General features: G+C 40.9%; 5 protein-coding genes, 2 long non-coding RNA genes and 1 other non-coding gene across 18 annotated transcripts; 6 read left to right on the forward strand and 2 right to left on the reverse strand.

Annotated features, from left to right (window-relative positions):
• Positions 1-15833: 15833 nt before the first annotated feature.
• On the reverse strand, positions 15834-133543 carry ephb2b (eph receptor B2b). Of its 6 annotated transcripts, none has more exons than XM_071493120.1 (16): positions 133403-133543; positions 88186-88265; positions 77408-78092; positions 49618-49773; positions 46937-47272; positions 33588-33712; positions 32044-32206; positions 30222-30330; positions 28329-28393; positions 26610-26723; positions 26212-26459; positions 21538-21753; positions 20939-21088; positions 18867-19060; positions 17883-18038; positions 15834-16719 (listed from the first exon to the last, which is right to left on the reverse strand). In XM_071493120.1, the coding sequence occupies exons 1-16, from the start codon at positions 133455-133457 to the stop codon at positions 16611-16613; spliced, it is 2961 nt and encodes a 986-aa protein (XP_071349221.1). In that variant the 5' UTR covers positions 133458-133543; the 3' UTR covers positions 15834-16610. The 6 variants fall into 6 exon arrangements, with proteins under 6 accessions (XP_071349221.1, XP_071349219.1, XP_071349220.1 ...); XM_071493118.1 differs by having other exon boundaries at positions 26610-26732; XM_071493119.1 differs by having other exon boundaries at positions 28329-28396.
• Positions 101873-121066, forward strand: LOC139630056 (uncharacterized). 2 transcript variants are annotated; one of them, XR_011693098.1, is made up of 4 exons: positions 101873-102473; positions 102709-102835; positions 107049-107264; positions 109694-121066. It is a non-coding gene; the product is annotated as an uncharacterized lncRNA (long non-coding RNA). The 2 variants fall into 2 exon arrangements; XR_011693097.1 differs by having other exon boundaries at positions 101875-102835.
• Positions 133544-147593: 14050 nt separating the features above from the next.
• Positions 147594-154331, forward strand: LOC139630057 (uncharacterized). 2 transcript variants are annotated; one of them, XR_011693100.1, is made up of 4 exons: positions 147594-149212; positions 149727-149793; positions 150744-150870; positions 152066-154331. It is a non-coding gene; the product is annotated as an uncharacterized lncRNA (long non-coding RNA). The 2 variants fall into 2 exon arrangements; XR_011693099.1 differs by lacking the exon at positions 150744-150870 and having other exon boundaries at positions 147606-149212; positions 152066-154329.
• Positions 154332-164098: 9767 nt separating this feature from the next.
• Positions 164099-187682, forward strand: lactbl1b (lactamase, beta-like 1b). Of its 2 annotated transcripts, XM_071495046.1 has the most exons (9): positions 164099-164221; positions 167964-168171; positions 172333-172408; positions 175050-175221; positions 177000-177106; positions 179961-180118; positions 183448-183695; positions 184965-185070; positions 185595-187682. In XM_071495046.1, the coding sequence occupies exons 3-9, from the start codon at positions 172349-172351 to the stop codon at positions 186571-186573; spliced, it is 1830 nt and encodes a 609-aa protein (XP_071351147.1). In that variant the 5' UTR covers positions 164099-164221; positions 167964-168171; positions 172333-172348; the 3' UTR covers positions 186574-187682. The 2 variants fall into 2 exon arrangements, with proteins under 2 accessions (XP_071351147.1, XP_071351148.1); XM_071495047.1 differs by lacking the exons at positions 164099-164221; positions 167964-168171; positions 172333-172408 and adding an exon at positions 173477-174809.
• A 125-nt stretch (positions 187683-187807) lies between these two features.
• Positions 187808-196414, reverse strand: nmur3 (neuromedin U receptor 3). 3 transcript variants are annotated; one of them, XM_071495050.1, is made up of 4 exons: positions 196184-196414; positions 193159-194089; positions 189153-189467; positions 187808-188373 (listed from the first exon to the last, which is right to left on the reverse strand). In XM_071495050.1, exons 1-4 carry the CDS (start codon positions 196199-196201, stop codon positions 188273-188275), a joined length of 1365 nt encoding a protein of 454 aa, XP_071351151.1. In that variant the 5' UTR covers positions 196202-196414; the 3' UTR covers positions 187808-188272. The 3 variants fall into 3 exon arrangements, with proteins under 3 accessions (XP_071351151.1, XP_071351150.1, XP_071351149.1); XM_071495049.1 differs by having other exon boundaries at positions 187808-189467; positions 193159-194086; XM_071495048.1 differs by having other exon boundaries at positions 187808-189467.
• A 16568-nt stretch (positions 196415-212982) lies between these two features.
• On the forward strand, positions 212983-214126 carry LOC139630663 (guanylin). The gene is made up of 3 exons (XM_071494299.1): positions 212983-213158; positions 213368-213560; positions 213683-214126. Exons 1-3 carry the CDS (start codon positions 213084-213086, stop codon positions 213739-213741), a joined length of 327 nt encoding a protein of 108 aa, XP_071350400.1. The 5' UTR covers positions 212983-213083; the 3' UTR covers positions 213742-214126.
• A 4293-nt stretch (positions 214127-218419) lies between these two features.
• On the forward strand, positions 218420-220832 carry LOC139631291 (guanylin-like). Its single transcript, XM_071495414.1, has 3 exons — positions 218420-218575; positions 219030-219216; positions 220374-220832. Exons 1-3 carry the CDS (start codon positions 218504-218506, stop codon positions 220442-220444), a joined length of 330 nt encoding a protein of 109 aa, XP_071351515.1. The 5' UTR covers positions 218420-218503; the 3' UTR covers positions 220445-220832.
• A 1898-nt stretch (positions 220833-222730) lies between these two features.
• On the forward strand, positions 222731-222802 carry trnap-agg (transfer RNA proline (anticodon AGG)). The gene has a single exon. It is a non-coding gene; the product is annotated as a tRNA-Pro (tRNA).
• The last annotated feature ends 11423 nt before the right edge of the window (positions 222803-234225 follow it).

The following is a 234225-nucleotide window of genomic DNA, read 5'->3' on the forward strand; positions in this document are numbered from 1 at the left end:
CATGAGCAGACCAGATATCAAAACAAAGAACAGAGAAACTCAGATCTCAATACATATAAAGGGGGTGTGACTACCTTCTCTGCTCAGGACACCATTACTCAACTATATCTTTACATTAGAACTTTTGAGACAGACTGGGAATTGATGTCTTTCAAAACATGATCATTTTAACTATTTAGCATTTCAACAACATCCTGAAAATGAAAATGTAATGTTACACTCTGTTCTCACTGCACTGTAAATAAGACTAATAACTATGGGGGTTGACATGCTACAGCAGTGGGAGCTTCTCTTTTTAGCACTTTTCAGTCTTCACTTTGGTTGTTGAATAAAATAATATACAGTAAATTTTAGTGTAGCTTTGCAGCACCACTGTCAATGCAGACTCAGGTCCGCACTGGCCCTGCACTGTGGCTGGTACAAGTTACTGGACAACAGCAATAAAAGCAGCGAACCTGAAATTGTATCTATGTATGTTTGCAGTCACTCATAAATTATTTTTTAATAATTGGGTTATTAAAATGTATTGGGATGTGGGCTTTTATTGCGAGGTTTGTACAGTCACATCATAGCTTTCTGTTTTGCTCACATGTTCATTTGCTGTGGTGAACTCATGATGATGTGTTACATTGCTTTATCTCACCACTCAGTATCAGGGAGTCCTGGGTACATCTGTTTAAATAAACAATAAAACTCAATAAAGCAGGTTGGTTTGATTTGTGTGGGAAAGATTAAGCCACACATGAAGTGGGATGGTGAAGAGATTCAGAAGCATGTAATTACCAGTGTTGAACTAATTGAATATGAGGGTGTTTCTGTCATTATGAGGCTGATGCAGTGTAACGATGCAATTTTACGAACACTCTAATCAACGTCGTCTAAATTTGCACAAGCCTAAAGAGGTTGTATGAATGTCTGTATTTACAATTGAGAGGTGATGGATAGGTACAGCTTCACACAGAAGAAGGATCAATCAGTTCCACTCAGTGAGGTTAAGTGATTTCAAGTTTAGGAAAAAAAAGATCACTGGTATTCTAATGGTTCTTGGTATTGGCAGACACTCTGAGTTTGGGTGTTGGAATCTATATCCAGGGGGAAAAAGTAAAACTGGTGCAATCTGAAATGTTTAAGGTTGAGGTTGAGCATTTTAAAAGATGATGATAATTATGCAAAGATTTTCACAAGGTATAGTATACATGCAAAACACACATACGCACGCATATTTATACTTAACAATATAGAATGCAACTCATGTCATGGTTCATTGCCTGGGTAGACAAGGGAGTAAAATAGGTCTTAAGACAGAGTCGACAGATTCTGACGTTGTTCTGGCAGATTATTCCAGGGTTTTGGTGCAGCTACTGAGAAGACTGTCACCATAAAGTTCACAACGAGATCCTCCTTGATCTGTTGATCTGAGCGGCCTAGCTGCAGCATGTGTGGATAGAAGTAGTGTAATATAGGTCAGGGTGAGGCAGGGCTTTAAACACAAACAGGAGAATTTTGTAAGGAATTTTAAATGGAACAGGGAGCCAGTGCAAGGATGCTTATACAGGCATGATATGTTCCCTTTTTTTTTAACGTTATAACAAGAGTCTGGCTGCTGCATTCTCTACCACTTGTAGGTGTTAAATAGAGGTTTGATTAATACCATAATATACAGAGTGTATATCCAAACTGCAGGCCAGGCACATTTGAAAACACAAGCAAGTTTCTAAAGCTTGAGCACCTGAATTTGTAAAACAAGGATGGCCATCCACAAAGCATGTCCTGATTACGAATGCAAAACACGCAGCACGACAGAACATGTTAAGACACATGCTGCAAGGACAGGACGAGGAACAAAGGAGACGGGACAGAAAGGGATGAATCTCATTAGGAGGCAGGTCAGTGAGCTGCACAGGCTGAGACCCTGCATACGACAGGACACAAACTGTCTCACCCCTTCCTCTAAAAGTCCCCATGATTTGAACTCCAACAAAAAAAAAAAAAAAAAAAAACAACTCAGATGTCTCAGAGGAGTTTTGCAATCACTTATGCCTCCCTCCCTTATCATTCACAACACCTTCCTGCCTGGGAAATGTCAGCGTGTCACAGCGTAACCAGACTCTGCAGTGCATGTGCGCTGTGTGTATTGACTGTGCATGTGAGCGAGCAGGGGGCATTGGGACATCTGAGTGTGAGATGGATTGAAGCGGTGATGTGGAGGCAGCAGGATAGTGAGGGTAGAGAGGACAGCTACCGTGCAACATCTCCCTCTGCCCATATTAGTCAACGCGGTTCAATCTATCATCCTCCTCTCCACTCCTCACCCCCCCCCCGACTCAGGTGTCATTCTGAGTGTGATGGATGGACTTCACTCGCATTTATTCCAACTCCATGAAAAAAGCAGTCCTGGGTAGAAACACCTCAGATGAATATTGGACAGGCAGGCAGGGTTTAGCACAGCAGTGCATTTCCGAAAACTACATCTAAAAAGTTAATACTCCTGGTTTTCATACATTCAGGTTTTCTGCTAGAGATTTTCCTGTTTTGTTTCCCTTTAAGTAGCTTTAAGGCTTTAAAATCATTTCAGCATTGATTGGAACAGTCTTGACGTCATGGGCGTCATTTTAAATGCATTTCTCCAAAACACATTTTCAATTTTGGAAACCCTGACATCTCCACTAGCATTTAAAATAAAACAATGTGGATACGAACAATGTTTGGCTGCAGAGCACAAGTTTCTATAGCCTGGTTTTATTCCTCTAAATTGCAAAGCAATAATATCTGATTATTCCGGAGGTGAAGACAAATTCAGGCTGGTTTAAATGCTACTGAAACACCTGTTTTATGTAACTGAGATACTTACAAAAGAAACTTTTCAACCAGATCTCCAGCTGGCCTAGAGATCCCAATGTGTTTTTGACCAGCAAACTGGTTCTTACTGCAAGTCTTAAGTTTTGATGAAAACAGATCCGACATCACATGTGACCCGTCACCACAGCTGCTCACTCACATCTGTTTACCTTCATGGTTGTATTAGTTACAGTTACTGTGCAAGTCTGGCATCATGTGCTGTGTAAACTAAACTAACAGTAAAGACTGATTTTTGTTTATATGGATGTTTGCCTGACAAAGACCTTGAGTGTCAAAACACTGCATTTTTTATTTCATTTTAACTCCTGCTGTTGCACTGTGAGCTCATCACTGTGGCCGAGATGTGCACAATTTATTCAGCTCACACTTTAGAGCCAAGGCCCTCCAGACAGACAGACAGTAAATAAAATCCTGGACATCTTCACATGATTCCACTCATCTGCAGTCAATCACGGGCAGATGGGACAGTGTGACTGCCATGTTAATTATGTCTTCCAATCAATCATTTGGGTAGTGATGACTGCTCATGTAGCGTCACATGGGAGGAGATTAAAGGTGAGCTATGACCTTTCCTGGATTACAGACAGACCCAGTAATCTGTTGAGACTGAGGGACACACCTCACTGCATCTTAAAACGCTCCTTCAGCGTCCTCCCTCTTCATTCAGGCAGAGAAGATATTACCTTCCCACCGCTGACAACTATCAGCCCACTTTGAATGATGTCCCATATGTCCCTTGTTTCTCCTTGAAGCTCAATTTCAGTTTCATTTTGTTTGTTGACAAATTTCATCGGCTCAGACAAGACAGCAGCGGATAAGCTGTAAAGTTGTCTGTTTAAACCATTCAGGTAGAAATGTTCACACTCTCTTTGCTCACTCTCACAAAATAGAGGAAAATTGCAAGTTGTCTAGACAGCCAGAGACCTTGAAGGGGAATTTGTCCTCTGGAGCGTGACACGGGCCGACCAGCTGTCAAACACTGCCTCCCTGTGGTGATATGTGTCAACTGTGCAGCAGAATATCCTTCACCAGTGGGAATTCAACCCTTCACCATATAGTCATCCCCACTTTTGCCTCCTAAGTAGCTTTAAGGATGTGAAAATAATCCCATTTAAAATGTTCTGGCAGTATCATATATTCTGTATCAGTATATATTATATATTCTGTTTTTTGTGTTGTGACTCTTCAAAGAAGCTATTTGATGTTTTACTCAGTAAAGCCCGGGACTTTATGGCTGCGTCTTTATCATCAAATGGAAATATTTCAGGTAGTTTTGGCATAATTTTCTACAAGTTCCTCCAAATTCAATCTGGCATTCTTGGCTTCTTTGGAAAGCTGGGATTTGCACAGGAATTTAAAATGAAGGTTCTGCGGGTTTGAACCATGTTTGTCTGAACAGCCTGAGTTTGTGATGACTGACCGATCAAGAAAACACTTTGTCTACCTGTCAGAAGGATATCAACAAAGATCTGAGATGGATTTACTGCCATTAGACTTGGACATTTATTCAAGCAGTAATGTTCAATGTTTTACATAATATCCCAGCAGAGGAACAGGATTGTTTTCCTTATTTTAAGAGTAAGAACACTTGTACAACTTCTTAATTTAAGAAACCTATGAAAGACAAGTTTGTTGATCTATTTGCCTGAATTTAGGCTTTTCTGTCTAATTTTAAGGCACATTAAGGTCTTTCAGCGGCTAGAACTTTTTGCTATAGTTTTAAGAAGTCTAGTCAAGCAAAATTGGCCTACCCCATGGGCAGATTTTTTTTGCTCAATACAATCAAGCCACATGGACAGTTGCAAGATTGACCTGGTTTTTCTCACAGTTCCAGCAAGGAACACAAACAGTGTTAAAATGCTGTTTCAAGAAGGCTGAAGAACAGATGTATCTTTGTTTTCCATCAGCATGGCGAGTGTCCACTGAAGACAAAAACAAATGATTTGATGAATTCCAACTATTAAAATGCTTTTTTTTCTGTTTTTCCAGGAAAGCAGAAGAGAGAACAAGTAAAGAGAAAAGCCTCAAGGCCCTTGTGTAAATTATCCACCCTGCTGGATTTCCTTCAACAAGACGTGAGCTGCATATGAGGGGGGAGGAGGGGGTTTCCCAGAATGCCTGAATGGAAGACAGCCGCCAAATGAAGTGAAATTTGTTTCCAGTTTATGTGAATCAAGGGTAGAGACATCCCCACATTGTCTTCTCCCTCCAAGCAACGGCACAAACTATGTCTAACATACTTCTCAGAGTTTTCTTTTTTCCTTTTATTTGTTGTCAGCTCAGCTCAAAGGACTTTAAGTTTTCTAATTTCTGCAAAATTCAGTTTCTGCTATCATTTGTTCTAATATTGCAGCTGATGAGGGCTTCTGAGTTGCATCTCAAGCACTTTTTTAAATTTTTATTTATGAATTATTTATAAAATCTGTTAAAACTAGGTTAGCCATTTCATTGGTATTCCTAAATTTGCATTGTTTTCCTTTGAGGGTGGTGTTTCTCTACAGCAGCATATTTCATGTCCCTCTACATAGAATAAACCTCAGATTATGAAATTTGATTTGGTAGGATTTATTTTTGATGTGTCATTTTCTAACCTTCACCTTAAACAGTCAGGGAGGAAGCAGTGAGGATTTGTGTATTGGCAACAAGGACAAGCACTAGCCATCATCCTGCCGTCAGTCACATGCTCACAGACTGACAGGTGACCTTCACTTCATGGATTGTCTCTTTCAATCTACTGTGAGCTGGAAAAATCTAAATTATTATCTATGGTTTTCTCCTGCTGCTGAAATATGAAGGATCTAAATGTATCTCTTTAGAACCTGATCACTGAAATTAAATCAAAAGAGTAAAAATCCATTAAATCAAACCTGTGTCAGAGCCTTTCTGTTGATTACATTGCTTCTTTCACTTTCCATCAACTGTGGAGGCCTGGGAGCCTGCTGCTCTTCACTGAAGCAGCTGATTTCACTTGCACACATTCAGCCACAGAGGAATGTGTAATCATTGAAATCAGCTGTTGCTGTGATTGGATGGAAGGAAAACCTGTCGAGTTTCAGCAGCACATGATGATGAAAAACTGCATTACCCTCGTGTAGAGAGGAGAGAAAACGGCTTCTGCATTCCTACTCCCGGATGTTTGCAGGGACCAGTTGTTTTATATAGAGTTCAGAATTTGGTTTAATGGAATATATATGAATCTAATTTGACTGAGAGAGAATGATGGGGGGGGGGGCTGTGTCAAAAATGTCATGAGAAATTCTTATCTTTATTCCCTAAAGCCTGTTCAAATTGCTTGTTTTGTCTGGCCAACCAAAACCCCGCAATGTTGAGTTCACTATCATAGAAAAATCAATAATCAAACATTCATGTTGAAAAGCTGCTGACGGGGAATTTTTTGCTTTGACTACTATACTGTTGAATATTAGCTGCTGAGTACTGGTGGGTTTCTGGGCACCAGAGGAAAAAGGGAACATGTCATGTACAGTGGGGGTCAGTAGGGCACAAGAAGAATTTTTTTGCTCAGGGGCCTCTAGTAAATCTGGCCATGCACAGGTCCAAACTGTTATGGCGTTATGTTATCATCCTTGATCCATATTTTCTTTATGTCTATTTACTTAATATCATCGTTCTGTTTAACTTTATTGCAATTTCATAACTTTCACGTCAGTTTTTCCTCATCTGAATCAAAGGTCTTGGAACAGGAGGTGTCGTATGCTGTTCAGATTGTGAAGCCCTTTGAAACTAATTTAGGCCATTTAAATAAAACTGACTTGATTTGATGGTGTAAGAACAAAGAGACAAAATGCAATGCTGTATGTCTACCACTAGATGGTGTGCAAGAGTTGTTCTTTTAAAAGCTTCCAAAACTTGCCCAGATTGTTTAAAACTCTTGACATTGTTGTTAAACATAAACTTACCGAGCCTGGATTTTGACACAGTATTTGTCTTCTAAATACATTTTTTTCAGATAATACAAATATTTTTTTCAAATAATTTGAAATTACACACAAATAATACAATATAATATAAGTTGTTCAGAATACTGGACACAGGAGCAGTCACACAGATGCCTCCTTGTCCACTCTGAGTCACGGCCTTTGCTTCGCTCCCTCCTGCTGCTGGAGGCTGAGCTGGAGCTCAACCTAAAACCCGGAGAGGGGAAAGATATCCCCTTTGGTTCTGCCCAACACGATGTGGCATCTGCGGGTTGTGTAACTCAAGTGGAAGGGAATTAAGAGGAGAAGCAGTTCAAGGACTCTAAAAGCAGTCACAGAGAGTTCACATGTCTCTCTGTATAACAGTGAAAATGGTCAATCTTCACTTTGATGTGCTCTACAGCCAGTTCAGTTTGATGACAGCATGGTAGTTATTGTCAGGAAAACGGACATGTGTTGCACAAATGTTGTTGCGTCAGTGTATGTTTTTTAGACAGGTTGCTTGTGAACATTAGTGTGACAAGAAAGTATCATTTTGCATATGAATATTCACCAATCAGTAATGAACATCAGTGTCTTTGCTCATCAGCTCTGTAGTCATCACCTGCAGTACGACAACAACGAATCCGGACGCATTTTTCTGGAAGTTTTTGAGTAAAGAACTTGGCAATTTTATGTCATTAACACCAGTAACAAAGATGCTGTCTGTCCTTGAATAATGGCTTCTGTTTAAAAGTTGCTTCAAGTTCCCTGCCAAGCCAGCGTGCAACGTGGATCAAACAGCTTTTATTTACAGCCAAGGTCCCTGCAAGGTCCATATTAACCTCTCAGTCTTATTTACTGTACCTGCCGGGCTTTATTAAGCAAAGCCTGAGTCCAGTTAGACTTGGATGTAATTCTCCAAACCCCTTGCCCAGATGTCCAGATTTCTTGGACGCATTAATTCATCAATCCAGGCAAACAGTCTTTTAGCAGTCTGTGCTGCATTAGCCACTGTCTCGTAACTCTCCTAAAATCTGGCTCCTGGGGTTGAACTTTTGAGCTTCTTGCCAATTAAGGGCAGTTGTATGGTAAGCAGATCCATTCCTCCCATGCCCAGAGGAATCACTATGTCTTATTTCATTCTAATTCCACTTTCCATCATGTTTCGGGAGCGGGACATGATGGAAATGGCTTGTGACAGTTCTGACCCATTTGGAGGTCTTGCTACACAACATGAGCCGGTGAACTCCTCCTACCTCGCTCACGTTGGGCCTAATGTCCTCGTGGCCACATACAGTTTTTCATCTCACGGTCACCATTAAGGAACATTTGCAGGGAGCCCCCGCCTCCCACACTGTCTGGTGAACGGGAACATTTGCTACAACACGTTCAGACTGAGCAGCAGTGACCAACCTGATAAATGGTCGTCAAAACCTGATACACATGCCCTGCTGTAGGCCGAACATGCTGCCTTTGTTGGTACAAGCATTTTTTGTTAAAGGTTTATAGATGTATATATTTCCTGAGTTTCTAATTGTTTTTAATTGGTTTATTAGCTGTTATTACTTCTGAAGTCATTCAGCATTTGTCAGGACAACTTTTTAGGTTGCCAGGTAGTAAAAACAGAGCTTTCAGTGGTTAGTGTTTATCCTCCTCTGGGAAAACCTTTGTTTGTTTCTAAAACTGCTTTTTATTTGATCAGAAAAGGTCCCCTAAAACAGATCCTTCCACCACTTAACTTCTGGAAAAGGGCTGCAGAGCATCTGGACCAAAATCCGTTTATTAACAACTAATTAACATTTCCAACTGCTGACTTTATGGTTTATTAGAAAGTGAAAAACCCATAATTCTTCATTATTATTGAATTACTCATTTTGCTTTTGTTTGGTCCAGATGCTCCGCATCTGTTTCTCAGAGGTAATAAAACTGGTGGTAAATGAGTTATTGGTTTACCATTAATTACTGCTCTTTCACTTCAAACACTGCTGTGATTACGCTGCTAAAGCATTTCTAAATAGTCACTCCACGTAAGGGTTTTGGTGATTTTTCAAATTTTAATTTGCTATAAAGGATTACATAGTTATTTATAGGTAGATAGGAAGAAATTCCTTGAGTCTTGGGCTTGTAAAAAAAGCTTTTAGAAATCTCAATGGATTAATTTAGAAATACAAAACAGATTTTGGAAAAATCATGGACTACACATGGCTGTCAGCTGTAAGTGTAAAATTCCAATGATATTAAACTTTAAATGAAAAAAAAAATCATTAAATTATAGTATTTTCTGGCATCAGTCAATACAAAAATTGGCCTTGATCAAATTTTCTTTTCTAAGGACACAACAATAGCACTTTTATTCAGCCAGAAAGAAGCAGGACACTGTCTATCATGTGTGGATACAATAGTCTCATAGTCCAACATAGAATGTGCCACATTCATGAATATGAGTCTTTTTTTTTCAATAGAAGCTACTATAACTCTGTTAGCCCTCATCTACTGATGGAAAAATAACATTTGTCCTTGGATACAATTCTAAAAAACTGTTTCAGGGCTCAAGGTTGAATCTAATTGCTGACTCCTGCTGTAATCCACAAGAGCAAACCACTTAGTAAATTATCTTTGATCAGAGCACAAAAGAGAATGATCATAGCTTGCCACTGTGTTTTTTTTTTTTGTATTTGCTTTTTGTATTTTCTTGTTACATACTAGAGGCTCAAAGGAGGGCAGAATGAGATGGACAGAGAGGCTATGAATTATGGTCCATATGCAGAGTTGGCACCTCTGAAAATCCCTCTCATACCCACTAGACCATCATCCAGTGTGAAATGTGTCTGTCTGCCTGCCTGCAACTCAAACACGCCTTTCATCTCGGACGTTCCTGAACGAAATTATGAGTTTTGGGCTCCACCTGAAAATATTGCTACTGTTTGACATATAATCAATCACATGCCAACACTCCGTAATCTCCCTCACACCCTCTTTTCCTCCCCCAGTTGTACATTATAACCCACAGAGCTCAGATGACAAGCCTCCACCAGCTTGTTCCCATGCTCAGCCACACTGGGCCACGGGTCCTCAAGGTGTAAGAAGGTGGAGAGACTTATGGGTGGTCGAGACTAGAGCAGTAGAAAGGGTTTGGCGTACCAGCGGGGTCCCCCCTCCAATGAACTCCTGAACTCCTTCTCTCCTGTTCATGGGATAAACCTTTTAACACACGCGCCATTCTCCGCCGGGTCAGTCCGAGGTCTCCAGCCTTTCACACATCGGCTGCTAATGAGGTTTCAGAATCTCAGGGCAAGGTGAAGGGAGTCTGACCTCCACTCAAGAAACTGAGTTGAGGCGAGACGGCAGCACTGTTGGTCAAATCACTTCTGACATAAAACCGCAGAACAATGTGCAGTGGTCTGACTGTGGGGACACACTGAGAGAAGTGGTGCTAGCTCAGTGTTTAATTTGACCTCAGAAGCAGCCTACAGAAGGATTTGCAGCTGCTCTTTGGTAAGTCCAATATGATGTGCATGGTTTGCAATGTGGCATTTGGGGATTCTGAGAAACTTTTCCATGGCCTTCATTAAATTACTTACTCAAGAACAATTGTAAACTGTAGCCTATTTCATAGCATTGGTCCACTACAGTGGGAATCAACATTTCAACCCTTATTGTTTTGGCATTAAATCCATCTTTCATTATCATTTAAATTATCTCTACTTAAAGAGCTATAAGAGGTTGAACAGTTCAATGAGTAATTTTTGACTCTACTCTCTTTCTTTACATTTTGTAAATTCAACACCCCTTGAAATTTGATTTGAGTTTGAATATTTTTAAAATGACAGGATTATTTTTGATTGGAATTGTCCTACAAATGGCAGAGAGCAAAAAGAAGCAGGGACATTAAGAAAGAAAAAAGGTTTTAGGTTATGAGACTGGACAGTTAGGTTATTATTATACTCCAAAAGTTCACTACCATAAAACCAGAAAATGTGGATAATGTACTCTGCCTTTGCATCATTTCCAGGGAATGCTAGAATAAAATATTTATTTCATCACATCAGTTTGTTTGAGAGAAAAAAATTAAATTAATTTATAGGAATTAAATGCATCTCTGTCAGTCTACTAATAATATTAGTATTAAAATCAATATATTAATTTACAAATTAATACATTAAAATATATATGAAGTAAAGGTAGCTTTAATTACACCAAATGGCATAAATACCACTTAAGTCAAAAGCTGACATGGCAGCCGCTGAGATCTGTGAAGCTAGTTAGCGTTAGCAGTTTAGCTGAGTTTTTTTTTTTTTTTCTTAGGTTTAGCTGCTGCCTCATTTAGTTCAGTGGAATGACTAACTGAATTACCAAGATCTCACTTAATCATAATTGAGTTCTTTCACTTACACATAACAGTTGGGGAAAAGGGGAAAACGCTAATTTAGTTTTAGCTGGATGGCTAGCAGTGGTTATCTCAGCAGCTAGCTGTATTGTTAGCCTTGTTAGCCTACTGTTTGACTCTGTGACAGAGAAGCAGCCACTACTAAAGGCCATGGATTCAAAAAAAAAATCTAAATGCAGCTGGGTTTAGTTTTTAGCTTTGTTTTATAGTTACTGAAATTGAAAACGCTTATTTGCACAGGAATTATTAATTTCTCCATCTCTAAAACCAGATTCTGGACTAAACATAATTTTGACAAAAATTTTAAATACAAGAATTAGCCATTTATTAATTAAGATCTAAGGTTTATTTAAAATGTTCTTCTAATAATAAACACAATTCCCAATCACCAGCAGCATCATCATCTTCATTTAATTAAACATTAAATTATAAAATAAATGTGTTACACAGTGTGTTACCACAGAATGTAGCCATAACAATATTCAGTCCCAGTCCCTGGAACAACACTGAAAAGGTCCAGATTAACAAAGCAATAAATTACTCTGCACTGTTTTTATAACAGATCTTACTTTTATTGAGGAGAGTCAAGTTGGGCTTTCCATTTTTAGAAAATAAACCAATGACAATATAACAAATAATGAAATTGTTACATCATTCACAGGGTTACAGTCAATATACATTTATACAGAAATACAGGATCTCCCACATCAGTCACAGTGGTCTGAACCGGCACTGGTCTATAATGTGGGATTTAACAAACCAGGGGAACAAACCAGGGCAGCGCTCCCCTGCCTGCACTAACCACCAGCCAGAGCGGTAGTGGGGGTTGGCGGGGGGACCAGAGGCAGGGACGGTTAACAGAGGGGAACACTGGGTCATATAGGGGAACACAAGTGGCAGGGTGCCGCTGTGGTATGAAAGTTTGTCCAACAGACGGAAAGACACAGGCTTGTTCCGAGCAGCAGCCAGCATTTGTCCATCAGCAGCCTGCTGAAGTGTCCCGAACGTTGCAGCTCTGCCTGCTGCAGCATTCACAGACTATCTGGACCTGGAAATATCAATCCAACATGCTACATTTGACCACCACCACCACAGCAGTAGAGGGCGCCCTGGTGCTTCGTGCTGCAGCCATTACAAAGGAGCCATTTTCTGTCTGCCACAACAGGAGGCAGACCTCTTGCTCTGACCGAACTGGCAGTTGGGCGGCGTTCAAACGCAGCCCAGTGGGTACAACCTGGCACAGTTCCTGTTTATGCACACTATCATATAACTGTAACACTGAGACTTAACGGTTTTCCTTCGCCCTTCAAATATTGGCACATGGCGAGGGCAGGGCTGACTGGTTTTACTTTGCTTCCCAGATGGAAGAGGAGAAAGTACAGCATGTTTTGCTGAAAGTTGCGGTAGGCAAACGTTGTGAGAAACCATCATGAGAGTCAGAACCACACTGCATCTACTTCAATTTCAGGAGGAAAACTGTAAAATGTTTTTTAAACTGGAGAAGCTGGAGTCTGTGAGCATCAATGACATATCTGGTGCTATAAAACTATGAAATTTTGCAATAAAACTACATCTGTAAAGTTAATAATACATATTTTTTCTGGAAAGTGAAGAGCGGGAAACAAATGCTTTAAAAGGGAGACAAACCACTGAATCAGAGGTTGCAAACACCTTCCTGTGTACACACACAGTGGATTTAGATCTCCCAGGGATCCAAAATTCAGATCTATCTGACTGCACGTCTGCACTGTAAAAACCATTTACGGTAAGTTAACTTCAATGAAATATTCGGCCTGATTTCAGAGGACCGATAAAAGAATAATCACATCAAGTAAAAATTCTTTGAAAAGTATGCTCACCATCGAGACTGTGCCAGATGAATTAGTAACTTGGTTTGTATACATTTTTCACTTGTCTAAAATTGGACAGAAGAGCTCTTACACAGCCGGGGCTTTGCTGTAAACCAAGCAGCCAGTCTGCTGTTGAGAGGGAGGCCAGGATCACTTGAAACACATGCGTAAGTGTAGCAGTCTTTTCTCCCACTGATCACTGCTCGGCCTGAACTGCAACAACACGTCTTTTGTGCCATCAAGACAATGAGATACACAAATACTTCACACTGTGCTTCCAGACACTCCACATTCAATCAAAAGGTTTTCTGTAACTCCTTCAGATGAACAAACTAACCCTTCAGAATGGACAGAAAGTACTCTCTTAGCTGCAAGAAAATACTGTTAGCATGCAGCAAAAAAAAAAACAAACAAAAAAAACTTCAGCACTATTTTAAGTATGTCTGCCCACCCCGTTTAAGGTAGTTCCTTCAAGCAAGGTTCAAGGATAATTGCTTGATTAATAACTCAAAGTCTTGGCAGCGTCCATGGGCAAGCATCTGAATGAGCTTTAATGGGGCTGGAGTGAAAGATTCGCCAGCCTTGTGTAGACTTTAGATTAATTTCTTCAACAACATTAAGTGTTTTTCCTGACGACGGAATATTTACCGTACCCACGAGAAGACGTACAGCCCCAGCCTCACTAAATAAAACTGATGAGCTGTTAAGTGTTGAGAAATGGAAAAGGAAGACAGTCTCAGTAAAAACAAGAAAAAAGAAAAGCAAACTGCATGTTAGCATCAGTGGCATTTAGGTCACAGCATCACTTCTCAGTCGCTTCTCAGCCATGACTAACAGCTCATGATTCTCCTCCTCCAGTTTCATATGTTATAAAAGCTTCCAGGGAAATATTCGTTCTGATGTGTTGCACCGCGGATGAAAATAGCCAAACAGAGGATTATGGAGCATGAGGAGCGTAAAACTCCCTCCACCCCTCACCTTAAGTTCTCTGGGAGGTCAGGGAGGATGACAGAGGATGAAGAGGGTGCAGCAACTGAGGTTCCTCACTGTCTTTAACCAGGGCTTTGGTGCTAAAGCTGTCTGTAGTGAAACCAGAGGATTTGGTACACGGAAACATGGAGACATTGTCCAGTCTGGAGGAATCTTTTTTTTTTTTTTTCCACAGGACGAGACAAGACACAACTGCAGCACTGATGAGCGTCAGTTCGCCTGCTGCGGTTGGTGCATTTAAACTCACCAAGACGAAAGCAGACAACTGCTGAGAGCCGATTGTGAGGAGATCAGTGGGAGCGGCAGACAGGTGGTCGACAGGCATGTATGTGATCAAGGGGAGAGAGGGGGAATCAGTGCCTGGACAGAGCGGCTGTGATCGGGGTGGGACCGCCCCCGCTGTGACCGGACACATCTGACCGATGGCTCACAGCTGGAGGTCCATGTCTGGCTGTCAGGTCTCCGAGCAGAACCCAGTGTGCGCTTTGCCATGCTGATATCATTTGCTGGCTGTATACATAAGCCCCCCCCACCTGATTCACCGTCTCAGGGGAATCACTGCATTGCTATGAACTCCACCCCCCCCCCCCCATATCCCTTACACCAGGTCACAAGACAAACAATAATTGCTCTGTACTCATAAGACAGTATTGTTCACAGGAAACCATACAATAAATGCATATACTGTCTACAAAATGAAATTAAACCTGTTACAGGGAGAAGCTGTTTATCTACATGGTTTTGTGCGCCACCATGAATCATGTTCCAAAAATAAATTCATCCAAAAGCATTCATGGAGGATCCAGAGTGTTTGTTGGAGTCAAACAAGAGACTCAGTGCAGAAAAAAAAAATCTAAGAGTAATAATAATAACAATTCAATAATATCCATACAGAAATTGCAATAATATAACACGTTGCATTTTTGTTTTTAATTCATCAAACGCCTGATTGTAAAATCTATTCGTGACTTGTGTGTGTAAAATAACCATGTGTGGTATCAAAACTTTAATACTTTAAAACATAAAAACTGTTTATTCAAAAGGAAAACTGGAAGAAGAAGAAACGCTGAATATAATGCAGCCACATTATACTCTGTAAAGTGTGTCAAATCCAAGCTCTTACCAAACAGAGTTCTAGTAATTGCAGCAAATCAAAGCACTGTGAAATTAACCACTCACTCAGCATGCCATCAAACACAGAGTCCCGGCGCCTCGGGAGCGGCGTGGTGTCCGTGCGCAACATGTGCACGTATCCACAGATGGCGCTGGAGATGAACAACATGAGGGAAGATAACAGGACACAGTGTGTGTCAGTGGACTCTGATGTAAACCAGTTTCGTGTGTGTGTGTGTGTGTGTGTGTGTGTGTGTGTGTGTGTGTGTGTGTGTGTGTGTGAGTCTGTGTAGGAGGTTTGCTGATTTTTTTTTTTTTCACAAAACCAGAGGACAGAAACTGATGGACAACAAAATAAATCCTCCCTGTCGTCAGTTCTTCTGCTCCTCAACTGATCAGTTCCAACGTCTCTGAGTCGTCGTGTTATGGCAGGTCAAGTGCATCTGATATGTACAGTACAGGATCATGGTTGGGGTGCAGAAGGGGAAGAGTTCTATTTGGCAGGCTGTGAATATTTCACCGTGAAAGAAAAAAAAAAAAAAACTTGTCATTTTTGTCTATAGTGAGAGGAAGCATGGCGTGAGGGAATCTTCATCACAAAATTTCACACAATATAGAAAATTACTTGCAATGAGAAAAAAAAAAGTTGTTTTTTTTTCTTGAGTGTTGATTTCACTGTGTGAATTGTCAGTCTGAATGAATCAGTCTATGCCGAACGTTGTCCTGTTCTTGTTTTTTTTTCGTCATGTTTTTTCCTGTGGAAACAGTTGGACGTGCACGTCGGGTCCCTCGGTCTCATGTGCAGTTCGCCTTTCAGAGGGCCACAGAGCACTCTGTTTCCTCACAATGTCCAAAATTTTAAACGGCAAAGACAGTATCCACACCGTGTTGAGGATGGCCTTGTCTCCTCAACTCTTCCTTCTTTTCTTTTTTTGTTTTTTTGTCTGTTTTTTTTTTTTGCCCTTTTAAAGGGTAGCTTTCCTACTCAGTTCTTCTAGTGTACAACCTTATATCATCTATAAATTTAGATAAACTCCTTGCCTTTTCTCAGTTTTTCTCTTTTTTTTCTTTAAAAAAATCTTTACAAAATTATCAGAACAAACAAACCAAAACAATAAATGTTCAACATCAAATGAAAATTGGTGGAAGATTGAAAAATGTGTTGCTGGTCACTTCTAACCTCCCATGTTTCTGGCTCCAGAGGTGGGTTGGCTGTGGGCCCTCTGGTGCCTCATCACATGGATTTTTTGTTTCCACAGCTCTCCACAGCTAACCCCAAGGATGGAGAGAGAGTCAGGGTGTAGGGGATGAGAGGAGGAGAGAGGGAAGTGGAGAGGGGAACGGGGGATGAATGGTTGTCTGGTGGGAAGACCAGACACACTGTCACGCGAAAAAAAAACAAAAAAAAACTTCCACTCCATCCTCCGCACCCAGAGCACCCGCATCCCAACCGCCTTTCTTTTTTTTTCTCCCCTCCATTCCGCTTGGAAACGGTCAAACCTCCACCGACTGGATCTGGTTCATCTGTGCCCGCATCATCTGGACGCTGTTGAGGATCTTCTTTTGATGGCCTGCTAACGTCACGCCGACCCTCAGGATGTCTCTGCGATGAGAGACAGAAGCAGATGTCAGACTGACGATACCACACACTACAAACAGTCTTCCATCTATCTATCCATCTATCTATTTCTCTATCAGAGGGTCTGGGAGAAAAACAACTTCACACAACATAATGAAATCAAAACAATATAGGAACATAACAGTTTGAGGTCTGCCCGGCAGGAAACAGCAGAAATAATATACAACCAAACAGAGATGACAGTAAAGTAACGGAGGAATGAAACACTGTCATTTTGCCGAGTAACAGCTGCGCGATCATCCATCTCTGAGCGCCGAAAGCTTATATAATCACAGAAAAATGTTCGGATGCCAGTTCAGTGTGTTTTCTGTGACGGAAAAATTTCCTGACTGATGTGGTTTAAAAAAAAAAAAAAAAAGCCGCCCATCTCATACCCCCAAAACAAACAAATGACAAATTCACAACATCTCCTTGACCCAAGTCAATCACAGACACAGCTGTCACTGCAGAGGTCATGTGTTACATAAAAATACCAAAATAAATGGAAAGTTCCACTTTGTTTCAAGGCAGTGGCATCGGCTTCAGACCTTATTGTTTACTCGCTGTTTGTTAGACAGTCTCTCATCCCATGATGCTGAAATGCCTCTCGCCTGATGCTGAATCTCAACACTATTCACGCTGATTGGATTACACATTACCATCTGTTTAGTGCAAAGAAGCGAAGGTCAGCGTCTCTGCGGGGTCATCTCTAGCTTGAGAGAGTGTTATCCGTAGACAGGAAAGGGCTTTTATATGTCTCTCCACAGGTGGCATTTTTTAACCTGACTGCATCTTGTCTTTTGTGATGATTTTTTTTCCTCCCTGTATTTCAGCTAACCAACAACATATTCCCATGTTTCCCCTCAATACTTTAACTGAGGTCAGAGAGAGGCCTGCTGAACACATGGCAGAGAACAAAGGGCACCATTATGGCTGCAAGCTGTTGTGCCCACTGTTCAGCCTTGCAACTGCAATATTACGATCTGCTAATTACATGCAGAGCAGCTAATGTCTTTTATAAGAGGCCGGAGGCAGAGTCTGGTGCTCATTCAGGTTTCAAGAATACAAGACACGCAGCAAATCTTCCTCTTGCGATCTTTTCCCTCACACTTATCAGACCCAGAACTGAAGGAACCGTCAGCACTTACTCCATGGTCATCTGGGACACCACATCAAATGTAGAAAAGTCCGCACTGGCGAAGTTGTCTTTGTACTGGCCCATCTTTATGGCATCCAGCCACTCGTCCACAGTGCTGAAGCTGGAGAAGTCTGGGATGCTGCGGTCCAGTAGAGGGAGATGAACACTGAGGGGGGACACAAGCAGAAGCCATTCAGAGTAATGATAATGCAAAGTGGCAGGTCTAACATCAGTCAATCCAGACCACCTGCATATGATTCAAACATTAATTATTCCATTATATTTTCAAAAGAGTAGACAGAGCTTAGAGAATCCCTCCAGCTTAATCCATGAACCGATATTTTCCAAACTGATTTTTCATAAAGTATACTTTCCAAATGAAGTGATAGGCTTCAAGGAGCCAATACATCCACTCAGCGTCTGTGGAAAATCTGGCCCTCGGTCCTGCACCCCACCACAAATGAAAGTGCAGACAGGGATAATCAGCAAACCCTGGCTCTGAAAGGAAACTAACACCCAGAGCTAAAATGCTTCAAAATGTTTTGTTTTGAAAATTGCACAACTGCTTCAATCCAAGATTTGCCCGAAGCATTCAGGGGAAGGATTTGATCTATCAAACCAAAAGGCTTTAATTTACATAACCACTCGGCGCCAGGAGAAACAAGAGACACTATGTTCGGCAAAAGTGAACCGTGCCACGGATGGCACTGTCGCAGGAGCATGGCTTTCCTGTTAGGAGGGGGAAAGCCTTTACATCGGGGGAAACTCAGACACATTATATTGTTCTGGATGTTACCCACATCAATGTGAAATGATGCTAAAACCAACGGCCTGTCTTGTGGGATGCCTTCAGAGACATGATAAAACACACACATTCAGACACCGCAGAGAGCGAAGGACAAAGCAAGGAAAAGAGAAGAAAATACATTTAACACATATGTTATAACTTCAAATATATAAATCTAATTTGATCACCAGTCTTCCTGCCACTCACCCTGAAGACAATGGAGTCATGGCCTTTAGCGTGTTGGGATTGCGGATCATCTTGTCGAGGTTGTTGACAATCTGGCTGAACTTGGGCCGGTTGTTGCGTTCTTTCTGCCAGCAGTCCAGCATGAGCTGGTGCAGTGCACTGGGACAGTCCATGGGTGGGGGCAGTCGGTAGTCCTGCTCTATGGCATTGATGACCTGCAGGGGGAGACAGAGATCTCTAAGGGTTCCTACAAGGCTCTACAAAGAGGAGATGGATTGATGGAGAAAAGGGGAGCGTACAATCCAGTGGTGGAAGAAGTACTCAGATCCTTTAATGAAGTGAGGATACCAATAAAGCAGTGTAAAAGACACTAAGTAAGAATATTATTACAAATTACATCATTAATAGTGATGTGTCAGTACAGCATTTTATCATTATGTCTGGTTAAGGTGGAGTTTTAACTTCTTTATATACAGTTTCATTTCAGTGGTTCCCAACCTAAAGGTCGGGTCCCCTCTATAGGGTCACAAGATAAATCTGAGAGGTCAGAAGAGGATTAATGGAAACAGAGAAAATCTGTACTTTCTCTAGGATTTTGTAAAATACTAAATGTTTTTGTTCGAATTAAACTTTATGAATTGTCTAGAGGGTAAATAACTCTTTGATGGAACTCTTATCAACTAACAGATATTATATACTTGACAAGGGGCCCTAATGCTGTTTTGTAAGGGGTCATAAACTAAAAGGACTGGTTTAATCTGTAATTTTACAATAAAGTGTTTAAAAGTTCATCACATTTTTGATATAAACTCTTAATCTGAAAGGTTACTAGTGGCAGTAGCTGTCACATAAATGTAATGGAGTAAAAAGCACAAAATTTCCCTCTGAATTTTATCAGAGATGAAGTTTAAAGCAGTATAAACATGTAAATACCTCAAAACTGTACTTAGGTACAGTACTTGAGCAAATGTACTGAGTAACTTTCCACCACTGATATGATCCAACTGGAAAACATCCTTTAACACTGTATAAAGGCCATGAGTAAAACATATTATACAAGAGTTGTTGGATAATACACCCAATTTTAGTTACGTTCAAAACAGTCGTGTCTAATATGAAGTAAACGTTGGGACTGATGCTCTCTGCTCTGATTTACACATAACAACAGCATCTGTGCCTCTCACTGTGGTGGAAACCACTGCTGTAGTCATGGCTGTGTGTTACTGTCAAACTGTTGAATAGTTATTACATATTACATTACATGCACCAATTGCCACATAACTTCTGCATGGTGTTAAACACCAGTTAGGTCATTCAGAACATAAACCTTATTCCACCAAGTTCACATTTCCACTCACACTCTGCCAGTGGTGAGCTCATCTCATCCTTTACAAAGTATTTAAGGCTCTCTCCCCAGAAAGCCACCTTAAAGATATGTCTGAGTTGGGCCAGTGATGGTGTTGGTCGGGGGCAAACAGAGGTGGTGCACAGTTAACAGAGTGGAACAACCCGGAGGACACTTGTGACAAGGACGCACAATCCCCTGCTCATTACCGGGGCCATTAAAGGAGCTCCATTCAGACCCAGATTAATCTCATTCATGAGACCCCCAAACGAGGACCCTGATGGAGCAGAAACACTATCTGAAGCTGCTAATAAGATAACCGTTAAGGTCCTCAGTCCCTCTTAGCACATTAGTGTTCTCACTTTCAATTTGAAACTATTTTCATTATCTCTCTCCCTATAATTTGCTCTCTCCTCTGCTACCCAGAGGGAGATAGGAAATGGAGGCTCCAGTCAAGAGCAGAAATTGTCCATTGAGGACTGCCGTGCATTTCAAATGATCTGATTATGTCTCTGTGGTGATAGTGGGGGAATTTTTATAGAAAACCCATGTGTGAAACCTGGTGTTTAGCTAAGGGAAAGCAGATACAATCAGAAACGTATCACTGAGGAGTGTGAGGCTTTAATGGAGCTGTAAAAGACCTGGCTTTAAAAGACCTGCACTGGTTATCATCTAAAAATGTTTGGAAATTTGACTTAAGAATCAAAAGCAACTTTTCAAAATGACTATATGCAAATAAAATACGTACATCTTGATTGGTCATGTCCCAGTAAGGCCTCTCTCCATAGGACATGACTTCCCACATGACGATCCCGTAGCTCCACACATCACTAGCAGAGGTGAACTTCCTGTACTGGATAGCTTCAGGTGCAGTCCATCGGATAGGAATCTTCCCACCCTGGAAACACAAAGGGCATAACCTCAGCAAGGAAAGCAAGACCGGAACCTGACCGTCACAGTGTCCTGGCTGCAGAGAGAGACGCTGTTCAGGGCAGCTATGCTGCTGGTAATCCAAACTGGGAGGTGGGTATAACAAAACCCCTGGGAGTAAAGTATAGTACATGAACTACTGGAGAAGTGAAGGGGTGATATTTGTCTTGATAGTGAGGGAGTGCACTGTACTGTGTACATCAGACTGGATTAAATGAAATCCTGGCAGCACCAGATTGAATGGGATTGTCCAAGCAGTTCAGAGTGTCGGACTAGTTTTCAATCACAAAATAATAGATATCAAACATATTTTAAAACTTCACACAACTTCAAACTTCATATTTTGAACCAGGTCTGTTGAGTTTGTGTGTCTCATTTTATGCAGTGAGGAGGAAGCAAGACTTGAATGTTTCTTACCAAAGCACTAGTGTAGGTAGGGTCTGATGTATCATCCTCAAGGAAACGTGAGAGACCGAAGTCCGACACCTTGCACACAAGGTTGCTGTTGACCAGGATGTTCCGGGCGGCAAGGTCGCGGTGCACGTAGTTCATGTCAGCGAGGTACTTCATGCCCGAGGCGATGCCGCGCAGCATACCAACAAGCTGGATCACAGTGAACTGGCCGTCGTTTTGCTGTAAAAATGACATTGTGTTGGAATACATTACTGCATGGAGTGGTTCTGCTAGTAATTCTGGGTCACCTCACAATATGTGAATATAGTCAGGCCTTCCAGATGTATTTTAATATTCTACTTTCAGCCATGATAGTGAGGCTGAGTACCCTGTCAAATGTCCAACTTTTTTACTTTGTTGACTCTGTAGATTCTTTTTTCAGTAACAACCTGGCCTTGCCGTGCCTTGGCCTTCTTTTTCTGACATTATTCCAGTACATTTAAGTTTGTTTACTGCATCGTGTCAAGATACAGAGAAGACTGGGTCTGAAGTGCTAAAAGCCAATGGGATTTATAAAATATCAAAAATAGCTTTTTGTTTCACTAAATAAAAATGTATGTTTTATCCATGGACCCTGTTAATATTAAAAATTGATTCAAATTTAAATTATAATCCTTTTATTTTGACAGATCTACTCAGAATCCAACCTGCATGTGGCAAATGTAAAAAAAAAATGATGATGAAGTATTGTTTTCTGTGAGGAGGCCCTGCAGGATACCGGCAGCGAGGTTTGGGTTGGGCTCAGCCAGGCTGGGCAGGGCTAAGCTGGGACTGGCTGCCTGTCTACAGCTGTTCCCCTCCACGGTTTGGTGAGAGCTTTACCCCATGCATGGGGGGCGTCTGGAGCAGTGGTGCAGCTGTGCCTCCAACTGCGCACACCTGCACTCTCCCCCACCACCCACCACGACGCCTGGAGAACAGAAAGATTCCAGAGAAGGAATGATGGGAGCTCGGGGCTTGGTGTGGACAGACGGGGAGGCTAAGAGAGGGGATTGGAAGGGGAAAGCGAGCAGGGCCCCGAAGCACAGCCATATTACCAGTCTGCATGACCGCTCCGCAAGCCCATCTCTCTTTCAAACATTTTGCTGCTCATTAGCCGAGCGCATGCTTCTCCTCACGTCAAGCTGCTTCTACTCGTGTACTGCACCAATTAAGCAGAATGCATTATTCATGAAACCTTTCTCACAAATACACGTTGCCACCTAATCTGAGTGCTGTGTTTGCATATACTTTAATTGGACAGATTCCTCCAAAGTCTTTGGGGTCAGGTTAGCTGGAGGAAATAACAGCAAATGTGAAAACTGTGAATGAATCGAGGTCTGGTGGGATTCTTATGAAAATAAGGTTGTGTGTCAAAACCCCAACTTTCTCTTAACTTTCTCAGCTCAAATTCGGCTCCAGATAAGAGGCCGGCTCTGATCAATCTCTCCTCCCTGTTCCTGCTCTCCCTGCAGGTTTTTCTGCAGGAGGCAGTGGGGGAGACAATCCTTCAGCAGGCGGCTCACTATAGACTGCAGAGACCAACAACCAACCACCCACCAATCACCTCAGAGAAGACACAATCCATGTTCAGAGGCTTTGACACTGTCAGCAACTGTTGTCGTGAACCGTCACCGTGAGGTGCTGCAGAGGTTCCCTGTTGTTTTGAATGCAATGTGCTGTCAAATATGTTTAGTTAACATCTGCATGTACACAAACACCCTTCACTGTGAGATCAAATTCCAGAAAGAGCTGATGCCTTGTGTCTGAGGTGGGAGGCAGAATGCAGATAAAGACTCTGAACCCCGTCTGAACAGGACTTTGCTGTAAGGAGCTTGCCTGTGTGTGTTTCTTGAGAATGGTTTTGATGTAGTCTTGCAGTGGGAAGCTTAAACTGACTATCAGGGAGGTTTTAAACTGATGGAAACTGTTAAAAGAGGTGTTTTCAATTTAGTCTTCAATTACAGTAATTTGCATAAAATTAAATGGCAATTATTAATTTTACACATAATTTACTGTAGATACTACACATCTGTTTCCAAACAACAGAACCATTTTTTTTCTTTACCTCAGGAAAGGATAGAGGATTAAGGTGATTGAAGGTGATTTATAATGTGGCTCTCTGTGTCCTGTTACATCATTCAGGTTTAACTAAAAATACACCTTTTTTGGCAAAGCTCATACATCAACAATTTCTATGAATCACAGTTCCCTTTCCGCTGGATCCAAAACTAGTTTGGATGAAAGCATAAGAAAAAAAAAGCTCAAAAATTTTTATTTTCATTTCACTAACATCCGACGACAGACAGTGAAGGGCTGTGTGACATCTCATCTCATAGCCAGCTTCATTTTCAAAATTCTGACATCTCATTTTAAGTCTTGCAAAGTATTTGAATAATTTACGCTGGTGGTAAATGGGGGTAGCATGGCCGGTTCCCTGTAATATCCTCCACTGGTTAGATTATGAAAATTAAAAATCCCATGAACTTGTGAGCTCTGCATATTTCTTGTCAGGGACTTGGGTGTGTGATTCCTTCATGCATATGTGCATGCATATGTGGACTGAATGCAAAACAAAACTCAAGGAAACATCACAGAGAAAGACAGATCCTGGACTCTGACTTGCAAGACCCTGGTATTTGTTGGCTCATTGTAAAGACTGACAGAGAAAATATAAAAGAGAAAAACACAACGTAGATGTTTGGGGTAAACAGATATTCTGTGAGTGTTCATTGTGCAGCATAAAGATTGTAGGTGAGGATGGATCCTGGGACTAATAATATTTACTTAACGATTACAGTAAATGAGCAAATAAACCATGTCAAATTACTGGACTAATATGTATGCACATGCAAAGGAGTGAGTGTGTGTGTGTGTGTGTGTGTGTGTGTGTGTGTGTGTGTGTGTGTGTTTATGTGCAACAAGGATTTGAATCCTTGTTTGCAAGGTGTCTGAATAACCCAAGTTAAATAATCCTAGCGTTGAATGATTAATCATATTTATTTAGAAAAACTGCAGTTTGCCCGAGCGCAACTTTCAAACAGCCAGAGCAACAACTCCAAGTCAAACCTACCATAATTAATGGTATCATATCATAATCTGTAGGAGGTGAGAGTTTAAACTGGCAACTGTTTATTCCACCAGCTATAATGACAACTAACCGTCAGCGGTAAATTGAGTCAGTTGTAGTTAATTAATGTTATTTCTGTGAGTTGGCAAAACAACTAAAAAGAATAATAATATTGAATACTGCAGGGCAGGGGTGATTGCCTCATGTCAGTTTTTGACAGGTAGTTGGCAGGAAACTCAGCAGTTGTTGATCGTAACAGACACTGGTGGGTGGAGATGTCAGAAATTCCTCTTTAAGATTTCAACATCCTACTATTATTTTTTGGGCTTGTCAAAATAAAAGCCCTGAATAGAGACCTCTAGGATTCAAAGCAGTGAAGCAGCTTCTTCTGTCAGTCTTTGAAACTAACCTTGAAAGTAGCTCAAGAAGTTACACTGCAAAGTTGTTGGCAGTTTCATCAGGTGCCATCAGCCTGATCATTATCACTCTGCTATGCAATTGTTATCCTTGAATATAACTCCACTTTTGCATTTCATGGTTAGATCTCATTATTATTGTGGAAAAACGATTCTAACACCTGTATAATGTGTCACTACATGAGAGATAAATTGGTCTGTTTTTCTATAGAACACAAGTTCACTTAGAAGTGGACTTTCTCTGACTGGCGTAAAATAAAAATAAGGTCGTTTTCACACCTAAAGTTCATTTGCTTTGATCAAATTGTGTTGATGAGTTTGTAAACTTGTAGCATTTTCTCCTCGGTTCACTTTGGTTCATTAAAGTGAACCAAAACACATCAATTAAAACCACATGAGAACGTTCACTCTGTTTTTTGGTCAGATTGTCTGGTGGGATCAGGAAATGTGGGAAGAAGGTTGAGTGTTCTGGACTGTGACGTCTTATGCAGAGTAGAGCAGCATCAGAAATGACACTTCTTCATAGCGCTAATATGTATCTGGGAAGTTTACCTACATACATTCCAACACCAGAACACCGAATTGGCTTCAGTACGTCGTCATAATGCTCTACAGACTCTGACTCTGTGAGGACACGCTGCTGTAAGATGTTTAAGAAGGGTGGTGCTAATGTTGAGGACGTACAATGACATGCTAACATCATGGCTAACCACCTAGCTGGGGTCGGATCAAATTCAGAACTCTTTCACACCAAAAACAAACCGCTCCAGAGTTCGTTTTGGACCAGTCCGAGAAACCCTCCTCGAAAGGGTCTCAGCGAGATTGTTTAGGTCCACATCCAAATGCAATTACTGTTTTCACACCTGCCCAATGGAATCACACCAAGGAGGGAAACAAAGCAGGCAAGGGTGTGAAAGCACCCCAAGAGTTCTGGGAGGACTTGTGACTGAATTTACACTATCAGATTCTGCTGAAGAAACCAAATAAATTGATGATTACACTTGATATAATCATATCTACTGCACAGACCACCAATACAGGCCTGGAATTTATTTGTAGAAAATAAATCAAATCATATTCGCAATATTGGTCATAAATCTCTCAGTGAGATACTTTCCTCACATCTCTCTGTTCAAGGTGAGACACAGATAAAACTAAAACCTGGTGGCTTACTCTGAGGAAGGAGTCCAGAGATCCGTTCTCCATGAACTCGGTGATGATCATGACGGGGCTGCTCTTGGTGACCACACCCTCCAGATGAATGACGTTAGGATGGTCGAACTGCCCCATGATGCTGGCCTCACTCAGGAAGTCCCGCCTCTGCTTCTCTGTGTAGCCAGACTTCAGAGTTTTTATGGCCACAAACATTTCCCTTTTACCTGGGAGCTTTAGGTTACCACTGCACACCTCTCCAAACTCTCCTGTGGAGAGGTTAGACGGGGGGAAAAAAAGCAAACGGAAATTAAAAGGGGGAGCAGTCCTGCACTCATTTGTATTTAGAATTCAAGTAACAGTCAAGCTATTTAACGGCATGGTATTCCATCCACGTTTCAGCGAGATTTTTCCATTACCTGCACCAATGACCTGTTCAATCTTCACGCAGGATATATCAATCTCCTTGGCAAACTCCCTCACAGCCTCATTGGGGTCCTCATATGTGAACGGATCAATATAAATCTTCATTCCTGGAGTCACTTGGAAAAAAGGAAGGAGCCGCTATAATATTTGATTCTTTTGGTCATGCTTACCCCCCCTGCAGGCTTGAAAGTCAAATGCATTCAGGCACATTAACAATCAATTCACCTTGCATCCACACATTCCAGAGCAATTACATGATTTCTTGTTTGACATCCAGCCGATGAAGGTTGAAAAATGGAGGAGGTGGTGGAGTTACAAATGGTGGTTGTGACTGGTGCCTCGTGGCTAAAGTGTGTAGCCATTCAGTCGGCAAGGACATGGTACCTCCGGTCCTCTTAGCTGTGATAAGGTGGGTTAATATATATATCATCTCCTGTGAGTCACAGTGCCATTAACACTCAGGAGAGAAACCCGGGCCCTATATCAGCATCGCTCAGCTCCACTCCAAGAAATAAATTGGCTCTCCTAAGCCCTGATGCCAGGTAAATTGGCTTAAGGTGGCCTTTAAGTGTTCAGGGACTTAAGTGTCCCGAGTTTTAAATCCGATTATTCGGCTCTCACCTCCACATCAGGCCTGAGGCTATTTGAATGGATACTGAACTCATGCCTAGGCTGCTGCAGAGCTAGAAGAGCATGCACACCGCCTCAAAACCTGGCACACTACTCTGATGAAACGTGCCACAGAGATGAACAGATGGAGAGGATCTTACCAGGCAAAACCCCCCACCCAGCTCCTTTACTAAAACCCTACAATCTCTCCCCAAGCTGAAGCACTGTTCAACAGACCACCCTCCTTTGATGGCAAAGACCACCAAAAATCAGGGGCAGAAGTCTGAACTGTGACTGGTGTGAGGACAGGATGCACACAGGACACACTGGCTTCTGCTGGTAATAGCTTCACTCAATCACTCACTGGACTTTTTACTCACAGCATGATTGGATTGTATTGAGGAAGCATTAACATTTATGAACATAAAAAGGATGAAGCTGTGTGGTAATTACAGAATTAAATAAACAGATTAAGATGTGGGTATAAACTTAGGATGGAAAGAGGGTTGCGTTTTTCCAATCAGGCAGAAGAAAGATGGATTAGGTTTAATATCTAAGATGGAGCCATGGTGAAATTACTTCTCTGCTCTTTCTCACCAGATTTATTTCTACGTGATTGTCATTTGAGCTATATGGTGCAGAACTGTATGAAGAAAGAAAATCATTGAGAAACGCCATTCATTCAAGTCTTTTGAATTTTTTAACAATGGCAAATGACTCATGTGGCATTAGCATGCTAATGTGAGCGAAGACTGACCTCTTTCCACCACAATGGATTTAGTTAACAATGAAATGTAATCACGCACAAAACACACACTCGAACACTGGTCCTGATGTGGTTAAATCCAGGCTCCAAGTGAGCAGAGTCAAACAACAGGCAGGATTACTCATAAGTGAGGGGACGGGCACATGAAGCAGTGCTGTGCTGGTCCGTAGCCAAGGACACCAGCATGCAAGGTGGTAGCCATGGAGACAGGTGTGTGAGGCAGCGGAGGGCTGAATGATAGCCATGGAGATGACTGTGTGAGATGGTAGTCATGGAGACAGGTGTGCTTGGTGCTGAAGGAAGAACCAGCGGTACAAAGGAGTGGCGGATTACTCACTGTGGCCGCTGGTGTAGTGCTGCAGTTTGTCTGTGTATTCTGAATCAGCCCTGTCGAAGCCACGCCTCCTGGGGGAAAGACAAAGAACTCTAGCTCTGGTTCAAAGACAGGGAGCGGGGGAGAGGCAGAGATACAGATCAAACACCAGCAGGTTTACCTACACTGAAGATACCACCAACGAAGATCACATGTAGAGAGACAGGACTTTGCAGATAGACAAGCGTTTGACTTTTTGCTACACTGGAGAAGGCAGCGAGCCACGCAGTCACATTACACAATAGAAAAGTCTTGGTTTTCCTTTGTGGTGCGCTCCAGTATGGCAGCTACATGAACTGTTTCAACAATATGAATACATCTACAATAAGGAGGAGTATGTTATTTCAAACAAGGTGAGCGTGCAAAAATAACCCCGATTCTCATTTAGACGGGCTGATGATGTCCGATACGTGATGCATTGTGGGATAATTGATAACATCACAAAACTGAATGACTAAACAGAATTATATGCTTTATGTGAAATGCATTGCAGAGAACAACCTGGGAAAAAATGTAGATTTAATATACATTAATTTATTATTTCTGTCTAAAATAAATATGAGGCAAGGCAAATTTTCATCCATGAAAATGTACTTTTTTTCAAAGTAATGTTACAGTTTTAAGTTTTTATTCAACACATGCTTCACCACTCTATGTTTTTTTATGTGAGTACAATTTCTTGCTGCTTGCCAGTTTTAATTGGCCAGCAGCTTGGCAGGGACACATCAAAATACCTTTTTAAGTTCTGTGATAGGGCCTCCACAGTGTATTAGAAGCTTTTCATTTCTTTGACTGTCCGACCCTCCTCAAAAGTCTCAATCACACAGCCTCTCATTCTGTCCTGGCGTTGTTCCCAAACTATCCCACAATGCAGCGCACAACTTAAGTCATTAACCCATCATAATCCAAGCTGGCTGTATACTGTCTGTCTCCTATCCAGGACTATTGGGGTTGTTCTTCTGTGAAGCAAAACATTAAACTGCTACATAACAAGTGGCAACCCACTGTGATGTCACCCATTGGTTTGTGATCTGCTGTTTTGAAGTCTTAAGTTTGCGATTTGGCCGTCGCCATCTTGGTTTCTCATGGTTTCTCAGAAGAAACCACATTTGGAAGAGAAGGTGGAGCTGAGGAGGAGTGATTGGTGGATCTGACCTGCTCTGTCCTCTAACCTGATTATCAGGCAGGTCACCGTGTGTTGAACAGTCTGTCAATCACATGATAGCCCCGCCCTAATGCATACCCTGCTTTATATTCTACTTTCTCTAAATTGACCATAATTTAAAAACTGAACATCATGTTGTTTTGAAGAAGACTTAAAACTATTGAGACCATAAACTCATTAGGAAAATGTTTACTGAGGTAATAAATCAAGTGAGAAGAAGGAAGAAGAATTTTCCCATAGACTTCAATACAATCAGACATCTTTTTGCAACCAGTAGAGTCGCTCCCTAATGGTCATTGGATAAAATGCAAGTTTAAGGCTCTTCTGAATTGGCTTCACTTTTCAGACCTGGAATCAATCATCATCCATTTTTAAACAGTCTATGCTACAAAAGCTACACTTTGAATATGAGTGGCCTCGGTGGGAAGTGAAAACTTAAACATTTGACACCCACCGGGCAGCAGCGCCTTGAGAGCTTTGATAGCAATACTGTGTTTTATATATTACTGCTGCAGCTGTAAGACTGGAATTTATTAAGAAGTAATGTCTTTGGTGGTTTTATCTCTACACCTTATACAATCAACAGACATGATGCCACCTTACTGAAGACAACAACTAAAAAGCTCACTTGTGTGAGCTTGTGAAGATGTTTTACAGGCAGTTTTATAAAGACTGCGACAGGACTGACTCACCGGTTACAGACGATGATGATGACGACCACAGCAATGAGGAAAACCAAACCCGCGGCTGCCGATCCAATGATGAGAGGGAGCTTCTCCTGAATGCTGGTGTTGTATTCCGCTGTAGAACGGAGGAACACGTACATTAACACAGCGCTATGCACGCACACACTCTCACACACGCAGAGTCACATGCTGAAACATATGGGTAAGCATCTGAGCCACTGCATATGGAGGGAGCAATGGGTGACAGACAGACATACGGCTGGGTGAACCAATGAGCATCTTGGCATCTTGTCTGGCTGCATGGACCATTTTCCAAAGCACACTGAATGTGCCGCGGATATGGACAAATCATCTGGCAGAAAGTGTGTGAAGTGAGGAGAGAGAGCATGTTTGGGTGAGACCCAGACTGATCAGGCAGCCAAGAGTAGGAATGCAGCTACTGAATGGGCACACAGAGGCCGAGCCAGATCCTTCTCTTGAGCACTGCAAATGACACAACTTCACAATTTCAGCCAGATACACAGGTTAGTGAGTTCCCCAGAGTTGCACTTATATCTGCATGGCATACATATGTTATTTTATCTGGTAGAATTCATCTTGGCAACAATTCATTGTAGCCCAATTATCTAGCAATTATTGGCACCGTATAAACAATTAATAATGGTTTATAATACACTCTAATGTAGTTACAACTGTGTTTTATTATATTATCATTCATTATTTGGTTTTACACCAGCCTCCACTAATGGGTGCCCACAGGAGGAGTTATAGAAGTACATTAATTAACACTTATGCATAACTACATTATAGTGTGGTAATAATTATTTATCAAATAGTGCATTTACATGCTGAAGGCGGGATCACACTGGAGAAATCTTCTTGACTACTGGGCCTTGATATGACTCTGCTGAGATCTGCTGATTTGTTATGCTCATTTGCATTTGTATTTTGAATAACCCTAAAGTGTGCACTTTCTGAGAGGGACTTGTTTCACTGTCTGCTCAATTTTGATTCCCAGAAGCATTTTCAGAGCTGTACCCATCAGCAACTGTTGGTAGATTGTTTACTTTATTCTGTAGTAATCAGTGTCTTCTTGCAGCAGTAAACAAAGGTTTTCTGTGTACGGAGCATAAAATATCATCCTTCTTAAAAAAAAAAAAAAAAAAAGGTATTTTCAATGAAAAACTGACAACACTGAGCCGTATATATCCTTTGTTTACACAATATTTACAGTTATGAGTCAGTTCGATGTATCAGTACTGCTGAGATCTGTGCGTGTGGCAGCATCAGGGATGTTTGTGTGAGAGTTCAGGCTAATGATGGCCCTGGGCACAGCAGGCTGAAGGAAATGAGATGTTCAGAGGGGAAAACCCAGGACTTGGCTCTAACATTAACCTACATGACTGATGTTTACTGAATGTTCCTTCTGCTCTGAATCGTGTCATTGTACAAAGATAAGACTTTGACCTCATCCTTGACTTAAGGGCTTATGGTGGCAAATGGCAAAAACAGAACTTTGGTCTGAATGGAGATTTGCGTACCACATAGAAGAAAGAATTGTTGAACATTTAAATAAGAACAATGGAATAATTATATGAGCATAATTTGAGGAATGTTTCCATATACAGCAAAAGACATGAAAATGAGGATGATTTCAAGCCACACTAATCTGGTTTTGGAGCACTTGTATTGTTTACTCCACGACATGATTCCTTTTCATTGCCGCAGCTGTTTGAATCCATACTATAAGACATGGTGTGTTGATGGGCCACGCACGAGAGGTGATAACATCTTTGCGTGCTTTGGTGAACATCGGCTGAATTCTCACCCTCAGTCATGGTCTGGAAGTACAGTTTGCCACTGTAGCGTCCAAACCCAGCCACGGTGCGGGCCCGGACCTGGAACACGTAGATGCTCCCTGGCTTGAGGCCACGGATGACCACTGTGTTGGTCTGGCTCCTGATAGTGGTGGAGTTATATTCTGATTGGTCCTGAGAGAAGAAAAAACAGCATGTTAAATTTGTGCACATTAGTAATTACAGTCCAATTGTAAAGGGTAACAATTATGAAATGCCACATGCATAAATTACACACTAGGTTAAGATGTAGGAAAATGATACAACAGTGTCAGTGAACACAGCACTTTTGAGACCTAAAAACAAACTTAACAAAAGCTCAGAAACTCTAATTTTGTCAATGGGATGTGATTTGCTTTATACTTTTAATAAGAATATTAACAGAATAAATTAAGTATAAGTATAATATATAGTATATATATATATAGTATAATCAACAGCTATTTATATGCAGATAATGTTGTTTCTAAGCACAAAATGCCCCAAAAAACCATGTACAGTTAAAGCATCACACTGAAACCTTGCTTTCTTTTTAATCCTACTGCACCTGAAGTATCAGGAGCAGAAAAAAACAGCGATATCTACTCCTCTCCACAACTATTTTTACAAACATCTACAGTAACCACAATAGAACTAATGTGAATAACTTGTTACCACAAAAAGCATAATGTTTGATAAAGCAGCAGAGCTCAAAGAGGCAGACATCCACCAGCTGTGGTGAAGAAGCTACATTTGGTGGCAGTTTCAGGTCAGGCGGCTTTTCTGAGCCGTGCCTTCTGATGATGAGAGCGGCGCCTCACCGCCATGCTCCTCTCCAGAATGCTGACAGGTCTGAGAACAGAGACTGAGACTCTTTTAGCTGCTCCCTTCAACCCACTGCTCAGCACACACTTCTGAGCCGCAGCAGGGGCCGGGACAATTGTTTTGACAGTTCTCTCCAGCAGTGTCAGTAAAGGGAATTATATTCAAAAGTGGAACAGCTCAGCGTGCAGATGAAAGCACAACAAATGCTGTGTATATGTGTGATATGTGCACACATGTACATGTGTGCCATTGTGTCTGCATGTCTCTGAATCAGCTTGCTCAAATCGATGCACATTTGTGACGGCGAGTTTTCTTGTGAGAAAGTATGCTGATTCGGAGGAGCTTGCCCCCTTGAATACTATTTTTACAGCAGTCAGCGCACCATTGTTTCAACCGCAAGTCTCTGTGCATCAATCCCCAGTGGCCCTGCTGCAGAGCTGAGCGTGGTTTCCTTTCCCAGTGACTGACCGTGATTGTAATTGAAAGAGAACAAGCATAAGTTCTAAGCTACGTTCAGAAGCCCTGTGTACATGCCTCCTAGGATGTGCTGTTATGCAAATGAGCATGAGAAGATATTATGAATTTAAATGTGCAACAAAACAAAAGAGTCACTTTTTTACCAGCAGCTCAAGGTTTATTTAGCTGGATAGTGAGAGAAGGAAACAGAACTGATGTTTATATGGATTAGCTGTTGTTATTGCATCCCTGGTACCTTTTCATAATACTGTAGCTCATAGTCCAGGATGACTCCATTAGGCTGGTCAGGCTGGGACCAGGAGAGGGTGATACTGTCCACAGAACGACTGACCTGGTGCATGATAGAAACGGTGGATGGAGCTGCAAAGAGACAAAGACAGTGTGTTAAGGATGAGGAAAATAACTCACCAGCAACTTCACAGTCATGCACTGAGAAATTTATAGCATCTTTAATCCCACAGCCAAACACCGGGTTCTACAAAGGTGTAAGACGTAATGCCATAAACTTTATGTAATATACTGCAGCCTGCTTTTAGAGAGTTTCACAGCTGTACGTGCGCTGCAGGTTGGCAAGTCACAACACAGGCTCAACCACACAAGCGGCCTCATGGGACTTCCCGACATCAACCACCATTTTCATGTGATTATCTGGCGCTTGTCACACTGCTGATGACAGCTTCTGCAAATAAATCTTTTTTTAAATCACGACAGACCACCACGTGTTACAAGTGCATTTTGTCGGCAACACATACTGAACAAAGTGTGAATGACGAGAGCCACGAAAATTATACACAAGCTTCCTCTACATTCTAATTTAATGTAGTTTAAGCTTGTAGAGAACAGGTTAAAGGACCATAACGGTGGTTTTCCATGCTTCACACTGCATGTTTTTAATTCATCTAAATTCATTTTTGTTAGATTATTAGGCCAACACTCTTATTTTTTTCCCCAAGTTACATTATCAATGACTTTTTCTTTTGTTAACAGTGGCTGGTTAGAGGCTGGACAGGCAACTGGTGAACAGTTTCCTTTTTAATGCAGCAGACAGGTGGATTTACAGTAAACTTTTTCAGCCTGTTTGTCTTAATCAGTAAGACACTTTTTGGCAGCTTATTATTTACGTCCCAGGTTTGCAGCATCCTAAACTACACCATGAGCTCTTCCCAGCAGCAGCAGGATGACAGACTGATAATGAAAGCTCAAAAACAAGAGAAAAAAAAAAGGGAATAAAGGTGTTGACTGTTGACTGTGATGGATTACCTCACCAATCACAGAAACCAGTCTCTCTTAAAGAGGGAAGATCAAACTAAAAATAAATGATATGCATTGGAAACTGTGTCGGCTATGACGTGAAGTAAACATTATTTGTAAAATACTCAAACCCATGGGAATGTTCCTTTAACTGATCCATCTAATGAAGCCATTCAGTTCCAAAAATCAACTTGTTTTTGGTCATTTTTGTGAAACATTTAGCGATAGTATTCCTTTACTTTACATTGGTTACACACTTACTTAAGACAAGAGACAATATCTTGAAAACATTTCTTCAAACTGTCACATTAGATTTTTTTTTTCAATTTCTTTTTCTTTTGCATTGGAACAAGTAAAACCATTTCACCCCACTGCTGGATTTTATTCAGATACTTTTAAGCGAACATAATGTTAAAACTCGGTGGTAGACTTGTTACATCATGGGTGGCCTCCTGCACGGCCCAGTGACCTACAACTTTCAAGCACAAGCACAAGGTCAGGGGGGGCGTGATCACCTCAAGTCCTCCAACAACCATTAAGATTAGTTCAGGGTGCTGTTGGGTTAGTGTAAAGCTAAGAGAAGCCTCTGTGTGTTTGAAAGGGTAGGGGTGGGTTGGAGAGTCAGAGAAGGAGGGGTGCTGGGCAAGATTTATGGACACCAAGCCCCACGCTCATCCCCTACAGGCCCGTGCTGCGCACACACGCAGCCCTCAGCCAGCGGCCCAGTGGCTCCCCTGAGTCCCGGCAATAAAGACAGAAGCCTCTCCACCGGCACGCGTTCTCTATGGAAAATCCACTGACTGGAAAACTGCAACTGCCACGCCTCTATAATCTACGATTCTGAGCTTGCATGTGTGTGGTTTCCTACATAACTCATCTATTTACCTGCAGCTCGTGTGAAGAAATGCTTACATGATTCTGTCCTGACGCAGGAGAGAAAATACAGCATGTAAGTGACCACTGTGACTTGGAGCCCATGATAAAAAGTCCCTTTTATAACCTCACTGGTTCTCATCAGCTAATCAGCTAAGCCTCGCACGCCCTCTGACCCAAACAGAAGCATCCATCCGAGGCTGCAAATGATGATGTCTCATATAAACTGTCATGGTCAGGGGGCTGAGTATGTCCTCATGTGCTGCTGCCAGCAGATAATAAATGGATGTTCTGTATTTCATCTGAGCAAAGCACTTACACCGTGATGGCCTGTGACTCTGCAGCGCACATACATCATGCCTCTTTCCTGCAGCCGGAGGTACAATAATGTATACAGTACCCAGTCAGGACACCGGTCACAGGAATCTCCTGCATCTCACTGTACTCCCTAGTTTGTTTGCAGTCACTAGACGACAGCCTAATAAGGCAAACAGTTACTCGAAGGGGAACTCACGAGTATCCCATTACGGATGTACATATATTCAAGAGCGCCACATGGCCTCTTCCTGCATAGCATTTCCATTAAACACACAGCACAGCCCTGCCTTGTAACCTGATACAGGGCCAGAGAAACAAAGGCAGCTCATGTATTCATGTACAGAGGATGGACACATGCCAACATGAAAAAAGCTGTTGGAGGAGAACACTGTGGTTTTCTTCTGGTAAAGGACAACTTCCAGACAGCGGGGTGGCAGCCGCCATGTCTGAGGCTCGAGAAGCTGATAAAGGAGCCGTGTGTCAGAAAACAAATGGAGATCAAATTAAAGGAAGACACAACCTTTGGTGCAAGGTAAATAGTGAGGGGGAAAAACAAAGCGTTGAAACCTTTGGCAAGTGGAGCAAATAGAAATCCAGCTGTGTTGCATATTTCAAGTTAATTCAGTACACGCATTTCAAGCTAAGCTGACGTTCCACCAATTGACTGTGGAATGTGATGGTTTGCCAAGTCGACGTTTCACTGCAGTCAGGCCTACAGCACTGATGCACATATGAAAACCATTTTCGTACATCTAATTTATGTACTCCAAATCTACAAGTCTCCATTGTACTCCAAATCTTCAAGCGTACCTAGATTTTTTTCCCCCCTGAACTTAATCTATAATTTAAAGGGTTGAATAAATATTTGGTTTTCATTGTGTCAACATCATTCACTGAGTTATGCCACTAAATACATGTTTTAGTTGTTTCAAGCCATTTTCTTTGTTGTTACAATAATTATTTTTAAATCATGTGGATTGCACCCCATTTAGGACGATTAGAAATTAAAAACAAAGATGTAAGAGAGTTTCCCAGTCTTCTATACAAGTCATCGCAAACCATGTCAAGTCAGATCAATTTCTTCAAAGTGGGTGAGCTCCACTTTCACTGGATGCTTTATTTATAGGTTTTTCTCAATGAATACTCTATTCATGTTCTTAAAACTAATGAAGCGGATATAATGACAAAGACAGGGATTGTAAGTTTCTGTGATTAAATTAGATGGCTGAATTGGAAAGATAAATGGCCTTGATGAATAAGTCTCTCACAGGAGTATTTTATGAGTTTCCCATGTACCACAGAAGGAGTGAGACAGCAGACAGAGTCTCCCAGCAGATAAAATATCTTTCATTTCACCCGTCAAAACCAAAAAGCTTGAAGTGCATCGATGATGATGATCATTTACGTTAATGTGTTAAATTTCCCTGATGCAGTTTATCTTGCTGCAATTGACTTTTTTTGCACCACTTCACTTCAGAACAGTTTGTTTATGAATGTTTTGATCTCCAACATTTCCAAGCCTAAAATATCTCACTGATAATCAGAGCAAATAACAAATCAAATAGTGACTGTGCTGGGTCTGTGGGAGGGGTCTGATTGTAACCTTGTTGTATATCGCGTTGCTAAATTGGAAGAAAATGGGAGGCCCCAGCTGTTGTTAAAGAATTAGGTTTCAGACCCCACATTATTACTCAGGCTGGGACCTGATATTAAAGACTAATTCTAGCATGAGGCTCTGGCCTTGGCCCAACAATACACAAGACAAAGGCTCTGTTTTGCTCAGTATCTCTAATAGATGCTTCACTGTTCCGTTTGAACACCTAGTGACTTCTCCAATCAATTGAAGACGGAGTTCACAGGGATATTTCCACTCATGTAAATCCGAGCCGATTTAATGGGGCATGCTTTTAGTAAAACACACCAGTGAGGCTTTCATTCATCTCATTAATTTATATCTGTTATCTGTTATTATGCTGCACTCTTTTGGTGGGCTTTCCCACTCCCTCTCGAACCATGTCCTTGCTTTTAATGCTTGATTCCTCATGTTTTCCTCATGCTTTCTGGGCGTTTTCATTAAGCACGGCTGGTGAAGAAACACCATTGTAGATGGATGGCAGCAGCAGGGGCTCAAAACACCATCAATGGACTCCAGTAGTGGAGGGGTGTTTAGGTTTTCAAGGACCTGAAGACACCCACAGTAACTGTTATATGGAGCCGTGTATGGAGGAGCTAGGGTGGAAAAATCACACCAATCAAAATAATGGCTTTTATTTCCTGTGGCCGGCTTATTTTATTGACAGCAAGAGATAATGCCACCTCATGATTTGATACTTTTTGCTTTGGTTCTGTCTTTATAAGCAACACAGTTTAGAAAAGAGGAAAAGAAAACATTCCCTGTATATGACTCATGCTTCTGAGAAAGTATATGTTTAGGGCCTTTTATCTGCATCTTTCTAACATACAACTGTGTCTACAACCATGTGGCTCTGATTTGATTAGATGTTCTGCTGCAGAGAGCAGTGCTATGATTTGGGGATGATGGGGGAGGCAACGAGAACAGGTCAGGGCTCGTAAATCCCTTTTCCTTTTCATTGTAAAAATCAGTTTCCCCACAGCGCAATCTCTCCCAGAGGGCCCAAAACAGCTGGTCCTCTACCAGGCAGCCTCCCAAACAGGCTGCCACTGCTCCACTCTCTCCGACTGCCGTCCATTTATGAGCGGCGCATCGAGCCGTCTTTAAGGGAGAGGCCCATATTTGCATGTACTTTTAGAACACTGGCAGCCTGCCCTGTTTCCCCAGCTGCAAAGGATTGTGGGTTTTACATCTATAAAGACTTTCCAGTGTAGTAAAGCTACAAAAGTGAGATTTCAGTTCATCAAGCTTTAAACCATCTGTACTGGAAAAGATTGGGGACTATAATACACTCATATACACACCATAAGCTAATTTTAAAGTAGGTACTTCAGGGGCTTGAAGAGTTTTCAGATGCTTGCAGAGGTTAGGGTTTAAATCTAAGCCGTCCCATCAAATCTGCAGACAGGGGAGATGCAACCCAGATAAGTATGTGTGGAGACAATGCTGCAGAGGAAATGAGAGACAGTTCTTTTGCAGCCACTGAGCTAACCGTCATACGACCAAAGAAAAGTGTAGCTCTTGAGAGATTCTCTGTTGGCGGGTGGTGCTGATGACAATCCTCAGTACCTGACTATTTGAGCCGTGTTGATTCTTGTTCTTGTGGTGCTTTACTACAGTTTTTAGATCAGTTTGTGATATAGGGACTTCCATAAAAAGACTAATGGTTCTTTGGTCGTTAAAGTGATGTTAGTTTGGTGGTTGGTCTTAAAGCAGCCAAAGCTTGTTACAAGAACAGCCAGAGTATTGAATGCCTGTCTCTGTTTGTGAAAACACCAGGGACAGTGATGGAAATAAATCCACAACTTTATCCTTCTATCCTTGACAAAGGCTGATATATTGCATTTATTTTAACTATATATCAAACCAAACAAAAAACAGTTCTTGCAGCCTACTTCAGTACAAAATATACATATACATATAGACATTTCAGGTACATTTCATAAAGAATGCAACAACATAGCTCAATTTCAGAACTGTGTATTTCACAGACACACACAGATCCACTGTGGTCATTTAGTCTCTCAAGGCCAATTTGGACTGAAGAGACACAAAGTTTGAGCTGTCAGCCGGAGGGATGTGGAATGAGGGTTTTGACTCACACGGCTCTGGGGGAAACTGGACTCTGTTTAATCAGCAAGCTGCTTTTCTGCATTTAAACAACTTCCAAACTGGCATCTGCTGGGAGAAAAACTCCACAAACCACAGGATGCATGTCAATATCTTACAATGTTGGAGAGGCGAGTGTGGGCTGCAGCTTTTTTTTTCTCCAATTTGGTCAAATATGCAAAAATATTTGGTTTTATCAAATTAATAGGTTCGGTGGTAGTGGAATGCTGACCTGAGCGGAACGGAGTTTAAGAGCTGCTTCAAAAGAGGAGTTTCATGGATTGCCATGTTAGCAAGCTAATGGCCAGCGCGACAAAATTTGTGCAACTACAAAGCACAGTTAATGTATGGACCTCCTGAGAAATGTGGAACCACATGCCCATTATTTGATTATTATTTTAAGTAATGCTTTGATTCATGCTGATTCACATTCAATAAAAAAAAAAATCTGGGAGACATCCTGCCAGTGTATTTTTATAACATACACGATGTGGAAAATTGCATGTAGCACATCTGCTCCGGTTCTGTTTCAATGAACAGCAATGACTTCTGGCTTAACATTGAAATCATGCTTATCTACACAGTATGAGGTCACTGCATTGAATGGTGCACAATAGCAAGGATTATAAAAGATCATCTCTGCTTATAAAGTTCCTGACCCCAATTTACACATAAAACCTTTGAGAGGATGATGGTGGATGCAGATCGCATGAGCAACGTGATGTACGTGAGTGAATTGAGGCTACATTAAAAAATGAGAGGTATTAGTGACATCTGAGTAGGGATGTGTGTGTGTGTGTGGGGGGGCATGTCAGGTTCAGACCAGAAACTCCAGACAGTGGCAAGACAGTCACTCAGACAATGACAACTCTGTTTTTCAGCTGCCTTAAAAGGAAAACTAAGTCTATATGTCACCACAGGAATTTGAACTACAGAGCAGTGTTGGGTCGAGTGTTTGGCAAAGAAAAAGGGAGAGAGAGGAAGAGGCTAAAAGAGACAGAGAGGGGAGTGCCATTGTGTTTATCACAAATCCATTTACTTAATTAGTGAAGTTAACTCCATAAAAGTTTATAGAAAAATTAATGAATTCTAAAACACATCGTTTATTGGGCTGTGACCCCTTTTTGCTTCATCACTTTTATTTATTATCTTTTTCTTTTTTTTTAATTATCACCATCGTCATGTTCTTGGATGCAAAGAGTAAATAAATGACTGCATTAAAACATGGTCAATTATGCAGGCATTTCTGTATACAGCTAATGCACTCAACAATAATTAATTGTATATTCCCATTATGTTCCCTTTTTACAGCCCACTGGGCCAAGAGATCGTGGCCTTTTAACCTAGATTTATAAGCAGGCGATGTGCATACTCTATTAGTCTCTCCCCTGCCCAGGCTTAAACCTGCGCATGACATCCCGAAGGAAGAGCTCCACGAAATGTACACAGACAAAAAAAAAAAGACTACTACTTAATGATTTATGAACAAAGATCAATTAGTTAACTAATTTTGACAATCCACGTGCTAAGTCTCCTCTGGGTAGTTATAATTACATTCATATTGCATACACAGGTTATTTAAAGTCATCTGATAAACCTCACTGTCAACCCTCCAAGCTACTTACCACACACTTTATCGCTGAGCTTATCGCACTCTCTCTGCAGTATTGCTTATCTGGAGGCTCCTTTGTAAGCAGGTTGCGCCGTATCAGCAGTAGCATGAATGTGCTGTGTGTGTGGTTGGCTGGCTGACTACCAGAGCGGCTCTCTCTCAGGGCTCTGTCAGTACTGAGCTCCAGGTGCACGCTGTGGCCTCCTGTCTGTCTGCCTGGCTGACCCACCCTGGCACCCACCATATGTGCCCTTCTTCACACCTTCTGTCACTGTCACACTGCACATGTATACTGGTGGTCCCTGTCTGACTCTCTGTCTATCAGCCTCTTTATCTTTCAGTCCACGTCTCTATGGCTCATATGTTTTTCATGCACAAGATACAGCAGCCTCAATTAATAATTCTTTTTTTTTTGCTTCATTGTAAAAAATACCTGCATATTTGTACACTGCAGGTATCATTGATCTTTTTGCTATAATCATCTTCAACATGTTAATAACTTAGAATTAACTGATTCATTTTAAATGGATTTCTTTGTCACACCTGCATACTGAGGTATAATAGCTCGAATCTAATATACTGAAGAAAAAAAAATTCTGCAGTTGTAATAAAGCACACAAGGGGAACTTTGTGCAAGAAAAACCTCTACACATAGAATAAAAAGACTCTCCATGAGACAGAGGCAGATAATGAACCTGACAGCCATGTGATTGCCATGAATGAAACTCTGAATCCGTACTATTTTTACCGGTATCACTGTCCTAAAGTCAACATTGGAGGAGCTGGCTGGTGTATTGACACATTCTGGCGGTCCCACCTGGCTCTGCACCAGTGCCTTTCACACCACGGCCCAGTGGAGCAGCACTCCCTGGTAGCCTGGTTACAGTAGACCTGGGCAATTTGGACAGTAATTAAGTCATAAATCTTCCCCAGACCATATGAAAAGGCTGCACCCGATTACACCCTCTCCCTCGGAGTAATGCGGTTCACTTCCACAATCAGCCAGTTCACCTGATAAGAAACCAATTCAGTCCGTCTGCTTCTAGAAAGCATTAGCAGCAGACGCCATGGCTCACCCTGACTTAATGAAATGCCTAAACAAATATGTCCTCTGGAATTTAATATATCCAGCCACTATAGAAGCCAATATAGCACATGAACAGGGTATATGGAGACCTAATTCACCTGTTGTGCAATGCTGAATACTGATGGTTTGCATTCAGGTAGGAGATCATCTCTTCTATGCACCGAGAGTAATGATACAGCAGCTCTGCAGTAAGCTAGCAAATAACTGGCAGTCACATTATTAGTTTGTTAAATTACCTGTTTGTGTCTTCATATTTTAAAGCAGCAGTTTCATCTGTGTACCATACGTCTGTAAGATATAGGAGGCTGAACTGGCTTCATACACACATGGATGACATGGTGATGACTGTGATTTCCTCCCCAGCTCTGCTTAATCAGAACCATGCCATTTAAATGTCACTGACAGCTGAAACACAGGCCTGAATGGGCTCACCTGAAATCAAACACATGCTGACATGTGTGCAACATGAGGAGACGTCAAAAATATCTATACTCTGTGTGTTCTTGTGTGTGTTTGAAGCCTGTCGATCCAGCCACGTGTCTCCGACTGTGAAGACAGAATGGCAGGATGTAGCGCTGTGAAGTCTATTAAGACGAGATGACGTACCGCCTCTCACCTGTCATGAACATTTGATTTAACTTCACGGTGGAAACGTGGCTTCAGCAACAATTTTCACCTCATACAGTAATGAACAGAGGCCAACTAAGGTAACGGGATGGAGAGAATGTGGGAAAGGAGGAGGGAAAATAAGTGTCTGTCTAAAACGGTAAGTGTGCCCACTGAGATGATTCTTCAAGCACATCTCACAGGGAGGGAGGCTCTGGCATTTTCACTTAGCAGAGTGAAACCTGTGACCTTAAAAGACACAAGACAACAGTCTCCATAACCAGTTGTTTCTAAACTGCAAAGTGCTGCAGTGCTGCTACATTATATGAAGGGGAACAGATAGAAAACAGTTAGCAGTTATTCTTTGCAAAGAAATGTACAGTTTATTTACAAAAACGTTAATGACAGAGGCAGAAACATAAAAACCCAGGAAAACATCAAAATGAAAAAAACCCTAAATCCTCACAGCTAGCTGCCATCTGCTCTCCAGCTACTATCAACCATGACTGGTCTTTACCTTCTCAGCTTCATCTGCCCAGCTTTCTATAGGGTGAGCCAGACAGATACAAAGCTCTTAAAGAAAGCACAATAGCAAAAAAAGAAAAACTGCAGGCTTCTTAGTTCAGTCACAGTTTATCTCTGGGCACACGAGTGAACCAACTTTAGAAGGAATTCATTTTGCTGCATATCAGTTTTACCTGTCCTCCCACAACTTTACAGTTCTCAGTAACTCACTGCTCAGATGACTCAGTGAAGCAGACCTGTTTTAAATCTCACTGACTGAGCAGATGATCTGCACCAAAACCACAATAATGCTGCAGTCACACCAAAATCTGCCTGGTGACCTTTACTTGCATGGCTAGCAGGCTAACAGCAGCAGTCTACAAAGTTCCTAATTATAGTGTTTTATCGATCATTTTACTGTTATTAAGCTGAGCTTATACTGTACAGTGATAAAACAACAATATAAAAAAATCTATACTTACTGTAAATCAATATTGACTGAATCATAACCCTGTGGGACACTAAGAAGACTGCACACTGGGCTCTGACTGAAACTGAAAACTGATTGACTGAGTCACTGAAATGGTTCATTCAAAAGAAGCACAGCAGCCTTTTGAAAAGCACATATACAAAAACGTGAAGAATACACCCAATAAGTCTGTTATATGGTAACAGTCTTGACCTTTAAGGATAAGGCTGGTGTTTTTCTATTCTTTTCTCCTGCCAGTAACTCAACAAAACAACACAGGGTTTGCTTGTCTATCAATGGTTTCCAACTCCCCTGCCCTGACTGTGGCTCATTCATTCTTACTGAAGATGTAAATCTTTAAGAACAGGTCACAGATATATAGTGATTTTCTTAGTTTCTAAAAACAGTTGGGCGCTGTGGTTGTGATAAATGTTTGGCAAACACAATTTGTTTGGGACTATTTTCAGCAGCGAAAAAATCCACATTTTGTGCTTTAATGAGTATTTACAGCAGCAGGATGATGTATGTGGAAAATAAACTACAATACCCATGTGTACGGTAGTCCAGGAATATGTCAGTCCAACAGTGTGGTTTTCAAAATGTGACAATTGCATTGAGATAGATGCATGTAATACATGTATATTTGAGCCCTCCCCCCTGCGGTGTCACTGTATGTCACCACTCTCTCACCTGTCAGACCCCGTTCAAATCACTGGAACACCTAGACACATAAACCCTAAGGTTTTCACTCTCAGTCCCTGACAGACGTCATCTCTCTTTCTCTCTTCCTCCGCTCTTTTAATGTCACGCAAAGAGAAACATTTTATAGACTAAAGCCCAAGTAGATGGCTTACTTGTGACTCATTATTATAAAAAAAGGCTTGGAGGTGCATTTCAAGGCGTTTGCGTATTCTTCACAATGCAAGTTTTGGGGAATTAGTCATATACTTATAAAACGAGCTCAAATGCCATTTAGCACAGCTTCTCCTTTTGTGTGGCATTACAGTGTGTAATCAAGCGCCGCTTTTTCCAGGGCAATCACGTCCTTTATCACAGAGGAACTGTCGCCAACCACCTACAGAGTGGGAGGATAGGCCCTGTGGGTAATAGAGTGTGGTGGGTGCCTGATTGGGTATGGAGAGTGAGAAATTTTGCTCACATCTCACACCACTGCCACCCCACCCCACCTCCCCCACCTTTCACACCAACAAGTCATAGCTGAGGACAGCACACCACTCTCTTCCAATTTACTTATTTATTTGATGTCTCTCAGACAGTAAACACTCTGTAAAGGACTGATTAAGACACATATCTGTGGCCAAAATTTCAAACTCTGCTTTTCGTTTTTCTCCATCTCACGCTCTCACTCTCAGTGTAAAGGGGGGGGGGGGCACAGAGCTGCCTGAGGTAATTAGGGGTGACATGATGTTTATGTAACCTCCAAGCCTCACAAACCAGATGCAATTATGGGCTCCTGGTCCCTGTGACCCCAGCCCTTTAGCGTAGCACCGCAAAAACTGCAATCCCGTGTCCCAGGAGTGGGCCTGGTTTTGCAGGGTGATGGGAGAAAGTGGGAGGGTGGAGTGGGGGCAAGCAAGAGTTGAGTTCTTTTCACAGCTCCATCTGACGGGAGCTCTTGCTGCCTAATCCAAAGTGACGGGCACTTCAGTCGAGAGGGCGCGGAGCCCCCCAATTTCCGCCAGGACCCCTCGGCAGGGGAAGCAGAGTAGCCAAGGGTTGGGGTGGTAGACTTATTGTGGCCCAGTGAGACAGCGTAGGGCAGGGGCCTCATTACAACGCTTAACTGCACTCACAGGCCCTCATTAACCCACCACACCAGTGACTCAAATCAAAACAGACAATAAAAAGGGGTCGCCGTTTGAATAAAGCCCTCCATTTTACTGTGACTTAGAGTTTGAGCATTGAAGCTGAGTGCTTTATGGAACTTTTACACAAACAGATTTCAGGAAACACTGAAGTTTGTTACAGTTGGGTCAATTTAAGCGAAGAAACCTCTTCTTAAATGTGCTCAAACAACTTGTATACACTTCCTATTAAACTGCCTCCACGTAGACATCTGGACATCTGGGAATTCCAGAGGAAAGTAATGAGAGAGCGAGAGTGTAGTTAAACAGAACCCAGTACGTCCGCTGTAATAAAAGCACACTGCTCCAGGTAGCTCCGTCATAGAAGTCTGCCCTCAGGTAAAGTGGTGGAGTTTTCAGGCTTAAAATCATTTCAGGCGGGATGGACGATGAGAGATGACAGGCTCTTATGTATGTTGCCAATGGGATGCAAAGCCAGTGCAAAGATAAAGGCAAGCACCCCCCCCCCCCCCCCCTTCCTCTGCTCATTGGTGCTAGGGGGAACAAAGCCTGGCACATCAAATGATGCGTCTCATAGAGACAATTAAAGGGCAAATCAATGCAGACGACTTCAACAGCAATCACACAGTGGATGCATGAAAAAGCTCCAGTAGCTTCAGAAGATTCGGAGGTATATGTGTAGAAAATCCTCAAGGTTAAAAAGTGACCCCAGTCCACAAGGGGACCCGTTTTTCATTAGACCTCTGAACATAAATAAATACTGGCCTCTAATCTTTGAAAGAGCGTTTAATTTGCAAAGTAGCTCCTATGAACTACAGGCTCTGCTTGCTACATGCATTAGCCATGTGTTTTTAACTTTTTAAATGTAACACTACAACCAAGTGGGAGGATGAGAACAGAGCTGTAATCACTGCACAGTAGATGAAGTGGAGAGACAGCAGCTTGTCCGCTCTCAGCTCCACAGTCTGAAAAACATAATGATGAGGTCACACTGTAAAGACCAGCAGGCCATCACATTCAGTCTGTCACATCATCAACGGCACTCTCCCTCCCATCTCACAGTCCTTCATCTGCATACATCACCATACAGGAGAGGAGAGGAACAGACTCAGCGGAGGTCTCTGCACTGTGCATTATGTGCTTGTGGAGGAATGAGTGTGATGAAGAGGTACAGGGGAGGAGAAGAGAGGAGAGGAAAAAAAGAGAAGGGGAGGAAAGAGGAGAGGGGGGAGAGGAGAGAAGAGAAGAGCACATGGGTACTGTAAAGTGTAGAAAAAGACAGATGGACCCACTTACCCGCCTGGTTAGTGGTTATGTTGACTGATGCATACTGAGGGGAGTAGGGGCTCTGATCTGACACCCCGTTGACAGCCTGCACCTCAAACGTGTACTGCGTGTGGGCCAGCAGGTCACTAATGTAGACCCTGGGTTCTGTCAAACCCAGCTGACGGGGCAAAAACTGAACGTTGTCCCCACAGCGGGTGCAGCCTCCCCGGCCTCCGCCACAGCTCTTGCAGATGATGTTGAAGACCACGTCATCGCGGCCCCCTGAATCCCGAGGAGGCATCCACTCCAGCATCACAGAGGTTTCGTTCACGCTGGAGATAACAGTCTGCGGAGCTGAAGGGACAGCTGCAAAACACAAGAGAGATTCTAGAGTAAATACTTCCACAGATATTTTCTGAACTAAGCTCTTTGACCAAATTATTGAGTGTTAAGAAAATTTGCCCAAATTGCAGATGCATACTTATTCATTTAAATTCGCCTCTGATATCCTGAAATAAAGGCTGTGTATTCTATGAAACTGGGTATTCCTTCCTTATGCTCAGAGATCCTTATTCATATTGTAGCTTTTTGCGTTGTGTCGACCTCTCTGGGCCACTGTTATTTTGTCATTAGCGTACAAGTTCTTCAGTTATGGCTAAAAATGTGATTTGTTGTGAGGTGTCGAGTGAAAGTTTTTGCCAGATTATTAGAAATTTTATTATATTTTATTATTCTCCAGGAGTCACTGAGATACAATGTTCACAAGAAAGGGACAAACGGACGGATGACTGGGCGGATGGAGAACCCAAAAAAATTTCTCAATAAAACAAAATGGGCGTAGCCATGAGCTATAACTTTGTCATGAAGCAATAATACTGACGGTTGGAACCAAGTGTAAAGTGCTGTAAAATGGTCATGTAGAGGCGCTGGGAGAATCCTGAAGCCTAATTTTCCAGCAGGTAGGTAACAATGAAGGTAATGGTGAAGGTAACAATACAAAGTTGAATTAGATTAGACTGTATAAATTTCAGACTTAAATATAATCTATGTAGTACAAACATTAATATGAGCCACAGTTTATAGGAAGCTTTACTTTTACATTAACTATATTGCATCGTATTGTTCTAATTTTGTGATGGAAGTTGCCTCTTTGATGATGCAGAGGGCATAATTGCTAACTCTAGTTAAAATCCACCAGCTCACTAAGATACTAGACCCTCTTAAAAGGTCTGAGCTGACTGTGTTCCAAGCTGGCACTGCCTCCTCCCTCGGGATGCCCATTTACACTCTCTCATTTTCCATGCTGGTGTCCACTTTGTCAAGTGTTTTCTTAACATCTATTCTTGACAATTTTCTCATGGAGCATCGTACAGAGTTACAGCAGCGGAGAGAAACCGACTGCTTCTCCTGCTGGGACATTCTTAGCAGCAGGGCATTACGGGGTGGAAACTTTCCACATGGTGCTGCATGGTGAGTGACAGGCCAAACAAACAAACAATGAGAAGTGTTTATCTTTTACAGTCATGTGCACCTAATTATGGAAGACATACCCTCCAGGACTAATGAGATAAACAACTCCACTCCACCCACAACATCCTACGTCTGAATCGATCATTTCTTATTTAACCTCCTTTTAATTGGCGCCAATTAACACATCTCCGGCTCTGGAAGGAAGCCCATTGGAGTGTCGATCTTGGTGTCTCTCTCATACATGGAAACATAACTCCTCCTTGGCATCTCCTTCCTGGGGAGGAGCCCTCCCCCACCACCCATTAGCTGGCGGGCCCGTTCTGATGGGCCCATTCGCCTGCTTTAATCAGGCCGGGCCGTGCTACGCTTAATACGGGTGACGTGACGCTGCTGCTTTCTCATTCACAACAGCTGCTCGACTCCCAGAGCCAGGCTTATGCAAATCTCTTTTGTTGGAAACCATCGAATCTTTTCCCTCCTCTCTCCCTTTCAACACGTAGAGAGGGAGAGGGAGGAAAAAACTCAACCAAAACGTTGAAAGGAGCTCTTTTTTTCCCCCCTCACTCAGCCCAGTTTTGTTTTAGCTAGACCACACTCTATGCACTGACTCTGTCTTTCTCACATACACACACAACCCCTCTCTCTCTCTCTCCAATTCCCTCTCCTCCTTCATCTCTATCTACGTGTCTTTCCCTCATGCTTCACCCCCTCCCTCGCTCACTCTTGCTTTGGTCTATCCTTCCGTCTCTTTCTCTCTCTCTCTCTCTCTCTCAACCTCGGTGTCAGCCTCAAATTCAAATTCAAATTCAAACAGCTTCATTGGCATGACAAGAGAGAGTCTCGCCTGGGCTCATTCTCCGTGCCTCAGCCTCCACAAAGCTTGGCGCCCTGGCACAGTAACCTCTGCACTGGCCTGGAGTACGGGCTGTGTGATGTTGAGGAGGAGCGGCCGAGCCGTGTGTGTCGGGTCAGCACTGTGGACAGCCCCACTATGGGCATGTCGGCGTCGCGTTTGTGCGAGGGACAGCTCTGACAGGGTTTCTCTGTTTGGGGTTACACAGGATACCACTGTCCTTTGACCCCAGGGCTCTCCTGCTCGCGAGTGTGTGATGTCTATGTGTCAAAGAGCTCATATTTAAAATCAAAGACTTTGTGAGTGTGTATTCGTGTCTGCGTACTGTTTGTATTTGTGTGGACAGGCAGCAAAGGTTCACATATAACAACGTTAGCACTATACGTACTCGTGCAGGGCATCTGCAGGGGATCTGAGTCGGTGCGATAGTATCCGTTGCGGCAAACGCAGTTGATGGCGCCCTCGCTGGTGGTGCGGCTGTTGATGGGACACTGCATACAGGGCTCATCTCCTTGAGTCGGCTTGAAGAAGCCTGAAGGACAAGCTGAAAGACGGAGGAGGAGTATGAGGATCAGGATGAACAATAAATACATAGTTTCGATCAAAAATATTCACAAAAGGAAAGTTTAGCCTCAGATACAATTTAAAATCTTTGTGGCTTCAACTGACAATTATTTTTCGATTAACTGCTTCATGATTTAGATTTAATTTGTGAGATCCCAAAGTGAATTCTTTAAATTCCCTGTTCATTCATGATCAACCATCCAAAACGAAAAAGAAATTGAATTTATAAAACTAGAAAGAAGGATAAAAAATACATTTTCAGTCTTATTTTCTGTAGCAACAACTTGCTAATCCTTGTATCACTAAAAAGAACAGAGTTAGCCGCAGGTTAAATTTAGCAGTCTGTATATAAACAATCAGTATCTATCTGATTCTCGACACTTGAGTATTTCAAGTGACTCACTTTGAGGTATTCGGTGACAGCGTGCGACACAAGAGACGTCGTCAAGTGACCAGAATTCAAAACAACCCGACAAACACACCAGAGTCCAACATGTGAATGCATATCAGCACGACCTGACATATAAATAAACACCAGTGAAGCCTTGCATGTGAGGCAACTCTCCGGGGATACGGCAACATGGCAACATGTTGTAAGTTTGCTTTGAATTATTCACCATGCTCTAGTTGCCTGAGAAATCTCTGAAGTGCCCTGGTTTCTGTTAAGAGCCCTTTTAAGGGGCCTCTCTCTGGAAACCTGGGAGGAAAGTTACATTCATGTTAAAGACAAAGATGAATACACACCACAGCTTCTATTAAAGTCTGTGTTTCTGCATCTGCCTGTGTTATGGTGAATCACAGGCTGTATTCGGGGTGAATCTGTTTGTGTGTTGCCATAAGCATCAGTCATTGCAGTGATAAACAACCTAACTTAGCTGCCTGTGAAATCCCCTTATCCTCTCCTGAGTCACATTCTGCCTAAACCTTCACTGCTATAAAAAAAAAAAAAAAAAAAAAAAACCTTTTCCAGCATTTGCTCCTGCACCATGTCAAGAGCTTTTTTTCTATCTGGGGCCAAAGCAGCTACAGCTTTTGCTCCAGGTAATCCAGCTCCCACCTGCTCCACCAATAAAGGAGAAAATACAGAGGTGTTGAGACAGAGGTGTTGGAAGTATAGTAACATGAAAAATTCACACACGGGACACAGTGAATATCTCAAGTTCAAAAGCCTCAGGTCTGTTGGTGCTGTTATGTTCTTTTTTTTTTTGGTTTTTTTTAGAAAAGCTGTAAAAAGCGCAACTCTTGTACTGAATCTGATGAAAGGAAACAAAAAGAAGCTTCAATCAATTTATGGTTATTTTTCTTATATAATTTTATTATCTTTAAATTAAACATTCACATGAATGTTTTCTATTTTCAAATCCAGCATCAAAGCTGATTTTGAGTATCATCATTTCTCGTGCTTCTAATATCTAAAGCAATTTGTCTCACTCATTATGGGAACAGTTTTTCCCATTTTCAATACTTAAACACAACTGCAGGCTTCTTCACTGTAAAGCAATAAAAAAAAAATTTAAAATACAGCCATTATTTCATTCGGAAGCTGTTTCAGCAATTATAGCTCGACTGTAGCATCTGGAATCTGGAAACATCTGCAGCTGAAACTCCTATTTAAAAAAAGGGGGCAAATCACGGGGCAGAATTAGTCCGGGTCCAATCCCAATGTTTATATTAGACAGACACATCACTGTACTCAGAGACCCTACAGGCCCCGAGTTAATGCTCTTTTTCCCCTTGTAACTCAAAATACATTACTCAGAGTCCTCACCTACTAAATCTGCCCACTGTATAATGATCCCTGCAATTATGACGACACAGACGCTTAATAAAAACAAAAAGCAATGGGCAGAAGAATCAGCATATTTTAAAATGTATTTTTCAAATAAATAAAACTTTTTATGCTATAATTACTATGATGACTGTGGAAAAAAGATGGATTTTACAATAATTTTTTGTTGATTTTACTGAAACTCATTGAACATTATATATATATAGCTGCATCAGCTACTCAAGAGGAAGGTATGAGTGGCTCAATATGATCAGCCAAAGTATTAGTTGAGAGTGAACATGGTAAAAACAGCTTCAGTGGTGCAGAGAATCTGTTTTCATTAAAGGTGTAGCATGTCAGGTATCTCGGACTTCAGCAGCAGAGGAAGAGACATTTTCATATGTAAATGTGCTGGAAAGCAGCATAGTTTGTTAATGTAAGGTTCATTTTTGTTCTCATAAATATCAGTAAAAGTTATTCCAAAATAAAACACAAGTTATCTTAAATATCTTTTCACTGAGTATTAGCTTTGACATGTTTTTCTTCGTCCATGATTGATGGGGGAGAAGGTTTCAGCGACGGAGCGAAACATGAGGCCTGGACATTCACACTGCCAGTCAACAGGCTCTGTGAATGAGGCCCAGGCAACAGCTATGTGGGGAATTGGGACTGAACCTCTGCGGCACAGTGAGGTCTATGGGAGCGCGGCGCTCCGAGGAGCAACACTAAAGGAAACGACATAAAGGGGTAGTGAAGGGGGGAAGGAGAGAGGAGTGCAAAGATGGAAACAAAGAGACAAGAGGGGAGTAGGTGGGGAATGGCTGTGTTTGGGGAGTTTTTCAGCCTGGTAATTCAGCGTGTTACTGTGCCCGCAGTGAGTGTATGTGCTGCAACAGTCTGCAGAACAATCAGAACAATGACTTTAAAAATCTGCTCAGGGGGAAGAGAGTGAAAAAAAGTGCCTGCGCTTCAATATACTGACGTTGGATGGCACACTGGTGGGTAATGGAAATTTTCCCACCAGCACCACAAACATCCACAGACTGGATTCTCTCAGCTACTGTACGTCTGTTCAATTCAGTGAGAAAATTACTGAAGGAAAATATATCTGCTCTTATATTCAACCTGTCTGTTTATAGCAGAATTTACATTTTTACAATCTTAAAATCTTTAAATACTATAAACAGTCATTTGTGATTTATCTACTGTTATTTCAGAGTTGTTTTTGTCACTTATGTCTTGAATCTATTTGTTTTACTTAGTATTTTGTGTGTACATGTTAAAGTAAAAAAATTTATTTTACAAACAAAAGAATGAGTTAATTTTAACCAAAACCGCCACATATTAAACAACTGTTGATGTAATCTCACTTGTCTTCTTGACATCTTTCCTAAAATATTTAGCTTTGGTTTGTTTTGTTAACCATGGAGTACCAGGTAGGTGGGGCTTATATCATCATGAGAAATCAAATAGTGAAAAACACAAAATTCATTACAAAAAAAAAGCAAATATTTAGCAAGTAAATATTTACCAGAAACAGTCCCAAAAATCCATTCATTGCATTTCCCTCTGTGACAAAGCTTCTCATCTGGCACCTCATAAATTTAAAGAATCCAGTTCAAGAGGACACAGTATTATATGTCTTGGCATGCCTTGCTGCCCTGCCACGGTTATTATTATTTTTGGGAAATATTTGGGGAATTTCCACTTTATATACAGATGACAGATTTTAAGAATTGCGAAGTTGTCTGGTGTCAGAAGTAGAGAAGCAAAGATGTGGAGAGCAGTGATTAAAAAACAGATCAGAGCCTTAATTCCCTACCTCCCTGCCTGCCCAGATTGCTGCTGTTGAGCTGTTTGATCACCATCCTGGCAGTTTCGCTCAAGATGAGGAAGCTAGAGGCTGTGTTTTTTTTTGGATGTTTCCACCTAACTTTAGATATCCTTCTGGAAGGAAGAGTTAATTACTGTCAGAATATTCATTGACAACAGCTCCTCTGTTGTTTCTGCTTCTTATACTTATTCTAAAAAAAAAAAAAAAAACATGCCGCTAATAATTTCATTAATATCATCAAGCTATGTTTTGACAACAGTGCTCCGGATTCTGGAAGAATTAAATGTTTGTCAAGAACAAAAGCTACACAGAAAAAAGCTTTATGGGAATTTATAAACAATTCAAACTCAATTCAGTAGTAGCTGTGTCAAAAGGTCCAGATCACCTCAAATTGCTTCCAGAGACACAACACGGGAATATTCACTTTCAAACCTTATTTTTGAAAAACTAGTGAAAACTCCTGCCAGCGGGGGTCGGGGAGTCTTGTTTCCAATGTTGCGTGATCATTTAAAGACCAAGTATTAGACTCCTTTTATTTAACACGGAGTCTTAAAACCCAATCTGAATAATACACCCCCACACACACACACACACACCCCACACACACACACACACACATTCCAAACCTCCGGCTGCTTGTGTCTGTCTTGTTTATGACTTTTAATAACATATAGTGACATAAAGGCTTTAATTATGGGTTTTCGCTAGACTCACTGAATAAAAATAGGACTGCCTGAGATGTGAGAAGTAAGTCAGTGAAGGGTGCTACTCAGTTTTTACAGCAGGTAATTTGCTGGTTGTTTCAAAGGTTTCCTGAATATTACAGCTCGAGAGATTTATAGCCACAGCAAGGATGAGACCTGCAGCTAAAACCATCTGAATCCGACAAAGTCTGTGTGTGTGTGTGTGTGTGTGTGTGTGTGTGTGTGTGTGTGTGTGTGTGTGTGTGTGTGTGTGTGTGTGTGTGTGAGAAAAGAGGAACACACAGAAGGAGAGGGAGACGGAGAGAGGCAGGGAGTGTTGTTTTCAGCAGCGATGCCGACATGACCAGCCATACTGGAAACGCTCACCGTGAATCTGGCTCCTCTGACCAAATCAGCAGTCACACACACACACACGCAGCACATAGACAGTAGCCAAACTAAGACTGGGCATTTGACATTTCCATCATGGCTGCCTGGGCAGTGTTGTGCGTTGTGCGATCACAACCAGACAATCAGCTGGCTGATACCAGGTAATCCCGCCTAAGGCCACACCTATTGAGAAAAAAACAACAACCCCAGCACCCCTCCAGTCTTTTTCACCCACCATCCCTCATCTCCACCAGCCCACAGAGACTCTTTGTCCAGCAGACTGGGGCACCACAGCAACAACAGCACACCCCTCTGCCCCCCCCTTTTCAGGATCCAGTCCACTCCCCACCCCCCAAAAAAATCTTGCTTTATTTAATGAACACACCATTAAAGAAGAGACAAGGGAGACAAAGACAAAGGAGAGGTGTGTGTATGTGTGTGGTGTTCAGGGTGTGAAAGAGAAAAGGCTGGAGAGGTAAAAGAAAAAAAAAATCTGAGGTGCTTGGTTTTGTGAGCACAGCAGGAAAAAGTGCTGAAAGCGGTGGAAATGGCCAGCGTCAGAGGGACTGTGTGTGTGCTGGGTATTTCCCTGTATGCCATTGTGACCAAAGAGGCCGCTACAGTGAGCCACGTACAAGTTTGGTCCTCTCTTTGCTTCAATGCTGCCTGTAAAAACTATTTATATGAATGACTGCAGGGACACATCAGGGGCTGTCGTAAAGAGATGTGTTTCTCTTACACGATACACCAGAGGAGAAAATTAGATTAACACAACCTGTTAGCGTTCGCAGTAGCTTTCTCATTACCTCCACCATCCTACAACCACAAATACAGACCATCAGCCTTTGAACTGGTCACATCTAAGCAGAGCGTGACGTTGTGAAACGACAGCCACGGCCACAGATCAACCAGAGGGGAGCAGCCGCGAGTTGTCTGCCTGTTCCTGGGACTGAGGACAAGTCATCCTGTCCTCCGTCCGCCTCAGCACTTCCACGGGGAACACTAGCTTGCACTGTTTGCAACACAGGGTCTCCGCAATTCAATTAGGAACCAAGTCCTACTCGCCGTCTAATTCAATCAGGCTTGTGTGAAAGCTATTAGACAACTGGCATTCGCTTCACCCCACACACACTGGCACACAAATGAGATATTCATTTCTCCCTCTGGGTTTCCATGTCTGGTGCAATTAGCAGGTCTGGGACTCTGCGTGGCTTCTCACACTGTAAGCCAGGACAATGCCAGTGTGCGAGGGCACCACTGATGACCTACAAGGTGTAAATCAGGCTACTCTCGAACTCAAGGAGAGCACAGGGTCATTTAAATGGGTTAGTTTCGAGGAAATTCCTATCTGATGTTCACCATTTATAACCACGTTCAACTTTGAGCAAACAGGGCAGTGGCACTGCATTACCAAACCACTAAAAATAACTGAAAACAGGACACAGCCACTTTCATGGGCTTACCCAGTGAAAGAAAAACACATTGCAGCCACTTATTTTAATGATTAGTTGCCTTTTTTTAACTCTATTAACTTTAGTAGTAAACCCCCGGCTTCAAGCTTTGGAAAATGCTTCAGATCTGAGCAGCTCAGAGACTCACCCACACAGAAGTGAACTTTTACACTAACACACGATGTGTTGAAGTGTCTCAGACACCTCAAACTCATGATTGCTGAGACAGACGGCTTATACAGATGCAAAGTTGTGTGTGTCATTGCGTACGGGAGTACAGAGGGATGATCGGGGGGCGACTTTTCCCTCTGTGTCCCTCAGCATTTCGCTCTAAGCTGCATCTCCTCTGCAGTTGTCACAGAGATCATATCCCCCCTACCTCAAACCCTCCCTGCCTGCACCCCCACCACCCACCACCCACCCCAGCAGGCTCCTCTGAGACAGATTAGGAGCCAAAGTGAGCAGCAGATTAGCTGGAAATGTGGGACACCTGGGAAATGAGCTCCCAAGGCGCAGGCACCTCGGGAGGGCTCAGGCTCAGGGAACACACACATACAGGACTCGCAGGAAACTTAAAAACACACAGGACACTACACTGCACCACACACACACACACACACACACACACACACACACACACACACACACACACACACACACACAGAGCTCATTTAATTCCATCTTCTTCCGATACACATACATCAACGCATAAATAAGCAAAGACCGTAAAGAGGAAAGCAGCTAATAAACCGGATCTGGCCACTGCCCAGAGGACAATTTCAGCTCATACTGCAGGGGCTTAACCTCATATATGTGGCACATATACAAGGCTCAACATCACAAGGTTTGGTATTTACAAGGACACAAAGAAGTGTGGAGCACTGTTCAGAATGTCAGTGGCAGCTAAAAATACTCCGTAAGGGAAATATTAGTCATGTAACAACTGGTGTAAACTAATTTCCTACTAACTGACCTTATTTCTCATTATCTCCTTAACGTCGGCCATAAATAACACATGCGAGCGACGTGGCATAGATATACTGTGAAGGCAGCGCGTGCACACGTCTTCCACTTTCCCAATTCAGGGGCCGCATCCTTCAGAGGCTGCATCTGAAGAGCGATGGTGTCACAGCGGCGCCACTAGGTTGTCCCATTTCAAAAATTCCTTCATTTGCTGCCGAGAAATGCAGCCTTCTTTCCCGTGTCCCAACCTATCCCAAGATTCATTGCGCACCAGTAATGAATCATGGGATAGGTTGGTAATGAAAGCAAACAACACTGACAGAGAGCCCGAGGATTACACTACCTCCTCCACCTCCGTAGACTGCAGGGCCCCTGGATACACATCCACAGAATTATACAAGTGTTAAGCATAAAAACATAAAAGTTGTAGCTCTGAGTAGAACAACGAACAATTTCTTCAATTATCTGTTCATCCGACCATTAGTTTTTGATTCATCTTTTTATCTATAGTCTATAAAGATGTCAGAAAAAAGTGAATATGCTCAGTGAAGTTTTCCAAAGTTCATCATGATGCGTTCAAACAGCTTGTCTTGTCCGCAGCCCAAAACCCAAAGATATTCACTTTACAAGGATTTAAAACAGATAAAAACGGCAAGAAATTTACATCTGAGAAGCTGGGAGTGGCAAATGTTTGCTATTCTTCTTGATAAGAGGATGAATCAGTTAATTAATGTAGTGTGGATCGGCCAGTCACCGCAGCTATGTATCAGCACTGATGAAGTGCACGTACACACATCGCACCACCTCGCTGCTCAAAGCCTCAGCCTTTCTGGAGATGTGCGTCATTCCCATGTGGCAAATGTTAGTTTCATGATTCAAACAATGCTGCGGAGTGGCTCTCTGTTCGAGACCACAACGCTCTCATGATGATCATCAGGTCATAAATACCAAAGGGAAAAAAAAAATCAGTGAAAACTATCTTAACCACAGTATTTCCATACTGTCTGATAACTACCATCTGTCAATAGAGGAGGAAACAGAGATGAAAGGGGAGTATCACTGGAGCCATGCATGCAGCACAGTAATAACGTCTGGAATTTTCACTGCGCTCCCTTTTTTTTTTTTTTTCTCTCCTTCTTTTCCCATTTTTTTCAGCACAGGGGGAAAAAAAGAGGCAGAAATGTGGAATGGTGAAATTACAGGCATCTGAGCCAACACATATACGCACAGGGTAGGAATATGAACAAGGCCAGAGGGTGGGCGGTTGTGGGGAATAAAGCGGAAAGGGTCATTTCATGCAGGCAGATCACTTGACAGCTTGCTCTCCAGAGGATGGAGGGGTCCAATCAGGTTGCTGGTGGACCCCTTCGGTACACTGGGCTGCAGATGGCTGGGGTGTGGCAGGAGGCAGGCCCCTTTGTCGGCATTAATCTCCATTTAAGATGGCTTGTCAACCTTCAGGGCCCACGTTGCACTGGAACTAGCTACCTTGTGTTCCATTATTTGTAATAACGGATCATTACCCGAGCTGGAAAAAAAATGTCACTTAATGCAGATAATGGTACATAATTTGAAATTATGGTGCAGACCTCCCCAATCCGGCTACCGATTGAGCCCCTGTGCTCAGATGGGGTAATTAATTCAGTCAAAGTCTGTGGCTTATTGCGTATGGGTGGGAATGAGCAGATGTGCATGTGGTGTTCAGTGGCTACAAAATACTCTAATTCAAATTAATTCAGCTCAATAATTTTGTACAAGGATTAAGAATTAATCTCTTTGCAGCCCTAATTTGGGATGGCTTGGTTAAACTATATCACATCTGTGTTTTAAATTTTTAAATCTGTTTATAGAACAACAGCCTCAACTTCTGCTCCCCCCTCCCACCATCCACCCCCCCAACCCAGTGATGCCTCTTATCTTTGCGGGAGTTCATACTGTTGCATAAAGTTCTTCTCCCCCCCAAACAAAGGCAGGCTGGCCTTATTTAACACTGTGTGCAGGCTGAAAGTGGAGACTGCACTTTCGCTGTCATGTGACACTAGGAGTCAGTTATTGTGCTTCTGGTGCTACTGTGTTCCTGACTGGGGGGGGGGGGGGGGGGGACACCTGTCTTTTCATGTACAGTACCTGAGTGGGTGTGCACTGTTTCAAATTTGAGACAGGTAGGAAATGAGGAGACTTGGGGAGCGATCAGACGACGGATTATTGAGCTGTCATTGTTGAGGCAAACAAAAGAATGTGGGCAGCCTCCACCCACCCCCGCCGTCATGGGAACATGTCACCTGCTGCACCACAGTATGCACCGAGCTGCTTCCCCAGTGGCACCCACCCACCAGTGGGTGCAATTAAGAGTTCCTCCAGTCATCTACATAGACTCCACACCATCATGCTCTGTCTCAGCCCATGAGTCATCAGTTTATGGTTACGGTGTTTGTGCGGAGGGCTGTGTTTACAGCAGCTCTACACACAGCTAGACACACAGATCGATGTGTCTGAACTCCGTATGAGTTTTGACTGGGACTGTCAGTCCCTCTGCCTGACAAACCCCCAAATGCACCCTTTGCTCAAGGACAGCTAGTTGCTAGGGCAACAGGAGCCATTGCCATGTAAGGCAGCTTCTTCACTCCGTTCCGCAGGCTGCACCCAGACCTCACAGCCCCGATCACAGCCTCAGACTGCTGATGACAGTGGGACTGGGTGGAGGAAACAGGGTGAGTGGAGGTGAAGGTATAGGAAGGAGAGAGGCGGGACGAATGGAGGATAAATAACCTCAGTGACCTGCTGGAGACTTACAGCGGGTTGCTCTAGAATTCAAATAACTGTCTTGGCAGAGATAAGAAGCACCATCAATTACGCTGCCCACTCCATGAAATAAGCAAACCGTTGAAAGTTCTGGAGCTTGATGGAATTCATATAAGCTTCATGTTATAATCTACTCTATCTGGTTCAACAGCCGGCCTTTTCTGCCCAACACAACATCCCCAGTAGCTGGCATCCTGGCCAATACAGGTGAGAGACAAGCAGATAGAGGGGCAGGGGTGGCGGCAGCGGTGGTGGGATCCTTTGTGCCTGGAGGCAGATGTAGGAAATAACTGACAGAGGCAATCACTAGTCTGTATGTGTGTGCCTCTCTGTGTCTCTGTGTTTGTAAAGGACAGCACAGAGAGCAAAAGAGAACAAGACAGAGTGAGAGAGAAAGAGAGGAGTGGGGGGGGGGGGGGGACTTTTACCAGAATCCAAACAAAGGCAGCAAGCAGCAGCTCTGAGCTCGGTGACAGAGGCTCCCCAAGGTGCAGTCTCGCTGATGGACAGGTGGCATAAAGGGGGCTGCATGTTGTCCAGTCAGTGGGGACAAGAGGGGTGTCACAGGGAAGGGGGGGTGGGGGGAGAGGAAGGGGGGGGGGGGGGGGGGGGGGGGGGGGGGGCATTGCAAGGAGCAGCTGGTGCTGAATCCTGTCACTGTCCCTGTGTAACCCTCCAATGCACACGCACGCACACACACACACACACACACACACACACCTCAAACAAAGCACAAAAGATAAACGGTGCCCTGAGCCGGACTGTGAGTATCATGTTCGGAGGCTGGATTTGAAATCTCCTGCCATCTCTCCCTGGAGTGTATTTATTAAAGATTATATCAATTCTTCTGACCACAAGCATTTAATGAGGCAGCGGGGATTCTGAGTGAATTCTATTATCCATCTGATCTACAAGAGGAAAAAAAAAAACAACAGCTGTAACGCACCCATTTCGCACGCACACATGTATCCAAGGAGCAAACACACGTTTCACCAGAGAATTAAAGTATGAAACAAAGAGGAAACCTGCAGTTTCTCTCAATCATCAGCTTTCGTGTCTTGTTTTTAAGGACACATTTTAATACCTTCTCCTGACAGCAAACTTAAGCTTTCTGTCATATATATATGTGTGTGTGTGTGTGTGTGTGTGTGTGTGTGTGTGTGTTCAAATGGCAATTACAAGTGACAAGAATAAAACATGTGGCACTCAGGCAGTGGTAAACTCTCTGATCATGTGACTTACTTGTCAAATGGATAATGAGCTCATAAAAATTCAATGACATGCCACAGAGAACAAACCACCAAAAACAGATTTCACCTGGTATGAAGACTCAAAGATGCACCCTGGAGGACTGAATCACACACAGCCACACACAGGACACACCCATAACCTTCTCCCTGCACCGTCACACCTGTGCCTGAAAGGGCTGCTATTGTTGGGAGGAGGTTCACTGGAAGACTTTAATAGCTGCTACTTAGAAGTAGAATACATTAAATAGCCCAATCATGGCTGCAGAGTGAGGTGGTGGCCCGAGCAATTTTATACAGAGTGAATAGATCGACTAATTAGCCTTTAAATATGTCATTGATTCATCTAAAACAAGGGATCCCTGAGCTATTCATCCGCCTGCTCTGCGTCTTCTCCCCCTCTATGACTACATCCTTAACCCTGATAAAGGAGGGGCTTGGCTGGCTGGTCTCCCTTCCATTTGTCCTAATCAATGGAGGCTGTTCAGCCCAGACCCAGGGGGTCAGTGAAATTAAGTACCCAGCTCACACAGAGAGGGATCGGGCCAACGCTGGGCAGGAGGGGGAGATAGGAAAGCCCTCTGTTACCTTGGCAACTTCACTGCTGCTGAGCTAACCCCAGAATATTCCTCCAGTCTAACTCCTCTCCCCTTGTTAAGATGGTTTGCACCAAAATGGCTGCCGAACTGTGGGAAATTCCTTCCAAAAAATTTGAAATGTGGCAAAAAAGCGTTTTTTTTTTTCATAAAATATATGTTTTTTTCTCCTACTAATAACTTCCAGCCCCTTTGTGTCTAGAGAAATATTTGTGTATGTTTATGGTCAATAAGTTGAAAATGAACATTAGCAGATACACCATAAAAACCAATGTAAACATATCAGAGCCGCTTTGTGTGCAGCACAGTCATTTCTCACCACGGACACTCCTTGCAAACAAGTTCCAAGTATTGATTTTAATACAAACAACAGCGAGGTGAGTGATAAATTATTCTATACTGCTGCAGATTCTTCAAAAACTGTATAGATTCAAAAATAATTTGCTTTCTTCAGTTTATTCTTGTGTTGTATTTCACAGAATAACCAAGAGGAGGCTGGGTGGGTTATTTAACACAATACAAAGATGTTTCCTCATCTCCCGACACAATATCTAGCAAAGGAAAAACATCATGCAATCATGTCTTCTGGTTATGTAATATGTACTTACCTACTAAATTTTAGATCTGTTGGAAATTAACAATTCATTCGGGTATATTTGATGTTTTTCTGATTTCTAGTCTCGTTCTGGTTTCTCCAAAGTCCGCTCTCTGCTCGGAATGTTCCCTCACTCTCCCAGGTGTTGGCAATCTGCGCCTCACCAACTGGGATTGGAAAGAGGGAGGAAGCAACGGTTTCTTTTTCTGTGTACTTTGGATTTTGTTTTTCCTGCAGGGCCTACACAAAGATTAACTTGTGATCTTGGAAAGTTATTCTAGAGTTATAGTGTCACCGAAGAACTTCATGTAGAAAAACTGACTTGACAGTTTGGTTTGTTTTGTTATGTTCTTACTAATAAAGCGGTTTAGACCGTAGTATATCTAAAGCTCCTGTTTCATTAACTGGGTTATGGGGAAGCTGATCTTCATCCTTACAGCTGCGCTTTTAGAGCCACACCAACACGTGGTGGAGAGTCTCCAGTGAGGCCTGGCTGTCAATCATCCTCAGTCAGACAGGATTAGTCGTATGTCTAAAATTCAAGAGTCATATATGTCACACACATACGCATATAACCTGAATGCAACCCACCTACCCTGAAGGCACAGTTTTCCCCTCGGCACGTCTCAGCACATTCCGGTGCCGCATATCTGACATAGTCACACAGGCCGGCACATATCATCTTTGACGTTAATGCTAAGGTGCTGAAAAGGTCATTGTAAAAATATAATGGTTGAGTAGATCCCTCTACCTTCTTGGGGGCAGCTACTGTACTGACTCATAAGCTGACAGCCATGTGAGTCATCAAAACAGTCATCTGTTTATGCGCCGTGCAGACCAGCAGTTTACAACAGGGGAAGACGGATGCCAACTATTCAATACTCATGCACATTCACCTGTGCTGTAAAAATGCAGATCAGGGTCAAAATCTAGTTTTGAGGCCTTGATGGTCACTGAATGTTAGTGAGGGTGTAAGAGAATGAGTGAGAGCCTGCAGAAACGGAGACTGGCAGATTAGTCTTGGGTTCCTGGAGGCAGCAGGATTATCCCAGTGAGGCTAGTGGGGGTCATGTCAATTGCACTCAGACTAAAATCCCCTTCTATAGCAGACCTGGATGAAATGCCATGTGCAAAAATTCTTTACACATGTTTTATCCTAGCTGGAATACCAGATAGGTTTGGTTTTCAAAAACTCGCCAGAGAACACTGAAGTGAATTTGTGTAACATGTGTGTGTTAATGGTTCAGGTTTCCTAAACTCTAAACTTCTGTTCCAAAAACTCTAAAACAAATGGAGGAACATTATGTGCAAAAACTATTTCAGCAGGTCTGGCATGGGCAGTGAGAGGAGAGGTGGGGCCCAGACAGTGAGTCTTGCTTTGCCTCATGGAAGTTTGATGAGGAAATGGGAAAGACCGTCCATCCAAGGCCTTCGATTTGTGGACGTCTGTCAAAGCCCTTAACCAGAGACATAAAGCAATTGATTACAGAAAGAGAAAAGTCCTGCTTGCTGTTCTGGGTGGTGTTTTTATGGGCTCTTTCCTTGGATTGCATCAACAACCTTTGTAAGTGCATCAGACTTCCAGTGTCCGATCAAACTGGAGTGATAATCTGCTTGACCCCTCACACACATCTGTGTTGGTGAGGTTTCTGTATCCAGGAAGAACATAAACATCTTATAACCATTACTACTGATATAATATAGATGTTTTTTAGCATCTATCCTTCGGCTGCTATGTTTTTTTCTGGTTAGAGGTTCTATTAAGAATGTGTTCCACAGGGCACCACCAGGGGCCCCCCTGTAGAGGTCAAATACCTTCTTATCAGCACAGGAACAGGTTCTGACTCGACAAGCTCACTTAACCAGTGGTTAGTGCAGTGTATGAGGAGACCACGCTCTCAGCACGTGGCCCATTTCAACAGAACCAGGGAGATGACAGACAAGCCGGGCCCACAAAAGCCTGATTGTGGATATGCCTGGAGGGTCGGTGAATGGGTAAAGAGGGAGGAGGGACTTGTGTTTTCAGGGGTTTTGTGATGTGGCTGATAAGAATCTTCCATCTGAATGACAATGCCAAAGTAGAAAGTCTTCTGTATGATTCACTACAAAATCCTTAAATGAACACAAAAGAAGATAAATGAGTTCTAAAAGAAAGGTTGTTCTTTTGAAATTGAGACTATAGTGTATGTAATGCATTGTTTCCTGTTGCTTACTCTAGCCTTAACTGACAAGGCCAGACAGCTTGAAGCATGTCTGGGATGGGGCAGCTGTGTTATTTGGAAGGGCAAAAAGATAAATAGTGAGGTGTTTAGGCATGTCACCCAACTGTTTTGATAAAACAGTGACAGTATTTCTGGATCTCAGCTGCCTTGAATAGGATAACAGTGATCCTGTTGATGCCCATCCCTGTTGCAACACTATACACAGATAATGAAGCACGTCAGAGCCACGACTTCAATCATAGCCAGTCATAATGGGAAGCCTGCCCGCTGGCACGGTGCACACACAGATGGAATTTAAGCCATCATTTGCCAGGCTTTCATTGGCCCTTTTCCCCACATTGCCACACTTTAAACACTGTGAATGATCCATACTTAATCATGCTGCTCGCAGGCCCAGCAGATTCTCGTAATCTCACAACTTTGCACCGTGTCGTGATAAAACAGCTCCTGACAGCCTTGGGAGCAATGCTGTGATAAAGATTTCATAAAACAAATGCTTTAATATGCACTCGCACAGGGTTCCTGCACAGACACGTGTTTCCAAGAGGTCATCATAAATACATGACGGCACCTTGGCCTATGCAACGGAGCCAGGATATGTTGTGTCTACCTCTGCTCAGAACATGTGGCTGTGTCTTCCTCCTCCTGCAGCCTCCAGACAAAGAGCACACGTTTAAAAAAAAAAAAAAACGTAACTACAAGCAATCTGTTGAAATAGGTCATTATGGAGGAGGCATGCTGTGAATGCACCGTGTCCCCAAATCAATACGTGAATTGCTATATTTAGTAAGAAGGTCGCAAGGAGGAGTTATCAAGGCTCTGCAAGGAATGAGTGACACACTGCATCAGCGCAGCGCTTGAGTTGAGCCTGCTTATTTTAGATGCAGATGGCTCCAAAATGTCTTCTCTAGTGAGAGGTTTCTCTCTGCGGAGAGTCGAGGAATCCCTCATGGTGGCTGAAAATGTCACATGCTGCTCGGTGTCAATGTCACAATGTTAACCTTCAAGGCGCCGCACTGGGATAATGTAATGAAATATCGGTTTTGTGCAGTGTTATTCTAACCGATTCCATGGTATGGTTCAAATTATTGACACATTGGAGGATAAAAGGCTTATCCTTCCAAAAATCTATTAAAAATAGCTCTCAGAGACATGCATGTACTTCAGCACTGACAAATGAAATCCATAATGTGGAGTAACACATGCCACTGACGGCCCAAATTCAAGTCTTACTGGAAACGGAGAGGAGTCCACTGCCTTGCCAAGTGCATAACATCATGTAGTGTGATTAAGAGGGACGTAGTGTGGGTCTACACTGTATCATGATCTTTTCCTCTAAGATGCTTTCTCCTCTTTCCGTCTCATCAGCTCTCTGTCTCGTTTTAACTCTGTCCCCCTGTGCGCTGACAAGGTCTGTCTTTTTGTTTCAGCCAAAATCCTCAGCATCGTCGTGACTTTGCACCGTGGACAAAAAGCTAAGACAAGGGGGAGAGCAGAATCAAAACAACCTCATTAATAACTGTGACTAATGTATTCCAGACAGCCCTTTAAGCCTGTTACTTCACAGAGAAGAGATGCCTGTACTGCGAGGGGAGGCAGCGGTGGCCCTGGTGTGTGTCGAGACGGTGCCATACTGAGTCATTTGGCGGGATGGAATGAAAACACCCTGCACATGAAAATGCACTGATCTCGCCCCCACCTAAACTGCCCAAATAACTCTGTAGAGACCACACAGCCTTGAGATGGCCACAATAAACCAGAACACTGGTCCCAGCACGAAGTGAGCATTTCCCAGGCATCAATACACTCCGAGGGCAATCAGGGCTTTGTAGTAAACACTGGCGGGTGGTTAATGTCCGGTCCAGAGGAGTTGGGTACGTGATCTTTCTGTTTAGCCATTTCACTGTGTCACACTGTTTTAGTGCCCATCTTTCTCCGCTCAGTTTCTCTTTGACTAATAAACATTTAATGTATCGAGCCTCATGTTTCTTTCTTTTTTCATGTCAATACTAAAAACCCAATAGAGGTAATGGATCTTCAGCAAGCTATGTTATCAGTTTTGCCTTGTAGGGAACTGCTGAATACTGAATTTGAATAAAGAACTATGTTCAATGGCCAGAGCAATTTACCAATAATTAAGATATTGATTTATTCCTAAGGTAAAGTGTATCAGCTGAGTCCTCTCTTGAAAATAATTATTTTGTTTTTGCTTATGGCCAATTAAATGCTCATTTTGCTTAACACGGAGTAAATGTTATGGTGTCTAGAATTACCAGAAACTTGTGGCATATTGAATTACACGGAACTGAAAGGCTATACTTCAGCCTAATAAAAAGAAATTAAACAGTAATTACTGTCTAATTTTCAAACATGATGGGGACATTAAAAACATTCAGATATCGCAGCACAGTGCTTTAACTCATGCTGTGAGGTGCACAGGAAGCGATTGTTATTTTTCCACACAAGGCAAAACAGAGCAGCCTTCTCATTAGCTTGTTGTTTACAGTCTCACCTCCTCCGTCTCCACATAAATTCAGTATAAACAGAGAATCCCTACAGGCTTTACAGTATAAACTGTGGGAAAATAGCACTAATCACAATGCAAAGACCTGGAGGTGGAGAGGAAGAACGGGGAGGAGAGTGGAAATGTAGGGATAATATTCTCACCCAGAAACCACTAGTATATACTATAATGTACTAGAATACTCTTGACTAGATAGGGATTAGCCTGGCACATTGTGCTATGCCTTTCATCTTCTAAAACATGGCTCAAAAAAAAAAAAAAAAAAGGTATCCTTCAGATGAACCCAGTTCTTTACAAGACTTATGAGAACGAGAGAAAGCGTGTCGAACCGTACCTTTCAGCCGAAAAGCTTGGGAATTCCACCGGAGAGTGGAAGAGCTCATTATATTGAGTAATTTATTTGCTTAGCGGCTGCCCGAGGGGATGTAAAAAAAGTTTTAACATCCAGAAAATTTTGTAAGTAGTCCATTTACAAAGCCAAGCTGTCCCCCGCAGCAACGGAACGCCATCCCCCTCAACAAGGCTTCAGCAATTAAACCAGGCCACTGGAGCCAAGATTGTTTTCCTGCCCAGCATCAAGTGTGCTCATCCCGCACAATTACAGTCTAAATTGAGAACTGTGATAAACAGGCAAAAAGTAGGGAGTGAGAATATTAAATACCACAAACAAAATGAAGAATGCATCCTGGAAAAATGTGGACATCACCTGGAATGTGGAGCACTCCACAAAGCCTGGCATTCTTTTCTGCCTTTATTTTGTAACAGCAGTGATTTTGAAAGATAAGACTTTAACTATTTTTATCCATGATATCGGCTTGGTTTTGTTAGTCAATCTGTTGGATGGTCGGGTGGTTCAGCACTTTGATCCACAGTGAAATACCTCAACATCTACAGGATGGATCACCATCAAATTAGGTCCAGATATCAATGGTGCCAACAGGATGGATCCTAAAGACTTTGGTGATCCACTGACTTTGTTCTAGCCACCAGCTGGTCAAAGTTTTACTTACCCTGTGAAATATCTCAACACCTACTAGATATATTAGAACAAAAATTGATACAAATACTGATGGTTCCCAAATGATGAATCCCTCTGGCTTCTCCTTCACTGCCATCACGAGTTTGGTTTTGAGTGAAATGTTTCAATAACTATTGAAAAGATTTCTGTGAAAACTGGTTCACATCCATTCATGACATCCTGATGATGAATTGTTACATGTAAATCACTTTGGTGATCCCCCTGACTTCTAATCTAGCATCATTATCCACTACATCCAGTGCTAAACAAAGGTACTGGACAAATTGAAATTTGGTTCATTTATTTTCAGCTAGACTATTGTAATATTGTCCTCTGAGGGCTTAGTAAAAAAATCATCCAGACAGCTGCAGCTCATCCAGTATGCTGCTGACAGAGTGGAGCACATCACACATTTCAAAATCCTATTACTTGTCTATAAAGCACTAAATGATCTCGGGCCTAAACACATCTCAGATTTACTTGTACAATGCAAAGCATCCAGACCCAGGGACTGGTTTACTCAGTGTTCCCTGAATCAAATCCAAGCAAGCTGAAGTTGCTTTTGGTTTCCATGCTCCCCACCTGTGGAACAAGCTTCCTGAATATCTGAGGTCTGCTAAAAATGTAAGCTCATTTAAATCAGGGCTTAAAACATTATTGTTTGCTGTGGCTTACCAATAAATTACATTCCTATTTATTTTCTTGCTTTTATTGTCTGTTAAATCTAATTTTAATGTCTTCTTAATGTTTTCTTAATGTCTCATTTTAAATCTATTTAATTTTTCGAATTGCCTTGTGTTTATTGTCTTTTAAATGCAATTTTAATGTCATCCTAATGTCTTACTTTTTATGTATTTTCATTCCTCTGTGAAGCACTTTCAATTGTCTTGTGTCTGATTGGTGCTATATAAATAAACTTGCCTTGCTTTGTCAAATAGAGGATCATTCCTTGGCCTTTTATTGACCTGACAAAGATCTGAGATCTAAATTTAGTCGTGTGACAATAAACAACTGTTTTTTAAACATATCCTTATGAAGTAAATGTTGATTGCAAAATGTAATTTCTAAAGAGCTATAGAGCTACAGAATAATGACAGCATTGGCGTTTAGACTGGTTCCCTATTAGCCTCGCTTTCACTGTGCAATTTTCTGCCTGCGGGCACGAAATAGGCTCAATATACACACAACGATCCATAACTGAAACAGAACGAGGATAGTGCTTTTGTTTTCCCCACTAGCTAACAGTAGCTTTCCTCAGGTAGCAAAAATGGCAATTGGTGGAACAGCTGGAGTAACTGTAGAAAAAAGAGACAGGGCCCCGTTGCCAGTTAGAACCAGGTTCAAATTGGGATTCTTATGATTGTTTCTTGCTTTGGACAGTAGCCAGGCTAACAGTGGTAGCCATGTTGCTAACACTAGTGCTAGCTGCCAGAAACAAACGATTCATTGTCAGTTGGATAATCTAAACAAATAACACGTATCCTGGCGGTGACCTTTCTAAAATGAGCAGTGGTGACTGTCTTCTTTTTTGCCACAGCAGCACCGTCATTAATAACACAAAAATGCTAGAGATGGAAGTTGCCTATTGCCACTTGAAATAATTTTGTGGTTTGAAGTCAGTGTGGACGTTATCAATATCTCTTGGGTGTTGACGCTTGATATAGTGAATGACGGACTACTGATCAAAATGATATTCACCTGGATTCACTCAGCAGTCAGGTACTAACCCAGCAAAGAAAATACAGCAGGATCCTGCAGTGGTGGCACTTCACAGGGGAGAGCTTAATTTAACATTGCGTTCAATTTCAAACTCAAACACCACTTGGAAACCTCCTGGGGATGACGACGGCAGAAACCTCTGCCACACCACTCCAACATTTGAGTTGACATTTAATTTTTCAACATTTGGGAATTAAATTTCAAAGTAAAATGAATCTCAGAATAAACTTTTTGATTCGGTTGTTGGTTTTGCTCGAATGCTACAGAGTCCCCCGGTGGCTAGATAAGCCTTGTGTGGATATAATCACCTCATAGGACTCACTGAGTTTAACAGAGATGTTGCCCTTGAATGCAAGGATACTTTCTGTTGCTGTTGGTTTTTCTTACTTCATCTCAGGCACTGGAAATGTCTGTTAATTGAAGTCAGCCTTTTTGTTTTCCTCTGAGAAAAGCAGGGTGTACTTTCCTAATCTAAATCACTTTGATTGCCAAGTAATTAAATGCAGAGGAATTTATCTTAATGACGCTGCAAGAAAGATTTATCGACAACTCGAGAGATTTACAGTGACTCAGGGTACAAAGCAAAGTGGACCTTGCAGTCTCACTAGAGAGACTATCTTAACTGTGTTTCCACTACTGTATGTCATTGTTTGTGTATAAAGGGAAGGAGAAAGAGGGGGTTTCTCACAGAATATAGTCAAAACATGTACAAAAATGTTTTAATTTCAAGAGCTGAGGGAAGAAGCTTTATTTGTAGATTGACAATCACGCTGAAATCATATGGTGTTTTTTGAAAGCTGCTGTATCAGGAAATCTTCTCAGTGTGGACAACCATGTAATCCCTCCCGCTGAAGTCAAAACATCAGAATTACAAACTACTGGAGTAAGGAAGTTTATAGCATTAATATTTTCTCTCTGTGAAGCCTTCCTCTTAGGCTGCTCAAAAGACATGATTATTGGTGCAGGATGTTGAAGTGGGGTGAGGCAAACAACACTGATAAGAGCAGCAGAAGATAAAGAAACTCCAGCTCTTCATGTGTCCTTGTTAATATTTCTCTCCTTCCCTTATCCTTTCCACTCCGATGTATCTCTACGCTCCCATCTCTCGGCCTCACCCGTGCGGCCGCTGAATCTTTAATCACCTGAAGTTTAACAGTGGAGATGTCTTTGTTGGTGGGTGATGTTACTTATTTTAGAATCCATTATAGTTCTGGAGCGTCTTCTCCTCATGGGATGAAATGCCTCTTCTCTGTTTGACTGTACTGGTAATAAGTGAAAGTCAAAGTGAGGGCCATTACCTCTGCGGTCATAAAGTTATATAAGTTGCTGTCGTCAAGGTTCTTCTGCAAGGAACCAACTGTCACATAACTCAAATGAACTGGAGAGCCAAACAATGAATAACTGGTGAATTATATAAGTAACAGATGTTTTTGTAATTCCGCTCAACGTTAAGGGGCACGTCTTTAGGTTGAGTACACGCCACGACAGTAAGCACCTTTGTGTGTGGAGTAACACTATCTGATGCTGCAACAGTGTGATGTTCTCTGAGATTGAATGACCATCCTGTGCGAAGCAGAATATAGACTCAGCCGTTTCAGTGCGTTACTGAGCAACCAAAGGGGTTAACTGTGTGTGAACAACTGTGCTCATCTCTCAGAAACTACGAAATACACGTGGCACATAGATGTCAGGAAAGGATAAGCCTTCTCTCCACTCTCACTTTTTTTTTTTTTTTAGAATAGCTCTGATGTAGGTCAGCGGCGTACAACACAAGACGCCACAATTTTCTCTCAATGTTGACCGAGTTCTAATACATCACTGGAAAACAAGGTCACTGATACTCAAGAGGGATTCCTGTCTTTAACAGTGAGCCCGATTGTTTCTCCTGTTATATCCAGACAGATGCTTGATCCATCAGTCTCCCTTAGCCGAGAGAGCAACTTGAATCCTCTAACAGGACACGAGCCGAGGACATCTGAGAGAGAGAGCGAGAGAGAGAGAGAGAGAGAGAGAGAGAGAGAGAGAGAGAGAGAGAGAGAGCACATGGGGATGTTTTGACAAAGCCCTGGCCTTGTCCCTGATGAGAAACCAGAGGCACATATGGAAGGATCTCTATATAGTGCACAGCTCTCGTTTCCCCGGTGTCAGGACAGTCTGTCCAAGGCAAATCTATCATAAACAAAACCATAAGGTCTCAGGGTTGTCACCCAGCTCCACTCTCGTGGAGAAAAACCAGAAAACTGTCTGACATCGTCAGGCTCTCTGGTATCTCTGGGCTCAGGGAGAGACAGCGATAGGTGTTACAAACAAGAACCAGACCTGCAGGAAGCCTCTGCAGTCAGTGAGACACCAATAATGCCGAAAAAATGAAGAGGTACCGGGATTATAAAGGGTCATTCTGTCTGAATTTGAGATTCAAAAGATGGGGTGGGATAATGAGGAGTATGACAGAGGGGCATATGGAGCAGAGCCTGACATGTGCAAAAACATGTGGAAAAGGTTTACCGGCTTAGCGGGCCATGATCTTTGAGTTCAGGGAGATTCGCAGGGATCGCAGGTCACGTTATCACATCCGCATATGATGAATGTGCTGTGAAAATAAGGATGATGAAGTGTGTGTGTGGGGGGGGTCCTGTGTGTTCACATGGCTGCCTACTGTAATTTGATTTGTCCACACACTATATCTTTGAAGGGCTGTATGTGTTTAGTTTTGAGTTTTTCTCTCATTAGACTCCCTCCTTCCTCTCATTAGAGGCTTTTCCCTGTTTTTCTCCCCCTCTCTCTCTCCTGCCGTATGGATGTGTGCAGGGTGCAGAACAGACAGAAAAGAAGAAGACTGGCACACAGAAGTAAAAGCACCTGGTTATACTAAAATCACACCACAGTGGGGAGGAGGGAATAAAGGCTCCTGAATGCTCCCTGGTGTCTGTGCGGACAGAATGACCCGTCTGTGAGCTGGCACCGTTTGCCTCCCGCTGACCCAACAGCCCACGCTGTGTGCGGACCAAAGAGGCTACCTCTATCAAACATACATCACAGGCCCTTTATTGGGTCTAAATGAAACGATCAGTGATGGAAATTAAGTCGTGTTGTCTGTGATGCCATTTAACAGGCAAATGCTGCAGTAATGAACATCTGTTCGGCCGCTAATTTGTATTGCATGTGCTTAACTAAAGAGCTCATAACAGCAGCCGAAGCAGCCATCAATCTGAGAATAAGCATGGTTTTTACTTTAACACAACATTGTGTCAGTGCCCATTGTGTAGGCAGACTGTTGACATTCTGCTCTCTCTCTCTCTCTCTCTCTCTCTCTCTCTCTCTCTCTCCGTTACTGCAGCCCAATGTAAACCTTCCTTCATCTTTGTTTGCTCAATGCACAATGCAGCAAAAGCCTTGAGGGGGTGTGTTTGTTTTGTTTTGCTTTGTGTCTTGTTCCGGCGCAGAGGACAGTCATCCAGTCATCAGCGTGGCTGTTCCCCCACGTGCGCTGTTAGTCAATTAGAGCTGCCATTAAAGACAGGGGCACCCAGGGAAATAAAGGCGGCAGCGTGGATTTGTCTGTGCTACGCTGATTTCCACCCTTAAACCCTCTCCAGACGAAGAGGCTGCAATAATTGGGATCCTGACAGTGGGTTAGGGGGACTCATTTCCTGCTCCTGCTCCCCCCCCCCCCCCCCCCCCCGGTTTTTTCATGCAATCACGTCTATCCAATCATGTCTGCCCGGCACCTACCTCTGCACTCGATCCCCCTAATTCTCTTTATCTACAACCACATTTAGCTGAAGAATTACTGAAGCCTTTCCTCCTTAATCTAATTGCTCTGGTGCAACTGGAGGAACTACGCTTCCAAGCAGCTACTACCTCGCCGCTGACGCAGACCTCACGAAGACACCGACATTAAAAAAGCTCCTTGTGTTGCTTCCAGTTCTGCACACAGTGACCTGAAAATGCCATATGTACAGTCTATCTGGATCTTGGGATAGTGTGACTGCCTGTGAGTGTGTGGGTATGTTTGTATGTTCGCTTGTGTAAAATGAATGCAGCAGGTCTGATACTTGAATATCAAAGGAATAATAGTGTTTGCAAAAAGCAGAGTTCATGTTTATGTGATATATTTAAATGTCCTTCATTTCTTTTCACTCTAGGAAATTCTCTTTCTCAGGGAACATACTTGGTTTAACTATCAAAACAATTTTTCACACCATTTTTTCCACTACACAAGTGGAAGAGTTTGCAGAATATGTGACTTTTGCACTTTTTTTTTTATTCACTATCACGCTGTATAATGTTATGCGTTGACTCTTCTCCCTGCAAAGCCGGGGCCACGGGGCGACACAAACTACACTGCTGCTTGTTTTTATGACACTTTTCTTCTTTCTTGTCTCTCCTCATTATCAAAACCACAACACAAGTCATGAATCAAGCTGTTGTTATGGCTGTGACAGATCTGTCTCCATCTGAATCTTCACTGCACCGTGATATGAGCCACGCTCCCACAGTCCAGACCCTTGAACTCACAATAGCGTGGGGTTAGATGATCAGATTACAGTGAAGAAAAACACACACATGGGCATTGTTGAGGGAGTTTGCAGTTCCACCCATGAACATGGCATTCCTTGTGCCCCACTGAAGAGAATGCTTTTTATTCTGAAGTGAAGAGCAAGGGCAAACAGGACCCGATGTGTCTCATGTGCACCATCTCCTCAAGGCTCTGAGGGGAAATCAGATCTCTCTTTTTCAGGGCAGTTCTGTGGTGTGGTTCCTTCACTCCCAGCACTTCTTAGAGGAGAAACTTAATCTTGCTTGTAAGACAATCGCAGAGAAAAAAGGCCGCAGCAATTTGATGTAAGCGCCCCCTTCCACTCTCAATATTTTGACAGATTTCATGACAGCGTAATTATTTGCTAGGGATCCCAGCCAAGGATTTAATTGTTACATGTGTAATTACACGTTTAGTTGCGGAGATAGTGAAACAAAGAATTTGGTTGTGTCATTAATACTACAGTACAAATAGTCTCTTTCATCTTGGCTGCTTTACGCTGTCTCCGTGGCTCCATAATCCAGCTATGAAAGCAGATATCTTACAAACCCTCTGAGGGCACCTCTCACAAATCAATTCATTACCCCATAATATCGGCAGGCAACGGCGCATCTTTCTTAGATCAATTCATTATCCAGCTTCTGGCAGTTGAAATGCGGCGGCTGACCACAGTTTCAAGAACCGATATCAGCTTTCACTGTTCAAGAAGATGACTGGAAAGCAACTGGTGGCAGCTTTCCATCAAAAAAGGGCTTCTGAACAACAGAGGGACCACAGAATAATATCCTTTTTAACTGTAATGGTTTTATTCTCTTTCTTGGTAAAATACCCCCGTCCCCGTTATTTATGCTGAGGCTCTTACGCCGGAGACACACAGGCTGCATGTCGGCTGCATCACTGCTGCTGCAGCTCTATCTGTCTACATAGAGTTTGCATGATACTTGAATGTTGGATTTCTCTTCATTTCTTACAAATTTCTGATTTATTTATAACATATACAGTCTCCACATGCAGCTGCTAAAATGGTTAAAAATACATATATTTATATTTTTCATGTCTATGACATGTTCAGATTCAGCCTCGACACAGAGACCAGAGTGAAAGGTTTCAGTTTTGTGAAATATTGCTGATGTGATGTCAAAATGAGATCAAATGTCAAAAGGTCTTTTCTCTTTCTATTTTTGCAGTGAGACGTGCATCACATGTGAAAAACAGGCACATCAAGTTTGTCTCTGGCCTTAACTATTGTATGGAGCCATAAAACACTCAGATAATGCATCTTTCCCATAAAGCTTTAATATGATAATATCATATGATCAGGGAGTAGAAATCTGTGCACATGGACATATATGTGCTTCTGTCACTGTCAGGATCCCTACAGTCTGTCTAGGAGCTCTGCAGTGCTACGATCTCTACCTTCCACCACTGCAGTCTGACAGCTGATGAAGGAGCGAGCATGTGGTCCGTGGAGCGTCGCTTGTGGTGGACCTTGGGTAACAAAGCCAGTGCACTGACTGCAGGTAAGCAGGAAGAAACAGGAGCGTAGTACAGTTTCACACCCGGTGCTGCGAGGATGTGAAATGGATAAACTCGCTTTGAGCCCGCTGAGCGGACAGTATTTAATTGTATAATCCCGTTAAGCACAAAAAAAACACCATGACTGCGGACACCCCTGAAGTGCTTCAATCCACCACATGCACTGAATTAAATGTAGGTCGAAAAACATGCAGATTTGTGTAATTACACGTGGATGTGGAGTCAGGAGTGGCTCGCTACAGCAGGGTAGCTAATGTCACGTGTCTCTTATTGGTCTGTTCCTTACGGAGGAGCTGGTTGCTGTCCTCATTAGTAGTCACCAAACAGGGCTGGCAGTGTTTGTGAGGCAGCACCCATCGCGTTTCCCCCTTCCAGAACACAGACACTGGGGGAGTGGGGGGGGTGCTGTAATTACAGGCACACATAAGAGAGGCAGCAACACAGCGATCTGAAACGCAGGTGGGTGGTTTGTTGTGCTGGGCCCCGGAGCAGCACGGCTCCTCTCTGCAGGCTTACACTGTGATGCTGTTTCAAGTGATCAAGATCTCTGAGCACGTTGACCAAATACCACCTGCCAGAGTGCGGATAGGCCACGGCACAGGTAAATGTTGGGTGCATTGATGTTTTGAAAAGCCAGATCAATTTTCCTGAGAGGGATTCCAATTGATAGGAAAATGCAGGCAATTTTGAAAAATATCCTATCCTATCTTTGTCCTCATAGGTGGAAGGAAGCAATCTACCAAAAAAAGATTAGCTGTCAGGTTTTTTTTTGACAGGCTATCTTTGAACCATGTGCCTTGGTTTTGATCCTGATCATGTTTTTGACCTTGCCTGTGTGGTATTTTTCCTTTTTTTTTATTTTGCCACAGCCCAACCCTTGCATTGTTTGCCTGCTTTGATTTTTGTTTTTCCTCTAACTAAAAACTCTTTACTTTTACATCTGACTCCTGTGTCACGCTCTTGGGCACCTTTTCTGAGAACCTTGACGTTACCACAGTCATTTTTTACAGATTCAAAATTGCAGTTCTTATTCTCTCTGCAGTGTGTACAGAGACGTGCTTTGCTGTGGGGAGCGTCTTGAAAGGAAAAAAAAAAACAATCAAATGATCAAGAAAGACCCTGCACACACTATCATGGTGAATTCACACACCGTAAGTGCATTTAATGCAATTCTATACATCCAGATCTAGAGATCACTGTTTAATGTTTTCATAATAGACTGGAGGGTCAGTTGTAGATGTGCTACACCGTCCCGAGGAGGAAAAGTAATTATTTGTTCTCTTAGAGGCCGACCGCCTGTGATGAGCTTCTCCGATCTTTTTATGGCAGCTCAGAAGAACCAAACTAAACATGCTTTATAGTTCCAACTTCAAAAAGCAGCAGTGGATTTTCAGATTAAACTCGAGCCAGAATTAACATGTGAATTGCCATATTTCACTTTATTTTTACTTGGAAAATAGAAACCAGGAGGTGATGTAAATATAGCGATGGCTTCAGTTGAATAATCAATGGACAGAATTTATACCTTCCATCATGTTTTTCATTACAAGACCATTATTCACCATCAGCTGAATGGGAATGACCAGATCCCAGAGCAGCTCACAGTGCAGGTGTATAAACCTGGCATGGATTGTATCCTTTAGTGGCTGGATTACTGTGATGATGACAGACCAGACTGATTCACTGCACTTAGCAGATATGATGAAAATATAAGAGCAAAACATACCTCGGCAAACGGTCCCGTTCTCCACAGCCTCGTTCCCGGCCTTGCACATGCAGCGCCCGATGGGAACCATCCACTCTCCATCTCCATTGCAGTACAGTTTAATGGGCACATCCACCTCCTCTGCATTTGGGATACAAACACCTCTTGCAGCAACAAGAGAGGTGCTCTCCGCCCCCGAGAGCGTCTCCTGGAACAGTGCCCCGTTAGTGATGATACGAGGACACTTCCGGTAGAAGACGCGCACGGCGATGAGCGACATGCAGCCGCCGTAGTCCTGGAAGGCCAGGTAGAAGCCGTTTCGCGACACGGGGCCGAAGCTCCGAACCTCAGTGTTGATCTTCATCACTCTGCCTCCTAGGTCCACCTGGGAGAAGCTCTCATCCGCTGCAATGGTGTCCACCTTGATCCAGGGGTTCTCCATCCAAGCTGGCGAGGTCCTGGTGGCCGTGTCAGCGTCAGATTCGTAATAATACAGGTTAAACGTCTCTTTACAGGAGCCCGGTACGTTGGGGATGCTACTGCAGTCTCTCACCGAGAACTTCATCTCCACGTGGATGCGCTGCGCTCCGCGTCGCCGGATGTACTTTGTCCGAACCCAGTTGTTCTGATTGTTGTCAAAAACATTGCAGACCTGGTACGTCCGGATGGTGTTCATGTTTTCATCATAACCACTCACCTCCTCCCACTGTGGGTCAAAACAGACAGAAACAGTGAGTTAACATTTCTCGGTCTCTCTACTGTGGAAAAGAGTTTGAATTACATAAAGAATTTTGTGAAAGAAAAAAAAACATTTGGTAATTGAGGCGTGCAGTCAAACTGATTCATTCAATTAAGTACAATTCATCTGTAAAGCAGTAAACGCTCCACATGTTCCTGATTAATATGAACTGTCATAAATTCCACAACAAGAATGCTTTCATGTGTATTTTTATGATACTTTGATTATTGGCTAAGCTTAAGGCAATGTTTTGATTAAATTGATTACATGGTGCAAGGAAACATAATATCTCTAATGACTGTTAAATAGATGCATTAGACTCTAATGGAGCAAATGAGAGAAAGCCTCTCCTCCCGTTTGTTGAGGTAATGCTGGTATATTAAGAAGGCTACTCACAAATGACTTTTTTCGAAACTTTACCCCAATAAGTTGTTTTACATCACAGTGATGGTCCTGTAGCTACTTATTTTAGCGGGAAACAAAACATTGGGGTGCAGTATTTGTGGTTTATGACTTTGAGATATCCAAGGGGTGCATTTTTTTTAATCTATGAGACGAGCTGCTGAGTTTCCAGGACATTTTTAGGACAGAGTATGAGCTGGATGTCATCAGTTACCTGCCGCTTTTTGCATGGCTTACTCTGACAAGTAAATCCAACGAAGGGAGGTGAGCATCACCAAGCTGTCACTTAAGACCTTGTGTGGCTTATAACATCAATCAGTTTGCCTTTTTTGTTTTTCAATCTTGTCAAAATGTGAAGCTGCAATTAAAGGTTAAATGTAGTTCACTTCAGTATCTATTTAAATAAAACTCACTTAAGAAAAATTCTTCTCATTTTGGGCTGTTAGAAAATATCAACCCTGCTTTGCAGAGGCAGACAGCTTTGATGTTTACTGTCTCTTTTCCTGCCCTCTCATTGACAAAACCGTTCACATACTGTAATGCTTTAAAAGAAACTCGAGACCTGACATTAAGTCACTTGAACAAAGCAGCGAGGCTCTGGTTTATGTGATAGCGTGTCCTACTTTTTTATTGTATCTTAATAGGACACATTCATAGCACATACTCTAATGGGTTATTGAGATTGTAGTGAAAGCTCTTTTCACTACAGCGATGAGGAAACATGACATGAATTTTCCACAGTGAAAGTCACACTGAACTGACATAATCATATTACACAGGTAATCATATAAAGAATAATCAGGGGGCAAATTTCACTCCAGGTTTTCTGGGTATGCTGCTCTACTTCAAAGTTCACGTACTGCACACCAATTCGAGTTCCGCCTGTGCAGACTCCAGATGCAACCTCTACGGTTTCCTGCCCCTTGGCCATGGATCAAACCCGCTTTAAACACCATGCGCTCCAACCGCTGAGCAGGTCGTGACCTTGACCTCGGCATCTCAGCCAAAGAAAAATCCTGTTCTCCACCCCCCAAGAGCCACTTTGCATCAGCTGCACTGTCTATGCCTCTACGCCGCCCCCCCCTTCACTCTTCACTTCACAGCTGATATAATTTCTGAAATTAGTGCCCACTTACTGAGGATTCTGACAGATTTTGACGGGTTGAGAGAAAAAAGTCACCCCTCTTGTTGCAAAATAGCATTCTATCAAACACCCTCTGACTAATTAGAGCAGCTTTAGTTTTTAATTCCCATGTCCTAATTAATCACTGCTAGTGTGATGCTTGGCTTGACCCAAACCCAAACCATCACAAGAGCCAATCTAAATGGAAAAGACTCATGTGCAGCCAAAACTAATATGAATAATAATGATGAGAGAAAAGAGGATGAAATTTACCCAAAAAGCCAAAAACAGGATTTTGTTTATCTGAATCTTGGATGTCATTTCTTTTCCACACATCCCTAATGAGGGAAATTGTTTCCATAAATAAAATGTTGATGTTCAATTGTAAATAAGTCTGTGCACACAAAAGAAATCAATGTCGTAAAAGCAGATTTTTCTTTTTTTCTTTGTGTCAGTTTATGTCAATAAAACATTATATTTCTTGTTTAAACATCTTGACACGAGTATTTTGACCTTATAACCCCACCTCAGAGCACACACAAATAAAGTAAATGAGCATAAGAACTACTTTCGTCTAGAATAAATAAAAACTATGTAGAATATAGAAAATATAACAAAAGAGAGAAGAACACAGGTCTTTTAAAATGAACAACTAATTGGTTTCTTTTTAAGAAAATTCTACATTGTTTTGCTTAAGTTGCTACAATAGAAACTGTTAAAACTAAACCCAGGTCCCTCTTCTCTGTGTGTGTGCTCCATGGTCATGTGATGACATCACTCTGAACAGACAGGTAAACTCGTCTGGGTGTGTAAAAGGAGACAGTCGCCCCTTTTAGTGGGTTTGCTTGCATTTAACCCCCCCCTCCCCCCCCTTAATGTTGGTGTAAAAAGGTTTTAGAGGCTGAAAAATCTCCGGAGCAGCCCCGTCACTGGCTCCCGCCATGACTGGCACAAAATAAACCCACGGTGCTTGCAGCTCCTGCGTCTGGGCTACAGAACCCAACATGAGTCAAAGTAACCACAGTAATCTGCCACAGTTTCAGTGATAATTAAAATTTAAACAGTAATATTAACTGTCTGGCATTTTTACTGTGAATAGTGTGAAACTGGTAACTGTTGTGTCTACTGAGCCGCAACTTTTATGAATCGAGTTTCTCGAGGAACGGTTTCAGCCCTAATAAATATCTATGCTGTCAATTACATATACACATGCATACATACATATTACACACACAGCCAAATAGCTACACATATACCTACATATATATGCACATACATGTATATACACAAGCATTACACATACACATATACCCATAGAGAAAAATAAATGAAAAGATAAAAGCTGATTTTTCAGTGACAGGAAATATTTGCAGTGTCATGATAACGGCTCCTCTTAAATTTAATATAAGTTGACTCACAAAAATGCAAAAACTTGTGTTGTCAACCTAAAATTTGATCAGCTGCACTACTGCACATTTACCAAAGTGATGCAGTGTGATCTCAGCTTAACAACAGCTGTGGCTGGAAGGTTATACAAGCTATGGTTCTCAGTGCTATGGTTTAAGGACGCGTCTGTCTTTAGGCCCACAGTGGCAGACATCATCATCTCAGGTCATGAGCAGCCATTGACCTTCCCACTTGTTGAGGGGCAGTGGGGAGGCTGTGGGCCAATTAAACAAGAGCGGACAGTCCTGTTTCTACCGGGCACAGAGCGCTGGACAATCGCACTTTAATAAAATGAATGTGGAGACAGGTGGGGGTTGCTGCTAATGAGGGATGCAGACAGGGGAAACTGCAGGGGAAAGTGTTGGCAGTGATGTGGGGGGAGGTGGGGTGAGGCAGCGCTAAAAAAGACCCCAAACAAAATGTGTTTTGATGGAGGGCCCCTTTTTGTCCTGTCATGGCCTCTTTGGCCTGCTTTCATCACAGTCAGTGGAGGGAAGCAAATGGGGCATAATAAGAGCCTAACGATCAAGCGCCGAGTGTGAAATTAGAAGAAACGTCTTCATTTTCACAGCTTTTTCCCCTGGCTCTTCACTCAGAGTGCTGCAAAATGGTGGTCATGTGTTTTAAGTACAGAAGGTGGAGGTAACGCTGGTGGTGGATGTCAAGACGGATTAGCTGGAGGCGATGAGCTGCCCTCAGATGGTGGAAACAAAAAAACTCCGGCTTATTCTTCTGAGATCCTGTTAGGTTTCGGCAAAATGTTGTTTTTCTGGTTCTCTGAGTGTGGAAGTCAACTGCCACAGGGGCTGAGTGCGATGAATGCAGCATTAATAGAACATTAAATAAATAGATGTTTAAGACCCGAATGATCAAAGACATTTTCTTCACAACCAAAGGCACAACAAATATTATCAGGAGCTCATTTGCATTTGTGAAGTATTTTCTCAACATTAAAAGACACAAGACTATAGGACTTTGAGGTAAACAACAGCAACAAGCAAAGGGTTTTACATGGTACACTGGATGTGCGTCCCTCCTCCCTCTGAGAAACACCACTCACAGAAACACACCCTTTCGATGAAAACGCAACGGTGTGAAACCGAATGCACGGCTGGCTCCAAACAACAGCGCTCTGTTTTATGTTTTAATTGCTCTCGTCTGGCTCCTGAATCTAATAACTCCGGGTCCAGCAGTGTTGGTAAATAACTTCCAGTGCTTGGTTTAACCTGCTGGGTGTTGCCCGTCCACTATTCCAAGCAAACACCAGGAATTCTTGCATGTGACATTTGATGCTTCAAGTGTGTAAGTGAGCTGTCAACAGACCTGTAGCGATTCTGTTGCATTAGCAAACATGAGTGTTGAATGAGTGACACTGAAGGGTCAGATTTAAAATTTATGGCCTTGGCAATTTTTCTTATTTATGACAGAATTAGTATTGAAGACCTGCTGTTTAGATAAAGCATGTAAAGAGCTGCTAATTGCTCTGTTCCCAAAACAAACTGTTTCCACTATTTTCACACCATCTCTGCTACTCTCCTACACAAGCCTTGAGTTCACCCACTGGTGAGCTATAGATCCTGTTATTTATATAATGCTAGAGCAGCAGCATTGAGAGACAAATGTCCGCCGCAGAGAGTCTGTCTGCAGTGAATATACTGCAGACTGTGGAGGCTGGACTGTGGCAGGGCTGGTGTCGGCTGCTCTTCTTCCTCCTCTGGAGTTATGAGGTGTTACAGTTCAGTGACGTTCCCTGAGAATCAATATCTCCTCTGCCACTCGAGGAGAGAGAGAGAGAGAGAGAGAGAAGAGTTCAGCTGACCTGCAACCCATACGTCTCAATGACAGTAGGTCTCTGCTTTATCTGTAAAGCCGAGCGGAACGTGCTGTCAGGGCTGAGTTATAGACTGGAGTTACCCCTACAGCCGAGACCGTTTAACAAAGAGAGCTCTTTGCTTCATTCACCAACCAGAGCGATAACATTGGTCTGGGGTCTCACTTCCCTTTGGACGTCTTTGTAGCTACTAATTACCTACCTCCTCTGTAAGCACACATTATGCAGGAGTCACTGTGCACTTTTATATTTACATCCCGTCCCCTTACCTGACATTTTAATCCAAATTAGATAATACTGAGTGAGTCCAGAAAGGATCAGGGTGGGGCTCAAGGACAAATACATGAGGTGTTTGTACTGAATAAAATTACAGTTATAGCTTTAAAGGGATGAACAACAGCTACATTGCCTCAAAAGATAAAATCAATAACTTCCAACTGTTTAATCCAAAATGAAAAACAGAGGGGGAAACCTTGAAAACGGCCTCATGTTGAAGGATATCCACTTTTAAAAAGACAGTCAGGCAAGCAACGGCCAACAGTCTGCACACACACTCACGGTTGTCGATGTGTCACCCGTTATATTGCTCTGTTGGGAGCACTGTGCATTTGCACTGCGAGCAAAACAATCCCGTTGTCAGAATTCCCCATTTCCTGCACATCTGTGCAACAAGGAAAAGCTCAGCCAACGTGCACACGGTCAACAAGTTTGTTGGCTGCAACAAGTCGACCGCAGCTACACTCCTCGTGGACACTGGTTGTCAACAAGCAGTCAGAATCCTGATAAATAGATCTGTCTGGCAAGAACAAGTGGAAGAGTTATTGACGGTCATTACAGTCATTCAAAGCCGTTTGAAGGATTGTAAAACTGCAGGACTAAAGGAAGAATCAACCCCAAAACAAAGGACTGCGTCTATTACAGCCCCCATCACTGAGGCCAACTATGATTTAAGATGTCATTTTATAGCTTTTATATTTTATTACAGTCTTTTCATTGAGTAAGAGTAGTCTGCTGCATGATAGACAATGACCAAGCAGCATTAAACACGACTTCCATAAACACTTTATGCATAAAGTTACAGCAGGAAAAGAGCCTGTTCTACAACCTACAGCTGGTCAGAATAAAGTGACACATCAGTCAAGTGGCAATGAGAACGCACTGTCGGAGCACGCCGAGATCTAACACTTTCATTGTTTTGACATAACATGAAGTGTGGATTTGTCACATCTTGTCATTACGGTGTTTGAATTAACCTGAACCAGCTTCACAGTTCCACAGCCACACTACACATGAGCGCTCAATCACTGACAGTAGTAAATAAATTATTCACACAAAAGCAGGGAGAGAGATCCAGCAGAAAACTCCCGGGGCGCAGCCGCCCCATTTGCAGTTGTGGGAAATCTGTCAGAGCAGGAGTGGCTTCCCTAGAGGGACAGAGGACAAATGACACCCACTCTCTGCATTCAATTACTACGAGAGAGGCCATGGGAGCCAAATCCTGCAGGAGAACCGGGCTTCATACAGTGGAGAGACTCTCTCTCACACACACACACACACACACACACACACACACACACACACACACACACACACACACACACACACACACACACACACACACACACACACACACAGACTTAAGTAGAACTGTCTGCTGCAGTCAACTCCAATTACCAGTGTCCACTACTAATGCACAACATGTGAAACTAGAAGAACAATTCCATCTTTTTACCCTTAAATTCCACAAAGTTACATGTGGATTTTGTTTGCATATTTCTTCAAATAACTCCCAAAACATAATTTCACAGACTCTAATTGTGAATCACAGCAAATTAGTGGTCACTTTAAATTCCTGTGAGCCCATACAATGAAATAAGTTCAGCAAATTACTTGTAAAGAAAAAGAAGGCCATGTGGAGGAAAAAAAAAAAAAAGCATGCCACGTTGGTCTGCCGCACATGCCCACAGTTACATGTAAACAACCTCAATCTTATTCCAAAGGAATTCTAGTACAATATGCAGCTTCTTTGATAAATCATCAGGAACTGATCTGTTACAAACACACGCTGCATCTTGCCTTCCTGCAAAAACTCAGCTGCGGTGTGTCCCCAAGTGACACTGGATGTCTCTTGGTAGAGCGCATTATGACACATCCATAATGATAACCTAACCCACACACACACCACCTCATTATGTTCTCCGCCTAAGCAGGAGACCTCAGTTTCTCCTCCACAGTAGCTGTGCGTGCTCCCTGCAGCCAGAAGACAGTTTCTTAAATGACTGCTGTTGTCGGGACCTCAGCGTTGTAGCAGGGAGCGGGTCTGGATGTCTGACCTGATGTTCGCACGTCTCTCAGCTCCACTTGAGGAGAACACATTGACCACTTAACCCCCCCCCCCTACACACACACTCTGCTGGCCAGCTGTACACTATCTCCATGTCATAAAGCAGATTCCCAGTGGGTCAAGATCTCTAAGTTTACACAGTCTGATGTTAAAGGAGCAGCACGAGTTTGAATAAGAAGCAATGAGCTTTTCTGCTGGTAAACATATGTAAAAGCAAAATGTAAACTTTATATTGTGTTGTTATACATTGTTATACATTATTGTGTGCTCTGGGCATGTGTGCACTCGGGGTTAAGTCTGTCAGTCCAGCTTCACTGACTGCACCAGTTTGCATCTGTGGGCGGAGTGAGGCATATGATACGTGTGTTTTCTCGCCAGAATCTGAGAACATTAGTCAAAAGTCAGTAAACTTCCTGAAGCGCCGCGGGACAAAACTCTGGTTTGGTAAATATTGCACTAGTGCTGAATGTTTCCCGAATGGCTTTGAAGAATGATGAAGATGTCTTGCTTGTCTGGCTCGGGGACAACATAAGTTTGGCTGTCACTTTACATAATTAAAATAAGAACTGCCAAGCTGTACAAGGAGAGGGTTATAAAATTAGATTTACACAAGCTGAAGTGTGATATTGTTCATTTTCAAAAACCTACCGGAGGAAGTTTAGGTTTTTATAGCTGTATCTAAAGGAATTTCTTATCCTAATAATTTGACAGGCATTATTCAAATATCCTGTAAAATTAAAGAGAGGAATAACACCAACTGCCATAACATTTCTGACTTAATGTCGTACTGTTACTTGTTTGCGTTTCCATTGTGTCGCAAAGTATCACATGTCAAGTTAGGATATATTTCATGAAGCCATGCAGAGCAGTGAAAGCCAACTGCTGGTACGGCACTCTGCTGGATGTTACTGATCCACCAGCTAAGCCCATGAAGCCATGCATATATGTGTGTAAGACAATAGCTTCTGTAAAGCACCTCTTGCTGTTATACTGAGCAGGACAGCGAGCTCTGTTTCCACACCTGTTGCCCTGGGCCATAAGGGACAAGCTATCTCCATCGCTCTCACTCTTCACTTTCCAGCAGACTGTGCTCTTGACAAGCTCAGCCATACCATCATAAAACCTCAGTGCCCACGCTGATAAGGCCAACCTATACCTGACTAAACCCGGGGGGCTTAGGGACTTGTTTTGCATTTCACTGCACTCCAAGAGAGGGATACATCATAACTGCATGTGGAGGTTTTTCAGAAAGGAGCGTGAAGAAAAGCAGAAAATGAGTGCGCACATTCAGATGTCGTCATAGATAATCCCTTCAGGAAGACTGAATGTGGAGATATTTGATTTGGAAGAGGAGCCTACCACAGAATCAGACAGTAAACCACATGTTGCTGGAACAGAGATGGTTCTTGAAGAGCTTGGCTGGCTTCATTTTGATGTTTGGACCCTCATTTCACCTCATTTTGGCCAGTGCGGACATTTTTACAACACAAACTAGTTTGCAACAGTGATGTGTTTTTTTCCCCCTTTTTTCACAACTTCTAAGTCTGAAGTTTCCACTTAGTATTAAACCTGATTATGAAACATGGTTTGAGTGCATGTTTTGCTGAGTCTAACATTTTGCATAGATGAAAGGAGGAAGTGATGTAAACTGTCTTTGGAGTCGATTTGTGTGTGTGTGTGTGTGTGTGTGTGTGTGTGTGTGTAAGCTCGGTCTGTGCAGATTGGATCCAGAGCTGGCGAGAGAAGAGGAAATCGGGCGTCTTTGTGCTTTGGTATTGATTGTAGGAATTAGCAGGGAGGAGACAACGTGCCCTCAGGTTGGGAGAGATGAAGTTGTGCTAAATTATAGCTGAACAACTTTGAAGTTGTATCATGGAACTGTAAAAGGCCAGCTTTCTATGCTGCCATTTTATTTTTTTCCTCCATTTTTAGTGCAACAAGACGCAGCATGATAGAGTATAATTCAAACCATCTTTAAAACAAACCACAGAAGCATAAATAATTGAATAAAATCGGCAGTGGTTTTTTGAAATGCACCAGCAAATAAGTCTACAACATTTTTTCTCTCTTCTGGACTCAGGCTAAGAAGTCTAAATCTTATGGTGGGGAAAGAAGTGAAGGAGACCTTGCCTCTGGTTTTGGCTGGCTTTAAGTGGGCCTGGCTTGCATGTGGTTAGACGGGAACCAATGCCCTGGCAAACCATGTGGAAACACTGTGCATCAAACACCAACAGGGCCCATATAACACATAGCTCCTGGCCTGACCTATGAGCACACATATTTAGCTTTAAGAGTGTAAGAGTGTTCAGTCACACAGTGCTTTTCATGAATCAGAAAGTTCAGATCAGGCTATAATGTACAAAACCTGGATCATTTGTGGAGGCATGATGCAAAAAGAAAGCGAATATTCAAAAGTGAGAGTTAAAATGTTTGAGTCTTTGTGAAGCTATATTCAAAAAGAAAACCTGGTGGTATCTGCTCCTCAAATTGAAGTTTTCTACTTCAAACATCTACAAAGAAAATTAATATAATAACACAGAACAATAATAACATTGTTGAATTCAAATTCTTTCTATATGACTGTGCAGTTGGCTTTTTTTCCCCCCGTGTTTCTGAGGAAATGATTTAGCTCTCTCTGGGGGGCAGGCGGGCTCATTCACTGATCTCTGACCTTAGAGTGAGAAACCGAAACACTGGCCAACAGAAGTCCCAACAGAAATAAAGTTATTATGGGCGACTGAGCAAATTTACACATTAGCTGCACTTGTAACAAAGGAGAGGGCGGCCCCACACCTCTCCTTTGTCACAGTGAAAATGCCCTCAAATGACTTGCAATTATATTATTACTTAAATAATAACTTCATTAAAGCTTTTATTATCAGAAGCAGAGCTGAAACTGGAGCATGTCACTTACGCTGTTGTCACTGGACCCGGACACAGGGTAGACGGTCCAGCCCAGCTCCGCCGTGGCTGTGGTGGAGTCCATGAGTGTCTCTGCGGAGAGAAATAAAGACAGGATGTGGTCAGAGCGTCTCTGGAAGACACACACGGATTAGAAATGTAGAAGCAGAATAAAAGTTTTTCAGAATATACTGAAAAATATCTATTGAAAGTTCTCTGAGCCAAAATGGTGACACCTTCAGCAACACGGCAAAACATTTAAAGTCAACATTTAAAACGATACACAACAGCAGGAAACAATAAAATAAATAAAGTGTTTTTGCTTAACGAAAGTTTTGAGAAGCAGATTATAAGCAGAAGTGCTTCCATGTTTCTGAATATTATAAAAGGCTTGTTTCAGTGACAGACCTTCCATTGCTGCCCCCTCCCTTTAGAACGCTCTTCCCAAAACCTCCCTGACTGCACCAATCTGTCCATGTTCAAATCATTATTCAAAACTCAACCTTTCAGAACTGCTTTTAATGTGTGATTAACTGCTTTTAATGTGTCATCATAACTCTCCTTTTTTAATAACTGCTTTTAATGTGTGATTAATGATTAATGTTGTGTCAAGTTTTATTGCATCGTTTCCTTTGATCATTCTACATTCATATAAAGCAAGTAAGTATTATTATTATTATTATTATTATTATTAAAAGGCAATTTGTACATACAGAGCTCATAGTATAATAATTACAATTAAGGTGAAGGTTTTTTCTATATAGTCATCATGGTGTATTACTGGTTAACTGCTTAACTGGTGAGTGGGTCAAGAGAAAATAAATCAGCAACAACTTTGACAACAAGTAATTTTTTTATTATGTAAAAATCTTGGTTCAATGTGAGAATCTGCCGCTTTCTGTTGTGTTTTGCTCATTTTAAATTCACCTCTGTGAGCTTTCATGACTTTCACCACTTCATAAACTACTAAAAAAAAAAGTAATCAGTAATTATCAGCTGCAGGCCTGTTATTGACACAACATGTGTTAATGTACAGACAGATTGCTGGTAGTTTGACAACAGGTCAGACACATCCGGCTCAGCAGAACTAAGCCATCGTTCAGATAACTCTGTGAGGAAAACAACAGGCTGGAAAAGCAAATCTCCACGGAGCAGAGAAGGGGCCGCCCGACATGCCATGGAAAGAAACACCTCTGGTAATTGGGGTCAAAGACAATGTGCCTCTTGTCAGTCATGAGGTCCTCAGTGGGCACACACTCCACCAGCCTGACCCAACTGTCTGTCACACGCTTGCTGAACCTCTCATGGTGTCACCTCCTCTCCCTCCTTCTCTGTACCCTCCGTGCCCGTCCTCTCACGCCCTCCTTCCCCTCCCTGACAGGTCTAATGAATTTCTCCTGCTGATTGGGCCTGCATCACTCTTGTGCTGCAGTGTTGAGCTGCAGCAGATGGAGAGAGCATTCATCAGGTTCGAGGCGTCAGCTGCAACCCCAAAATGCCACAGAGGGATTTAGCCCCCCCCTCCCAAACTACCCACCTCCTCGGCAAACATGGCTACTAAGCTTAGCATAAGTCACAGCCAGCGATTGTAATGCAGGTCTGATGAACAACTGGTGGCTGCTCATTAATACTGTGAGATGAGCTGATTGAATTGGTGCTAATAGCGCGTGTTACTTCGCTCCTAGTGAAGACAAAGAACAGAGCCTCTGAAATCAGATAACATGTAGATGTTCCAGCTACAGGTAATGAGTGGAGGAAACCAAAGACAGAGGATCTGAAGTTACATCTTACTGGATTTTATTCAACGCTTGCCCCGTTCTCAGCTCTGCACCAGGTTACAGGATATTTCAGAGACTTCCAGTTGTTTCATAACCCTGGATTTCCTCTGATTTATATTCCAGCGAAAGCCACAGCTTCTAATTAACAGGCTCCACACGCATCGCTTTATTTCAAGGCCTTCTGCTGACTTTCTGCATCTCGCCCGCACTCACAAGGCATAATGCTAGATTCCACGTCCTATTCACTTATCACAAAGCCCAAATCGTATAATTAAGCAGATGAGGCTGCAATTGAGCAGCTATTGATAACCTTGTGTATGACTCAGAGCCGAGGAGCCTACATGGGTGTTAGGCAGTGAAATGGTAATTATCCCCCATAATGATAACGATAATTAGTGGAGGAGTACAGTGAGAATAATGAACCCCCTCTGTGGTGGTTTAGGGAGTGTTGTGGGGGAACAGGGAGTGAATTTCCCCAGGAATGTTAACACAGCCTGGGTGACTCCCCGCCCCCTCCCCACCCCCCATCCTCCTCTTTATCTTTTTCTGTCTGTAGCCACATATTCCTCTGTTTCCACCCACTCTCTCCTCCTATCCACCACTTGCTCCTTTCTCTCAGTAATTCTCCCTTCTCCCATCCTCACCTCCTTCTCTTCCCCTCCCTTCTCCTCCTGCTATCAGTGGCCCACGCCCTGGACAACTAGTACCTCACCATGAAAGACTGATCACTTTCCTTCATCCTGCTGTCTGCTCTTCAGTCCTGGCAGCCACACCAATTCATTACCTCCCGCGGAGCTGAGCAGCACATAGCTCACCACCGTCAGCCGCCGCCTCGTTCTCGGTGTGAACCCCCAGCCGTGGCGGAGCACGGCTGCACAGCGAGACCTGTCGGCTATTAATCAGGAGGAGGACGGGGTGCAGAGGTTGTCATCTGGATGCCACCACTGGAATCACTTATTTTTGATATTTTTTGTGGCCGCTTGTTTGCAATATGAGCGTTTAAATTTTTCCCGCTCATTGGACTGATGGTAAATGGTGAGAGTGCACAGGCAAGCTGTCCCGCTGCTCACACATCTACTGTGTCTATGGGTCGGTTACAATCAACACTGTGTGAAAGGAGAGATGCAGGCCTGAGGGAACTGTCAACAGACCAATACTCACAAAAAACAGATCTCAGAAAAGCAAACACTCTCCAGGCAATCTTACACAGAGGGAGGAGAGTTAGATTAAAGCCTTTTAATATGTCGGGTAATAAAGCAGTTTGAAGGGTTGGACCTCACAGGATCTCCATCAGGGCAGAAACAGCAAAAACAGATTCATTCCACCTGGTACCCGGTACCTTACAGACAATACAGCAGCAGTTAATGTAGAGTACCAGGTGTAATCAGTCTGTCAACCATGTCAATTAAGGAGGATTAATCAAGGTTTATCAATTTGCAGCTTTTGCAACTTCAAGAGCACCTGAAAAACTCTTTCATCATTTTCAGTGTTGAATAAAAAAAATACTTTTTCATACTGCACAAAGCTAAAAACACAGTTTAGGCGCAATATTAAAAAAAAAAAAAAACTGGAGGAAATCCTACTCACACAGGCCTCATGCAATGTAAGACAACCTTGTTCCTGCTACAGCGACTGGTGTTTTCCTTCAGAAAGACAATCATTTGTAACTTCCATGATTTATTTTAAAAAAAGATTTGAATGAATGCAGTTTTCTCACGCTCAGCATAGAGCATAATGTCTGAAGCTGTGCAGCCCTGTTTGTAGCGTAATGGATTTTCACACCTTCAGCACATGACTATCAGAGGGACACGTCAAGTGCTCGGAGATCTGATGACAAAGTGCAGTCTCTCAATTTCCCACTTAGAGCCGTAAGTGTCTTTGCATTATTTGTGTGGCAGTGGAGAGTGATGCATGACAGTGTTTTCACTGTTTAACTGAGCTCATGGGAAAATGACCTCTGCGATGGCAGTCAAAGTCAGCAGCTGCGCGTCTCTGCCTGCACGGACAGAGAAACCTTTTTAAATATGAGACATTTACGTGCAAGGCTTATTATGTTTTTTGTTAATTACAGAGAATATTAACAATATGACATTAAATAATTAAAGCCTGGATGTCTTTTCTTTTTTTTTTCTTTTTCTAAACCTGATACCCTTGACTGTGGAGGGGGCTATGAATATGCAATGAGGCCTAGGAGTCTAAGAAAAGCCTGCTAGGCTGAGAGCGCTTCCTCCAACACTTCCTGAGACTAAGGAGAGAGTTTAGTGCTGATCTGAGAGAGAGCTCTCCAGTGAGGGGCTGTCTGAAGTGACAGGCCTGAGGGGTAGGTGGGGGTGGGGGGGTGGAGGGGGTGGGTGCCTTGATACTACAAAAACACTCCTCCTCTCTAAGAGGGGTCAACGCTGCATCTCAGCTTTCTAAAGAAAGCAACAGCATTTTCAATGAGGGACACAGAGAAGAGCTGCTCACAGAAGAGACAGCCCAGCTCAAACAACCACAGACAGTAAGAAAATATACATCTTATTCAGTACATGCAAATACAAAGACTTCACACTCAAAGTTATCTGCAGCCCGTTGTGTTCCAGCATCAATAAATGAGAGCCAGAGAGGATAATGAGGGAATCTCTACACAGCATTACCATGCTGTGTATTCACATCATCCACTGTGTGTAAAATGTATTCATCCATTTACTCTCTCTGCACCAGGCAGTGTTTCCTCCTGGTTTATTTTATTTCCTTTTTTTTTTTTTGCCAGCCTCCTCAACATTTGCAGTTGGTTTGTGATGGCGACTGACCGTTCATGCTTTGTCCAAAGGGCAAGGGGGAAAAAAATCAGGATTTGACAGATGGACGGGCAATTAGTTAGAGCCAACAGACAGATTTCTGTAGTGTGAGGGATGGATGGCAACTTCCTCTACTTCCATGAATAAATTCCTCCTCTGACCCACACCTCCCAGCTCTACACCTTTTCCCCAGGCAGAAACAAGTGCAGCTTCCCAATCAAATTGACATGTCTTGTCTGTCTATCACAAGCACAGATATGTTGATATGTTCTCCAGCATAATTATATTGTTAAATGAGACCTGAGATATCTCTCCTTGGCTTCTTTCTCTCAGTGTGAAGAACCCAATTTGATGAATTGCTTTGCAACTTATTGCATCACCGTTGAGGAAGAACTCTGCATATAAATGACTTTGACGTCGTGGCTCAGACCAGAATCAAAGAGCATATACCGATTTTTCTAACAGAGCAGCCTATATTTAGGGCCCACAGTTTAATGAGGGTATTTTGAAGAAGCAATTGACCTCCAAAACAGCGTGAAGCAGCTCGGAGGCAAGATTTCTTTTTATCTTTCTCGCCAGCGGAACTGTAGCTTTTCCTCTCTATGGAACAAATCCCTCAACATTCACTTTAACATCGACAGAAACCACATATGGTGCTTTCCATTGCTTTCGTAATGTCAGCTAGCATGGCTAAAAAGCAACTAAACATTCTCCCTATAAAATCCATGCTGTGCAGAGTTCAGTTTTACCACTGCTGAAGGGTGCAGGCGCATTTACTTGTATTTCACTAAACACCTGAAACCACAGTGTTTGATGGCGAATGTGGGAAGATTGTGGTATGCACTACACTCGCAGAGTAACATGAGCAAGCTGTTCATTGTGCTAAAAACAGAACCCTATACTGTACAGTGGACCCAGCACGGAAATCTGCCCAGATTAAGGGGCAAAGCAATGATATACCCCTGAGGGAGCCAGTGCAAGTGCAGAGACATGATTCATAGCTTTAATGATGGACAGGGCTACTGTAGGGCCTGTTGGAAAGAATAACAGTCTGTTTCATTTAGAGGTAAGAAGTGGATGGAGCCCCTGGTCCAGAACAGCTCAGCTCAACTTATCTGTCAGCACAAGCTGGGCCCATTAAGGTACAGTAGAGCTCCCACCACTGTCACATAACAGTATATCCCAGTGTGTTAAATGAACTCTTAATCCCACTTTTACAATGAAACAGGGGCTTTGTGGACCCCGTGGCACTGGCCCAAACCCCAGAAACAGCTTCTTTTTTTTTTTCATTCATTTTCAAGACTCATCGGCAGACTGGCACGCAGCCCTGGGTACCCAGGGAACTATCCAGCATGTCACTGGTGAGACATCACTCTGTCAGGGAGATTTACATGGTGTGGACGTTATACTTGGGACAGGTTTGGAGTTGGGATGATGATGTAGGTGTTTCCGGGGAATGATGAGGTAGGGCTCAAAGTTCAGCCGCACCTCATCAAGGCTGCAGAGTGGCGTGTTTTCCAAGGCAAGGAGAAATGAAGGGGGGAAGCTGGGTAGTTGATTTTGGCCGAGGACTGGTGCAGTCTGACATATGGTACCACACACACAAACACGAACGCACAGAAAGTGGAGGACTCTCAGAGCACTAACTGTTGACAGAATGATACAGCATGGCGTTCCCAGGGGCCTCACACAGGATGTACGACAGTAATCCCTACACAGCCAAGCTGTGTTATCAGTCAGTGTAACTTAACTTGTCAGCAAGGCCAAGGGGCAATCGCCAAAAACAAACGTAAGAGAAACAAAAACTACCATTTGACAAATGACTGAGAAACTGTCAGGACTCCTTTTCAATTACGTATCTCAGGAATTGAACTGATTTTTCTTATGAATTAAAAAAGTCAGATTTCACCTTCAATAACGAGGAGCTGCTGCATCTTCAACCCTATGTTGTATTTTATTCTTAGAGTAGACATTTACATCCACAACAGGAGATATTCTTAGTGAATGCTGGTGTAGCATAGGCACCTACAGAGAGTGCTGCATTGTGGGTTTTTATAGCCTTTAAGTCGGTTTATAACGTGTGTAGAGTCAGCTCTATTAGTCTTTAGTTAGGATGAAGTTGGCCCAGGCTGTAATTATTCCCCCTCTTCAAAAAGTCTTTTTCTAAAATCTGAAGTTGGAAAGTTAGGGAGTGTATTTGTCGTGAGATACAGAATAGCACTAACAATCACAGAGAGCCTTACTGAAACAGAAACTAAAAGTTATGTTGAGTATAATGAAACTCTTCAGGCTGCGAGCTAGCAGGAACAAATGTTTTTTTTCCAAAAATCCACTCCTCCATGTAAGACTGCATGTTATTTTTTCAGTAACTGTCACTGTCTTATCTCACCTCAAATTAAAACACGCCACTGTCACGCCAATCATTTCAATGTACAGCTTTTCCTTCCATCCATCGAGATGTGTTTTTGCCATTAGCCACACCTGTAGGTGTATCATTAGTGCAGTTTGACCGTTAAAATGTCGTTAGTTTGGAGTGACACCGTATTTCACGGCAGAGACACATCAGTCTGAGCAATAAATTGCGAGTGGGAACAGTCACCTGGCCAATCATGAGCTCTGTGAAAGAAACCTGACTAATAACACAGGCTGGAGGATTTATAAGTATGCTTTCCATATTTCCCAAATCCCTGAAAACCCACTGAGACCTGTTTAACAGATCAGTACATTTTAAATTTTGCGGTGGAAAATTCTGTAAAAGTGGGTCCCACATTTTTATAAGCAGCAGCTGAAGAGAAAATGCATATGATTCAAAAAAAAAAAAAAAAAAAAAAAAAGAGGCCGTAGCCATGACATTCATCCATCCATCCAATCGCTTTAAGTGCTTTGTGAGCACTGTGGAAATACCTGCAGCAAAGTTAGACAGCAGTGTACAAATCCCTTTCATCAAAGTGACAGCTTTTCAGATGCCACTACTAATTGACGTGATAGAAATAATCATCACCACCCTCCCACATCTTGCCTACAAGCCATTACTTAAAAGTGGATGATTAAAAAATGCACATAGCTCTTGTAAGAGCACGAAGAAATCCTTTATTTCACGGCTGTGTGGTCCCTGGCTTCACATGAGGGATTTCAATCTCTCCCTCTCTCTCCTCTATCTGTTTTCATTTTCTTAGTCTCTCTCTCTCCCTCTCTCTGGTCCTTGATTAGGCTTGGTAATAACAGAGCTAGGGGCCCTGTAGGAGCAGTATGACCATGATATGCTTGTATTAGTCCAAAAGACATGATGTTCCCCCCAGCTTCAAATACACTCAACTGGAAGTGTGGGAGCAAAGGGACCCATTTCCCCGCCTAATTTGTCCTACATGAGATGATGTCTGTGGTAGTCGAGGGAGCAGCTATCTCCATGCCAACAGTTTTGATTGGCAGCTCTTGCAAACTGTGGGTTAGCAGAGGAGGTGGGCGACACCGTGTTAAAAGTGTGAGGGAGATGCGATGCAAGAAAAACTATTTGGATTGGAGACTGATAGTTACCGCATTGCCGCTTTTCAGCACCCCAAGGGTTCAGCTTTGGTTTGAAATGGAGTATGAGCATGTGTGCACACATTAGTGTCTTTGGGAATTTGTGTGAAAGATAGACATCTGTTTTTATTACGGCGGCCTGTCCTTGTTTGGCTGATTCCCCCTCTGTCTGATATCTAGTCGGACTGCATCCTCCCTTGTAATGTGTGCCAAGGCAAGTCATTAAAGTCTGATAAACAAATCCATTTATGACCCTTTTCCATATCCTTTTAAAGAGCCTTTAAAACCTGCTGTAAATTCCTGTGCAGAGGCTCTGGATCCTTATCATCTGAAGTTTGGCGATAGGGTTGAACTGTTGACCTGCAAGCAGAGCTGCGTTTAGGACAGAGACTAAAAACCATCACACGTTCATCAGCGTTAAAGTCAGACAGTGAATCCCTACCTGTTCACTAATGGCAGCGAGGCTTAAAAGTGTAAATGAATAGGACAAGGTTCAGCATACTGCTTTAGATGGTAGATCTTGACATGCATGTATTTTGAATCTAAGAAGAAAATATATATTATATGACCATAACTTAGTTTTTCATGATCATATCATATGTAACATGTTTCATTTATCAGTTTTTCATCATTAGTGCTGTTCACAGAAAGATAAACTTGACACATTTCTGAAAATGTTTGCACTTTTACTGAAGATTTACATCTCTCTGAACCATTTGGTAGAGGCTCACGAAAAAAAAAGAAGAAAAAAAAAAGAAATGTAACCCTATCAAGTATATTTGTCAATGTGGTTTCAATATTTTCCAAGAAAAAGCCCAAATATTATAACTGGAGATGTTCTCCACCACAAATATACAGGAATTGTTTTTCTATCATGGGTCTGGTAAATGGTGAATTGTGAATGTAGAAAGTTTTTATTGAAACACGCAGTGTGGACAGTAACAGCCTTCAAAGAGACCTTCATGAAGCCCACTCTGTGTGGACAAATCAGTGATCCAGTAAACTGCACAAGATGGACTCTAATGGAGAAACATTCAAAAGGAAAGAAACAATGCTGTGCAGCATCCTGCTGCGATGGCCCACAGCTGTCTGGTTGACCAAGAACATTCACAAAATGGAAATGACAAGACAGCGCTTTCCCCTTTCCTTATTATGTTAATTACAGGGAAATATTCTCTTTCCATTACCAATTCAATATCTCCAAAATGTGCATCAACCAATAACCTCTGAAGGAAAAAATTAAATACAAAACGATTTATTATCAATTATGTCCTCTTCTGTTCAAATATAATTTTGTATGACCTACAATGACATCTGTGATATCAAACCATCACACTCAGGTTTCTGTGCTTGACATAGTGGAGCCGTCTTACATATTTAGCTAATTTAAGCCCTTAAAAGCTCAACGTTCAGTTACTCCACTTGAACCACACTTACACATTTAGCTGCATTAAGCCCTTTAAAGCTTGAATTTCAGTTGCTCTATTTGAGACATATCAACAGTCTTCAGAGATTTTCCAGCACCCTGCTGCCACAAATGACAACTGAAGACCGCAGCATGAGCTTGACAAATTAGTTTTGCATGTCATCATATATCAAATAAATCTGTCCTGAAAAAAAAAAAAAATGGCTTACACACTGTTCCTTTTTTTCCCTCAGGTTTGGTTTCTGGGTCAAGTACTAGGGGAGAGAGTGAAAAGATCCTTCGACTTCCTTGTGCTTAGTGATAAATGCGACTCATCTGGAGCTGTAAATATTTCACGAAGTCAAAACAAATGAGTAGTGGCTCCTTCCTGCAAAACTGTGTGTGTTTGTCTCAGGCTAAGCTCCGACTTCAAGCAGTCACAGATGCAAACGAGGAATGCTCTTCGTAATTGTGAAGAAATTTTGTCCTGAAATATTCAGTTTTCAGGAAAATCAAGCTGGAACAAAATTTCCAAAAACATCACTGATGCAGTCGGGAAACACAGCAAAACTTATAACTGTATCTTCATTAACACACCAGGTTTCTTGTGCCTGTGTTTTATTAGCTCATATACTGTTTGCTATTGAATGAACAAAGACCCACTGCTTGTTGACCTTACTCCATGCACACAGACACACATACTCACACTCATGCTCTGACACGTCCCTAGTCACACACACCTCTGTGCATTGGCAGGCCAGCTAAGTTTAATTAGTTCTTACCTTGGTATTAATAAATTACAGTTACATGACTGTTTTCCCCTGAAATGGCAATAAGAAATACAGCATGGTATTGTTTCTTATGTTGTGGGAGAAACAGCTGTTGTGCCTTGTGCACCAGTTCTGTCAACGCCACAGACAGAGGAAGATTTAAAGCATTTACTGGTTCACTATCACGTCTATGTGCAGTGTTTTCTGGCTGTTGCTCAGATTGTGAAATTTAGCAGTTTTCTACTTACGTTTAACACTTAAGGTTGAATTTCTCCATAGCTGAGGGAGTTACTTAAGGCCGTTACACAGAACTTAGAAGGTTTCCTTAGTTAAGGAAAAACCTTAAATCATTTACAGCAATGAAAGAGATTTTACAGCAGTAAAATTCTACAGTTTCCATGGAGACTATTTGATGGCTAGCATTAGCACTTGTGATACCGGTTATCGTCTCCCAATGTTGGCCTGAAGAAAGAAATGGGAGGAGAAAAGAAGGCAAGAAAACCGAGTTGGTCAGAGGAGCAAAAGGGTTAGGGTTAAACTTCTAGGGGAATATAAAAAGAAGACACAGCATTCAGCAGACAGGTTGGTGCTGAATGACACGGCACACAGTCGATCGATGGACACGAAATACTTGACCAGAAAGATCCTGTCGTGTAAGAACTGCAGAGCATCATTAACTGCAAAAGAGCACAGCCGCAGCGATCAGATCTAGACGGTCGGGCAAATCATAAACTGACTGCTGATCAAATCTTTAGGTGGGTGTCTGAGGGTGTTCCTCTGGTCTTGGGACATGTTCAACATCTTCATTTATCACCATAACCTCAGCCATGTTGCAGTTTAGATACAATCAGAGGTACCTTAAGTTTTTTTTCCCTTGCTTTGGTCACTAAGGTTTTCTGTGCAACGGCTTAACTGAATTTAAGTGATTCTTTCTAAGATAACAAGGAAACCATTAATACTTAAGTGAAAAATTTAGGGAAGAAGACTTAAGGGTGTTTTGTGCAACAGTTTCTGTTTTATGGAAATCTTAAGTTGGATTCTAAGGAAAATCTTAACTGAAGGTGTTTTGTGGACACAGATAAAACTTAAAAGTTGGAACCAGGAATTCCACATGTTCAAGCACATCTGCAGCATAATCCGTCAGCAAATGCGCTCATCTTTTTTACCATCACTGTCATCATGTGGGCAAAGAAAAACAACCCTGAAGTGTATTCTTTTCAATTAAACTGGCAATGAGTCAGCAATGATTGGCAGCGTCTCCACAGAAAGACAGACACATAAATCAAATGACACCGAGCTGAGAAACTGCCTCCCCAAAATAAATCAAATTAGTCACTCAACCATAGCTGCCTATAAACCACTTTCTTCCCTCTGCTAATGACTAGTTTTCTCCTCTGGTTGCCAGGTATAACACTTCCTGTCTATTTGTCAAGTGAAGGAATTTGAACAGAGGTTATTGATGTGTGAGCGCATCACAGGGTCAAACTAGGGGAGCGGATCTCTTGCCAGTCAATACAACCTGTCTGCCAAGAGAGTCATCAGATATCAGAGTTGTTTCTCTGTCTGGGCAGATATCACAGCCTCTAACCCTCCTCACACCTACATACACACACACACACACACACACACACACACACACACACACACACACACACGAGCACCATCCACCTCCCAGACCTCCTGCTAGTTAATCAATGGCGTGGTGTACTTAGGCAGCATACTTTCTCACTTCTCCGCCGCTTGATGTTAGGGGCAGAAAAATACTTAAGACAAGAGGTATTAAATTATGTATGCACATTAAAAAGCGATGAGGTAGGCATGGAGAAGTGGAGACTCTCTCTGCGGTTGAGTTGCAGTGAAATAGTGTCGTTTCGGATGATATGGTATTATCATCTGAGGAGAGGGAGGCTGGGTGTAAGGGTGTAATAATGTGTATTTATGGGTATCTTTACCTGTGTTTTACGGCGCCTGCAGTCATGTAGGAATGGTAAAAGAGAGGTAATGATTTATTCTCACTTAACAGTGCACCACAGACACTGTGTCTGGACTCCTCTTCTTCTAATTTATCTCCCCTTCTCTTCTCTCCCCAACCTCCTTTTTCTTCTTTCTTTCTCTCCTGCCTTCCTCTTTACTACTCCCCACCCCCTCTCTCCTCCATCATCCCATCTCTGTTCCTGTTCATACGTTTCCATGCTGCCACTTCCTGACATTGCTTTATTACATCAACAAGACGCCCCATTTCCAGCACTTGTCCCCTCTACTCTCTGACCCGAGGAGGAGGTGGGTGTACCTCCTAACAGCCGTGACTGTTTAACTATCACCACCACCGTCCGTCCCCGCCCTGCCTCTCCTGATGGGGACCACACATATCACGGCAGTAGAAGGTGAGGGGAAGGGGGGGGGGGGTTCATATGGGAGGTAAGGCACATTGGTAGATTCCAGGCCTGTGAGCTAGCTCCTCTTCCTCTAGCTTCGGAAGAGTTACGGTGGGGTCGTGACCCACCGGAGGTCTATAAAGCAGAGAATGGGAGGCGGTGGGAGGCAGCACCTCGGCCATATGCCTGCCTGCCTGGCTGCTGCACTGCTGGGACCATTATTGCATCCAATCACACGAGACACAGAGCAGCAACAGGCCTCAGAATAACCCAAATATCACTTACAGTACAGGCACCCCTAAAGCCCCTGCAATCAACATCCTCTTAATCACCGACTGCACGGCACAATGGAAATTGTGTTGGCCAACCATTAAGGCACCTTAAGGACCTCGTGTTAGTCAAACTAACATACACTGGGAGATATTGGATACCAGTGGAGCACAAACAGAGAGCTAATGGTTTCATGGTGGTCAGCTGAGAGTGAGTGGAAGACAGAAACCAAAGGAGAGGAGGAAGAGAAAAAAGCAAGAGGGAGAGAAAAGATAGAAGAGATTTAAGAAAAACAGGACTGCACTGCCTCACAGACTCTGTTTATGTGAGGAAAAAAAAAACACACCACACTTGTTTCCATGACCTTTGTCTATCCTCACTGTGGCCTTCATCTCAAATCAGCACAGGCCAGAGCGAATTGATTTGTTCAATGTGTATTTTTAAAGAAACTTAAAGTCTCCACACACAAACGTTTTTATAAAAGGCACAGTGAGTTTAATTACTGAGTGCACAAGACCACAATGATGAATTTTATGAATCATTTTCAATTATAATAATCAACCTGAGTACTTGTTTAACAAAATCACAACACCTTTACAAGCAGACTGTGTCTGTGTCTTTGAGAATACGTCATGGATACACACATCTAGAGAGAGAGGTACGCTTGTTTGGGGTCAGAGGTTCAGTGTGTTTTTCATGGGTACTTTAGTATTTGTCTAAATATGAGGTCAGCAGCGACTAAGAAATAGTAATAGACACTGGGAAGAAAGTGAAGAATTCTTTCCTCACCCTGTTTGGACTTGAAATCTAAATGAAATGTTACACAACAAAGACCAGCTCTGACTGAAGTTCCTCAGCTTGGATTTCCCCTGTTAGGATGCTGCCCTGTGCAGAAAGAGGCACAACAAGTTGCCTCGGTGTGTCTGTCATGTGGCATTATGTCAGGAGCAGGAAGGTGCAGACCAGACTTTGCCCTTCTGCATTTTACTCAGATAAATGTTTGCCTTACAACCTGCAAGGTAAACAAACAGTGTCTGGCTCAAGTTAAGTCCAGAGAAGCTTTGTGTTTCTCTGTGGAATGCAAAGACCTTCTTTGCTCTACAGCAGCGAGCCCTCGCTCTGTTTGTTTTGTAGCCATTACAGCCACTTAGCCTGACAGAGCACTTTGTTTCCCTTATCTCCCCAACAGCTAAAACGCATGAGTGTTTTCAGCGTCTGTTCGACCTTGGGTTTAACTCCTATCACTGTGTTTACTTGTGACACAGATCAAAGACAGATTGCTTCGGAGCGAGCCGTCGTAAAAGGGACGGCAAACTTCTGTCTGTGAGTGACTTTACGGTTTCATTCCAACGGGGAAAAGACAAAAGGCATATTTCAGCACCGAGGGGCCGCATCTGACAGGTGAGCACAGGAGGAAGACGTCCAAACAGAGCCGGAGGAGAGTAATAGCACATAGTGCTGCTCCGGGGAGGGGGTGGTGGTGGGCGAGTGGAGGGGAGAGAAGAATATTTGTCTGTTTGAGTGATTTGCCCGGCGTGGCTGAAACTCAGAGCAAAACGCTTTGCTGCAGCTGCTTGCTGCTATGGTAACTGGTCAGCAGGGTGCTGAGGTGCGATGGGCGGCATGTCATTAACAGGAGAGGATGACTCCATCCCCCCTCGTCAAGATAACGTTGCGCCAGAGGAGCAAGGACGGAGTCATAAAGGAAGCTGGTTATCAGGACGGAGCCACATGGTCACAGACGCTGCAGTCTCACCTTCCAGGTATAAAAGCCTCCACAGCACCACAGGAAAGTTTGATTCCCTCTCTAAACGATGCCATCTGGGCTGCGATGCAGTCAACAGCCAGAGTCTGAATCTGAGGTTGTCCCACCTGGTTTTGTTTTGGCTGTAGCGTTAAAACTAAAATCAAATCGCAGCCTGCAGTTCAAAACAATACAAAAAAACAAAAAAAAAAATCCCAACACTGACTCTATTCTTTTCCTAAAGCATACAGCAGTTTATTAAACCTCATCTGATGAACTTGTTTTGCTCTTGGTCACCAGCAACAAATTGCATCTGACAGCGCCTTGCTTCATAAAGTTATTCCATAACAGTTTCACTGAAAACATGCAGCCTCGTTCTTGGGAAATGGCCACACATCGCTGAGGGGATCTTTTTCCACAACCCTGACAGATTAAAGGGAATGTGGAGAAAATCTGTGTTTCTACAGCCTTTGAAAGTCGAGGTCTTTAGAGGCCGTCAGTGCCTCTGTGCTATTAAATGTGTGTTCATCTATGTCGTGAATACCATAGGTATATGTGCGTAATGGTGTGTTACTCATTCGGCTTCAAGGGTTTTATAAAGTAGCTGTTTAAACTTCAGGAGTTGTGAGTATCACTTAGATTCAACATGGGACAGAAATATTATGGTTCAAATTCAACTAGAAACAATTATGTTTGATCATTTGGGTTTACAGGGACAATTACTTCTACGAGTTGAGCCGTGAGTGTGAAAGAGCAGAGGACAGGATGTGTGCGTGCACTCGTGTCTTTTCACTGAAAACTTTTTAATGGGACCTTACAAAGCTGCCTGATAGAAAGGCATCAACAGGTGGCAGAGAGGAACACTGGAGACAGGCACAAAAGTGAAACAATAATGCTGGCAGAGTCTTAAAAACCCAAAGAACGAGTGCAGACCTGGGAACCGAGAGGGGGAAAAAAACGATAAACAGATAGACAGATAGCTAGAGTGAAGGATGGAGCCAGCTGAAGCACAGAGGGGCCGATTCACAGGCGTGGTGAGCGGCTGGCATGCTAATCAAGCCTGTATGTGGTCGCAGGCACAGTGAGGAGCGGGCGCATGAAGGGGCTTCACAGGCAGTCATTTGCCAGCATTCAGCTCCCATCAATATCAGGACCGATTAATGAGGGACTAGAGGGGAGAGCAGGGAGAGGGCAGAGAGGACTTTGAGGAGGGAGGGCGGGGGGGGCAATGGCCAGGTGTCGGAGGAGGCACAGAATGGGAATAAAGAGGGCGCGGGCAGTGATCCGTGAGGAATTCCAGCCGAGCAGCAACAAGAGTGGTGGGGGGTGGCTGCTAGTCGTACACTGCAAAAAAAAAAAAGGTCATTAAAAAGCTGCACTTGGTTTTACTTTATTTATTTTTCTCAACTCTCATCTTATCAGCTCAAATCACAAAACAATGCTCTAACACCACGTGGGAGGTCATAGCTGAGAAAACAGAGAGTAGTTTCTTCTTGAATTAAAAGTTGTGTTACGCATCTTCCTTCTTCTGCGCGGCGGCGACTGAGCAGTCGTTTGGTAAAAGCGATCACAGACTGGCTGGGTTGGCAAAAGTACTGTACCATGACATCATGTTACATGATATCTGGGGATTGAAGTAGAAATTTTGGAGGACCATGAGCCTTTGAAATTGCCAGGTGCAGTTTTAACAAGACAATCAATCAAGTGCTTTCACATCTTTGCGGGCCGCAACGCTAAAAGAAAGGGTCCATCTTTAAGCTGAATTTTTACTTGTTTCTGTTGTTTCAACAATTTTATCAAATCTAATAATCATAAGCAGATTTACTGAGCTTCTTCCAAGAAAACCTAATTGAAGCAAACTGATGGATGGAATGAAAACTTTGTTTTGAGTGACAATGACCATGGGAAGACGTGACTTTATGTGTGGAAGATAGAAAGGCATAAGGAAGATAAAAGCATGGGAAGTAAGGCTTAATGGGTCTGTGTGTGTGTGTGTGTGTGTGTGTGTGTGTGTGTGTGTGTGTCTGTGTGAGGCCCTTTAATGTTTTGGGAGAGAGGTTTAAAGGCTAAAATCGTGTTTCGACCTTGAATAGTGCTCCTCCCCCCGGAGGAAAAGGTCCCAGTATGGATGACAAAGGGTCGTGTTCTTTTAGGCATCTGCGAGTCCGAGGTTGTGTTTTATTGTCGGTCACGCCTGTTGTGCGTGTGGGTGGCCACGTATGGAAGTGTGCACTTGGAGTTATGGGTGGAGTGTGTATATGTGTTTACACCTGTAGGTGTATGCATGAGTGAGTGTGTGTGTGTGTGTGTGTGTGTGTGTGTGTGTGAGTGTGAGAGAGAGAGAGAGAGAGAGAGAGAGAGCTGTGGGCCAAGGAGAGCAGGGATTTCATGGGGACCACAAGGAGGCAGGGAGGTGGTGGTGGTGGTGGTGGTGGTGGTGGGGGGGGTCCCAGAGTCCCCGTCCCTTTGCTCATGACTGGCCAGGTCATGTGACCACTGGTTCTCACAGGGGCACTGGGCAGTCGGAAACAAGAGGGCAGCGTGTTAGGGCCACATGCCTGTTTGATTGTTTGTGCCGGGTGCCTCGCTGCTGAATGCAGTCAAATCAATCCTGAGACATCAGCATCAACACACAAACACAAGCTGGCCTGGACGAGGCAGGACAGAGGCAGCACTGTGCCGGCCTGTCTCTGGGAACTGACACGACGGCAGCGGCAGAGTATTTCCTCCTCATTTATCCGTCTGTGTGCCTCCTCTGTCTCTGCCTCTTCATTTGTCTGTATCTGTGCTCTGTTTCTCATGGCAGAGAGAGAAAGGAAAGTATGTCTCCCTCGTTCTCTCTTTGTCTTCCTCGGCAGATCTGCTTTTGCTCAGAGCAGCTTGTAAATACAACAACGACTAAAGGTACGGCATGTAAGAATGCCGGACGTGGGTGTAGGAATACAAAGTGCTAATTTGATATCCTCCAGTTACTGTATGCCTCTGGTCTGATGCCCAGCACTTGCATTCCTTCCCTGACACAGTGCAAGAAAGCCAGGGAACAGTATATCAAGACATGCCGAATTACCCAGGGTAGCATAAAAACTTTGTGATATGTTATTGAAGGTAAATGTTCACCAAGCAGACACCCTGGAAAAACACTTTGATTTAAAAGCCACCAGCCTGGAGAGCAGTTGGACTGGAACCAGCGGATCAGCCCCTCGCTCCACAGGGCAGGGAGGTGATCGCTGTTAAGGAATAATATCACACACTTTCAAAGCCACACAGCCATCGGGGAACCAGAGTAGAGAAACCATTTGCAAGACTCTGACTAAAGTGGCGTGCTGAATGAAGCATGTGTGGGTTTAATTTATTTTGGATCCACAAAATAATTTGAAACCTTTGCTATAGAGACAAACTCAACCAGCCAAACCAATGACAGCAAAGTCTTCCATATTTCCAAACACCACGAGTTTAAGACGCCTTCGATCAGTCTAGATTGGCCTCGCAAGTCCCCGACGCTGCCTTCCGAAATTCCCTGGAGAGTTTCCAGGTCGTGTTGGTGGTTATCGCAAGGTCAGCTCCAACCATCACCTAAATGAAACAAAATAAATAGGGGGATTCTGGCACGACTCTTTTGGAAATAAATCTCTCCGCAGCTGTGAGAAAACTGCAAGATACAAAGGTCGCCTTGATTTCCAGACAGCTCGATGATTCCCAGGGGTTGGGACCGGGCCTGGCGAGGACAGCGTTGGGAGGGGTGGCAGCGAAGGGACGGACCGACTGTGCGTCTCCGACAAGTCCTCTGTGGCACCAGGCGCCTCTCTCTCCCCGGTGACCTGGGAGAGTGTTAGGGCCTTCGCTGAGTAACCAACCCCATCCACCACATTCAGACGAGGGCTAAAAGGTTAATTGAACCTCTGTGCTGCGCCTTCCTCTGTGTAATTTACTGTGATTAATGCATGGAGGTTACTGTCAGACTCATTTACTAATTGTCCAAAGCAGTGCGTAATTAACCACATCTGCAAAAATGTGTCTGGGACTGTACAGCCTCGGCAGAACACTAGGGCTGTATCCAAGCAGCTATGTGCCACTTGGTCAGAAAACAACCATTTCAAAACATCAGCTCTCTTCTTTCACTGTGAGCCCGACTGGAAAAGACTGAAGCACTACAACTGCTGAAGAGCTCCTCTGTAAAAGAAATCTGTCTCTGTTTAATCAGCCATTGCTTATTTAATTCTTCTTTTTTTCAGGACATGTACTCTCCTCCAGCAGCAACAATCTAGGTTGCTCAGTTTGCAGAAGACTTCAGAGAATTAACACCTCATCACTCCGAGGGCCCCTCACAGAAGTTTCCTCCTCAAACGACTGCCTGGTCTGACATGCAAAACTTTTCATCAAGAGAAAAACTGAAGTCAAAGAGATCACTCTCTTATAATGTGTTCCTGACTAACAACGTGATATCCTGGGTAAACTTTTCAAGTTCGTTTTTTTTTCCCCTGTCAAACTCAGTCCGTCTGGCTCTGTTTCCTGTGTCAATTATTTCTGGAGATCCTTTTAGCCAAACTGTCAGACAGCTCTTGTATGCAAAGCATGCAGCTCTCTGAAGTGAAAGGGCCATGTAGGTAGCTAAAGCTCTGCTTGTGTTATCTTTCTTTTGCAATGACGTCAGTTATTTGAATACTTGAAAAGTAACATAGAACATTTAACATTTAATTTTTTTTTTTTTTTGCTTTCCTTGAAATAGCTGCAAACAAATAGCAGAAATTACACATATAATGTTATAGTCTATAAGCTGCAGCTCTTGAGGGGCTTAATATTTAATGGAGCCGTCCTTTTTTTGATGATATGGATGGCCGAATTCCCCTGACAACGTGCTGCCACAGCTTATCTCAGAGGGAGAGTGTGTGTGCGCATTAATTTTCCCGTGTATTCTCCCTTCTGGGGTGTGTGCCTGCATACGTTGAGCACATTCTGCCAGCCCAGTGCTGCGACCTTGTGTCCCCACTGTGTGTGACTGTGTGTGTACTCAGCGCTCAGGGTGCCTGGCCTATTCTCTTGCTCTTTCTTGATAATGGGTGTATATACATTTTAATCTTGGATTACTTGTTCGACTCGGAGGAGGGCTTTCTGTCAGCCCAGTGCATGCAGATAGCCGTTACAATGCCCTGAAGCTGAGTAACAAAACCATGACTGTATGCTTTCTCCCTTTTTTAGCTCTGCTAACTCAAGGTATCACTCAACACAAAACCATGAGGACAGAACTAACACGAATCTGGGGAACGGAACAGATTCATTCTCTCCTCTCTGTATCCAAAAGGTTGCAGAAAATAACATTTTCAACCGAATTAAAAGTGGTTCCTTTGAGCAGTGAAGGACAAAGCAGGCTCTCTCATTCCCTCAGACCCCACAAATCTACATTTCTGATGAATACATAAACTGACAATGATTACATTTACATCAATTAAAAACCACTCTCACCCTAAAGCTTTAATAAGATTTCCAATGGCATGTTTAAACAACAGTCCATATTTTCTAAGGGCATCATTTAGAACTAATTACAGCAAAGTCAAACTTCCCTGCCACTAATTGTTATTTATGAGGGTGAATTCATTTTTACAAAGTTGTGGGCTACTTTGAAATGTACACTGACCTTGGCGGTAGGACGCAACACAGTAATGCATTCACACCTTTGGCAGATTTTATGCAAACGAACCGCAAACTGAATATTTGATCAGGTTTTTCCTCACCAAGGTCACATGGTTGGAGGTTTTCCCTGCAACTCTTTTATTCTGTATTCTTTGTAGAGGTTCCTATTATACAGTACGACCAGTTAAGACTGAGTCTATGCCACTATACAGCCAAAGGCATCATATAAGAGTTTAAATAATCAGTAACCTGAAAAAGTCTTAAAATTTAGTTTTCCACGTTCATGGCTGTGACTGACATCCAGCCCGCCTGAATGAAAGTGCAAATGTGGTCATCTCCTGGGGGAGCACAGAGGAGAATGAGGGATTGTGGGTTGTAATTAATTTACTGCAAGATTACACTGGATAATGCCCGTATCATTAGAAAATTAGGTTGACAGTGGTCCTGGTGTAGATAGTGTCAGGCACATGTCAATACACACAAGAATGCTGCGCGTTTGTGTGTTTGTATGTTTGTGGAGACTATTATGGCCCTTGAGACACTCCTAAGTGGGAAATGGTGTTTAATTATACAGAGGCAGATGTACACATGGGCAAATAGCCTGCATAACTCACTGAAACAAAACAGCTTGAGCCTGATGCTGGAGATTTGAGTGAATGCGAGTCTTTTAAAAAGAGAAATGAACAATTAGGAGGCTCTGCTCCACTAGCATCAAAATAAAGCTCATTAAGGAATTTTTTAAGGAAGTTATGACAGAGGATTACAGTACATTGCCCAAGCATTACAATGTTTGTATCATCCCTCCGTTACCTGGAATTCTGCACAAATATCTTGGCGTTTGCACTGCTTTAGAGAATGAAGGTTCAAGAAAAGGAATTTTAAATGAAAGGAAAATGATTGAAGACCGACTTTAGCAAAGAAAAATGTCTATAAAAAACTTGCTCATTGACTAGCACAATGTTATTCTGACTTTAGAGAAGCAACTGAAAGATTATTATATTAGATTATTGCTGAAATATTATTAAATAAACCATGTAAAAAATCCTCTCATTCAGCTTTGATGCTTCAACCACTGAACATAAGCATATTTCTAGATGGATCAAAGCATCTTGAGAATGAAATATTTCATATTTATCTTCTCTTAATTCAAAATGCATTTGTTTTAACTTCTGAAAGTTTGCAGTTGAGTAGAGAAGAATAACCAGGCTCTCTGTCATTATGGCAGTTTTAACTGTTTCCTCCTTTTTAGGTACAACGAAGCGGAAACACGCTCTACAGGATTCATCCTTCGTGAAAATTTGCACATTGCTTGGTCTGCAGCGTCACAGCCTGTCCCCGCTGCCCTAACGCGGACGAAATGTTTTCAAGAGGAGCCTTCCGGAAGACTTGAAAGCATCCCCTACATTCTGTCCTTTCTCTCACTCGTCCCCTCTCCTCTCTTTTGATTTGCACTTGCACAAAGGCAGTCAAAATGCAAAAATGCTTGACCATTCCACAGGCGTTCTCCCTCTGCATAAACTTCTCGGTTGCCCCTTTGTCCGATTAATACCTTCATGTCTTTCAGGCTCGCCCCCCCTCCAACCCCACCCCCAGCCCCAACCCCACATCGCCATCCCAGACAAGCCTTAGTCCTCATTATACACAGCTTCCACTCTAGTTCCCAAGATTAGGCAAATGAGCTCCCAAGCGCAGTCTATAGACAGCACCGGACCCCGCTCCCTTTTCAAAATCAATCCTGACATTCAACAAAAAATAAAGAGCAGTTTTCAAGCAATATTTTAATTGCTCACACAATCTAAATATGTAGTTTGACAGGATATCAGTGCAATCGTGCCGAGCAGCTTTTAAAAGATAATTTTCTTTCTTTTACATTTCAAATTCACAATGATTCTTTCAGGGTGAGCATTCCTATCAATAACAATAGCGCATTCTTGAGCAGTGGGGCAAATCTCTTCACAGAGCTCCAAATGAACCCTCCTGAACAAAAAACATCACATGCAACGCAAACATAATTCAGCATCGCTTGAATCACTTCCTGTCACTTAAGAAAGAAAAAAAAAAAAGCAGTATGCAGTAATACATTACTGCTCACTTATTTTCCAATGAACTCCAGCACTTACTGTAGGAAAAAAAGCAGTAGTTTGCAAGAAGATTACACACAGAGACAGGAAAGGGTTTTTTTCCACTGTTGACCTATTAACAATTTCATGCTATTTAAAAGGGTGTACTTAAAGTGAGTGTAGCTGATGCATAAAATTGTCTGAAACATTAAAGTAACAGAATTAGCATGGGTCATAATAAAATGGGCACTTGGATTCAGTTTTAGTTGCCCTTCTTTTCCTGTATTTATAGCTGCGTATGTATACCCACACGGACTAATGCAAATGTAGGATTTTTTTATCCTGTCATGATATAGCGACAGGCGGCAGCAGTCAAAAGAAAGAAAAATAGATGATATGATTGACTGAATTGTAAATTGTGAGTTGGTTTACTGTGGTGTAGGTTGTAAGCATACCATTTTCAATTTACTTCCTGAGCACAATAAATACGTTTGCCGGGAAAGTACAATCTTCCCTTATCAGATAATGAAATCTCATATTCGGGAGTCCCATATCCCAGCTTGGACTATATCCCAGCTATGTGCATTTTTCCATCAAACATCCACACAACACAGCTAGAGGAGGACACAGTATGGTATTGAGCCTCGGAGTGATGTGAAGCTGATAATAGCGTCCCAACTCCTACAGCTCTCTGGGTCATCCGAGCGTCTCAACCCTCTTTCACCTTTCATTCCTACCAGTCATGGTCAGCTGAGAGAAGGTTGAAGGTCAGAACCCAAACCAGCATCCAAGCCATCCAGTTGGATTCTCACTCACTGAGGTCTCCACTTGATTCAAAATCTATTGTCAAGTTGAAATTAATTTAATAAGCTTCAACCACTTTTATTTGTGCGTGTGTGTTATGTGGGATGAGAGCTGTACTGTTCACATTAGTGCTGAACACCTCCTGTTATTCATTTCAAATCACTATAGTTATGTTGGTTTTATAAAAAAAAAAAAAAAAAAACAGACCATAACGTCCCTAAAAGCAGCATATTTTATGATCATGTCAGACTCCGTCTTTGGAGATAAGCTTTCCTTCCTTGAAGACGGAAGGGTATGAATACGTGTTTCCATAGCATAGCACACATTTCCCTCCACAGTTAATATTTACACTTGAATCTATGTGGTGTCTTTCTTAGTGTATTGTCATAATTTAGCAGAGACACTATAATGTGAACTTGCAAGACTTGAATTATTGGGATTTATGAATCCATTCAGAACCAAGATTTTTCTCCCACCCACATCCCTAACGTACATGGGCTGTAATTCTGCCTCTCACTAGATACAAAGAGGAACTTAGGACCATTATGTCCTTCATTTTCCTTCTGTCAGTCCCACAGGAGACACTGACCATCTGATCAAATAAGTTGTTACTGCCAGTGACTTAGAACAACACAATAGATCACTGACTGACAGCGATGAACTCAAGAATTTCAAAGCCAGCAGTAAAAGTCCAGAAATGCAGACCTGAAGTTGATAAAACAACTCTCTCCATCTTCTTGGCATTAACCTTGATGTATATTTCTTCTCTGTCACCTACATACCAGGAGGACCAGAGAGAATTGTTGTTAACCCAGACAGTTCTCACTCCTTGACACTTGCTCCCAATTTATTCTGCTTGTGTGAGCTAATCTGTAGAAGAGGGGAAACAACTCAGTGTAATGGCTACGTGAACATTACTTTTCCAGAGGCGTGCACAAAGGAGAAATGCTTGGGAAAGTAAGGATGGGATATGTGCAAGTTGTCCAATAAATCCCTGGCTCTAGCTGCGTTTGTTTGGTTTATATTTGTCTGGTTTCATCCTTGTGGACTAAGACGTGACATATAGTTGGCAGGTAAACCTTTGCTTAAATCCGCTTCACTACTTCTTAATGCAGGAAGATATTGCAGCCCTTTCAAACTTGGAGAGAAGTGTGAATCCTAAGCAGGCAGCCAAGATAATAACAATTCATCATACACAGCTATTGGTCCGATCTGAGCTGGACGACAGCCAAAACAGCACTTTCAAGAGAGAAAAGACACCTTTGCCTTTTAAAGCAGCCATAAATCCCATTGATTGGAGTTAAATGCTTTCATTCTGTGGATACTGGCTATTACACCAAGCCACGTGTAAAAGGGGGGGAGAGATCATTCGGAAACAGCAAGGTACTCAACTAATGTTCATTTTAGATGAAGTCAATATTAGACCAAATGTGTAGAACAGTGCTGCAGGTCAGATGTTTGAGAAACCTCTGGAAACATGACTGTGCATATTTTCACCGAGCCGCAGGTATCTTGGGACTGATAGTGAAAACGAAGCCCAAAACACGTCGTCCCCTTTGCTCTCACTGCTCATACTTGTGGTATGGTCAGTCCAGTCGACTCACATATATTTGACATGTACTATAGTAGACACTAATGCTAACCCTAATCCTTGCATAGTAAACTTTGCATCATCTTTACAGTGAGAGGAAGCAAATTTTACAGTGTCTAGCTCCTTCTTCTTTGTTTAAGGATGAACAAAGAAAGAGACAGAGCATGTTTCCTTCTTTCACTGGAGGGAAACAGTATTTCTTGGCGGGACCACTGAGGCTATTTTTAGCATTGGCTCACTGCAGGGCTCCACTACAGCTTTAACCTGAAACACGGCGTTTTCGCAAAACCTTGACACCACGACTCATCGAATCCCTGCTTGCAATCACAGTACTGTCAGAAAACACCGTCAGCGACATGTTGTCCATAAGCTCCAAGCCTATCCATCAGGTCTGAATGAAGATGGTAATTAACTCCCCACTACCATCAGACTTTTAATTAGTATCACTTCAATTGTTAAGAGCAGAAAATGTGCAGGAACATTGCAATGCAGATTCGAAGACATACAATCAACTCCATGCTACCCCCTCCTGAGGTCCCTGTGAACCGAGGGAGACAATATAGACACTACTAGTAATTACTATATTGATGAGCATTGTGTTCAGAGGGTCCAAACCAGAGGCACTGCTGCCTGGCATTGATTGATGCTTCTATCAGTGTGCTACCTTAACAGACTTTAGAAAACATACCTTTATTTCAAGCTGAATTCAAAAATTCTCCAGCGTGCAGGCTGCAGTGAACATAGGTAGCTTAAATATGAAGTGTGCCGTCAAACCAGATCAGCAACATCATGCTCTAAATGACACCCATTTATTCACTGTAACATTTGCGTAACAATCAGATGTGAGTGGGGTCAGAGCTCTGCCTCCCACAGGTCTCACTCTGGGTTTATTTCTCAATAAAGACACAAAATGAAATCAAGCACCTTGAATTTATCAGTCGCTAAAACCAGGTTGAATGAGCAATTATTCTATAAAAGCATGATTGCCCTCAATTGTTAAATGGATAACACAGCAATCCACATTCATTTCAGTCAGTCATTTTATGGCTGAATAAAAGGAGTGTTTTAGCAGAGTTGTGATAGGAGGGGGCATAATCAGCAGTGCTACAGCTTGGAAGTAATCTCCATGACTTTTTTTTTAGCATAGTGTATCTGATATTAATTGATATTCAGTACATATATGAAATTGTCTTATGCATGTATGAAGTTTTGCAGATGTATGAGAGTAACAAGTGGTCCCTGACCTGATGATTCAGCTTTTGGAGAACAGGTTGTTTGGCCTTGCTGAGGAGCTGCCCCGGCAGATAATAGTGAGATGGTTGGCTGCCTATCTTCTTAGCTATTATAGCTGAATTGCTGTTTAGCTGGCTGAATGACTTGTTGATTAGCTGTCTGGGAAAACAACAGTCTCCTGAGAGCAGCCACTACAGCTGATCTCTCACATCCCTGAACAGCATGGAAATCGGCACAAAGCCACAATCTCTGCTCTCACTAGAAAAAAAAAAAATTACCGGGCCCTTCTCTGGATACTGAGGCTTACAGATTCAATCTCTGCAGTAATCTGCAAATTTCTTTCAGAGAATCATAAACGTGTCAGTCTAAGTGTGCATATCTGTTCCAAGAGGTGCATGATGTGAGGCAATGATTAAGCAGAGCCGGCCAAATCCCCTGCCGATCTTCTTGTAGCTGACATGAAAGCAGCTCTGCACTGGAAAACAAGGGCAGAGTTCCCTATGTTAACCCAAGCAGACGTGTCTCTTACTGTATTAAAAAAAAAGAACAAAAGAAAAAGAGAACAAAGAAAAGAGGAGAAATTATAGAGTTATATCTTCCCTTGTGGTTTCTGTGCTATTGCCGAGGGATATTATAACCCTCTGAATGCTAATATACCCCCTTTTGTCTTTCCCCCCTCTTTCTTTCTATCCATCTATCTATCTATCCATCTATCTGTGAGAAGCAGCAAAAAGTGGAGCAATTAAAAAACAACTCTTGCACATAGTCTTACAGGCCTCAAAGATGAGCCTTCACAGTCCCTTGTTTCCCCTCTGGCCTAGCAAGTAGCTACCCCACACACTTACATTACTGGGGCAAATAAAAATGCAAAGTACCACTGCTTAAATATTCTCCACTGAGGGTGCCGAATGTTTCAACTTGCTCAGCTGTGTAATACATGTAGATAATCCACTTATATCTCCAAACTAATTGTAAGGAGAAGGTGATGATGTGCTGATCGTGACAGAGTGTGATGAACCTACATATAAGATATGCACACCTCACCCAGCTGAGCCCATCTCCTGATGCTGGCCCCCATTAGGTAATACAGGAGACACGCCTGAGGACAGAAAATTACACGCTGACCTCTGCATTCTTAATCAGGGGATTAGGTATGATTTTCCTTGCTACAGTTCTTGTAGCAAACTTCATCATGTCTGTATAATGTATTGCTTGTACTCCATCCTGCCAAGCCTGGCTTCAATAATCAGCACATTAAAAACTGCTGCTGACAAGGAAAAGGCAGTTGGTTACAGTCAATTCTGGATCTTGCAGTCCAACAAAAATATGTGATTATTGTTTGCAGTGAGTCCCTCAGCAATCCCAGACCTGAGTCAAGTATATGCAATCTGTTTGAGTCTACCGGCCAGGGAGCTAAAAGGAACTAATGACTCATGTTCTACTGATAGATCTGCTCTGTGAGTGTTTTAAGGAGGACAAGGGGAGGGGGTGGGGGGGCTTTAAGAGTTAACCCCTCATTGTCACTAGATAGAGCCAACCAAGATGGAGGACAACAGGGAGTGTGTCACGGCAGGTTAATTCACTCAGGGAACAAGCGTGTTTACCAGGCCGGTTATCTGCATACTCAAGCATATGCTGCTCTCACGAGCGAGAGATCCTCTGTGCAGATGGCCTTTGCTGAAAATCACTTCCGACTCTTACTCAGCCGTGTAAACTCCGGTTGGCATTGGCTAAGGGGCTGTAAAGCCACACAGAAGTAGGGGAAAGAAATCAGAAACAGCATCACTGCTATTTGCATCAACTGAAAAAAAACAAAACATAGGATCACCAAGAGAAGACTCACATCTACAGTGATTTTATGTAATTTTAAGTTTCTATATTTTGATATAAATATAGAAACTACCTTAATCAAAATATTTTGACACATAAAAGGATAAAATGGCACATTTTTCAAATGGTATTTTAATTTTATTTGTATTTTAAGTATATTTTGTTTTTACTGTAACTGCCCTGTTTCTCACCTTCTGCTTTGAAAAGGGGCAACCAGCCCACTGCAAGATGAATAATCAGCCTTGATTCTGATTGGTCTGCGATTCAGTAGAATAAATATGGGAGGAATAAATATGGGGAGCTGGTGACAACAGGAACTTCAACTGAATCACTCAATCAGTACACAGGAGATGAAAAGTGAGGGAGTGGAAGATGGGGAAAAAAACCTACATGATGGGTTTGCTATTTTCTGTCTGAATGGTGATCACAACATGTGAGCCTTGCTTTATGTTGAATACCATACGTGGCAAAATGTCCCATCCTTCATTGTACCTCCTCCTGAGTGATAGTGGCCTGGCTGACAACAGCAAAATAACTTTGGCTGCAATAGAATGAGATTGGCTGTTTGCTATGAGTGATTTGATTTAAACAGATAAACATCAAGCCAGTTTTTAAAATCACGCACAAAGACAGATCCTCCGTATACTGCTCTGAGAATTTAAGATAATTATTGAAATTGAAAGTAGCACAAAAAGAAAAGCTGATAATTCAAACAGGGATCATCTGCTGCGGAGCTGAGATTGTATGAATGAACTCTCACTGACTATTCATCCACTTCGCAAGAGGCTTTTTGGCTGAATCAAACAGCCGCCATAAGAAGTCTGCCAAAGGCCCAGCTCTCATTTGAAACTGATTATAGAGTGAGGAAACGGAGGAAAAAAAAAAAGCCTGTTATCTTTAAGTGTTCTCCAGAAACGAGAGCTCATATCCTCTGCAGCACTGTCTGAGAGCTGGACGCTGAGGTTAAAACACCGTCTAGCCAGACTGCTAAGAGTTCTAATTGCAACTGTGTGATTAGGGCTCAATGCAAAACTTGATTAATGCCAACTACACTTCTTTAGTGTTTAATCATCATTTGCTTTTCCCACCTACTGCGCATGGTGTCTGTAAAAAGATTCCTGTGACATTTTAGAGAGAGGTGCTTGAAGGGCATTAACTATCAATTTCTATGAATTTTACAGAGTCTACATAAAGTGTTCCCTCTCTCTCTCTCTCTCTCTTTCCAAAAGGCACCTGGCAGTGCTTTTAACACACAGCAGGTAGCTGCTTATTTTGTTTCATACTTTACAAGAGTTGCGGTCGTCTTGCGTAAATTAACTTTATCGTTCTCTCTTCTAGCACAACAAAACTGACTTAAATCAGTATTTCAGGTATCTCTCTCTTTCAAGCCCACTGTTTATATAAGTAACTATGATCTGCAACTCTGGTAAATTCCCCTGTGGACCTCCATGACGGTGTGAGCCACGGTTCCCGGGAAATATGTGGTGCAGCTGCAAAGTCTCGATATAATGGATGTCTGTTCCCTAACCCAACAACACTTTGCTTACTGACACAACCTTGCACCTTCTCCAGACTACATCCCAAAGGAGCACTTCACTGTGTCAGAGATGTTGAGAACCTCCACCACCCACACACCCACCTACTCGACAGCTCCCCAGCTTCCCCCACATTCACACTCCTGAACTGAAACAAGGTAGTGGTAAACACATTACTAGAAAAACTGGTTGGGTTAAATGAACAAAGAGCGCTTTTCTTTCCTGTCTCCGTTGAGATGCCCTTGAGCAAGACACAGATCCTCAACTGCTCCAGTAGGAGCGGCACAGCTCCATCAGTACAAGTTCCTAGTCAAAGAGCCTGAAATGCTTCAGTTTTTTTTGTGCAGTACATAAAGCCTTCACATCAAGTATGATTTTGGTTGGAGCTGAGAGCCGAGCGGGGATCTGGGCTGTGGCTGCAGCGGGAGGAACAGAGATAGAGCTGAGGAGGAAGGTCGGGACTACACCGGGACTAAAGCCAGGAACAGAGGAATGGGGCTTGGGAGGGATGTGGTTAGGACAGGACTGAATCCAACTAAGGCTGGGGAAAGAGCAAAAAATATTCTTAAGTTATCTATTCATGTCTTGCACACGGAATAATGACTTTTAGCATTTACTTTCCACTTCAAATTCACTCCTTTTGGGAATTTCCCCTGAAAAACACAGCCAGAAATTTTTTTTTTAATACCACTAGATTCCAGAAACTATAAATAAGGGTTGAAGCTAATTTAATTATGTCACAGCTGATTTTTTAAGGGGAACACTTAATTCTTGAGATAAAATGGGTAGCTAAACTTTGCATTTTTGGCTGGATAGAAAGTTGCCTTGAGAGAGATGAAAAGTTTTGTGCTGAGGAGGTTCTTAAGGAGGAAGATAAAACAAAGACAGACAACTGCAGCCTATACTGAAAGCTCCATAAATAATCCATATCTGCAGCAAAAGGCTCCAGTGAGACATTATTCATCAAACAATGTTTGCATCTTTAAAAGTTCCCCTTCTTAGCCAGTAAGATGTCTTTAAATAAGAGCTGTTTTATCAGATTCAGTTCAATGATAAAGAGCTTCCCCACGTGCTATGTCGAGTAGAATGATGGTTTCAGACAACCCATTAACCACTTCAATTAGACCTGCTGGTTCTCACCTCCTCCTCACTCCATGTGAAACGGCCTTAACCCTTCCTCTGTGCAGCTGTACGCAGCGTCTGACACACGCTCTAGTGAGAAAAAAAACCCAGCACCATTCACCGCGCACATCTGGTGCTGCCTGCCTGACGCCTTCAAGAAGAAAGAAAAAAAAGAAAAACGGCACATATGTTTCTTTATGGCCACAAGCACAATCATGTCTCTCCTGACAACCTAGCAAAAGGCTCTTAAATCATTTGGCACTGGTGAAGTCCTAATCCAGAGACAGAGTGACAGGTAATGTATTTCTACGAAGTGGTGCATTTCTATTGAGGCTCTGAGGCCGTTAACGTTTCACATTAGCACAGGGATGACAGGTGGCGGACGGTCAGAGGAAAAATAGCGAGGCTGAAGCCGTTTCTTCGGAACCAGTCTGCAGCAGGACAAAGGAGGTAAAGATGGCAGCAAATGTGGTGTTTTGAAATGGGGCATGCAAGGCAGTAAGAGTGAGCTGTTGAGAAGTGCCCTCCAGCTACCTAACATGAGTGTAAGCGACAAAGAGTGAGAGTTTAGCACACTTCTTTTGTCAGCTGAAGGATTAGGTGCTGTGAATTGGTAGCTCCAGTGCTTTGCCCCAACTGAAAGGCAAAAACCTTGAGAATTACTGTTTCCTTGTGCCCCGCTAATGCTGAAGTAATCGCTCTCTGAAACACATGATCCGATTCCAACGTGCTTAAAGGAGCATTGGTTGATGAATAACTGAAGCCAACTGAACTACTGTGTCAAAAGTTAAGGGGCAGTAAATACATCAGGACTGGGGATGTCACAAGAACTGATGCTTTGGTGTCAAGTCGATGCCAAAACTCTGAAACTGTGACCTGTACTTGTTTTTGTACTGAAGATGTCCTAAGCAGAGATGTGACTCTTCCAGGACTGATGAGCAATTTGCATGAAAGACAAAAACAAACACCTTAACTCAAACATATATCAGCCGCTCAAAGACATTATCTGGATCTGTACACACAACTCAAGCTGAAGGAGTTCATCACTTTATATCAACATGTCGCCAACATGTTCATGTCCTGAAATGTTAACGTTTCAATGTTAACGTCTGTTGTAGAAACTCTCCACAAGCACACAACGTTCACAAAGGCTAACGTTAGCTTGTTTAAGCTAACATGGAGACAGCTCATAATGTGAGCTGAGTTCCCCCCACGTCAGCAGACGATAACCATTACTGTCAAAATATAACGCTGACTACATGGAGGTGTGTGCATGTGTGTGTTTGTTTGTTATACTGTGTGTGCAGCAGCTTATGTTGTTTTGTGTTTTGTGCTGCGATATTGAATTTAGCATCGAGAATCCTTGGTTTCAGTAGTGACTGCTAAATTTCCAGTATCGTGACATCCATAGTCGGTCAAGTCTCTGTGGGGGCCCTGGTGTGCAGAGGGCTTGCAGGGCTGTTGCATCAAAGCATTCGCTCTCTCATAGGCAATATGTGTGTATCAGCATGCAAATGGCCTCATTTCAGATGAATTAATGTATTCAAACTAATGTATCATAATAGCATATTTACTGTAATTTGATATGCTATTCACCTGCCTGGTCTACAATTCAAATGCCATCTAATTTCATCGCTTCAGTAAATACTATTTTTGCGTTCATGTTGCACAGTCAATCGTTGACATTTTCAACTTTGCAAATACGTTAAGTTTTGTCATCTTTTCAGTGGTTTGCACGTGCAGAAAGCTATGGATTTCAGTTTCAAAAAATCTATAATTATAAAATGTTTGTTTCACTGACAGCTTGTAGTTGTACTCTGTAACAGTCAGAGCAGATCCACCCTGTGCTGTGGAAATCTAACCCAGCCAACTTCAATTGTGTTAACAGAAATTTCACCTTGGTCTCCAGCAAGACAGTAAAGAAGCCGGCAGGCGCAATAATTTTTACTCAACAAAGAGAAACTTCAGGCTCTTCAACACACCTGCCTCAGGCTCTAATATGTGCAAGAATAAGATGAGTACATCTGTCAAAGACTCAAAACAGGAGAGAGAGAAAAAACACAATCGCAAATGTGAACACCAAAATGAACACGCTTTTTTTTGTGACTGCATGTTTGTCTGTCAGTATATACAAATAGTGTGATAAGACAAACAGGGGAGAAAGTACGACGACAAAAATATTCGCCGAAAGGCCGTCTTTGTCCTGACCCTGTGTTCACACCTCCTCACTACTAATCCAGCTTCAGTCCTCTGGTTTCCATGTTAATGCCATAATTCCAAAAAAGCCTGACGGCCAGACCCTGCAGGTGTTGAATTTGAAGTAGTGTAGGCAGAAGTGTTCGTACATTTGTGTGTGTGTGAGAGAGAGAGAGAGAGAGAGAGAGAGAGAGAGAGAGAGAGAGAGACAGAGAGAGAGAGAGAGAGAGAGAGAGAGAGAGAGAAAAGAACTGGAGTGACAGAAAATGAGCATGCTAGTATCTGTGAAATAGAGATTAGTACATGCTCACGCCTGAAATTTGTCTGTAAAGAGGAAAACCACTAAATGCTATTATGGGTCTCCATTTCTATTTCTCCAAAATAGGACATATTACTGTAGGCACCAAGATCAAAGGAAAATCATTTTCTGCGTAATGTGCTGTTTTACCAGTTCTTGTGGAAGAAAAGTTAAGTCACATTGCAAAATGACCCAAAGCCTTTCCATTCTGCTCAGTGTGGCAAAATGAGGCGAAGTCAAAACAACAATTGCCTTTCCCTTTGTGTTAAAACTGTTGAAATCAGAGTGCCCAAAGGACTTCAGGAGCAAGGTTTTAAATGATCTGTCTCCTTGTGTCCCTGTTAAGTGGCAGCATGAATATCCTGAGCCAGGGGGAGGGGAGGTGTACGTGTATGAGGGCGCTCTGTTGTGCAGGAGGTTGTGTGTTAGCAGAGTCTGGAGAACTCAGGTCCAACTCCATCTATTCCATCACTCAGCACAATGGCAGGCTCCAGGAGGCGGGACACAGACCACGCTCCTGCCAGAGCGTCAGACAGATGAGGATAGACGGCTAATCCCAAACATGCTTTTTCAATAACTCCAACAGGCAGGCTTCCTGACAGCCGCCCCATCAACTCGTACAGGCGCTACATGTATGTAGTGTGCCTGCCTGACCACTACAAAGTGTCAAACCATTTCTAAAGCAGAGCAGATTGCAGAGTGCTCAGCAGAGGTGTAATCAGGCCGGGGCGGTGCCGCAGTCTGCACAGCATGTGAGTAACTGTACCTGGTTTTGGGGGTTCCTTCCCTGCTGAGGCCACCCATACCACAAATGTATGTGTTCACTTATGGTACAGTGTGGATAAAAAGCCATGCCACTAAACAGCATGTGTTTGATATGTATGTTAATTCATGAAAGTTGTGTTTTTGCACATGTAACGGCTTAAAGGTTTTGCTCAGTCAAATAGCTGTAATGTTATATTATATTATAAACCAAAACAGAAACAGATTTACATACAGATAAACGGAAACAAAGTCAAATTTCCAAAACACTAGTTTTCTAAGCTACACCATAGACTTGAAAGAGTTAGCTGATTAATGGATAAGTTGAGCAACAAGTTGAGCAAAATTATGTTTGAGTTTTGGACTGTTAGTCATCAAACAACTGACTGAATTATCATGACATTTGCGAGATTAATCAATAATGAAAAAAAATCATCACTTGAAGCCCTGATGTACAATATATACAGTACACTGATTTTTTTAACCTTGCATGTGACTCATGAGTGATTTAAACAATCCACCAATACCAAAGATGTGGCAGTTAGTCTAATCCGGGAGAGCCCACAACCTCACTGCTACTTTATCTGCTGCTACTTCTTGGTAATAAACTACAATGAAACACTGACCAAATAAAGTAAAGCCGTAATTTATTTAACTTTCTCAGGTGCACAGTTGGAAAAACTCAGGCTGAAATAGGTCAGAATCATGATGGATTGCTTGTACGTATAGTAGGAGAGTGAAACACTACACAATCTGTGGTGCCTTTATTGACGTCCGTGCCTACTTGTATTATCTACAGATGAAAAACCTATTTGGACTGTATGAATAATAATATTCTACATGTTTAACCCTCTCATATGACATTCATTTCATTTAATGGTCTCAGCTGGATCTCTGTATTGATTTCACAGGCACAGCAGGTCTCCTGAGATTCTCTATGGATTTTCCAGCTGCCCTCCCAAATGATCCATTGTGATTTCTACCCGAAAGGCCCTGCCAGAGGAAAGCATGGAAAACAGTCATCATTTCGCCATCCTCCTCTATACCTGGCTCCCGTTTTGTAAGCCACGTTACCTCATGGCTGTATTGTGATTCCAGACATTGTTTTATTGACCCCAAAAGACATGTACTGGTCGTTCTTTGGCCGTATATCTGCAGGCATGTGTTTTAGAGATAGTATTTCCCGCTGGAAATCTTTCACAGGATTTAAATTAGAATAAAATAACAATGAATTGTTAGTTGGAACAAGAGGGGGACAAGATGTTATTGCATTAACAGGGGCTCCTTCGAGTGAGTGAGTGTGGCAAATGCTGCTGATTGCTCCCCACACTGGATCCACTTACAGACAAGTGATTATGTAAATTCATGTAAGCTTTCTCTGCCCAAATGGTGCATTTATCATCGGCTTTGCTGCACATGAAACGACTACAATAAAGTGTCAATTGATAGGGCTCCATAAACACAGTCAGAAGGGTCTAATCTTTGCTGAGTCTAGATTATTGATCGGAGCTGTAAGCCGAGGCAGACTGATTAGAGTGGTATGAGGTCAGTGGAAAAAAAAAAAAAAGGATGTCCTGCTTTTTCTCAATTACAATTATGACTCTGTTTAAAATCAAATAAAACCTCACAATAAAGCCACAGTAAGGTTCACTGTGGGCTCCACCTGAGACACATCTCTAGTAATTTCATTGAGATGATTTGTTCCATAAACCTTCCTCTTGTCTTCAAGTATTGAATTTACAATATCCTTAATTCAACACAAGTATTTTATCTATTTTAAAAAGGAAAACAGACAGTGCCTACTTATCATCTGTCAAAAAAACACGGCTTTTTGGGCTGTAAATCAGCTGATGTGCCCTTTTCTCAAAACACTGTTCCGCTCAGGATGTAGTGTTATGTATTAAAGGGTTGTGTACAGTACATGCAGTGTATGACACACATGAAGAATCCCATTAAGAACACACCGCACTCTGTGAAGGATATCACTGTAATATCTTCACCAGTTCCCAGCGGATCCCTCCCCCAGGGTCTAAATGAAATTACACCCTTGCTGTTGACAATTAGCCATTGTGGCCTCGCAGTCCTCTGTAATTGGACTTCAGGCGATTAAGCACTAAGAAGTATGTTTACCCTGCTCTTGTGATGACCCTTGCGGTTGAGATTCCTCACCTCTGAACTCTCCATCCTGCACTTCCTGTCTGTTTGACAGGAGATCAGACTTACTGCAGCTTCATCAGAACCAACCAGCAACGGCTGTTTTTTTCTGCCATGAACACATATATAATTTATTCACTTGTTTTAATGAGTTTTTCAAGTTTTATGGTCTCCCAGTGTAGGGTTTACAAGGTTTTGATTGAACGTGATTTCTAAATTAATCTGTGAAAACACACAATGAGCTTCAGCTTCTAAAACCAGACAAGTCGCAGCCAAAGGCCACATCCCTTAATTGCCTTGTGAGAATTCCCTATTCTCTAAGCTAATGCAATCACTTGTGAATAGACACCAACTATCACACTCACAGACACAAAAAGTCATTCTCTCCCCTTCCTTTCTGTCCCTCCCTCTGCTTTTTAAATGCCATAACTGCTTAATCTATTGAATTTATTCACAAAGATGAAAAACTGTACCTTCCAGTTTCAGTAATCATGCCTGACGTAGTTCTAACATCTTTGTTTCCCCACGTAAATGAACATTTTATTTCACGGGATAAAGAGTAGTGCACGTTCACGTTATAAAACATGAAAGTAAGATGGGGAAAAGTCATTTCTTTGATGATGATTATGATGAAGTACTGCAAAACATATAAAAGCCAACATAAGGCTTATCGTAAACTCGTCTGTACATAAGCATAAGAAGATAATCCAGAGAGAGAAGCTTGATCTATCTCTGTTATAGCTGCTGGAACTGGCTGGGTCACCAAAACAAGACAACAGTCATCAGTTATAGAGGAGCAGAGCCTGCCTGCGCCGTGCACTAATCAGATCAAACACATCTGCTTACTGGCAGCACCTCGGCATGGGTGCTCTCTCTGTCCCAGTGAGACCGACAGACCTGTTGGGGTCTGACAGCGGGAGACCAGGCTTTTTGTCCGATGCATCTGCGTGTCGGCTGAGCTGAGATGCAGCTAGCCAGCGAGAGCCAGAGGGGGAAAGAGGAAAGACAACAAATGTGTTAGTGGCTCTTTGTAGCGAGAGATGGCGATGCACACCGCACTGAGCACATAACTACCGGCAAAAACAGAGATCGGCCAGCGCTGGCACAGACCAAGAAGGTAGTTTCCATTGAGAAGGGAGGGGGGAGGGGGTCCTGCTGTTGATATGAGCCATGGTGGACAGACGGTGTGAGCCAGAGAGAAAGAATAGGAGCGGGGGAGACAGAGATGGACCAAAGAAAAAAAAAAGAAAAAAAAAAAAAAGGCAGATGTCACGTGGGTCCAGAGTCGCTGATAGATGTGATGTGCAGCGTGGCGCAAAGGCAACGGTTCAGGTAGAAAAGCCTTCCCTTTGTGATGCAGATGACAACGCAATCAGCCCCGCTTTGTTTCGGCCGATGGGCTCTGCTCCCGGGGACATTGAGAGCGAGACACTAATCCGGTGGGTTTGTGTTCTCCGGGCGCACTCATAAAGGCAGTGTCACAGTACCTGCGGTGTGTGTGGATGGGGCTCTCTGAAACGAGGTCTGACCTCTCTCAGGGTACACTCTCCCTCCTCCTCCTCCTCCTTCTGTCTCTCTTTCTCACTGCGTCCGGGCTCAGTAGCTGGCTTCGCTGGGTGGAATATTGTAAGCGCCATATTGTTTATGTGTATGACTTAACGCTCACATGAGGGATGTTACAGGAACCAGGGTCAGATTGATCAGTTTATCTCCGCTTTTCGAGCAAACTCAGATATCGCTCTCAGAGGGCAACTATTTTAATGCCTGGATACAAGGAGGAAATATAAAGTGACAAAGACGTAAAGTACACAGATTCCACATAATGGTTGAAGCTTCTGTCAAATTAACCAGACTGTGCAAAGACTTCATACTGCAAATTAGGCCTAGATGTAGCGGTGCCATTTTGATCGTGAGCGCTCACACGTTTCCTGTTATGAATAATGTCTGGAAATACATTCCACTGTCCCCTAATGATTTCTATTCCCAATGGGTTGGGATGAATCAGGCTCTCCCTAATAAATATGACTTACCAAGAGACTGCACATTGCCAATTAACATGTGCTAATTAAGATAGCAGGATATAAGAACATCCTTGATCTAGATTCCTGTGTGAAATATCAGAGAGGTTACACGGAGGTAAAGCAAGTTTTTTTCTATCACTGTGCATTTATCCAAACTAGTCTATTCTAGTCGCAAGAAAACACCATATACAAACTTTATTGAATCAAACTTTATTCTACATGGGATGAAGCACAAGCTTTAATTTCATTTCATTTCATTTCATTTCATTTATAGTGTCTGCCTGCAAACTCTACATAACAGATACTTTCTGTAATAATACTTTCAGCTCTACAATGCTGACTTAAATCTTAAACTGTTAGGATTAGCAGCACTATATTTTGCACTGTGACACTGTTATAATAGCCTTAGTCATACTCTTTCACTATTTGACCACATTGTTTCCCCAACAACATACTGAAACAATTATAGCCCTCCAATCAAAGGGCACACCTATCCTTAAAGCACTGCAAGAGAAACAGATCTCTAGACCTATAATTCACCTGATCCTCACTAAATAATACATAATACACATTATGTAAATAATACATCTCTACGTAATGCAACTTTTGACCATTGATAGCACACAGTGCCTATCGTGTTACATGAGAACCTAGTTAAATAGAAATTGTATCCAGAGTGGCGTGGTTTGAAAATGATGCACGATTTTCTGAACAGAGATTTGGTTGTGCATGACTAATGGATATGAACATCTGCCACAGGGATAGAACACACGAACTCCAGCAAAATTATTTAAAAGTCACTTTGTATATTTTTTTTTGGCACTGGTAATTAACTTAAAAAGTACAAGCCACATATTAGACACTTTAAGAAGGATACATAAAATCCTAAGAGTTATGAGCAAACTACATGTGTTAATTTGCTATTTCCAACCCTAATATTAAGTGGGGGGGGGGGTTGGGTAATAGCTTGTTATCTTCACGTGTTTAAGATTCAATCAGATCGTAGATTAAGATCTCCTGTCAGATTAGACTAGATTTTCATATTGTTGTGAACCCATAATAATTTCTGTGGCCATGCAAGCATAAACAATTTCTTTTTTTGCTATTACCTAATATAATGAATTGATAAGCTATAGGCTGCTGTTTGTTTGACTGATGACTGAAACAAATGAATTATGTAAGTACAGCATTTGGCACCTAAGTAGAGTGTGATTCAGCTCCAGTCTGTGTCCTGTGTATTTATCTGTCACATATTTCCAAAAGCTCTAATTTTTTATAGCACAACATCTAATTGTAGGAAACACATTACAACAAATATTGCATAAACGCCCAACACTTTACAGCAAAATAATCACGGTTAATTTAAGACTGTGCTTTAAATCAAAACCATGCAAGTGTCTTACTAATTAGCGTTGGGTGGTACAAGGAATGCATCAGGAATTGCTCTGGCTGAACCCAGTGCTGTGGCTGTTTTTCCCCTCTTTCTTTCATTTGGTCCTTTTTTTCCCTGTGCCACCTTCTTGAAGGTTAAAATGCACCTAGGGAGTCTGATGAATGTCATAGTTGCTTTTAAAGGATCCAGCTCTTTTTCAGCATTATGTTGCATATCGAAAGACTTGAAACACCTGTTGGTTGGAAAATATTTTCATTTTCTAATGGCCTCAGGTAGCATTTATATCTGACTAGCAGGCCTGATTACAACTGAAACAGACAGAAAATTAAACACCTGCTCTTTTTTTTAAGGAGATGAAAATTCAAAAATTGGGGAAATAGTCACTGTAAATGCAGCAGACCTGTGGTATTTGAAGATTACTGATAGATCATGTGAAAAATACAAGGTTTATAGCACATATGGCTTACTGAAAAGAGCACTGCAAACACACTGTATACACCTCTAGAGTAATATTTAGTGTTAAGCCACTAGGCACAGGCTGTGGGGGCTGTGCAGAGAGATTCAGTTGAATTGGCTTCTAATGTAATTTAGTAGGTCATATTGTGTTTTTAAATGTATAATGTAGTAATACCCAGTGTGGTAGTTACACTCAGAACTCAAGTAAGCTGAACCTTAGAAGCTTCCACTGTGGTACAGTCATGGCAGCGAACACAAGCAAACGTGACTCAAATATGACACATGATCCGAGCTCGTAGATCTGTGAGAGCTGTGCTGCAGCAACAACCAGAACCAAAGTCATGTGCTGGGTAGATGTGCAGATTTTTCAGGTGTACAATGGGACATTGTAACAATATCCCACATCAGTCTGCTGTAATATGCAGTAAACAAACAGGTTGTGTTGCCATCCAAACACTTAGAGTGCCACTCATACAATTCCCCAGAAGATTTCCAGTTTGTTTAGTATGTTATCGTTTTCACCTTGTTGTGTTTTAGTGAAGTGTGATGCTGTCAAGAATACAGAGCAGCACACTCTAAAACTACCAACATGGCCTGTTTACTGATTTCCTAACTTTCCTGACCACAATTGAATTTCATAAACTTCAGTTCCTTCATCAAATATATTCCACAAACAAAAATGCCATTTCAGCGTGACGTCTGGAGGGCAAATATGTGTAGATTGGAGCAGTCAAAGGCAGGAGAGAATGAGGAGCTGGCTCGTGACAGTGAACCGCAGCAGTCAGAGTCAAAGTATGGAAACAGTGTCGAACAGTCCATCATGTCTTGAACTGAATCCTCAGTTAAATTAGTTGAATCAACTGCAGCCAGGAGCAACATGCACAACTATTTTGCTTGGAGATTCAGCTGGGACAAAAACCTACAACACTGAAATCCAGTGTGAATGTTTTAACAAAGCCGCCTTACAGGAAACATCCTCAAATATTTTTTTCCCCTCTTTAACTTTTACATAATAAACTGTATATGCATTACAGTACATTCCAACCACCAGCAATATGACCACGGTCTAAGGCTTATACTGTACAATAGCCACAAGGGAGCACAGCAGCTCAGCACCAGTGTTCGTAACCTTATGCTGTGCAGAGAGCACTAAATATTCTTAAGCAAAGCAGTGATACTCCTGCCTTGATCTCACCCTAAAGGTAGCCATAGATGTCTCTGAAATGTGACACCCCCCTTCAAGTGAAACAACTGGTACCAGCACTAATTGAAATTTTGCATGCAAAGTGACAATGCCTGGGCCCTCGGCAGCATGGATTAGGGCTTGAATAGAGACAGATTCTTTGTGAAAGCCTACTGTGGCGGTTGGCGTGCAGGCCAGCTCCCTGCATCTGCTCATTGGGTGGACTGAGAAAACACTGGATTGTATACGGTCGCTCATTTTACCTTTATCTAATCCCATTTCAGAGCCCGCCTCCGTCTATCTTTTGTTACTCTTCCACAAAACGTAATGCTTCCATGTTACACTCACACGTCTATGCCTTACAAAACAATTCCGGTCAAAAACAGCCAAGGAATTTACATATGAAAGCATCTTTACCAAACTTGGCAGGATTTTATAAACATTAACAATCATACGATGCCTTGAACTGTCAGTCCGCCTTAAACTGTGCAAGAAAACAGTACAGAGAGGGTTATGCTAAATACAAATATAATATATATGTAATTTTGTAAATTAAAACAAAAAACACAGAAAAATTTAAAACATCAATTTGGTCAGTGTTTGCCAACTTTTCAAATGAGTGGGCTCTGGTGCTCAGCAGAGCGCTGAAGGAATGCAGCGCATATTGAAATGCAATCAAATCTGAGGGACATTTTTTAAAGACTCCACGCTGTGATCTCATTCTACCCCACTTCACCATCCTCTACTGTGGTTTCTGTCCCATTATGTTTCCTTCAAAGAGAAAGGGAGTGAAAACGATGTATCGTAGTGATCTATCATCCTGCTGACCCTAACAACAACTTACATACAAGTCTGGAGGAGGCTGCTATTGCATCATAGCAACACCAATCATCCCAGAAAACATTTGCCGTGTTTGCACTGCACAAACTGTAATACCACAACAGAAGGGAGGGGGCACAACTTAGACAAGCTCAATGATCCGTCTAGTAAATTTCATCTCCTCAGAACAATACAGGCTACTACAGTTTTATAGCCAAGGATGAATCTGAGAATTTCCACTCAACAAAATTATATGAGTGCTATTGTTAGTATGGCTGTCATCTGAGCGCTGATGACAATGAATGGGTGAACTAATGAAGGGATAAATCCACAGTGTGTTTTCATAGACATGTTTGACATAGCTAAGCTAATTTCCTTGGCAGTAGTACCTCCATTAATTTTCGAAAAGAGCCTGTCTGTTCCTGTTAACCCAACCAATAAGACACTGCATCAATGGCAGTTTACATTAACGCTAATCAACAATTTAGAGTTGTTTCACATTCCACAGGGTAAATGAAATGCTTCTGGAAAACGGTCGAAAGCCACTAATGAATGGATGCCATTTATACTTGTCCAACATGGTAGTACTGACAAGAGAGGGTGGACTTGGTAGAATAATCTTAAGAGAGATAATATGCTGAGGGAAAAGGTCATAGGCCAAAGTCATACATTAGCATTAGGCCAATCTACAGGACTTCCGACTTTACACGGTTTGCAGTGTTAACACACTATTCACGAAATGGTTACTCGGGCACAGCCAAGACCTACTGAAGTTTGGCTCCAGTTTTAATCCTCTAATCCTCTCTAGCATAGTCCCTGCCTGATTCATTGATTATTTGTATAACAAGTGGCCCTCTTATATGTTTGCTCTCCAGAAAACCGGTTCAGGAACTCCCGGAAAAGTGGAAGTTGTGATTTCACGAATACCCCATGCAAAATTTTTCGTCATAGTATATATACAGATATATTTTCACCGATGAACAAATATTTAAATTCAATGGTACAGTATTATTTAGTAAATGACGTACGTCAGTCAGAAAAAAGAAGTATGCGAAGATGTCACTCTCCATCTAACAAAAACAACAATAAAAGAAATGTAGTGTCCCAGCGCTAAACATGTCAAAACGATCCGCTGAAGGCTTCTTTTCTGATGCATGCTGGGATGTGGGTGTTTTTTCCTTTTTTTTTAACGGATTAGAGCTGCAGTGACCTCTTTTTCAACTCTTCATTTCTCATACGTAAGCCATCCTTGCAACTTCATTGGACAGTCGGCTAGGGTGATTCACAGGGTAGAATGGAGAGGGGCTGAATTGAGTTGGCGACGGGACTAGCTGGCTTCCGAATCAAAACGTGAAGCAGCACAGGCCCAAAAGGAACTCCAACATGTACCGTGTCATGTATCGTGTTTGTAGCGTAACATTTAAACACCAACAGCGCCTTTCTTTTTCAAGAAATAGGTGTATTTCAAGGCACTGAAATAACTATTTAAGGGCGCTGTGCCAAGTGGTATTTGAGACACTGTATGCTCTCAGCTTACAGATACGCTTCACAGTAGATTTTATATGTAGACAAACTTGTAACCATGGCCATGTTTGCATTTTAGAGAGAAAGAGAAATTAAAGGGAAGTGGAATATTGTGTAGTGTGAATCTGCTGTTATTTTTGGCGTTTTTCATATCCTGTGGTTTCCCAGCTCTTGGGCAGATGAGCAAGGATAAAAATCAAAAAATAAATAACCATTATAACAGCAATCATGATTCCAGTAATTAAAAGAAAACAAATCATACTGAATATTATGTACATGTCTATGGGAAGGCGATATGCGCGAGTACAGATTTTTACAGAATATCTTTTACATAAATAATTTATACATTCAATTTATATTAATACTATATATTTTTTCACATAACTGAGATGCAGCACATGGCAGTGAAAATATATTTTATATATTCAAATAAAAAATACTATTTATGAATTGCATGAAATATGTGTTATACGTAGTTCCATATATTTGCATGGTGTGGTTTTACTGCAAAAACTAGACTGCACATAAAATTTCCCAAAATAATAATATTGTACTGGAACAGTGTCTAGTGATTGTACCTTAAATAAAACCAAGAAGCTATGACACAAATTTGAAAGCTATGACAGAAACGTCAAAGCTGCCACGAGTAATGTAAAGTAGGCCTTAAGAGTGATTTTTCACTTCTCTCTTTTTACATCTTGGATATGTTGAAACCATAAACAGAAGCAGTCAGCAGTAGTCTGCATAAATACGCATGACATTTGTCAAAGTCCGTGCCAGTCCTACATGAGTCCTGACAGGTCCTTCAACATTTCTATACAAATCTGGGGTGTTATTTTACATGTTGACTACAAATGGTTTCACTTCAAACAGGCAACTAAGTATTTATTCTTGTGTTTCTTTTTGTTGTTGTTGTTGTTTCATCCTGCGGTTAGATTTGGTCGAGTGTTTCCATAGTTTCTGGGCTCCACCTGTAATTATGAGGTTTAGTTAAACTGACCAGAGGAAGAAGACATGTTTGTTTTCTGACAGCATACTCAAAATAGCCCGAATAAATGTTTGACTGGGCTGACACATTCTTCAGTGTGGTGAATGTCTCCTGTCCTGTCGCAGGGAAAACTGTGAGTCCAGCTACACAAAATCACCTGCATTTCATACTGTATAGTACAAACTGAACGCCTCTAAATTAAAGGGAATCACAATAATTTGCTTTTATAATCTGTAAATAATTTTTAGAAGATTAAAGGGCAAATATCACAATAATAGTCCCTATGAGTACCTGATATCTTATACATTGGACAACTATAGCAACAAATACGGTAAGACCACTGTAGTTTTCAGTATCATAGATATTCTGCATTAAACACAGATCCCAGAGATGAGTTTCACCATCCAGCCTGTTTCACCGTGTGCCGAGCCACGCTGCCCGCTGCCCGGCACAGCCCGGCACAGCCCGGCACAGCCCGGCCAGGAGCAGAGACCTGACAGAGCCTTTCAGAAGTTACCCTGCAGGCTGTTGGGCATGGAGGCCACATCTGCACATTCAGCCTTTCACAGAGGTTCAGGCAAAACGTCCTCGTTTATGGTTCACGGGTTTTTTTTGTTTGTTTGTTTGTTTTAATCCCGAACTGTTTGACAGCTGTGGCACGCCTCCACGCAGGATGCCACCCACCTGACTGAGACCGAACATGTTCCGACCTGCTGCGGATGCACAGAAGTGAATTAGCGCCGTGAGCAGCATCCGCTCACCTGCGGGGGTGCGGGGGCAGCGTGTCTCTGGCCCCACGGTCAAACCCTGCCTGCTGCTCCGCGCCACGCCACGGTGCAGCACATGAGCAGATACTGAAGGAAAACCCACTCATTTCCCCTCACTCTTTTTAACTAGACAGCGCACACGTCCATTCATGCGCTTTGTCTCAAACCCAAAGCCGGCAAGAGGATGCGGCTGTAACCGATGGGATGGAAACATTAGCTTACCTTCAACTGCTATTACGGCCGGTATGGTCCATAATATCCATAGAATATCCATCATTGGTCACTTAAAGGGTCCAGACATTCAAATAAAATGCGTCCCGAAAGCCATTGAGCGCACGGGCAGAGAGGGGACGACGGTCCTTCACCTCCAGGAGAGCGATCCCAGACAGGGGAGGAAAGCAACTCAAATCTGAACCAAGTTTGGGCGAGACCAAAGAAACCACAGACAGAGGGGAGCACCGAGCCCCACAGAAGCACAACCACGCATTTCAGCGCCACAGTAATCCCCCCAGTCTCCTATAGAACAGAAAGAAGAGCTTTAGGAGTGTTAGTAATGATAAAAGGTGTAAAATGCTTGAATTATCGATGCAGCCGCGCTCCAAGAGGACTCCTCATCCCCTTCAAAGCCACTTCAATTTACCCCGCTGTCAATCACAGAGAGAGGGACAGTCCGCACTGCCTTACCTAGCGATAATTAAGTGTTTGGGGACTATGTAGGGCATTTATAAAAGATGGAGCAACTTATTCTCACTGCCGCACCGCTCGAAAGGGAAATACGGGCTGTTCTTTTTTCAGAAAGTGCTTAAACGTGTCTGTGTGCTTCCTATAGGCCAATAAGGGATTTTAGGCGCTGTAACAGGTGAAGAACGCCGGAGAACAGTCAAAGTAAGTCAAACATTTTGATTTGCATTTTTGTCCGCAGTGCTACTGGCTGAATGTGTCACTGTTCTCCTCAAAGCTTTCCCCCGACCTGTGCCATGTTGCTGCTGTTTTCTGGAGAACTGACGCATAGCCTAACTGCAGGCCTCAGTACAACTACTGATAATAACACCTGTTTGTAAATATTGATATTTTAATTTTCAACTGCATACTCTTCAATAAATAAATACTACTGTTGTTAGTTTTCCACATGTTGTTCATATACAGTGTTTGAAATGATCGATTATTGATTCATTGATTCACATATGGTTTATATTGTGGTCTACTTTTTTTTTTTTCTGTACCATACCTCTGTGGAATTCAGAAACATTACTTCCATCACTCAGACTTGCAACAACATTGCCTGTAAATAAATAAGCAGATGCCTGTGCACAATGGGTTGAAAAAACATAACATACACAAAACAACAATGTGTTAAAATCATATTCAACATTAGATACATTTTTACAGCTTTTTATACATAAATTGTTACGTTTCCTCTTCTTAACAAGTTTCACATTGAATCAGTTTTAGAGCTTGAACTAAGTGTCCTGGTCTATGGTCCTGATCCTATAAACAGCAGAGCATGAAACTATAATCTGTGTTTCCCTCCGCTTTCTAAAGACTGTGAGCCATTTATGACAAACTATGGGAAGTGGTTATGCTTATGGTACTCTATTCCTGCTGTTCAATAATACAGTCTAATATAAATAAGTCTGAACAATCTGAAAAGCAGTTACATTGTGATTGAATATTATAGTCTTAAGAGATTCTGAATTTACATCCAGTCCCTTCCAAACAGTCACTGAGTGTCTGAAAAGAATAGTTATGTCAATTTAAAGACTAAACTTGAGGGGGAGTCACCTCATAACATGAAAATGAACTGAAATCTTACAGTGAATGGGTAATCAATCAGAACTGGCTCCACTGATTCTTCTTTGTGCTGACATATTATAGATGTAAGATGGCTGCATGATGAGTAAATAAAGCAGGAGGTACTTAAGAAACCTATTCAGATATTCAATTTATTCAACTAGTATAAGGCAGATATGCACCACATGGACGACATCATGTGATTTAACTGTTGTCAATTAGGTAGACCTGAACAGCGGTTATTTTCCAATAACAGAGCCAAAGAACCAAAGCCTAAGTGAAATGTAACTTCCTCCAGAATTCAAAACTTTCCTTCCTGTGCATGAATCATCATAAAACCACAATCAGTTGATGTGATGTTGGCTCAGAGTTCTTCAAAACTTCAAAACATGTCACAATTAATCTTCCAAAATTATTCAACTTGAGCTGTGTCTGCACTAAGGTGAATTTGGTTGGCACGATGGAGTCTGGCAGTAACATTATTGGCAATCATTTCCAACAATAAATAAAAATGCTATACGTAAAATAAATATGCATATTAATAATCATAACACATTCATCTTTTATGAGTTTTCTGCTGTTTTAATGGGATTACTCTCTCTCTCTCTCTCAGCAGGCCAAAGTTGACAGTGTTATTTGGCATGAAATGACATCTGGAATTTATTGTGCATCTTGCCAGCCATCGCCATATTTTTGAAATTTCCTGAGAGTAGCATAAAACCCATTTCCTCATGCCAGAAGCTGGCAGTAAAATTCCAGTATCTTTATACACGTTGGGTAAAGAATAAAACATAGACTGGTTTTTATATGGCACGATGACGGGCATGGAGACGGATGCCATGGGGATACACTGCAAGAGCCACAGAAATACAGATATGCTTAAATATTAATCCTTTGTTTCAAACACAAAGGGATGATATGCATGGAAAAATACCCAGAGAGAAAGTATGAAAAAAAAATCCAAAGTAGACAAAAATGTCAAAGAAACTGACGAACATTGATGAACAGGCAAAAAAAAAAAATCTGGCTTGCAGATGTGCTCATGAGGATTTACAGTAAGGAACAAGTAAACATGCATGGGGAGGGATGCCTCATGGATATGAAGTATGGAGTCACTAAAGCTAGCTGAGAGACAAGAATTTAGAATAAATTATTTGTCAACAAACATGTCTTTCTTATTACGTGCTGCACCGCTGTGGCTATGCAGCAGCACTCTCATGGGTTAAACGAGCCAGGCTGATTTATTTGCCTCCACTGAGTTTGACTGTATTGATTCCAGGTCACTTGACCGACTGACTTCAGATCATGTTCAGGTGACTACAACACAGATGGAACAAAATGGCAAGGCACTGAGAAGGCAGCCTTAGCTTATTATAATGAGTTCCATACAAGCTCAATATTGACTTGAGCCACAAGAGAAGTGAAAGATGTTGAAAAAATGATATTAATACTCCTCTAATATTGCCCACAGAGATCTTTTTGTCACGCTATGTTATAATGGCTGCATAGTAATAAAATATATGTAATGCAAAGCAGAGATGTCTGAATGTGGCATAAATCTTCTCATGCTCTTCTGCGACTCTAAGATCCAACAAAAGCAAAACATTCAGTACTGTACCTCTGACGTTCCCTTACACAGCAGAATCAACACAGCACAGTTTTACTGTTACGCTGGCTGCAGCAGTTGAAAGTAAATACAAAGCATAGCTCATAATACATGCAGCAAATTACTTGTTACATTACTTCCTAATAACGCACACAAGGTGCACCAAGGAGACATTGATTTTAGGTCACACATGCTTGAAAGGCTGCAGCATGCAGCTCAGTAATATAATCAGTGAATTGATGATGTGAGGACATTATACTGACCAGCTCCATGCTGTGAAGCAAAGCTGCGTAACAGCAGTAATGCAGAGCTATTTGTTTGTCTGAAATTATTAAACATGTTAGCAGCTTTAAAATTGCTATATCGTAATTTTTCTTTGTTTTTTCAAATTAATCAGAATTATATTTTTACATAATGAGTCGATGTAAATATGAAATAGAGAAATTGTTTCACGTATTAATAGTGAACATTTCTATGGAATTTACAGCATTAATGCAACGCAACGACCATAATTAATATCTCTTTAGATAAGCATATATGTTGTTACTCACATTATAAATTTACTGTGAATTCATTACAATAGATGCACTTTATTTATTTATATATAATCAGACACATAAAACAATTAGGATTTTCGCTATAACAATGTAATGACTTTTTTGATATTTACAAAAAATTTTTGTAATCATAATTAAGCAAACTGCTTGTATGATTTTTTTCATGTAACTAATCAAAACTGCAATTAAGAATGCTCAGTGTAATACATACTAGCCCTTGTATTGTATTAATTTTAGTATTATTATTATTATTATTATTATTATTGAAGTACAAAATGTATTATTAACACAGATTCTAGTTTCTCTCATGTTTCTTTTACAAATGTGTCAAACAGCCAAAAGTGTTGAAATTTTTGTGATTTGGCAACGTTTACATCAATTTGATTTATCAGAAATAATTTTTAAATCAACATTAAAGCCATATAAAAATAATATAAAATATATTTATATATACATTAATAAACTATAGATTGATGTTAAATACCAATATCATTCTATCAATATGAATATTTATATGACAGAAAGTGTGAACAGTGATAGATAGGAGGCTGTTAGACTGAGAAACAAAGTCTATACAAGGATTTATTATTTGAAGTCTATAATACCTCAAACGGTCAAAGCAAATGCAGAATTTTAAAAAATGATTAAGATGTATCTTTTTGATTAAAAAAAAAATCATAATGTATCAAATATCAGTGATGCACAGTTCCAACCATAAAATAAAAAAAAATTTAAAAAAAAGGAAAGTACGGACATGTTTTGGTCAGGGGTGGATTTTCCTTCCAGAGCCCTGTTTTGTGTCATTGCATCAACACTGCCACCCAGAGTTTAAAAGATGAACCTTCTTAGTTATCTCACTCAAACACACTGAAAATTTTCCACAGAGATTATTCAAAGCAATTCTTTGCCGGAATTTAGCTCAAGGTCACCTGTTTTTGTTTTTTTGTTTATTAATTGCAGCTTTTTTATTATATGAAGGCAGTATTAGTTTGGTATCCAACAAATTGAAAAGGATCATCTAAGAAATTTGTTTTACAAATTGAATTGAAAAAATGGCTGAATGCTTTGAAAACAAAGATAAGACTTTTTAATAAAAAACTTGAAATGTATTCTCATGAATAATTATAATTAAATTCTGAATAACCTTTGGAATGAAAAGAGTATATTTGCTATTCTTATTTTGAGTTATAAGGTGTTGAATCAGAGAAGTAATAAGGCTTTAGGGCAACTTAACTTTACATAAAGGAAACAAAAAGTAACTGATAATAGCAGAGTAAGTTCAACATGCAGTTATGTTGCTGTTAAGCTGCACTTAAAATACCATTAATGATTTAGCTGTGGTGTCATATGTGACATTAATATTGTGTCACATAATATTGTTATTATTGCTTCTTATTATTATTTTGTTAATATCTACTGACAGTTATTTACCTAAATGGATTTCAACTTTAAATTAAAACAAAAAAATGGACCCATCACCGAGCCCCATTATCTTTTAAAGACATGCTATTATTTCTCAAGAGGGATGAAAGGAAGTTGATGAGGGTGAGAATGAGTTCTCCCAGTTCATAAGCTATTACTTATCCTCTGGAATATTTAGTTTGAATTTAAACCCATTCAAAACGGCCACTCTGGGCTGGAATCAATTTCACCTTGAGCCCTAAAGGGCTTACGGTGAAGTATTGCACTCGGTCGGCATCAGCAGCTGGATAAAGAGCGAGGAAATAAAACGAGCTGCTCTCCATAAAAGTTGGTGTGTGCTCCCTGACCCTGTGCTGAGAAAGAGCTATGGACTCCTCTAATCTAGAGAGACCTTTTGCACATGGATTAACCTCAGCTGAGACCACATTTTCACAGGCAGGCAGACGCGAGCCGGCTGATTGAACTCTGACAATCAGAGGAACCAAACCTAACTTGGATAATCCAGGTTTTTAAAAGTTTTATTTATTCATTTATCTTAGCCGATAAGGCAAACCTTGTCCCTCCCTACCTTTTCCTTTTCTAAATTAAATGGCATTACTACAGAGGACACACAGACATTCTGAGTTGTTTTGGAAATAAAAAAATTCTTGAATAGAGCTGAAAAAGGAGGGGAAAAGATGGGCTCACGGCTTATCTTTTATGAATAGTCTACCCCACCCCACTGCACTCCAACCACCCACCACCACCTTCCCAGCGTATTGGTTTACTCCTGCCAAAAATTTAATTCAATCCCACTAAGTTGCAGCTTTAATTAAATAGACCAAAAGCCTTGGCAGGATTTCATTTACTTTCTTGTTAAGTGAACTTTACAGAACTTTCACTCGTATACTGCTGCGGGCTGAAAGCAGACGTTAGCACTGGCGCCCTTTCCGTTTCACTTCATTAGAATAAATTTATACAATTTTCACTAAATAGCATTTCCCAGACAAATGAGTCGAGATGAGGCCCGAAATCAGTGTCTTCGTTGGCTTATGGTGAGCCACCGACTTTCATGATAGTTAAAAAAGAAATGTGTTTGAATAGTGCACGGCTGTCAGAGGGCAGACAACACTTTTTATCATCATAATAAATCTAAGCACTATTGCCATAAAACATAGGCCCAGTAAAAAGTGATTCAGCTGACAGTCATGATGAAATGAATGCCTTGATAAAATGGCAGTCATCAATCACGGCTTTGGTTTTGGATGCTAACATTGCCTCTAAGCTCTCTACTAATTGATATGAAGCATTCACATAAATCAGCAGCCATGTGTGGATGCAGCGTGCTGTTGTCGCTGTGGTTTGTATTTCAGAACCACAGATAAATTTTCCCATAACACTTTCTGAGCAGTAGTCTACATGTGTTATAGTCATTCGCCCACAATGTGGATAGTTTTGTCATGTTATAATAGGAATAGACTAGAATATGGTTATGAAATCCTCAGATTGTTTCCTTTCACAAATGCTTACTCAGATATTCACTGTGAAGAAGTTGCATTGCTCTTAGGAACATTCAAAAATAGTTGAGTTCAGGTTTCAGATAAGCACAGAGTTCAAACACTATTTAAAATGAGCTGTAGACAGAGCTCAGGATTCACACAGATCTGATCAGCTGGATGAACTGTTTTCTATTGGGAGAAAATGTGAATTATTTAATTAGGTCCAAAAAAATACTATTGTAGCACGATGGTCTGAGGACGTTTGTGGAGATAAATAAAGATAATGACAATAAAGAAATAAAGATAATGAGAACATGTCAATTAATGTGTGGCAGCCTTATGAATCTCCCTGCTGCTCGGATTGTGAGTGGATTCACTTGTGCACCACAGTATACTACAGTATATGTCCTGTAGTATGAGATTTTTACTCTTAGTTTCATGGCTTTCATAAAGCAAGAAAAGAGAATAATCAGATTGTTTTATTTTATTAATTATTCTTTATTTTCTCACTTTTTTTCCCTTAATGTTTGATCAATAAAAAAAAGCTCCCTTCTAAAATACATTTTCAATAATAACTGAAGGTTGCAAATTAATTGATTGGTCATTCAACATAAATTTAATTGGCAGCAATTTTGATAATTCATTTTTCATTGTTTAGCATTTTTGCAACAAATGGCAAAATTTTGTTTTCCCAGCCTCTCTAATGTGAAAATGTCCTTTTTTTCTTTGTGCTGTTGGTAAAACGAAACAAGAGATCTGAAAACATTTTCTTGGTCTCTGAGGACTTGTGATGGGAATGCATTTTATAGACAAAACAATTGATGGATCAATTGAGAAAATAGCCATTAGTCACAGTCCTTTATATATTTTATCTTGTGTATATGTTTTGGGCACTAATCTAAAAATACATCTAATACATAAAAAGCCAAACTAATCTCTAATAAATAACATTTATACTAAATACAGGCAATTTTGCATTGTAAATAGATCACTTTCTACTCTTAAGGAAACCCATGTTCATGGTGCTGCTCCTTATCTCTGTCCTTCTTCTCCTCTCTCCATCGAGGCTGCCGGCCTTCACAGAGCAACAGATGGAGGTGCACAACAGGATATTAGCACTAAGAGGATTCCTTTTTCTTTGCCTGTCACTCTGGACTTTTTTTTGTGGCGACAGACTCTTTCATCGTGACCCAGCTCGACTGGCTTACTGGAACTGGTGTAGAGTTTGTCGGTTTAAGCCCTCTGAAACCCGCCACTACCAATGTTGACCTGCTTGGCAAACAGAAATTCCCTGATCAAGTCTGCTGTGAATAACATTAAAATGCATAACCAGGTGGATTAGAAAGTCCTCATAGCGTCTTGAGTCCCTGAACTCTGACCTTTCACTCAGAACTCTGAGGTATGTGCCAGCTCTCTGTGTGTGAGTGGCCCAGTGTCAGGTTTACTCACCTGTAGTACTACTGTGGCGCCCTCACAAGAGGCTGTGTGTGCTGGTAGCATTCTGACCAGTGTTAGTTTATTCTGTTAGCATATTTAGCATTTTGCTATTTTCTGTGATGCTTTTTTCTCGTGTCATATCCGGAGGAGAGACGTGGTTTTCCAGTCGCAGATAAGAAAACGCATCTTTTCAGAACACCGCTTACTGAGATGAGAGAGAAGTTACAATCAGCTGTTTAGAGTCTGAATAACATCACAACAAACGAGTGATGAGATGAAGCCGTTTGTGATTAATGCATCTGAAATCTAATAATTCTGAAAATGTAGTTATTGAAGACACATCTGAATATATGCGGTCATAATTTAGTAGAGGCGCGGGTTATTAATTAAAATCTAAGATAACAGGTTGTAACAAACATTAGTGAGTCGTTTGTGAGCGTTTTGAGCTGCACTGTGTTGCATCGATCACTTCATTCAAAAGTTCTGTGAAATTTTCCTTTATTTCTTTCAACATTTTCAGATTTTCGAACTATAAAGCTTTCACTGAATGGAGTTTATATCCTCTGCATCGAAGATCTTGATGACAGTCTTTAAAAAGCTGCTGGCGCTTCAATTGTGCAGGACTTTCATGTTTATACCGAAGGCATCCTCAGACCTTGGAAATACGAGATCACACAGAAAGCAAAAGAGATTCAGGGCAGCAACTTGATTCCTTCTATAAAACTTTATTGTGCCGACGCATTTTCACAGAAGTGCCTCCTTTGTCGGGCGCACTAACTATGCTGACCCCTTGACTCCTCACACAGCCTCAAAGAGGAGCTGTTTTTTTCTCCTCCCACATAAACACAAGTGGAAGTGTTTGTGTGGTTACACTGGTACACACCGTACAAAAGGATTGTGAGTTTGGTTCATTCATGCTTTGTGTCCAAGGAGACTCAGCATAACAAATTTTATTGAAACACACGAGTTGCCATCCTTGATGCTTTTTACCTCCTATGCTTTCTTTTGAATGGTGTTTGTATACTGTAACTGCATTGTGGTGATAGTCCGTGAAGCTTTTGTATGATTCAGACACCTTGCAGCTTGGTTTGTACAGCAGTATAGGTCTGGACAATTTGTGGTTTTTTATGTTAACACTTTTAAATGACACAGTGATTTACTGGCAGCTTCTCGTTTTAGAAATCATACAATTAGTCTAGAGTGGTGTGGCGATTAGGATTATCACAGGGGTTACAGTGATTTCCTGTTCAGTTTGTGAACGTTATGAGTAACAGTTTAGACTCTCTGATTCTTTAACATTACTATATTACTTATACATCTTTGTGTCAGTATTTTTCAAGCCATATTGCGTGAGTGATTTTATACAAGAACCGGCTTTTAAAGGAATAAACTACTGTAAAGGTGTTTCACACGTGCACAGTTCAATAGAGATCTAATAAAAATCCTGCAGTCGTTTAATGACTTCATGGGATATAGATGCAGATACCTTCACTGTGTGAAAGCATAAAAATGGTTAATTTAACTTGGTTGCTGCTCTGAGGGATATTGCCTCTTTATTGTATTTCCTTTGTATTTAACCTCAACCTCATGAGGAAGGAGGGAGAGGAATTGGAGATCTCCAGGGGGTTTCAATTATCTTTCTTCTCGTGTTCACTGCAATATAATGACTTTGTAAAAAGACTTCTCTCTGCTCTCAGATTTGATCTCAATAGACTCAGGAAAATAAGTTTGTTTTTCTTAAGGACCTTTTATCTGACCACTATATTTCTTATCCTGTGACCATCTCACAGTTTTACCCTAAAGAACAATATGACAGACTATTTTCCTGAAGTCTGTGGTAGAAGCTGAATGCTTGCACTAAATCACCCCGTTTAACTAAAAGCCACACCAAAAACAGCTGATACAAGTTAAAGATGCACATTTTCCCTGCCAAGCGCAGATCATGTTGAATTCAGCCGTGAAGTTTCTGTAGGAACAGATGTGGTAACTTTGCAAGGTCAGTAGCTTCTGGCTAGAATTTTTCTTTGCAGGCTAGCACAAATCTGTCACCACCGACCAGAGCTTGTCTGGAGGCTTAAGAGTCTTGAGGTGACGTTCAGCTGACTTGATGTTGATGAAAATGACTTGCCAAAAAAAGTAAAGAGTCTGGTTATAAAATATAAAACAGTGTGAAAAGATAAAGGTATGAGTAAACATATGAGTTTTTAAAAATTCAAATACTATAAGAAATGTAACATTTGCTTAATTTAAAAAGCCAGTGAATAGAAATGTCCTCTGGCTGAACACTCTGGTTTGATTGAGAGTGAACTGAGTGCAAAGCGTGATGGGTGTTGATGTGTGTATAGCATATATGGGTGCATGCAGGGGTGGGGGTGTTGTCCTGTGTGTTTGCAGCTATGCATAAACATGTATCCGTCAGAGTGCATGCAAGTGTCCAAATGCCAGTGCATGTCTATGTGTGTTTGGAGAGGAAACAGAGGGAGCTAAAACTGCACAGAAGAGCGTGAGGAAATAGAGCAGAAGAATACGGCCCTGACATAAAGAAATCCTGGATAATTCTGCCTTAAGATGTGTGAGGGCTGCAAAGAGCAGAGCGGAGCATCCAGAGGTCGTTCCCATGGCAACCTTTGCCCAGGGAGATCACTGACCCCCCCCCCCCCCCCCCCCCCCCCCCCCGCCCTATAGTACAAGCGGAACACAGATTGTAGGTCACATATGGCACCGGCGATCCAATCAGGCCTAATCTGGCTTGACTTGGGGGTCATAAATTATACTGGAAAGCTGGTTTGCACTGTGGCTTATCTCATGGCCTGGCTCAACTGTATGATAATGGCCATGTTTATGGTAACATGATGAACTGACCCATTAAATGTATATGTCAACAAATTTATGTTTTGTCTATTAGCGAGGAGCAATAATAGCTCAGGAGCGAATGATATCCTGCTGACAGTGAAGCCACCATCATGAAGACTTACAGGTGGAAAGGAGTCCTGTATATGTTCAAATTACAAACATTTACCCCTCATTTATTCTAATTCTGTAATCTAAATGTTTCATATTTTCTCCTTAATTGTTAAATGTATAAAATAATTATATAAAGATATTAACAAATATATTATTATACTATTAGTATGCACATGGGGCAACTTCTCCTGACCCACAAAAAAAAATGTTCAGAAATATTTCATACAATTTAATTGTATTCATTTAGGATCAAACATGGCTTTATGGTTCATCATAACAATTCCCAGAAATGTACCAAAAGGTTTACCTAATTTATTACCCTGGATCTAGATTCCAGTAGTCAAGTTTTCAAGGAAGAAAATATGAAACTACAAAATCAAAAAGTATTTATTAGAGTAAAGTATTATTTTGTTAACGGTGGCTATGCCACCTCATTGTTTGAGCTTTTAAAGAGCCAGCTGCTGTATGTGAAAATAAAATAAAATAATTGCAATAGCAACCGTTTCTTTTTCCTCAAATATTTTACAAATTGGGGATTTTTGAACCCACTATATAGAAAAATGAATCTGTCAAAATACAGATAAGACCATAAAGCATTAAACTGAGTAAGGAAAGTCTTACATGGGTGTTGCATGACAAAGAAATTTATTGTTTGCCCAAAAAAATATTCATAGATAGACATTAATATTGATATTACTAATGTGTGGCGTGAGTAAGACCTCAGACAGGTCTTAAACTTCCTTTGAAAAAACTCTTATAAAACAGAATATAAAAAAACAAAACACAAAACCAAACTCTGTCAGTTCAAACTCATGTTTATGAGAGATTCTCATAATATTAGAAGAAGTCGTGAAGCACCAAGCTAAAACAATTTGAAGCATGTTTTGTGAACTGTTAAAGAGGCCCCCGGGTCTCCAGGAGCCCAAACACAACACTAAGACTGAAGAATGCCCAAAAGTACCATATGTAGACTATTAAGGCTTGATTTGTTTTATTTGGCTTTTCTGTGCAAGATAACTTTGATATTTCAAAATGTACCTTTGTTCATGCTGAACATCTCTGTACAGAGATGTAACTTGATAAATCCAACCTCACACAGAGTCATCAGTGCGAGAAACTCTGGGAAGCACTCTGTCCAGGATGTGAGCCACAGAAGCCTGCGGCCATGCAGCAGAAACACAGATATGATTTGAATGATTTATACGCTATGTTTCTGGAGTATTGGGATAGTGCGGATAGCCAACCTCAGCTGGGCCTTATAGTTTTATGTGCCTTTGGTAAAAGGTTTCCAGATACACTCTTATACAGCAATGTGGGAGCTTAATACAAACTTCCCTTTTCTGTGGTTCAGAGAGCTGTTAAATCGTATTTTAGGTCAAGTCAGCTTCATGGTCTGGATCATCTAAATTCTTAACACTCACTTATGCATTAATAAAATTTGATTTGTATATGGGAAGACATGAATTTTCTGCAGCCATAGCTGCAGAAGATTTCTTCACTGACTTGTGGCTTTCGCAAACACTCTCAATTCAGCTTGGTTTGCCCTAAAGACTGCTGCACACTGATAAAAGCACAGAATCTAATCTGGATGTAATGAACACAATGCTGCAGGAAATGGAAGTCTCTGAAAACGCTTCTCGGTGGAATAATAAATATTTAATCTGTGTGAATTTAAAGTAACAGTGTTAGTTGTGGAGGACAGGAATTACTATAGTATTTCACATTTGAATACATACTTTCTGTTCAAATTCTAGACAATGAAATATATATATATATATATATATATATATATATATATATACTCTTTTCCTGTGTTTGTCAGGTGGTGTGGCTTAAGAAGGCAGCACTCTGTGTACAAGCTCAGCCTCAGTCTGATAGAAAACAGCTCCTGATCTCTGACAGCCTCTCCTTGCTCCATCACTGCCCAGTGGTTGCCGATTTCATGAGTGAGCTGGTAATAATCACGGGTGAGCGGCTTCTCACCTTTTTTTGTTGAGATCTATAAGAGATGTCGCAGCTACACTTGCGAGGCCTTCGCTGGCCATATGGGAAAGCTTTAGGGCCGGAGTCTGAGGAATCCTTACATCTGCTTTGCATTGCTTTATCTGCTTCTTATATGCTTTCAAGTTGAGGATTACATTAAGCAGAATTGCTGCAATTATTTAAAAAAATGTAACTGACTTATTTTTGCAGCACTAATTCATTTTGCACATTGGTGATTGTTGATGTTTGTTAGATCGTTTGGAACATATTGGAAGAGAATAAGCATTTAAATGTTGAGACCAGATCTGTAAATATAATTTTACACATCTTGAAATCATCTTGAAAAGTAGGTGCAGGTGTTAATAAAATGATTCAGAGTCTGGTGTCTGGAAAGAAACATTCTTTCATCTGCATATTCATTTTCTTTCCCAGAGGCAAAATATTCTATAAGCAACAGAAAACACATGAAAGTAAAATTTACTGAATTAATACAATTTTGGTATATTTTAAAAGTAATGAGTGGATTATTGGTGTATGTGGGAAATAACCATTATAGTATATTGTTTTGTATTTTGTATGGTCGTATGGTCATGCTGGTGGAGAAAGACATGTTCACATATTCACTCACTGGGAAAAAGTTTCCCCAAGGGGACAATAAATGATCTATTCTGTAATAATAATATAATATGATATAATAATAATCATTTTCAGCGCTGGTGCCTGTATCCAAAGAGCTACACATAATTACATGACCAAAACTATGTTCACCCCTTAAGACCCAGGCTCAGTCTTTCTGTCAGTGGAAGCAACTATCTCTTTACCACTCATGACATTTGCCTACACAAAACCAACGGAAAGCAGTTATCTCGCTTTTCCCTCAAAGTTTCCCGATATTCTTGGCAGATACTTAGACTGATCTAAATATATGTGAATAAATGAGCACTCACTAATCCAAATGGTCAACTAGTGTCTTCAAAATAAACGACACAAAAATTCAAAAAGTTGATAGTTTTGCAGGAATTAATAACGAACCAAGTCCGAGCATAGTGTGATTATAAATGAAAATATAATCATTTTCTTAATCATTCTGTGTTTCAGAAACAGGGTTTTAGTCTTTCATCTCCAATGTAGATAGTGTTTGTACTACTACTAAATATACTATATAACATTTATAAACACTGTATTTTTAAAAATTATGTTTAGACTATTCAGTATTTTTTAAATGGTAACTATCAGATTCTGGCTTGAATAACACTGATTTCTCTGTGATTGGCACAATGTGTAAATTCAGCTTAATTAATGGTTTAGTTTTGGAATTTATTTTATTTTGAATTGAAGTTAAGAACAGTTAAACAATAACGTGATACACCCAGGAGCCATCAGGTTCAGTCTTAACATGTCGGTCTAGACAGTTTCTCGCTCTCATGTTGCCCTTCTGAACTCCGTGGCTGTATCTTTAAAATGTCTTCAAGGTTCACCGAGCTTGATGGAACTTTCTGGTACAGTCAAGTGCACACAGCATGAGTGATCAGGCCTCTCCTTGTTACTGAATCATGCAATGTTCAACCTCTCAGACTGCTTGTTTTAGAAGAGGAGTCTTCACTGCCTGAACGCAAGGAAGAAAGGTACGACGGAGGATGAAGGAGGAGAAAAAGGTGACAAGAGCAGAACTCTGACGTTAATGCAATCTGAAATGTCCTGTAATGCCCCATTTCTAAATTGGAAAAATTGACCTTCCACGGAGAGGTGACACAAGCCTGCGCTCGGAGACGTTTCAGAGGCTAAGTGGAGGTTTTGGAGCAAGCTGCAGCAGAGCCTGGAGGCCAGGCAAATATTTTATGAGTAATTTAATATCTGGAACATGAGAGCGCGCTCCACTCAGGATGCTGGCCCGGATATAGACAGTGATCTGGGAGGAAGGAGAGAGAGACAGGCGAAAAGGCAGAGCAATAAGTAGTTAATGCTCTGCATCAACTTTCCTCCAAGGCTGCTCAAGGGATGAAGCACTGGCACCACCTTCAATAACTCGGTCCTTCACTGCAAACACTTCTGAAAGCTCCCTGGTGAAAGGGGCGTACTGCAGTTTATATGTGACAAAAAATACTGTCCAAAAGCACTTCACAAGCTAAAAGAAAGCAAAATGAGTTTTCATGCTGCACCACTGCTGTTGCTAAAATTCACTGTTGTTTTTACTTGTTTTGACATTGAAAAGCTTTATTATTTGATCAATTTCTTCCACCACCAAAAAATTCATTTACTATCACAGCAAGGAAAAGACCGTGAAAATGTGCCAACTTTTCAATATGACTGCTCACTTGAATGACTGCCTTCTCCTCATGGATGGATTACCTTATGTGCTGGGTGAGCAACTTTAATTGCAATGAATGAGCAACTGATTTTATGAAGTGGATGCAGTTCATAAAACATCATATATCCATGGTTACACAAGGCAGCACTGCCAGATAAGCTGGTGGCACAGCAGAACAGCGTTACATACCGTTTGAGAGGGTTTTTTCCGAGCTTCTGCTAGATGCTGCTCCACTGAAAACTGTGGCAAACAGAAGTTTAGAGGACATTTATCAGACAGAGAGCGTCAGGCAGATGTTTTGATTTACGACTGCAGGAAAAGCACATGTGTAATTACATTAATGATACTGTAGCGCTGCTCCACTGCTGGAAGCGGCCCATCTAAAGGGAATGCAGTTGTTATTAGGGTTATTAATTACACCTGTGCTTTTCCTGCAAGTAAACTGCTCAGCACTAAGGTGTATAGAGGAGGACGCATTTGCACAGGGTGAGGAGGCTCCACTTAACAACAACTGCTAAACAATAAGTTGTTTCTGATACATCCTGACACTGTGTGTTATTTATGAATAAACAGAGGTAATAAGTTTTATATAAGCCAGCAGGTAATGAGTGTCACATGATTTAAACAGTAGTGTCATTTAGCTGTAGCACTGGCTACACGTTAGCATTACCACATCAGTTCTTGAAAGCTGTTTTCATTCACAGTTACATGAAGAATGTAGAAAATACATTCTGTTTTTGCAAACAGTAAAGTTTGCAAAAACTTTACTGTTTACAGTGTATGGATGTCAGAGTTAATCATTTGCATTAGTAGAAGTTAAAATTGTTTTCAGCCCTTCAGTCTCTAAACTAGAGGTTTCACAGCATTACATTTGCTAAGGCTTGTGCAGTTGAAGATCGTTTTGCTGATTCTTTAAACAGTTAAACTAAGGTCTCTCACATACTTTAGTTTATATGACTTACCTTATAAAAAACTAATAATGTTCATGACATGATTGCAGGAGTAGAGTGTCAGAGCCAGCTCTGCTGGGTCTGTTGTCATTTGAGAGACACTGATGGGAGGATAAGGTAAGTTTAGGAGCTTCACACTATGATTACAGTCAAACGGGATAAAAACCTGGGGCATCATCTGTTTTTGCTGGCACACTCATGTATTATTCAAATTAACAGAGCTCCCAGGACACAGTGAGAGAACATGTTGATGCCTTGTTGAGAACAGAGATGTATGCAACCAAACAGGCTGTGTGTAACACAATATGAGGCTGAGATATGTTAGAAAATCTGGACTATAGATTTTATAATAGTACTACTTTAAGCACCAGAAGTTCAGCTGCTTGCTCAATAGGTGTTTTGAGATTTAGTCCATCATCAATATATTGCATTTTAAAATAATTTTTAACATTTCTTTGAATGTAACATATGCAGAGAGTAACATGTGCTGCTGACTTTGTTACTTTGTAGAAGTACAGTACACATCACTTTTTATGCCTTGAGGGATTTTCTTCAAATTTGGCACAAAGTCCACTTGGACTCAAAGATAAACTGATTAGATTTTGATGGTCAAAGGTCGTGTTGCCCTCACAAAACAAGAAAAAAAAAAGACAAAGAATTCATAGACTAATTGTGACACAATTTACCACAAATTTCTAGCTTAGCTGTAGACATTGCAGGTCAGTCAAGCTTTGGCGTTCTCCACCTGCTGAAGGGGTCTTATCAGAGGAATACACACTGCAGTATCTCAAGAATATAGTTTGGTGTCTTGGTGTCTCTTTTTTTAAGCCTTTACAGCAAGAGCAAAAGTTTAAAGATTAAATACACACAGTGTGTATCTGCTCTTACATAAGCTGCAAACATGTGAACTAGCTTACTGCCTGTATGGGTAACCTGCATTATTTCCAAAGGCAGGTTCAGTCTCAGCTTTATTTCCACACATATGCACGCCACACAGTCTTAAGGCTGAGAGTTAGCAGCAACAACCTGGATCTAAACAACATCTTTGGTACTTTGTCTTCTTATAGCAAACCTGACATGCTGGTGGAATTTTGGCAAAACAGTATTTAAATGACTGAAGTCACCAGCAGCGATGAAATATTCATCGGGGTGTACTGTTTGTTGATCGCTGCTGCAGCTGTGCAGCTCTTGCAGGTTAGTCTGCTACAATATCAGCAGTGGTGAACCCCCTCGTGATGCTTCCTGAATGAAAAACCCACCAGCAGAGAACAGTCTTTGGACACAACCACAGTGTTCATGCACCTTTACTCATGGATATAAACACAAAGTAAAGCACCGTGAGTCCCTCCAGACAGTGATGATGATTCCCTGTCGTTCAGGAGCAAGTTAACCCAGCTAGAGGGTCGTGTCTTGAAGATTGTTTTTGCATATTGCAGCAGCTGGCTGGCAAAGATGGCGGCTGGAGCTGAGTTTCACTGCACACAGCAGCTACAGGATTGGCTGTGTCCGAAAAATACCTGCTCAGAACTGAAACCTTCACCCTGTGGCAACCAAGACGAGTTTAGAGCAACAAGTGGCTACTGTTTGAGGAGGGTTACACCCCAGCAACTCTAATCCTTAAATCCGTTTCCCTTGTAAAAGCTGAAGGTTTAAAAATACGAACTTTAAAGCATAATTAGTATTACTAAAAAATTAAGTGTGTAATAAGACTTGGACTAACTACCTCTACCCTCGGACATGTAGCTTTAGTTGTACTGTTTTAGCATCTTGTTTTAAAAACCAGTCAGCTCGAAACATGAACCGCCACAGTGTTCACACAACTTTTAGCATTAGCATTAGCATGGTGGTGAGGCTTAGCCAATAGACAGTTGCACAAAGCAGCATTTTATTATATATTTGCCTTTGTAGATTAGATTGTAGATAGATGTGTTTGGTTTTTTTTTTGTTTGTTTTTTTGCAATTACTTCGATATAGATTAATTAAATCAAAGAGGGAGTTGTGAATGGTTGATTTACACTAAGTGTAACTTTATTCTCAAATATGTTGGTTATTTTTTAATGAAACCTGAAATTTTCAGCATTTTTTAAAAATATAATAAAACAATAAATATAAATCTAGTTTACCAGAATAATAATAATGTTTAAGAACAATGTGGCATAAATTAGAAATGAATAACATTAACTTTTGTTGAACACTATTTGCTGACAGTGATACTGGTGTTAACACTGACCAGCTCATTCTGTGATAGAGTTCCACTGTAAACAACGACACCGACCCTCTCAACAAGCCTTTTGTCACTAAGTCATTTCCAAGATTAGAGTTCTTCTGTGTTCACTAAGTGGCTCCTCAGTCAGGGACTCTCCATGAATGATGTCTTTTTCTTCCTCAGGAGGATGCTGTGAAGCCGCTGACATCAAAATCGATCCCTGTCAACACGTTGCCATTCTTGATACCACGAGGGACACTGACAACTGAGGCTGGTGTGGACACCTGCAGACAAGGACACACATCTGTGGTGAGCGGGAGGAAGTGAGGAGGGTGTAAGAGAATTTGCAGGTGTTCGTGCATTTACCAGCCACTCCTCAGGCTCAGGTGCTGCCTGCTGCGACCTCGTGGACACAGTGGGTTCATATATAAGAATATAACTGCAGTGTGCAATTATTCTACTGTTGTTTTGACAAGTGCAATTTTAATCTGTAAAATTACACAATTATTGTTGCATTTATATTTATAATATATATTTGTATATCATAGTTTAAGGACATATTCTAACATTTTATGTTCATATTTATATTTTATCTTTATCTTTTTATCTTTATTCTCTATTCTTTGCTGTTACATTTCCATACTTGAGAGAGCAACTGTAACGTGACCTAATTTCCCCCTGGGGATCACTAAAGTTTTCTGCTTCTGATTCTGATATATGTATGTGTAGATGAAATAGGATAAAGTCCCTTTACCTTTGTAAAGCTGCTGTTGAAGTGGAAGTTACATAGAAAGAAAAAAAAATCAGGATTAGATTTTAGCTTTTCTGCACATAAATATGTTACAGAAATACATAATTTTATAATTGACATTTTGTTTTGGGTTTGTATGTATTATCAGAAGATTTCTTGTTTTGATTAAATATGCAGCATTGTCTTGTAATTCTATGATTAAATGTTCGTCTTCACTCAGATAAAAACTAACCAACTAATTATATTTCATTATCATATCATGTAGAAATGTGGGTTGAGATGAAGAATTACAATGAAGAAACTGTGAGGTTGAGAGTCTCAGTGGCTTATTTTCAAAATGAGATGTCATATCAAGTTTTATCTGCTTAATTAATTAATTAAAATGCTTTACAGCTGTGTTTGTTTGATCTTAAGCTTTCAAAATTTGGTATTTCTCATGTTCCATTCGTGTGTGTGTGTGTGTGTGTGTGTGTGTGTGTGTGTGTGTGTGGTTATGAGATGTGTTGACAGCCAGCACTGGATGGTACAGTGCTTGTGCTTCCCCTGCTTCGAGCCCCACCATAAGCCATGGCTGGCTGGATCAGGAGTGTCACACTGGGGTCATGAAGAGTTTGTTTCTGTGAACTCTCCGATGTTAGCTGAAGCATGGACGCATCAATGCTCCCGGCCCTCGAGGCACTGCTGCCTGCTAAATCTGTGTCAAACCACATGAACCCGATACATCTCCTCTGCAGAGCAAAATCATGAGAGACATCAGTTGTTTGCTGGCAGAGACTGATCAATGATGAGCCACCCACAGTTATTAAGATGCGTAAATGACAATCGACAGAGTCCAGTAAGTGTGAGACCACAGGGTGGAACTGGGATGGGACAGGCACAGAGACATACATTGAACGACCTCTTTACAAGTCAGTGGTATTTAACAGTATATTTTTATACTAACTCTGAGTTAAATGATTCCCTGTGATGTGAAGTTGCTATTACTCCCAATCCCGCTGAGAATCAACACCATTGTCTGCAGCTTGTGAGATCAAGCTTGCATGAAGCATTAATGTTCATCATTTATTCAGTTTGTATTTGTTTCTGTTATTCTGTACGCTCTTGCACCTGTGTTGATCTAAACACCACATATTGTCACACACTGTCAGGATGTGCAGTACATGCCCCGAGAGACATCCTGTCCTTGTGATCAGCTTGTGACCAGTTTATGGCCACAAAGGATAATATTGATGTTGAACTTCTGACTCTTGTTAGGATCTGGTAGTGTGACTGTCATGCTCAGTGGCGATTGCAGGATTATATTTCATAGCACGTACAAGAACAACCTGTCCGCTTCTAGGCTACCTTTACATTTCCAGTAGAAAACAGGATTGTCCCATATTTGAAGATAACATGCTGTGTCCTGTATTGAATCATTACAGACACAATTTGTCCTGTATCCTGTGCTGTGGATATACAAATGTCAAGTAAAAACAAAAAAAAACAGTAGTTATAGCCTCAAGTGGACTGGAGAAGTTTATCAATGAGCAGTAGACTGAAAAGCTCTGGAAGCTGTGAGAAAAAACACGTGTCTTTATGGAAGAGTGATCGTGCAGTGTGGTGCATCGATTGCTCACCTGGTAGAGCAGGTCTACAAGGCTTCAAGGCTTTAACTGCAGGGGTCTGGGTTCGATGTTTGCAAAAGTCGGCATCAAGCAGCAACAGATTCCTCCATTTAGCTGAAACAAAATCATTTTTAAAATGTTTGCACAGTGCGTACAGGATTAAAGCTGCCAGTGCCACTGCTCTAGTTTAAGCAACGGAGGGTTAATCAGATGATTTCTTTGTTTGCTGCTACTTTAAACAGTGAAATCATTTTTTCTCCTCTAATCTATGTTAAGGATGTAGGTTTAGCATAGATTGTTCCACACCTTGTTTATTATATTCTGAGGGTTAACAGGCAATTTAAGCAACAAGCTCTGGGCAGCTTTTTTTCTCACTTTAGAAACACTGTTTTGTAATATCCATTTCCTAGCAAGGGCGATGTAATTTGGTACAAATAATGATCACTTGATACAGTTTAGGTCACTCGTTCGCAACTTGGTGGTGTTGCAAAAAAATCTTAGGGGTCACAAAATGATTGACAGGATAGGAAAGCAGAGAAAACATCATTTTTCTGCACCAAATAATGTTTTTATGCCTCCATGTCGGCAACAGCCGCAGCTGGAGGCACAACGTTTTCCATCCATCTGTCCCATTCTCATAAACGTAATTCTTAGTAACGCCTTCAGAGAGTTTCTTCAAATTTCATACAAACGTTCACTTGGACTCGAGGATGAACTGATTACATTTTGTTTGTCAAAGGTCAAAGGTCAAACACGTTTTTTGGCCATAACTCAAGAATTCGTTGGTTAATTATGACACAATTTCACACAAATGTCTAATAGGATGAAATACTGAAGCGATGGCATTTTATATCCACACGGTTAAAGGTCAACCTCACTGTGACATCATAATGGTCTGCAAAAACACTTCTGGCCATTATTCAACACTGTAACTCAAGATGTGGAGATTGTGACCATATTTCCTGCAATGTGACTGGCTGGTGGAGGCGTACAATCACAAGATGGTTAAATTTATTTTTCCTCTAACCTCGGCTATTCAGTGGATAACTGGATAATTTTAATGTTTACTTGAACGACAGGAAGACAATGCAATGATGGCAAACTGACATATTGTAGCTTCATATTAAGGTCAAATGGCAGAAATGTTCAGGAATCTCCAGTGAAGATTATGTTTGGGTTTTTAGGTAAAAAGCAAGAAATTATGAGTCATTGCTTCCAGCACACAAGATCACATAAGCTGGTTTTATACTATTTGAAATGTCAGATGCAGAAAGGAGACCAAGATGTTTTTCTCAAGAGCTGACAGACCAAACTTGAGGTAAGACAAGGGACTACTGGACATAACTTTACATGGAGAGGAAAAGGAAAGGGGAACAGATGATTTCTGTTTAAAAATGTAAACCTTTATAATAAAAGCTATGTCAAGATTTGTTGTGTGGAGTTTATTTTGGGCCCTTTGTGTCTCTACTGGTCAAAAATATCTCAAAGCACCTTTAACCTATGAATGTTTCTAAAATCTCTTTTTGCCTCAATGAACATTTCCATGTTTCATGTTCTAGGCACTCAAAGTATAAACACAAGAGCTTTAAGCAATGTCCAGTAAAATAAAAGCCTCTAGTAGCATGAACATCGTGTTATGCATGTTAAAAACAAATAATTAAACAAACCATATAAATGGCCAAACAAGCATGAAGCATGAAGAAGAATTGGCAACAGATGGACTTCTCCCCAATGCAGTGACATGCTGTGAAATGCACATCAACCCTGCAATTAGTTAGTTGAACTCTTATACCACACACACACTCTCTCTCTCTCTCTCTCTCTCTCTCTCTCTCTCTCGCTCTCTCTCTCTCTCTCTCTCTCTCTCTCTCTCTCTCTCTCTCGCTGTCTCTCGCTCTCATGCATTCTTGATCTGTTTATGGTTTGCAAGTGACACTGAGGGCCATTTGCTGACCTACATAGAGTGCAGTGTTTGAGTAGCTCTTAGCGGGAACGTTGCGTCCAGATGCCCTTCTCTCCGGTCTGGAGTGAAAATAGGTCGGAGGTCAGGGGACACCAATGAAAGAGGAGGACTCACACAATCAGCAACAGGCTCAATGGAGAAGAACAAAAAGCCTGGGCTGCCTGTTTATGCCTTGTTTGCATCGTGCTCGGCTTGTCTGTAGGCACACTTTAGACACTGTGGGCGTGAACCCTCAGATCCATACACAGAATCCGTGTGGTGGGTGAGAGAGCAGTAAAGCTGAGTGTTTCAGTCATGGCGGCTATAAGCCTTAGAAACGTTCATTAGTAAGTAATGTGAAGGTCTGAGTGCTTTCTAAAGGTATTAGGATGCCTACTGCTGGCTGAAGACTAGCATTGTGTTCCATATTCACACTACATGCTAATTCTATGCAGCTTTTACAGTACGTTCACACTTGAAAAGTGACATAATGAAGTGCACTCAGGGATGTCAGCATGCATACTAAATGTCTTTGATTTATCACTATTGGTCCACAATATTATTGACAAAAGAAAATGAAGCAGCTGAGTTGGAAAAAAAAAACTGTTCACATCAGGCTCTGAATTGTAATTCCATGCTGCAAATTTAGGGAATCTCTGACAGCTGCAATACCCCCCACTTCGTGAAAACAACTACAGCATCAAAATACAAACCCGTGGCAACATGGCTGCAAATGCTAGAGGTTACATCTAGAATTCAATATTAACACTATGACAATAAATTCAGCAAATTTAAAAGAGTTACACGTATTAACAAACCACTCCAAATATGTTACATGGCAAACCGGGGGGCTAGCAGCTAATTGAAGCTAGTAAATGGTGTGACTACAAGGCTAGCAGTGAGGTAGCTCTGCAAAAATGTTCACAAGGTGGAATAACAGGTTTTCCTCCCATTCTGCAAACATTGCATGGATGCAGCATTAGTCTGTTTTAGAAAGATGAAATGAATCTTTTCCTATAAGAACAGAACAGAAAACTGCACTGATTTCCTGTTGCTAACTGTAATACTTACAGTATTATACTAAATGTTAAAAAAAATGTATAAAAACCTGCATAGTAGGGAACTGGGACACAACCAAGACCAGAGCAAATCAAGACCCTGACAGGCAACAAGCAGTTTATGGTTTTTTGGGGGATTTTTTTTCTCAAGGCGCTTGGAACAGATGAGGAGAGATTGTGATCAATCTGCAGGAGCTCTGTTCCTATAGCCTACTGTTCAAGACATATAGTCATTGTTTGTGTTTGAGCACAGCGTGCACACAATGTCCACAGATGAAATTCTTTAAATGTTTGTAGAATAAAAAGAAAATCATATAAACAAGAGAGTCAATCAGCATCTAACTGAGGCTTGAAAAAATACTGTGATACATATCAGGCATTGGTGATCATCTGTAAGCCACAACAAGCAAGGAAAAACTATTCCCCTAGGATTACATTATACTGTTGTGGGTTTTATAGGTAGATGTCATGAAAGAAACAATCTGTAAAGATTCTCAGTCGTTCAGGTTATCCAAGAAAAGTTTAATTGAGTGCGACTGGACTTGGTTGTAGATACCACACAGAGGCTGAATGCCTGGGCCTCCTCACCAGTCAGTCAGAACTGAAGAAGCCTCTTGGATGAGACGTGAAAGGTCTTCAAGTATCTACAACCTTCTCATTTATTTGTTTAATCTTTGAAGATCATTGAGGTTTCCCTCACTTGCAAACCCTTTTGGTTTGATAGAGTTTGGTTTGCTATATTTGGATTCTTTTTAGTTCATTTTTTCTTTGAGTATAGGTAAAATCATGGTAATAATTTACAAGTCACATGTGGTCACCCTCTTGTGACACCAAAAAGTGGTCGTATGGAAAGAGCAGGATAGCTGGGGAGTTTTTCTAGCTGACAAAGAGAAAGATCCACAAAGCTGCACTGCATTTTGGTCTAATGAGGCTACTGCTGTTAGGAAAATAGTTTATCTCTGGCTCCTCTAGTGACTTTCTCTCTGTCTGATTACTGATTGTTTCTCCGAAGAAAGAAAATCTTTGCTTTTTGAAATTGAGTTTTTCAAATCATTGTTACGATGAATTTCTTTCCTGTTAATAATAACCCACGAAACTCACTGTAATTGTTTTATTATCGTGTCTAACCTTCAGTGTGCCAAGTGGATATTTTACATAGTTTGCGGGGCTGCAAAAGAGTAAAGCAGAAAAACACTGAGGGTCTGTGTGATACAGTAATTGAGTGTCACATGTCAGTGCATTTGCAGGAATGTTTCTCATGCATTACCGTCCTTACCATTGCTCCCATGTGTCGCAGTCACGTGAGCGTTTTGGCAATTGGCACCGGTTCATTTTCCACTTTTCCCTCTCTAATGCTCCTGGCTTGACATGCTGGCAGGCAGCACAACAGTTTGTTGCCATCCACAGAGCATCACGAACCGAGACGCTGAACCCCAACTTTCCCCCAGGGATCCAACTTGATTGCAATTTTGTATCAGGGATGGAAAGTCCTGTGGGTTTTGTGTTGGTGGCAACTGTTGGCAAGACTGCAGAGACTTGGCACACAAATATCAAATAAAAAAAAAGAGGGTAGGAGGCCAAGATGCAACACAAGCCACCAGTGCTATTTACTTTAATAGTGTTTCCCTCTCTGCTGGAAAACAGATGACAGTTAACAGTACACAACTGGAGATCACCAGAGCATTTATAACCACAATCTCATGATAATTCATCATGCAACTTTTGTTACACAGTATATTGTTATTTTGTCTTGTGTTTACCAAAAGCATGGTGATGTAAACCAGTCCTCTTCAAGGTATTTGGTCACTCAGAACTCTTCATATGTGATCTGTGTTTCAGCTGATGGCTGCTCAGTGCTGCTGGGTTGGACAAGAACCGCCGAACAGGAGGCAGGACAGTTTAAGAACCTGGGTGGAGCACCACTGCCATCTGGAGGTCAGGACGGGTCACCACATATCAGTGTTTCACCAATAAAGTGCTTTCAGAAGACATGTGGGGGGGAGGGTTTATAATGCTTTATAATAACACATCAATGTCTGACCCATTTTTCATGTTTATTCTTATGTTTATTAAGCTGCATACAGCTTTGCAAGACTGTACAGGTTTTTTTTACATGCCATTGTAGAAAAAGCACAGTTGTTACTAATAACACTCACAATGATCAAGGTGGCCCAATAAGCCATGACCATGAGCCAACATGTACAACAGCAGGACCCTGAGACTGAAGCTGCTAAATTCAATTAATTAGATTATTTACATGTGTGCTTTCCTACTGTGATGTTTTAAAATGTCAACTCTGTGTTGAGAGAATAATATTCAGTGAGAAGCACCTGGGAGAGTTTCTGGCTCGTTCTGCTGCTGATGCCCTGTGGCTGATGTCTTAATAATATGGCAGTGGACTGCTTTCTGATGTCAGCTCTCATTACACTTGAAAGCATGTATATCTGTCAAAACATGTCAGTCATATATCTGCAGCTCATCTTATTTGACACATTGATCTGATGATGACCTTGGCCTGATTTGAGAAATTAGCTCTGAAAGACTCAACCTAAAAGTATAACTGAGGCACTAATTTGTAATTTTTAATTGTTCCAATAATTCATATTAATCTGTTCATTTAATTTTCAGCAAGATGCTAATTTCCCAAAATGACAATTCCTTTAAATAACAATTAAAATATACACTATTAAAATATAATGTAAGATAAATTAGTTAAAAACTGATAAAAGTGTCATTTTATGTTTTTGGTTCATTTCCTGTTTTATTTTGTAGGAGGTTTGCTCGTGTGTATTGCTCCCTGCCTCCCTTGTGTGTTTAAGTCTCTGTCTTCTTTTTCTCCTGTTTGGATTTTTAGTTCCCAGCAGTTCCACCAACTTTTTCTTTTTCATCATTAAAACACCCTTTTCTCACCCATACCCATTTTGGTTTTCTGCATTCTTTGTCCTGTTTCCTCCAAAACCCTCACAAAAGCCTCCATCCAACCTTGTGGAGTTCTCAGAGCAGAACTGACAGTGCAGAAACAAGACAAGGCCATCCAGCTATTGAATAATAACAGTGGTGGATGAATTATTATTTGCTTAAATGGTTACATTCAATGTTGAAATTATATTTGGTTTTAGGACATAGCATACATTTTTTAAAATTGTGCCTTGGAGCTTACATTTCATTTCATTGCATACATTTAGAAATCACATTACACGGCTCCACCAGTTCAAGGTCAGACTGAAAATTTGAATTTATTCTTTTCATGTAAAACCTGTTGGTTTTAATCTGTGTCCGTAGACGTCAGAGAGACAAGGCACTGAAAAACGAGTACAAAGAGAACCCATGCCAAGCTGTATCTGTAAAGCTTGAACAATTTCAAACGAGATTAATCTTCACCAGTTCTGACATTAGCTTTGAAGTTCGTCAAAGTCACCACAGAGACCAGTTCATTTAACTCACCTCAGTCATCTTTTCAAACCAATTAGGGCAAGAAATTAAAATTAAAATTAACCCTGACACATCAGATCATGTTGTTGTATTTCAGGCAAACATTTTCAGGATTTCAGGAAAAAAAGTTGTAGTATGCACATTATCCACTGGAGACCGCTATATCCTTTTCAAAGCAGGTGACAAAGTCCGTCACTCCTGCCAATGACTGGTCTCTCTCCCAGAGCCACTCAGAGCAACTCCACCACCCTTCAACCCTTTAGCTTTGTGTGTAGGTGCTCATCTATGCAGTGAGCTAAACACACTTCCAATAAAGGTTGAAGACAAGGGGCTGGCCTCTAAAGTCTTTACAGGAAGCAACAGTAATATTGCGAAAACAGCACTGGAAGAAACACCAATTCAATGATAGCAATGTTACAAACCGGAAAAGATGAGATGTTATAAACAAGAGGGAGAGAAAGGGGATGGTAAGAATCAAAGAGCACAGGAACAAGAAAACTGTGGCTATTTATTGTTAACTGCCAAATCAGTTACACTCTTCATGTGAGGAAGAACCCTAACCCAACAACTTTAAGTCCACATAGCAAGTACAACACAACAATTAATCTAAAGAACATCCAAGTGGGAGTCCACAAGAGGGAAAGAAAAAAAATGAAAATATTAAAATACACCAAACACCAACAGTAACTCGTGTAACATTATGAGTTGTATAAAATGTTGCATTGGCAACACATTAAGACAGCTAGCTTGGTTAGCAATAAACTTGTAGAAAAACTAATCTACACCTCAAATTGCAAACAACAGACACAAACAGCTGTCAGAAAGTGAGTAATGACAGATAAAGAACAACCAAGTGCATTTAAAGAGGATAATGAGAAGACAGTGAGAGGGAAGGAGATGCTTATCGATATTTGTTTGGGTATAGATCTGACAAAATGTTGGGTACTCCAGCCATCATCTCAGCTTATCTAGCTCCACTACAGTGTAAAACATAGGTAAGAGTTACTATATATCAGAAACCATTTCACACCACCGTTAAAGCATCATAGAGCAGACCCTCAACAGCATGACCCTGTAACTGGTTCCAAAGCCACTAATTTGCAGCTCCTTTCCTGTGAGAAGCTTTTCTTGAATTATAGCCCTTGACCTGTCTTTCAAAATAAAGGAACATGGCATCGAAATGCATTTGTATCTGAATGTAAGCATTGAGGTAGGTCACCATCTCAATAACTGGTGATTTCTGTGTCTCTGATGTGATCCCAGCACCTCATTACTCTCCAGTAAAATGGAAACATTTTGAAGATACTTTTCATTTACTTTAAATGCATTTACTTCATTCCATCTGAAAGTATCCTAAGACAGCTAATGGCTAGCGTGGTTAGCATTCAAATGATTACAGAAAAACCAATTCAACATATGAAATGTCACAAAATTAGCTGGTAATGTTCCAACAAGGCCATTTAGAGGATGGATAAGTGGTCGCACATCTGGCAAATGGTGGATGTAACAATATCATTTGAACTGCTACAGAACTGTGCCATGTGGAAGTTGCCACTAGCAACATAATAATAATAATCATCCGTCCACGCATCCTTTATCTATACCACTTATCACAGAGTCACAGGGGGGCTGGAGCCAATCCCAGCTGATATTGGACAAGGGCAGGGTACACCCTGGACAGGACGCCAGTCTATCACAGGGCTGACATATAGAAACAGACAACCAGCGATTCACATTCACACCTGTGGGCAAAATACGCTCTCAAAAATACTGTGTCTTTAAACTGAAAAGCAACCTGATCTGGCTGTTAGAGTATTTTAAATTCTTTTATGGTGTGCCACTGGAAAAGGTCAAATAAAGTATAACATGTTGTATTAATGCACATGGGCACTGTCTCTGATTGTTGATGGAAAACATAGGATTGGATATTCCATTTCCAGTAGCTTTAATCTGTTAATGCTGAAGTCTGAGGATTAATGATGTCACCGTCAGTAAAGATGGAAAGAGTGGATGGTAAACATATATAGAATTTAATGAATATAAGATTAATTAAATGGAGTAGAGATCAGGGGTAGACAGGATGTTTTCACATGCAAAGAAGAAGAGAAGGGAGGATGGTGTGAGAATTATTATGATTATTATTATTATTATTATTGATGATGATTTTGCTGAAATGGGAAACAGCATTTAACACATGTAAATAGCATTTGCATAAAACATGCAACATATTTTCCCCACCAAATATTCTTAAGTCTCTCTTTGCTGAAAACGTCTCATGTGATCAGTCCCTGTGTAAAAGCTGTGGATCCTCCAGAGCAGGTATTACTGTAACAAGGGGATTGTGCAAAAGTCAACTTGTGGTGAACATTTAATACAGCAGACTGTCTTATATCACCGGTGATCTTGTGCATAGTCAAAGCGCCAGTGAACGCAGAAGCTTGCAATAAGCCTGCAACTCTGCAGTAAGCCGTGTGCACTAAAGAGGGCTGACCGCATATTCATTCCTTTGCGATTTCCGCTCTAAGAGCCCTGCGGGCATTTCATTATTTTTTAAAATGACCAAATCCAAAGTGTCATGCTCTTTCATGCTTGCTGGCATGAAGAGACCTACTGTGCACCAGTGTTATAGCGTGTCATCCATTTATTTATTTATTTTATTTTTTTTGCATTACTGTTGTTACGGACAACAGGCCAGTCTGAGCACTTATCTGTGCTCATCAGTTTGTATTAAAATGCATCTGACCTACAAGTAGATGTTTTCCATGTTCCTATTCAACATGAAATGAGAACATTGCAAATAATTAGGTCAGACATCTTCTATAAATCCAAAACAGAACTGGAGTCAGGGGAAAGAGGTCTAGTTTGGGTGTCTTCAGATTCTTAGCTTCTGCCAATCTGTTTTGTGTGTTCCAAGAAATGGCTCCAAAATCACGAGGCAAACGAATATGCTTCTTATGTGCCAGGAAATTTAAAGCAACCAGAGCAATATACAGCTCTCAGCGAGGGCTTGATGAACCAGTTTGGTGACCAGTCTGCAAAAAACTGTCAACATGATAGAGCCACAAAAGGTATTTTTAGGCAGCTGAGACAAGAGACTGTACTCTATATAAAACCGACAACCTCAAGACCCATAACCTCATTCATGGGCTGTGCAGTCTTTCCCTGTCAGACCAGTGAATAGCACCAGTTGGCTTGTTGTACTCCAAAAACCACATGCCATGCAAATGCAAAATTAAAAATAAGAAAATAAAAAAATAAAACACACACACACACACACACACACACACACACACACACACACACACACACACACCCACCACACACACTGAAAGGGCACCCATTTTTGTGCCATGACAGATGTGGCCATTGGTTGTGCTAGTTAATCCAGAATGCTGGGTTTGCTACAAGCAGGATTTAGCCATGACCATGATACTAACATCTGTCAGGATCCCGTTTCAAGCGCCCAAACCCACACGCGGAACAAAAGTGGAATATTTTTATCTTACTTTGATAAAGAAGAGTGAAAAGCAGTTAATAAATTCAGAACCTGAGGTAAGTGTACCAGGAATTAATCAATGTAGAGCATTTCATGGCCTATAAAAGAGGTGCTTGATTCATTACAGCTTATGTAACATGTTTTTCCACAGTCTCCATGCTTTAAGCATGTGACGCAGCACTTCATTTACAGATGTTCTGCATTTCATACAAACTTTTAAACATAATTTATGTTCTGAATAGGTCAAATAATAGACTTGTTTACATCTATAAGAATCTAAATCTATAAGAAGGCTTCAGTAATTATGACGGTTATTGTTGCTTGTTGTCATGAATGCACCCAACTGAATGAAACTGAATTACAGATGTACTGCAGGAAATTAAAATTTGATTGGCCTGAAATCTACAAGTAAAATACTGGCGGAGAGAATCACACTGACTGTCATTGCAACAACATATTTTAGTGATAAAGTTTCTTTTTAGTTATTTGGGGTGATGGCCTAATGGCTTGTTTTAAAGCTTATATCTCCTCAGTAGATTGATTTTTTATGTTATGTTTATGTCTCATCATTTCTTCTTCTGATTACATGATAATGCTCTACACTGAATACATGTTTTTATGATGCACACCTTTGAGGCACACAAACTCATGAGTCAGTGAGATTTTCAACTGCATGATTAAATGCAGACAATATGAAGTGTGAATGTTTATCTTACACAGTCTGTTGAAACTGCACAACACTCTTTTAATTCTATAAACTTTTAAATAAAGACCTCTATATTATGTCATGTTGCTAAAGTCAGACAGGATGTGACTTTAAAGGTTTAATAGTTAAAAAGTTTACTTTTAAACTGACATTTGAACTGTCTTTTATTCTTTACAGAAACTGATTTTATCAGGTTACACAGTTATACCCTCACTGCCTGCAGAAAACATTATGCATGTGTTGCTTTGTGAATAGCATGAATATGACAAGAGGGAGACTGGCAGGGGACATGATTCTAGATTGATGAAATCTAATTTTAATGATCCTTCACAGAAATTAGGTTATTGCAGCAACAGAAAGCAAAGAAGACACAACTGCTTCATATTCAGCGAACAATCAGTACTCAACATGAATAATGGCCTAGAATAATCAGTATGATATTTTAATCATAAAAAAACAATAGAAATGGGAGCATTAAATAGTTAACTGGTGATCCTCTTACTTTTCATCTAGCATCATCACTTTGTTTTATCCAATATCTTTTAGTCTACGACCAAATACCTGCTAAACTACAAACATCCTCATAAACCTCGACTGAATGTTTAGTGCTGATTAACAATGTTTGCATGCTAACAAGCTAAAATAAGATGGTGAATACACTTAACATTATATCTGCTGTCAGCATATTAGCTTTGTCATTGTGAGCATGTTAGCATGCTAATATTAGCATATAGCTCAAAGCACAGCAGTGCCTGAACACAGCCTCACAGAGATACTAGCATGGCTGCAGACTCTTGTTTTAACCAGCATCCTTTCGAACCACATTTTTGGTTTATGGCAAATTGCTTTCTGAAAAGCTCCCCATGCAGGCAGTGGATTTACTGATTGTATGACAGTCTTCAATACAACATAAAAATGTAGAGATGCAGCCTGGTCAGCATACTTAGAAGCTGCTCTGTAAGCAGAGACTAATTTTAGCTCATTTCTCCTGGCACACTGAATAAGTCCCAAAATGCCAGGTCAGCTTTTAGCTTGATGATGAGTATCTGAATTTTTATTGGTTTGGAGGCCAAGAAATGCAGGGCACACCACAAACTTTTTTTGTTAACATTAGGATTAAAGGTGAACATGTGTAATCCACTGCACGTCTCATGGTTTGATTAGTTGTCCTCAGTCACATTCAAAACCTGTAAGTCTGGAAACATCAGGAATAATTTCAGCAAGAAAACAACGTCCAGAGAATAAATATTTTTTGATGCGAGTGGAGGATTACGATGCTGCAGGAACACCTGTCTCTCACAATGAGTCATTCATTAATAGATGCCTGAATTTCATCTGAAGAGTAATGTCACCCTCGAAATAAAGGAAATAACCACATTATGTTATTGTTAGCGTTTTTATGAATAGACCGAACAAAAGCAGAAAATCCCTGATGGTCACTGCCCCTCTTAAGAGATTAAATGTCCATCAAATTAATTTACCCTAGTTCTGACACTGTATGTGGCCTAATCAGGCCAGCCATTAAATTATCAACAGGGGGACAAAATTTTCCAAATTGGGCCCCTCATCTAGATCCACACCCACTCCAGCACCACCACCACCCACACACCCTCACCTCTAATTCCAACACAGTCACATTTCAAATAAGCTCTAAATCATTGGCCTCCAACAGCTAGTTCCAGAACCAGTGTTATAGACCCATCCAGGTCATGCTCTCTTTTGCATGTGTGCTTGACTTTAAATCACAAAAGGTGAAGTCAGTAAAGACTGTGACAGTTATAATCTGCCTCATCTGTATCCAGCTCTGAACCATCGGCAGAAGGAGCTGGGGAAGTGGACATTATTTATTTTGCAAGCATTAGAGGTTTCCAGTATAATATATTTATAGGGATAGTGCAGCAGTGTTTTTAATGTAGTTAAGTTAATGTGCAAATGTTACTTAAAAGTTGAGATAGCTTAAGTTTTATTAGCTAGTCTGCCTAGTTCCTCAGCTTTGCTATGTTTAACTACACCTTTTTTTTCACCTGAAATTTGGCCATTGCCTCTCTGCTTCTGTCCTTTTCTCCTTCTCTCTTCACTCTGGCTTTCCTTTTTGGGCCCCTGATTGTTAGAACATTGTTGTAATATTATATATTGATATTTCAATGTCAACATCATCTCATGCATTGGTAACATGAAAGGAAACATTCCCCCTGAAACGTTGCCAGTTGCCTTCGAGCTGAGACACCACAGCAGTATTTGTGAACAATTTGTTTAATCCTAGAGAGTGTTCAATGCTTTTAACAACATGAGCAATTAACTAAAATTCAGTTCACTTCCGTCACTGTCCCAAATTTATGCCAAGTAAGCCCTCTTCCAAACGAATCAATAGAGGATCTCTGATAATGTTTTGCCCCACATGTAACTCTTCTTTGGAAAAAAGGTAATAAAAGATCTCTGGCAGTGTTTTCGCTGCTCAATTCTGTTCTTTTTCCATGTAAAGTAATCAATTTTCTCAATCAAATCAATAGAGGATCTTTGATAAGGAAGTAAACTCAAACCCTCAGACACTAGTTAGACTTACTACTTCCAGTACTGGGCAGTTATTTTCTTCATGCACAGAATATGAGACAATGGCTTAAGTTTCCTGTGTTTCCGAGGTTGTTTGGAGATTTGCTTGATGAAGATGAATAGATCTGAGTATTTTACTTATTGACCATGGAGGGTAAACATACTGTACACACTACTGGAAGAGGCTGCCTCTTTTCCAGTCACATGCTGCCATCATGTTTTTGTCGTCCATATTTAAAGTTAGGATGGTGGGTTACTCTGCGATCGCTGGCCGATCACGTCCACACAGGCAGGTAGACTGTGTCTGGCTATTTTATGTGATTAAGAAAAGTTTGTGATGAGAAGTTTATTTTGATCAAGTTTCATGGAAGTAGTGGCCATTTATTTTAGGTCCAGTTTGCAGATTAAGTGTTCAATCATTTAACCCACACATACACAGTATATTATTCATTTATTTATTTATCTTGTCAATTGCTGTTGCAGTGTTTTGTATGTTTGAGTGTAATCCCACTAATTGTATTTATTCCTCTTTGTCTTTTCAGAAGCTGAAGCTGAGAGCCTGAGGTGCTGCTGGCTGGTGTCTTCTGGTAGCAGTGTCTCCTTTCCTGTGTGCTGTGTGCATCCGGGCACCCCTGGCCTTGACCCTTCACATTTGCATGTGTGTGTGGATTTGTGTGCACGTGTGATTCGGGGGGGGGGGGCATCCTCTCTGGGATACTTCTCTTCCCTCATTAGTCCACCTCTCCACTGGTAAGCCTCAGCTCTGAACAGTTCCCCTGCCCCTTCCTGCTAGATGTCTGTTTTAACAGCTCTTTTCTTAGTCTGTTGCTAGTGTTGATTAATAAATAATTATTGATGGATAGAACCACATCTCCTGCTTCTTGGTATAACAAACCTGAATGCCTTTGGGTTGTTGCTACTAGGCTGTGCTAATATTTTTCCTAGGGTGTAGTCCAATTTTCTTTGAGTACAACATTAACTGTCCTCCAACCAAAGCACAATCATTTTCCCCTACTCAGTATGTTCAAGAGAAATTATTTGCTTTCGCTTTTCAGGAATTGTTAGTGTTTTATTTCAATCAAGCATTTCCGTCCAAATTTATATGGCCTGATTTCCAAGGACATCTCTCCCATTACTGTCAATAAGGCAGGCATTGGAGTAGTGCAAAATGTCCCCCCTACATCGCTGTAGGAGCTTCTGATCCATAAGCCATGCATCCAGGGTCAGTTACTGATTTAATCATTTCTCCATGTATCATCGACTGTCTGTCAGCTCCCCAGTCGGAAAACGCTACACAGCTGAGAACATTTATTATCTTTCACACCTAAGTAAAACCTGCACACCTGCACACTGTCATCATCCTTTCATCAAACCACATTCTGAGAGAGCCTTTGATTTAATGGACGTTTTTATGCCCTAATCATCAGCCCAGCTCTTTGAATTTGATTGAAAACATTTCTCTCACTTCCACATAATCTTCTATGCCAGTGGTTCCCAACCTTTTTTCCTTGGAGCCCCCCTTGCTTGCATCAAAGACAAGCCAGGCCCCCCACCCTTACCCCTGGCCCACACAAAGGCACCAAAAGAATAGTGTTTCATTACAAATCTTTATTTGCAAAAATAAACACCAACTGCAGGTTTTTTTCCTTCTCCTCTTTGGTTTACCATGTATATAAATGAATAGTTTTCTCATTCCTCCTTTTATGTCAGCAGGCGTATCAAATACACACAAAAAATAATAACTGCAAAGACAATAAAATATTTCTCTCTATTCAAGAGGTAAACATTTAAGCATCAAACTTAAGCTTAAGATCAGCAGGCCTTCCTCCTTACAGAAAGTATGATTCATCCTCAGAGCACTGATATATCAGCTTTGTCATACACTTTGTCACCCAGTGTATAAAATGCAAACAGAAATAATAACAATTGCAAGGACATTAAACTATGTCTCTTTTCAAGAGAGTTCAATGTTAAACCTAACAAATAAACAGAGTGGTCATTCACACACACACCTCCTTAAAAAGGAATAAAGATTCTGTTGCATATCCACATACACGTGCGTATGTATAATCAGTAATAATTAGTCGGCTGTTAAATCCCTTGTTTTGCCGCCACAAGGTTGTCATAAGGCAGATTGTTGGATGAAAGATAAGAGTCCAAAGCCATAGAAATATCCTGACCTATTTTTGTTGTTGTTGCTGCTAGATTTGTAGATATAAGAATATCTTTTTTCAAGTCATCACCATCCATATTCTGCACATAAAGGATGAGCAGGGAACCGTCTGACACTGTTGTCGGTTCATCCGGTTGAATGGCAAAGGGAACATTGTTAAGCTTCTCATGCAGCTGATTTTGGCAACCTGCAGCCATTTTTATCAATTCTGTCTTTGACAGTGTTGTGCAACAGTTTTCACTTTATCGCCACAGTTTTCAGGCAGGCGGGTTTTAGTAGCTGCTCTCCAACACACAATTAATGGCAAACACTCAAATGATGCTTCCGTTGCTCTGTATAAATCACTGCCCGCTCTATCAAAAGCTTTTCTGATGTCTGTGGATCTTGTTGATAGTGCCAATCTTCCTCTCAAAAAATTCCCAACTTTCACCAATCGTCTCCTGGTGTTTCGTCTCTTGGTGTGGTTTAATTCTTTTAAATTCTGACAGAAAACTGCCCTGTCCTTTAATAAAACCAAAGTTAAGGTAACTCTGGAGATATTGTCTTACTTTCTTTTTTGAAACTGCGCAGTGATCCACATTTTTACGTTTCTCAGACATCCTGTTTTATTCACACAGACCCCAGGCTGGGAACCACTGCTCTATGGCAGTATCACTGCAACCTGTTCCTTTTGTAAATAAATGATTTGCAACATGATAAATTTTCGAACTATTCATGGATTTAGTCAAACATTTGATCGTGTGTTCAGTTAGTTCTGTAAACATGGCACTTTTAACTCAGTGTAAATATCAATGTCAAATCAAATCAAATTGAAATTTCAAGTTATCATTTTCAGACTCATTCCTTATTGAAGTCTTTTTTTTTTAAATAAAGAGTTGAGAGTGTTCATTAATCAAAAACAGTTAAGAAAATATGGATTCCTCCCACAATCCAGAGATATAGATAATTGATGGATCGATAGTGGCAAACTTCCAAGCATACATTAAGCCTTGCATCTTTTATTCCGAAGAAAAGTTATGACTGAGACTTGACATGACTCATTTCATTCATGTTAGGTTGAATGCTATAAATTGAATGTAGTGCCGACAATACTGAAGGTTCAGTTAATGTACAGAACCTCCATACATCAGCAGGCAAACGGCCTTGTGTGAAAACTCTTTGGCTTTGTAGAGAAATAGCTTGTTGGAAGAAAAATCAGTACAAGACTATAAGGGAAAAATATAAAAAAGTTCCCTGAAATCTCTAATTATATATATTATCCTTTCTGCAGTTCGGTGATCTTAACCTATAATTTTACATATTGGCGCCTCTGATTCATATGCTTTGACCATACTGTTTTGTACCATTTCTCTTAGCTGACATTTTTCAAGCAGTAGATTTGTTTCATCATACTTTGAATTACAATAATTTCATGTTTTAGGATCCCCTACATAAATGTAATATTGAATTTCCATACATGGAATATATGTACATATAAAATACAAGCATTTATGCAAAACTTATGTATGACCCCTATTATAAATTGGAACATATGTGTAGCCCATATAAATATCTATGTTTATTTATATATATTTATATTGTAGACAATAACATATAATATATATGTTAAATAAATATATATATCCATCCCAAAGCCTGTTAATATAAGTTGATAATATATATATATATTAGAGTCCAAAAGTCAGAGACCACTTTCCCAGCATGGGGAGATAGACATGTTTAAAGTTAATACAAAATTAATAAGAAAAACATATATAACCATATAGAAATGTTATATGTATGTTGTTTTAATAAACTTGAACATATAAATAAAATATATATATATATATATATATATATATATATATATATATATATATATATATATATATATATATATATATATATATATATATATTGCTTACATATATGGTTGCAATAACTTATACCATAATTCATCTTAAAGGTATTTTTGATATATGCTATGGACACGCATATACTGCAACGATTGACCACTGTGAAAGTGAGAGAGTAAACAGGGATTTAACTTCTCTTTACAACTCTAATCTTTCTCTCTTTTGTGTGTACATATGAGTGCCATCCCATCATGCCTTGCTCCTCTGTGACGGCAAAGTGTGGCCATTCTGTGAAAGTAGAAACATTTCTTTCTTTTAGAAATGCTCAGACAACACTCAGTTCACAGTAGATCGATCATCGCTGACCTCAGGCAAAGTCAGGAGTCCATCTCAGATATCAAAATCCACACGCAAAAGAAGGTGGTCTCAAACACTTCCTGGGTTTTATTCAACAAGAACACAAAAATGTTCAGACTGAGCCAGAGATCAGCTGCCGTATCATGTCCTTGTCCTCTTCATTCTGAGCACAGTGAGCAGCAACACAACTGGCTGTCTCACAGTGCAAACTCTTTCTAGCAGGTCTTGTTCTTCTTTTTCCACCACTGACATCTTCTATCACTCCAGGGTCTGGAGGGTCTTACCGCCTTTGCATAAGCATATTCACTGTAGGTCCAATCCTGGCTACGAGTTTATTATTAGTCATATGGTGATGAGAGAGCAATGCAAGCTGCTCTGGCAATAAGAAGAATATGCAGCATAAATGTTCTTGGCTGTTGCCGCTCCCGCCTCCTCCTGCTCAAATTCAATATCTGTGGATGATTATATACAGAGAGAAGTGTCGCCTCCTCTTCTGATTATAAACCCTCCATCTTACAGTAACTTCTTGTATTTTTCATGTCACAGTCGGTGCAACAGAGCCATGGGCAAGGCGGGGAGTAAAGTCCTGAGAGAGACCTCAGTCGATGGGGTTCAGGCACAGGTAAAGGCACATACACTCACACACATACGAGCTGCACAAAACTCCTGCCTGCACACATACCAACTCAAACTCAGACACACAAATGCACATAGCAACTGCATTGGCAAATACACACAGGAGAAGTGTATTACACTAAAAATACACGAAACTGCTGTGATGGCCGGTGCTCTGGTTTTGAGATGAGAGCCTGTGTGTGTGTGTGTGTGTGTGTGTGTGTGTGTGTGTGTGTGTGTGTGTGTGTGTGTGTCCTGACTCTGGTGAAATGGGCCTGCTGCTGTGCTCTGCAGCTGTCACAGGTTATGCAACCAGGATCAGCCACAGTTTGCTTTCACACTTAACTTTCCCACATTGCATCAACATCCCTAAAGTCAAAGAAATACATTACTGAGCTGTGCACGGACCATTAATATCTTGTGATTAAGATGAGTGAAGGAATAACAGCCATTGGATGTACCCAGTGATGGATAAAACTGGTTTTCCTATAGAGCATATTTTCATTTATATAAGCTACACACCAGAAGTAGTTAGATCAAATCTTATCACAGGTTAAATTTCCTGCTAATTCATTTGACCATTTATAGATAAAATAACCACATGTCCACCTGCTTTATTTTTGCAGCACCTCCAAAGCCTGAAAAATGTTTTTGTATTTTGTTTAACTTAGGAGTGCACAAGGTGATAAAATACCGTCTTCAGGATTCTATTTTATAGATAATACACTGATCTACACACCTATAACATCAAGATACGTTATCAGATTAATGCAAAATGTAAATCAACACTGCCATAAATCTTCTCATAGATTTTTAGTATCTCTTCAATGCACAATAATTAATTCTCTGTTGCTAGAGAGAATTAGTATCCTAACACTGACAGTTAGGATACTGTCAGTGTCGTTCAGCTGAACTTTCTGCAGGTCTCAGACCTGCTGGTTGGTGAAAGCGGCTTCACACTAAAGATCTGTTCAGCACTGGTTTGAAACAAGTTGGGTCCAATATACAACTTGCACAAGTATAGTGTTGAAACTATAAACCTCCAGTGATCATCTTACAGCCAGCAGTTCATTCATGAAACAAATGTCACTTTATTTAATTATAAGCAGATAATTGTTTTGTTTTTTTGTTGTTTTTATATATATGAAAAAGTTTCAAGCTAAATATTTTTATATATCTTACAGCATGTGATCATGCCCAGTGCTAGATATAACAGTACACTCTGCTACAGTGTCACAGATCTCATCATATCATGGTATATAAACATTATATCATCCAACCATATCACCCTATGTTATATAAGAAGATAAGATGAGCAGGCTTAGTAACCAGGGGAATTACTCTTGAATATGAGAGATGAGATGATATTTCCCAGCAAAGAAAGAAAGAAAGAAAGAAAGAAAGAAAGAAAGTGTCAATATATTGGTCAGTATTACCTTATCACTGATTTATCAGTATCAGAGAATTTTTTGGCTGATAAGAAACAAGAAATTATAGGAAGTTAATTACATAATTTATCCACCAGAAACCTCTGACAAGTTTATTTTTGAACTTTAAGAGTTTTCTCTCAGTTGAATGGACATCTTAAAAATTAATAAATAAATAAATAAATTAATTAATTAATTAATACATAAATAAATCAATTAATTAAGGGACTCTTATCAAAAAGGTTTGTGTTATGCATTTACATTTAAAAAGAGAAAAAATCAGTTGGTCAATATGACATGATCTGACATTTGAAACTCTCAGATATTGTATTGCCCCTATAAATCCATCATGAGTCTGTGTGTCAGCTGGCAGTGGTGAGAGTGAGGAAGTTGGAGAGCGTCTCTTCCTCGGTCATTATCTGAATTCCCCTCGACGTCCCAAATAGTCTGTCATGCCCTCACCCAGCTGATCCAAGTGATTGTACTTTTCAGATCATGCTCCAGCTACAAAAAAGCACACCCTATCACCCCATTTCAACTTGTTTTGGCTGAGAGGGTGCCGTCTTGGTCAGATCGTGCGGCTCGGTGGTGGGCTCGACAAGGCGAAGCTGGACTGAAGTGAATTGATTCCCTGGGATTAAGGATTAAGATTTCCCCGGCCGCTTTGGTGGAGTAAATCTGGGGATTATGATGTCAACAGCCTGTGGCTGCAGAGGAGGAAATTGAATTGTGAGGGACAGCAGCAGCGATGGCCCAGAATTACAGCATGGTCAGTGGGAAATCAGAGCTGGGAGTCCATGTCTGTGCCTTTCTCCTTCTCAGGAAAACCTCCGTAGGACACCTTTTACTGCCTTTGGGTTATAGGAATCACTTACATAGAGGAACTTACTCTGAGTAAATGTCTCCGATGTTGATTGAGTGATAAGAGGATTTCTGTGTCACTGGTAATCCATCCCGCTCTGGCCTGTGAAGCATCAGGTGGTGAGTACCTTTATGTGCAACAGAGATCACTTGTTTGTGCAGAAGGTGACAGGGATTTCTTCCTTTACAACTGGAGTCTACAGATGCAGCAGAGGAGAATATGGAGAATATATCTGCTCAGATGCTGTAAATATGGGAAACTTTCAGAAGTCTTCAACCTAACCCCGACCTGTACCCACTCAGTGCTAACCTACTGTGTGTTGTTGCATGTGTGTGCCTGTCTGTCTGTCTGTGTTGAAGCCAACCCCTGCTGTGGCTGCTCCTGCTGCTACCGTTAAGTTTCAAGGACTCACCAAAGCCGGCAGGATGAAGGTGAAATGGACCCAGCTGGGTTTGGTGTTCTTCCTGGTTCTGTCGCTGGTGATGACTGGATGCTTCTTCTGGCAATACCAGCTGCCAAAGGTTCTGCCAGGTAAGGCCAACACAGGGGATGCATCATGGTGCATGAGATGTTTTTGCCTTTGAAATATTGTTGCTGCCCAACCACATGGTTATTCAGGTTACTAAAATCTGAAAATTTAAAATAACCCAGTGCTTGAGAGTTAGAACTGAGTAAAATCTTGCTACATCAAGATCTAAAAATTTTAATTAAAATGTAATTTGAATTTTGACGTGCAACTTGACTGTGAGCTGTGCCCTATTTGACACTTAGCTGCCTTAAGATTTGACCATTCATGAGAATTATTGAATATTTGAAATGGTCGTTGCATGATACCTTTGTACTGGACCTGTTTTTTTTTTTTTTTTTGGGGGGGGGGGGGGGGGGGGGTCATTTATTTTGTTTTAAAGAAACTTCTGTCAGGCCTGGTTGCTCCTTCTTATCTGATCTGACTGCAACAACAACACACAACCTCAGTTCCTACTGCAGCTAACCCTTAATTAAAAAGATACAGCTCTGGTAATTGACCAAAAAAAAAAAAAACATCACTTAATTGTGCGATGTTTATCATGTAATTATGAGCTAAAGCCCTAACTTGTTAAAATATAAGCCCCCAGCTCTTGTGCTTGCTGGGAGTTTGTTTAATTGGCAGCATCATTACAAGTTCACGCTCTCAGAGGGCAGTGTCAATTAAAACTGAGTAAACAACTGGAACTAAACAGTGAGTTTATCATTCTCATTTTCTCAAACATACAAGTTGTATTTAAAACATTCAACACTGACATGTAAAATAAAGTTAGTGAAATAGTTTTAATTGTAGTTCATTCAGTCCTGGAAAATCAGTGTAAATGTCAAACCTGGTACGTCATCCTTCAGAGCTGCTTCAGAGTTTCAGTCTGCTCATTCATCCTTTCATTCATGCACTCCAGTTGTTTGTGCAGGCATCATCATTTCACACCCTGCCACTCACACCTGCCTGCCGTTCCCGCCAGTGGAATCACCTGACCTGCTCCTCCTCTTCCTCCTCACTCCCCTGCTCGCCTCTTCCCCATTTCCTCACCAGCTCCCTGATATAAATACTGACCAGTTTCCGCTTGCTCTCCCACATTGTCTTTGTTCCATGTCCTTTACCTTTCCTGTGCTCACTTCTTTGCCTGTCTGGATTTTTTAAGACTATTTGTTTTTATATCTGACTTCATCCTCTTGGGTCCCTTTTCTGAGAAGTGTGACACCAACATGTTGACGCCTAACTATAAATCACATAACTGACATTACGTTAAATAGAGCACACAAACAAAATGCTTTACTCTTATAAGTTTTGACTTTGAGTTTGGAATCTCTGCATGAGGTAAAGGAAAATGAAGTAATACCATTAATAAGAAAGCACAGATCCCTGCAGGCTCTGACTCATCTTTCTTTCTATGCAATGATGCATCTTTCTGTACTCCAAAAAAAATCATTTTTCATTCACAGTAATCCTTTAGAGTGAAAATGCAGATGGTGGCCTGAAGCTACAGTGAAACATAGTGAGATACTCCTGTTCCTCCAGAGTTCACAGTGGGACTTGGCTCCATCTCTTTTGATCAGGGTGTTGTTTATCACACATCCTGTCAAACTGTACCACGTAAGATCAGCAGGGTTCATCAGGAGCCAGAGAGAATTAACAAAGCAGCCAATCATACTACATTATACCAGCTTTTGTGCCATCGATATTCTATCAAATATCAAGTGGGAATTACAAAAGCCTGTCCCCCTGTGCCCCCCCTACTTTTTCTGTCTTTCTCTATTCTCATTCTCCGACCACCACCCAGATGAAGGGATGGGTCGCAACGCCAAATCAGAGATGACATGTCCCCGCTTCCCTGAGCCTCTCCCACTGGAGCATCCTATCCCCAGTCTGAAAGAGGCCCTGGAAAAGGTGAGAGGAGCCGTTCATCATGCACAGATTTAAATCTGCGGCCGCATTTCCATCATGCGCTCACTCTCGAGTCTGAGGAAATATACAGGCTCGCTGCAGTAATCCTTCACACCAAATGCCGCTGCGGTTGACAGAAGGAGATTAAAGATATAGAGGATGAAAAACTGAGTGTCGGTCCGAGGAAAACGTTGTGTTTCTGTAGGCAGGGAGCAGCAGTGCTCCCAGCTGATCAACCAAAGAGTCATCAACGCTTCGGCACCTCTGGGAGAATCCGAGGATGATGAGTAGTGGCTGCTCATTAATAATGAGGACATGTGATGAAGTTGAGCAGAAGTTTGTCTGTTAAATATCAGTTTGCCTGCACTGAGGAGCTTCTTTCATCTCCACAGCAACCAAACTGATAATGAAGGTAAAACATATGAACATTCATTACCATTGAAGGCTGTTTTGTGAGCAACCTCAGAATAAATTGAATCTTTCTTCAGTTAATTTTAGTGAATAATGTGGTTTTCACCTCCCATACAAAAGGCAGCAATTTCTCACAATTAAAACATGAATATATCTCATAGGCACTTCAATACGTGTTGCATGAATGCTATCAACATTTCTAGGCATCAAACCACTAACAAATGGCTCAGGGTTATTATACCTCACTTTGTCCTGGTGCATTAGAGATCCTTTACTTCAGTAAAACCACAATGTAAAAATACTTAATTACAAGTGAAAGTCCGATATTTTAAATCCTACTTATCCTCCAGGAATATTATCAGCCCAATGTACCTAAAACATTCAAATTAAAAGTACTTATTCTGCAGTAAACAGGTCCCTGTGAGTGATATCATTTTATATGACATTATTATATTTCTGTGATGCATCAGTGTGTAAGTAGCCTTTTACTGTAACAGCTGGTCAAGACAGTGCTAGTTTTAACTTCTGTGTATATTCAGTTAAGTCCTCTGGTTCAGCCCCTACAAAGGGTCACAAGATAAATCTGCTGGACTGTGATATAATTAATGGACTGGGAAAAAGAAAACAAAGTTCTGTCACACAAATCTGTAGTTATTAATTTTGAATACTTTTACTTCTTCTCAGAAAAGTTATTCAAATGAAATCATGTGAGTTAAAGTTAAAAGGGAGATGTCTCTGGTGGAAGTGCTAACAAGTTTCTAACATCTGAAACATGACAAGAAGCCCTGATCAGACACTGCTGTTTTTTAACGAAATATTCTGAGTTAAATAAAGTCTATAGTTGTAGACCAAACTCACAAACTTTCCTCATTAGCCTGCACCAAAATACCTTCGGTTCATGTTGAAAACATCTATTATGTAACGCTGTCATTTGAATTTATAATATGTAAATAAAGTCCAAGTGAAGAAATTCAAATGTCCAAAACAGTCAACAATTCACATGCTGCCGTTCTCCGAGCAGCTGCTGCACAGCTCGTCCTGGATTAGCTCGTTTGCTGCTGTCTTAGCTACAGCTAGGAAGCTTTTATGGACAGACAGCAAACAGCACTTCTGAAAATAAACTCGAGAAACATCACCCAGTGGCTCACAAATGTCCTTGTACTGGTCCTCCTCCTCCTTCTCCACATTAATTCAGTGATTGTCTGAGCTCATAATTCACACCCACACAACTGCAGGGAGCAATGTCATTACATCCAGTAACGAGCACACACAGATGCAGACACACAGACAGATTCAAACATTAACCTGCTAGCTGCCATGCAGACTGGCTCCATCCCATCCTCATCCCTGCTGCTCCTTTAAGTGTCCGAGCCTCCGTGTGAGATGATTAAGTCGGTGATTGTGTGTTTCTAAGACTTTATTGATCGCTGCTCACTCTCAGTGTTCTCTGAAGGACATCGCAGCATGTGAAAGGGGCAAAAATCAGTGTTATCACCCCAGAGCCAGTAAATAATAAATAATGACTGCTGCAGAGATATTTGTCCTGGGAGTGAATGCCAATTTTACCCTTTCCCACTGCCAACAAAAGCTTGATGTTAGCGGGTCTTCACAGGTTTTTTGACTAGTGTTAAAAAGGACTTAGTCCCTTTTAACACTGGTCACATCCCTTTCAACTGGTTACATCCCAATGCAATCTACACCAATGCTCTACAGGGTTAGCTGCAGAAGTTTTAGGTTGGCTAGTAGAATAGCTGTGATTGTGCCAGCAGAGAAATGCACAGAATATGCATATTCATAATCAAGCAGCTAACATTACTGTGGCTGTGATTCACTGCCTTTTGCAGCAGCTCATGAAATGAACAAAGTGTGTATTTAACATGTCATTCAACCGCGGCTCTGCAAACTTAACTTCTTTCTTTAGAGGAAAGAAACCAATGGATCTAAGTGAGCATAATAACAGAGCTGACGATGGAAACACGTATTCATATTACATCAACAGGAGAGGACAATGGTCAGCTCTGGAAATGACATAGAAAAGCTTCCACTTTACAGAGTCTGAAACTGAGTTCAAACTTTAGAAAATGATGTTTGAATTTTAGAAGGTCTACAATAGAGGTTTTCTTTAGTCTTATTTGAGGTCTAATAGTATAATTATTTTTGTAGATTGTTAGTATGATCAAAAGCGACCGAGGACTACAAACAAACTAGACTTGATTTGACACAGGAATAGTTCATATACATTTTGGCAAATACAGAGACTGATGAGAAGAGCAAAACCACTCTCACATCTGTGCAGTAAATATGAAGCCACAGCCAACAGCTGGTTGGCTCAGCTTCGTGTGTCTTCCTCTGAAGTTCATTTTTGATGAAATATTCTGCAAACACTTCCATCTAAACTGAACATTTTTCAGGATAAAGTCCTCACTTCCTGCTCCGTCTCTTCTAGGTGGATGTTTTGCTCCGACAGAGCATCAACCCCATCAGCCTTCCCGCTCTGTCGGCCATTGTGATTTTGAACGACACTGTTTTATGGACAGGCAACTTTGGACAGAGGAATGCCAGTGACCCTCTCTCAGGACCCCCCAATGAGTACACGATCTACAGGTGAGTATGTCACAAATGTTCCAGATAATAGACTGTTAATAAACTGTTCATCTTCATCAGCCTGTTTGATTGGAGAGGTAACCAGCAAGACTCTTGAAATTGTTAGGAAATCACAGACTTGTAAAGCAAAGTGATGCTTTTATTTCTGAAGACACAGAGGCTCACAAAAATGCTAAGAAAAACAACTCTGGTGTAAAAATATTAAATGATCTTTTATCTTATATTTATTGACCTAAAGAAAGTCCAATGTAAATGTACTTTGTCTAAATGTGTTGGAATCAAAAAGAAAAAAAAAGATGTGTTTTTAAGCACAGAAGGTGAACTCCCCTCAATGCAACTGAAACTGCAGAAATACCAGAAATTACAGTGTGGACACGAGCTCATTGTTGTCAACAGTAGCTGACGATCACTCATCAAACATCTGATGTCTTCTGTCTGGGATTTTCTTTTTTTTTGTTGTTGTTATCTTTTCATGCTCTGCTCAACCACAGTGTTTATAGTTGCTCCTTCTCACTAAGCAGTTTCTCTTGCACTGAATCTGTTGCTGCAGTGAAAAGCGTACATGTAGGACACATTGCTTCCAGTGCTGCAGAGGAAGCAATGTGTCTTCATTATGGGATGAGCATTAGCATCTTGAGTCAGTGTAATGGGACCTTAAGCTCTGGATATAAATATCATTCTGCCAGTCAACGTCTGCCCAGTGGCTCCTGACTTTGATGTGCAACTGAAGCAGCACGATGGCGACCTTGTTACCCATGAAAGTCAGATGACTTCTCTAGAAAGGTAACTGCTTGGTGTGTGTTGCAGCCCAGGTCTGTGTTGGGAAAAATAAGATCCATAAAACCAGTTATTTACTCCAGTAACATATCATTTTGTTAAATTTGAGTACAGAATATAATGTATACTGTATTCCCAAAAAAAGTCATTTACAACAGAAAAATGGCTTGTGGGTGTTACCGAACCAAAGATTTACAGTTTTTATAACAAAGGACTTGATTAGAGGTTTTTTCTTTCTATCTAAAATAAGGAAAATAAAGACTCAGCTGACTGTGCTCCACTGTACCTCTCAAAAAGCAAACACAATATGGGCAAACACCCCTGCTCTCTAGTGAGCCTTGTGCAGGATAAGCCACACAGCAGCTCAGTGAGATGTGCTCATAGTGAAAATCCTAACATTCACGTGTTTAGCAGATGTTTTATTTACCAAGGTAACCAGCTTAGTTCAGCATGTCAGCGTGCTGACTTTTACTATGTACTTTTGCTAAAGACAAAGTATGAGAATGATTTATTTTAGAGAGTCTACTGTTTTATTACATGATAGCATCTTTTCTTAGACCTTCTGTGCCTGATTAATTCCCACATCTCAAACTCCACTGCTTAACTTTGTAAAGCAGATTTACTGTTGAAAATGTGAAGCCTCCAAGCACCAGTCCAAGAAAACCCTGATGACAGTGCAAAGCTGCTTTCACACAACCCTGCACTTATCTGGACATTACCCAGAGGGTCTGCTGTATGTGAGAATGCAAGTGTCTGAATCTGTTGGGCTGGACATTAAGTGGACTTCACCCTGCCAGCTCCCTGGTATAAAGTCTATGTAATGTCCGACTGAGCCAATGTGCGAATTAGGGGTGGAGGGACTGATCCCAAAATATTGATTCTGCCGTTACTATGTCTTGTTCTGGAAGATTGATTTTAGTGTCACTCAGATCGATCCCAGTTTCAGTTTCTCTTTTCTATGTTGGACTCACTTCAGAGTAGATCTGTCTGTGCAAACAATGATCTTTTGTTTTCTTTTGTTCTCTTTTTGCTTCTCTACTGCTGTTGACATGTCATACGCCTAAATCATGAAGCGCAGCGACACATAAAAGCAATAACAGAGCGCCTCGTTGGCTCAGCGCATCCCGTTCAAGCTCAGTCCTTAAGCAGCGACCTGGGTTTGAATCCAGCCTGTGCTGTTTGCTGCACGCCAGCCCCTCTCTTTCCCCCAGCTGCTCTCCTGTCTGTATCTCACTGTTTCTTTTGCATTAAAAAAAGTTCACTCAAAAAACATAAAAGCAGTGATGTCTGCACAAAAGAGGAACACTGTCATCCATTTCATTTGTTTCCAAAGTGCTTCATGAATGAATGAATCACCTCTTTGTTCTGCTTCACTTGCTACAAGTGAAGAATCAAGGCCTCACAGGTAGCAGGTATAAATTCTACAACCCTTCAAATGCTAACCTTTGGTAAATTATTTAGCGGCCATTGAAATGTATTAAGAAGTCATAAATAATCACACTGCTCTACCTGACATGAAAGTACATAACCAACTTTAATAATAAAAGGTGTCAGTATTGGTGTTGATATCAGCAGTTCAGGTCCTGTAATACTTGTTATCAGATCAAAAACAAATTTTGTGTTATCGCCCACCTCTAGTGTGAATCATTGAAGTCATTGTTTGGAGAATTCACCATCGCAGCCAGAACAGACATTATACAATCATGTTTGTGGACTCAGTTCTCCTCAGCCTGTGCTGATTATGTGTAAAACTGGTGGGAGGCTCCTTTAACACTTGATGATTAGATTAGTAATCAATGAATAGTCCCACAAAAATATGTTGAAAATCAGTTACAAATAATCTAACCGTCTGCATTAAATTGTCCCTTATACAGTTGCTCCTGAAAGGGTTTATGCTCATTGTTATTTTTCCACAACACAGACAATGTTGCGTTCATGAGCTTTCAACATGAGCCCCAGTCTTGAACATAACGCACTGCACAATGTGAGGATTAAATTACATCTTTAAAAACGTGTTGTCAGATTTGAAAACTTGTTTGCTTAAAACCATCTTGGAGAAGAGTGAATTTGTTTTTAAGCTGTTTTTTTATAGTTAATATCAACTTTTTTTCAGCCATTCTTTTTCCAGAGATGGATTTGCGTGGTTTTAAATTTAATTAACAGATATCTACACATGCAAAGAATAGCTTTTAATCTTGTTTTGTAAGTATTAGATAGCTGGGATCTATGTAGGATTTGAATGAGAAGAAACAAAGACCATGGACCAGTGAGTCGGTTTAAACTGTCAGCTTGTGCAGACATAGAAAAAGTATGTTTTTATTCACACATAAAAGATGTCTGCATTTAAAGCACTTGAAAGGTTTCAAGAATAAATCCCAAATCTGCCCCTTCTGTCTCTGTTTGGTTTTGTTTTGAGCTGTTTTAATCTTTAAGTTGCAATTTAGTTCAAGGTAAATCAGTTCTAACTTTTTTTTCATCATAATCATAATAATAAACGTTAATTATATAGTACTTTTCAAAATAATCACATTGCTCTGTTGTCTGTCTTTCAGGATTGCCAGCCTATCCAAAATCTTCCCAACGCTGATGCTCTACAGGCTGTGGGAGGACGGGAAGATCGGCTCCCTAGATGACCCTCTGGAGAAATATGTGGAGAACTTCACCATCAAAAACCCTCTGGGGAAGACGCGAGACTCTGAGCTGAAGTATGTGACAGATGGTTTGATATTTCTGGACAGTGGGGAGGTTCAGATCCGGTCCTCTTCAGTCACCCTGCGCAGGATGGCCAGCCAGCTCTCAGGTACGTAGATACAGTGGATTATAATGAAGTATCTTAAAATGTAACTAAACTCCAGAGAGTCCTTTGACTTACTTTAACAAGGAACCAACACCTGAGATCTAATCAGATGCAGTATGTCCCTTAGGTCTTAAATCTAAACTATGTGTTCAGCATTTGTTTGAAAATGCCTCTTTTATATCAGCCTAAATCAAAATGTGGTGCTGCATTTTAAAAAAACTGAAGATATGTTTTATTTATAACTCTTTTAAATACGGACACGTCTATCCCCGTAGGACCCGACCTACTGAAACTTAAAAGAGGAATAAAATCAATAAAACCAAAAGAGATTTAGGTCCTATTTAAGCCAAAATGCCAAAGGTAATTGTTAAGAGCTTCTCAAATATGAACATTTACCACTTTTTCATGTCTTAAATTATATTAAATTAAATGTCTGGGTTTTAGACTGTTCATCAGGCATAAAAAAGAAACTTAAGAAGCATCACCTTCAACTTTTGGAAACTGCGATTAGCATTTTCTTTTCCGCTTTTCTGACAGTTTACAGATCAAACAAGGCATCGAGGAATTAGTTACAACATTTGTTGATGTGACACTTTAAAGCCACCAACATGCAAAGAGATCTTAGACATTTTCAAAAATGTTTCTTGTTGTTAAAGATGAAAAAAACAGTATCAAAAACTGCTGTGAGATTTGTCATCAGAGGTAAATGGTTTGAACAACCACTAAGGTCCTGTAGATTACAAAGCAATGAAAAATGAATCTTGTATTTAGAGACTGCAGATGTACCTGCAGTAGAGATACTAAACACTTAGTGGTGGAGCTGTTTACTAAAACCCAGTCACATCCATATATCCACACAGCCAAGCAAAAAAGTTGGTATGGTCATGCATAAACAGGCTGCTGTTAATCTGAAGAGGGTTTTAAACTTCTAACACTTCACTCTGTGTAATGAAGTAAAATAAAAGATGAGAGAAATGCCTAAGGCAAGAAGAATCAGACGTCTTTGAATATCCTTCCCACCAGTCTATCATCGAGGCATCCGGGCTGAACATAATCATGTTTGGAGAACTCCAAATTTGTCACGTACCAATTAAGTGTTGCTACAAGTGAAACAAAAATAACCATCAGGCTTGAAATGAAAAGTGAAGAGGATGGAGAGAAGAAGAGGAAATGTTTTGTGTACACAAGTACAATTCAGCTGTGGATGTTGCTGTTTCTATTTAGAAATTTTAGTTTTTTTATCTAACACTGTATTCCTGTGGGTGGATCCAGGCCTGCCCAGGAGATTGCGCGCCACAAATCTGCTTTGGAAAGGAAAAACACAATCAGCAATCAGTCTGCTACAAGACGACGTCCTTGTCGCAGACCCAGGCACCAAGTGAGATTTGTTTAGCTGTGCTGAATCATTTTGTCAATATGTACTGTCAGTTGTGAAAATGCATGAAAGTCTTTTTCCATTCAGTCTGTTTATTGGGGGGAAAAAACATGTTATAGATCAAATTTCCATGATTTTTCACTGTTGCACTGTTAAAAATATTACACTGACCTAAACTCACATGTTTATGTTATTTATCATCTGAAAGATACAATCTGACAGGTTTAAGGACTGAATTCTGAGGCCTTGATTGCAGCAATATAACTAGAATACGTCAGAAGAGTTTGGCAAATAACTCCCTGTAAAACTTTCATTTTTCACACTTGTTTTTGTAGAGATGCCAGTTGGTGGATTTTGTTACCTTTGGACACATCTAGGTTAGCTGTTCCCCCCTGCTCATTTTGGTGCTAAGCTAAGCTGCTAGCTGTATCTTTGTCATTCAACTTGGAAAACACTAGAAAAACTTTCTACCTGAACCACCTTCATTTTTAAGATCCTCTCCGTCTCCACAACTTGCTCCTTTGCAGATGTCACTACAGCAACCTCGCCTTCTCCCTGCTTGCTCATGTGATGGCCGAGCGGGTGGCCGGTGTTGACTATCAGCGGTGGATCACAGACAACATCCTGGACCGGCTGGGAATGGAGGACACCGGCTTCGACATCACGCCAGGGCTGCAGGGTCAAGTGGCTGTAGGAGTGTACTCCAACGGGAAGCCGGCCCCGCTCTATGACCTCGGCTGGTACCGGCCATCAGGTCAGATGTTCTCCACGGCGGCAGACTTGGCCAAGCTTGCTATGATGCTTTTGGGTGCATATCACCGCAAGCTGCTGGAGCCAGACTCGTTGAAGATCATGCTGACCCCGCTCTTCAGGTGCGACAAGGACTACTTTGCCAACCGTACCGGGACGCCATGGGAGGTGAACGAGCTGATGGGCTACGAGATGGTGCGGAAAGATGGCGATTTGGACGGGTACTCTGCCACCTTCTCTCTGGTACCCAGACTGAAGCTCGGTCTGGTGGTGCTCATGGCTGGCGGCAGGTCTCAGAACCAGGATGTGGTCACCAAGGCCTACAACTATATCATCCCAGCCATAGAAAAAGCCTTCAGGGAGGCCAAGAAGGTCCTCTTTGCTCCCCCAAACCCAGACCCTTACATCGGCTTCTTTACCTACGGTAACATCACCTTCTATGAGATCAAAGTTGGGCCAGATGGGGTTCTGATCATGCAGCAGTTTGGGCCTCAGATTGAAGAGCTGATCCCAGAAAAGTACAGGACAATAAAGCTCAACTACCTGGTCGACAGGGTGTTCAGAGTGGTGTTTGAAAAAGAATACCCTTGTGTCTTGCAAGTCGGCACGGCTTCAGTGTCCCTGGAAGCCCAAGACGGCCAATTATTTAACTTCTACACCTTTGACAAGCGGGGTTTGTCCCCTGGTTTTGATGCTCCAGGACTGAATACGTACAACGTGGTCAGAATAGCCCGCAGGCCATCCTTTTCAAGCTGAAGCACTGCTATGTTGCGGTCTAAAGACAAATGGTATGCTCTTGGGATTTGTGAGGGACTGTAAATAAAAAGGAGGCTGTGAATATTGAAAGACCAAAAGTAAAAAGTTGGAGTCATTTTGAAGGTCACAGATTGTGTTTTTGATTTACAGAGAGCACAGAGAAGGACGGGGTTACATTCTCCCAACTGTATGTCCTGCACAGAAAATGAATGAATTTCTCTTCTGAATGATGTATGTGACTGTCCTCCCCGCACTGGTCCTTCATTATGCCTCCTCGCTTGACATTCGCATTGTGGTGCTTGTGTTTTTCCTGCCTTCATCTAAACCGCTCTCATATTGTCTTGGTCTGCACTGTCCTTGAGTTTTAGTGAGCGAGAGCAGCAGAAAACTGGCTCCCAACAAACACTTGTGGTCATGTACATGAATATTTACATACATTTCATTTTAATTTCTTGTTCCATGAAATCATAATCTCATACATATTTATCTTTCATCAGTGAAGAATAAGAAAAACAATTAATTTCTTTGTGGTAGTATTCTTGTTGCAGGTAAAGTCAGAACATTTATTTTCATGGCAAATGTGAATATGCATCAGTAAAAATTATGTTGCCATGGATATGCAAGTGCAGATTTAATATCAACAATCATGCACTTACATGTGACTAAAATGCAAAATATTTTGGCTGCCAATAAGCAGCGATTAAGGACAGAGAGGCTTTTGGTTGCCCGTGTGACACTTTCCTGTGTAATCCCTGAAAATGGACTCCAATTCATACCAACCTCGAACACCAATATTAATAATACACTGCCCTGACTGCTGCAGGATAAAGACAGACTCAAGTGTACAGAAATAACCTTAATGAGGGAAAAAACTGATGTTTTACCTTTTCTAATAAAATGGTCTTCTGGGGATGTGATGGGAGATTGAAAACGTTGCTTAGTCTTGAAGCATCAGGTGCAGTGAGTGAAATCGAGGGGATGTGAATGCAAAAATAAATCTGCTGTACTTTACCACCACTTTATCCACCTACGGGTGAAATACTGCCACTGGCATTCAACAACGCATCAAATGTTATGACAGCCAACAAAATAAAGCTCGCACTGATTAATTGTGGGAAGGAAAACAATCACTTGGGTCAGTATTGGAATACTGGAACAAAACTGTACCAAATTGCAAATTATTCTGTGTGCTGATTCTCTGCTTTTGTTGAGGCTTGTTATGTAAGGATGTAATATGTGGCTCTTAGAGGCTTCAGTAAAGCAGCAATCACACCATGCAATCATGATGACAAATACATTTCATTATCAGAATAACACTACATCAGATGTAACCAGACATAAACAAAGGTAAAAAAATATATATATATAATAACAAAAACAATGGCTATGTGTGAATAGCTTATACATTTATTTCTGTAGCTTTTGAATTAGGAATTGCACAATAGCCAACATCACTTTTCATATCTGCAATTACAGCAAACAAGAGCTTACCTGTCAGTTACATCACGTACATGATGACTGGCCATTCAACAAGAGACAATACACGATTAGAAAAAGCTCACAGTAAAGCATTATATTGTTTGTTTAGTCCCACTGAAACACTGAGAATGATTTGACCCACTGATTTCACTGCACAGCAGCACATACATTTTGTGAAAAAGAACAAGAATAGTCAAGTACAACATTATTAACATTCAGATTAGATTGTTTTAGATTGATGATTGTCCCATTTCCCATCTGGGTTCACTCTGTAAGGCATACAGCAGTAAGGTGTAAGACAGAAGGTGGAGGCTGCAGGCACTGTTGAACAATATTACCCATAGTAAGAAAGAAACAAAGTCAGATCAAAGTGTATTTACAAGCACAAAAATGACATGTAACAAGTTTAAAGGAATAATTCAACATTCTGAGAAATTCACTTTATCACTTTCTTATCTATATAGTAAATATGAACCAGCAGGCTGCTATCTTAGCTTAGCATAAAGACTGAAAACAGGGGGAAAGAGCTAGCCAAGCTCTGCGCAAGGGTAAAAACAATGCACCTACAGCACCTTTAAAGCTTACTTATTAAGTTGCAGTTTTACAGAAGGTTATGTGCAGGATCCTTTCGTGGCTCAGTAAAACCACAACATGTCATTGTTGAATTTCCTGTTTTTTTTACTAATTGAATACATGTTAATTAGTGAGCATTAGACCTGCAGGTAGGTGGATTATTTCTGTACCTTTAGACAAAGCTAGGCATGCTGTTTCCACATGTTTCCAGTCTTTATGTATATTTACAATGAGCTAAGCTGTTGGCTCTAGTTTCATACAGAACGGACAGATATGAGAGTTGTATCCATCTTCTAACTCTATCTAACTCTCAGCAAGAAAGTAAATAAGCATATTTCACAAAATATCAAGCCACTGCTTTGAAGTGGTTCCAGTTCAGCTGCTTGTTAAATTACTTGCATCAAATCTGAGTTAGAACACAGAGGTCTTGCAGGTTGTTTCTTTGCATGCACATGTGAGGATTGCAGTGTCCATGCTCAGGGTCCTGTTAGGAGGCAGGAAAGGGATGAAAGCATTAGAGTCCTTACCACTGGCCCGACCCGTGGAACTGGAGACGGAGGGATTCAGTAAGATTGTAGGGAAGGGCGGCGAGTCTCTGACAGAGCTGCTGTCCTCCGACTGGGAACACATGAGTTCTCGGAAACACTCCCTGAAGCGTGTGGATAGCAGGCTGTAGATGATAGGATTGACTGCAGAGCTGAGGTAGAAGAGGACGCCCGACAGGATGTGGACATACTGATAAATATTGTGCATCTGGTCGGTCCACTGGCTGATGGAACTCCACAGGAGCCGCTCGATGTGGAAGGGCGCCCAGCAGACTCCAAACACAGCCACCACGATCGCTAGAGGATCAAGCCAGAGAGAAAAAGCAGGCTGTTTACAAAGGTACTCCAGTTGCTACAGGTTACAGGTTCGTTCTGACTGCTCTTTTCCACACAATTTATTATTTAAATGTATCTTTGGCGACATCTTCCCCTTCACAAAAATGAGACAGAGTCAGAAAAGCTGTTCAGATGGAAAGACAAGGTGAAACATACTAGAAACATCTCCCCATAATGGGCATGTGAAGATCCAGACTAAAGAAAGGCTGAAAGAACATTTACTCAAGTACGGTACATAAGTTCACACCTCAACAAGCTTAGGGCCTGGTCAGACCTGCATTAACGTGTACCTTGGGTGTACAGCTAAGTACTTCAGTTCCCATCTGGTGTTTCAATGCTTCCATACCTGCATCTCAAGTGACCACTTATGATCAGATCGCATTTCCCCACTCTCTATGCAAATAAACAGATATGCATTGTTGTTTTAAGCCAATCCAACTATAACAGATGGGTAGTCACGTGTTTGTAAGAGAGAGAGAGAGAGAGAGAGAGAGGCAAGAAGGGGTTGAGCAGATCAATGCTCTGCAATGCATCTCTACAATGAAATAAGGTTTTAGTCATTTGAAATAATAAATTATTTCCGGTTCATTATGAAACTGTGACAGGACTAATTAGACTGTGGTAGAGGACGTCCGTAGAGTAGAGTCCTTCAGTGTGGCCGGGATGCATTTGTGGTCACACTGCTAAAGACAATGGTGTGGGCCACCGCGAATGTGGTCTGAGTGACTATCTCAGTCGCATCTTCAATGTGTCCTGAATGCGTTCACACCTGAATTTAGACCTGTCCACTTTTGATTGGATCACCCGACAGATGTTAATACCAGGTCTGAACAGGGCCTCAGAGATTCCCCCGAAAATCTTATAAGTTTACAGAACTGTTAGAGGCCCAAAGAGGTCAAATTATTCATTATTTCACAAAATAGCAAAGATTGGAGAAAAGTAAAAGGAAATGTTGACAGACCTGTGGGACTTTTGTTTTTTATTCTTTTGGCTGATTTATCTTGTCGCCATTTGGGTTTGATCTCTAGATTTGGAACCACTAAAATAAACTAACTGTATATATTTCAAAGAAAACAACTTAAAGTCTTGAAAAATGGAAATTAACAATCCACTATCAACGGAAGACCTACCCACAATATACTGAACAGTCATGCAGGTGTAAAAAGTCTTAAAAACTGAGGTGTTTTATGGTCATTTTATTCATAACCATTTGTAAATGCGTCACTCCTCAGCAGTAGAGGATGACCAACATCCACAGGGCCTGTGAGATTTGTCCGTCTAATCCCTTTACATACAGTTTCACTGCAGTTTAGCTGAAAGGTTGGAAAAATCAACTTTTTCCAAATTAATATTCTGTATCATCTTGTTCCAGCTCTTCATGGAAGCTACATGATGTTTACACTGAGCGAACTATTCAAACCCCTGAGTCCATGTTTTTAATGACTGGCCCCATAAATGCATCATACATCAAATATTCTAGATATCTTGTAGTCTACACATTTCAGCCTGACATGTCTGACATGTTATGAGCTGCAGGTTTGACTAATGCTTGACTGGGTGAGTTTACATTGAATGACCAAAATCTTAAATCTGTTAATAATGGAACAGTTGAATACAAATTCTGCATGTGACAAACTTCCAGAGAATTATAACCCAGCTCTGCAGTTTCCCACAGCTCTATAAAGCATTTTACAGTCATTTCCGCTTATTATTTCGGGTTTCACTGCCCTACTTAACTGCATTTGTTCACTCTAATTGCTTGTTTCAAGATAAAGCAGCCAGCTGTTTTCAGCAAAAAAGCTCTGAAAACCCACTGTCTACTGCCTGCAAAGCATCAAATGGCACAGTTGGTGACTGTCTGGTGAGCACAGTGTGGCTTTTAGCAGCTACAAATGGCAAAGTTAGTGGGAGATACAGGAGAGAAGACTGGTGCTAAAGGAAGAAGGAAGGCTGGACTTACATCCGTCACAAAACAACACCACGTGAATGCTAATGTTTCTCTGGCCCTGTTCAGGCCTGACATTAACAGCTCTAGGTTCAGGTGTGAATGCAACCATTCAGGACGCATTGAGAGACGATCACTCAGCCCACATGTCGGAGGTAGCCTGGCCCACATGTGGCCTCATTCTTTAAGCAGCGTCAACGCAAATGTGTCCTGGTCGATGGACGGCCCGCCTACTAAACTGACGCCTGCCACAGTCTAATGAGTCCCACCACATAATGAACCAAAAATACTTCAATATTTGAAATGACTAAAACCGTATTTCACTGTAGAGCTGTGAGCAGCACATTAACGCTTTGTAATTAATGAATTCTCTCTCTCTCTCTCTCTCTCTCTCTCCCTACCCATCTGTCATAGTTGGACTGGCTTAACGGAACAATACATAAGTTTTTATTTGCATATAGAGCAGAAAAGTGAGATGGTCACAAGTGGTCACTGGGGACCCATGTACAGACACACTCAACTGACACGCTCACACTGTAACATCTGACAAGTGGATCTTACTTTTTTTTTAATATAGGAAATCGATTGCCTTGAAAAAACTAAAATGTAAATACAACTATTTGTCTTAAGTTATGTTGACTTTATATTTACTTGTTCAGTTTACTTAAGATTTAGTTGTGTTTACTTCATTTTTTTGAAGTTGTCCCAATTTAAAAATAGCAACTAAAAGTAACTTTCTCTTTTACAGTATAGAGCTGTCTACTTGTGATCAAATCACCCAAGACACACGTTAATGCCAGGCCATTGTCACCCTGTCAACTTTATAAGTTAAAAATCAGTTAATGCAAATTTCTCTATAACATTACATTATATAATATTTATTGTTTTATATATTCTGAGCATCTTTGGCACAAAAAAATCCTGAACTGATCTTTCTTAACTAATATGCTTGGCTGAATAAAACCATGGTTCGTGAGGCTGCTGAGGTGGACTGTGAAATGTGGTTGAAAGCTCCAGGAAAGAAAACAAGCACCACAAGCAGACATTTTTCTGTCAGCTTCAACATGACTGCTCAGTGTTTTGATTTGCTTGAGAACAGCATCGCAATCTAAGCAAACAACTCAGTGCTGTTGTTTGTCTGTTGTCAGAATCTAATCCTTGCACTGTTAAATTCACACTGTTCAATGAAAAAAACACCTGACATCACCTTTTTCCCACTGCTCACATAATATTGTGTCATGTTGGATTCCATCAGTTGATGTGAGAAGCTGAATGAGAAAACAGGGCCTTGAAGATGGATCAAACTATAATTCAGTACCAGCTGTTTTGTTTCCTGTGGTGGAAGCATTATCTGATGATGGATGTCTCCATTCAGAGTGAACAGATCAATTGTCTATTTAAAAAAGAAAAGGGGTTTACACTGTGGTAGATGGAGTTTAAAAAAAACTGTGCTCACATTGTTTGAAATCTCATCAAACCCCAGAGTTTAGAAGATGTGGAATAACAGGAGCCCCTTGAGAATACAAATGATCCACACGAAGAATGTCATTATATGCACCGTGTTTTCCCCATGTTTTGTCTTCGGGAACATGTCTTCGCATTGATAACGCAGATTAAAGGGGATCTGCTTTCAAGTCATAGCAGCCTGTCATGGCAATGCATGCGTGTTTTCTGCAGAAAGGGAAAGAAAAAAAAGCAAAAACTCACAGAGCATCTTGGTGACCTGTCTCCTGCGCCCGTTCTCCATGCTGATCCTCCTCCGAATGTTGCTGCTACAGTTCTTCCCCAGGTTCTTGCTGGGCTGCTGTGTCTCTCTGCACAGGTGGAGACCCATCACCAGGTACAGCAGGCTGATCACCATCATGGGCACGAAATAGAAGCACACAGTGGTGATCTGCATGACCATGTTATAGATCCACAGGGGCTTCAGCACAGTGCATATGGCCGACTCCTCCTTTCTCTCTGGCAGGTAGAAGATGCCGTGCAGTGAGGTGTTGGGGATGGCACAGATCATCGACACCACCCACACGATGGTGATGACCTGCTTGGCATGCTGATTGGTCGACAAGTATCGTGTTTTGAGCGGATGCACCACAGCTATGTACCTCTCCACGCTCAGGGCTGTCACGTTGAGGATCGAGGCGAAGCAGACTGTCTCAAAGAGGAAGGTCTTGAAGTAGCAGCCGCCCTCGCCGAAGGGGAAGGGGTAGTTCTGCCACAGGTCGTAAATCTCCAGGGGCATCCCGAACAGAAGCACGAGGAGGTCGGACACGGCCAGGCTCACCAGGTAGAGGTTGGTGGGGTTGCGCATCTTCTTGTGCTTTGCTATCACTGCACATGTGAGCAGATTTCCAGACAAGCCGACGAGGAAGATGAGAAGGTAAACGCTGGTCACCGGGAGGAAGAAGGGAGATCGTTTTGGACCCAGGATTTCATAGAGGTTGACTTCAGCGGACTGGTCATTGGTGTGATTCCCAGTGCCATTCAGTGGCATGCTGGTATTGAGGAACAGTTTGGATACGTTTGAAGCTGAGCCCTGCAGAGAGAGATCCATTTCAGAGAGCAGAGCTGGAGAAACCACTGGAGATGTCAACACATCCTGTGCTGATGTGGGGGCTCGTTCAACACCGGGGACCTGCTTTAAACAGAAAAACAGAAAGATCAGAAGAAAGTTTTAAGTGATGAACGGCCCTGTGATGATGCTTCCTAATTGTTAGAGGCCCAAAGAGGTCAAATGAGCCATTATTTCATAAAAAAGCAAAGATTAAAGAAAAGTAAAAGGAAATGTTTACAGATTTGCGGAACTTTAGTTTTTTCTTCTTTCAGTTGATTTATCTTGTTTCCCTTTGGAGGAGCTTGTTCCCTAGGTTTGGAAAAATAAACTCACTATATATAAAGTAGTATTCAGTCACATCGCCTAATAAGGATGTTTTCAAAGAAAACGACTGAAGAGAGAAAATTGGAAATTCCTTTTGTGCCATATTCCCTTAATTACCAGTCTTCCTCAGCAAATGTTGCATATTGTCAGTCACAATCCACTTTCTACAAAGGGCCAACCCACAATATAAGCCCCCCTCCCAACTCCTCAAATATAATTTAAAAGCTTGCTTCAGATGAAATGTGGAAGATTTAATGATGTGCACTCATTACATTTCTATCATATGGCCTAAAAGATAAAACTGAGGAACTGGGGCCGGTGAGGAAGATGAGAAGGTAAACACTGGTCACCGGGAGGAAGAAGGGAGATCGTTTTGGACCCAGGATTTCATAGAGGTTGACGTCAGTGAAGTGGAAACAGAAAGTGCAGTCAGATTAACAGCCCGCTGATGATGCCTCCTCTTGTTTCATGAATCACTTTTCATTTGAAACTCAGTGATTCAGATATTCACAGTGTTTAAATGGAGGATAATTTCAACCAAACTCATACGATTTCGGCTGCAACTACTAGTGATAAATCCGCTGATTATAAAAATTCAAAAAGTAAAGAGAAACTCCCAAAAGAGAAACAGATGGTGGCATCTTCAACTTCTTTGTTTTATCTGATCATCAGTAGCAAACCCACAGGTGTTCAGTTCAACCTCATACATGACTAATTTAAAGGAGCAAACCTACATATCTGAGAAGCTGAAAAAAATACTTTTTTGATTAAATGATTATTATCGTAGTTATACTAATTATTCTACGTCCATCTACTAATCTACTAATCCATTAATCTACTAATAGTTTCCAATATTATCACATATACCAGCGGAAATTTGTCAGTCTGACCAATTAAAACAAGACAGATGCTTCATTTTTCACAGGGACGAGTGCCAGTTAGCAGAATAGGAGCCAAACATTTTCAGAGAAAAATCATATTAATCTGATAATGACAGAGCCACCTGGTGCAGAACACTTTACTCTCTAAATAACTAAAACGCACTTTGAATGTGGTAAGCATGTAGGGCATACATGGACTTATTCATCCATACTTTGGTTAAAAGAGAATTATTTTCATTTCTCTTTGTTTGTCTGCAGATACCTCGCAGCATCAGGAGCCTGTGAACTGAGTATTTTCACCACATTAAGTCATGTTTGCTGCAGAGCATCCCTGACTCAAACGAACCAAACAAAATTCTCTTGTGGTCATGGATGATGAGGAAACAGTTTAGTGAAAGAACAAATTTGTGTTGCATTGAAATGGTAGATCAGCCCCTGTGGATTGGGGATAATATTGTTTTTATTGCTGTTCTAATATGGCTCAAATCATTCTCATGAGCTGGTGACTGTTGAGGGTAATTGCCATTATACACAGTGCCATAGATGCTGATGACTTCTTCAAAGGTTAATTACGTTGCCACATCTCATGCAAAACCCTGCAAACCCAAGGTGATGTGACTCACACAGTGTGAGCTGCAATGCTGGAATTAACCTAAATCACTGTTAAACATAATGTCCCTGTAACAGCCTGTTCCTATAGGGAGTTATAGCCTGCCTGGGATCTCACAGTGAGATTTACTGTAAAGGCATTTAAGAATTTTATGTAAAATGTTTAATATTTTTTTATTATTGTCATCAGGAAATTAAGGTTGATTTGACTCAGGCTTTTAAATACTAAGACGTATCATTCAAAAAGCAAATATAAATGTAAATACAACGTTAATAAGCAGATTTTTTTTTTATTTAAACTTAGTAAAACATCCTTAGCCTGTAACTTTTGTTTAAAACATTTCTAATGGAAGTGAATCCTCACCTTGAAGCTGCTGCTCATCCAGCCCCGTCTCAAAGCGCGCTCTCTGCCTGCTCATGGCTGGAAATGAAGACAGAAACGGCGCAAATGAGCCCAATAAAAAGTGACTGACGGAGGCAAAAGTTGATGCTGCAGGTCGCAACAGAGAAGAAGAAGCAGGTCGCAGGAGCAGGGAGGAGGCGCAGCCGCGTCCCCCTCACACACAGATGAAAGTGGTGAGACGTGGAGAGCAGGAGAGAGAGAGGGAGAGGGAGAGAGAGAGGGAGAGAGAGAGGGAGGGGGGGTGGGGGGGGGGTCACGCATCTGCCTAATCTATGTAGGACAGTGTGAATAAGCTTTCATTCACAAAAAAAAGTACAATAGCAAAAAAGTCACACAAAAAATACATTAAACACACATTAAATGTTGCAGTTCATTCAATTATAATTAGATTTCTCCACAGAACATTACAGCAGCTGTCTCCTTGATTACAGTCATGATAAAGTTATGATAGAATAATGTCCTTAATAATGGAAACATTAAAGACGGAGAGAGTGTGTGTGTGTGTGTGTGTGTGTGTGTGTGTGTGTGTACTTGTACTTGCTACATAGTAAGGACCAAAAAAAGTATTTTACTAACAGAGTGAGGACATTTTGGGAAAGTGAGGACATTTTGGCCGGTCCTCACTTCTTGAGACACCTTCAAATCACATGTTGAGGGTTAAGACTTGGTTTTAGAGTTATGGTTAGAATTAGGTTTAGGTTAAGGTTAGGGTCAGGGTCAGGGTTAGCCACTCAGTTGTGATGGTTAAGGTTAGGGTAAGGGGCTAGGGAATGCATTATGTCAATGAGTGTCCTCACAAAGATAGAAGTACAAGTATGTGTGTGTGTGTGTGTGTGTGTGTGTGTGTGTGTGTGTGTGTGTGTTATGTCATGAGTGTGGTGGGCCTTAGAGCTCAACACATGCAAATACACAAAACACAAACATTCAGTAAACATCTTCATCAATTTGACAACACATGTGCTGCAAATACAACACAACAGAAGTGTTTCCAGGGGACACAGGGATGTATTATAATACACCCCTGCAAGTGTCCCAGCAGGGTTCATCACTTTTTGAATGAGTGTTTCCATTCATTCATTACTCGTTGTTCAATGAATGGAAACACTTCCATTGTGTTGAATCTGCTGCACGTGTTGTCAAATTGATGAAGATGTTTTCTGAATGTTTGTGTTTTGTCTATTTGCATGTGTGTTCTTCAGCTGTAGTGTGCTGAGCTGTGAGGGCCACTCCTGCAGTGGGAAACCACCCCAACCTGCTGCTCTCACCAGGCTGCTGTCTTTAACATGTTTGATTGTTCCTGCTTTCCAGAGAACAGTTTTTTGAAGAGGTTTAAATGTAACCAATAGTATGAAATGTTGTACACTTCCTGTCTCCTTAGTGGGTGTGGTCGTGATGTCACAGCACTAGACACACTATGAATTTGCATCTGATTTTACTGCTTGATATTATCCTGGCTTAATATGTGAACAACCCAGTATAAGATCACTTCGGTCTGATAATACTCTCCCAATAATAACAGTCATGATATTATTAAGCAAAAAAAATACAAGTTTTATTTCAGTTAAGACTTTTAATTTATGGTTTCACATCCCTCTAAACTTCTGAGGCTGGAAAGCGTCGTCTGCAGCACTGCAGCAAAACCAGATCAGAACCATACATCCATGATCTGTGTTGCTGAGACAGAGACAGGTCTGAATATATTGAATTTTCTCTAAAAAATGCCATTTTGGTGTCAAAATGTTTTGAAGATCTATGGCATGTGAAGAGTAGAACTAACACTCATTTCGGTGACTGTTATAATTTGTTATAATCTGTGATCACATTCACTTCTCTCATCGGAATGAATAGACTCAGACCTGCTGCTGGTTTCCTACAGGGGAGGGGAGCTGGAGAAACACATGTGACACAGTTACAGGAAATAATTTGAAAATGAACCGTCTCCTTTCTCCACTGTGTCTGAAGTTTTACTTTCCTGAGTTCGTTCGCAGTAAAAACAAGCCGTACAGTTTCCCTGTTGCTTTTTTTTAAAGGAGCTGTTTGTAGGTTTTCGCTTACCAGTCTAGAAGAGATGCTGTGAGTTCGGCATCAAACTTCAACTTTACTCTCCACGAGCTGTCTCCAACGTTGGAAAGCAATGCTAATGGTAACTCCTGTCTTTACTTCTACTGAAATTAGCATGCTAACCAGCTAGCCCCGGCTCGTCTCGTCACTTTCCGATACCGACTCACTTTAGCTTCCATTGTGCCCTGAAGACTTTGCGCTGCTCACAGGGCATATTATAACCCCTCAGTTTTTATTATGAAGACAACTATGGCCAAATCACCACCACCCACTCCCAACAAGAAACCATGTTTGGCGGCAGAGAGAAATCTACAAAAAGCCCCTTTAAGAGGTTAAACTTGAGGTTTTACTTACTTACTTACTTTTACTTACTTAGTGTTTGTTTTCCTGAGTTTGTTCTCAGCAAAAACAAACACTGCACCTTCCCTGTAGCATCTTCTGTTTAATTGGGTAAATATTACAATTTAACGTTAGCTGACCTGTGTGTAACTGAAGAGAGTGAGGAACCTCCACAACCCAGAGTCATATATCAAACCCTCTGTCTGGCTGAAATTCATTGACACTGAGCCTCTGACTGATCACACACACAAGCACCATCAATTCAGAGACACACGTTCGTGCATAATACTTGAAAACTGCTCTGCTCTCAGTTTGGAATAAAAGTTGACCACCATCACCTTTACAACAGAATGTGCACTAACCTGCTCCGTCAACATTTCTGTGTTAATTTAAAAAAAGTCTAACGGCTGCGTTTCTGTGTGTGTGTGTGTGTTTCTGTGTATAATTTTTCAAACTGCGTCATTAAAGAGCGAATGACCTACTTACTTCAAAATCCACTCTCCCCTGAAAGACAATTACTTCTTTAAGTGAAACACAAAAAGATGTGAATCTTATTTAGTATTCAGCTCTAGTACGGCTTCCCCCATTTTGTATGATTTGTACGTATTGCCTTTCTTATCCACGGCCCATTTTTTCAAAGTACACTCCATAAAAAACGCTTGTCTGAGCTCTTTTTTAAATCCTGTCTTTCACATGCTTTTTTATTAATTGGGTACACTCCTCTCATCCCTATAAAAATTCAAGAAAGAGAAGAAAGAGAAGAGACAACAGTCAGGATATTGATTCTCTGTTGGACGGCAGGAAGCTGTGGGAGGGAGCACAGGAGAGGGTCAACATGGGAGAGTTTGAGAAGGTTTCTGCTGCTTTGGTCTGACCACCTGCATTTTCAGGCCAGAAAAGTAAAGATTAGATTAACACATTAAACGGAGCTAACCGAACAAGTACCAACTAACTAATTAGGCAACTGTAGCTGTAGTAAAGTTTCCTATTTTCCTTCATTCTTCCTCTTCCCATCTTCACCTACCTCACTTCCTTTCCTTTGACTCTTGTTTTCACCCTTACCACCCCTCATTTACCTGATTGAGTTCACCTGGTCACCACAAGGTTATTTAAAGAGTTCACTCCCCTTCGTTCTCTTGTCACCGTTGCATGGGGCAGTGGTTCTGTTTTGTTACTCTTTACGTTTCTATTCGGTCCATGTCTGTCTCTGAGAACTGTATTTTTCTTTATTCCTTTAAGAAAGATATATGAGGCTACTTTGATTTATTGTCTTAGTTTAACCTTTAACCTCTATTTGTTTCATTTCAGATTCAGCAGCCCATGTGTTTTTCCCAGCTTCCCCTGCCCGATATTTGAGAATAAACAAGAGGATCAAAGTTTTATGTATATTTTTGTCTATGCATCCTGAGCTGATGCTGATGATTTTAATTCACCTCACACGCTTTATACTACTTTACAGTAGCTGATCAGTACATGAGCCGCTACAGCATCAATATCTGTTCAATGCAACATTAAAATAAATGGAAACGTGCATGTTCAGTCATGGCTGAGACTGAAGCCTTGTGAACTAATGGAAGGTTTTGGAGGAGACCCAGATGTCTTACAGCATAAGCATTTATTGAAGATTGGTTAAGAAGAAAAGAGATGAGCAGTACAGAAGCACAATCAATCAATCAATCGATCAAACTTAATTTGTATAGCACTTTTCATACAATAAAATGTAGCTTAAACATAGATGTTGAATAATAAAACAGAAGCAAAAGAACCCCCCCTTACACTAGAGATAAGGTTAAAATGTTAAATTCAGCTTAAGATAAATAAAATGAATAAAACACAGACAGAAAATTTGATTAAATATATTGCAAAAGAACGAAATGAATGATAAAAGTAATTAAAGATAAAGATAAAAATAAATAATAAATAAATAATATTCCCTAAAATAGACTAAGATCTGGTTAAAAGCCAAATTAAAAAGGTAAGTCTTAAGTTTTAATACTGAAAGGCTGCCTCACCATGGGTTTTTGTTCTAACATTTGGGACGATTAAAAGGCCACTACCAGACGACCTGAGGGTTCTCAAGGGCTCGCAAGATAGAAGCAAATCTTGCTCTTGTCACCACATCACATCTACACATGTGTGAAGACTCATCGTGGGTTCACGTTTATGAAACACTTATCTCCTTCTGAGAGGATGTATGTAAATCATGGCCCTGAGGGGTGTTACAGTCATTGTATGTTAGCTGTTCTCCAGAGACTCGTCCTGTCTTCTGAGGGTCTGTGCTCAACCTTGGTTGCTATGGCAGTTTTCATTGGGCAGTGGGCGCTATCAGCTATGCAGGAAGTAAACAGTGAAGGATTGCTTACAGTAAGGGCCCTGTGTGTGTTGAAACGTATATATTGCCTTCTTACCTGTAATTGTAAATATTACAGAATCTTGTAAAACGATAAAGTTGACTGTAGCATTTCTTAACCTTGACCTCACTTGAACTTCTCGTCTACCTCTCTCACTCCATCCGTAGCTCACAGGGATTAAACTGGGCCAGAGCCAATCAGGGCTGAGCTCCATCTCCTTCAATATATCATCATATCACACTTGTTTTTTTTTTTGTTTTTTTTAAATCACCCAGTGAACCTAAAAGTATACGAGTGGCTTACACAGTCTCTAACGGTGTGAATAGCCCCATGTGACCCACAGTAAAATCATTTTCCTCTGTGAGTGAAAGTTTAAGGTCACTGTGTGATCAGTGCACAGACAAAGCAGCAGTGAGTGATTCAGCCCATCAGAGCAAAGTGGGAAATATCCACAACTCTTATTGTAATTATTTGCATGATGCCGCTCCTCTCAACACCGTGCACACGCAGGCAGGTTTGTGAGACAGTTACTATGGTTACACCAAGGCTCTGAAACTTTCTCATGATTAAATTACAGGTTTTTTAGGTTTGTACACTTTTCCAAAAATCAGGAATGTAATTGTGCCTCATATATATCACTGAAATCTAATATATAATCAATTGAATATATTAAATATAATTTGACATTTTTGGTGAACATAATAAAGACGAGGAAACCTCAGAGCCTCCTCCATGAAGACATAATCATGCATGATTTAAACAGACTTTCTGAGGACACAGGACAAAGTGGGAGCATCAGAGCACAGTTTGTCTGCATTACAATAGTCCTTGATCTGAGGTAATGAGGGTTAAATATTTTTCTGCTGGTGAAGCTTTGATTATTTTATTCTTGTGTAACTTTACAACTACAGCAGCTAGTGGAGCTAATGGAACAGCTAATACAGGAGCCTGTGTAAAATAAACCGATGACATTAGAGGTCATTTCATTTATCCAGAGTGTTTGTACTTTGTTCCAGTTGTTAGACTTGAAGATGCCTCGTGAGTGTTGAGAATAACAACCCTCAGGTTTGGGTCAGGTTGTGATGAGTTGTGAGACTATTTCAAATAAATTGTTTGACCTTGAAGATGACACCTACTATCATTTTAGGCTACGTGATGTTTTTATAAGATAATTCAAATATGAAACAGCCACTCTACTAATAATCGGTTTCTTGACTTGATCCAAGAGGTTAGATGGTGTAAAAATACAAGATAAAGAAATCTGTTTTAAATCACAACCATACAGCACTTCTATAGCCTTTGATGCACCGAGTCACTGTTTACCTGAAAAGTAGTGCTTTAAACATCACTAACGAGAAACACATCAGTCTTTGTTGGACACAGCATTTACTTTCACCTATATACCAAATGGATCAAAGCTTTTCAGCATCATGAAAGACAACGGAAAATAAACTTTGCTTACGGCGAGTTCACCACTGTGCTATAAGATCCACCGTGGAAAACAGTCCAGTCCCAGCTCACACACAGGACTGCCGCTGCTGAACGGGCAGGTCGTCTAACAGCTTTAAAAACACAGCTGTCCTTGACACCTGAGGTCACCAACAGAGGGCACAGTAAGTTCAGGTTATTGGCACTGACTATACACAACCCCACAAAGATCTCCAAGTTGTGTGTGTGTGTGTGTGTGTGTGTGTGTGTGTGTGTGTGTGTGTATGTGTGTGTGTGTGTGTGTGTGTGTGTGCACGATATGACAGCTGTGTGTCATTTATAACCAGATTTATTGATGCAGCACCTACTGTGTCATTTAGGCAGGTGTAATATCCAGCAATTAATCACAATGCAGACTTTTATATCAACACTGTAGATTATGGAAAGCCAGATAAGTGCAAGTGAAATGTTTCCTGGAACCTGATATCGATTTAGAGAACAGAAAAACACTGTATTTCCTATAAGTATGTGAACACCTCGGTCCATGTGGTGGTGGGCGAGACCACTCAGTTCCAATTTACAGTGAAAGCTACTGTAATCAATACGTTTATGTTGACAAGGGAAACAAATATTACCTGTCAGTTGAACTCTCAGGGAATTAACACCTAACTCCGCAGTTCCTCTCAGCTCTGCACAGCATTACAGCCTCTTTCAGCTCATTGTTTTGGTTTAACAACGGTAAATCTACTGTTTAGGTTCACTCTCATCGATCCTGTTGGTCCACCTGAAGCAGGCAACAAGAAAGCTCAGGCAAACTACCTGCTCTGCACCAATCTGCAGAAAGAGACACAGCAACATCATTTCGAGGTTAAGGAGTCAGATGTTTCCCTCAGGGGCTGGTGGAGAGCAAAACAGAGCTTAAGGGGAGTGAATGTTGGATTTGCATTTATTAAATGGACACAAACATGACTCAAAATGTTAATGCTAATGTTGCTCTGCATCTGTTTGATGTGTAAATAGGCCACTGCTCGCTAACATAGTTGCTGTGTTGACCACAGGTGGCTACTTGCACAGCATACAATGATTTTTTTTTTTTCCAGACAATTATTTTCTTACAACTTTAAGGCAACAATGCAAAGTTCAATATAGAAGCACTTGACTGGCCTGCAAAGAGCCCTGACCTCAACCCCATCCGTCACGTTTGAGATGAAGCAGCCCTCGTAACTTATCAACATCCGTGGCTGACCTCACTGATGCTCATGTGGCTGAATGGAAACAAATCCCGGAAGGGCGGAGTGAAGCATATAACGTTTGTCCACATACTTTTGGCCATTCTGTGTATGCACTTGTTCTGATATTGATGGTACTGAGCATGAACACATGTGGACACACTTTGAGTCCTTTTCCAAATGTGTGAAGTTGACAAATAACATCTAAGGTGCTAATGCTGGAAAGGTAACCTACCTTCATTGCAGCCAGATAATGCAGCTGGTGCCACAAAAAGCTGTTAGACACCTGGCATGTTTGTTTTACATAGTAAAGTTAATATTGAGGCTTTGAATATGCAAATTTATAAAACTGAATATTGTGGAATTGTTTTCAGCAAACTGAAGAAAAATTGGTTTAGGTCAGTTTTATATTCTAATGCTTCGTTTTGCAAGAATTGTGGTAAATGTCCTTTTCTTCTGTGCAATCAGTGTCGAGTATAGCAGCGCAACAAGTTTAAACTAACAATTTACATCAAGTGTAATAAATCTCAAAGACCTCATCAACACGTTACAGCAGGGTTATTTATTCCATAATGCGTCTTTCACTGGTTCCCTTGCAGCAGTTCCTCTTATCTTTATCTTTATGTATCATTTGAACATGTTTGGCCTTTCACTGCGCAAATGTTTTCGCAGGTTTCCTTGAAAAGAGTCTGACATGTACACCAGAGAAATAAATCAAAAGGGCTCTGGTGATGATTTACAGAGACACAGTCAGCACTGTCTGTATGAAAATAAAGTAAGTCAAATGGACAGATCTACATGGTGTAAATGTTGTGTTCCCTCAATAAACCTGCACCGATGATCGAATCATATGAGAGTGGGGCTCAGTTTTGGCAGAGCGTTGCAGCCATCAGACCATATAACACCTTGGCCTTGACATCAAAGTCTGTGTCATTTCCTTTTTAAAAGCCAATAATCTCAAATAGACTTTTGTCTGTGTAGCTTATATTTTACTGTTTGTGGTCAGTTACCGGGGCAACGCAGGACAAATTGCTTGATGAACTGAATGAAATCACTCATGTGCTGACACAGTTTTTTATAGGTTGACATAATAACCAAATGAAAAACTAAACTCATGTGATGAGTTTAGTTTTAGTTTTATAGCCTATATTTCCATATAAGTGTTTGAGCTGATTGGATTTACTGGAGGAACTTCAACCAGAAACAAATGAGCACTTCAGACAGAGAACAAAAAAGAAATTAGAATTTTCTTTAAAGTTAGCTGCGACTAACTTTGTTGGACACGCAGAGGGAACAGAGCAGAGCAGCTTATCTGCAATAATAATTCATGTATAACTGCAGACTCCCACCATTCAAAAAGCAATTGTAAACAATAGCTTGTAAATCACTTCTGAATACAAGCAAAACCAAAGCATAACCGATTGAAGACGTGTTATAATAATCATTGTCATTGGACAGTTCCTCAGCTCTTGTGTTCAACTATCTGTTACATCAGCTACAGTTTTTGTCAAGACAGAAAATGAAGGAAAAGTTCAGCTTTTGTTTCTCATTTTACTCTTTTGTTTTTTACTTTTTTGCTTTTGTTGTGAATATAAATGACTTGAATCGAATAGCAAGCAGAGCTGAAGAACCAATTACAAAAGTAATTATTAAAAGCTGCTCCACCATACAACCTAACTCATCGTTGGTGGACAATTTATAGCGATTTGAGATGATAAATCATAAATCTAATTTGCCAATTTACTTGCTACTGCTGCCTCTTAACTCTGAGGAAGGAAAAGCTGTGTAAGTAATTTTCTAATGGGTGAGTACAGTTTCCACACACGTCTGCACAGGTGCATAATAATGAGTGCGATATCATAACTCATCTCAGAACGGTGGAAGCTGAGTCAAGGGCTGCTTGACAAGCACACTTTGGCTGTAGCTAGTTCCCCGTCATTAATCCCAGGATTATCCACAATGTACGGTGGCCCTGAGAGCTCAACACACTGCAGCTTAAGAAAACACATACAAATAGACGAAACACAAATTCAGAAAACCTCTTGAGCTGCAAATATTCGCAAAAAGTGATGTGACTGTGGCTCACATGATAGGACGTGCACCATGAAGGCGTTTAGTCTTTAACACAGCAGCCGTGGTTCTTTGCTGCATGTCATCCTCTTGCTCTCTCTGACTTTCCTGTTGCTCTCAGAATAAATACCTTAAAAAAGTGATGATCCAGCCTAGGACACACTTGGATGGATGCATTATAATATAGGTATCATGATACATACATGTACACTTGTTTTTCCGTGCTCTTGACTTCAAGAGTCACAACTGTGACGCTGCCAGGTTGATCACTTCTTTGTCTCCACTGGAAACACGTTTGATAATTACTACTAAACACAAAGCTAATGGGAGTGTCATTAGTTCTGCAGGTATTTGATCATATATTAAAGTATTGGACAAATGTTCAAATGTCAGTATTTCAGATAACGTTTCACCCACAGTTTAATGACTGTCACTGAAATGATCTGTTTTTCAGGGGATTGATGAAGCTGATATCTACACTGTTCATTTAGCCTCTTTGGTTGAACGTCCATCATCACACTAAATATTCACATGCTGTTATTGCTCAATATCGTTGGTTTCATGTTTTACAACTTGTTTGGACCACTTTAATCAGCAGCGAACCTATTAGATCGACTTTGTACTGACTGATAATTAGAGGCAATAAATCAAGATGTAAGAAACATTTCTGGCCATCTCCCCCTTCTCCTCCATCCCATGAATGTTTTTCCTCCACTGGCTTCTACACACCTGCACAGAGGATTAACATATGATTACATTTATTGCATAAAATTTATAAAATAGAATATATTATTATAAAAATCCTGCCCAAGGCCCCAAAAATGCTAACCCCCGCCCCTGATTGTATTATCTTATATCAGACCCAAATTGTGCTCATGTAGGTCAAACACACACACACACACACACACACACACACACACACACACACACACACACACACACACACACACACACACACACTGTAGTCTGTAAATCTCTGGCAGTCTGTCTCACCGTGATGTACGAGGAGCAGCAGTCCAGCTGGATCTGTCTAATCAATGCAGCTAGATAATAAGTTACTTAACTTGATCAGATAAACACTGCTGTGATTGTTTTGTGCTAGGCCGATACTAGCACAACTCCCTTTTAATTCCCATTACAGATAAGATAACTTTGATGCCCACTTAAAATGCAACGGGATCCGCAAGGTTGTCAGATTTGTCACTTCCTTGTTTATGTGGAAATCACAGTCTGCAAAGTAACAGTGACGAGAAGAAGCAAATCAAAAACCAAGACTATCTCACACTGGGATAACAACAACCTCAACGTCCATCAACAAGGTGGCATAAGACAAACCAAAGACTACAGTGAGTACGTGGTCTCAGGAAAAGCAGCGTGGCCAGTATTGTTTTCACTTTGTGTGTGGGTGTCATGTCATAATGTGATCTTGGAGACACCTACTGACGCAGCAGCTATCACAGAGGCAGTTTTGAGGACTTTGGCAGGTGTTTATTTGTCTGTGTGGACAGATTTTGTCGACCATGCACGATGTAGTCACGAAACTTTACAGGTGTGTAGTTGAGATCAAAATGAAGGGTTTGAAGTTTGGTGTTATTGTGGTGATGATTTCTGAGTAGTAATATGTCAGAAAATCAACATGCTCTGTCCCCATTGCAAGATGGTCTAAAATTTTGTGACCACATCCTGCGGAGTTGTGAAGCTATTGCGGTTACAAATCTGTCCACACACAGACAGACAGACAGAAAAACAGGTGTCTACCAGGCCACATTATGACATGACACACACACAAAATCACAAAGTGAAATCAATACCAGCCATGTGGGTAACAAACAGTTTTCCTCAGACCATGCACCCACTTTAGTCTTTTGAGGATGTGGTCTGATTACAGGTGAAATTTTCTATAGTAACTGGAGCAGAGGTTTCCAATCTCAGACATTTGAAAAAAAAAAAAAAAAAAACCCTTTTCCCCACATTGTTTTTTTTCTAATACTTTCAAGAGGCCTGAAAATCCACCAAGAAAGGAAAAATGATCCATAATTCAGAATAAAATATCAAAGATTAGAGGGAGGTCTAATGAATAGTAAGAAAAAGAAAAACAATTGTTGTCATTTTTATGTTGTGTTCAAGAAGTTAGTGCAAAAATCTGACCCTTGTCTCTGATGATGTAGATCAGCAAACGTGTGTTTTTGAGTTTCTAGGGAGATTTAAGTGGACAGCAAAGTGTAGGGAACAGTGGCAGCAGATACTACGCCAATCAGAGAGCTGTTCATCCTGCAAATTCAATAAACCAGGCTGATTTATTGGTGAGAATGAAATCAGCAAAGCATAAATCTTACACTTGTGATAAATCTTCACAAGTTTAGTCTGCAGGAGCTGGACGAGCCAACTGTCAATTTATGGCTTTGTAGTAAAGTTGACCCAAGTATAATAAAAAGTGGAAACTAAAGCACTCCAAGCGTGAGACTTATGATTAGCAATGAGATTCTCCATTACACTCTTATACCATTACAATTTATTGTAAATATAGAGAACAAGTTGTGAGCAATATCCATAAACGTTTGTGCATTTGTTGAGCAGTATTTCTGCAGTGATAACAACAGTGTTTTTGTTGTTTCATACAATACATCATTCTTTATTTCTTAAAGGAACATGTTCCCTGTATCAGACAGTTTAGATTGTATATTCATCTCTTATGTTTTGTGTTATCTGGCCAACAAGTCAGTTTCCTTTTAATGTTATCTGTAATTTAGGTTAATCTGATAAACATGATTAATATTACAATTATTACAATTATAAACAAAGGGAAACTTCACATTGATTTATAATATAGACAATAAGGCAGAAAACAAAATAGATCAAAGAAAAATACCAGACATTCATTAACACTTAACATAATTATTATTATTAGTAATGTCTTACTCATTGACTTTCATAGATCACTGATAATATCATGGGGTCTTTTCTTGTCAAAAACCTTTGTCTCTATTCACTTGACATTTTTCATATGTTTGTATAATCAGACCAAAGTATGAAATGTACTTCACTGGTTTTTCAAGTGTTTTAGCATTTCAGTGTGTAGTTGTTGTTTGAGAACTGTTCATTATCTCTTTATTGGCTGTGATTTGACATAACGTGTTCGACAGGAATGATTTGTCCAGATTCCAGCTTCAGATGTGACTGTACATAACCTGCTCTGCAAAACCCACAGGCAGGAGTTTATACATCAAGCCATATAATACGTCCTCAATTAAATTCTTCATCTTCTAAATGTAAAGTTTTGCCCAGTGTTTTGTTTTCAGTTTACAGGAAGAGTTCCACATTTTGGGATTCACTCTCTTGTCAGGAGTTAGATTATAAGACTGGTACCCTGATGTCTGTACCATGGATGAATATACAACCAGAAGCTGGTTAGTGTGGCTAAGCCTAAAGGCTGGAAGCCAGGGGAAACAGCAAGCCTGTCTCTGTCTCAAGGTAACAAAATATGCCTCCCACATCTCTACAGCTCACATTATGTCCCCTTTGTTTAATCATTTAAAATGTGAAAACAGCCCATCATCCTGTCACTGGCTTTAGCTTCATATTTATATTACAGACAATGAGATTGGAATATATCTTGTCATTTAACTCTCAGCAAGAAAGCTAAGAAACCATATTTCCCAAAATGTTTATTATTCCTTTGACCATCAATCATTTTTGAGTTTCCACTGACTACATGTAATTTGAAAGGAGACATTTAGAACAAATAAGGCCTTAAGGTTTGATGTTCTCCGGTCAACATTGTTGTCAGACACAAACATTTCCAGCAAATAACCGCTGATTAACAAAGTTAGTGACAAGTTGGGAAACATTGTGAACCATTTAGCAGCTGATGAGACAGATATTTAGTTATAGAGTAAATATTAGACTCAGATTCAGCATCTGGCCGGAAACACAACTCCAGCCTGGGCCCTTTGCAGCATGTCACCCCCTCTCTCTTCCCTCTCATTCTGTCTCTCTCTACTATATCTATCCAAAAAAAAAGCAAATATGGCTAAAAGAAAAAGAAACACGTCTTGAAATTAATCCTCCATATCTGCTGGGTTTGTACATATAGGCATCTGTTTGTTAACACATTTGAAAGATGCTAATATGCTAATGTTTATAGCTTGTTTTGCTGCCCCCAAATGGGCAAAAAATGTATAAATGCAGGTTTAAAGAATATGGATCACCTTATACTCAGAAGGTCACAGGTTCATGTTCATCTAAAGACATGAAGAGAGCTTGATGAAGCGTCCACAATGAGAAACACTGCTTGCTGACCCACTTGAGAGTAAAGTGTCTGTGGTGATAGGGGGTCAGATAAATACTCACACATATTCCATTCACGCCCAGGCTGATGATTTACCTCCCTTCAGTCTAAATGGTCGTCATTAGTCTTACCTGTCTGAGTCACTGCCCTTTCCCATGACTTTGAGACTATAATTCACGTCTTGACTCAACACAGAACCATTCGGCCAAACAATTAATTTTGTCAAGAAAATGACTTGAAATCAATATGTCGGTTAAATTATGAAGTCAAGAGGCTGATCGTCAGCAACTTGACTTGCATCAGCAGAACGCACAGTTTTAATTGAGGGAACTACAGTTAATAAGTGTAGTGAAATGTCACACTGAGCCAAATCCAGCGTCACATCACATCAGGACAGAATATGTCAACAAATTTTAATTATTAGCATGCAACACCTCACACTATATATTTTTTTTTCCTGCTGTGCGTCACACTGTACCACCCACACGTTTCCACCAACCAGCCTCCCTGCTCTCGTAGCAGCCCGTCGGCCAGATTATAAAACCCCCTACCTGTCTGAAATGAAGAGTATTGATTAACAACACAATCGCAGCCTCATATACTGCTCCCGCCTGTCTGCATGGACTGAATGATGCAGACAGTGTAATAAATGATGACTCATAATTCAATGGTAACTCTGACATTATTTCATTATTATTTATCAATACATTATCTATAACAGCTTATCCTGTGCTGGATCACTGGGGGCAGGAGCCTATCCTATCATGCATGTGGGTGAGAGACACGTTCAAACAGACAGCGATTCACACACCCAGTATCCTTGTCTTTAGACCGTGGGTAGAAACCAGTGCTCCCAGAGCAAATACACACTATACTGAACAATAATGGGCTTAAAAATATTTTTTATTCAGGGTCCCTTTATAAGAGTGGGCCTCATCTGTGCATGAATGTTGGAGGTTTGGATTCAGACCCTGACTCCTCTAATTAAAAACACGTAGTTCAGATGGAGTATACTGGTCCCTCGTGGCAGTTGATAAATTGTTAACAAAACAAATGAGTAATTAATTAAATAACCAAGCATAAATTACAACAAAATGAACCTGGAATGTGAGGGCCCGGAGGGTTGAGGGACCCACGACAGTTGCCATGCATGCTGGATGAATTATCATAAACAAAATCCACTGAAGAGGCTCAATTCAACAATGACTTTATCCTGTTTAACAAGTATCGGCTGTGTTGCCACAGTCTATCATCCAAAAACAGAAACATTATTTTTCATCCTTTTATCACCAGTGCTTTGCGTTGTCAAAGCTGCTTTCATGATGTCACAGGTGTTTTCTGTCCGCCCTCGACGGAAACACGAATGTTCAAATCCAGTATTTCCACAGAATGTGTTCAGCAACAGATCAACACACATTGCTCCTCTGTGTGTGGATTTGAACCTTGTTTTCGTCAAGTCAAAGATGTTCTCATCCTGGGAAGGAAAAAAAACACCCATGAGATCATAAAAATAGGTTTTAAGATTCAAACAGGTTTGAAAAAATAAAAAATTAGGTTTCCTCGGGGAGCTGTTGATGTTTAAAAACCAATGAAATAACACCATCTTTACCCTTAATCTGCGAAGACCACCTCAGAAATCCCAACTTCAGACATTGCTAATGAAATAATAGGCAATTATATTTTTCTGTTTCAGTTGCGATTTATATCTGACAGAAATTACAGTTGGATGACGCCAACAGTGATGAGATCCACTGTGCACCCTGAGTATGTTAGATTGACAGATCCGTCATGCTCTGCATAAAGAATTGTATTTAATGAGCTCATTAAAAACCTCACAGATGTGTCACTGGCTTGTCACACCTTTGCACAATGGTGTCCATGTGGTGCCACCCACAGGCGAAATTAATTGATTTTCATCACTGCCTCCGCCTGTCCTTGAAATGTTGACGTAGCGATTAGATAGTTGTGTCATCACTGAAAGGTTTGATCACTGCGGCTGCCGATGTGTCTGTCTGTGCTGAAGTGCTGTCGACCTTGTCACCAAACCTCAGTCTACCAAAAGCACAACTCTTTAGCGTTTAGGTAAATGCTTCTAGGGATGTTCATGTTGTTTCTGATCTTCTTCATTCACCGTTCACCTGCTTACCAAAAGCCTGTACAGCTGTTCCCTAAACCCAGTGTCTAGCTGGTCTGAAGCCTTTTAGGAAGTATACACATATCTTACATATATTTCCAATAATTAATTCAGGTCTCACGGGACTTAAGGGCTTAATAAATAAAATAAACGTAATGTTTTATGTAGAAGCAGAAAGTAGGAGTCTTGCTGCAGTATAAAGTAAATACCATCTGATTATTCCACACCACAGGCTAATGAGAGCACTGCAGGCATCTCACATGGGACAGAATAATGTTTGCATATAAAGTTAATGGTTTTTGTTGACTTGTTTGGTGCAAATGGATGTTTGTGTTGATGGATGATAAGAAAGTTAAGGATGAGACAAGGAAGCATTTGAAATTGAATTTAATAATTTTATTGATCTTTTTTTCTCTGTAATTATCAGTATGCCGTATAATGTTGTGAAGCTTAAACAAAACAATATATGTATAAAATAAACATATGACTTCTACTAAATATGGTTTAATCCAGGTCTGGATCCAATCATATTTCAACATATACAACAAAGTTCAGTCATTTGCATAGGTGTGAGTAACAGAGCTTTCTAACAATGGGCCAGTGTGGCTTAATCGTCATTAATAGAGCACATGGTAACTCCCTAACTCAACAGAGGTGGGGTCGATCCTGAAAAACAGAGCAGACAAGTGAGCCAGGGATCCATAAAAATAATCAGACAGGTGATGAGGTCCAAGTAGGATTTATGAATTCCCCCTTTACAATGCTGTAAAACCCATTGCTACTCATTAACCTGTGAGAAAAGCATGTCTGGTCACATGACTGCTGGGCTGCAGGGCAGAACTGTTTAAAAGGAGGCTTGTGGACGGAGGGAAAAGCAGACACTGAGCTGAGCACCTGCTGAGCGCATCCACAGCAAGAGATAAAGACAAAGCTACAAGGCAAACCACTGTCAACTGTCACCATGAAGGCCACACTCGCCACCATCACTCTCCTGGTCCTGGCTCTCGGCTGGACCTCAGAGGCCGTGCAAGTTGAAGTAAGTGCCTCACTTAGCATTTCTGTGGACTGATGTCTTCATGATGAGACTGCTGGGCTGGACAATGACCTGCATTCTGTACTACAAACTATGCAAGCCTAAGCCACGTACTTTTGGATTGTCTCATTATTTGAACTAATGCTACATTAGAAAACTGGGCTTTAGTCAGGTTTCACTTCTTCAATACAAACATCTTCCTCTCTCTCCAGGAAAATGGATTGTCTTTCTCCCTGGAGGCTGTGAAGAGGCTCCAGGAGCTGACGGAGAGCAGGTATGCAACAGGACTGCAGAACCCACGATTCAGGGCGAGCACCGTGTCCCTCTGCGCTGACCCCATGCTCCCACAGGAGTTCCTGCCGCTCTGCAGGCAGAGGGGAGCATCAGCATCTCTCACCAGATTAGGTGAGATCATTACAAATTGAAGAGGCCTTCTTTGTGATTGAACTTCAAGAGACCATCATTATTATAGTGCAGGTGATTTGACAGTGTTAATGTCAGTGGCTAATTCTTTGTCTTTATTTCAGCTGTGGTTCCCCTGGACGTCTGCGAGATCTGCGCCTTTGCTGCCTGCACTGGCTGCTAAACAAACCCAGCAAGCCAGAAGCATCTTGCCAAGCTTAAGACTCGTGATTTTTTTTCTCCACTTCGAAACAATTTCAGGGATTTTCTCATAATCTTGCCTACAATGATGAGACAATGCCTTTATGTTTCCTGAATACCAGGTCCTGACTACGGCCCACTGGGCATAAAAATAAATTTTTTTGTTTTTTTCTTTTGCAAACTGTTACTTGGTAGCATATTTACTACTTCATTTTTCTGATGAAAGTTCTTTCTCATACATTTTATTTTTGGAATGACATTGTTTGTTACAATCTTACCAAGCTTTGTATACGTATTTAAAGGACAGTTTTCTTGTTTCATTTTTCTTTTATATTAACATTGTTTTGAATAAAAAGCCTTTGCTGATACATTTTGAGTACATTGTCCTCTTTCTGTACTGTATCTATTACTATTTCTAGATCATCCTCAGTTGTGAAAAGTCTTTTAACTTGTAGTTAAAAAAGCAGTACCACTGTGGGAGTTCCATTATACTTAAAGCTGCCAAATTGATTTTTGGCCACTAGGGGGCAGAAAAAGATCAAAACAAACCGAAAGGTACAAGGCTGTCACTAAATACAGTGTTTTGTTACATTAATAGGTTTAGTATGTTCACAAACACTTGCCTATTTACACATTAAGCAGCCATAACGCAGCATTAGCATTCATTTGGAGCCTTTTAGCTCTGTTTTGTTCTCTTCCCGAGAAAACTGTTTGCATCTTTAAATGTTAGATGCCAAACATTCTTCATGAGGTGGTCACTAACTTTGTCTCTCTGTGGTTTGGTGCCAGGCAGGCAGCATATCAGGGGTTTATCAGAGCTTGTTTGACAGGAACAGCTCTTTAGAGGGTTTGATAAGAAAGATAAATATAAATACAGCAAATGTTCACAAATCTATAACAGCAAGCTCAAAGTCAATGAGACGCTCCATGGAGCTGCACTGCTTCCACCACAGTGTCTTTTACCATACGATGAACTGAAATTTTCAAATTCTTCACAGTGCGGCTTTAAACAGTGCAAAGAAACTACACATAGAAATACTCAATTACACGTGTCCACATCTCCTCCCTCGTCCAGGGAAGGTTTATGGACCTTGTATGCACTTGTTCATCCACACCTATGGTCCCGTCTGGTGACCACTGGCTGTATCTACAGGAGTAGCTGGAGCTACTAAGTAATCAGTGGTGTCTATTTTCAAGCTGCTGCACAAGCTGTTGCCCTTTTATTATTAAAACAACTTACATCATTTGCTCAAGCCTACTTTGGCTTCATTTCAGCCTCAAAAATATGCCCATGTTTGACATTGTGAATAGTTTATTTTATGCATCTTACCTGACTCAGCTAAATTAGCTCATTATACAGATATATACAGTCAGTCCACGGCCCCAGTGGACTCTGCATATCGACTCTGACATGTGCAATATACTCACAGTCTTGATGCCTAATAATTAATGTAATAATGTGTGTGTACTGTTTGTCTGAAGTCATACAGATATGAATGTACACAGTACAAGCTTCACAGTATTTCCTATATGTACAGCAATAGTAACAAGGCATTTTTTTTTGTTTCTTGCTGTAGGGAAAAAAAAAAGTTTTTTCTTTCTCTTAAGGAAGCAGCGACAGTCTTCGTTTATACACAGAGTTGACTGGCTGATTTGTAGAATGAGCAAATTAGAGTATGTTTAAATGTGGGTAGTTTTAGGGATAATCAAGAGATATCCATTAGATTTATATCCTGGTAATGATTTGAAACTAATCGGATTGAGACATGTAGGGTGATAAAAGTTATAATGAATATATTATATTATATATATTTATCTCCAAGCATGAGTGAGGTTCGAACTAAACTCCACACACTTCCCATTAAAACAAAGTCAATTATGCACTGACCACTCATTATATTAGGAATACTATACTAATACTGAGTAGTTCCTCCCTTTGCTCTCAAAGCAACCTCAGTTCTTGATGTCATTGATTCCACAAGATGTTGAAAACATGTTCTGGTCCATGTTGACATGACTGGATCACATTTGTCAGCTGCACATTCATGCTGCCAATCTCCTGGTCTACCACATCTCAAAGATGGTCTACTGGATTCAGATCTGGGGACTGGAGAGGCCACTGAAGTTCACTGAGGTCACTGTCATGTTCATAAAACCAGTTAGAGACAACTTTTGCTTTGTGACGTGGTGAACTATCCTGCTGGAATCAGCCATTAGAAGATGAGTAAATTCTGACCATAAAGGGATGATGGTCAGCAGCAATACTCAGACAGGCTTTGGAATGATGACTGATTGGGATTGAGACTCTCAAAGTATGCCATGAAAACATTTCTCACACCTTTAAACTACCACCATTGGCCTAGACTGTTGACACAAGGAAGGTTGGGTCAATGGAAAATCTAATAATCAGGCTACACCCACTGCAGCCTCAGGCTACGTCCACACTGATGCATTTTCATTTTAAAATGGAAATTTAAACCTATCTCTGCCCAGATGAGTGTTTTAGCTACGTATCAGAAATAATACTAACTCACCAGAAGACAGTTACCACCATTCACGAACACACTGGGCATACATGTGCCGGTTTTAACGAGCAGCAGATTGTCAACTCTGCAGTTGTTGCAGTTGCACCAAACACTACAAACGAGGAACAGCAAAGACAGTAGATGAAATGCAGAATTTAACTGCACAGCAGCTGCTAGCATAAACAAGAAGGTCATTAACACTTGTAATTCGTTATCCATGTTACATTCACCACTGGTTCTTGTGACCCAATCAGTTACAGATTTAATGTTGTGGCTGATCTGTGTATTTTGGTGTAGCTTGGTTTCATATTTGAGATTCTTGGAAAGTAGCCACTGTTTGACTTGATGACAGGTTGGCAATATCTTAACCAACTTCATGGGTTGATATTTTTTGACTGTTGAAATTTGTGTAGAATTCAAGGTGTTCTTGAACAGCATGGTCACCACAGTATCCCATCTGGTTTGCACTTAGTGGGACCATCATTTGTTTTTCAACAGCACAATGGCCCAAAATACACCTCCAGGCTATGCACAGGCTATTTCACCAAGAAAGAGAGCGATGGAGAGTTGCCTCAGATGACCTGGCCTCCACAATCAATAATAGAAACAAAGAAAAAGATTAGAATTAGAAGGTATGTCCAAACTTTTGACCAGAACTATAAATTTAGGGACAATGTGGTATCTCCTATTAACCTAATAACTATAGCATCTATAGGCTTCATCTTTTTATTTATATAGCTGAACAAATAAATGAATACAACAAAACATGAGAGCATACTCAACAGATTATATTATAGGAGTGTTTTCCCTGAGACAAAATCACTTTACAATTTGTACCTGAACTTCAAGCTTTGCTATTATTATGTCCACCAGGACCCTCATGCTGAGTTATATAATGTATATTCAGTGAAAACTCATGAAAATCAATAAAAAACTTCTACAGTATTCATTGATTTTCCAGACAATGCTTATCTAGTGACTGTATAGTTTTTCATTAACAGTTATTTCATGTCTGTGTCTGTGTATGTCGGTGTCTTTTGCAGATTACATTGCTACAAAATATACCATTATTTTTACTTATTTTATCCATCTATTTTTCACAATACACTGACAAACATGATTTTAAACAGCAAAGAGTCTCCATTTAATATGTAGTAGTCTAGAGTTTCCATTATTATTTTACGTTAAAGGTCACATATGTCACAAATTGCATGCTTTGTTTCTCTTATACTGTCCAGTGCTGCAGCACCACTATTCCCCCTCAGTCTGAAACAGTCCCATCTACCTCCTGTCTCTCACCACTTTGGCCCGCAATATGAACAATGTCTGTTTCAAAGTTGTAAGCAAGAAAGTTGAAGCCTTCATTTCCTCTTTTTTAAGTCAGCAGGAGAAAAACCTGACAAAACAGGTCAATTTTGTGACTGATGTGACTTCTGAAACAAAGTCTTTGAGTTCACACAGTCAGACCACAATTCATTGTTGATGGAGGAGCTGCTGACTGTGGCTCGTTATGGCATCACAGATGCCACACCCTTTTCTAAGTAGTAAATCTTGGGAAACATCTGCCCTTCAGACCAAAGTCAAGTTATGTGTCTAACTTGTTACTTTTCCAAAATTCACCTGTGTATTTTGAAATAAGGCAGTAATTCAAGTGATAACCCAAATATTTTCCAGCATTTTAAGCTTATTGGAACTTTTCTTTTTCTTTTAAGCAAACAAAAAAAAAATGCCATTTGTGTCTGGAAAATGTCATCATTTGTAAATATCACAACTATTCAAACAAGTGACCTATACAGTATGTAGGTATATAGCCTTTTCTTTATCAGACAGCTCTGTGACGAATATCTGTGGGAGAAAGACAAGAAATTAGATTTATTAGGTGGCACTGAGGGGTCGGGTGCGTTAGTATTAAACCCAAAGTCAACAATTGAATGTCGCGCTGACGGAGAAAACAACAGAGGTGGAGGTTATAAACAAATTTAAAGGATAGTGGTTATAAACTAAAAAAAGAGGATCCAAAGCACTCACAGTACAGCAGCCTCTGGTTATCTTTGACCACTCGGTTTTCCCGCCCACCTTTACACTCCTCAACCTGCCAGCTATCTCGTTAATAAATCACTCACTTATCTGTCCAGACACCTTATAAGAGGTGGCACAGATACGTAGCGATCACAGAAGAAACACTCCTCTAAGCCGACAGACATTTTGCTTCACCTGAAAATGAGATCGCTCAGTGTTGTCGTTGTTTTGGTGCTGTGTGTGTGCAGTGGAGCTCTGGGTGTTCAGGTTAAGGTGAGTTTCCCCTGCTCTCAGAAACCCTGTTGACTTTCTTTATCTTATCAATCTGTGTGTTTGGTTTCTTTCTTTTCAGGCTGTCTCTGCTCTGTTATTTATTGTCTAAATACAACTCAGAAATAGTAGCTGACACCAAAGGTTCTTTTTTTTTTTTTTTAAGATCCAGATGTTGTGTTCCCATTTGTGATGGCTATGTTTCACCTCGTGTAACATTAAGTGTAGTCACGCTCACTCTCCAGGCCTGCAAAGCCACGAGTAGCTATCCACTCCTCTCTTCTAATTCAAGTTCAAGTATTCATTCAGCTAATTCCAGCCTCTGCAACTCATTCCCATTAGAAGACATGTACAGCACACTGTCTTACTCAAATTAAAGCACTTGCACTTGAAACGTTTGAGCCGTACTGTAGATTTTCCTTATGTCTCAAAGGTCATTGTGCTTCCTCCCTTCCAGGTTGGAGACAGGAGCTTCCCCCTGGAGGCGGTGAAGCAGCTGAAGGAGCTGATGGACGTCGATGACAACGATGGCCCTCACCTCCCTGAGACAAGTGTCACAGCCGTTTGCGCCAACCCTCTCCTGCCGCAGGTCTTTCGGCCAGTTTGCCAAGGGAGGGGAGCAGGCATTGTTTTCTCCACACTAGGTAAGACAAGTACAGAAACAACAAATATGAAAATGTTATTGCGACAGGTTTATGTCGGTACAAACCCACTATGGTGTCATATTACTACCTTGTGTTCCTCTCAAGTTTCCTTTTAATGTTTTCTGATATACATATAAATGTGTAAACACTGTTGACCTCTAAACAACACACTGTATAGGGCATTGCATGGATAAGAAGTTGTGCTCGTGCGATATTTGGTATTTAATCACAATAAGCCAATAACAAGTTTAGTCCATCTTTCAGTATGTTTCCTTCTTTCCTACAGTATCCCATCTATGACACTCAGCCATTAGCCCTTTTATTCCCAGTGGAAATGTAACAGCTGGGCTCTGTAGTAAACCCAAACAGTTTGTTGTTCTGTCACAGATAAATAATTAATAAAGGCAGTGTATGTGTGATTAATTTCAGATAAATTATAATGAGGGTATATGTTGGCCAGTTCATATATAGTTTTTGGATGGAAAACAATGGAGCTCTATGGCACAGAGAAGTACAAGCTGTATCAGGATTTGGCTACACCAACAACACTTAGGCCAATTACTTGTTGGTTGCAGTCTTTTAATGACATCTGTTGACAATAATAAGATAAAAAATATCACCAAAAATTTCCAAGAGGCTGACAAGCATCAAGTGCAGCAGCTGGTTAGACCCAAGCCACAGCTGCTAAACTCCCTGTTAAGGGAGCATCAGTGTCAATATTTGGCTTTTGGCAAATTCATATAGGAAACAATCACACACAGGCTCTTAGGGACACTGTTTACTCAATATTTTTATTATTCAGACACATACTCTCTCGAGAGCTTGAGATTAAAGACACTAACAACAGACTTCAGTTAGTTCACTCAAATGGATTCCTGGATTTCTCTGTTTACACATTGTATTATGCACAGCTTGTAACAGCTGCCCCATAAAGTGCCTCTGCAATGATAATGCCAGGCAAGAGGCCTATGAAAAGCCGTGCAAATAGTCTTTCAGGACCATTAAAGCTCATTAGAGACAGATGACACCCTTTTTAATCCCACCGACAGTAAGACGAGTATTTCATGTCACTGGAAAGGTGGGCCTTGGGTGGCACAAAGACATATTTTGGGTCACATGAATATTATATTGTGTTTTTTTTTTCTTGCACTTTCCAGTGTATATCATCACACCTTCCGACCCTTGTGAAATATGTGCCAACCCCTCCTGCTTTGGATGTCTGAATTGAGGCTGCCATCTGCTAGACACACAAACACATCGATGGAGAGTCTCTGGGGGGGCTTCATCCTCCATAGTTCCTCCATATTTCTGTGTTTGAGACATCGACAGACATGGAAAAAACACGTCCTGTCACCCAGCAACTAAGCCCAATGGGTCTCAAGGCTCATTGTTCAAAATACTTAGTTACATAGTAACCCCTGAATTAGTCATGATTTTGATATGTTTTTGGTAGCTGTTGTTCATACATACATTGTCCCTTGCCAGTAAATTGTCAAAAACAGCTGTTCTGCAGTGTTTGAATTTTACTTTAATGTCTTCAACTTGCTTTCATTTTGAACTTTTAATTTATTGAGTCTGATGCAGCCTGTTGACAATAAAAATATGTATTCTTTGCATCACTGAAAAACAGTTTTTGTATATTCAAAAATATAGTAATGCTGACACACTCTTTGTCACACCTTTATACAAACACAAATGCATGCACACACACACAAGGTAAGTGTGCTGGCTGTAAGATTGGAAACTGTCACAGGTTCCACTACTTAAATCAATAATTGTCTATTTGGGGGATGAATCACTCAATTTAAATAGATGGTTCACACACCAGGCTTCAAAACTAATACTCTGCATGCACTCTTCTATCGTGGTTTCAGAGAACTATCCTCATTTCTTCATCCACAACAATTTCAAAGTTAAAATCAATTAATCTAGCTGTTTACAATATTTTTAGTCTGTTGTTCTTTGTGTTGCCAGTGACAATAGATTTTGTCAGTAATCGTTTGGCAGGATAGCCAACTAGAGCAGAATTTATGTAAGAGAATAGAAATGCATTACTGCTATGAGGCATCAATAAACATGACGTCAGTGACCTGCTTCTCCAGCCACCGTGCTTCACAGTCATCAGGCTTCCCACAGGGTCAGCAGTCATTAGGGGAACCCCTGTTTGCAATCATGTAAAGCTGCCCTACTGCCGGCATAGTGTTTAATTTGCATCAACAGATCTATAAAACCTACAATATAATGTGAGTTTAAGGGATTTGATAACAGACTGGTCAAATGAAAGTGACCAGTCTCAACAATCCCTGTGTTTAATCCTTAATGGCTGTTGTGTGTTTCCCTCCATAGTGTGTATTTAACTAATTAGAAACACTGTTCTGATAGGGTATTGACTCATATACCCAATGCCTGCTTTATCCTGTTTTATGGTGTTATCCTTTTTCAATCATATTTGTGATATGACATTTAATCCTAGATGGAATATGAAAAATGCATGCTTTTTTTTTCATTTTATATACTAAATGATGAACTGATTATTATAGAAAATACTTATGGTATACAATGGTAGCAGTACAGTTTTGGGGGTACCTACTTGCCTTGTGTTTTCAATTGTATGCTGCTTTATTAGATTTAAGAAATAAATATTCTCACACGAATACAACCTACACTTATACACTCAAACTTACATTATAGCTCCTCTTCAAATATTATCTTTTTAGATTAAGATTTTTCATAATAAACACCATCATCAGAGATTATAATGGCAGTAGCCTATATGAAGCAGGCAGTAACTTGACCAGCTACAGTTTATTTGATTATTCAGTCAACAGCAAATCAAGCCAATTACAGGGGGGAATAAAGACACACAAAGCCTCCGGAAAAAAAAAGAAGAAATTATCTAAACAGGAAAAACCCAGAGTTAAACGAAGACGGAAGAAGCGGGGAGTGAGAGCTCTTGTCATGTTTGTAACCTCTGCTCCAGCCGTTAGCTTCCTCATGCTAACGTATGTCGACCTCTGGCGGCTGTTCGACGACGTAACAAGAATATATCAATTACAAATCGTATTGATCAAAGCGATTAATATTTTCGGTAAGTAAAGGTTTGTTAAGCTTCGCCACAAAACACTAATTTAGTTGGTTTTCCAGAGAGATTCCGCGGTCACCGGAAACACTTCACTCACCGTGACAACAGCCGCATTGTTGGCTAACCGACGGCAGAGGTAAATAACAACTTAACTTAACTTAACCACTTAACAATACTGTTGTCAGGTATTCATTCATGTTCATGTCTGTATTTGGTTTTAAAGTGACCGTTTTTGGTGAGTCCTCTGTTTCCAATGCAGCCCGCAGCCAGAGGAGTAACATGGAAACGGAAATGTACCGTAAATGTAAGACGGACAACGTTTCCTCACATAATTAATATGTCCTCAAAAGTACGTCTGTGGGATCGATTATTAGGTTAAATGTTATCGATAACCTTACCTATTTGTATGCAAATCTGGGCCCCACACCACGTGGCTCGTTGGTCTAGGGGTATGATTCTCGCTTAGGGTGCGAGAGGTCCCGGGTTCAAATCCCGGACGAGCCCTGTGTCTTCCAACCTTTTCTGGAGTTAAGTCTCTTTTCATGCTACATGTTTTTGCACATACAAACTGTTTGGTGGGTAGTAGCTCTCAGTGTAAATATATATGCAATACTAAAACCAAAATACAGAGGAAATGAACTCAGTAGACAATAGTAAAATTAACTGTACAAATGATAATAATAAATAATAATAATTTCCCTTTTTTGCCATTAAGAAGCTTCAAGATTGCTAAAACCATGTTGCTGGCAGTATCATGTGCTTTAAGTTTGTTCCACCTCTCCTTTAATCCAGCCAGTGAGAGAAATATTCAGATACGAGAAACGTTCAGGGTTTGTAGATTTCATGTGCATCATTGTACACACCTTTTCCCCAAATTTTCAATGACTCTATAAACTCTAAAAACTTTATCTCTGCTAGAAAAAAAAAAACATTATTGTTTTTACAATATTCAGTGTCCAGTGTGCAAATTCCTCTTAATACCCACCAGAGGGCACAACTCTCTAAATTATTTTTACTACATACTGCAGGCTTTGTAGCATGTTGGTGGCATATGAATATATCCTGTAATCTAGTGTTTTTTTTCAGTGTTGGTTATATTTAAGTAATGTATTAAAATTTTCTGCCAGTTTCTTTTCATTTCAATTCAAAGAGGGAAACCACTTCTGAGCCATGTGAATAAATTAGGGAATAAAAAGCACATTAACTGCCAGTGGCACAGAGGCAACTCAACAAGAACACACTGTAATGCCCTGACCATTTCCTGCCTCCTTTTTATTGAAAAACACACCTTTAAAACTTAAAAGACAATTTCATGAGGGCAGACTGTGCAAGAGCTTGTCACTGCATGTTTGTTACGTTGATAATTACCCTTGTCCTGTTCCCTGTCTCAGTGAACCATGTGCAAAAACAGTATTCACTGGCATACATATCCAAAGTTACTTAACTGTTCTCAGGAAGGGGAGGGTTTATGTTCATAGCTTGTTCCATGTGGATAAAGGGTACTGTTCACTCATCCCTCCCTCAGCTCTACTTCTTATTCTGTTCAGGGTTGAGCTGCTGGAGCCTATCGCAGTACACACTTAAAGATAAGCATGTTGACTGTACATCAAGGCTAACACACATTTGGACAGATAAACACAGTCATATTCATCCATAAGATTTAGAGTTCCCTTTTCATCTGGTGTGCACGTCTTTGGATTGTGGGTGCACATGCAATCCACATGTTAAGACCCCAGTCGGCACATCGCGTTTAAACCCACAGACTTTTGTTGTAAGGCAATAAATGAAAACATGTGTATTTTGATTTTGATGTGTTTTAGGTAATGACAGCCCTGAAACTACCTTCACCCCCATCATTGCTTTTCAAAGACTTGCAGCCACTAGAAGAGTTACGAGTTATGTTTTTCTGTATGTGTCATTTTTCCAGGTTTTATAATGTCACCCATTTGTGCTAAACCCAGCATTACAAAATTTAAAGTCAATCTTGATTTCAACATGTTCTTGTTACTGTCACATCAAATGAATCAACCTCTTGCACTTCCCCAGTCATGTCACCGGAAACCACTCCACAAATTTCAACAGGTTTGTGGATTTGCCAGTAGATGTGTTACTGACCCTTTTCTAAATCCTGCCTCCTTTAGTCACTGTTACTACACATTTCAAGCAAACTTCCATTGTGGTTTACAATGATCATTCTAGCATATCTGCCACTTCTGTATTATTGAAACTGTTGATTTCAGACGGGTGGATATATTCAAGATTCCCATTTCCAGCTTGCAAGTATAACTTCATTATAGACTAATCCTGTTATAATATTATCAAATAAACAGTTGCCTGTTTGATCTGTAAAACTTGAAAAATTAAAAATGTTCAGGATTTCCCAATAGTTAATAGTAGTCAAACACAGTCCAAAACCCAAAGTAAGTATGTAAGAGAAAGCAGCAAAGTGTCACACTGAAGAAGGTCAACCATCGATTGTTTAGCATTATTGCCTCAAAAATGACTTAATGAATTCATTATCAAAATAGTTAGTCATTATTTTTCTGACTAATCCACTAATCTATTCATCTGTACCAAAGACGCTAATGTTAACATCATGAGTTAGCTTCAAACACTTTCTCCAGCTGACTGATTGTAAAATAACAATTTCTCTTGATGGCTTCACACATGATTTCATGCTAAAACACTGACTGATGCTAAAGCTTTCTTCTCACAAAGTTAGTAACGGAGTATAAGCACGAGTCTGTCAAAGCCGACTGGTCAGTAGATTGGTTTTCCTGTTAAGCATGATGACGTTTACAACACGGTACGTCCCTGAAAACCTCTATGGTCTCATTTAGCTACTTATTAGCAACTGGCCTTTTTTTAAGAGACATAAAAGCTTAAAGAAATCATGACTGGGGTATTTACTGATGTATTTTACGTTGTAAAAAAAAAGTGAAAATGTCCTGAGCTTGTGTTAACCACAGACCTTATTTCAGTCAATCTTACCAAGAACCCATTCAAAAACCCCATAGACTTCTGGACTAGGGAACTGTAAGTACTAAAATGCTAACTAGTTTTCGGGTTTCAGGACTAATTTCTGCAGCGCTTACCCTCTGATGCCATTCAGAACCGTCCATGACAGAGGAGAAATAAGACACTGTCGATGTGCTAGTCATGAACAGGGATCTTTTTGTTTTCAACATAACCTGTAATCACACAAACCAATATAGTTAGATAAAAACAAGTACTTGAAAGTAACAGTAGGTCACTAATGTGGATGGTAAGCTTGCTCAGTGGACATGCAAACATTTGCACATTATGTTAGAGCAGATTAAAGCACTGTTTAATCTATTCCTTATACTTTTTCTTGAGTTTTGTGGTTACAATTTTCTGTCTCCTGCTTTGGTAAATAATAAGCTGTGCTTACCTGTGAATGTGCACCATAGTCTTTCATGACTCCTTAGTGTGAAATGATCCTGCATTTCATCAGAATCACTCTATATTCCAGGCACAACTGCTGTAGATTTCCTCTCACCTTGGAGGGACACAAATGTGTTTGGCAAATTAAAGCTTCAATTGACCTGGTCTCTCTGCCTCACTCCTCAACAGTCTTTCTTATCTTGGAAAAACCAACCCACTACACTCATTGTGGCCATGAATGAATTATCTTGACCTGCTTCATTTTCAAGTAGGATGTGCGGTAGATGAGTAACAGTTCTCTGCTTCACTCATACTGTATATTAAAATAAACCTAAACCTGACTGGATGAATGCACCATTTACTGAGCTTTCACAATGGTTTCAGGATTACAAACTGGAAAAACATGCAGGCTGTTCAGGAAATGTGAAATTCAGTCTCTGATTACATTTTGAGTGTGAATTATATTGGCCATGCAATCACTAAATCATTCTTGACTTTATAACTTCAGCAATCAGCCTTTTAAGTTGTTAGCGCAGTTTAGGGGGTTTGAGAAGCAGTGAGACACATAATCATCTCAATGCCCAACTCTTAGTTTACTTAGCATGTGTCTGACCAAGCTTAATTAATTCAGTGTACTTTTTCCATCTTAAAATCTTTGTACCACTGAGCACATAAGATATGTAGTATTTGTCCTAGTCAGATAAAAGTAAGTAAGATGAAATTCTATTTTGTTTGTGTGTGTGTGTGTTTAGAATTTGTGGCTTTAAATCATATTTTCTTTTGTTCCTCTGGTCATCAATTTTTATCTTATAGCATGTTCAGGAATTTGGCTGAACTCAGGCACTGTGTGGGATGATGTCATGTAAAGAGGGACTCCTGGCCCTTCCTCTAGTGTTCATAAAACATAAATCATACAAACTTAAATACAGTGCTTGCCAAAGAGCTTTTACAGACTGCAGGTAAAATTTTCCCAGTGAATGAGTATTGAGGTGTTTCCATTATTTTATCAGACACTTTCTAAATAAAAGTCCTGATTAATTTGCAGATTATTTTGTCAGTTAATTGTTTGGTCGGTGAAACAGGAAACAGTAATGCTGCAGTTTTCATGGCTTCACGCTGGTGATAGATGTGGCCGAAGACATTGTTTTTAGGGTTGTCCGTCCTATATGTGTATGTACATCTCTCCCATTTTCATGAAGGCAGTATCTCACTTGAGGAATTTTTTTTTTTTTTTCAAATTTTGTCCAAACGTCCACTTGGACACAAGGATGAACTGATTAGAATTTGGTGGTCAAAGGTCAAAGTCACTGTGACCTCACAAAACACATTTTTGACCTTTACTCACTAATCATACACTCATTATTACACAATTCAACACAAATGTCTAATAGGATAAAATGATGATGTGATGTTATTTTATATTCAAATGGTCAAAGGTCATCTCCACAGTGACATCATAATAAAAACACTTATGAGCATGATTCAACACAGTAACTCGTGAACAGAACAGGAGCTTGTGACCATATTTCCTGCAACTTGACTGGTTGTTGAGGCATACAAAAATAAATGAGTAGCCAGAGTTAAAGGACAAAGACACAGAAAAGACAGTGAAAGGAAGTGCTATGTAAAAAAAAAATGCAAATATAATGCAGCATATAACATATTCCTCACAATAGATTAGTTATTTACACCATAGTTTTATTCTTCTTAAAACATCTAGGTTATACTAGACACAGGCCAACCCTTTTCCTTTCTGTATTAGAAAGGGTGCAGTTGTTAAATTCTAATTTTAGATAGTATATGTATATTGAATATGCTAAGTACAGTTTAGGAGAGATATTGGGGGAGTGGTAATTTAACAGATACAGTGATGCCAACTACTTTCAAAGGAAAGTAGCTAAAGGCTGCTTGAAGAGTCACAGAATTTTGCTAGATAATATCATGTGCTAATTCCTGTATTTGTGACCTCATCGTGTTGTATTCTGCTTAGTGTCAGATGGTGTTAGTGATTTACATCTGGTTGCTTCTCTCCTACTATCAGTGCTCAAACATACAGTATTTTAATACATATGAATTCCCAATAAAGCTGTTCTCATTTACATTTTTTTCTGTCTCTGTTGTCAGACACTGGCACAGTTATGAGATAGGGATTGAAACGAAGCCCATTATGATTACATGTTAACCAGCAGCCTCTTCAAAGCCATGTCCAAACTGCTGCTCTGAACCGCTAAAATCCTGATTTTGTTACAGTGTCGTCGTCTGGCAAAATCCCAAAACACATACATTAAAGGCAACGGCTGTGCTGTGATTTCGGTCATATTTATATTCATTGCACAAAACATCACTGGTTTTGTTGCTAGGTGCTATTTTTGAAACAAAAAGTTGCTGAAATGTCACTAAACTAAGTTGGCAACACTGTACAGATATAGCGACTTACTGAACCCTAGAATATTTAGATCTTCTCACATTCCTGTATGCAGTGTTATGTAAGTGCCTCAATGATTATTGCACTAATAGCAAAGATCAGGAATTTTTTAGATCAAATTTATTTAACTTTATGGGGGTGATGTATGTTCTTATCATCCAATAATAAATCTAACATGTTGATAGTTTGTTTGTATCCTTGAACATATTGTATCCCATTTATCCACTAATATTTCCTGTTGTAAGTCTTGTATCCAATGAAGTATATTAATTTCAGAGTTGTCTTTATGGTTTCCCACCATTATGTTGTATAACTAAGTAACCCACTCTTTGCTGAAACAATTTTGTGTAGAAAATATTTCCAATGGGAACATGGGGGGTTGTTGTACTGAATTTTTTAGGCGTGCCAGAATGCAATTTCTAAGTTGTAAATACTTGGAGTGTTTGTGTTGCAACACAACATGTCATACTTTCTCTTTCAGCTCATCAAACAAGATCAAAATGTTGTCCTCATAAAGAGCCCATACTTTCACTATGCCCTTATTTCATTATGTTTTAAGTCCCATGTCATTTGTTGCTGGGTTGAGGTGTTCATATCCTCAAACAGTGAAAAGCAAGACAACATTGTGGTGTTGCTCTTATATTTATGTACTTCATGAAATGCAAAAAAAAACAACAATTGTGTTTTTCACAAAAGGATTAACTGTTTTTTTCTTAATTTCTGAAAGGTAGCAGAGCATAAAAAGCTATCCACCGTCAAACCCCTTGAGGACAACAACTCAGTTGCAACCAGGGAAAGTCTACCTCTCTAGAAAACCAGAACATTGCAGCCATCAACTGAGCAGCCCAGCAGCACCACTACAAAAGTGGTAGCTATGGCCCTCCCCTATCATGAGGCAAGTACAAAAGAGAAAGTCTAAGTCTTGGCTTCCTGTTACTCCAAATACAATTAAAAAGCAGCTTCCCAGCTTTTAGGAAAAATGAATGTGAAGGAGCCAATGGAATAAATTGAAAAACAAAACGTATGCTTCCCATTTTAGACAGAGGTCATTCATTTTGTGACATTTTCAGACACTTAAGCTAATGTGCCAGTGTAGTTAGTTGAACCAAGGGTGTTTATCTCTGGAGTTATAAATAACAGAGTTAAATCCATCTCTAGTCTTTGCAAATGGTTTAGGTTTCCATGGTTTCCTTCTCTCTTGTTCATGTTCTTGTTGTTAATTATAAACCCACAAACATTTCCTGATTAATCATGTGACCTGTGTGACAAACACTGCAATCAGATCCATCCATAGTGATTAGCTGTGCTGAAAATGTGAACTGGCATAAAAGCTGTTGATTACTAGAGCAGCAGCAAATCCTCAAATCAATCAATCAATCAGACTTTATTTGTATAGCACTTTTCATACAATGAAATGTAGCAAAAAGTGCTTTACATAGACGACGAACCCCGAAACAGCAGCAAAATGGAGGAAATAAATAAGATAAATACAAAGAGATAATCCATCAGAATAAAATAATATACATTGCAATAAGACAAATTGAATAATAAAAGTAACTAAAGATAAAAATTAATAATAAATAATGTTCCCTAGAATAGATAAGAACTAGTTAAAAGCCAAATTAAAAAGGTATGCCTTAAGTTTGCTTTTAAAAGTATGAACACTCTGTGTAGCCCTCAGGTCTTCAGACAGGCTGTTCCAATAAGACATTTGCTTCTTAAAGGTTGGCCCAAGGTGTAACAAGACACAATGCTTAACTATCTAAACTCTGTCCTTGAGGGAACGGGAAAGTAGAAGGCGTAGGACAAGGAAGTGGCAGTTTAGTATAAAACAGTTAAAGATTAAAAAAATCTCTGTCTGTGCCGACCAGGTCGTCTTGTTTGGAGGACTATATCTATGAATTAATAAATGTTAATTATAATAGTAATTTTAGACCACCATTAAGATACATAGTAGTGATACCCACAATTGTCTTTGTCTTTTGTTTTTAGATTTCTTTTTCTGTAGTTTGTCTTATCTGCTGATTTTGGAGCCATAATGTTTTTTTCATGTAGCAGAGGATTGAGAAACCTCAGAAAGCACAGTTTTGTTTTGTACAGACTTTTGTTGTACCATGGTGGAATACAACAAAAGTCTCTTTGTGGTTTTTTGAGCCGGTAGCAATTGTTTCATATAAAGCCAAGATGACCAGCACCACAAAATCAAAATAACTTCTTGTTCTTGGTAAAATAATTCTAAATAAGAAAATATACACACATAGGGTCCTTTGAGATTTGGTTTTAAACACACTAAATTAAGTGACAAACTGACTCCTCAGTTGAAATGCACTTCATCCAAATAATGTTTCTGGAGAACTGGATTGACAAACAAACAAAGCTTATCATTGTTTGGCTGGCTCAGATATCCTGTCACACAGGTTTCTCTGCCATGCCGTAAGAAAAGGAAACATAAACAGTTACACATATTTTAAACTCTCCCAGTGTAAACCCAAATATTCCTTTCCTCCTCCAGATTTTTTCCCAGAACACAGAGTCTCATGAGCATTTTAACTTTTGAGCAGATTCTGTAGCTGCACGTATGTCAGAGCAGTGAGCCTTGACAGCTGAGTGGAGCTGAACCGAGTTGGTGCATCACTCTCATGGACCTCCATTATAAATTCATGATTTTCAAAAATCAATATAACATTTTTGTAATACACCACAAACACAGAAAGTAAGAAGTCTCTTCAACAAGCTGCATAGTAGTGTGATGTTCAAATGATGTTTGTAACATAATCTGTGCCAGACTAGATATGCTGCAAAGTTTCAAGCTATAACAATACAATGGCCGAACAGGAGAACAAAATGTGAGTGGTCGGACAGTTTAATGTTTAAAAATGAGTTGAGAGTTTAAAAATTAGCAATAGCTCCAAACTCTCTGTGCAAAACAACAGTGTCATGCTCTGTATGTTCAACTATGTTAAATAATATTTTACTCTACATAGTTACTATCTTCCTAATTACTAAGAAACAACCTTGGCACCAGAATCTAACCGTGGTTCTTATTAGTTAGGGTTGTCACGATATCAGATTTTCAGTACATGATTATTGTGGCCAAAACAATCCACGATACCAATATTATCAGGATATCGACTGAAAATTTTAAAAAATAACAATAATAATAATACATCCTTAACTTTGGTCATTGTGTGTTTTCTCTCTTTTTTTAGATAATGAATTAGGCTCAAGTACAAATGTAGAGAGTTGGAGAGAGAGTGTGTGGCCATAACTGAAGCATGTACAAAAGTGTACGAAAAGAACAATTTCACATGATATTATCATATGCATATTATTAACACTATTAGAGATACAGCGATCAATAAGCTGCCAGTTGGAAAAGGCCAGTTTTCAGCGTGATCAGCTATGATTGGTGACTAGCCAATCGCTCTCAGATATCCAATGCTGTGCCTGTCAAATTTACTATATGTCAGTTACGCACACACACAACTTGCATGGAAGTTCTTCACCGTGAGTGACGAAGAAACAAAGCTCGCAATTTGTTACATCTGTAAGGCCAAAGTGAGCCAGGGAGGAACAACCATGAAAATATTTGGACCAATGAACTTAATCAGAGACTTAAAACACGATCACCCCGCTGAACATGTCCAATGTCAAGAAGCTAGCAGAGGCAAAGCAGCTAAAACTGGTCCCACACCACTTACCTCAACTGTGCAAGACAGCTACCTCACTGAACTGCTGCTGCATGTGTGTCCACACCAGCAGCGTTGCTAATATTGACCATCAGTAATAATAATCATCACATCATTGATGTGTGGTCTGAAAAGTTTTATAACTCGTCACCAGAAAGCAGTCACATGATTTTTGTTTACCCTTGTTCAGAGCAAGACAGAGATAGATAGTTAATGGTCAAAGATTTATTATGACCACACAATTAAATTTTCCATTTTAAAAAATCTACAAAATGTTTGTTTAGCTGTAAATTATAGTTCTTAAAAAGAAAGTCAGAATCAGCAGGTCAGACTTAAAAACAATCGGAATCGGAATTGCCCAAGAAAATTGCAGTTGGTGCATCTTTACACCCTTGGGCAAGATACTGAACCCCTCGTTGCCCCTGATGGCTGACCCATTGGTGTATGAGTGTATGGGTCTGATGTGTGAATGTGTGAATGTGGCAAGTATTGTGAGGCGCTTTGAGTGGTCATTAAGACTAGAAAAGTGCTATATAAGTGCAAGTCCATTTACTGTTTACCCTGAGCTTTTATTGAAAAACAAAAACAGAAATAATTAAAAGAAAGAATAATTTATTTCTAAGCTTTCTCTCTTCTTTCTGCATTATCATTGTATCTCACCATCACTGTCCCCTTTTTTCAGTGGTAATCAGTGGTTAATCCCATTTTTATTGCCAGATGGACAGACGGAAGGTCTGGGTTTCAGAAGCACGGGATTACCTTCTGATTATCGTCTGTTTACCAACATTATTTGTAATTCACGCTATATAGTGGCCTTTTACTTTCCAACACACTACTTCTCAGATGAGATGGACAAGATAAAGGATGGGGGATGAAAAAAGAAACAAAGACTTGAGGAAGGATGTAAAACTATAATCTTGTAGTGTCCACATAAATGTCTCTTCATGGGCTTTAGGGTAAAATACAAGCTGATGTCTGCCAGAGTTTATACTGTTTACTCAACAGAAAACTATGAAGTCTGCTTTCACTGATGGATCTAGTCAATTGAAGGGAAGAATGTTTATATAGTGATTAACCCCCAAGGTTTGTCACTTATTACCACACATCAAAGAGTCCACTGTTTCAGCAGAATTTCAAGCAGCCATTCATATGCTGCCATCTGGAATAAGCAAATACAAGCTATCTGTTCTAAGAGTAACTGGACGTATTGCTAATTGCCAAGTAACAGGGCAAAGGCCCCAAATATTGTGTTTTAATTGGGGGCATTACCAATAGTAGCAGCCTGTAAGAGAAGGGATTTGGGTTCACCAATCAGGTTAATTGGATATTAATTGTACTTGGCAAGTGATTCTCTTCTGTGATCATCAGATGAATACAACAGTTTTGGGACATCAGCCAAAGTACAACACTCAGCTGAAGCTGGATCTGCGGCAAAAAAAAAAAAAAAAAAAAAAATTCTAGAAGCTAACAATTCGGATTGTGACGTGTGATTACTCACAAGGAAAGCAAAGATGTCGAGGGAGCACTGGATGATTGGTTTCCTAGCTCATAGAACAGATCAATGTTGAGTCAAGATAAAAAACACTTCATTCTGTGACTTCATCATGGGTGTAGCCACCACGCAAAATGTCATGTGCAAGATTAAAAAGATGTTTTGTAGTAGTTGATCCTTTCTCAAAATCCCCAAAGGATTGTTACAGTAAAGCTGGATGATGCCAAAAGGTCATCTCATCTACACTGGATAAAACCACTAAGCCACAACCTATGGCATGTTCATGTGATTGTTTTCCAGTCACACAAGTGCTGAAGAAGAAACATTAATTCTGTATTGCCAGCAGGCATTGACTTAACCACTGCCTGTTCTAAGTGTATAGAAAAAGCGCATCAGTACACTTACACAGTGTAGACTGTTTTTTACAAATTTTAATTCAGCATTTTGTCAACCCGTTTGACAGGTTTAACTGTTTAGATTACAAAAGTAATGAAGTTTTGTATTTTGCTTTGTGATATGGTTGTTTTTATTTGCATGTTATTATGTTGTATGCAGCAGAATGGTGATAATCTTGGTAAATTTGGTGACTTTATTGGTGATGTACTGTGAATTCCTGCTGGAAATCCTCCCTGCATCCATGGCAGTAAATATTTCCTGACCTCAGACACAAGTCTGAGACATCTCATTAGATTTCTATCTGTTCCAGTTAATCTATTGCAGTCACTGCTTTCTGGCTTAAAAAGCTCATTAAAGGTTAACTTGGTGTCCTCTCCCCCACTTGGTTTTTCAAGGTAACAAGAGGGAGGTAGTGGTATGTGGATCAGCTTATGCATGCAGCTGTGGTATACAGTTAAGATGCTGGGTGGGGGAGGAGAGCGAGACCCAAAAGGAGGGAGCAGAGGGGGTATGTGGGAAC

Source organism: Trachinotus anak, unplaced genomic scaffold (assembly GCF_046630095.1).
Source record: "Trachinotus anak isolate AG129_WGS33_773 ecotype Australia unplaced genomic scaffold, CSIRO_AGI_Tana_v1 ptg000013l, whole genome shotgun sequence".
NCBI classification, from domain to species: domain Eukaryota; kingdom Metazoa; phylum Chordata; class Actinopteri; order Carangiformes; family Carangidae; genus Trachinotus; species Trachinotus anak.

Bases quoted from the DNA above. Each gene is read 5' to 3' on its own strand.
- nmur3 (XM_071495048.1), bottom strand. The intron at 189,468-193,158 runs GTGAGTTTTTGC...TTGATCCTCTAG, and splicing joins ACAGGTCACCAAGATGCTCT to CGATCGTGGTGGCTGTGTTT.
- ephb2b (XM_071493115.1), bottom strand. From the start codon at position 133,457: ATGATGGATATTCTATGGATATTATGGACCATACCGGCCGTAATAGCA. The intron at 47,273-49,617 runs GTACGTATAGTG...TGTGTTTTGCAG, and splicing joins CCTGCAGATGCCCTGCACGA to CTGTCCCTTCAGCTCCGCAG. The intron at 21,089-21,537 runs GTAAGAAACATT...TTGTGTTTCCAG, and splicing joins CTACCTACACTAGTGCTTTG to GGTGGGAAGATTCCTATCCG.
- LOC139631291 (XM_071495414.1), top strand. From the start codon at position 218,504: ATGAGATCGCTCAGTGTTGTCGTTGTTTTGGTGCTGTGTGTGTGCAGT. The intron at 218,576-219,029 runs GTGAGTTTCCCC...CCTCCCTTCCAG, and splicing joins CTCTGGGTGTTCAGGTTAAG to GTTGGAGACAGGAGCTTCCC. The intron at 219,217-220,373 runs GTAAGACAAGTA...TGCACTTTCCAG, and splicing joins CATTGTTTTCTCCACACTAG to TGTATATCATCACACCTTCC.
- lactbl1b (XM_071495046.1), top strand. From the start codon at position 172,349: ATGGGCAAGGCGGGGAGTAAAGTCCTGAGAGAGACCTCAGTCGATGGG. The intron at 177,107-179,960 runs GTGAGAGGAGCC...CGTCTCTTCTAG, and splicing joins TGAAAGAGGCCCTGGAAAAG to GTGGATGTTTTGCTCCGACA. The intron at 180,119-183,447 runs GTGAGTATGTCA...TCTGTCTTTCAG, and splicing joins AATGAGTACACGATCTACAG to GATTGCCAGCCTATCCAAAA.
- LOC139630663 (XM_071494299.1), top strand. From the start codon at position 213,084: ATGAAGGCCACACTCGCCACCATCACTCTCCTGGTCCTGGCTCTCGGC. The intron at 213,159-213,367 runs GTAAGTGCCTCA...CTCTCTCTCCAG, and splicing joins CAGAGGCCGTGCAAGTTGAA to GAAAATGGATTGTCTTTCTC. The intron at 213,561-213,682 runs GTGAGATCATTA...TCTTTATTTCAG, and splicing joins AGCATCTCTCACCAGATTAG to CTGTGGTTCCCCTGGACGTC.